This window comes from Microcaecilia unicolor, chromosome 2 (assembly GCF_901765095.1).
Source record: "Microcaecilia unicolor chromosome 2, aMicUni1.1, whole genome shotgun sequence".
NCBI lineage: Eukaryota > Metazoa > Chordata > Amphibia > Gymnophiona > Siphonopidae > Microcaecilia > Microcaecilia unicolor.
Window position 1 is genome coordinate 526,452,572 of NC_044032.1, and position 288,358 is coordinate 526,740,929.

The following is a 288,358-nucleotide window of genomic DNA, read 5'->3' on the forward strand; positions in this document are numbered from 1 at the left end:
TCACCCCCAAGTCCCACTCTTCCTTTGTACACTGAATCACTTTGCCCCCATACTGTACCGTTCCCTCGGATTCTTGCAACCTAAGTGCATGACCCTGTATTTTTTGGGATTAAATCTTAGTTGCCAAATATCGGTCCATTCCTCCAAGAAGGGGGAATTGGGAAAACCTGTCCCAATGAACGAGGCTAAGGGAAGAGGTTCTGAGCCTACCCAATCAGGGAGATGAGGAGCAGGTGTGGTGAAGAACCCATGGACTGGCAAGGGGAAGAAGGGAAGACAAGAGTAGCCGATGGATACTTCTGCTCTGGCTAAACTGGGAGGCACCCATGTGAAACAGCAGCTGGCTGCATGGTATGAAGGCTTGGTAGAAAAAGGGAAAAAGGTGGCTAGCCCAGGAGGGGAGTTAAGAGAGCATGTTTACAACTGTTGGGTATTGGGGTGGTGGTCAGGAGGTAGTGCTGGCCAAGTTGGGTGGGACCCTTTTACTCTTCCTACGGTGATTAAGAGAGGAGGGAAAGGGGAAGGTAGTGGTCTGCTTGAACTGCTGTGTTTTGGGAATTGCTTGGCATAAACTGCTTTATATGAACTGCTGGGGTGCTTGAACTATTTTCTTTGGGTTAAATACTGTACTTTGGGAATCATTCCTTTTTGGAGTGCGGGGTTTTGGACATTGGAGGCCAAGCCGCTTGGACAGCAGAGTCAGTACCTTATTTACTCGGTGGATTACCATACTATCTGTTACCTGGAGGATTATCTTATATGTTTTGTGCCTAAATAAACTGCAAACTGCCTTGTGGTGAGCCGGACCTGTACTCAGAGGGCGGAATAGGATGTGCCCAGGAGTATCCGAAGCGGAAGCCTTCACAATATCTATATCTATCTATTGCCAGGTATTTGTGACCTGGACTGGCCACTGTTGGAAACAGAATGCTGGGCTTCATGGACATTTGGTCTGTCCCAGTGTGGCAATACTTATGTACTTATGTACTTATATACTAGTGGCCTTAAATTGCAGTACAGCCCCCCTAATTTTAGTTACTTTTTGTTCAAAGTATGTGGCTAGTTAATTTGCAGAGGAAGTGGCTACACTTACTTATGTTAAGTTTTCAGTCAACAGAAGACTTTTAAGAAGGCTAAAGTGTTTATGGGTATTTAAGTGGTTGCAACCAATTTGCTCTTTATAGTATATGATTTTAGCTTCTACAATTTCTTCCTTGATAGCCTTCCTCCAAAGCATATTATTATCAACAAATTTATGTCTGGACCACTTTCTCTGTAATGGGTGGAAGTAAGTGCTACTTTGCCTCTTCAGTAGGAGAATATCTTGATTATACCAGGGTGACATGAATTTGTACAAACCTTTTGAGCGATTAATCCTAAGAGAGATTATAATAATTGAACATGGAATCTCCAGTGCAGCAGCATGAGGGCATAGCAACAGTGCACAAAGAACAAAGTTCACTTGACAAAGCATGGTAAAAGTCACACTCACAGATTGTCCAGGGCAGATGAAGGACAGTAGAGCTGCCCTACTCCGATGATCCATGTCCAATGCCACAAGAAGTTCCACACAAAGGAATGCACAATGGAATATGCCCCTTTGGCATGTCCCCTCAGTGCAGTGGCGTTCCTATGGGGGCTGACACCCGGGGCGGATTGCCAATGCGCCCCCCCCCCGGGGGCACGCTGCTGGGGGGGGGGTGCCGCGCGCCTGTCCGCTTCGTTCGTTTCCATACTCCCTCTGCCCCGGAACAGGAAGTAACCTGTTCCGGGGCAGAGGGAGCACAGAACGAACGTAGCGGACAGTTGCTTGGCACCCCCCCAGAGGCGTACACCTGGGGCGGAGCGCACCCACCGCCCCCCCCCCCCCAGGAATGCCACTGCCTCAGTGCGATGCCTGAGGTGCAACTCCTCGGAGCAAGGTCTCCCTATGTTGTTGGAAAGTGCTAATGTCAACGCTAGCAGTGTGATTCCTATGACAACAGTCCATATGTTGGCAGGAGAGAAGCTTGCCTGAGCAGTGAGAACTCACAGCTGATAAGTGTCCTGAGGCTGAGAGCTGAACTAGATGCCTGAGTGCAAGGTCTCCCTATGTTGTTATAAAGTGCTGACATCAGTGCTAGCAAAGTGATTCAAATAACAACAGTCTGTATTCTGGCAGGAGAGAAGCTTGTCCAGGCAGTAAGGACTCACATATATGATTCAACAATGTCTTCGCTCCCTGAATATATGTAAACCGCTTTGAATGTAGTTGCAAAAACCTCAGAAAGGTGGTATATCAAGTCCCTTTTCCCTTTCCCTATACTCCACAATACTAGTAAGGTATGTGCAGCTCTGTTAGCACGGGAGCCCTTACCGCCACCTCACTGGTTGGCGGTAAGGGCTCCCCCCACCCTCCCGGCAAATGCTTTACTTGCTGCATGGCCATTAACTGCAGAAAAGCAAGACCTACCTTTTACCCTTTTGCCGTAACTTGGTAAAAGTGGCCCTTAAGATGGGAGTAAAGACACATTTCTTCAAATTAGCTTTGTGTCACTATACTGAGTTAGGAATCTGTGGTTGCTGATGATGGGTGGGGAGGAAGAATGGTCTCTACCTTCTCTACCTTTTATTTCTGGTTTTAATGACATTCCTTTCTTACTGTTCACCTTTTACTTGTACACATCTTTGTTGTTTCTTTATGAAAGGTGATATAGATAAAGACTGAATAAATTCCAAATACGTTCAATGTGGATAACAGAAGAAAAACAGTCATACCCTGCAAGCTAACATACACCATCATATAAATAAAGCAGCCTTACAATGTTACAGTAGCTAACATGATCTGCAGGTGATTCAAGAAAACAAATTCTGAAATAAATATGTTTTCAGTGCTTTATGAAAAACAAAATATGTTTTTCTCAGACGGAGTGGAATAGAGTTCCAAATAACTGGAGCTTGATATAAAAGACTTTAAAAAAAAAATTATTTTCAACCTAATAGGATTTGGGAAATGAAGTAAGTGATCATTACTCATGCCTCCACTTAGCAGTAATTTGTGCCCAATTAGACAGATAAATTGGTGCAACTTCATTAAAGATCTTAAAGATCATAGTACAAACTTTAAAATGAATATGTGCTTCTATAGGCAACCAATGTAGTGCCACCAATAAAGGGGTAGCTGTATCATTTTTATGGACACAGAAAATCAAGGGGTATGTTTACTAAGGTGCGTTAGTGTTTTTACTCACCTACAAAGTTAAGGCATGTTAAATGCTAATGCGTCGATACATTCCTATAGGCATGTTAGCGTTGACATGCGTTAGTGTTTAACGCGTGCCTTTGCAAACACAGTCTCAAGCGAGCTGTTGTATTCTGAAATGATTAAATCGTCTTTAAAATGTTCTTTTGACACCCCACATAAATACTGTTGCTATAATCTAGAACTGGCAAAGGTAGACTTTGAACAACTAGTCAGAATATATCAGTATTCAATTGGTTACAAAGTCTCCTCAATTTTTTTAATTAAAAAAAAGATTTTGGGAATTCACCTCAGTTTCAAGTTTAAGGGAACCAGATAATGTGACACCTTGAACCTTAATGGAATCTTCAAAAATGACAAACACTTGGTTTCAGTATGTTATCATTTCGTATCTTTGACCTTGTAAATAAACCTGTTTTTATCTTTATTAAGTTTTAAGAAATGACTATGAATCCACATTTCAAGAGTTGATATACAGTTTTTTGTCCTAGATGCTGTTTCTTCAACAGTCTGAATGATATGAAATAGAATCGTAATACTGTTTGCATAACTAAACTTTAAATCCAGAAGTACCTAATACCTGGCCAAGTGAGGATAATATATTACATACAGTGGGCAACAAGGTGGAACCCTGAGGGGCCTCCACAAGTAAATTAACATAATTCTGAATAAGACCCATTAAATTTCACTTTATGGGCCCTGTTTACTAAGGTGTGCTAGCATTTTTAGCTTGTGCACAAAATTAGTGTGCACTAACTGTGTAGGCGCCCATAGGAATATTGTGGGCGCCTACACAGTTAGCGCGAACAAATGGTTAGCGTGCGCTAAAAGCATTAGCGCGCCTCTAGTGCAGCTTAGTAAAAGAGAACCTATTGAGCATATTTTTGAAAGAGCTCACCGGCCATCTTCCAACACAAATCGGGAGATGGCCGGCGATATCCTGATCCTGGCCAAATCGGTATAATCGAAAGCCGATTTTGGCCGGTACCAACTGCTTTTCGTCACGGAGCTGGCCAAAGTTAAAGGGAGCGTGTCAGTAGGGTAGCGAAGGCGGGGAGGGGCGTGGTTACGAGATGGCTGGCTTCACCCCATAATGGAAAAAAGATGGCCGGCTCTAACAAGCATTTCGCCGGCTGCACTTGGTCCATTGATTTTTATGTCCAAGTCACAAAAAAGTGCCCCAATTGAACAGATGACCACCGGAGGGAATCGGGGATCACCTCCCCTTACTCCCCCAGTGGTCACCAACCCCCTTCCCACCCAAACAAAATTAAAATAAAACATTGTTTTGCCAGCCTGAAATGTCATACCCAGCTCCCTGATACCAGTATGCAGGTCCCTGGAGCAGTATTTAGTGGGTGCAGTGCACTTCAGATAGGTGGACCCAGGCCCATCCCCCCTACCTGTTCCACTTGAGGTGGTTAATGTTGAGCCCTCCAAAAACCCCCAAAACCCACTGTACCCACAGGTAGGTGCCCCCTTCACCCCTTAGGGCTATGGTAATGGTGTAGAGTTGTGGGGAGTGGTATTTGGGGGTGCTCAGTACCCAAGGTAAGGGAGCTATGCACCTGGGAGCTTTTTTATTTTTTTTTTAATTTCTAGAAGTGCCCCCTAGGGTGCCCGGTTGGTGTCCTAGCATGTGAGGGGGGCCAGTGTACTACAAATGCTGGCTCCTCCTATGACCAAATGCCTTGCATTTTACCGGGTTTGAAATGGCCAGGCCCGGTTTCCATTATGACTGAAAACCAAAGCCGGCCATCTCTAAACCTGGCAATTTGAGATTTAGCCGGCCCCAACCGTATTTCGGAAATACGGTTGGCTCCACCCCTTTGTGGAGCCAGTCCCGAAGATGGCCGGCGCCGTTTGATTATGCCCCTCCACATGTCCTATTGGTAAGGAAACTCTGAAACCGAGGTAGCATGTTTCCACTAATACCAAATTTGTCTAAGATATTCAATATTAGTTGATGTTCCACAAGGTCAAAAGCACTTGACAAGTCAAATTGTAAGATAATAGCTTTGTAACTTCTACCTAATAGCATCCTTCCCTCTACTATCAAGACACTAAGGGAGTTGTTTACTAAAGCTTAGCTTAAGTTATCTGCAGCAAGGGCCCTGCTGCAGATAACTCAAGCTAAGCTTTAGTAAACAACGCCCTAAGTACTGTCTCTGTGCTATAATGTCTGCGGAAGCCAGACTAAGAGTCATGAAGTAGCTTGAGCTTATCCGAAAAATAAGTTAGTTGATCAGTGACCAACCCCTCCATCAATTTAACACAAGGGGAATAGATGCCACAGGACAGTAACTGTTGACATCCAAAGTGTGATGTTTGCTGTTCTTAACAATAGGAGTTAGAATTATATTTCCATCTTTCTTTGGAAATGTACCAGAGGCTAAATAATAATTAATTTGTGTTGAAAGGCACGTCAAAAATGAATCAGAAGCCATCTTCATTAAATAGGGAGGACAGATATCCAAAGAACAGTATGAAGAAGTATAGTGGTTAAACAACCAACGAAGAACATTTACACTGGCAGGAGTGAAATTAGACCAAAGCTCTGTCTACTGGAATGGAGTCAGTGGGGGGACTGAAAAAGATCTAATAAGTTATCTGACTTTTTTTTGCATAATAGTATTTCAATCTGCAATTTAATTATGCTATCCTTAAAAAAATCTGCCAATGATTGTGCTGAAGACAACTGTTTATCCAGCTGTGATGTAACTGATGGTTTTATATAACAATTTACTAATTAAAATAATTTCTTCTGTGTAAGCAATTTTCTACCTACTAGCTGAGAATAATAAAACTTCCTGTTAATTCTAACTAAGTTTTTGTATAAATGATATCCTTTCTCCAAGCAACCCTACTTCCCTCTATTCTATTTTCCTGCCAGATACATTCTAATCTGCAGCATTTTTGTTTTTGGATATGCAATTTTGTATTGAATCAAGGGATCCTCTTTTGATTAGTGAGTCACTTTTTAAATTTAGGGGCAATATCATCTAAACTGTTCAGAAATTATATTCTAATTATCAATAAATTTCATTTCTATGTGATCATTGGACTGAATGTTTAAATCTATACTTGACAATAAAGCATCCTGGGATATTTTACCTCATGTAATAACTGAAGTAGTTACTTTGGGCCTCTTTTACCAAACCATGCTAGTGATTCCTGCGCAACAATGCCAATGAAACCTATTCAATGGGAATGGACTTTGTCGGCATTAAATGCCGTGAATCTCTAGAAAGGTTTGGTAAAAGAGGCTCTTTCTGTTTTCCCTTCTCCTTCTGATATAATGTCTAAAGAAAAATGATCTGACCAAATTAAGTTTCCAAGCTATATTATTGATTTCCTATGATTCTGTAGAGGGTGATGAATAAGCTAATAAATGTATTTGAACACAATTGGTCTTTAGATTTTAAATGTTATCAGTTCAAATGTTTTACAGTTCAATAGCTGCCACCCATACCATCTAAAATACAATCTCCCTGTCAGTCAATTTTTGAGGGTGAGAAGGGTGTGTTCCACTCTTCAAGAGTTTAAAAATCAATCGATAGAATTGAAACAACGATTCCAAGTGCGAGGATACCCTACATCATCTATTAGAAAAGCATATTTACGGGCTCGTTATGCTCAATGGCCCTTATTATTAAAAGAAAATACGCCTGATGATGATGTTCGAGAAGAAAAATTAACTTGTGTTCTTCCGTTTACTACAATGAGTCAGAAGTTGACACGGATTATTAAAACTTATTGGCACATTTTACAGTTATTTCCATGCTTTTCAGAGACCCCTCGAATTGCATATACTAGAGGAAAAACAGTGGGGGAGTGGTTGTCAAAGAAAAAATTTCTTTATTCAAATTGGATAGAAAGAAGAGGGAAACAGGTGGAATGTGGTCATTGTCAGTGGTGTGGAGTAGGAATTATGGGCCCCATTTGGCGTGTCCCAGGTAGAGATAGTATTGTTAGATTGAGAGAGAGAGAGTTACCTGTGATTCCAGTAATGTGGTCTACAGTATTATTTGTCCCTGTGGACTGATTTATATAGGGAGAAGTGCTAGATCGATAAAAGTCCGACTAACAGAACACAAGTCCAGGATCACTACTCAGAATATGAAGGCACCTTTAGTAGCCCATTGGCTAGAATGTAATCATACAGTTGATGAGATACATTGGAGAATCCTGGAGTATGTAAGCCCAGGGGAGGAGGGAGGCTCAGTTAAAAAATTATTAAACTATCGAGAAAAAATTTATATTTTTTCTTTAAATACGGTAACACCGGCCAGCTTAAATGCCGAGTTAGAATGGGCATCGCTAATTAGTTAGATTTCAGCTTTAAGTGTCCAATAAGACACTGTCAGAGACAATTAAAGTATTTAAGTAGGAGAGTAGAACGCCGGTGCCATCTTGGAAAGGGGTAAACCCGTTAAATTAAAGTAGAGCTGGCACTGGGAGAGACTGTAGGTAAGAGGTTTATATTTAAGACTGTTTTAAAATTACCTAGGTTTGAGAACTTGTGAAGGAAGGTTTTCTAATTGTTTGGAAAGTAAACTAATATATTGGGTTTTCTATTATAGGGGACAGCCCTTGATACAGCTCGGTGCAGAGCGAAACATGCATGTCGGGCAGTTGAACCCCTTGGTCTGATTGCAAAATAAAAGATAAGTAATTTATGTAATTTAATTGATAAGAAAACAGTAAAAAAGTTAAAAAATTAAGGAAATCGGGTGAACCGATGAAAAAGTGGGCGCTAGTTGCATTGCCAGATTTACATCTTTGGCAGTGAGCGCCGCTGAGGTTGCCTTGAAAAATATGAAAACTCTATCCAGCTTATAATCGAAAGTGATTGCTGGCTATCTTCCAGCACAAATCGGGAGATGGCCGGCGATTTCTTATTAAAAGCGTCGAAATCGGTATAATCGAAAGCGGCATTTTAGACAGCATCACCGCTTTCCCGTTGATTCGCCGGCGAAAGTTCAAGGGGGCGTGTCAGTAGATTAGCGACGGCGGGACATGGGCGGGAATGGGTGTGGCTACCAGATGGCCGGCTTTCGCTGATAATGGGAAGAAAAAGCGGCGTTAAGCAGTATTTCGCCGGCTTTACTTGGTCCTTTTATTTTCACGACCAAGCCTCAAAAAGGTGCCCCAACTCACCAGATGACCACTGGAGGGAATGGGGGATGACCTCCCCATACTCCCCCAGTGGTCACCAACCCCCTTCCATACTAAAAAAATAAAACTAAAAACCATTTTGCCAGCCTGTATGCCAGCCTCAAATGCCGTACCCACCTCCATGACAGCAGAATGTGTTGTATCCTCCGACAGCCTTTCCCTGGTTGTGATGTGGCTCTCGGGTGAGTGTGACACCTTTTCTGTTAGGTGCCCTGCAGAGTCACATTAGCAATGCTTTGTGGTGGGTGTAGGGTACTGGGCTCTACTCCCATGGTGCTTTTCCCCCCTGCTAACTGGGTCAGAGTGTGCCCTGGTGCTTTTCCCCCCTGCTAACTGGTTCAGAGTATGCCCTGTTTTGTTTCCTGTTGTAGTCCATGCGGTAGTGGCCATTTTTGTAAGCCAGTTTTAGGTCCCTTTCCTGTGTTACCCACGTTAGAGAATGTAGTTCTTACCTTGAATGGTGCTGAAAGAGGGCATTGTACACCATTGTGCCAGCTCTGACCTACTGCTAATCTTAGTACCAGGGGACTCTTTGCCAGTGGGGCACAACCTCTGATCTGCAGTTAACTGTGAGTAAACATGGTTATTTCAAGAAAGGACTTTTTCAGAGAGATTAGTCTTCAGGTGTGAACTGGTGTGCCAAAGTTATACAGCAGCAATAAGTCCTAGAGGCTGTATGCAGGTCCCTGGAGCAATTTTAGTGGGTGCAGTACATTTGTGGGTAGTGGGTTTGGGGGGGGGGGTTGGTGGGCTCAGCTCCCAAAGTAAGGGAGCTATGCACGTGGGAGCTTTTCTGAAGTCCACCGCAGTGACACCTAGGGTGGCTGGTTGGTGTCCTGGCATGTCAGGGGGGCCAGTGCACTAAAAATGCTTGCTCCTACCACGGCCAAATGCCTTGAATTTGGTCGAGGTTTGAGATGGCCGATATAACTTTCCATTATCGCTGAAAAACAAACCCGGCCATCTCAAACCCAGCGAACTCCAAGGCATTTGGCCGGGCTAACCCCTATTATCGAAAAAAAAAGATAGCCGGCCATCTTTTTTGATAATATGGTTCCAGCCAGCTGTAGCGCCGCCGCCAACATAGATCACCGGTGATCTATTTGGCCGGCGACATTCGATTATGCCCCTCAATATATGTTTTAAAATTTTTTTATATGTTTGATACATTTTCGAGAGTAAGAAAACCTGAAAACAGTTTAAAATGAAGACTTTGCTCTAAAATGAAGAGTCCACTCTCCTATTCTGAGGTGTATAATAGCTTCCATGCACACTGAATCATTAAAATCAAAACTTGACAGAATAATTTTCATAATCCAGGAATAATGGTCAAATCAAACAAAAATCATTTTTCTTAGGGGATAGTGACTTCTATTTGTGTTCTAGCATTCATATTGCGGCATTTCTAGACTTTACAGTAACATGCTCTACAGTATTGTGCATCATGAAATTCATTTTTTTAAGTTTAGTTTATTGTTAAATTGGTCATTTGCTTTGATAAGCATCTAAAATCAGAACACAGTAAAAGTATTTGTTTATAATATCTTATAGATCACCAATTTGGCATCACTCAATCCAGTAAAATAAAATAAAAACAACAAATAAAATCACCACACAACAATATCTATTGACAGTGCTGGGTGTCAACTACTTTTAAAGTAATTTAACTTTAATTATAGCTATTTTATTCAAAACTAGCTCTATCCGGCCACGTGTTGCTGTGGCTCAGTCTGGCTAAATGGAAAAGAAAGAAAAGAGGAAGCACACGTTTCTAATTTGTTTAATTGCACAATGCTTGTGGGTATACAATATTTTTTGTTGTTCAATTGTGTGTGTACAGAAATAGAGATTGTCTGGTTTGCTGACTGTAGAACATGTAACATATAATTGTCCATGTGAGAAGCAATCCGTGTATAGATGTCAACGGGTGAATTGTAAAGATTGGCCCTGAGCTTTGTTGATGGTGATTGCAAACGCCAATCGAATTGGGAATTGCAATCTGTTAAATTGAAATGGCATATCTGTTGGAATCATAGGAATGCGAGGAATGAGGACATGTTCACCTTTGAAAGGTCCTGTCAAGATTGTTGCTTGTACGACATTGCTCATTAATTTTTTTACTGCAAGCCGCGTGCGGTTGCAAAGCTTTGGCTGGTTGATATTTCACAACATGATAATTGGCACGCCGATTTTCAATTGCAGTATGTGCGGTGGCATCCCTGGCAGATCGAGTGAATAGAAAAAGTCTGTTGGATAATTAAGCGGTTCATCTGCTTCCAGAACAGTGTCGACGGACTTGTATGTGAGTGGCTCGCTTTGAATGTTAGACTGAATAATATTGTTCAGTTCGTAGACGTCTTTGTTCTTGGCCGCAAGAATAGCTTGTTCACTCAGCGAATTGTGATTCTTATAATTGGTTTGAATATTGGGAAATACTTTTTCAACCAATTGTTCTTTTGAGGTCACTAAATTACAGAAGTTATGAGGCAATGAAATTCGTCCTGAGGTCAGATCAACCGGCACCTTTCCGTTCCCAATTTTCAGCAATTGATGTGAGAATATCTGAGCTGATTGATCATTTTGCAGCTGGACACGCATATTTGTAGTTAAGTTTAACGTCTTTACGTGTTGCCACAAAGTAGAGTATTTTAAGCAAGCATTTATTTCGTCCGCTGGTGTCGATCGAGGAACTACAGGTAATGTTTGCCTGAAATCTCCTGCAAGCAATATTAATGTGTTCCCAAATGGTCTGATGTTTCCACGCAAATCTTGCAATGATCGATCAAGAGACTTGAGCGATGTTTTTCGCTGTGCTGTTTCTTCGGCATGTATTTGAGCCATTCTTTGCCTGTTTCGCTCGTTCACTGATGCCCGTTTTTCCTCAGTTTGATTTGCAATTGTAGGTATATAAAAACACGTGCGTATTCGAATGCAACGTTGTGTCGAAATTTCAAAGCAATCGGTGAAGAACTTTCAGAGATTTAAGCCACTCTCAGCCTGTCACATTGATTCTGTTGAGAACGAAGCAGATCTGAAGCTGCAGAACGCGATCGCCGTGCTCGCAACCGTGCAGCGTCAAGTCTGGCTGCTTGCCGCTCTGCTGCTTCCTCGGCACGTATTTGAGCCATTCTTTGTGTGTTTCGCTCATTCGCTGATGGCCGTTCTTCCTCAGTTTGATTTGCAATTACTCGTCACACTGCTTCCGCTCCACGAGTACAACAGCTGTGACATATATATAATAGTAGGTATATAAAAACATGCGCGTATCCGAATGCAACGTTGTGTCCAAATTTGAAAGCAATCGGTGAAGAACTTTTGGAGATTTAAGATTTTGAACAAACAAACATTTACATTTTTATTTATGTAGATGTTTAACTACCTGGTTAACTACATTTTTATTGTAGTAATTCAAATGCATGGGACAGCTACTGCAAACGTAGTTAACTAGTAGATAACTACTTCAATGGCAATTTAATTTGCCTTATAATCAATTCTATAACCATTGCACTTGGGAAGAAATGTGTTTTATTTTTAAAAACAGAATTGATAATTTCTCAGCAAATTATTAATTAAATAATGCTAAATATTTTATCATTAATCTGCTTTTAAGTTTAAAGTCTCAGAATTCTTAATATGTTACCAGTTTATACCGCAGAAAACCCAGTTTCTCAAAGTTATCATTACTAAGAGATTATTATTGTAGCACTAAAATCTGTCCTGAGCAACTCAATAATCATTCTACTGCTGTACTGCTGCTGGGAACTGCAGCATTTAACTTAATGGAAGCTTTTGCCACATTTGGAAATGCAAGCAAGCTGTTTTTGGAAGTGTCTAAACATTCAAGGTAATGCTCAACCTTTTCCTTTGTTCCAGATTCAGCTGCTGAAAGGTTGATCTTTTTTAGTGGACAGAAAATCAAAGAAGTCTTCACCTCTAGTAGCAGTCTTTTCCTTAGAGACTGACCAACTCCTGCGCAAATGAAAATGGAACTGCACCACTATCTTTGACTTCAGTCTCTGCTGCAGCCACAGCACAAATGAGCATCTGCATCTTCTCATACTGTTTTGCTCTGGTAGATATCTTAACTTGAATTTTGGAACAAGCATTGTTGTAATGTGGTAGTCATCATATTCAAATACTGGACCAAACCTTAAAGCTATTCCTTAGTAGCTGCACTGTCCAAGTTGACATCATCAGCCAATCCCTATAATTTTGACTGAATTCCCATTGTCAGGGGGATTACATGTCCAATATAGCAGTCATGTTCAGCTTTCAGAATATCAGTTGTGGCTAATGATGGCTTCATGGCACTAATAGAGTTCCTCAGGAAAGTGGAACCCGAATTATAGCTATTTCATGCAAGGTTCCACGTTAGGAGTCACAGATCAAGAAAGGGATCTAGGTGTCGTCGTTGATGATACGTTGAAACCTTCTGCTCAGTGTGCTGCTGCGGCTAAGAAAGCAAATAGAATGTTAAGTATTATTAGGAAAGGAATGGAAAACAAAAATAAGGATGTTATAATGCCATTGTATCGCTCTATGTTGCGACCGCACCTCGAATATTGTGTTCAATTCTGGTCACCGCATCTCAAAAAAGATATAGTGGAATTAGAAAAGGTGCAGAGAAGGGCAACAAAAATGATAAAGGGGATGGGACGACTTCCCTATGAGGAAAGACTAAAGCAGCTAGGGCTCTTCAGCTTGGAGAAAAGGTGGCTGAGGGGAGATATGATAGAGGTCTATAAAATAATGAGTGGAGTTGAACAGGTAGATGTGAAGCGTCTGTTTACGCTTTCCAAAAATACTAGGATTAGGGAGCATGCGATGAAGCTACAATGTAGTAAATTTAAAACAAATCGGAGAAAATATTTCTTCACTCAACGTGTAATTAAACTCTGGAATGTGGTAAAGGCGGTTAGCTTAGTGGAGTTTAAAAATGGTTTGGACGGCTTCCTAAAGGAAAAGTCCATAGACCATTATTAAATGGACTTGGGGAAAATCCACTATTTCTGGGATAAGCAGTATAAAATGTTTTGTATTTTGGGGGGATCTTGCCAGGTATTTCTGACCTGGATTGGCCACTGTTAGCAACAGGATGCTAGGCTTGATGGATCTTTGGTCTTTCCCAGTATGGCAATACTTATGTACTTATGTATCATTTCAGTATCAGTCATCAGTTCTCATCTAATTTTTTTGTTGACATTCTCGTATCTTCTCCACTCCAAATGTAACCAGTCGACTGATGGCTAAGTAATCTGAAACTCACCTTGTGCAGGTTGGATTGAGAAATGTAAGACCAGCCACCTCTTCAACAACATCTGCATGTTTGTTATTCCCACTGACTCACCATGTCCCTGTCAAACATTCACTTGCAGTGCAAATCTTTTCTTGCTTCACAGCTCTCAACAGCTGCTTCAAGATTGAGTCTGTGATATGCTCATCTCCCGTGCTTGTGAAACCAGTTGGAGTCTGTCATTAAAGCATGATTCATCTTCTACTACATCAAATAGATCTGACATCAGCTTTGATCACATCTGACTTGGAAAGTGATTGGCTGTTGGACTCTGTTGATCATGAACTACTATTCTCTTCATTGTCACCAGCGCAAATGTCATTAAGAAGGCGAAAGGCTCTTGTAATGTTTGTTGCATTGTCAGTAATGCAACAGATTATCTTAGTTATGTGGAATTCTGTGAACAGTTCAGCCATCACTTAAGCAATCGTCTCCCCAGTGTGGAAATGTTTAAACCTTCAAACAGGAAAAGCATGGGAATGGCACAATAGTGTCTCCTTGTTTCTGTAATGAATGGTCATTCCAAGAAAACTGCACTTGTGGCTGCTTCAAAGATCTGCTTTAACAGAAACATATTCCACATGTTATAATTCTGTAATAAGCAAGTCCTTGTGAATGTTATACAGTTCATTTAAGCTTTGTATTAACTTAATGCATCTATTTGAAGTTGGACAGCAGGCATACATACCTGGCAAGAATTTCTGAAGCCAATTTGTTCAACTGTTTGTTTGTTTATTATGACATTTCTACCCACATTTTCACATGAAAGCTCAGGTTCAATGTGGCTTATATAACAAATTAAGAAGAAGCATTACAAGACAATTAATATTAATACAAGGATACAACTATTAAAATTGTTTTTCTTTTCATATTAGCTGGACACAGATCTAAAGAAGTGAGCTTAAAAAAAACTTCTAAACAACAACTGAATGTCTGATATATTTGGGTAATGAGTTCCAGAGTTTGGTACTTTGATAATAAAAATGAACATTATCGATAGTGTTGCAGATTAAGTTTTTACAACTTGGAAAATGTAATATGTGATATTCTGTAGACGATGAGGTGGCATTTCATAGTGATAACTTAATGAGATCTATCATATAAGATAGTAAGATATCATAAAGAATCTGATGAAGAAGAACACAGAGCTTAAATGAATTTTTTTTTCATTGATAGGTAAACAATGAAGATCCTTAAGAAGAGGAGATGCTTTAATGTAACGTGACGATCTATATATATGGTGATGGTGAGCAGCTATGTTTTGTGCAGTTTGTAGTTTTCTTAGGAGGCACCGCTTAATACGGACATAAATTGAATTGCAATAGTCATATTTGGTTAAGACTAATGTCTGAACTAAAGTGCAAAATATTGATCTTGAAAAGAATTGTCTTAAGACTGCTTTGTAAATTTTGCAATCAAAATAAAGAAACAATCAGTTTAAATCCCCAAGAAATTCAATTGTTGAATCCAAAGATTAAGTAACATTATCAGTCTTAAAATTTGAGATGGCTAGTGGGTGATAAGGTCTAGTTACTATCATAAATTTTGTTTTATCAGTATTACATTTCAATGTAAAATTCAGAGACCAGGATTTCATTAAGTTGATGCCAACTTTGATTTTGTTTGCAATCTCTTGCAATTCTTTGTTGAATGGGATATAAATTGTAATATCATCATCATATATGAATGCTGAAAACCCGTTTGGTTCTAGAAAATGGCCTAAAGAGATCATCATAATGTTAAACAACAAAGGTGACAGAGGAGAACCCTGTGGCACTCCACTACAAGAAACCAACGACAAGACAGTACCCAGTTGCTCAACTTGGTAAGACCTGGATTTTTAAAATCCAGAGAACCAAGCAAGCGAGTAGCATCATATCTTCTGCAACCATCAACAAGAAACTCATGATCAAACTGTTTCTGTGAAAATAGTTTCTTGTCTGGACAGAAAACTGTTAAATTATTTTGCTGGTGGCTCTGCTTGCTTGGATTGATCACCTCCTCCAGCACTCTAGGGTTCTTTTACTAAGCTGCACCTAAAAATGGCCTATGCTTGTATTGGTGTGTGATTTGCACGTCTGCAGGTCAATCTTTCAACATGCATGGGAAAAAAAAGCATTTTACTTTTTGTGGCTGAAAATGGAAGTGTGAAAAAATTAAAACCAGCATGTGCCCATTTTTGGCCTGAGACCTTACAGCCACCCATTGACTTAGTGGTAAGCTCTCATGCGCTAACTGGGCTGTAAGTGGCCAGTGCTCTTAAACTTCCAATTACCGCCGGGTAAGCACTACGCAGTAGAAAATAGAAAATATTTTCTACCACGTGTTTTGGGAATACGTCAAAAATGGAATTATTGCCCGGGGCACATGGTAGCCAGATGGTAGTTCCAATTTGGCATGTGTTGGACACACTTAGGTGCCTATCCTGCTTATTTTCAAATGACAAGGCTGGCCATCTTCCGACATAACTCGGGAGATGGCCGACCATCTCCTAAACCAGGCCAAATCAGTATAATCGAAAGCTGATTTTGGCCGGCTTCAACTGCTTTCTGTCGCGGAGTTGGCCAAACTTCAAGGGTGCGTGTCAGCAGGGTACAGAAGGCGGGACGGGGGTGTGGTTACTAGATGGCCAGCTTCGCCCGATAATGGAAAAAAGAAAGCCGGCCCTGACGAGCATTTGGCCGACTTCACTTGGTCCCTTTTTGTTCATGACCAAGCTTCAAAAAGGTGCTCAAACTGGCCAGATGACCACGGAGGAAATCGGGGATGACCGTCCCTTACTCCCCCAGTGGTCACCAAACCCCTCCCACCCTAAAAAAAAATTAAAAACACATTTTTTGCCAGCCTCTTTGCCAGCCTCAAATGTCATACCAAGCTCCATGACAGCAGTATGCAGGTCCCTGGAGCAGTTTTTAGTGGGTGCAGTTCACTTCAGGCAGGTGGACCCAGGCCCATCCCCCCTACCTGTTACACTTGTGGTGGTAAATGGGGGCCCTCCAAAAGTTTATAATTTTATACAATCCCAGTGCTTGTCATTTTATCCAATCACTTGCTCCATAACTAAAGATATTGGGTCCAATATTCAGCTGGCGGTGGTGAGTATTTTGCTCACCGCTGATGGCATTAAGCCCGAATATTCAAAGTCGAGACCTGTGTGGGCTTTGGCTTCGAATGTCCATTTATTTTAAAGCCAGCTAACACATAGAGGGACATTTTTGATATGATGTCTAAGTCCAACTTTGGACGTTTTGCACAAAATGTCCAAAATCTGACTAAGAAATAATATCATTTTCAAAAAAAGAAAAATATCTTATCTTTTTTTTTTTTTTTTTTCGAAAATAGTTTCAAACAAGGTTTTGTGCTTTGGATGTTTTGTTTTTTGGTCCATTAAAAAAACAAAACAATGAATGTGCAAAACAGAGATTAATGCCACTAGGATATAGGAGGAGCCAGCATTTTTAGTAGACTGATCCTCTAGACATCCCAGGAGAGCAATGGGGCATCCTAGAGGGCACTTCTGTGCACTTTATATAAATGATCCCAGATTCACATCTCACCTTTGCTCCCTTATCGTGTCCCCTGAGCCTTCCAAAACCCACCCAAAACAAACTGTTTCCCATTATACACCACTAAAATAGCCCATATAGGTGAAGAGGACACCTGTATGTGGGTACAGTAGGATTTAGGTGAGTTGTGTAGGGGTCACAGTTTCCACTACAAGTGTGATTGGTAGAGGGAGATAGGGACCTGGGTCCTCCACTATGTACTGCATCGACCACTACACTACTCCAGGGACCCTCATGCTGCTCTAATAGACCTGCATTTAACATCTGTGGCTGTCATAGAGGCGGGGGGTGGGAGGAGATCACCCCTGATTCCCTCCAGTGGTCATCTGGTGATTTAGGGAACCTTTTTGCGCCTTATTTGTTCTGAAAACAGGTCTAGACCAAAATGTCTTGCTTTTAGTCCTGGACATTTTTGTTTTGTTCTATTATAGCTGTAAAACATCCAAGTGTTAGGCACACCCTAATCCCGCCTTGAAACACCCCTGATATATTCCCTTGTGATTTGGACGCACTGCAGATGAATTGCATGGACAAATGTCTGCAAAATTTGTTTAGAAAATACCAATTTGGATTTTTAGAAGAAAAATGTCCAACTGGTGCTTTATGACACTTTTTGGATGTTTTTCTCTTTTGAAAATGAGCCCCATAGACACTTGGGCTACTGCATAAAAATAGGACAGATATTTATGTGGTCCCACTTATGCAGTAAATCTGGATGCTTAATGGATGAATAACAGCACATAAGTGGCCAAGTACTGATTTCATCCCCGAAATGGTCCCAAAGTAGCCGTCTTTGAGTTTGGCGCTAACCGTAATATTCAGCGGTACGTAGCCATTTAATGGGTCCTTTTACTAAGGTGCACTGGAAAATGGGCTGTGCTCATGTAGGTGCATGTTTTGGGTGCGTGTAGACCCATTTTTCAGCACTCCTGTAAAAAAGGCCTTTTTACAATTTTTGCCGAAAATGGACGTGCGGCAAAATAAAAATTGGTGCGCGTCCATTTTGGGTCTGAGACCTTACAGCCAGCCATTTACTTAGCAGTAAGGTCTCATGTGGTAACGGTGCAGTAATTGTCTATGTGAGTAGAACGACAATTATCACCCGGTTTCCATTGCGCGCTAGAAAATAAAAATTATTTTCCGACATGTAGCGGACTCGCATAAAAAACAAAATCACCGCCCGGGCCTCGCTGTAATGGCTGGCTAAATCGCTATGAATATTGGGCCAATTATATCATGAGTGAACTACACTAGCTGGGTGTTAGTAAGTCAGTAAGAAGCAGTGCAGAAGACCTTAAAAACACAACTGAGATTTTTTTTTTTGTTAACTACTTAAAATGTAATTACACTACTGGACAACTACCAATTATTTTTGAGTAAACGTTTTGGATTAACTACTGAGAAGTAATTTAACAATATAGTTTACTACTGTCCAGCATTGCCAATTGATATATTAACAGACCCACCACATGCATTACCTTTGAAGATGAATTTGCAAAACATGCATTTACTGCTCTAAGAATATATCTCTTAGAAATCTGACATTTTCTCCTGAGATGTTTGATCCAGACGGAACAATTCAGCCATGATAGCAATAAAGATGGCAGTTTATGACACCCCCCCCCCCCCCAAGGAAGGCATTATTTGCCCCAAATGCCAAAGATTCGGATATTTGGATTTCATTTCATACTGAACTGTGTCCCTCTTTACTAAACATTTTTTTGCTTATGATTCTTAATGAAACATGGATTATTAAAGGGTGGCATAATTGTGCTGAGTGTATCTGCACTATTGTAGAAAGACAAGACTGCTACACAATGCAATGACATTGATCCTTGGAGGGAGTGATTTATATAATTAATCCCCTGTGATAAGCAAAAGCTGTTATTAGAAATACGTCAATGAACACGTTTGCACCTTTTATACTTTTCTTTGTTTGCCTTGTACTATATTTCAAATGTCATTTCAACATTTAGAAAAAGCATGGCCTAACCAAATTTGTTTCTCCGTTTCTCCCAGAGAATGGTTGTTTAACAAGAGATGTAGATGTCTATGTTTTTGATTGGTACACCAGAAAATTTTAATAATGCTTGTTGGAAATAAAAAAGTTTAAAATACTCCTAACATCAATAAAAACAATGGACAAGCCTTGGCATGATATTAAAACAGCACTTGTCTGCACTTTTAGATAATACAAAATAATTAGGAACTTCATAGTACAAATTGTCCTCTGTAGTTGAGGTATTGTTATCCTGATTAAAAACATAAAGGGCGACAGCCTGTGTGACCTTTGCATTAGCTTAATTAGTGCTGAAAAAGAAGATTGCCTACTAGGTTGAAAAACACCAAATGCCTGAATTAAAAAACTTGTAGCAACACATTAAATAGAGAAGGTGAAAAACAGATTATAAAACAAATCCAAAATTAATATTAAATATAGCCAGTGGCATAGCGAGGGTCTCCAGTGTCTTGGGGCTAATATTTGTATTCCCTTCTTTCCTGTATCTACCCAGTCCTATATGACATCATGAGCATGTGCACTGGGGCCATGGCAGGCCTAGCATTTTTTTCCAATTTAGTCTTCTGCCTACGGCGCCTCTCCTGGCCATGTGGTTTACAGCTCAAATCAGCTGTTTTGTTGGTATTGTAGATCCCCTATGGGTGAGGTTTTTTAAAAAGAGGGTGGTACAATGGTACAATCACGGTGTAGGGTCCCACGCTAAATTCTCACCACTTAGGGAAGGTACAAAGAAAGGTGGGGAAATTCTGTATTTTGTATATTATACAGTGTGCAATTCAAGATGTTAAGCGAATTTCCCTAGATGTTACAAAATTTTAATGATGACAATACTGCAAACTAACATTTAAATTATAATAATTTATTGCACAAGATGTTTCTTCTTAACTTTTCAGAAAATGTATCAACTTTCAATCAATAAACTTTCCTCTGAAATTCTCAACACCACAAATCAGATAAGTAGTACAAATAATTACTTTCTCTGTTACTCAGAATTTACTTTAACTATGAAATTTTAACAAGAAAATTGATTCTTTGTGTCAATTGCTTTCTTTCAGATGTCCACTTCCTTCACTTTGCAATGTAACTGAATCTCAGCATAAACCTCCAGGTAAGTATTTACGTGTAAGTTTAAAGTCTCTGAAACTGTGTGGGTGGTGATTTTTGTACTTAGCTGCTTCAGTTGAACTTTCTTGTATGATGGTAACTTTTGTCTTTTGTGGTAGTTGGTCCTCCTGCGTTGCCCAACAGCCTCTGTACCTGTACTCTGGTTAACCAAAAGAAATTGAAACCCTGTCTCCCTATCCTGTGGGAATTTTTATAGGGATTTTTGTTACCAAAACTGTGGCCAACCTATCTAGAGTAAATCAATAGATAATTCATGTTCCCTATCGCAGGACCTGCCTTATTACTTTTCCCTGCCTAATGAGGAACACTCTTCCATGTATGTTAATCACACCTTGTAACCAGTCACACATTTCATACCTCACTGCTCTCATACACAGCAGTTCAGCTAAGGACAACAGTCCTGTTTCAATTTTTAATCAGCACCAATTCTCACTGCAGAACGGTGCAAGGTGTTCACAACCCTGCTTTGTGGCAGGTCAGTGGGAACACACCAGATTTGCACACTCACCCTTCACCAACAGGCTTCTACACAATTTGTAGCCCCTCCAAACTCAAGCAGACCCCTCAGTACAACCACCCATTAACATATATGCATTGCACTCAAAGTGTCAGTCAAATGCACTGTGGCCACAACTCTGCTCTGAGACAGATCAGCGGAAACACAACAGTTTTCCTGCACACTCACTGTCACTAGCCACCTTCACTTGTTACCAGCAGGCTATTATACAGCTTATAGCCTATTTCAACTCAGGCAAGCCTTTCTGTATAACCACTTAGCAAATTAACACATATGCACTCCCTCAGTGCCAGTCAGGTGTGCTGTGGTTTTCAGTGTGATTTCCAGCCTGTCTAGTCACACAAATTTCTTATACAAACATGGGCAGATCATCTTTCATGCAGGTATATCTTCCCTTTACCTACAGTCTCTCAGCTTTACTGAATGCCACTCTCTCTGTATCACCAGGTGTTCTGATTCAGTCAAATTATACTCTATTGAGGTTTTCCTCCTCATCCACACTCAATTTTCCAAGCACACAGTCAGAGCACCTCTCATACTGGTCCTGTCTCTTCTGTTCACCACCGCTGCCTTGATTTTCTCTCCTCACATGCTATTCTTGACCCACTACAATCTGTTTTTCGCCCTCTCCACTCAACCAAAACTGCACTTACTAAAGTCTCCAATGACCTATTACTGGCTAAATCCAGAGGTCTCTATTCCATCCTCATTCTTCTTGATCTTTCCACTGCTTTTGACACTGTCGATCACAGCATACTCCTCAATACCCTGTCCTCATTTGGATTCCAGGGCTCTGTCCTTTCCTGGTTCTCTTCCTACCTCTCCCTTCACACCTTCAGTGTTCACTCTGGTGGATCCTCTTCTACTTCTATCCCTCTGCCTGTTGGCGTACCTCAGGGTTCTGTTCTTGGTCCCCTCCTCTTTTCTATCTACACTTCTTCCCTTGGTTCATTAATCTCATCCCATGGCTTTTCCTACCATCTCTATGCTGATGACTCCCAAATCTACCTTTCTACCCCTGATATCTCACCTTGCATCCAAACCAAAGTTTCAGCATGCTTGTCTGACATTGCTGTCTGGATGTCTCAACGCCACCTGAAATTAAACATGACCAAAACCGAGCTTCTCATTTTTCCCCCCAAACCTACCTCCCCACTCCCCCCGTTTTCTATTTCTGTTGATGGCTCTCTCATTCTCCCTGTCTCCTCAGCTCGAAACCTTGGGGTCATCTTTGACTCTTCTCTCTCCTTCTCTGCTCATATCCAGCAGATTGCCAAGACCTGTTGTTTCTTTTTTTACAACATCCTTAAAATCTGCCCCTTTCTTTCCAAGCACTCTACCAAAACCCTCATCCACACCCTTGTCACCTCTCGTTTAGACTACTGCAATCTGCTTCTTGCTGGCCTCCCACTTAGTCACCTCTCCCCTCTCCAATCGGTTCAAAACTCTGCTGCCCGTCTCGTCTTCTGCCAGGGTCGCTTTACTCATACTACCCCTCTCCTCAAGTCGCTTCACTGGCTCCCTATCCGTTTTTGCATCCTGTTCAAACTTCTTCTACTAACTTATAAATGTACTCACTCTGCTGCTCCCCAGTATCTCTCCACACTCATCCTTCCCTACACCCCTTCCCGTGCACTCCGCTGCATGGATAAATCCTTCTTATCTGTTCCCTTCTCCACTACTGCCAACTCCAGACTTCGTGCCTTCTGTCTCGCTGCACCCTACGCCTGGAATAAACTTCCTGAGCCCCTACATCTTGCCCCATCCTTGGCCACCTTTAAATCTAGACTGAAAGCCCACCTCTTTAACATTGCTTTTGATTCATAACCACTTGTAACCACTCGCCTCCACCTACCCTCCTCTCCTCCTTCCTGTACACATTAATTGGTTTGATTTGCTTACTTTATTTTTTGTCTATTAGATTGTAAGTTCTTTGAGCAGGGACTGTCTTTCTTCTATGTTTGTGCAGCGCTGTGTACGCCTTGTAGCGCTATAGAAATGCTAAATAGTAGTAATAGTAGTAGTAACCTACAGTTAGCACGCATTAGTGCTTACTGGTGCTTAGTAAAAGGGCCACTAAGAGCATAACACTCAAGGTTAGGAATATAAATTATTTGAATATCAGTACCATAGTTCCTATTTTGCAATGTAAATATACTATACTTAAAATAATTTCCCATTTGGCATTTGCTTCTGCTCTGAGGCATGAATAACTCTCTCTAACTGCTTGTTTGTACCTGGGGTTAGAGGCAGTGATCGAGATCATTTTTGTTTAGCTCTCCAGGGCTCAGAAACATGTTAGGCAACAAAAAAGTGAATTTTGGCAGCTTCTTAACAGGCACACCTTGCTTGTGCAGTTTTGCAAACTCAGCCACTTACACGTGTAGAGGATGGCTGAGTTTCTATAAATCTCTTTGTATCAACCTATCTAAAAAAAACACTCTTTATATATTACTTTGTAACCTCACTGTTCCCTCTGTATGTGTCACTAAGGGCCCTATTTACTAAGGTCTGTTAGTGTTTTTAGCATGCCTACACTTAGCGTGCACGCTACCATGTAGGCACCTTTAGGGATATTGTAGGTATGTACATGGTTAACATGCGTTAAAAATGTTAACGCACCTATAACACTGCTTAGTAAACAGGGTCCTAAATATTTTTCCTGCAGCTTTATACATATTTTACAAAAGGCACCATGTTCGGAGCCTTTTATAAAATACACTGTAAATTCTGCATGTTCTTAGACACTCATTTTCCAACCCAGATGACCTTTACAAAATTGGGCTTCATACATGCACTCACATCTGGGAGAAACATAATATGTTAAGGGAACTTGGCCCACACGAAACAGCAGATGTGAATATTTTTGAAATTAAATTTATGCACATATATCTGAATTGATGAAGGCAGCTTAGTATATATGATGAAGACAGCAGTATGGTTAAAAAAAGGAGGAAGATATGATAAGTTATTTATTAATATACACTTTGCCCTAACAAAAAATTAAATTTTAACAGCAATGCATGCTAGAATTAGCAATATTATTCAGAAATAAATTATTCTGCCTGGAGAGTCCCTTTTGTTCTATGTGACTGGAATAATAGCCCAAAATGAAAGTTTATTCCACATTATTTGAAAACAAGTGGGAGGTAAAATGGAAGTTCTGTTTCTATATAAAAAGTGTCAAGGCAAAACAAATATGAGAGAGAGAGAGAAAGAACAATTGGAAATACTCCAGGCTGTATAGAAGCAATACCCAAGCTAAATTATAAATAACCCATAGGGAATCATCAGGTCCAGCACAAAAATTATCTGGCGTTGTTCCAGACCAATAAAAGATAAACTCCATGGCTAAATGTATGGATAAGACTGTCTATGAAAAAATAAACCCTTTGCAATATTTCAATAAAGCAAAAATAAATAAAATGTTACAACTAAAATTTACTAGTTATTTAGGAGCACAATGTTAAGGTTTCTTTGTACTAAAGCACAAAAATATCTTTGAACATTGCTAAAAGGTTATTTTGGGGCACTTAAGAAGTGCAATAAAAGTGGCCTGCACAATTTTTAGCATGTGGATTGTGGCTGTAGAATGGCTGCAATTTCAATTTTCCCATTAATGGTCATATGCTAATTCTCCAGTTAGCATGTTAGCCCTTACCGCCACCTATTTACTAGGCAGTAAGGGTTCCTGCACTAACCCTCCGCTAATTGGGCATCATGTGGTGATTTACCCATGCTACGCAATTAGTGAATTACCTAGCTACTCTCTGCTGCCAAAGACACCTCCTGCTCTAAGAAATATTTTGTAGCACAGGATTAGCACATGCCAATCACAGAACTACCATGGGATGCTTGAGCATATCCCACGGTAGTACCTTTTTAGCGCGCAGTAAGAACACGTTGGTGTTAACAACTGCTTTGGAAAAGGGACCCCTTATTTCTTATAACACCTACGCAGTTTGGTGCAAAAGTTAAGATGCTCCTGCTAAACTGAGGGTCCTTTTACAAAGGTGCACTGAAAAATGGCTTGCGGTAGTGTAGGCACGGGTTTTGGGTGCATGCCAATCCATTTTTCAGTGCACCTGTAAAAAAGGTCTTTTTAAAATATTTTTGCCAAAAATGAATGTACTGCAAAATCAAAATTGGCATGCATCCATTTTGGGTCTGAGACCTTACCACCAGCCATTGACCTAGCAGTATAGTCTCATGCGGTAACCGGGCAGAAATGACCTACATGCGCCAAATGCCACTTGGCATGCATCAGATAAGCGTGGCCGAAAATAAAAATTATTTTTCAGACACACATATCGTATGTGAGCCAAAAATGAAATTACTGCAAGAGCCACACAGTATCCGTGCGGTAAATCCATTTTAGCAGGGGTTAGACACGCATAGACGCCTATACTTATTCAGTCTTAGGTTATTGGGCCTTAGCACAATACCCCCGGCAGGTGGTGAGGGTAATCAATGACCATATGCTCACTAATTCTATGCCAACTCCAATCCAATTATAACACCCTTTTGGGCTCATTTTCGAAAGAGAAGGGCACCCATCTTCCAACACAAATTGGGAGAGGGGCATCCTTCTCCCAGGGTCACCCAAATCGGCATAATCGAAAGCCGATTTGGGGCACCCTCAACTGCTTTCCGTCGCAGGGATGACCAAAGTTCCTGGGGGTGTGTCGAAAGCATAGCGAAGGCGAGACTGGGGCATGCTTAACACATGTCCTCGGCCGATAATGGAAATAGAAGGGTGTCCATGACGAACACTTGGCTGACTTTACTTTTTTTTTTACGACCAAGCCACAAAAATGTGCCCTAAACAACCAGATGACCACCTGAGGGAATCGGGGATGACCTCCCCCTACTCCCCTAGTTGTCACTAAACCCCTCCCACCCTAAAATAAATGTTAAAATATTTTTGGCCAGCCTCTATGCCAGTCTCAAATATCATACCCAGCTCCATGACAGCAGTATGCAGGTCTCTGGAGCAGTTTTAGTGGGTACTGCAGTGCACTTCACGCAGGCAGACCCAGGCCCATCCCCCCTACCTGTTAAACTTGTGGTGGTAAATGTGAGCCCTCCAAAACCCACCACAAACCTGCTGTACCCACATCTAGGTGCCCCCTTCATCCCTAAGGGCCATGTTAGTGGTGTACAGTTGTGGGGAGTGGGTGTTTTTTGAGGGGGGGGGGGCTCAGCACACAAAGTAAGGGAGCTATGCACCTGGGAGCTTATTCTGAGATCGGTGTCCTCAGTTTCTATTATCGCTGAAAATTGGGGATGATCATCTCTAGGGATGAATGGGTGAGCCTAGCCTGCAGGGGAGGGGCACTGACCAAGGTAGAGTGAGAGGGAACCTAATGGGGAGGGGAGGAATTAGTTGGGGGCAAGACAGGTCAGTTCAGAAGAAGTAGAGAAAAGAGAACTATAGAGGGGGTATTAAGCATCCTACCCTGAAACAAAAAGTCAAACTGCATTGGAAGAAAGAAATGAGGAAAAAAACAGAATATGAAAATAAGAAGGGGAAGTAGACATTAAGACAGGGAGAGACTGAGAAGTGGGGAGGGTCTGAGAGAAAAGAAAGTGTATGGAGTGCATAGATAAGGTAAGGTAGGGAAGAGACTACTGAGGACTAGATGGGAGGGGAGAATATGTGTTTTATATTGGCCAGGGTGGACTGGAAGGCATAGTGTGAGTGTGATGTAGATGGGTTGGGAGTAGGATGGTAAACTGTGGTGATGAATTGGGGTTGGGGAACAAGAGAAACTGGTGAGACTTGGAGTGCTACCCCTAGTATTTCTTTTACCCGTAAATCCTCTCTTTGTGCACACCACATGCTGTGCTCTTCATTTAAAGACAACCTGATCAGTTGTGTTCACAACCCACCATTATACTGACTTGGTTAAGTACCCCCCAATCATTTAGAAAAGTTGGCTTCTATGTGCTCAGACAAATGGTGATGGAACCCAAGAGGGAAGAGATGAGTCTGGATCTAGTGCTCGCAAATGGAGAGAGGGTTTCCAACGTTTGGGTGTGTGCCCACCTAGGTAATACTGATCATCACTCAATATGGTTTGAAATAAGATCAAAAGTGGAGTTCAGGTGCACAAAACTGAAAGTACTGGATTTCAGGCATGCTGAGTTTGCTAAAATGGGTGAATACCTGAAGGAGGAGTGGATAGCAATGGTAGGCATAGGAGAAGTGGAAAGGCAGTAGTCCAAGCTGAAAGCTACTATAAATATGACAACAGATCTTTATACAAGGAAAGTAAACAAAAACAAGAGAAACAGAAAGCCTATATGGTTCTCCAAACAAGTGGTTAAAAAAGGAGGCTGCATTCAAGAAATATAGAAGAATGCAACAAGAGGATCATGGAAGATAATACAGTTTAAAGTCAGAGAAGTGAAGAGGGATATACAGCTAGTGAATGCACAGGTGGAAGAAAAAAATGAAGAGTAGGTGAAAAGATCGTTTTCAGGTATATTGGGGAAAGGAGAAAAGTTAGAATTGGACTTGGAAGACTGAAAGATGCTGAGCACATCTATGTAGGGAGTGATGAGGATAAAGTGAATGTGCTAAAGAACTACTTCTCTTCAGTATTCATGGAAGAAAATCCTTGTTAAGGACCACAGTTGACTGCCGAGGGTGCATATTGCACTGTTCACAGAAAAAAACAGTTACAAGCAACTTGAAAATATGAATGTGGACAAAGCTGTGGGGCTGAATGGGATACGTCCCAGGATACTGAAGGAGCTCAAAGAAATTTTAACGGGACCTCTTAAGTATTTATTTAATAGATCTTTAGAGATGGGAGAGGTTCTATTTGATTGGAGATGAGTAGATGTGCAAAAGCAAGGACAGGGAAGAAGTGGGAAACTACATGCCGGTAAGCCTCATGTTGGTAGTAGGAAAAATTATGGAGTCACTGCTGAAGGAAAAGAAAGTTAACTTTCTAGAATCCAATGGATTGCAGGATCCAAGGCAACAAGGCTTTACCAAAGGAAAATCCTGCCGAACAAATCTGACCAATTTCTTTGACTGGGTGACCACAGAACTGGATGAAAGGACATATGCTAGATGTAATCTACTTGGATTTCAGCAAATCCTTTGATATGGTTCCTCACAGAAGATACTTGAATAAGCAGAACTTAGGACCCAAAGTGGTGAACTGAATTGGAAACTGGTTGACCGACAGGTGACAGAGGGTGGTTGTAAATGGAACTCACTCATTTATGTTATGCTATCCGAGTTGTATAACCCACCAAATCTTCCAAAAAATGAAATTCAAGGAGAAGTAACAAAAGAATATAAATCAGGATGTAACGAGAAAATTAAACAACTAAAGAAAACAAAAAGAAACTAAACAAAATAAATCAACTATTAAATTTAGAAAAAAAAGTATCTTTTTAAAGCTTTTCAAAAAGCAAATAAATTCAGTATAGGTATATTGGTAAACTGTTCCATAGATGAATAGCAGAAAACAATGATCCAGAAAATAATGCTTTAAAATGAATGCATTTAGCAGATGGAAATACCAGAAGCATGAAGTTGCAAGCTCTAGATAAAACAAAATTCTTTAAAGTATTAAAACTGCCCCAAAAATCAGCAGAATATGTTCCATATAAAAATTTAAATACAATACACAGTACTTTAAAATGAATTCTTGCTTGAACCGGTAACCAATGCAACATAACTAACAATGGGGAGATGCTATCATACTTTGACCAGCAAAAGGTCATCCTTGCTGCCGAGTTTTGAATCATCTGATGTTTAGAGAGTTGATTACCTATTAATCCTGTATACAAGGAGTTACAATAATCAAGAGTTAAAAGAATTTAAAGTTGCACAATGATTTTGAAATGTTCAAATAAAAAATATGAATGTACCAAGCGTAGTTGTTTAAGTTAAAAAAAAAAAAGACTCACATGTGACATTTTTTTATTTGAAACTCCATTGAAAGTGAATAGTCGAAGAACACTCCTAAAACTTTAGATTCCAGGTCAACTTTGATGGAAAATCCATTATCTAGTGGAATATTAGAATGGTGAAGCCCAAATCAGAGGATCTTTGTTTTATCAGCATTAAATTTAAGTCTCATGGCTTTTGACCAAGCTACTATCTTTACATGAATATTAATTTTTGGAGTCGAGAGTTGCAATAACCGTATCTACCAGAATCAGAAGAAAAATATCATCAGCATATGACCAAAGTTTAACATCTGATCCAAAGGAAAGTTGACCTAATGTACTCATATACAAAGTTAAACAGCATAGTAGATAAAGGAGAACATGGGGGCTCCACAATGTGAATGCCAGGGATTTGATATTTATTTTCTTAGTACAGAGTAATGTCTCTGGTTAAGAAATGATACCATAAAAAACTAAGTTAGTCAGACCAAATACTGAAAGTAAATTCAATAGTAAAATATGATTTACCATATCAAAAGCAGCTGATATGTCAAACTGCAACAGAACCATGTTACCTCCACAGCAGAAAACCTTTTTAACTTCAAAAGTCAATGAAAAAAATAATGTCTCAGTACTATGAAAGGCGTTAAACCCATGTTGAGAATCATGAAGTAAATTGAACTGTTCTAATTGAACTATAACCCTTCTAATTTAGCAAAAAGAATAAATAAAAAAATAAAATAAAAATAAAAATACCCTACTTGGAACAGTATTTGCTTTTGCCGTGCTGTATCTATAACTCCCAGGTCCTTGGGTAAGGTCCAAATTAATGGAGTTAAAACTAGCCATTGGCTTTGAAGAGCCACACATAAAGTTATAACAATAATAATTTTAAGCTTGAGCATGATAAAGACATTAGAGTGGCTTTTGAAATAGATAGTGCCAGTGAACCTATTCTTCTTTCACAGTGATTGATGATGACTAGTGATAAGACAGAAAAATGAGCATCTAAGACAGCTTTTTATCTACTGACAGGAAAAGAGTTCCAAATGCCCATCCTTATACAAGGTTGCTCTAGGCTATTTAAATGTTCTATCTGCCACTTTCTATTCTGTGAGTATATTAGCCACCATTATCAGTAATATCAATGACCTTCAAAGGTGCTTAATTCATCAGTGTACGAAAAGCTCGTATTTCATTTATTTGTAAGACTTGTAATCACTGTCAAATATAATGTGTTCTGGGGACACTCTAGGGCAATTCATATAACTTATTTTGATTTAAGTAGTGATAAACCTCTAGCTGCTGATAAGTGTGGTCAGTAGCAGCAGTGATAACTATGAAAATAATGAAATTGTCAGAATTTCTAATGCTCCTGATATTCATACTGATGGGACATAGCACTCTTTCTTTGAATAGATCACTCTTTTTACTCTAATACCAGATATAGAGATATGTTTCTGCACAAATCTTGTAATGATATAGATCCTGGGAAAACTGGAATGATAATAGGTCATGATACCTTTGTTTGGACACAAGAAAAGTATGTAGTACTAGAATTCATGAGACCATATGGGTCCCAGATTTGGAAGCAAGGTAATTAGGAATCTGGGGGCCCTGTCTACTAATGCGCATTAGCATTTTAAACATGCCTACAATTAACGTGTCCACTAACCGTGTAGGTGCCTATAGGGATATTGTAGGCGTGTGCATGGTTAACACGCGTACATGGTTAACGCGCGTTAAAGATGCTAACACTTCTATAACGCACCTTAGTAAACAGGGCCCTGGGTTATGTAATGGTTAAAACATCTATAAAATCAAAAATACAAAACAAATCTAAAATGCGAAAGACCATTCTGTGAAGGTTATAGGTAGAAATCCACATTCAGAGACAATTTACCATTTTTCAACAAAATCAGCAATTCTGTGGCCTTTTATTTATTAGGATTTATGTACTACATTTTTGAAGACATTCACCCAAGATTGTGTACAGCAAGAATATGCCGAACATAGGCAATAGACAACTACAGTATTAAACATGTTCAAATAACCATACACATTATTGTATAGAATGCTTCTTAAAATGTCAAAACAATACACATTAAAATATGTTAATAGAAAGTGTAATCCCACAGACAAATAAGACTGAGTAACAGGAGTTAGATATAATTATGACTAACCTCAGGAAAAATTGCACATATAGCCAGAAAAGATTTGAAATATGGAACAATTTTTAAGGTGATGTGTTTGATTCATCAGCAGATCTATACTACTGTACCTGTGTATTTTTCAAATGTTTTGACTAAGTATCAACCAAGGTGAGTTTTACATTCTGAAATGGCAAATCAATTATGTATTCCTGTTAGCACAACATATTGTTTTATAGAAACTTGTATATCAGTATTTTTCATTGCTAGGCCTCTTATGTGGAACAAGCTTCCAGGACAATTAGAGTAGACAACAATTTAAGAAATACTTGAAAACTCACTGTTTTGTGAAAGCTTTCTTGGAGAAATAACTTCAGACTGGATATAAGCAGGGGTATAGCCAGACCTGACTTTTTTGAGGAGAGGGGGAGGGCAGAGTTAATATGGGAGGGGGCACTAGGCATATAGGTATGAGTAGACTTGGTATACTCCTAAATAATTCTTTAGATTACACTTGATAACGGATTTCTAAGTAAATAGTTTTTTCAGCATAAACCATATAGACACATAAAGGCTTATTTTCAAAAGAGAAGGGTGCCCATCTTTTGACACAAATCGGAAGATTGGCATCCTTCTCCCAGGGTCGCCCAAATTGGCATAATCGAAAGCCGATTTTGGGCGTCTTCAACTGCTTTCCGTCACGGGGATGACCAGAGTTCACGGGGGCATGTCAGAATCGTAGCAAAGGCGGGACTGGGGCGTGCCTAACATATGGGCGTCCTCGACCAATAATGGAAAAAAGAAGGGTGTCCCTGATGAGCACTTGGGTGACTTTACTTGGTCCATTTTTCTTACAACCAAGCCTCAAAAAGGTGCCTGAACTGACCAGATGACCACCAGAGGGACTCAGGGATGACCCCCCCCTTACTCCCCCAGTGGTCACCAACCCCCTCCCACCGAAAAAAAAAACAACTTTTTAAATATTTTTTGCCAGCCTCAAATGTCATACCCAGCTCCATGACAGCAGTATGCAGGTCCCTGGAGCAGTTTTAGTGGGTGCAGTGCACTTCAAACAGGTGGACCCAGGCCCACCCCCCCACCTGTTACGCTTGTGCTGGTAAATGTGAGCCCTTCAAAATCTACAAGAAACCCACTGAACCCACATGTAGGTGCCCCCCTTCACCCCTTAGGGCTATGGTAGTGGTGCACAGTTGTGGGGAGTGGGTTTTTTTTTGGGGGGGGGGGGTTGGGGGCTCAGTACACAAGGTAAGGGAGCTATGCACCTGGGAGCAATCTGTGAAGTCCATTGCAGTGCCCCCTAGGGTGCCCGGTTGGTGTCCTGGCATGTCAGGGGGACCAGTGCACTACGAAAGCTGGATCCTTCCACGTTTCTGGGATGGGCATCCTCTGTTTCCATTATCGCTGAAAATCGAGGACGACCATCTCTAAGGATGACCATCTCTAAGGTCGACCTAAATTTCACGATTTGGGCATCCCTGACCGTATTATCGAAACAAAAGATGGAAGCCCATCTTGTTTCGATAATACAGGTTTCCCCGCATCTTTGCCGGGACATCCTGCGAGGACGTCCTCAGGAAAACTTGGGCGTCCCTTTCGATTATGCCCCTCTTTGTAAGTCTAAGTGCTTTGAAAATAAACCCCCATATGTTTTCTTTTATTTGAATTTACTGTGCTTCTGAGTTCACTGGCGAATGGGGCACTATGGATTTTTTTTCACTGTTGACTGCAGCAGCAATACTGCTCTGATAATGTTTCTTTTCTTCCTTGCTGTGAGGCCTCCCTTTTGCAAACACTATTCTTGCCATGTAAGTGTGGTATCCACACTGTGGATAAGAGGAAAGAGGCCTGGAGTGTCTACAAGCAAAACAACACAGGAGAAATAAAAAGGCATTATCTACTGTAGAGAGCAAAATGCAAGATCACTTTTTACCCCAAAATAAAACCCACAAATAAATTATCTGGATACTTAGGAAATATTTAAAACATGTGGGACACAGTGTCTGTAGCTATATTGGTTAAATATATTCTGCAAATATGTGCCATGTAAGTTAAGCTGGTATTTGCCAAATAGTAGACACAGAGGGGCATAATTGAACGAAAACGTCTATCTCCATGGGCGTTTATCTCCGAGAACGGGTCCGTGAAGGGGCGGACCGAACCGTATTTTCGAAAGAAATAAACGTCCATGTTTTATTCGACAATTTGTGAGCTGGGCGTTTTTGTTTTTCAGTGATAATGGAAAATGAAAGCACCCAGCTCAAAAACGAATAAATCCAAGGCATTTGTTCGTGGGAGGGGCCAGGAGTCGTAGTGCACTGGTCCCCCTCAATGCCAGGACACCAACCGGGCACCCTAGGGGGCACTTTTACAAAAACAAAAAAAAAGGTAAAAGAGCTCCCAGGTGCATAGCACCCTTCCCTTGTGTGTTGAGCCCCCCAAATCCCCCTCAAAACTCACTGCCCACAAGTCTACACCATTACTATAGCCCTAAGGGGTGAAGGGGGGCACCTACATGTGGGTACAGTGGGTTTGGGGGGGTTGGACGACTAAGCATTAAGCAGCACAATTGTAACAGGTAGGGGGGGATGGGCCTGGGTCCACCTGCCTGAAGTCCACTGCACCCCCTAACAACTGCTCCAGGGACCTGCATACTGCTGCCAGGGAGGTGGGTATGACATTTGAAGGTGAAAATAAAAAGTTGTGAAACATCATTTTTTGTGGTGGGAGGGGGTTAGTGACCACTGGGGGAGTCAGGGGAGGTCATCCCCGATTCCCTCTGGTGGTAATCTGGTCATTTAGGGCACTTTTTGGGGCCTTATTCGTGAAAAAACAGGGTCCAGGAAAAGTGCCCTAAATTCTAGCTACAAACGCATACTTTGTTTCCATTATTGGTGAAAGGCGCCCATCTCTCCTCGGCCGATAACCACGCCCCAGTTCCACCTTCGCCACGCCTCCGACACGCCCCTGTCAACTTTGTACGCTTCCGCGATGGAGTGCAGTTGAAAACGTCCAAAATCGGCTTTCCATTATACCGATTTATTCGTTTTTGTGAGATAAACGTCTATCTCCCGATTTGGGTCGAAATCTAGGCGTTTTTCTCTTTCAATTATAAGGTGGACAGCATACTTACATATAAGTGTGTAAGTAGACACATACTCATCTATACTCTAATATTCTAAACATTTACAACTGTAACAAAAATAAAGCACCTCTTGCCCAAACAGGTCCATCAATATGAATCCGAGTAAATCAGGGGTAGGATGGGGGAACAGAAAAATGCCAATCAACATAACCCCCTCCAGCACCAACACCAATGAAACATGAATATACAGATATACATAAGATCCAGATATCCCAGATCCATTAGAACCAGTCTATATCACTTTAAACCAGTTTTCAATAAAGAATCAGGCTTTTACTCTGTCAGCCATATCTCCAGATCCTCTGTTGCCTCATCGAGGCACTGTTAAGGCCCAGTTTAACTCGCCCAGGAATCATGGCATTTTTTTCTTCACATTAAAAGTGGGTCTGAGACTCTCCTCCAGATTTCACTTTATTGCCAAAACGCAACCTGCCTAAGGATGTTCAGAGGCAGCCTGAACCAAGATCTGTAGACCTCCAGATCCAATTTTATTGTGAAGAAAACAAAATGCTTACATTCCTGAGCAGGAAAAGCCAGTGCAAAGCAGGCCATAGCAGCAGAGGGTGCAGGGACACAGCTGAGCAAAGGACTAGGGAAAAGCCATATCCTCTCGATTAAAGGTGTTATAGACTGGATCAGGCAGATCCAGGAGATATAAATTTTGCCTAGTCCTTAAATACAGCACCCAGCAGCAGGGAAGTGTTCTTCAGAGCCCTGAACAGGCAAATATAATCAATAAGAAGCCGAAAAAAGGTAGCAGGAAGAAACAGAAATTATCCCATAGCCCAGCATATCCCCTGTCCTTCCATACCCTCCACCCCCCTCATTTAAAGCTCAGCATCTTCTCTGCCCAGCCATACCCCTCCAATCCCTTCATATAAAACCCAGCATGTGCCCTGCCTTTTTATACCCACTTCCAGGGCCAATATTAGGGGGTGGCAAACAGGGCAACAATTGCCCTGGGCCTCCATACTATAAGGGGCTCCCAAGCTTGCCTCATACTGTAGGAATCATAGGCTAAAGAATAGCTTTGGGTCCCCTCCCCAGTTTCTGCCCTTGGCCCCTAAATGTCTAACACAAGCCCTGCCTCCTCCTCACCCCTTATGGTAAGGAGGGGTTGCCTATGGATAGTGCAGAGGCGCATCTCTCAAACCATTCTTGAACAGAATACATTGTTCTGAGATTCTGTTTCTTAATGTTTGAACCATTTTGCAGATTCAACTTCAAAGAATTCAAAAGAGAACTCAAAATGCTCCTATTTTTACACGTCTACAGCTGGAGAGAATGGGAATATCTATCACCATATGTTCAACATACGATACACGGAACTGCATCTTGTTCCAACGCATCCCAGTGACTCCCCTATAATGACTGGACTTTGAACTATTTATACTGTTTTTGTCTTCTGTTTTGCTATGAATGCTCCCACTGTAATCTGCTTAGAATGATGGATAATGTGGAATATAAGTTATAATAATAATAGTAATAATAATAACATAATTTATTGCAGAGACTTCTCAATACATAACTCAAATACAAGTTAGCACAAGTAGAGAAATGTTTCACATGATATACAAAATGATCAGCTTGAAATCTTGTCAAGTTGGGGTCTGTCAGGATTGTCCTTTGGTCTTTTGAGGGAGTTTAGAGGTAGGCAGGTTATCTAATATACCACTGGCCCCTTTAAGTGGGCAACTGCACCAGGCTGTGCAGCAGCCTGATGATCCCAGGGAGAGAAGAAAATGCCAACTCAAAGTTGCCATTATCTTTCTATGAATAACACAGCTTTCAATGTCAAACACAAGATGCATTATTCATTCTACATAATAAGGACCTGCTTTGCATACTTTCACATGTTCTATCTCATTACTAGCATTCTACTGAAAGATGTGTTAAAGGCATATAAATGCTTTAGAAGCCCTTTTTACTGGTATACAATGGCCTTAGCATTACGAGGGTCATTCCTTATTAGGGTCATTCCTATACACAAAGGCCATTTTTACCACAGGGGTAAGATGTCGGATTTTTCTATTTTTTTTTAAATTCATGGCCATGTGCTAATTTTCCAATTAACTCATGGCCATTAGTGCATGAGCCCCTACCATTATCCATTATATAGGGGAGAAGAGTTCAGGCTCTAAACACATGCTGATCAGTTAGTGTCAGCAATGTAGCTATGCTAACCGATTAGTATAATACATGCCCACTCTCTACCCCCAGACCCACCCCCAGTGCTAAAAATAAGCATGTTGATAGTGCACAAACATGTACAAATTGCTGGGGGACTTCTGAGCATGCTATGTAGTAAACCCTTTTTGCTGTAGTAAGCGTGCATTAGTGTTTATTGCAGCTTAGTAAAAGAACCCTTTAGCCATTTAATACACTTTGAAGTACTTTTACTAAGCCACGGTAAGCAGTAACACATGCTTACCGCAGCTTTAAATGCCTTATCTGTCTTATTTGTCTTCCCTTGATCAACCCTCTCTAAGGAAGATGCCAACATTTAGATGCCAACAATGCAAGTAAATGACCACAATATCAGCATATTTGTGTATAAGTGTGCAAATAAGTATATAAATGCCAATATTCTAGCTCCACTCTATTCTATAAAATGGATCCTAAATATGTTGGTGCATAGTTTGAAGGTGGTCATATGCATGGACACAGTCTGTGTGGAACATTGGTATGGCACACATTCACATATCCAGATTATAGAATTCTATGATCTTTGTATATTCTATAGGCATCTAGGCATGAGTATTTACACTAGCTCTATGGCTGGTATAAGTGAGTGCACCTACATTCCACATGTTTGTTTTCCAGATAGTTTATTGAAAATGTTAATATAACAGTTACATAAAGAACAATAATACCTATTAAAGACAGAACACAATAGGCATGTAATACAGCAAACAAAAGCACAAAAGTGCAATTATACAATTATGTTGACCACATGAAAAGCTGCCATTGGAGAATACACCATATAATTATGAATGGGAAAAAAATAAAAAAAAAACCAAGAATGTATGGAAGAAAAATAAGATAGTCAGCTAGAAGTTAAATTAAGTATGTATTGATCCAATAAAGACCATAGTTTCCTTTTACTGAGAAGTGTAGCACATCTTTCACCCAAGGCAAAATCCTGTTTTTGATGGTGCAGAACAGATTGCCACCAAAAGTGAACATTCAGCAGATGATAAGATTTCCAATTTGTTAGCATCGCCTTGTGGGCAATGGTGAGTAGCATATCAAAAAGTCTAGTATGGGAGTCAGGAAGGTCTAAATCTGGTGACAAGGACTTCAAAATAACAATGAAGGGAGAACTAGCACAAACAAGATTAAAAATCTTTTGAATGATTTGCCAGATATCAGTCCAAAATGACTCAACTGCTTTGCATTCATATATTATGTGGAGAAAGGTGTCAATATGGATATTACAATTCCAACACTTGGAGGATAGTAGGCCAGCAGCAGAGCCTTCTTTGTGTCTATGTAGTCTTATGATTAAAAAAAGTACATGAATTGTATGGTAGAAGCCAAAACCGAAACCAAGGGTCTCAATATTAGCAACCTTTGTTTTACGGAAAGGTTGTAACTAGCATCTTCTTGTAAGGACTGTTGAAGGCCATGTGTTTCTTTGTATCTGATATCAATCAACAGTTTATAGATGGCAGAAGCAGTGTGACCAGAAGACAATAAAGATTGTGCCAATTGATGAATGGTAGGTACTACATCAGCCAAATCAGTCACCAAATATTTTGTAGATATGCAGTGTTGAAGTTGTATCTATTTGCAAAAATGTGAACTGGATAAACAAAAAAAGATTCTGAATTTCAGGAAACAGAAGAAGATGATTATCAGGACCAAGTATGTCATGAACAGTCTGAATTCCTTTATCTATTCTTTCTAAAAAAAAAAAAGTTTTTTTGTTAATAAGGATACATGGATTATACCATAATGTAAACCCCGCCCCCCTGTGATGCTCGGCATAAAGGGTGTGTTCCAGAATACCTGATGTTAATGTCTTTAGTCGTACCGAGTGTCGAGGTTCACACCGTCTAGATCAGAGGGAGGGTGCACATTAAACTCAACTTCCACTCTCCACCACTTTGTAGGGAGAGTAAAAGTTAAAGCAATTTCAGTTACTTTATTTTACTTTATAAAATCAAATAGAAATATTCCATTTTTACTTATTTTTATTTTCCCGTAACTCAATATGATGAGTAATTAACCTTCCTCTCAAAAACCTAATAATATATATTTCCAAACATTTAACCATATGTCTTCAATATGCCTTTATAAAATTTATTGATGTTTATTTTTTTCACAGAGTTGCTACAGACCTTAGCAAAAAGACAACCATCAGATAGGTATTTATACATGCATATATTTAACATTACAACGTATACATTTTCTTTATGAACTTGTAACTTTCTTGCTGATCATAAGAATTTGATTCTTTGTGTGTGTGTGTAGGGGGGGGGGGTTATTCACAGAGTTCACCTTAGAAAATCAAGCAATGTTTAGGTGAGTATACCAGCTTAGCTTTTCTTGCACGCCATTACTTAGCTGTAACAGAACATGTAGTTGTCCAGGTGAATAAAGAAATGCAGAATTCTTTCTTGCGTGGGGGCCCAAAGGAGCTTCCAGACAGTGCTTTGCAACTTCCTCTTCCTCCTCCTTGTAGTCTGCTTCCTAAACCTCCCTTAATTAAACCAAATTTGAAGGAAAACCCTATCTCCCTATCACTGCTCATAAAACTCCAATAAGTGACATTAAGGGATGATTAAAACATTGTGGCCAAGTGAACTAATGAAAATGAAATTAATTAAAATATTCCCTTTCTTCCAAGCCTACTGCTTTACACTTATTTCCCTGTACTGAGGTGGGCAAAAAGAACACACAGAAGCTGCCATGCTGGCACTTTACTCACACCCTAGCACTCTTACCTCTTCCCTCACAAACTTTCATTCCTTTCACCAAAAATCTCCAAGCCACCCACACTCCAGTAATTTAATCTCAACCCCCTAACCAGCAAGATCACCTTTAATAATGCTTTACATCATCTTTTCCCACTCTGCCATGCACATCAGCCAAATCCGTACAACCTCTTTTAGAACTGCTGTCTGTAACCAGTGTGAGTACCACACTGATCACAGGATCACTGTTTCCCTGTTTAACACAAAAATTTCCCTTCAAATACTTCCTAACTGCTTACTCCTTTCCCCCTGTGACAAACACTCTCACCATAAGTCCTCTCTCCTCAGCTGCTCTTGCCCTCTCTCAGCAACTGACAGAGAAGATGTTGCTAAGGCAACAGAGACTCAGCTTGAACACCTGATTTCTCCTGGCCAAGAAAGTGCTCAGCTTTCCCCAGGAACATTCAGCATTATTATTATTTATTGCATTTGTACCCCACATTTTCCCACTTTTTGCAGGATCAATGTGGCTTACAGAGTGTTGTAATTGTGCCGAAACACGGCCGTGTCGGGTCGCTGTTTATGCACATGTAATTTTTTAAGTGAATTTTTTAAGTGAATAAATATAAAACAGTTGGTATCCTCATCCATTCTCCTCACTTTTTTGTTTCATCTGTTCTTTGCAGCCTGCATACAGAGCGTTACAGTAGTCCAAGTGGCTTATCACTAATGACTGTACTAGGGTGCGGAAGATGTTTCTTGGGAAAAAAGGTTTTATTCTTTTGAGTTTCCATATCGATTGGAACATTTTTTTCGTTGTATTCTTCACGTGGGTATCGAGTGTGAGGTTTCGGTCAATACTAACTCCAAGAATTTTCAGATTTTCTGAGATAGGAAGTGTGCAGTAGGGTGTGGTTATAGTGAGGTAGTTGTTTGTGTTATATTGGGAAGTGAGAACTAGACATTGAGTTTTTTCTGCGTTAAGTTTTAACTGGAATGAGTCCGCCCAAGAGTGCATGATTTGGAAGCTCTGGTTAATCTTGTTGGTTATTTCGTTTAAGTCACTTTTGAACAGGATATAGATCGTAATGTTGTCAGCATATATGTAGGGGTTGAGGTTTTGATCAGCTAGGAGTTTGGATAATGGTATCATCATTAGGTTGAAAATGGTTGGTGAAAGGGGGGATCCTTCAGGAACTCCACATTCCGGTATCCAAGGTGGTGATCTGTCAATATTCGTTGTTACTTGGTAGGATCTGGTGGTGAGGAATCCTTCGAATCATTTGAGAACTGGGCCTCCGATTCCAAAGTATTCTAGTAGGTGTAGTAATATTCCATGATCCACCATGTCGAAAGCACTAGACATATAGAATTGTAGTATGAGAATGTTCTTGCCGGTTGCGATTGTTTTTTCAAATGAATTCATTGCAGACACTAGTACAGTTTTAGTGCTATGATTTGATCGAAATCCTGATTGAGACTCATATAGAACTGAGTGTTTGGTTAGGTATTCCGTGAGTTGTTTTGCCTTCCATCAATTTTGTTGTGACCAGTAATGGCCAAAACAATAACCTGGGAGCCCAGGTAAGATTATTTTAAAAATAATAATATATATATATACAGTGCAATCCACTTAAGTGCAAGGGTCTGGGACCAAAGAAATGCATGCAGTTAACCAGAGCATGCACTTAACCGTTGTGACCCAAAGAAGCTTGACATCTGATAAACATATATACAGTACTGTTTATTAAAATACATACAGTATACAGTTTCAGTTAACTGACATTAGGCTTTTCTTGAAGTAATCAGTTATAGTCCTCTGTACACTCTTGGGTCTGTGAGTTCCATAGACTATATCTGCCAGGCGGTAAAAAATGTCATAGCACTGACATCCAGTGGCCTCCAGATAGGCCCGCACTGTATTGAGACTCTCCAGCGCTCTTGCAAAAGTGACAGGAGGAGGTTGTTGAATTTCATCAGCATGTGCCTCACTGCTCATTTCTTCATCTGCTCCATCATCAGCCATTGTTGCCTGCGTGTAGGCGCATATCTCGACATCAGTCCTGTCTTCAGCTGTTTGTAGATCGTAATCAACAGTTATGTAGCGATGGAACTCCTCTTCAGTAACACTGGCTGGCATGTCAATAACCTCTTCATCTGACACGTTTGCAACAGCTGCATCCCCCTCCACATCCTTAACAAAGCTTGCCCGCTCGTAGCAGTTCACAATGGTTGCCTGTGTAACATGATTCCAGGCTTCTTTATGCATATGTAGGGAATCCAACAGTGATAGATTACGAGCCAGTTCATATTTATCCTTGGCAGTCTGGTCATCCATAATGCTCATCAGACGATGTAGCACAAGAGACCGATAATGTTGTTTGAAATTGGCTATTATGCCCTGATCCATAGGTTGGATCAGAGAGGTAGTGTTTGGTGGCAGGAAGACCACCTTGACGTTAGATAGCCTGACATCATCCCTGAGTGCAGCACAATCACAAAGCAGCAAAATCTGATGTGTTTATGCCTGCATTCTAGTGTCTAACTTCTTTAGACACTGCTTCCAAATTTCCCCAGTCATCCATGAATTTGCATTAGCCTCGTATGACATAGGAAGTCGCTTAACTTTCTTGAAGCAACGGGGCTGTTTGCTCTTTCCAATGACGAGGGGTTCCAACTTCTCACTCCCATCCATATTGCAGCAAAGGAGGATTGTCAGTCGGTCTTTCGATGTTTTACCTCCAGTAGTTTCGGCATGTTTGAATGCAAGTGTTCCATCAGGAATCGCTCACCAGTAGAGACAATTTTCATCAGCACTGAAAATGTCACGAGGTGCAAACTCGTTCAAGATGGTAGGAAGAACTGAAACAACTCAATTTTCAGCACCAAAGTCATCAGCATCTTGTTTCTCCCCATACTGTTTCTTGAATTTTATGTTGTTCCTCTCCTTCCATCTTTCCAACCATCCTACAGTGACTTTGAATTCAGTCAGTCCAAGACTTTCTGCTATCTGGTTAGCTTTCTCCATAAGCAGTGGATGACTGACAGGAAACTGTCTGCTCCTGACTCGAGAAAACCACCGAAGAAGAGCATCTTCTACCTCCTCAGCTTTTCCTGCCCGTTTTCATTTCTGTTGTGGATTTGTATTGTTTTGCCAGTCTTCCAGAAGCTGGTCTTTCTGCTTCAAGACATGTAAAATTTGACTGGGAGTGACACCACATTCTTTAGCAATAGATTCTTGACTTTGTTTTTTAATTTTTTAAGCCAGTGTTAAAGTCTTACAGTTCCACCGTGACAACAACCCCGGTGTACGCCCTAACAACATTCTTTCACTTATTCTGCCTGTGGCAGTTAAAGAGGCAGTAAATTTGAAATCTCGTTGGTTGTCACGCACCAATCGGCTTCCATATTCCATGCACGCGCTTATGCGGAGTCTTTCCTGCAGAGGAGCGGTCTTGAACCATGCATATAAGCGAATCTTGCACTTATCAGCGGTGCACTAAAATGAAGTTTGTCCCCATAGAAATTGATGGTGACAAAAATGGGACCGAAGTATGGCATGCAGTTAAACAGAGCATGCTCTTATCCGACGTGCACTTAAATGGAGTGCACTGTATATATATATATATATATATATATATATATATATATATATACAGTTAAGATATATATATATTAATGGATTGAGTCAACATTTTATCAAATTCAATCAGACATTGAACAGCAAAATACATACAGTTTAAATTCTTAGATGAAAAGGAAGAAACAGTCATTACCATACAAGGTACTAATGGGTGAATTGCTGATTCTTTCAAGGTCAACCATGTCGGCCTATAATCTGTTTTAGAAGTGAACCAAAAACAACCTTGATGTAGAACAAAAGCCTTATGATAAGAAACAAAGTCTGGAAACAAAACTCCACCAATTGCCTTTGTGCTTTTCAGTTATTTAAAGGTGATTCTATGTTGTTTATTACTATTAGCCATTATTGTATACAAGAAAAATGGTGAAACACGTATTATCATTATACAATGCAAATACCAGAAACATAATTGTTCCAGGATAAGGACGCAGCTCAACTGTGATCAACACACACAAAAGAATGGTATAAAGAACCAAAGAGTTCAACCAGTGAAACTAGAAAAAAATGGAGCTATGAGCAGAAGACATTGGGCACTGACTTCCTGCTCTAACAAATGAAAAGAAGAATTGTTGGAAAAATACTCCAAGTTTGTAAAAAGAAATCTTTTAACCAATGAGTAAACACTAACAATATTGTGTAGTATGTAAACATTAGACCAACTGCATGAGTTACTCTGTTTAAAAAAAAATCAGTGGGTGACATGTTTTTTTTTCAATAAAAACAGCAAATGTAAGGAAATAAGTGAAAGGTGTTGAAATATCACATCACAAAAAAGAGAAGATTAATCAAGCTAGCACTGTAAATATAAACTGATATGCATGAGAAATTGCAGAGTGTGAGTGAAAAGTTCAGGTAACCATACCCTGAGATTGATAATTATCAAGGTATAGCTGTAGCTGGTATGGAAAGTCAAAAGCACGAGTTGTGTATTCAAAGTAATAGTCATTGTGGCAGGATAATGCAGGAAAGAAAAATTCACCTAGGTGGATGGACAACTAAGTCCCATGAAATCAAACAGAATGCAGGGAAGAATGAGAAGTGGACCATAAAACTTCAGAGACTGGGATAGTTAAATCAGAAACTGATAATGTTTTATTGATGACTCGACACAGAACTGTGTTTCGGCCATAGGCCTGCCTCAGAAGTCTCGATGGTATATAAATGTGTATTGGGAAAAAAAACCAAATGGTCTTGAAAAAGAATTTAGTGAAATCTTTATGTCAAAATCGCAACAGCGTGTCATTGCATTTTTGACCTAAAGACTTCACTGTGTCGAGTCATCAATAAAATATTATCAGGATAATCCAGACTGTAATGAGCTCCTAATGATTTCAGGTGAGTGCACATTTCTAGAAAAGACTTCCTTTTCTGGGCAGTTGACTGAGCAAGATTTGGTAGAAAAAATATTTTCTTACCATCGAATGTTAAATTTGTAGCACTGTGTGCTTTAGTCAGTATCTGCAAAGCTTATGGGCGTTGTAATCCAGTTTTAAGTGTTGAAGGAGATCGATGAGCTCACTCAAATTGAAAAATTGAATCAGGAGATCTTCTATAATGTGCAAAAGTTATCATGTCTGTCCCTTCTGCTCTTTAATTAAGGCCAATTATGTGAATGTTGTTCCTAAGATGCTGATTAGAGAGATCTTCTGTGTCTTGTTCCAGTTCTTTTAAGCGTTTGTTGGTTTGTTCCTGTTGCTGTGCCATTAGTAAGGCCACCTGATCTGCATGCACCTCTAAACCTTCAACACGAATCTGGAAGACAGAAAGCGATTCAGTAAGTGATTGCAAATTATGTTTAAGTTTGCAGATAGTTTCATAATGTTTAGATGTTAAGTCTCTTAAGGTTCATAGTTCTTCCATCATTAAATGAGAAGCAGATTGGGTATTTTTTTCCAGTCACCACCATTTTTTCAGGGGAAGGAGTATCATGCTTCATTCTTTTGATGCTAGCTGAACTCATATTTACCATGTTGCATTTCACAGACATTTTAACTAGTTCATATTGATAGTTGATGTAAATTGAAAGAGCTTTGAAAAAATCTTTAAAAAGTTGATGAACTAGGGTAATCTTGTTGTTGAGGAGGGAGAGCAAAGAACTTAGGCATCCATCTTGTATAGCGGCTCAAAAGCACGCCCCCCCCCAATGTGTTTTTGTGGCTTGTTACATTTGTCTGTATGCACATATTTTTCTGTATAGAAAAGAGTACAAGTGGGTGCATTTTAGGTGTCTAACAGTAAGTACCCTATTATCCTTTTAGTGTCCTTCTATTATCTTCCTCCATTTCACATTTTATTTTTATTCTCTATTCCACAAATAATTAAATGTTCTTACTCCTGTAATTATTATTTTTTAAATGTAAAGTAGTTTAAATTAAAAAAAATAATAATTACTGGAGTAAGAACAGGGAAGATTCCACTTAAGGAGGTCTAGTTTAAGTCACACATCTTGCATGATATGTGATTTGGCTCCTGTGATACTTCTATACTAGGAGCAATTACAGGAGTATCAGGTTGGGCAACAGTGTGTCATGGTGTCCTTTTAGCATCTTACATCAACCTATGGTAGGTGGCTTTTAGCAAATTTTCATTACACCTTTCATGTGTGTTCTTTCTACCATATGATTAAAACATCTTCAAATCCAGCTAGATGTATTTTGCTTTCTCTCTTTCTCTTCACACATTCTTCAAAAAACATCTGTGGATCCCCCTATAAATTTACCAACTGCTGATTCTCTTGTAGTAGATTTCCTTGACAACTGCAAACACTACAAGGTTCTCTAGTTGTTCCATCACCAGTGAAGAAATTTCCTGACATAATAACCTCCCCTTTTGGCAGTTTGACCTGGTCCTCCTTTAACTTGCCCATTCTCCAATCACTTTCAGATCTTCTTGAAACCCATTGTCTATAGTCTTGACCTTCGTCAACCTTCTTGGTTGAAATTGCCTAACCAAGGCCTTCTATCTTATTTACTGTCATTTATTCAACCTAGTCCCATTTCCCTCCTCTTGGAAGAAGGTGGTCATTCATCCATTGCTGAAGAAACCTACTTTAGGTTCCAAATCCTATTTCCAATATACCTTGACACACATTCTTGTGATTTGGATGTACTACAGATGAAATGCATAGAAAAAGTCTTTAAAATATTTTTCAAAAATAGCTATATGAATGTATTGGGGAAAAATCAATTTGCCGCTTTGTTCCATATTTTGAACATTTTTCTTGTTTTGAAAATGAGCCCCAAAATGGTTTAACAAGACTGACAATAAATTTTGCAAAACTGAGGCAAAATCTCTCACTATTAGCTTATTGCCCTTTTTGTCATGATTAGGTTTCTAAATTAGAAATGCTTTTAAAACAGAATAAAAAATGCAATGCTCAGTAGAATCAATAACTAGTTATTTAGTCAAATTTTCTTTGCAACACAGAAGTGGATGAACAAAATGCTTAATAAGGGTTGAGCTGTATGAAGAAATCAACTAGCCAACATGAGATGCAAATCACTATGAACAGACTTTGGAACAAATAGCATAGTTTCCTCGATTGTTCCTGTGATTCACAGATCACAATTTATTCTGCATCTATTTAAACTTTCTGCCCTCTGCCCTTAAAAAAATAACTGGAGGTTAAGAACTGAATTGCAAATAGAGCTATTGCTCAATGAAATGTTACTTTGGATGCCTAGGTGTTGCTGATTCAGCAAATGTAACTGAAATAAAACTGGTGATATGCTTGAAGGGTCATACATGTTTTATAAGAAGTCATTAATTCCTAAAGAAAGTTTTGGTGACATCTATGAAATATAGAGAAAAATTATCATAGTGTCACCATATCTTCCTCCTGTGACAGGTAACAGTCCTACCATATACCAGAATATGTAGTCGTGGCACTATACCTCAGACTTGTCACATTTCTCATTTGGTACTAGACAAATCACTAGCCTCTCTCAAAAGATCCTGGATCAACTGTGGGAAATATTTAAACAAAAATTAGGAAAATACACTGTATAGAATCAAAGATGTTTTACAATTCTCTTTTTTCTTACCCAAATAATATAAACATATACATGTTAAAATAAAGTGATAAGTACTTTCAGTCAATAAAATATATTAAAATAATAAATATTAATAAATAAGTTAAAAGGAACTCAGTTGAATTCTTACAATTAAAATAATACCTCCCTTTTCATATTTAAAATATCATTAAAACATAGCTTTCACTGAACCAAGCTTTTCTTGCTATATACTCAGATAAATAAAAAGGCAGTAAATAAATCCTAATAAATAAAAGGGTCTTTTACTAAAGCTTAGCTCAAGTTATCAGCAACAGGGCCCATTTTATTCCTACGGGCCCTGCTGCAGATAACTCAAGTTAAGCTTTAGTAAAAGACCCCTAAATAAATAAATATTCCAAACCTTATTTAAGTTATTTTTAATTAAGTAACTACAATTTTAACTTTCTGTAAAGAATTCATTCTTTGTGTCTGTTTTTTGTATTTTGGACTTCAAAGAGAACACTGCAAGTTCCAGGTTTTCACATGGCAAGTATATGTTGTGTTTGTGATCCCTTTTCTTTTTGGCTTCTATCTTCCTTTCTTTTATTTCTTTTCCTTCTTAGTAGTCCACAACAGTGATTTTCAACCTTTTTCAACTCATAGCATGCTAACAAGACGCTAAGTGGTCCCTTTATTAAGCAGCAGTAAAAAGTGGCCTGTGGTAGTAGGGACACATGTTTTTGGCGCATGCTGGGACATTTTTTACCATGGCTGGGAAAAAGGGCTTTTTTTAAAATGGGGACAGTAAATGGTCATATGCTAAAACTAAAAGTAGCGTGTGGCTATTTATTGTCTTAGCCATTACTGCCAACCATTGACCTAGCGGTAAGGGCTCACATGCTACAATGTGAATTCACTGCCAATTACAGGAATGTCCCATGCAGCAGAAAATAGAAAAAAATATATTTTCTACTTTGGGAAACTATTATATGCCTGCGGTAGTGCCAATTTGGCATGTGCTAACCACGCATGAACCCTACCACTGCTTAGTAAAAGGACCCCTAAAATTGTTAAGGCACACCATCAGTTTTTTTTAAGTGTTTGAAGCCTGAACAATAAGTGAAGAATTTCCTGAAAGGATCCTTTAAGAAGCAATGTTCTTTGAAAAATAAAAAATGAAAAAATATATTTTGGATGCTTATCTTCCTCTGAGTTGCAATATTTAAGTGTGCCCTGCAAAGGTATTCTTCGTAACCATGCTAGGTCAGATCAGTTCAATGGCATTAATCAAAAGGATTGGCTGAGACTGGGATTATTACAGTTATAAACCAAGTGAGTTTCACAATCTAAAAAAACTAAAAGAAAAGAAAAAACCCTAATACTTTTCTGATTTAAACAATTTGATCGTACATATTTTATACAATTGTCTTTTCCTTCTCTCCAATATCATGCCAAATATAATGGTTGGTAAATTTTAATAAACCACTTTTTTCACATACACCCTCCAGTTTAAATTATATAAATGTATCCACCTAAGATTTAGCACAATACATGCAAAATATAGAAAAAACATCCCCCCTCTTTTACAAAGCCTGCTAGTAGCTGCTGGTGTGGTAATACAAAGTTGGAGTGATTGGTCTTTACTGGAGAAACTGTTTCTTTTTTAATGCTAATAAAAGCCTTATGGTTTAGTTTTCCAATGATCTAGGAGCCTAAGAGGGATAGAATATCATATTGTATCATAACTTAATGTATAATGGGAGTCACTAACCTATCGTAAGTTAATACCACATTAGGAACTCCCATGCTAAATGATTTTCTTTTTCTTACTGTCTGAGAACATCAGGCTGCTAACAGATGACCAGAGTTCTGGAGATCCTTCTTAAAGAAGCTGATGCATAAAATAAAATCCCAATGACCTACTCTAGAACAAGACCTTCCATACTTGAATCCCTTGATAAAACATTTTCCCGAGCTCTTAAGTCCTCACACTAGGGATCAAGCTAGAGTGCAATAATTATTTGGCAGCTTAGCCCCTAGTGGTAGTGCTGTAATATGCGTCACCACTAGGTCAACCGGCATCATTTTGGAGTTAGGAAATGATGCAGGATTGACTGAGGATCACTCCTGACCCTCACCAGTAGGTGCAAATAACTGTGGAAAGTCAACCTGGGGTCTTCTGCTTGAGGAGGTTGGAGTGGTGTCCTTATGCCCAAGGGGGGGAGGTGAGGGTCTGCAGATAGAAGGCCTTCTGTTGGGGGGATGTCAATATGGAGGACTCCAGCTTTTTGCATCAGTCCCTTCAAGATGGTTCCAAGGATAATAGGATGCTTATTAGCAGCCTGATGCTCCCAAGCATATATATGTGGAGTGGAGGAGTGGCCTAGTGGTTAGGGTGGTGGACTTTGGTCCTGAGAAACTGAGTTCAATTCCCACTTCAGGCATAGGTAGCTCCTTGTGACTCTGGGCAAGTCACTTAACCCTCCATTGCCCCATGTAAGCCACATTGAGCCTGCCATGAGTGGGAAAGCACAGGATATATATATATATATATAATTGTTTTCATGGAGACTCAAAATGTATGCATATGTAAAACAAAACATATTTTACCACTTATAATTTACCCCCAATTGCAAAGGCTTTTCCTATTGACCCATGAACTCCAGGGGTCAAAGGTGCAACAGGTCCTAAAGCAGAAGCCAGCTTTGATTTAGGCTTCTTGATGACATTTGACCCAGTTGTAACAAAGGTGACTTTAATTGCTACCTTTACCCTAGAATATGACCGAAATTGAATTCTTCTTTTGTATTTCTGATTTAAAGGTGTTGAGTTTCTGGGACAAAAAGTCTTTATTTTTCCTGATCTTTGCCAAGCTACTGAGATGCGATGGAGAGCTTTTTTAGCACTCAAGTGTCAACTGGTGACCTTCCTTCAATTTCTATGAAAATGTATTGTAAAATTTTCTGATAAAAAATTAGGTTTTCCTGAACCCAAAACATCTGAAAAATTTTATAACATCCAGGCAATCTCCAGTCCCGCTGACTATTGTTCTGTCCTTTGACAGCCTTGCCTTAGTTATAGTAGGTTCCTGAAATGTGTTTAATGTGTTACTGCAGATCTGTCTGTAAGTTAGAGGAGCAATGCATTATGTGTAATATAATTCACAGCTAGTGCAGACACACTTATCTGTTTGTTTAAAAACTGTTATCATTGATGTAATGTTGCCTGAACCTCTTCTCCTTCCCAGCCTAGCTTGACTGCCTTGCTATCTGATGGCTCTTTCTCATTGATCTTTATGCTCTTGTTCTTTGGGCTTGGGAGCCCCCCCTGCTTTTCCCCTTGTTCTAGCTTTGAAACTTTCTCCATCTTGTTTTCTGTCAGAACTTGGCCTGATAAACTCCCTGAAGAGAACTTGTTTTTTTCCTTGTAAAATATATCTTGTCAATAAGATATAGCACATTCCAGGCATCCATTTCTGAGCTGTCTTTGCCTGTTCATCTGTTTGCCACCTCAGCAGTAGAATTGTTTTTCCTCAGACTTCTACCTCCAAGCATTGTTTCAGCCCAGAATAACGAAGTCTCTGTGCTATGAAGCACCCATTCTGACTGTGAGTACATTGATGTGTTTATGCAATAAAGAAAATATCAGGAAAAGAAAGTGGCTTCAGGGTGTGCTGGTGTGCCAAGGTTTATGCTTCAGGATATTAAGATTTTGTTAGTTCTCAAGTCTTAGGAGAACTGAATAACTATCCAGCTTATTTTCGAAAGAGAAGGCCGGCCATCTTCCGAAACAAATCGGGAGATGGCCGGCCATCTCTCAAGGCCGGCGAAATCGGCATAACCGAAAGCCAATTGGCTGGCCTCAACTGCAGTCCCTCGCAGAGCCAGCCAAACTTCAAGGGGGCGTGTTGGAAGGGTAGCGAAGGCAGGACAGGGGCATGTGGGGGCGTGCTTAAGAGATGGCCGGCTTCGCCCGGTAATGGAAAAAAGAAAGCCGGCCCTGACAAGCATTTGACCGACTTTACTTGGTCCCTTTTTTTTCAGATCCAAGTCGCATAAAAGTGCCCGAACTGACCAGATGACCACCGGAGGGAATCGGAGATCACCTCCCCTGACTCCACCAGTGGTCACTAACCCCCTCCCACCCTCAAAAAAACAAACTTAAAAACTTTTTTTTGCCAGCCTCTATGCCAACCTCAAATGTCATACTCAGGTTCATTGCAACAGTATACAGGTCCATGGAGCAGTTTTAGTGGGTGCAGTGGACTTCAGGCAGGCGAACCCAGGCCCATTCCCTGCTACCTGTTACACTTGTGGTGGAAAATGGGAGCCCTTCCAAACCCACTCGAAACTCACTGTACCCACATGTAGGTGCACCTCTTCATCCCTAAGGGCTATGGTAGTGGTGTACAGTTGTGGGTAGTGGGTTTTGGGGGGGGGGGGGGGACTCAGCTGCCAAGGTAAGGGTGCTATGCACCTGGGAGCTATTTTTATTTATTTATTTTTAATTTTTAGAAGTGCCCTCTAGGGTGCCCGGTTGGTGTCCTGGCATGTCAGGGGGACCAGTGCACTACAAATGCTAGCCCCTCCCACGACCAAGTGCCTTGGATTTGGCCAGCTTTGAGATGGCCAACCTAGGTTTCCATTATCGGCAAAAACCGAGGCCGGCCATCTCAAACCCGGCCAGATTCAAGGCATTTGGCTGGCCCCAACCGTATTCTCAAAACGAAAGATGGCCGGCCATCTCGTTCGAAAATACGGTTGGCCCTGCCCCTTCGTGGCGCCGTCCTCGGAGATAGGTGCCCTTAGAAATGGCCGGCCCCATTCGAAAATGCCCCTACACATCTGCTCAACAAAGCTTACACTCTAATAAAGACAAACAAAAAAGGACAAATAATGGATTAGGGAATTACTTATAGTGGGAATGATATAACAGACAAGGGAACTAAACAATTGAAAAGGAGCTAGGAGTTAACAGCAGCTCCCAAAAAAAAAAAGGGGGGGGGCTTTTAGTTTAGCTTTCAATATGGCCAGAGACAGAACTTCACGTACTTACTGAAGAAGTCTATTTCATATGCAGCAAGATAAAAGGAACGGAGTCTGGAGATATCAGTGGAGGAAAAGGGTACAGATGAGATTTAACTGATGAATGGAGTTCCCAGGGAGGGAATAAAGAGGTACTGAGGAGCAGCAGAGTGAATGCACTTGTAAGTCAATAAGAGGAGTTTGAACTGTATGTAGAAATCGATAGGGAGCAAATAAAGTGACTTGAGGAGAGGGCTAATATGAGTGTAGCGACACTGGTGGAATGTAAGTCATGCAGCAGAATTTTGAACAGACTAAAGGAGAGTGAGATGGTTTAGTGGAAGACCTGTGAGACGCAAGTTGCAGTAGTCTAAGCATGAGGTAATAGGACCATAGGCACCCTGTATAAGAGGTTTGGGGAGGTTTAAAGCCCCCGACTCTCACACCAAGTATCAGGCTCTCTGTGTTAGGGCCAGTCCATGTGCTGGCATCTCTTGCTCTCTGAGTCCAGCAACTCTCTTTCCTCCTCCATTATTTCTGCTCCAGCATCTCTCTCATTCCCCCCTCCCCACAGAATCTCTTATTTCTCACCCCCTCCATTCCTCCCATTGCAGCATCTGTCATCGATAGTGGCAATGGACCAACTAAAACAGCTCACTTCAAGGCTTTGACCTTTCTTATGATGCATCCTGCCCTCGCAGAATTGGGAAGTAGTATCAGAGGCGGCGAGATGCCTCACAAAGAAGGTCGAATCCCTGAAGTGAGCTGTTTTAGTTGGTTCAGTGCTGCTACCAGCCACGATCTAATCAAGTTACAGGGACCAAGAGGAGGGAGCTAGAGGGACAGACACTGCAAATGCGGGTAGTGGGAAATGAGAGATGCTGTGGAAGAGGGAGGAATTAGAGAGACACTAGACCATAAGTAATAGAAGAGGAAAAAGAGGTGCTGGACCAGGGATAGTGAAGTTCAGTAGGTGCTGCTCCGCTGGACATGGTGAGTGGGGGCAGACAGAAAGGGGTGCTGGACCCATGAGGGAGAGGTAGAGAGATATGGATAGATACTAGGCCAGGAAGAGGGGATAGAGACTGGACTGGAAGAGGAGAAGAAAGGAGAAGACACTAGGGGAAGAAAGGAGACAACAATAGAACCAGGAGGAGAGATGCTGGACCTAAGGGGGAGCAAGTAAAGGGGAGAGATGCTGAATCTGTGGAATGGAGGGAGGGAGAGAGAGATTTAGGCTGACTAGACTGGAGGAGAGGTGGAGGGAAGGAGAAGAGAGAGAAATAGACTGAGAATGACTGGACTGGAGGAAAGTAAGAGAGGGAATGTGGAAGGGGGGGGGGAGAGAGAATGATAATGAGATTGACTGGACTGGAGGAGAGGAATAAAAGAGGATGGATTCTAGACCATGCTGGGAAGGAGCAGGAAGGAAGGGAGGTGAGATACTGGCCCCACGGATGGGAGGAAGGAGACAGGGAGACAGAGATGCTGGGCATGGAGTAAGTATAGGGACAAGGACACAGAGGGGCAGTGCTGGACAGAGAAGAAATAGGGACAAACAGGGGCAATGCTGGAGATAGGGAGGATAGGGACACAGAGGGGCAATGTTGATCACAGGGGAAGGGCTATGGACACAGGGTAGAAATGCAGAACAGTTCAACCTATGGACACAGAGGAGATATGATGAATATAGAGGAGGATAAGGACACTGACAGGCTTATTTTTGAAAGCAATCGCCGGCCATTTCCCGACATAAATCGGGAGATGGCCGGCGATCTCTCAAAAGCAGCGAAATCGGTATAATCGAAAGCGGCTTTTTTGACACCATCGCCGCTTTCCCGACACCTCGCCAGCGAAAGTTCAAGGGGGCGTGTTGGTGGCGTAGCGAAGGCAGGGCATGGGCGGGCATGGGCGTGGCTACCAGATGGCTGGCTTTCGCAGTATTTCACCGGGTTTACTTGGTTCTTTTTTATTTTCATGACCAAGCCTCAAAAAGGTGCCCCATCTGACCAGATGACCACTGGAGAGAATGGGGGATGACCTCCCCATACTCCCCCAGTGGTCACCAACCCCCTCCCACACTTAAAAAATAAAAATAAAAACCTTTTTTGCCAGCCTCTATGCCAGCCTCAAATGTGTTACCCAGCTCCCTGACACCAGTATGCAAGTCCCTGGAGCAGTTTTTAATGGGTGCAGTGCACTTCAGGCAGGCAGACCCAGGTCCATCCCCCTACCTGTTACACTTGTGGTGCTAAATGTTGAGCCCTCCAACGCCCCCCCCCAAACCCACTATACCCACATGTAGGTGCCCCCCTTCACCCATGAGGGCTATGGTAATGGTGTAGAGTTGTGGGGAGTGGGTTTGAGGGGGATTTGGGGGGCTCAGCACCCAAGGTAATGGAGCTATGCACTGGGAAGTATTTGTATATATTTTTTAAATTGTCAGAAGTGCCCCCTAGGGTGCCCGGTTGGTGTCCTGGCATGTCAGGGGGACCAGTGCACTACAAATGCTGGCTCCTCCCATGACCAAATGCCTTGGATTTCGCCGGGTTTGAGATGGCCGGCATTTTTTTCCTTTATCGCTGAAAAACAAAACCGGCCCTCTCAAACCTGGCGAAATCCAAGGCATTTGGCCGGGCTAAATCGTATTATCGAAAAAAAGATGGCCGGACATCTTTTTCGATAATACGGTTCCAGCCAGCTGTTGCACCGCCGCCAAAATAGATCGCTGGAGAACTATTTCGCCAGCGACGTTCGATTATGCCCCTCTGAGTGAGCAGATGCTGAAAATGAAGGGAGGGAGTGATAGAGATAGGGACAGGGAGGGAAGATGTGTGAAGGACATAGAGAAAGAAGAAATGTCATATGGACAGGAGACCCTGAAAAGGGGAAAAACAGAGAAAAGTAGAAAAGAGACATCGAGACAAAAGCAAATAGAAAGTAAAATGCTCAGACAACAAAGGTAGAAAAAAGTATTTATTCTGAATTTACTAATTGGAATATGTCAGCTTTTGGACTATATATCTATGGTATTTTGCATTTGAATTTCTATTTCCCTATTAGTGCTGTATGCAGAATCTGACTTCCTGAGATGTCCAGTTCAGTTTTTTCGCCTTCATAATTCCCTATTACTGAAGTGTGGTCCCTTGTTTTATATTTGCTGAGAGTCTGTATGTGTTTTGTTTATGTGACAAAGGTTAACATGTAGAGTCTGTGTATAGATCTTGTTGCAGTCCTTTTTTTTAACTAGATGGTGTATTGCTACCTTTTCATGCATGCCACTGTTGCTTTTTGAATCCTGGGAGTTAGTGCTATTGTGCAAAAACACACTCAGAACCTTACTATACTGTAAGTTTGTGTGCGGTGTTTTGCAGTGGAGGAATTATGTGTTGGCCTTACTGAGGTGACATCAAAACTTTAATTTTAGTTTATTATAGCATCAGAGAGTGTTTGCATCTCTGCACTCTGGTCCAGTATATTCCTTCCCTCCACTACCCCCATGTTCAGCAGTTCCCCCCAACCCAAGCTCTCAGACAGTTTTAAACAACTTGAGGTTCAAGAAGAACCAGTTGACCTTGTATTTCCCAATCTCATGAGACAGCAAAATCAACAAGCTCTCTGAAGTTGAGAGGGGAGGAGGAAGATATGTGTGCACGAGAGAGAGGCAGACTGGCTATAGGATTTTCTTTGCCACTTTATTCTCTGGCATTTTATATTTATCTAAATATCTAAATTTAATAAAAGGTATTATCTACAACTATTTTGCTGACCTTTCTGCATGTTTTCAGACTATTAAGGACTGAGGTCTCATCCCAACCTGGCCTTGCCCATTTTACCCCTCTCAAACAGTTGAGACACCGACCGACCACCTATGGATAAGATTGTGGAAAAGGTTTTTGGTAATGTAATACTACTACTTATCATTTCTATAGTGCTACTAGATGTACGCAGCGTTGTACACTGTACAATGTGCTCAGAAATAAAGGTACAAATGTTGGCGATATTATAGAGAAAGAAATGACAGGTTTTATCAGTCTGTTGGATATGTGCAGAGAAAGAGAGGAGTCAAAGATGATCCCGAGGTTACAAGCTGATGAAAGAAGGAGGATAAGCTTGTTAGCCACAGAGATAGAGAATGGGGGAAGAGGAGAGATGGGTTTAGGAGGAAAGATGAGAAGCTCATTCTTGGCCATGTTTAGTTTCAAATGGTGGTGAGACATCCAGGCAGCAATGTCAGAAAAGCAAGATTAGACTTGGGTCTGGATTCCTGCTGAAATTTCTGATGTGGAGAGGCAAATCTGGGAGTCCTCAGCATCAAGGTGACACTGAAAACCATGGGAGGAGATCAGAGCACCAAGGGAATAAATATAAATGGTGAAAATAAGAGGTCCTGAGGTACACCAACTGATAATGGGATAGAAGTGATGGACAATACACCAGAGCATACACTAAACTTGTGATGGGAGAGTTGTTAATTGCTTGAACCTGAAGAGGTTAGCATCCAATGATCTTCTACCATCTGACATTGCTTGTGTACACCATTCTTTTCTGAGGCGTATGGATGGTGCTTCATGCTGAACCTTTTATTCTAAATAAAATTATTCCTAAATAACACAGGCAGTCAGTCAAGCTGATAAGTCTTATCAGGCCCTGCCAATAAAATTGAACCCTATTTACGCTAAGGAGATGAATATGTGAACATTTGCTTTTTTAATGCACTGAATTAATATATCAGTTGTTCATTAAAGGCTTTTCAAGATAGTCCTAATAGCCTTTTTAAATAGAATACGCTATGCTTCAATGATGTCTGGTTTCTATATAAGTAACTGTGAAATCTTCTTCCACTCCAATAGCTCAGCAAAGTCCTGGACAGCAAAGCCATTAATGGATATGGAAGCCATTCCATTAAGACAGTTTTAATTAATTGAATCACCGACACAAAAGATTTTATCTACTTGGGGATCAAATAACCTGCTTAATTTTACAGAGATTAAATAAATTATGCACTATTCAAAATGTTTAATCCATGCTGAATTTTTAAGAGATGCTGCCTAATGTTTACTAACATATTAGCTCCAAAAATGAATTTTCTATATCTTTTAATGATAGCTCGTATGAGATAACTGTGACAATGCACCTCCAAATGAGAGGCAGTGGAAAAGATGATGCTATATTAGAGAAAACTTGGAATGTTGAAATGGATTTTTTTAAAAAAACAACTTTGTTTTTTTGTTTAAAGTGCACACAGTATAGTTCCATTAGTTGCTTGGCAACAAGTTCTTGGGTAGCGATTGAAAAGACATTTGTATGTGTGGCCAATTTATAAGCCTCAATTGAACTAAAACCAAACTAAAAACATGATTTAACTGGGAAAACTTCAATTTAAGCTTGTCTATGCATTAAATATATTTAAATGCCATCATGAATATCAATTAAATTAATAGAGTGAAAGCTATCATATGAAAGGTACAAACCTATGAAGGACTAACCTAGTAGATAGGGAAGCCAGGGTTCAAATCCTGTTTTTTCTATTAATACTTCTTGTGACCTTGGCAAGTAACTTCATCTTCCTTTGCCTCAGGTACAATTTAGACTATAAATGCATAGGGGTTGGACTTGTTAAGGGTTCTTAAATTTGTAATTTGTTTTGAACTTAGATTTGGAAAAAGGAAGTAATAAAATAAAATAAAAATATAGGGGCTCATTTTTGAAACAGAAAAATGTCTAAAAATGCCATAACAGACAGATGTACATCTTTCTTGAAGCAAAACGTCTAAAATGTAAAATCAAACCTAAAACAAATTTTTCACATCCACTAGTCGCCTAAAGAAAACGTTCCCAGAAGGGGCATTTTGTGGGCGTGACATGGACAGTGTTGTGTGAGGAATGTTTTCTGCCCATAACAGATAGCAAAACAACTTCCTGGGGGTGGAAATAAAAACATTCTGAATTAGACCTGCTTTAAAAGCAGCTAGGGTAAAGCCAAATCTGTCTTTAGGTCCATTTTTAATTTTGCTGAATTGGAGAGTAAAAGAGGTGGAAGTGGTCATTTTTGAGAAAGAGTGTAGAGCTGCTGAATGCTTTGTTACCTTTGTGTGTTTGCCCCAGTCTGAACCTTTTGACCCTCACATTTCCTTCCTTGCATCCTGTTTCTCACCTCCTCAACTTGCTTACATCTGCTAGCCCCTCCAGTTATACCCATCCTTTTCTCTCTATGTTGCCCCCTTCCCTCACCAAACCCCCATACCTCCCATTATACCTTCCTACTTGCTTGTCCTCCATCTCTCATTTTTCCTTTGTTCACTCTCAGTTTGTCACTGTACTCTGTGCTGCAGCTATGTGTGTGATAATTGTTTGCTGGTGTTAGAAGAGTGAGGTCTTAGTGCTGCGGCTGTGTGTGTCAGGACTGCTTGTTGGTGGTGGGAGAGTGAGTGATTTGGGAAGCTGGTGAGTGTCTCGTGACTGTGTGCTAATGCGGGGGCTGGTGCTGGGTCTCACGAGGTGCAGTAGGTAGAGGTACGACACTGGTGTTTCTGGGGACCTGTGGTGGTGGACACCTGTATGCCAATCATAGATGTGCTGAATGCTTTGGAGGTTCACACCTTGCTGGAGGTGGATGAGAGTTTGGAGGGGAAGCCCTAGAGGAGCTATCCCTATCAGAGAGTCTTCAGGCTCCACACCTGCTTCCTGGACCTCACTGACCAGGGCAGCCTGACTTGGTTCCACTTCTACAGGGCTGCCATATAACACCTCTGTGAGCAGCTACAACCATTCCTCCAGCCCAGGATACAGGAATAATCCTGTGCCAGTCCACCTAAATGTCACTGCCTCCCTTGTCACCGGCACATTCCAGTCAGTGATAGCAGTCAATGCAGGCCTTACCTAGCACACCATCTCCAATTACCTTGCCCAATTTCTTGATGCCTTCTACACCCACATTTTACACTATATTGCCTTAGCTTGTGAGCCCTTACCACCTGCTAAATAAGAGACGGTAAGGGCTCAGGCAGTAAATGGTCATACATCAATTTTTTTTATTAGAGCACAGCTGTTTATGACCTCCATATTAAAAAATAGGTTTTTAGTGCCGCAGTAGTAAGTGGCCTTGGCATGCAGCAATTTCATGCGCTCACGCTACCGCAGGCCACTTCCTACTGCAGCTTAGTAAAAAGGCACCTAAGTATTTATATTCATATTTTCTTTAATTTAATTTAATTTTGATATGGTTTTAATTAAATATTGATATATTTGGAGTGCAATATGATTTACATGTATGTTAACTTATGTTTTTACATGTTTATTAATATTATATCACCCCTGAAGCAGCCCCAGTGGGTGAAATGCAGCCATGTCAGGATCCTTTTATCCGCTGTCTACAATAAAGTCTTGTAACTTCATCTTCAACTGTGTCTGCTTCTTCATCTTCCATTTTACTGGGACTAGCGGACTGCTTGCTCATCTGCTTTTAGGACCTGCCAGAGGAGGGTGTCATGTTTTCCAGGCAGGAACTGGGTTTGTGAGCCCTTGGGCCACTGCCGAGGAGCGGCAGTGGCAGGCAAAACCACCCCACACAGGGATAAGGCAGAACTCTGACAGGGCCAGCTAGACTTCACTTGCACTTGACCACTGTTCCTCAGGAGTTGAGCCCCTGAGTGCAGGTGGCCGGCAGGACTTACCGGACAGGGCCGGAACTGGATACCAGCAGGATACACACAGGGTCTAGAATACACAGGGAGACTAGGCAGAATACTAGACTAGGACTCTCAGACAGACAAGGGACAGAACTGAAAGCTGCAAGCAGCCACTGAAACAGGTAACAAACACTGATAGATAAGGGACAGGACTGAAAGCTGCCAGGCAGCCACTGAACAAGAAACACAGACAACCTAGAACTAGACAAAGACATACAAATGAGAAACAAGACTGGGAAACAAGCAATACAGTACAAAAAGCTACACAAATACTAAACTAGAATCAGGCAAGAATACAGACTATAAACTGGACTAGGCAGAAGTGCAGCAAGCACCAACAAACCAGGGCCTTAGGTGATGCAAGGGCAAAGCAGAGAGTTTCCAAATGGCTAATAAGCCCAGCAGCAGCTGAGATTCAGCTGCAGCAATCACCAGGCAGCTACAGGTGCTGTGCAGGCTCAAACAAGACAAGCAAGTCTGGCAGGCTGGAAGATCTGGACTGGACTGGGCTGAAGTCTGGAACAGGAAACAGCACACAGACAGAGACAGAACTAACTCAGGAAGAACAGAAGCCAGCTCAGAAGCTGACTGCCAGAAATAAGGTGAGCCTGAGAGGGGTCACGACCACAATCGTGACAGAGGGACAACAACCACAGCAGAAGCCGCCAGATCCAGAGGATGAAGAACCCTTCCTCCCCCCTCTGCACACGCAGCTGACCAGGGAGCACACCAGCTGGGGGTCAGCGCCAGACAAAGATTCATTCTGACAAATTTTCAGTAAAGGTAAGTATACAATTAATCTGGGCACAACATCTCTAACATCCCTCACCACCATTCCCTCCTCACAGAACAACCCACCACAGCATGACAATTAGATGGCTTACAGCCATATTTCACCCTCCCCTTCCCCTTCCCCTATCCCCTCGGCAGAGCTTGACTGGGCTGTGAGGCCACTGGTGGCACTTGCAGCTGGTGTGGAGGGTGTTGGTGCAGGACTAGTGGCCTCTTTGGTTCCAGGTGGAGGCTTACGTGCTTTCTGCGTTGGCACTATGCTTGACAAGCCACATGTAAACCCGAAGATCCCACTGGTTCCCCAGAAGCTGTTGCCAGTTATTCTTGGCTGTCTTCCATGTCACCTGCTCCATGCTCTGAAGCAGCTGTATACATTCTCTTTGAACTTCGACCTATTCATACTACAAATCTGCACCATCAGTTCAGTGGCCAGCTGCAGCACCTACCACCTGTGACTGTACTGTCTACTATGGACCAGCTGTGGCTCTTCATCACCCCCAATGCCTCTATTGGGCCATCTGCAAATGCTGCATGGGGGGGATGGTTTGTACCACTAATTGTTCCTGATCTTCATCCCCTGCAGGTGTCTCCTAGCTGGTGACCTCTGTGTGCTCTTCATTTCCCACAGTGCTCTCTTGTGAGCCCTCAGCTGATACCGATTCACACTTCTCCTCCTAATGTGGCTGTCCTGCTTGCTGGCTGTTGGTTCCAGGCTCTCCATCCAACTCTATGTTTCCCCCTGCATAGGATAAGTAGTAGAAATGTGTTTTTGTAGTAGCTAACCTGACAGGCTGATGCAGCCTTCCTGAACATACCTCTCCATGTGCACTTCCAGAATACAGCTAATAAAGAATGGCATTGCCAGGCAATCCAATGATGTATGCCTTTATATCCAACACTGCAGGAGTCAAGAGGTATGGTGCTCTGTGAACCTCAGAGGCCAGGGTGCAACACAGCCATATAGCCAGGTGTTTACAGAAGGAGTGATTGTGGAAGGGGTGTAGAGGGTACAGTGAGAGGAACACAGAGGTATAGAAAGCAGAAATTGAGATGGGTTGGTGATGTGCCTAGGCAGAGGGGCAGAAAAGGCACCTGTCAAAAACGTCTAGCCACCCGCCTGGGGTTACCCTGTGGTCACTTATAGGGTCTATCCCCAGCACAACTCAGGTCCACCTGCACCTGCTGCTTGTGCTCTACACTATCACCCTCTTCCCACCGACTGGATCACCACTGCCTCTGGGCGAATCTCCCATTCTCAAATTACCCCCAGTGATTTCTAGGTTACTGGGGCCACACTCCGAGTGGTCCCACAGTCCCAGAAAGCACTCACAAACCCAACACACAAACTACCAGGATTCTTTATCAGTCTACACAGAAGGGCCCTTTTACAAAGACGCGCTGAACAATGGCCTGCAGTAGTGTAGATGCGTGTTTTGGGTGTGCACAGAATCATTTTTCAGGTCACCTGTAAAAAATGGACGTGCAGCAAAATGAAAATTGCCCTGCGTTCATTTTGGGACTGCGACTTTACTTCCAGCCATTGACCTAGCGGTAAAGTCTCACATGGTAACCGGGCGGTAATGACCTACACGTGTCAAAAGCCACTTGACACGGATCCAATATGTGCATCTGAAAAGACAAAATTATTTTTTAGACGTGCATATCGGATGCGCGCAAAAAATGAAATTACTGCAAGAGCCACACAACAGCTGGGTGGTAACTCCATTTTGGCACACATTGGGCACGCATAGACGCTTACACAGCTTCGTAAAAGGGCTCCAGAGGAAATAAACTAAATATTTTTTATTGTCTTGAAAATTGAACAGTGGAACAAAGTGCAATCAGTAAAAAATAACAGGTAAATGAAATATCGATTAATTATAATACTGACTAAACATTTATATAATTTCTGAAAAATACCTGTGAAGATTAGGACATGTGGAGGGGCATAATTGAAAGGGGCGCCCAAGTTTTCCTGAGGATGTCCTCACAGAACGTCCTGGCGAAGGGGTGGGGAAACCCCTATTATCAAAACAAGATGGACCTCCATCTTTCGTTTTGATAATATGGTTGGGACGCCCAAATCTTGAAATTTAGGTCGTCGCTAGGGATGGTCATCCTTAGACTTTGTCGTTTCTGATTTTCGGCTATAATGGAAACTAAGGATGCCCATCTCAGAAATGACCAAATGCAAGCCCTTTGGACGTGGGAGGAGCCAGTATTCGTAGTGCACTGGTCCCCCTGACATGCCAGGACACCAACCGAGCATCCTAAGGGGCACTGCAGTGGACTTCAGAAAAAGCTCCCATGTACGTGTGCTGAGCCCCCCAACCCCCCCAAACACAATCCCCACAACTGTACAACAATACCATAGCCCTTATGGGTGAAGGGGGGCACCTAGATGTGGATACAGTGGGTTTCTGGTGGGTTTTGAAGGGCTCACATTTACCACCACAAGTGTCATGGAGCTGGGTATGATATTTGAGGCTGGCATAGAGGCTGGCAAAAAAATATTTTAAACATTTTTGTTTTAGGGTGGGAGTGGGTTAGTGACCACTGGGGGAATAAGGGGAGGTCATCCCCGATTCCCTCCGGTGGTTGTCTGGTCAGTTCAGGCACCTTTTTGTGGCTTGGTCACAATAAAAAAAGGACCAGGTAAAGTCGTCCAAGTGTTCGTCAGGGCCGCCCTTTTTTTCCATTATGGGGTCGAGGACGCCCATGTGTTAGGCATGCCCCAGTCCCGCCTTCGCTATGCCTCCGACATGCCCCCAGGAACTTTGGTCATCCCTGCGATGGAAAGCAGTTGGGGATGGCCAAAATCGGCTTTCCATTATACCGATTTGAGTGACCCTGTGAGAAGGACACCCATCTTGCGATTTGTGTCGAATGATGGGCGTCCTTCTCTTTCGAAAATAAGCCTGATAGTTGCTCACAAGTTATCAAATGTAACTGTTTACAGGGCCTTAGCAAAGAGATCTGTCTCTCTCTCTTCTTCCTGGCTAAGACTGGAACAAAAGCCAGTACACTTGAAATAAAAATGAGCTCCTGGGCCAATCAGAGCCCAAAACAATAACATTTCAAAAATATACTGCTTCTTGCTTCCTGTTTGTGTTAAACTAAAAGAGAACATTTGTTTTTCTCTGTAACAGCTTTACAGCAAAGAAACACCACCTGCAGGCCAAATTGGAGAAATACACTTCAAGATATAATTAATGCAGGAATATATCCAATATATTTTACAGGCTTAAAACACACTGGGGTCCTTTTACTAAGGTGCATCGAAAAATGTCCTGTGCTGGTGTAGAGGCATGTATTGGATGCGCACAGGTCCATTTTTCAGTGCCCCTGCAAAAAAGGCCTTTTTTGGGGGTCGGAAATGGATGTGTTGAAAAATGAAAATTGACGCATATCCATTTTGAACCTGAGACCTTACCACCAGCCGGTAAAATAATCAGTTTGACTGCTAAATGACAGAGGGGTAAAAAAGCACTAGGAGAAGACAAGGCTTAGATGGAGAGATTAAAGAATTCATTTAATCTCTCCATCTAAGCCTTGTCTTCTCCTAGTGCTCTTTTACTCCTCTGTCATCTAGCAGTCCAACTGATTATTTTACCGGCTTCTTGCTTCTAATATAATTTTAAAACTTTTTACTATATGTTTTTGCATCTATTGCAATCTTCTTTTCAATTTCTCTCTTTGCCTTCCTTATAAGCATTTGACTTGCCATTCCTTATGCTGTTTCCTATTATTTTTAGTGAGATCATTCTTCCATTTTCTTTTGATGTCTTTTATATCTCTATGTGTGTGGTAGACTGCATTAAGCTTGTCATATATGTTGACCCATTCTTTGCCCTTGGCATAAGCACATATATTTTGCCTCTTTGGAGCAAAGAGATTGTGATGGCATGTTGTGATCTCCTTGACAAGGAGCTCAATCTTACGATCACTGAAATTGCACCATACGCTCCATTTGGGTGAGGGTCACAGTCCACATCCTGCAGGTTGGTCCCAGTCTTGTGCCTCACAAACCTCGTCAGCTGCCTCCATTTCCTTTTGATGTCCTCTATATTTCTATGTGAGTGGTAGACAACATCAAGGGCCTCTTTTACCAAACCATGCTAGTGATTCCAATGCTTTTTAGTTAGCAGGCTGGAAGTGAAAGAAGGAAGTATGCTTTGTAAGTTTATCCTAGAACTAATAGGTTATATTTTTTTTATGCATGTTGTATTTTTTATTTTTTTAATATGTGAATATCTGAATGAGAAACTTGTTTTACAGAGAATAGAACGCTCAGCAGCATATAGCACATATAGATCCCCTGATGAAGCCATGGGAGGTGAAATGGATCCCCATAGGGATCATCAGCCAAAGTTAAGTGATTTGTTAAATAGAAATATTTATACATTTTATATAAAAAAAAACCTGAGACATTTAAGATTAATAAAGACAATACTTATATGGAGATTTTGTTTTTACCAATTTTAGATAAAAAGAGCCTTGGGAAGCTAGTTTTTCAAGTTATATCAATCATTATACTACATACAAGTCAGCTCTAATCAGCTGAGGTTTTTTCCTCCATTTTTTGATGATGTTCTTTGATCAATTAAGTATATCTAGAGGGAATATAAAGTTCCACTTTTGAGAGTTGAGTGTTCAATTGATAATAGTGGTTATTTCTTCAAAATTTGGGGGAATTTTTCAGTCTAGTAAGTAAACATTTTATATATATTAACTCTAAAGCTCTTACGACACATTCAGCCACCTGGCTGGACAAACTTTGCCTGAACCCAAGTAAAACCAAGCTTCTCTGGGTCCCTAACACAAGTGGATATATACCTGACATCAAATCCCTTTTGGGAAGTACAAACTCCCCCCCTCAAATCACAAGTCAGGAAACTTGGAATACAGTTAGATTTAACACTTACTCTGATTCTCTAAATCCAAGCATCCTTCAAGAGCTGCTTCTACTATTTGTGACTGCTACGCTGCCTCTCTCCTTACATCGAGAAGGTAAATCTTATTCCAGTTGTGCATGCCATGATAACATCCAAACTGGATTACTGCAATGCACTATACAATGGTCTGACTACAAAGGGCCTACACCAGCTTCAGTTGATTCAGAATGCAGCAGCAAGACTCATAGAAGGTTGCAAGTGACTTGACCACATCACACCATTTTTGCAAAAACTTAATTGCCTACCAGTACAATACAGGGTTAAATTTAAAACGCTATGTCTTATCTTCAAGGCCCTGAAAGGAAATGGCCCTGAGTACCTGAAAAATAGGATGATACTCCACACACTGCCAAGGACACTAAGGTCCTCCCAAGGGCTTTCACTAACCACACCCTCTCCAAAAGAAATTATACGATGTGATACCCGCAAGCAAGCCTTTTCCGGAGTAGCCCCCACATTCTGGAATGCACTGCCTGAAAGACTGCGCTTAACACAAGACTATCTCTGCTTCAGGAAGCAGGTGAAAGCTTGGCCTTTCAACCAGGCCTTTAATGGAAGAAGTAACTAACTTGTTAGTGTCACTCACATACACAAGGAGTGACTCAGGCTGCATATACTGCAGCAGGACATGTTTATCCACTCCTACCCTAGCTGAGATAATATTTAACCATTTCTCTGATCTCATGTGTAACTTTCTTTAAATCAGTCACCTTACTTTGTAACTCTTCCCACGTTCTTACCTATCTGTATGTTGCTTTACCCTTCACTATCAATTATAATGTTCTATTACATATTGTGCTATTGTAAGTAGTATTCCATGCCGTATTGTTTTTGAATATTTTTACTGCTGCAATTGCCTATTTCTTATGGTTTTTTTTCTTACTGTACACCACCTTCAGTGAATTCCTTTAAAAAGGTAGTAAATAAATCCTAATGAATAAATAAAATAAATAAATAAATAGTAATCAGATTGCATCACTTAACATTCTTGGCCAACCAAATCTCTTGTTCTGATGCCAGATTGCTCAGACAAATCCCCACTTATTTGTACCTGGGAGCCCCACTAACAGCCTATCTATAACCCTAGAGAAGCATAAACCTCTTTGCACCAAACTTCAATTGTACCATATTCCCTAGGCTGGAATTCTTTGGGGCTCATATACAAAATCTGTCCAAGTTAGAACAAAAAACATATCTTGCCAACCACAATAAATGTCTTCTAAACCTAAATATGGAAGGGCAGGTGATCAAACTGCTGTCACCGCAAACACAAAAACACTGACTGCTTCCTTCCACTGTTGCTTCTCACCTATTGGCTATCATTCTTCCAATCCCTTTACTCCACCTACAACATACAAGAAATAGGGGGGATTCAGCAGAAATTGGTCAGCCCCATTGTCTAACCCCACTATTAATTCTAGGGCTTCCTTTACCGTGTGCATTCACAGACACGTCTTCTCCATTCAAAAGCAACGGACACATCTGGATGAATATGGCTGTAGCTATATTAATCAACTATACAGTTACAATGCAAAGGTATAACATCATTATAACTGATGTCTATTTACTATAAAGCTGTTACTGCAGTTTAACAACCGTCCTCAGACATACTCAGCCACCCAGCTAGGCGGCAATATCCTAGCAAAGCTGAGTGCAACACTTAGCATTATTGGCTATCTGAACCTCCTGTGGTGATGCCTAGTTGCTTGGAACAATGGCTCAACTGATTTTTTTAAATATGGAAGCACCATTAACACTCTAATGATAACCGTAGAGTAGTTCTCTATGCTCCAATTGTATCATACTGCCTAGACTGGAAATCATCAGGGCTTGCATACAAAATCTGCCACAAGCAAAACTGCAAATTGATTGTCTTCTGTTCTCCCAACTCAGCTGTAAAACTGATGCTCTGTCCCCAATCTCCAAATTATCTTGAAGTGAACTCAATAAAATAACGAAACCTATGTCCAGGTCCTGCATTAGGGGTGGCAAACAGGGCAATTGCCCTGGGCATCCATACTACAGGGAGCCCCCAAACCTGCCTCAAACTGAAATAGGCATAGGTTGAATATCATCTTTGGGGTCCCTTCCTAGTTTCTGCTCTGGGCCCCTGAATGTCTAACACCAGCCCTGCCTATGTCAGAAAGTTTGACCCCATCAGGTTAATAAAGGCCTGAAAATCAGCTGTTACTAAATCATGAGACAAGACTAGACCCCCAAGCAACATCACAAACTTTGTCACTTCTGAATTCACCTTCCTCCTCTAATGTTCAATAGCTTTTTATTTGAAACCACCTCACTAAACTCTTCTAAGAATAATGTGAGACCAAATTAGATATACCTCAGAAACCTGACCATGAATCCAAACCAAATCATTTTTCATCTTCTTGATGAGGTCCATGCCCTTCCCCAATATATTACTCCCCAGATTATACTAACATTGTGGCACTGCCAGCCAATTCTTGACTTGCTAAAGAGAAGGCAACAACTGGTCCCAAACCATCCCATGAGTTCCCAACCAATAATCCCCAAATCCAGCTGAAACAAGACCCACATGAATTCCCAGTTGTGACTTCTTAGCATGCTTCTGTGCTCAATGTACAAAGGAATACCATAGATCCACACACAAAATTCTACCATATATAGAGCTGGAATCAAAACTAAAATAAAACATAATTAAGCTTCATATAAAGGGGCCCTTTCACTAATCAGGTTCTTGCATGCCAAAATACACTACTGTGGAGCATGCTCAGTCATCCAGCGGTAGTTCAGAATCTGCACACTCTTCACTGTTGCTAAAAATACTTAATATTTTTTAGTGCCAAGAGCATGTTTGGAGGTGGATAGTAGGCATGCCCAGCCCTAATCAGTTACTGCAGCCATATTGCTGCATGCGAACCAATTAGCACATGGTTAGCATGTGAGCCTTTAGCACCTACTAAATAGGTATCGGTAAGGGCTCATATGCTAATGGCCACAAACTAATTGGGATATTAGCGCCTGGCCATTAATGTAAAAAATAGAAGTGTGGCCATTTTACAACATCGCTAAAAGTGGCCTCAGTATATGGGGAAACCCACAGGCTAGTCATAGTGCATGGCCCATTTTAGCACAGCTTAGTAAAAGGACCCCAAAATTTGTTAGTGCACATAAAACGTATGACTCCCAGAGCGTAATCTGCCAATTAAAAAAAAAAATTCCCAGGGAGGAGTCATAACTTTTGAGTAAGAACTGCAGGAGACCTCCTGATTTCAATATCTGTGCAGGAGTGGAGACGCTTTCTTTGGTTGGGTTGTGGTGTCGAGGGTATTTGGAAGGTACTGAGGCAGTCTACTTTCCCTGACATCATTGGGGGGTCCTTCCCTATATCAAAAGGAAGATGCACTGCATCACATAGCCAAAGGGCCTGGTCAAAGGAACATGTCCAAAGGGGCACACCTTGCCCCTTGGGAGCCCCTTGGAGTCCTGAGGAGTTTACCTCAATATGGGGAAGTATAAAGGGTATGTCCAGCCTAAGGTATCGACAGCGTCAGCAACAGGCCCGATGGACAAACATGCTGTCTTTCATTTGCTGTGATAGGGGTTTCCTAGGAGATATCCCATTCATCTGGACAACCTGTTGAGGATCCAGCTGGAGATTTGGCTTTAACTTTTAGTAATATTTCTGAGAAGATTAAAGTGGCTATTCTTCAAATGAATATATTCCCAGAGCACAAGGAAGTGATTCTTAAAGATCTTTGATCTTTAAATTCTTGAATGAAGATGTTGAAATCTGTTATAACTTAGACTACTCTTTATTCCTGAACAAGTGGTACAGAAATTTGAAAATGTGGATTCTAATTTAGGAATCTTACATAAACAAGTTTCTGGTATACAGCATCAGGTCTCTTTGCAACAAACCACTTCAGCTTTGTTTTTAAAGATTTCCTTTTAGTACATTTTAAATTTGAAATGGTAGAGAATGCTAGAAGGGCTTTTAACTTGAGGCTTTTGAATTTTTCATCTATTAATTTATTATCTCTGGAAATATTATTTCAAAAATATTTCAAGGAGATAGTGGGGTTTGCTAATTCAGAAACTTTTCAAATAAATAATTGTTACTATTTTCCATCAAAGAAAAAGAATCAATTGGATCAGCAGGAGATAGAACAACTGGAACCCTCAAGTGTAAATCTTAGTACATTTCTTGAAGATACTCAAGATATTACTACCTCAAGAGCAACATTTTTGGTTACTTTGATTAGTCTTACTTCAGGTTAGCAAGCTAATACATTTTTACTCTGCGAAGGAAAAGACCTCAGAAGCTCAGCCTGTGGAGTTTGTTTGCTACCACAGTGGCTGGGCGAACCGCCTCATTGGTCAAATAACCTTCTATAGGTCCTAATTATATATTTTTTGTTATTTTTTTATAGATATAGGTCAAGCATTTTTATCCTTCCGACTTACACTAATTTATATGTAAGTTTTGTCTTATACTGGAAACAAGCACTTAACTGAATGCGTCTTTCCACTTTTCTTGTGAGCTCAACAGAGCGCTTCCGTTTCCCTTGCTGCTTCATCGGGAGCTACACCTGCAAAGTTTTAGTTTCAGAAAGACCTTTTGGTTTCAGAAAGACCTGAACTGGGGGAAACATTTCCAGAGTAAAAAAATTTTTCAAGAGTAAAACTGTCATGGAACTTGTGCTTTGCCTATGGTAAAGTCTTTACCTTTATCTGAGTGCCTTCTTTCTCTGTGTGTTTTAATGACAACCCTTTACAAAATGGCATCTATCCTTTTTTATAAAGTTGCTCATTTGTGTGTACCAATCAGCTGTTCCTATTGTCTTGTCAGTATTTAAAGGGACACATCTGATTAATCGTTTTCTATCTTGTGCAGCCTCCTTTCTATAGGAACACTTTCCACTCTATTCTGTTGTTCAGACTTTGTGGGGTGAGCGAGTGTAATCTGTAAATCCATTGTTCCTCCATTTGGAGTAACCTGTGATTTAAATCACCTCCTCTTATGGTGGGTCTTAACTGGTCTATCACTACACATCGATAATCAGTGAAAGTGTGTTGGTGTTCTTTATGATGTATAGCTATGGGGGCTTCCATTTTTTGATTAAGTAAATTATGTTTATGTTCACCTAGTCTTTGCTTAAGTGTTCTAGTGGTTTTACCCACGTAAAGTTTCTTGCACAGACACATCAAGATATATACGACGAACTTGCTTCTACAGTTAGTGTCCTGAGTGATTGCATATGTTTTGTTTTCCACTGGGTTGGTAAATATATTTGAGCAAGTTCGTCGTATATATCTTGATGTGTCCATAGCAGACATTTGTATATACGTCAATCTGGTTTGACAAAATAGGACTGTGGGTCCGATTCATTGATGATATATTTTTGCTATAGACAGGAAAAGAAATCGAGCTGCACCATTTTGTCTCACAATTAAATAGGAGTCATCCCCACATACAATTTACAGCACAGCATAATCAAAGTGAGATCTCCTTTTTAGATGTACAGATATACAATACAGGAGAAAGGTTTATGACGAAAGTGTTTCACAAAGCAACCGATAGAAACACTGTCTTGAGATATGATAGCAGTCATCCAGTATCATTAAAAAACAGCTTACCATTTTCTCAGTTTTTGAGGTACCGATGAGTATGTTCTAGGCACCATGATTTCAAACAACAAAGAAAAGAGTTAAAAGATAGACTAATAGCTAGAGGATATCCAGAGTGAATTGTGCACACAGCATACCATCAGGCAAGATTTAATCACCGTGACATGCTACTTGTCCCGAAACCAGAGAAATTAGAGACAGAAGACAACGTGCAAACGTATGTAATGCAATATAATGCAGCATCTTTTAAAGTTGTGTCTATAGTGAAGAAACATTGATCTATAATACACACAATATCTATATTTCAGCATGCTCAAATCAGATTTGCCTACAGTAAAAATAAGAACTTAAAAGAATATCTGAGCCCAGCAGTTTTACCTGACATCTCCAACAATTTGAGCCAATGAGAACAAAGACGGGCCACTACAAATGCGGAGATTGTATGTTTTGTTCAATGATGGAAGAAACCACCACTTTTGTCAATCCAGTAGATGGTAAAGAATATAAATTGAGGTCGAGTACTACATGTAAATCGACTAATGTGATCTACAGCCTTAGATGCCCTTGTCAGAAAATATACGTAGGTCAGACCTCAAGAAAACTTTCGATTCGGTTGTCAGAACATAAGAGTGCCATTAACTTAAAGACGATCTGAGTGCCCCTGGAACACACTGTCTACAATGACAGCACTCCTTCACTGATCTTAAATGTATAGTGTTGACAGCAGTATTTTGTTCCACGAGAGGAGATCACAGATGCATATTATTACAACATGAGCAAAAATGGATATTCAGACTGTGATCCTTGGAACCAACCGGTTTGAATTCACAAATAGAGTGGAGTCAATTTTTTTAGACCAAGATTATTCAGTTGACAGCGTCTGACATCATAACTGACATAAATAGTAAAGCCTATTCAGTGGATCGGATGTCGAGCAGAGCGTCGTGTAGTGTAACCCTGTGGTGAGCCCAGGTGCTGTGCCAACGGTTGTGAAGTTCGAAGAGCTGTGTAGTATAATCCAATAGTGTATTATTGAACTGAGCTGATAATGTGTCTCTCTATTTTTGCCCGTAGCATTAACCCTGCCATCGAGGACCCTGAAGCAGCAGCGCGAAACGCTGGCCAACGTCGGCCTGGAGGAAGAAGGGAAAAGAGGGCAATGGATAGCACTAGAAAAGTGTGGTGCTAAACATATAGAGACAGAGGCACTATAATTGGATGTCGTTGACCAAGAAATTGGACAATTGAAAGTTAAGTGGTTTACAATATACTCTCAGTAAACCTAAACAGCTGATATATTGTACCTGCCAATCAGAGTCATATGTCTTACGTAGGATTGTGCATTGCTAAAACACAAGCACATAAGAATCTTCAATTAATAACGATAGAAATATTTGAAATAGAAAACTACATAAGACAAGGAAGGTTTTTCTGGCCGATGATGAGAGTATCAATAAGATCTGTTTAGCTCATTTGAATATAATACGTCAAAGAGCTCTTTGAGGCTTTTTCCTTCCAGAAAGTAAGGAATATTATAAGATTTTGGTAGATACATATCAAGTAGTGGGATATATCATAATTGTAGTTATCTATCAATTAGAGTTTCCCACACCCATTAAATACATTTAGTTGATTCTATATAATGTATTTATCGACAACATAGTACATTGCACATAATGTTTGATAAAGTATACGATCACTATGTCCCCTAAACTTGTCTATCCCAAATTACCCAGTTTAAAAAAAAATCAGATGTCTCAGCTTTCACACTGTCACTGAGACAGGGTTTCCCATCTAAGGCTTGCTTTATTCCTTCTGCTGGAATCAGGAGTTCCTCAGTCATTTAGTAGGATCTCTCAGGCTTCTTTTGTTGCTTTTTGCTAAATCTCCTCTGGTGACATTCTTCAGGCTTCTTCTGTCTATCACAGTCTCTCCTGCTGGTATTCTTCAGCCTCTTCGCTTTTATATTGTCATCTGAGCTCCTGTTGCAGTGAGAGCTCTTGTTGTGAACTTTGTTCCTGTTGTGATCTTTCTTGTTCTTTTGTGATCTGGATCCCTGTTATGATCTGGATTCCTGTTGTGGTCTGGCATCTTGTTGCAATCTGAGCTCCGTCACTTGTGCAGTGGAGTTTATGGAAGATGGGCAAGGCTTCTGGGTGTTCAATCTTCCTAGCAAGCAAAACACAGCGAAGGTGATACCAAAGAATGTGCTAGATGGTGTATTTACATTTGAACCAGTGGCTGTATGCATAAAGGTATATTTACTTTATATGCTATAGAGGGCTAGAGTGTTGAAAGGACTCCTGGGGCATGTGTTTGTGGCCAAAACACAATTCGTGTCAAGTTTGTTGGATGTTTGAATTATACTTTTGCTTGTATTATACACCATCTAGCTCATTCTTTGGTGTCACCTTCGCTGTATTTTGCTTGATTGTTTGATTTGTGAAAGGGATTTTGTTTATCAGTTTTGGTCAATCTTCCTGTCACAGTCCGGCCTAGGAAATGAATCTTACTAATGTTAGAAAACCACTCCTCTTGACAAGTTTCCTATAGTTTACATCTCCACATGGTTTACTGAGCCCCTGCTATATACAGATGAACTTTGTCCCAGTTTCAGCCCCACTTCCTGTTGAACCAGGACTAGAATATTCCCTGCTTCTTTAGTCTCCACCCTTTCTCTCAATTTGAGAGTCCTTGTCCATGCATATCATCTAAGTACTAATTCTACTGATAACTCCAGGGGATAACTTTTCTCAGACCCCCTACAAGAGATTCCATACTACAAGGCTTCATTGTTCTTAGGAAAGAGAATTTATAACTAACCCCCCTATTTACTAAGCCATGCTAGCCCATTCAAAGTGTTGGCATTAGTGCACAGCAGCCGGTAGCGTGGTAACTGTCTGGTTCTGTTAATTCAAAGTTCATTGTAACAGATATATTTCTTCTTAAAGAAATTCATAGCAGATAAATAATGTTTAGTAAAAATATCTTAAAATTTTCATCCTTTGTTAGAAAATTGTCCTGTAGGTACAGTAAGTCCTGGAATCTCCCAGTCATTTGAAATACTGACACCTATGTTCTATTGTACTGTTCATACTGAATTCTTCTGTTACTTTCAACTTAACTATCTTAAATGCAGAAGCTCTAATTAGTTCATGAGAATATTTGTCAATATGTGTGTTGCTTACTGAGGACAAATCAGTTTGTTATCGCGAATATTTTTTTCAACTAGACTAGGACTTTGAGAAAAACTTATCAGATGAAATAAAATTGCCACTTCCTAAGATGAATTGCTAATTCCTTCAGAATAAAATGAATGAATAAATGTCCTTATTTTAAAAAAAACTTGATGCAGAAGAACGTAGACTGTGATTTCAGAAAGCCTCTGTTGAAACACATCTGGGAAGAGGCCCCATGCTGACATAGAGCAGCTAAGAACCCCCCCCCCCCCCCCCCCCCCCCACACACACACACACACACACACACATCTTGTAGCAATTTTCACACAAAGGTCCATTGAGCAGCAAAATTAAATTAACAAAAAAAAAACTAGCCATGTTTCTGTGTCCACTAAATGTCCTGGTTCTCATTAAACAGTGGCTAAGGTCAGCAAACTAGGACTCCAAAAGACTTTAGAAAAAAAATAGTTTCTCAGTCTTCCAAATTCTTTCGTATATCTTTTGTTAAACATATTTTGTCAGCATTAGAATAATTTCAGTGAACAGGTCTGGCCATACACTGTGACAAACTGAGTTATTATTACTACTACTATTTAGCATTTCTATAGCGCTACAAAGCATATGCAGCGCTGCACAAACATAGAAGAAAGACAGTCCCTGCTCAAAGACTTATCTTATTAATCTGTCTTAAATAATGGATACACTATAACAAACTTGGGTTCAAAACAATTTCACTATAACAAACTTGGTTTAACTTGGTTTGATGTATTTGTTCTTCCTGATATATTTTGTAAATTTTTTAAATAATGGATATCCATATCCATACATTAATATATGCATCTATATATATATACATACCCCTGTCATAATTTGAACAGATACCACTGGATTTTATATAGTGGGACTTGAGTTGCATGCACAAATTTGGGCGTATTCTGGATTTGTGCATGCAACTTAATTAGCTTAACAAGTCAATCAGCGCTGATAATTGAACTTAACAAGCAATTATTGACACTAATTGGCATTAGTTAGAATTTACATGCACAAATGTCTAAGAGTCCCATTTACTAAAACTGTGGTAAAAACTAGCCTGCAGTTATTTGGACATGTGAAATTGGCATGCACTGGACCAATTGTTATCGCGGCTAGGAAAAAAAAGGGTTTTTTTTCCTTATGGAGCAGTAAATGGCTGTGTGCTAAAATCAAAATTATTGCTATTTACTGCCTGAGCCTTTACTGCCACTCATTATACTAGTGGTAAGGGCTCATGTGCTAACCATGTGATAATCATGCAGAGCACACCAATGTGGTCGCACTGCTGATTACCGCAGGGAACGTCTCTTGCAGTTGAAAATACAACAGCATGCACCAACTTCAAAAAATACCACCAGGTGCTCATGCTACCCTGGCGGTAGAGTCGATTTGGCGTGTGCTACTCATGCGTTAGCCCTACCACTGCTTAGTACAAGGGCCCCTAAGCGTATTCTATAAAGTGATGGAAGTACATTCTAAGACACAGATCTGAAAAGTGGGTGTGGCCATGGGCAGGTCATGGGTGTTCCTAGAATTTATACACACTGCCCATTTCATGCGTAATTTAGTCTTTGGCATTAATACCAGGTTTTCATTGGCACAAATGGCTGTGACTAAATATAGTTACAGAAAATGGGTAATGGACTTATTCTATAAACTACGCCTTGATTTAGGCATATTCTATAAATTTTGCCTAAATTTGAGTGCAGTTTATAGAATATGCCTAGGGGTATTTTTGGCGCAGATTTTTTAGGCATGATATATAGAATCTAGCCCATAATTCCCCTTACAACATTACCTCCCCCTCTTCACTCAACATATTCTCCCACTTCTATTGTTATTCATAGAGTTTGGTAACAGACCTTCTAAACAGTTAACAGGGTAGGTGAGTGGCCCCTTACCTGTCTATGCCCAAGCTTCCCCACAGAAACCCTACTACTCGCCAAAACTTCCACTTCTACCCAACACACACACTTGGCATATGACTGATACTCATTTCCAGCTTGACTACCAATCAAAGCCTTCCTTCCATTTCAAATTGCTGCTCACAAATGCTGCTGCTACCCCTCCCCTTCTCACATGCTCCCTAACTTAAAATTGCATTTCTAGTGGGGGAAGGGTGGTTGGGCAGCTCAGCTTTGTTAAGCCACCCCAATTTTTTTCAGTGGAGTGCTCTCATTTTCTCATATAGCCAAATGTCTCTTACTTAAATACCCTCTCTCCAAAATTTCTTTTTGAAGTAGCCACTAACTCAAAACACAAAGGGGTTGATATGCAATGTGATTTAACTGGCCACAAATGGCTCCTGGCCAGTTAAATCACCTGCTTATTTATTTATTTTATTTGTTACATTTGTATCCCACATTTTCCCACCTATTTGTAGGCTCAATGTGGCTTACATAGTACCGGAGAGGCCTTTGCAGGCTCCAGTGTGAACAAATACAGGGTGATGTTGTGGTAAGATCAAGTTCATGTGGCATTGCGTGCTTTATTTTGGTTGTGTTGCAGAGATTAGGCATTTAAGTTGGATCAGTAGGGTACGCCATTTCAAATAGGTTGGTTTTTAGTGATTTCCGGAAGTTTAGGTGGTCGTACGTCGTTTTCAAGGTTTTTGGTAGTGCATTCCACAGATGTGTGCTTATGTAGGAAAAACTAGATGCGTAAGTTGTTTTGTATTTAAGTCCTTTGCAGCTTGGGTAGTGCAGATTGATCGTGTTGATTCGGATATATTTCTAATTGGTAAGTTGATCAAGTCTGTCATGTAACTCGGGGCTTCTCCATAGATGATTTTGAGAACCAAGGTGCAGATTTTGAAGGCGATGCGTTCTTTGATTGGGAACCAGTGTAGTTTTTCACGGAGGGGTTTTGCGCTTTCAAATCGCGTTTTACCAAATATTAGCCTAGCTGCCGTGTTTTGAGCGGTCTGAAGTTTCTTTAATGTTTGTTCTTTACATCCCATATAAATTCCATTGCAGTAATCTAAGTGGCTTAGTACCATTGATTGTATCAGGTTGCAAAATGTTTCCCTTGGGAAGAATTGTTTCACGTGTTTGAGTTTCCACATTGAGTGGAACATTTTCTTTGTTGTGGATGCCACTTGGCTCTCTAGTGTCATGTTACGGTCCATTGTAACGCCGAGGATTTTCAAGCTGTCTGAGATAGGAAGGGTGTGATCTGGGGTTTTGATACTTGTGGGGATATCTGCGCTGTGTTGGGATGAAAGGATGAGACAATGAGTTTTTTCTTTATTGAGTTTTAGTTGAAATGCATTTGCCCATGAACCCATGATGTTGAGGCCGAGCTTGATTTCGTTGGTGATTTCTGTCAGTTAAGTTTTGTAAGGAATGTATATTGTGACATCGTCTGCATATATGAAAGGGTTAAGGCCATGGTTGGATAAGGACTTGGCAAGTGGGGTCATCATTAAGTTGAATAGGATCGGTGATAGCGGCGATCCTTGCAGTATTCCACAGTAATACTGTTTCCATGCTGTGGAGGGGGTGAAAGCCTGACTGTGATTCATGTAATATTGAGAATTTGTTTATGGAATCTGTAAGTTGTTTGGTTACCATGCTTTCCATCAGTTTGACCACCAATGGGATAGATGCTACTGGATGGTAGTTAGTGATTTCATTTGTTTTTTTCTTGGTATCTGTTGGTATTGGGGTGAGTAGGATATTGCCATTTTCCTTAGGAAAGAGGCCTTGCTGAAGCATGTAATTTAGGTGGGATGTGAGGTCTGCTATGAAGCGGTCAGGGGCGGATTTAATTAGGTAGCTGGGACAGGTATCTAGTTTACAGTGAGTCTTGGAAAACCTACTAATCGCTTGGGTAACTGTTTTGACAGTAAGGAGGGCGAAGTTTAACCAGGTCCGATCTGCCGGGTATTCTACAATGGTTGGGTCCAATTCATTAAGGAAGTTTTCAATGCCAATGTTGTTCTGAGGTAGCGTGTTGCGTAGGTTTACAATTTTTTCATTGAAGTACTTCGCAAGTTTATCTGCAGATGGGATGCCTGTATCCATGGTAGTGACCAAGTTGGTGTCTAGGAGTTTGTTCACGAGTTGGTATAATTTCTTCATGTCTTTGCAATCTGTCCCTATTTTGGTTTTATAGTATGATCTTTTGGCCTGTCTTATTGCATATTTGTATTTTCTTTGTATTTGTTTTGTTTATCTTTCTGCCCTATCCCAGGTATAAAGGTACTAGTTGCCTGTAACCTGGAATGTCCAGTACTCCAGGGATTATGGTCCTAATGCCTTGTGCTGTAGGATGTGTGTTCTAATATTCATTTTATACCCTTCTTCCGCCAATGTAGGGATAAGTTTCATTTGTAGTGATCGGTCCAGGGTATCTCTGTTCGTTTCGTATTTGTTATTGTTAGGTTCTGGTCTGTTGAGAGTTTGTGTGAGATGAGATCAAGTGTGTGCCCTTTGACGTAGGTTGCTTGCATTTGTGGCCATTTGAGATTGCATAAACAGAGAAATTCTTTACATTCTCATGCATTGATAGAATTTGGGTCTTCTAAGTGAAGGTTGATGTCTCCTAGTACTAGTGTATTGGAGGTGGTTACACATGTGTTTGAAATGAAGTCCATGAAGTTGGTCTGACCTTCGTTCCAATTACCTGGAGGTCTGTAAAACAAGACACAATTCAATTGATCACGTAGTGTTTTGTTGTGGATTCTGATTGAGGCAATTTTAAGTTGAGGTGTAATGGACTCAGCAGTGGTTTTGGTGGTAAAGTGGGACCGATAGATTAGTGCTATGCTTCCGCCTCTATTTTCTTTTCTGGTCCAGTGTGTGATTTTGTATCCTGGAGGGCACAGGTCTAGGATTATAGGGTCCTTTTGGTCATGGATCCATTTTCAGTGGCATTTAACTGGTTAATGCTGCTGAAAATAATCTGTTAGTGCTGAACTCAAAACCAGCTATTTTGGGGTGTTCTGGGGGCGTAGTTAGCGCTTGGCTGGTTAAGTGCTGATATTCAGAACTCAATCTTCCAGGCTAAGCACACAAATGGGATCACATAAATGTAAGTCCTATCTATATGCAGTAACCTATAGCCAGTTAAGTGCTGATTATAGCACTTAACTGGCTATGTGTTAGCTGGCTCTGTAAATACAGAAATTTAATGCTGGTACCTAGATATGACCCAGAACTGAATTTCCAGGTTTAGCACCGGTTGTGATCAGCAAAATACTGTTTGCCACCAGCTAATCTCAACCTCATAATGCTCTGAAAAAGCCCCAAGAAAAGCCATCTAAGAGAATAAACCGATACCTGGGTGAATAAACAGATACTTGGGAGAATAAACAAAGCCTATTTTCCATGAGAGTTTGCCAGTTTTGTTTGAACACTTCAAACAAATCCAGCAAACTCTCATGAAAAATTGGCTGACCTATGGTAAAAACCACATGTAGGAAAAAACAAAAATATCCTTGAAACAATTTTTGAACTAAGAAGAATTACATATCCTATATAATAATTCTCACCTCCAACGTTCCAAAACCTGGCTGCCTGAGTCCGTAATTTTCTGGGTCTCCGAAGCCTCAGCTGACGTCACGACGCATTACGCCGGAGGTTTGGTGGCAGGAACATAGTAACATAGTAACATAGTAGATGACGGCAGAAAAAGACCTGCACGGTCCATCCAGTCTGCCCAACAAGATAACTCATATTTGCTGCTTTTTGTGTATACCCTACTTTGATTTGTACCTGTGCTCTTCAGGGCACAGACTGTATAAGTCTGCCCAGCACTATCCTCACCTCCCAACCACCAGCCCTGCCTCCCAACCACTGGCTCTGGCACAGACCGTACAAGTCTGTCCAGCACTATCCCCGCCTCCCAACCACCAGTCCCGCTGCCCACCACCGGCTCTGGCACAGACCGTATAAGTCTGCCCAGCATTATCCCCGCCTCCCAACCACCAGCCCCGCCTCCCGATCTTGACTAAGCTCCTGAGGGTCCATTCCTTCGGCACAGGATTCCTTTATGCTTATCCCACGCATGTTTGAATTCCGTTACCGTTTTCATTTCCACCACCTCCCGCGGGAGGGCATTCCAAGCATCCACTACTCTCTCCGTGAAAAAATACTTCCTGACATTTTTCTTGAGTCTGTCCCCCTTCAATCTCATTTCATGTCCTCTCTTTCTACCACCTTCCCATCTCCGGAAAAGGTTCGTTTGCGGATTAATACCTTTCAAATATTTGAACGTCTGTATCATATCACCCCTGTTTCTTCTTTCCTCCAGAGTATACATGTTTAGTTCAGCAAGCCTCTCCTCATACGTCTTGTAATGCAAATCCCATACCATTCTCATAGCTTTTCTTTGCACCGCTTCAATTCTTTTTACATCCTTAACAAGATACGGCCTCCAAAACTGAACACAATACTCCAGGTGGGGCCTCACCAATGACTTATACAGGGGCATCAACACCCCCTTTCTTCTGCTGGTCACACCTCTTTCTATACAGCCTAACAACCTTCTAGCTACGGCTACCGCCTTGTCACACTGTTTCATCGCCTTCAGATCCTCAGATACTATCACCCCAAGTTCTCTCTCTCCGCCCGTACCTATCAGACTCTCCCTGCCTAACACATATGTCTCCCGTGGATTTCTATTCCCTAAGTGCATCACTTTGCATTTCTTCGCATTGAATTTTAATTGCCAAACCTTAGACCATTCTTCTAGCTTCCTCAGATCCTTTTTCATGTTTTCCACTCCCTCCCGGGTGTCCACTCTGTTACAGATCTTAGTATCATCCGCAAATAGGCAAACTTTACCTTCTAACCCTTCGGCAATGTCACTCACAAATATATTGAACAGAATCGGCCCCAGCACCGATCCCTGAGGCACTCCACTGCTCAAATTTCCTTCCTCCGAGCGAATTCCATTCACCACCACCCTCTGGCTTCTGTCCGTCAACCAGTTCCTAGTCCAGTTCACCACTTCAGGTCCTATCTTCAGCCCCTCCAGTTTATTTAAGAGCCTCCTGTGAGGAACCGTGTCAAAAGCTTTGCTGAAATCTAAGTAGATTACGTCCATAGCTCGTCCCTGATTCAATTCTCCTGTCACCCAATCAAAGAACTCAATGATATTCGTTTGGCACGATTTCCCTTTGGTAAAACCATGTTGTCTCGGATCTTGCAACTTATTGGCTTCCAGAAAATTCACTATCCTTTCCTTGACAGGAAGGCGGGCTCGAGAGGGTCGCGACAAGGGGGTCAAGAACTCCGAGGGGGGGGGGTTCCAATTTGGAGGGAGGAAGGCAGGGAGGTGGGCTCTGGAACTCGGGGCTGGGGAGAAGCGATGGAGGGGTCTGGAACTGGGGGAGGGGGGGAACCTTGCTAGCGCCCATTTCCTTCCTGCCTGAAACGGCCCTTTTCTACTAGTGATCAATAAAACCCATGTGTTTACAATAGAAAGCAACAGTTGCCAAAGTTGAAATGACTGCAGACCTTGACCAACCTTCCTTAACTGCTGCTAAAATAAATTCTACTACCTAACTAGTAGAAACAGGGCCACTTAACTCATGCTGGAAATCATCCACAGGGTACATAAATCATCCTTTTCCTACTATAGGATCGCTAAGTGTTCTGAGCTAAAGAACAAAATAATAATTGATGAACTAAGATGGGATAGTATCAGTTTTGCCATACCAGAGCAATCAATCAAAAATGGAACCACTGACAACAAGAAAAAGCATCCATAACTAAGGTCTGGAATATGACAAGCAGTTAATATAAAATTAAAATGTAAGAAACAGAAAACAAATGTGTTAAGCTTCCACTGTTAAGAGATAGTACACTGACTGCTGATTAATTGCAGACATTACTTATTTTCTAACTTCTATTACTCTCTCACCTATCTATATGTTCTATCTTTGCTTATACCCTACACTGTCAATTAAAATGTTCTATTTTGTATTGTGTTGACATTGTAAGTAGTATAATATTTGTACTGCTGTAATTGTCTATTACTCATGTTAAATTTATTCTTACTGTACATCACCTTGAGAGAATTCCTTCAAAAAGGTGGTAAATAAATCCTAATAATAATAATACTGCTTTATTGTCTTACCCAAATCACTACCAAAATGATAGGATGAAACTCCTCTCATATGAAGAAAGGCTAAACAGGTAAGGGCTCTTCAACTTGGAAAAGAGATGGCTAAGGAGAGATATGATTCAGAGCTACAAAATCCTGTGTTGTGTAGAAGCAAATCAGTTTTTTTGCTCTTTCAAAGACTAGGGAACACTTAATGAAATTACATGGAAATACTTTAAAATCAAATAGGAGGAAATATTTTTCACTCAATGAATAGTTATGCTCCTGGACTCTTTGCTGGAGGATGTAGTAATGTAAAAGTTTTGAACAATTTCGTGGAGGAAAGTCCATATAAGATGGCTGCTGACTAGAAGGTCACGGGAGCAGCTAGCTCCAGGGACCCTGGTTGAAGACCGGCTGAGGATGGGACCGTTCGACCCTCACATGGACACGGTCAGCGGGATGACGGTCGGTTGCTGCCTGGTCCAGACTGACGGTTTCGCCTGGGAGGTGGAGCAGGAGGCGCTGCAGAACCCAGGCCATCTCTCGGACATCCTGTCCGGGCCAGGTTGTCGCTGGGAGCTGACTGCAGCTTCCCCCTGCCTCAGGGTCGCAGCGCTGCCCCAGCCCGAGCCTTGGCGCCCCTCTGTGCCTCTGCCATTGCCGGCCGGGCAACAATGCCCCCAGACTCTGCTGCACACTGGGAGGAGTGCCGGCCAGCACCTGTCCACACCTCTAGCATTGCCAGCCAGGCAGCAGTGCCTCAACCTCCGTGCACACCGAGAGGAGCACTGGCTGGCCGGCCGGCCGGCCACCCAAGGCTGCAGAGAGAGGAGGAAAGCAGGGAGCACCGCGGACACAGCTGCAGAGCTGGGGGAGGACAGGCAAGAAGAGTAAGCTTCAGCAGCGGCTTTCAAGGCGTGAAGCGGGGGACCTGAGCAGCTCATGGCCAGTCAGCGCTGTTCGACACCGCACATGCCAACGGCCGTGCTGGGAGCAGCCCACACCCACTAACGGAAAGGGAACTGTGAGTGAAACTTCAGAAAATGAGGAGACTTCAGGTATCTGCTGGTGTACCAGGGCAATACTTCAAGATATTGAGACTTTGCAGTTGAAAAGTCTCAAGAGGCTTGGCAGCAGGGAACCAGGATAAGGGCTAAATAGTTACTGAGGGAGATGAAGGCATTTTCAGTAAGAGAAGCATGCCTTTGAAAGAGCCCTCTGCACTGCATTTGATCAAACCAGAGGGCTTAAACTTGTGAAGAGGCAGAGTTGTGTTGGGTTAATCAAACCAGAAAGAAAAGTGAATGAAGTAACTCTGCTTGTATCAGTCGGGATGTTGACTATTGACTGGTCTGCACACAGGAGAGCTTTTTAGCTAAGAGAAGCAATGTTTGGGACTGTTTAAGTGAATTTATTGGAAGAGCTGTTGGTGAAAAAACAGAGGATTTAGTGGAAGTTTAAAACCAGTATTTAAGTGCTAGCATTCCTCCATGACCACATTCATAAGTACATAAGTAATGCCATACTGGGAAAAGACCAAGGGTCCATCGAGCCCAGCATCCTGTCCACGACAGCGGCCAATCCAGGCCAAGGGCACCTGGCAAGCTTCCCAAACGTACAAACATTCTATACATGTTATTCCTGGAATTTTGGAGTTTTCCAAGTCCGTTTAGTAGCGGTTTATGGACTTGTCCTTTAGGAAACCGTCCAACCCCTTTTTAAACTCTGCTAAGCTAACCGCCTTCACCACTTTCTCCAGCAACGAATTCCAGAGTTTAATTACACGTTGGGTGAAGAAACATTTTCTCCGATTTGTTTTAAATTTACTACACTGTAGTTTCATCGCATGCCCCCTAGTCCTAGTATTTTTGGAAAGTGTGAACAGACGCTTCACATCCACCTGTTCCACTCCACTCATTATTTTATATACCTCTATCATGTCTCCCCTCAGCCGTCTCTTCTCCAAGCTGTATAGCCCTAGCCTCCTTAGTCTTTCTTCATAGGGAAGTCGTCCCATCCCCGCTATCATTTTAGTTGCCCTTCGCTGCACCTTTTCCAATTCTACTATATCTTTCTTGAGATGCGGAGACCAGAATTGAACACAATACTCAAGGTGCGGTCGCACCATGGAGCAATACAACGGCATTATAACATCCTCACACCTGTTTTCCATACCTTTCCTGATAATACCCAACATTCTATTCGCTTTCTTAGCCGCAGCAGCACACTGAGCAGAAGGTTTCAGTGTGTTATCGACGACGACACCCAGATCCCTTTCTTGGTCCGTAACTCCTAACGTGGAACCTTGCATGACGTAGCTATAATTCGGGTTCTTTTTTCCCACATGCATCACCTTCCAAAGAGCAATTGAGCCAAGTACCTTCCTATTGTCTTTCAAGTACCTCTCCCTGATCAAGAGCAACCCCACCCTCTGGGTCGACTTGTTAGTAACCAAAGACAGCCAGAGAAATCAGAAGAAGAAACTGTTTTTGTATTAGCAAATCTGTGAACACTTTAACATTTTAAGCAAGCATAAGAAAGATTAAGAAATGAAATAAGCTTAAAGCAACTGTTGCAGAATTGATCAGAAACTCTGAAGCAGGATATCAGAGTGAGAAGGAATCTTCCAACTTGAGTTCCTTGTGCTGCATGTATGACACTTCCCTGATAATTACCAGCACTGACTTCAACATCTTGAAAGGAAACCTGAAATAACACACAAGACCAGAACACCAGACCCCACTCCAAAGAACAAAGTCTTATCACACATCCAGTCATCAGAACATGGTCTTACTAGTAGCCCACAGTGAATAGAAACCAAAATGAATACCTTCAAACTACTCCTAATAATCTACTCCTTAACACTAACCACCCCTCTTGCAGAAAGTAAGATCATACGCATACTATACAATCATCAACGATTGATCAGATACACCACACCTCAACAAACTGACAACAACTTAAACAAAGGAAGACCACCAACATGCGGACAACCACCACAGAATGCAAAGAAGGATCCAAACAAACTCACCTCAACAAAAAAACAACAATTAATAAAAGTCCACACAATACCAAATGTAGAAGACCCATTCCGAACAATCCAAGTGGGTTACATCAACACCAGATCCAAAATAAACAAAACAGCAATACTAACAGACTGAATCATGGCAGAAGACCTTGACCTACTCTTCATCAATGAAACCTGGATCCATGACCAACAGGACCCCATAATCCTAAACCTATGCCCTCCAGGATACAAAATCATACACTGGACCAGAAAGGAAAAGAGAGGCGGCGGCATAGCACTAATCTATCAATCCCACTTTACCACCGAAACCACTGCCGAGTCCATGACACCTCAACTTGAAATGGACTCAATCAGAATCCACAACAAAACCCTTTGCGATCATTTGAATTGTGTCCTGTTTTACAGACCTCCAGGTAATTGGAACGAAGGCCAGACTAACTTCATGGACTTCATTTCAAACACATGTGTAGCCAACTCAAATGTACTAGAAATAGGAGACATCAACCTTCACTTAGAAGACCCAAACTCAATCAACGCATGAGAATGTAAGGAATTCCTCCAATTATGAGATCTCAAATGGCCACAAATGCAAGCAACCCACGTCAAAGGGCACACACTTGATCTCATCTCACACAAACTTTCAACGGACCAGAACTTAATAATAACAGATATTAAATGGACAGAAACACCCTGGACTGATCACTACAAACTAAACTTATCCCTACACTGGCAGAAGGGACTACACCAAATACATGAACACACAGCCTACAGAACAAGAGATCAAGTGGACAAGAAAACATTCTGGCAACAGATATATAACAATGAATGGACAGCACAAACAGACTCCATATACTATCTCATGGAATGGGATAAAAGATGCAAATGCATACTAGATGAAATATCACCCTTAAGAACAAGATCTTCACGTAAGCATAACTCGATATCATGGTTCAACGACAAACTGAAAAAGCTAAAAGCACAATCCAGAAAACTCGAACAAGCATGGAAAGAAAACAAAAGATGAACACACACTCAACACATGGAAAGATTACAAAGACACAAAGAAATTATACCAACTTATTAATAAACTCCTAGACACCAACCTGGTCACTACATCGAATACAGACATCCCATCTGCAAATGAACTTGCTATTTCAATGAAGAAATTGTAAACCTACGCAACACGCTACCTCAGAACAACACTGACATCTAAAACTTCCTTAACGAGTTGGACCCAACAACTGGAGAATACCTGGCTGACCGAACCTGGTTAAATTTTGCCCTCCAACACTCACTGTAAACTAGATACCTGCCCCAACTACCTAATGACCGTCCATGACCGCTTCATAGTAGACCTCACATCCCACCTAAATTACATGCTACAGCAAGGTCTCTTCCCTAAGGAAAATGGCAATATCCTACTCACCCCGATACCAAAGACACCAAGAAAAAAACCAAATGAAATTGCAGAGCCATGGAATCGGAGGTAGGGTATTATTATGGATTAAGAACTGGTTGAAAGATAGGAAGCAGAGAGTAGGATTGCGTGGCCAGTATTCTCAGTGGAGGAGGGTAGTTACTGGGGTCCCGCAGGGGTCTGTGCTGGGACCGTTGCTTTTTAATGTATTTATAAATGACCTAGAGATGGGAATAACTAGTGAGGTAATTAAATTCGCCGATGACACAAAATTATTCAGGGTCGTCAAGTCGCAGGAGGAATGTGAACGATTACAGGAGGACCTTGCGAGACTGGGAGAATGGGCGTGCAAGTGGCAGATGAAGTTCAATGTTGACAAGTGCAAAGTGATGCATGTGGGTAAGAGGAACCCGAATTATAGCTACGTCTTGCAAGGTTCCGCGTTAGGAGTTACGGATCAAGAAAGGGATCTGGGTGTCGTCGTCGATGATACGCTGAAACCTTCTGCTCAGTGTGCTGCTGCGGCTAGGAAAGCGAATAGAATGTTGGGTGTTATTAGGAAGGGTATGGAGTCCAGGTGTGCGGATGTTATAATGCCGTTGTATCGCTCCATGGTGCGACCGCACCTGGAGTATTGTGTTCAGTACTGGTCTCCGTATCTCAAAAAAGATATAGTAGAATTGGAAAAGGTACAGTGAAGGGCGACGAAAATGATAGTGGGGATGGGACGACTTTCCTATGAAGAGAGGCTGAGAAGGCTAGGGCTTTTCAGCTTGGAGAAGAGATGGCTGAGGGGAGATATGATAGAAGTGTATAAAATAATGAGTGGAATGGATCGGGTGGATGTGAAGCGACTGTTCACGCTATCCAAAAATACTAGGACTAGAGGGCATGAGTAGAAACTACAGTGTGGTAAATTTAAAACGAATCGGAGAAACTTTTTCTTCACCCAACGTGTAATTAGACTCTGGAATTCGTTGCCGGAGAACGTGGTACGGGCGGTTAGCTTGACGGAGTTTAAAAAGGGGTTAGATAGATTCCTAAAGGACAAGTCCATAGACCGCTATTAAATGGACTTGGAAAAATTCCGCATTTTTAGGTATAACTTGTCTGGAATGTTTTTACGTTTGGGGAGCGTGCCAGGTGCCCTTGACCTGGATTGGCCACTGTCGGTGACAGGATGCTGGGCTAGATGGACCTTTGGTCTTTCCCAGTATGGCACTACTTATGTACTTATGTACTTATGTACTTAACTAACTACCGTCCAGTAGCATCCATCCCGTTGTCAGTCAAACTGATGGAAAGCATGGTAGCCAAACAAATTACAGATTATATAAACAAATTATCAATATTACACAAATCACAGTCAGGTTTTCGCCCCCTCCACAGCACAGAAACAGTACTAATCACTCTCCTAGCCAAATTCATGCAGGAAATAGCAATAGGCAAAAATATCCTCCTCCTCCAATTCAACATGTCTAGTGCATTCGACATGGTAAACCACAATATATTGATAAGAATACTAGATAAGTTCGGGATTGGTGGAAACATACTTAGCTGGATCAAGGGTTTCCTAACCACAAGAACATATCAAGTAAAATCAAACTCAAACATATCATCACCATGGAAAGCAGACTACGGAGTACCACAAGGATCACCGTTATCACCGATCCTCTTCAACCTAATGATGACCCCACTAGCCAAGTCCTTATCCAACCAAGGCCTTAACCCCTTCATCAATGCAGACGATGTCACAATATACATTCCTTACAAATCTAAACTGACAGAAATCACTAACAAAATCAAGATAAGCTTGAACATCATGGACTCTTGGGCAAATGCGTTTCAACTAAAACTCAACAAAGAAAAAACACACTGTCTTATTTTCTCATCCCAACACAGCGCGGGCAACCCCACATTATCAACACCCCAGATTACACCCTCCCTGTCTCAGACAGCCTGAAAATCCTCGGTGTTACATTGGACCACAACCTAACACTAGAGAGCTAAGTGACATCCACAACAAAGAAAATGTTCCACTCAATGTGGAAACTCAAACACGTGAACCAATTCTTCCCAAGGCAAACATTTTGCAACCTGATACAATCAATGGTACTAAGCCATTTATACTGCAGTGGAATTTATGCAGAATGCAAAGAACAAACATTAAAGAAACTTCAGACCGCTCAAAGCACGGCAGCTAGACTTATCTTTGGAAAAACGCGATTTGAAAGCGCAAAACCCCTAAACGAAAAACTACACTGGCTCCCAATCAAAGAATGCATTGCTTTCAAAATCTGCACTCTGGTTCATAAAATTATCTACGGTGAAGCCCCGGGATACATGACAGACCTGATCGACCTACCAACTAGAAACACATCTGAATCAACATGAACATACCTAAATATGCACTACCCAAGCTGCAAAGAACTCAAATACAAATCAACTTACGCATCCAGTTTCTCCTACATAAGCACATAACTGTGGAACGCATTACCAAAAGCCTTGAAAAGTACGTACAACCACCTAAACTTCCGGAAAAAAATAAAAACTAATCTGTTTAAAAAGACATACCCTACCAATCCAACATAAATGCCTGATCTCTGCAACACAACAAAACTAAAGTACGTAATGGACATAACACAACTCTTCCGTTGTACGATTCCCTAATGTGGCTGTTCCACATGAACTTTATCTTACCACAATATCTCGTTGTATTTGTTTACACCGGAGACTGCAAACGCCTCTCCGGTACTATGTAAGCCACATTGAGCCTACAAATAGGTGGGAAAATGTGGGATACAAATGTAACAAATAAAATAAAATAAATATCTATTGAGATAGACAGGGAGATGACATTGCTTGCTCTGGGCTCAGTAGCAAGGAATATTGTTACTAAGTGTGTTTCTTCCAGGTACATGTGATCTGGATTGACCACTGTTAGAGGCAGGATACTAGGCTAGATAGGCCATTGGTCTGACCCAGTATGGCTATTCTTATATTCTTACTTACCCTATGATTCTGTAATCTCCCTGTAGCATAAAAGCCATCCAAATAGGGGATAGTTCAATAATGAGAAAATTTTAATCCATCCATTCTCACACCATGACAAAGGCCAAGGCTCTGCACTAGAGAGCTGCACGGAAATGGGGATAGCGGGATTCCCGGAGGTACCATGGGAATCCCACGGGGATCCCCTCCAGGACTGTGGGAAACCTGTAGGGATGGACCATGATCCACAGGGATCCTGTGGGGATGGACCCAGGTTCTGCAGGGTTCATGCAGAATGAAAATGGAGTGTTACTTTCCCTCCATACCTCAGATCACCCTGGTGGTTTGTAGCTTGCTTTGGGGCAGGAAAGGTCCCCACGCTTTCCTGCCCGCTGCCACTGATCCTCTTGATGCTTGTTTAAAATGGCTGCCAAGACTTTGAAGTCTCAGAGTCCATTTTAAATAAGCGGCAGTGGCGAGAGGATCAGCAGCAGGCAGGAAAGCATGGGGACCTTTCTTGCCCGAAGCATGCCACTAGACTACCAGGGTGATGTGAGGTATGTGTGGAAGGACATCCAGGGCTGAAGGAGAGGTGGATGGATGGTGTGTATGTGTGTGGGTGAGTGAGTGAGAGGGAGGGAGAGAGGGAGGGAAGGAGGGAGAGAGTTGAAGACAGTTTGAGTAGTCTCTGTTTCTCCTTCCTTATGCAGTCCTCATTGTCATACACTCAAAACAAAGCAAACAAACAAACCTAGGAGCTGCTGCATCCACGTTGTTCTTTATTGTCGTGGCATTTTTAATTAATCTCACATATTTTCAAACATACTGACTTGTATAGCATATGGATGTACACAGAGGAAGTATAATAACAGACTAACTTTTCATAGGTAGAGTAGTAATTTGTTTATAAATTGTAGTCAGTGAGTCACTTGGAGGAGCTGGTTAAAGGGACACCCTAACACTGTTACATTTGTGCAGAGATTTTTTTTCTCCTGGTAATAGGCCACTAAAACAGATACCATGTTATGAGAATCAGGTGCTCAGTATTCAGACTTTCTATTTATTTACTTATTTATTACATTTATATCCCACTTTAAACGTGAATTAGGTTGAAACCTGGGAGCATTTAAAATGTTTTTTTATTTCCTGTGCCTACATTAAAAGAAAAAGATAGCATGTGAAAATTTGCTCCTTTTGTTTTGTGGCTTGCAGTTGTATATTAAAAATGCACTTACTTTGTTTGATTACTACTATTTCACAGAGAGGTATTGAATAATGAGGGAATGGTTTCCGTCTTGCAGAAGTTCTGTCCAATGTCAGTCTACATGTGTCAACATTGGCCAGTTCAGCACAGTATTAGCCGCCAAGTTTGTACAAATTTAATAATGTTCAGTGGAAAATAAATATGTTGCCTCAGGCTGCATGCTAGGTGAATATTCAATCACTGTTTCATTATTGCTACCAAGTATGACAAATTAAGGGCATTCGCTTTAAACTTTGCTTTAATTAGTTTATCCAGTCCTTACATGCACATGGTTTTGCTTTTTAAACCCAAAGGTGAATCATAATGGCAGTTAAACAATTAAGTATAAACTGCTTTGTTTCTGACTTTACTTGTTTGGAACTGCATTGGGTCCTGCTAATCTGTATATCTACTGTTTTAGCAGAGTACAGATTATGATTTATGTTACTTTTACTAGAATTTTTACTGCTTGTAGAATCTGGCTTTCTTGAGGGGGGAGCAAGACTGCGGCATGGCAAAAGCTGGGTGGGCTGGGAGCTGGGATGGAGATTGCTCGCAGCGGGGATGGGCGGAGATGGGTTAGATTCCTGCGGGGACGGGTTAGATTCCCCACAGGGATGGGTGGGGTGGGTTAGATTTCCACAGGGATGGGCGGGGACGGGTTAGATTTCTGTTCCCATGCAACTCTCTACTCTGCATACCAGGAACCAGCAAAATAAATACCAAAACCCATTTCACCAGAAGCATAAAAAAGTAATTGAAAACAGTATTAGAATTCAGAGGTATTTGCCAAATAGCAACATTGTTAAAATACTGCAAGAAAAAAAATTAAAAGTTTCCACAACTTCAAATCACCCTTCACGCATAACCTCTTTCAGTTATTTTTTGTCATATTGCAAAACTGAATCAATGGCCTCAGCCAATCTGTACACTTTGAACTAAATAATATAAATGATGCCTTAAAATCTGAATTGAAAAACCACAGAGATAGCATGATTCTATAAACTACACCTAAAGTTAAGCGTAATTTAAAGAATATGCCTATGCACTATTCTTCCTGCTAAACTTTAGGTGAACTATTGAGGCCACCTAAGCCAGGCCTAAATATCTGCGCCTAAGTTAGGCTCAGACCAGGTATATGCCTTAATGGTGCGCATAGTTTTTTGAAGTGCCCACAACCTGCCTATTTCATGCCCATGGCTATGCCCCCCTTTTGACTGCATCCATTAGAATTTCTGTGCACCACAATATCAAATACATACACCTAGAAAGTTATGTGTGTAAATTTGAATCAAAACCAATTAGTGTCACTAATTGGTTGTTAAGCACCAATTATCAGCACTGATTGACTTGTTAATCAATTAAGTTGTGTACGTAATTTATCCATACGGCCAAATTAGCATGTACAATTTAAGGCACCATATATAGTATTTGGGGGTTTGAGGGAAAGTCTATAACGGGGTGCATCGGAGGAAGAGGGCATGACTATTTTTTTAAGCTAAGTAGTAATTTCTATTTAAAAAAAAAATCTGATGCAATCAAGATGGCGCTGATGTGAGACGTTACCCCAGACTTACCAGGAAACGCTCCAGCAGAGAATCCCGAGAGGTGTCCGAATACCCAAGATATGGGGAAGCGGAGAGGAAAGGTGAGGGAGGCTCCTGTTACCCCTGCCGAAATCCCCCTCTCGAGGCAGACGAAACTGGAAAATTTCGGAGTAACGCTGGGACCTCGGATGACTTCATCTCCTGCTATCAGACCGGCTTCAATCGACTCGGTCAGCAGCGCAGACGGGGCTTCTCTCAGCCCCAACGTCCGTACGGCACCTCCTCAACCAGGAAGTGAGCGAGAGGGTTGTGCCTTGGTAGTTCCTATGCCCGAAGTGGGGAGGACCAACAAGGAAGGGAGCCCAACCGAACGCGATGGAAGCGAGGGTTATCTGGTAGGACAGAGATTTAAAAACTTTTCTTCTGTGTTGAGCGATGGTTTGAAACAGATAACCAATGCCCCCCTTCCTGATTTGAGTGTAGTAGTTGTAAAACCAGCCGTTGTGACAATGGAGTCACTATGGGACCTAACTTTTTCAATGCATTCTTCACTACAAGCTGTTTTGGTTAAAAATGTAGGAGAAATTAAGCTATTAGCTGAAGCTCTATCAGTCCAAGAGCAGATTAATGCCCACCAGTTGTCTATGACTCAAGAATTCGAAGAAAAATTTCAGAGATTGGAGAAACTGAATAAAGCTACAATTAAGGATAGTAATTTTACTAAACGGAAAATGGAATATCTAGAGAATCAACAGCGACGGCTTAATCTGCGGCTTATCAACTTCCCCAGATCTCCTATTATTTCGGCTATTGATATGGTTAAAAAGTATTTGATGGAAGTCCTAGGGATGCCGGGTGAGTCCCTGCCACCCATAACAAGGGTAATTTACCTTCAGACTTTAACACCTAAATCTGGAAGTAATCAGGCTGTTGTGGATGGAGGAATGAACTTGACGTCCTTTTTAGAGTCTTCCTTAGAGGTGGTTACCCAAAGGACAACAGCAGTGGTCACATTTGCACTTGAGAAGGACAGAGAGAGACCCAAAGTAGACGCAAGGCCTTTTTGGCACTGCGTCAAAGAGCTTTAAATATTGGGGTAATTTTTACTCTTAAATTTCCTTGTGTATGTCGGTTTGTTTACCAACAGAATAATTACCAGTTTTTTGATCCAAAACAATTTGAGGAATTTGTCTGTTCTAAGGAAGTTCAGAATGTAATTGTGAAAGTTTAGGTGCTCATACGGTCGCTGTAAGATAGGCTGAGAATATCATTCGAGTTTGTAATGTTCTGATTGTTAATTACTTTAATTGGTAACTATGTTAAATATATATCTTGATTCCATTTATGTATTTCCCATATGGGGGTTGAAAATGTATGATTTATTACCTTAAATGAGACAAAGATTCTTTTGTAGTATTTGTCTCAAAATATTGATTTGGGTTTTGATTTTATTGTTTTTGTATACTTCTTAGATAAGTTGTATAAACTTGAAATTATAATAAAGTATAAATAAAATGTCAAAAAAAAAAAAAATTTGATGCCTTAGATCTATAAATGTGAGTTTTTTTGTGCCAATGATGAAGAGTATCTAGCTCTATAAACAGTATTTGTCTGGAGCTCTTTAAGGCTTTTTCCTCCTATTATTGTGTGAAATTAGTACAGCACTTATGTTTTACATATTGTAAAAAATATTTATATACTAGTAAATAAGGCCCGTTTCTGACACAAATGAAACGGGCGCTAGCAAGGTTTTCCTCAGAGTGTGTATGTTTCAGAGAGTGTGTGTGAGAGTGAGTGTGTGAGAGAGAGAGAGTGAATGTGTGAGTGTCTGTGTGTGTGACAGAGAGAGAGTGTGTCTGGGTGCGAGTGTGTCTGTGAGAGAGAGAATGTGTGTGCCAGAATGAGAGTGTGTGCGAGTGCGTATGTGAGACACAGTGAGTGTGAGAGAGAGTGTGTTTCACACAGATACACTGTGTGTGAGAGAGAGTGTGTGTGAGACAGAGAGAGTGTGAGAGAGTATGTGTGTAATACACAGACTCTCTGTGAGACTGAGTGTGTGACAGTGACTGTGACTCATAGAGAGTGAATGTGATACAGTGTGAGACATAGTGTGAGAGATTGTGTGAGAGTGAGAGAGAGAAAGACACTGACTGTAAGACAGAGTATGTGTGTGACAGAGATACCTCCCCCCTCCATCTGTGGTGTGAGGACCCCTCCTCTCCCCCCTCCCCTCTGGTCTCAGGATCCCCTCTCCCCTCGCCCCCTGTCAGGTGTCAGGACCCCTCCCCCTCCCCCTCTGCATTCCCCTCCCCTCTGGTCTCAGGACCCCCTGCCCCTCCCCCCCTCTGCGTGGTTGGAAGCATCGTGCGAGTGTGTGTGTGTGTGTGAGAGAGAGAGTGAGACTGGGTGCGAGTGTATCTGTGAGAGAGAGAGAGAGAGTGTGTGATTGTCCTCTGTCCCCTGCCCCCCCCCCACAGCCACCCAGCGATTCTCCTGTCTCCCCTGCTCCCCTCGAGCCATCCAGCAATTCTCCTCTGTCCCCTGCCCCCTTCAGGCACACAGTGATTATGCTCTCTCCGCTGCCCCCCCTTCAGCCATCTAGTGATTCTTCTGTCTCCCCTGCCCCCCTGCAGCCACCCAGTGATTCTCCTCTCTCTGCTTCCCCCCCTCGAGCCATCCAGCGATTCTCCTCTGTCCTCTGCCCCCCCTTCAGCCACCCAGCGATTTTCCTCTGTCCCCTGATTAGGTCCGTCAAAGTGACGGCGTTATTGAAAGCCCTGGCCGTCTGTAGCCTGGCCGTCTCCATCCTTCGATTTTGTTCCCTCAGTCCTCCTGCTTTCTGCTTACCCGCCCTCGACGTCATAACGTATTGACTTCTGTAGCCTGTCTGTCTCCAGCCTTTGATTTCGTTCCCTCACCAGTCCTGCCTTCAGATTCCCTGCCCTCGACGCCATGACGTTTTGACACGAGGGCTGTGCCCGCCCTCAATGTCATCTCATTTTGACGTGAGGGCGGGGCAGAGAGAGATGTGACACCATTACAAACCCTTCACTGAAGCCACGGAGTCAGCTTCAGAACATTGGAGGTGCGTTTTATTATAGTAGATAGTATGCTTGTCCTACAATTTTGATCCTCTTACTCTCATGAATATTGCTTGTAGAGATCTACTTGTACCAGAAATGGTTCTCAAGGTTGAGGATACAGAGGAACTGAAACAAATCTCAGTGAACCTGGAAGACTCATTAAAGAGTAGTAAATCACCTTGACCACATATGTACACCCAAGGTACAGAAAGAACTCAAACCTGAAGCTGCTGATCAACTATTAGTGATTTGTAATCTGTCATTACAAAGATTGAAGGGTGGCTAATGTTGTTCCCATTTTTAAAAATGATTTCAGGAATGATCCTTGAACTGGTTAATAGAAAACGGAGAGCAGAGTTAAATGGCCATTTCTCTGAATGGAGGCAAGTGAATAGTGGAGTTCCCAATGGGACTGGAACTGTTGCTATTTAACATTTTTATAAATGATCTTGAAGTGGGAACAACTGAGGTGATTACATTTGCAGATGATACAAGTTAAAATGCATGTGGATTGTGAGAAATTGTAGGAAGAGCTTAGGAAATTGAAAGACTGGGCATCCAAATGACAGATGAAATTTAATGTGGAGAAGTGGAAAGTGATGCACTTTGGGAAGAGTAATCCAAATCATAGTTACTTGATGTTAGGTTCCACTTTAGGAGTCAGCACCCAAGAAAAAGATCTAAGTGTCATCATGGACAATATATTCAAATCTTCTGCTCAGTGTGTGTGTGGCGGCGGCCAACAAAGCAAACAGAATGCTAGGAATTATTAGGAAAGTAATAGAAAATAAGATAAAGAATTATATAATGCCTCTGTATCACTCTATGGTGCAACCTCACCTTGAGTATTGCTTTCAATTCTGGTTGCTGTATCTCAAAAAAGATATAGAAGAATTAGAAAAGGTTCAAATATGGGAAACCAAAATGATTAAGAGAATGGAACTCCTCTCATACAAGGAAAGGCCTAAGAGATTAGGGCTCTTCTTCTGAGGGGGGTATGATAGAGGTCTACAAAATCCTGAGTGGAGTAGAACAGGTAAATATAAATTCATTGTTTACTCTTTCAAAAAGTACAAAGACTAGAGGCAATTCATGAAGTTACATGGTAATACTTTTAAAACAAATAGAAGAAAACATTATTTCACTCAATGAATAGTTAAACTCCATAACTCATTGCTAGAGGATGTGGTAATAGCAGTTATCTTATCTGGGTTTAAAAAAAGTTTGGACAAGTTCTGGATGAAAAGTCCATACCTGACATTAAAAAAATACATGGGAGAAGCCATTGCTTATCCATGGAATTGATGGCACAGAATCTAGCCAGTCTTTGGGATTCTGCCAGGTACTTGTTACCTGTATTGGTCACTATTGAAAGCAGGATACTGGGCTAGATGGGCCATCAGTTTGATCCAATATGGCTATTATTATGTTCTTAAGAGTTGTGCTGTGGCATTTTGAATCAATTGGAGCTAGTGAATGCCCTTTTTAGTCACATTAATGTAGAATATTGTTGTTATCATGGTGTGAACCACTGTGATAAAACTTGTCTTCTTGATGTACAGTGAGAGACAGTGCAGTTACATAAGTACATAAGTATTGCCATACTGGGAAAGACCAAAGGTCCATCGAGCCCAGCATCCTGTTTCCAACAGTGGCCAATCCAGGTCACAAATACCCAGCAAGATCCCGGTTGTCACAGATGGTAGAGGCAGTTTCTGAAAGTTGCTTGAATTTGGGGGATCAACTTATGTTTTGAGTCAAGCATAACCCCAAGGTTCCTGGCTTATGATTTAAGGGTGAATTTGTAGTTCCCAAAAGGGATTTTGATGGTAGGTATATGCTTGCATTAGGGACCCACAAGAGCTCTCTCTTACTTGGGTTTATTTATTTTATTTGTTACATTTGTATCCCACATTTTCCCATCTATTTGCAGGCTCAATGTGACTTACATAGTACCGTAAAGGCATTCGCCAATTCCGGTATGAATAAATACAGTAATGTTATGGTAGAATATTTTGTTTTTAATCCGTTCCTATATTGCTGTTAGACAGGCAGTAGTCTATTTAGAGTTGCAGGTAAGTTTGATTTAATGGGTATGAGTAGTTCCACACTATTAGTGCAGATTGGAATTGTATGTCCATTCAAAGAATCATATCAGCTGGTGACTTGAGGCAGATATTAAACTAAGTAGGTGACAGGATGGATCCTTGTGGTACCCTACATGTCAATGCTCAAGGTGCTGCTGAATAGTATGAAATGTTATCTATCTGACAGATAGGATCTAAACCAGGTAAGTACTGTGATGTTCCTGCCCGCTTAAACAGCTTCCTGGCACCTAACCGGGGATATTCAGCAGCACTTAACCAGCCAGTGCCATTGAATATCCCCTGAGACCACCCCAACAAAAAGTGGGCAAGGCAGGGACGGCACTGGAGAGGTTATGTGGGTGCCAGCATTATTCAGTGCCGGAGCATACATAGCTAAGTGGCCTAATTTAGGATAGCTCAAGAGTTGTCCTAAATAAGGTTGCTTAGCTATGCGGGTGCCATCTCTGAATATCTGACTGGCACCCACATAACTTTTTTCTTTCTTTTTCTTTACTAAAGCCCCAAAGCCCCATCAAGCACCCCCGACAACGTCCCTTTCTTTCTCTCCCCCCTCCCACCCATAATAAAGACCCCCATGCCTCCCAGCCATGCAGGCAGGCCCTCCCTCCGGGGCTACCTGTAATCCCTGGTGGTCCAGCAGGCTCATTGGGGACAGGAGCACAGCCCCCTCGCTCCTGACCCTTGCAGCACTGATCTAAAATGGCTGCCATGACATTTTGCGGCAGCTCAAGGTACTACACAAAGTACTGCAAGCTGCCGCACGAGGTCACAGCAGTAATTTTAGACCAGCGCTGCAAAGTACAGGAGCAACAAGCAAATATCCAAACTTCCTGTTTCTTTTTATAAAAATGAGTTCACTCCATATCAAACAGTTCAATACTATTGGCAAAAATAATATTCACTAAATTAGCAGTCTCTTATAATCCTAGGGTTTTTATATATTTACAGCTCCACACCTGTCCTTTTGGGCAGAATAATCCAAGGCTGTGTTTGCCACGTTGTTTGCAAAAAGCTGTCCTGCTGGACTCACTTAGGACCAGACCTCCTTGTCTGGCCTTCCTCCAAAGGTGAACTTCCATGAGTTGCTGCCAGGTGATACATGTGACTTTGTGGAGAATAAACCTATTGGAAGAATTTTGGTTTCTGCTTGTCTTTTGTAACATCCCTCCATCCTGTTTGGTGCTTGTCTGATTGCTGTGGAAAGATTTACCCACCCTATTGTCCAGATTAGAGATCTACCTGTACCAGAAATGTTTTCAAGGGAAGACGTACTGAGTCAAATTGTCAAATTAAAGAGTACTAAATCACCTAGACTGGATGGTGTGCACCCTAGGATACTAACAGAGTTCAAACATGAAATTTCTGATCTGCTTTTAGTAATCTGCAACCTGTCATTAAAAACATTCATAGTACCTGAAGATTGGAGGGTAGCCAATGTGATCCAGGAAGTTATAAACCGATAAGCCTGACTTCAGGGCTGGGCAAAATAGTGGAAACTATTATAACAAATAAAATTATGGAACATATAGACAAACATGGTTTAATGGGAAAGAGTCGGCATGGGTTCAGACAAGGGAAGTCTTGCCTCACTAATTTGGTTCTGTACTGGGACTGGTATTATTTAACATATTTATAAATAATCTGGAAATCAGAACAAGTGAGGTAATTAAATTTGCAGATTATACAAAACTATTCAAAGTTGGCAAAACATATGTGGGCATCCAAACGGCAGATGAAATTTAATGTGGACAAATGCAAAGTGATGCACATTGGGAAGAATAATCCGAATCATAGTTACCTGATGCAAGGTCTACTTTGGGAATCAGCACCCAAGAAAAAGATCTAGGCGTCATTGTAGACAATACGTTGATATCTTTTGCCCAGAATGGGTACAACAAACAACAGTGTCCCTCCCCGGTCCACCTCTGTGCCCCCCCCCCCGTCCACCTCTGCACCCCTCGTCCACCTCTGTGCCTCCATGTCTACCTCTGTGCCCCCCCCCAAATTTCAGAGCTGGCTATAGCCGGGGAGAGAGCCTGGGGGGGGGGGGGGCAATTCATTACGCCAGGAAAAAAAAAATTAAATGATCCCAGGTTCCAATCTAATTCATGTTTAACATGGGACAAAATGCCATAAATAAGTTAATAAATATAAACTTTTAATGTTGAGCACCTGATTCTCAAAGTGGACATATTCCAAACACTATAATGAAAATAAAATGACTTTTCTACCTTTGTTGTCTGGTGACTTTGTTTTTCTGATCATGCTGGTCCAGTATCCAATTCTGCTGCTATCTGTCCTCTTAACTCCGTTTCCAGGGCTTCCTTTCCATATATTTCTTTACTTTCCGCCTTTCTTCTTCATGTTTTGCCCTACATCCGTAAGTAAAAGCTGGGTCCTCCGCAGACTTATCCCCCTCTATCCATCCATACCCAGCGATTCTCTTCTCTCCCCTGCCCCATCTATCCATCCATACCCAGCGATTCTCTTCTATCCCCTGCCCCATCTATCCATCCATACCCAGCGATTCTCTTCTCTCCTCTGCCCCTCCTCCAGCCACCCATACCCAGCGATTCTCCTCTCTCCCCTGATTACCTCCGTCGAAGCGGCCGCGTTATTGAAAGCCCTGCCCGTCTCTAGCCTTCCCTTCGAGTTTGTTCCCTCAGAGTCCCGCCCACGCGGAAAAAGGAAATGACGTCAGAAGGCAAGACTCTGAGGGAACGAACTCACAAAGGGAAGGCTAGACACGGGCAGGGCTTTCAATGACGTGGCCACTTCGACGGAGGTAATCAGGGGAGAGAGGAGAATCACTGGGTAGCGCAGGCTAACGAAGGCAGTGGTGGGAGGTGAAGTAAACGGGGTAAGCATGGCTTGTGGCACCCTCTGCCATGCTTACCTCGTTTACTGAAGTTGGCTCGCCGTGCTGAACAACCAGCTCGCAAGATCTTTAAAAAATTAACAGCTGGCTCTTGCTAGCCGGTGCGAGCTGGCTCCAGCACACCACTGAATATATCTCTATCTGCTGTTAGAGCAATTCACCATTGTATGTTGTACACATGGAGGGGCATAATTGAATGGGGCACCCAAGTTTTCATGAGGGCATCCTTGCAGGATGGCCCCGTAAAGAGGAGGGGCAACCCATATTATCGAAACAAGATGGGGCGTCCATCTTTCGTTTCAATAATATGGTCGGGGATGCCTAAATCATGAAATTTAGGTCGACCTTAGAGATGGTCGTCTCCGGTTTTCTGCGATAATGGAAACCGAGGATGCCCATCTCAAAAATGACCAAATCCAAGCTATTTGGTCTTGGGAGGAGCCAGCATTCATAGTGCACTGGTCCCGCTCACATGCCAGGACACCAACCGGGCACCCTAGGGGGCATCGCAGGGGACTTCAGAAAAAGGTCCCAGGTGCATAGCTCCCTTACCTTGGGTGCTGAGCCGCCCACCCCCCCCCCCCCAAAGCCCACAACCCACAACTGTACACCACTACCATAGCCCTTAGGGATGAAGGGGGCACCTACATGTGGGTACAGTGGGTTTCTGGTGGGTTTTGGAGGGCTCACGTTTACCACCACAAGTGTAACAGGTAGGGGGGGATGGGCCTTGGTTTGCCTGCCTGAAGTGCACTGCAGTACCCACTAAACACTAATCCAGGGACCTGCATATTGGTGTGATGGCGCTGGGTATGACATTTGAGGCTGGCGTAGAGGCTGGCAAAAAAGTATTTTTAAAGATTTTTTTTGAGGGTGGGAGGGGGTTAGTGACCACTGGGGGAGTAAGGGGAGGTGATCCACGATTCCCTACGGTGGTCATCTGGTCAGTTTGGGCACCTTTTTGATGCTTGGTCGTGAAAAAAATGGACCAAGTAAAGTCGCCCAAGTGTTCATCAGGGACGCCCTTCTTTTTTCCATTATTGGCCGAGGACGCCCATCTCCTAAGCACGCCCTAGTCCCGCCTTCACTACACTGCCGACACGCCCCCATGAATTTTGATCATCCCCGCGATGGAAAGCAGTTGAGGGCACCCAAATTTGGCTTTCGATTATGCCGATTCGGGTGACCTTGCGAGAAGGACACCCATCTCCCGATATGTGTCGGAAGATGGGCGCCCTTCTCTGTTCAAAATTCACCTGATACTGTGGTAGGAGCTATCCAGAGAGTTTCATTCTTCCTTGTTTGCATTTGGTATTTGCTGTGATACTTTCTGTTGTGTTAGCAGCGTGCTATTTCTGCAAATTTTGCATCATAATGAGACCCCTGATACAGGCTTATCAACCGAAACACAGCCTGTGTCGAGTTTTGGATGTCAGTAAAAGATATGAACATGTAGAGTGTTGACTTGAAATTTTTTTCCGTCTCCTTCGCTTTGTTTTATGTGCCTTCTTGAGTTGCGAAGGTCCGTTCTGTGTGTTCATCTATTCAACAACCAGAAACATTTCCCTCAGTGCTTTCCCATAAACACACCCCTTGGGACTGGGCTTCTCACTCTCTCTTTCCATCCAGCTCCCTTCCCCCAGTAACTCTAGGAGGGAGGGGTTGTTTTTGATTTATTAAAGGATTGTAAGAAATAGCTACTGGCTCATCATTGCTGATTTGTGCTTGTGGTATATTTGGATTGGAGCATTTTGAATCTCTTGTTTTTTATACTGAGAAAATTCCCCTGTCATCTGTTGCACCTATTCTGAAGCACACAAAAATCTCAGCAAACTTCCTTTTTTGACCAAAAATTAAGAAGTGCAATTGAGGGGGCAATTATGCCTAACTCTTTGGAATTTAAAATGTAAAAATGTAAAAAATGTAAAAAAAAATGCCACTAGGAGCTGAGCTTTCAATTGACTCTTCTTAAACATGGAAATTTGTGGTATATGAAGTTTAAATATATAAGTACTAGTATTTGCATGTGTAGGTGGCAACAAATCTTTGAAGTTGCCACAATTTGGGTTTCTGCCAGGTACTTGTGACCTGGCTTGGCCACTGTTGGAAACAGGATACTAGGCTAGATGGACTATTGGTCTGACCCAGTATGGGTATTCTTATGTTCTTATGTTTAATATATGGGTCTCTAGCTTGACTGATTTCTTCCCTGCCACAGGATCAATGATGTAAGTATTGGAATACCATTTGTCATATTATCATGTCTAAAATGGGAGTTATTAGGATACATGTAGCTGTTTCTTTGTGTTCAACAGTTTCCAAGGCTGCCTGAGTAGCTTTTGTTTTGTTTTTGCTTTTTTACCCCAGATACCTTTACAGCTTCTTAGGTTCATCAAAGCAGTTTATACAGCTGAAAAGCTGTGAAGCCTTTAGCAAAATCGATGGCAGAGTTTAACAACTGGCAGTGCTGAATACTGAAGAATACTAGCTGGTTGATTCAACCTTGATAGATAAAAGCATTAGCCACACATTGCTCCTATGTTTCCCAGTACAAAAATACAGTGTTTCTGATCTTCATTCCTTAAGGTACTCCAACAGTTCAGGTTTTCAGAGTTACCGAAAGATTAAAAAATTGCCCTTGGTTCAGGTACTTGTAAAAGTATAGATTGCATACACAATTCATCTTTGAGCTCTGTATCACTCAGGCCCCCTCACACTGCTCTGTGACAAACTATGTCATAGTCTAGAAACCAGTCTACAGAGAACTAATATTTCAATGAATATGGCAACTAGCATTTTGATTGGATGATAAACTGCTCTTGTGAAGTGGTGTAGCCAGACCTGACATTTTGGGTGGACCCAAAGCTAATATGGGGTGGGCACTATGTATATAAGTATGAGTAGTGTTTCTTGGGAGACTACAAAATTTCTCACCTACTCGGTCACATGCAGAACACAGACCAACCTTCATCAATTACTGAATGATAGACCAAAAATAGAAATTGTCCTGTAACTTGGCAACAGCCCTTCCCTTCCCTACCCCCCATCCATCCCCATTAACCGGCATCAGCCCTTCTTTTCCTTCCCTACACCCCATCTATCCCCATATCCTGGCATCAGCCCTTCCCTTCACTACCTTGCCCCCATCCATCACCGTAGCCCAATATCAACCCTTCCTTTCCCCACCATCTATGCCATAACTAGGCATCAGCACTACCCTACCCCACCCCTCCTTGTAGCATAGCAACAGCCCTGTCCTACCCATTCCCCCATGGTGTGGTATCTCCTCCCCCTAACCCGAAGGACACCAGAATTAAATATCAGACCCTTTTTTTTTTTTTCTTAATGTCCTTGGTACTACAGAGTCCACCTCCACCCAGATACCCGCCTACATTAAATTTAAAACCTTTTTCTTTTTTAAATTTTAACCTGGGAACTATTTCTATTTATTGTTGTGGACTTCTAAGTGGGGGTGTACTCTTCTCTGCCTATGGGGGAGGGGAAATGTACATTTAATGATTAAATATACTTTCATTTTTGCCCTAGGCAGTGAAGAGCCCACCCCTACCCAGAAGCCCACCACCAACCACCATCACATTGTACATGTTAAAATTTTAAAAAATACATATTTTACCTGGGCAGCTGGGCTTGCACGTGGTGGCAGGTGGTGCTTACTCAGAGAGCACTGTTCTCTGCTCCATGTGTGCTGGTTTCTGTTGCCTGTTGTCGGGCCACAGGGTAGTGCTGAGGGCGACCTGGGTGGATCAACAAGAGGCTGACCTTGCTCCTTCGAGGGCACAGTATAGAAGCCATGACACTGATGGCAGCTGGAAGATTTTCCCCTGTGGCACTATGGCGCCACTGTGCACACTACGGGGGCATGGGGGGAAGCAAGGCAAGGACATTGTGGTGAGTGAGGGAGGAGGATTAGCGGTGCAGGAGTCCAGCGATAGAATGGCCAGGCCTACTGACTTCCAGCTCAAGAGGACCTACAATAATAAAAATAAAATTAGTCTGGTAAAGGCCAAGGAGGAGGACTGGAGAGCTGCCAGCTGCCTAAAAGCACTTCGTGTCTGAGCCATGGCAGAAAGGCTATGGCTGTGAACTTAGTCTTTAGCACCTAGAACAAACTGAGTGGGCCTCAGCTGAGATTGGCCCACCCAGACCCACTTCTAGCTACACTCCTGCTGGTCTCAGATCAGATCTGCATCAGTTGTGTTTTACATCTTTCCTTGTTGCTCCCTGGTACAAACTGAAGTGAAGATGTTAAATCTTAATTTCCTGAATCTTTTCAGAAGTGTTTGCTTTTTCCTGATTTCATCAGTGTGCACCATTTCCAGCAGTACAAACAGATGGACGTCCTCAAGCGATAATGGAAAAAAGAAGGGCGTCCTTGAGGAGCACTTGGGTGACTTTACTTGGCCTCAAAAAGGTGCCCGAAGTGACCAGATGACCACCGGAGGAAATCGGGGATGACCTCCCCTGACTCCCCCAGTGGTCACTAACCCCCTCCCACCCTGAAAATAAAACTTTAAAAACGTTTTTTGCCAGCGTGAAATGTCATAATCGGGTCCATCAGAGCAGTATGCAGGTCCCTGGGGGGGAGGGGGAGGTATGTGTGTGTCAGTCCTTCTTTCAAACATTTTTGACATCCTGAACTGCCCCCCCACCCACAAGGGAGCAGAAGAGTGGCCCAGTGGTTAGAGCACTGGTCTTGCAATCCAGAGGTGGCCAGTTCAAATCCCACTGCTGCTACTTGCGATCCAAATAAATAAAGGGGATATTGGAGACATAGCAAAGGTATGGACATCCTTCTCACAGAAACATCCACATTTTGGACGTCCTCAACTGCCGTTACAGGGTCCCTGACAAGCACTTGGATGTTTTTACCTGGACTTGCATTTTTCTAACATTGTAGATGGCTATTATACATGCAGCTTGTCTGCATGTATCAAGCCATTATTGGCATGCGCAGAGCAGCCACGCATAATGAAAGGTATTAATCCGCAAACAAACCTTTTCCGGAGATGGGAAGGCGGTAGAATGAGAAGGCATGAAATGAGATTGAAGGGGGGCAGACTCAAGAAGAATGTCAGGAAGTATTTTTTCACGGAGAGGGTGGTGGATGCTTGGAATGCCCTCCCGCGGGAGGTGGTGGAGATGAAAACGGTAACAGAATTCAAACATAAAGGAATCCTGTGCAGAAGGAAGGGATCCTCAGGAGCTTAGCCTAGAATGGGTGGCAGAGCTGGTGGTTGGGAGGCGGGGCTAATGCTGGGCAGACATATACGGTCTGTGCTGGGGCTGGTGGTTGGGAGGCGGGACTAGTGCTGGGCAGACTTATACGGTCTGGGCTGGTGGTTGGGCAGCGGGGATAGTGCTGGGCAGACTTATACGGTCTGTGCCAGAGCCGGTGGTGGGAGGCAGGGATAGTGCTGGGCAGACTTATACGGTCTGTGCCAGAGCTGGTGGTTGGGAGGCAGGGATAGGGCTGGCCAGACTTATACGGTCTGTGCACTGAAGAGGACAGTACAAATAAAAAAGTAGCACATATGAATTTATCTTCTTGGGCAGACTGGATGGACCATGCAGGTCTTTTTCTGCCGTCATCTACTATGTTACTATGTTACTATAATGCTTGGCTGCTCTGCACTGGCTTCCCCTCATTAGGAAGGAAATCATGTGCAAATGAGCTAACAGCGAGCAGCTCATTTGCATGTGATTTCCTTCATGCATGCCTGTTCCTTTCCGAATCGCTAAGGGATTGGTAAGGGAAGGGCTTTTTCCGTTCAGTTAGTGCATCTGGCTGAAGGTAAGGGAGCTATGTACCTGGGAGCAATTTGTGAAGTCCACTACAGTGCCCCCTAGGGTGCCCGGTTGGTGTCCTGACATGTCAGGGGGACCAGTGCACTATGAATGCTGGCTCCTCCCATGACCAAATGTCTTGGATTTGGTCATTTCTGAGATGGGCGTCCTCGCTTTCCATTATCGCTGAAAATCAGAAATGACCAAGTCCTGGGGCGACCATCCCTAAGGTCAACCTAAATTTGCTGATTTGGGCGTCCCTGACCATATTATTGAAACAAAATATGGCCGCCCATCTTGTTTCGATAACACGGGTTTCTCCGCCCCTTGCTGGAGCCTTCCTGCGAGGACGTCCCCAGGAAAACTTGGGCATCCCTTTCGATTATGCCCCTCTTTTTGTCATCAGCAAATGTAATTACCTCACTAGTTACTCCCATCACTAAATCATTTATAAATATGTTAAAAAGCAGTGGTCCCAGCACAGACCCCTGAGGAACCCCACTGTCTACCTACCCTTCTCCATTGAGAATAATGACTATATAACCCTACTCTGTTTTCTATCTTTTAACCAGTTTTTAATCCCCAATAGGACACTACCTCCTTTCCCGTGACTCTCCAATTTCATCTGGAGTCTTTCATGAGGTACACAATATCGACCAGCTCACCTTTATCCACATGTTTGTTCACCCCTTCAAAGAAATGTAATAGATTGGTAAGACAAGATTTTCTTTCACTAAATCCATGTTGGCTTTGTTTCATCAATCCATGCTTTTGAGTATGCTCTGTAATTGTGTTCTTTATAATACTCTCTACCATTTTGTCGGCACCAACATCAGGCTCACTGATCTATAAATTGCTGGATCTCCTCTGAAACCTGTGTTTAAAAAAAATCTGTGATAAATTGGCCACCCTCCAATCTTTCGCTACCATGCTTGATTTTAAGATAAATTACATATTACTGCATAATAGAATCCATATTATATTAGTGGACTATATAACCAGCAATGTGTAATGTTTCTTGTTTTTTTTTTTCTCTTCTGTCATTGTATAAATCTACACTGTGTGCTGGAGTATCTTGTCAAAGATGTATCTTTGTAAATTACTGAAAATGGAAAATAAAAATTTTTTTTAAAAATTACATATTACTATTAATAGTTCTACAAGTTCATGTTTCTATTCTATCAGTACTCTGGAATGAATACCATCTGGTCCAGGAGATTTGCTACTCTTCAATTTGTCAAACTGAGCCATTACATCCTCCATGTTTATAGAAATTTCATTCAGTTTCTCTGACTCATCAGCTTTGAATACCATTTCTGGCACTGGTATCTCTCCCAAATCTTCCTTGGTGACGACCGAAGCAAAGAATTCATTTAATCTCTATGGCTTTGTCTTCCCTTATTGTCCCTTTTACCCCTCAGTCATCTAGCAGTCCAACAAATTATTTTGTTGGCTTCTTACTTTTAATATACCTATTGTTTACTGTGTTTTTGCCGCCAACGCAATCTTTTTTTCAAAGTCCCTCTTTGCCTTCCCGATGATGTACTGCTCAACAGCTGAAGTGGCAGAGTGGTTAGAGTATTTTTCTTGCCTTTATGGGATTGCTGGTTCAAATCCTATCAGTGCAACATGCCCCCCAAAATTCTATAAATGGCACTTAAAATTGCATGTGCAAATTTGGGCACATAAAAATTAATTCAATAATAAGCCAATTAGCACCAATAAATGCGTGCTAATAATCAATTATCAGTACTAATTGACATTAATTAAAATTTATGTACACATTTTTAGCTGCAGGGATCCACGTATAAATTTTATGTGCAGCTCCAAAAAGAAAGTGCGGCCATGTGAGGATCGTGAGTGAATCAGAGGCATTCCTACATTTTATGGGCCCCTTTTACTAAGCCGCCTAGGCACCTACGTGCACCAAACGCGTGCCAAATTGGAGTTACCGCCCGGTTACCGCGTGGCCCCTGTGGTAATTTCAATTTTTGCATGCGTCTGCTACCCCTCTCTGAAAAATATTTTGTATTTTCTGGTGCGTGTAACGGACTCATGCCAAGTGGCAACTGACACGTAGGTTATTACTGCCCAGATTCTTTACTGCTAGGTCTATGGCTGGCGGTAAGGTCTCAGACTCAAAATGGACGCGCTGCAATTTTGATTTTGCTGCACGTCCATTTTTGACAAAAAAGAGGCCTTTTTTACAGATGCCCTAAAACATGGATCGGTATGCACCCAAAACCTGTGCCTACACTACTGCAAGCCATTTTTCAGCGTGCCTTTGTAAAAGGACCCCTCTGTGTGCTGTTATAAAATAAGAGGGATTTGTGCCTAATTTAGATGTGAGGATTTACACCAGGGTTTACTTGGTGTAAATCCTCTTGTCTAATGTTAGGCACTGATCCCGGCACTAAGTGTATTCTATAAACAGCACCTAACTTTCAGCACCATTTATATAATAGCACTAAGTGTATTTTTGGGGGTGCTAATTTTTTAGCACTATTTATAGAATTTGGTCCTATGTGCCATATATAGAATTGCCTTTCATGTGTGACTATATGTGCCTCACCAATGTTCCATACAGATTGTCCATCATATTGTGGGGACTAAATACAATCACTGTGCCTCGTTAGAGGACTGTCAAAGAGAGGGAAGTACACATATGACAAATAATGGTAATTTTAGCACTCTGCGATTAGATCACAAACTTCCCACTCATGCAATCCAAATTTAGAACAGTCCAAATTATAAACACTGAGAGGAAAGGACACATGGTTTAGGTATTAGAAAATAGGAAAGCTGTTTTAACATAGTAACATAGTAAATGATGGCAGATAAAGACCTGAATGGTCCATCCAGTCTGCCCAAGAAGATAAACTCATTTTACATGGTATGTGATACTTTATATGCATACCCGAGTTTGATTTGTCCATGCCTTTCTCACAGCACAGACCGTAACAGTCTGCCCAGCACTGTTCTTGTACTAAAAGTTCTGAAGCTAACATTGAAGCCCCTTAAAATGTACACTCAGCCCATCCCTATCTATTCGGTTACGATCAGTGCGTAGACTGTAAAGGTTCTGACCTGGTTTTACAGCCAGCTTCACTGACACAGACTACTCAGTAATTACTGTGGATTCTTTTGGATTCATATTAGGTAACTGAGACTTTTAATAGAAGTTCTAAAATACACAATGATTAAGATATATACAGTGATTAAGCTATATATATAGACAATGATTATAAATGAAAAGAAACAATCATTACATCAGGAAAAGAAGCAATAAACAATCATCATTATACATACATCCACCACTGGCCCTTACATCATCCAGGCTTTTTACATCAGCTGAGAGAAGACCCTTTTTCAGTGAAGCTGGAGTTTGACCAGGAGTCTGGTTCTATGCAATGCATCCACCCATAGATGAGCTTCCAGCTTCCCTGCAAAAGGCCCCCCTTTTTTATTAGGCTTAGAACTCATGTTCAGAGCTAAGGATAATTACAGCATGCTTGGGAATTTCTCTGTTTTGGTAAACAAGCCATACTGTGGGAATGTGGTCACATGTTTCTCAGTCCAGGTGACCAGTCTGAACTCAAAACAGGCTCCACCTCTCCCTTCACATACCAAATTAATTAGAGCTGTGTCTTATCTTCTACATTCCAACTTATTTTCACACAAAGTTAATCAATCATTTTTAAACAAAATTTCTTCTAATCAAAAATACAGATCCCGAGTGCACTTGCCTGTCAAGACAAAGTTGAAAAACAATCTTTAAAATTCACTTCCACTACAGCATGTTTGAATTCCATTACCATTTTCATCTCAAACGCCTTCCTCGGGAGGGCATTCCACGTATCTACCACCCTTTCTGTGAAAAAAATACTTCCTGACATTACTCCTGAGTCTGCCCCCACTTTAACCTCAATTCATATCCTCTAGTTCTACCACTTTCCCGTCTCCGGAAAAAGTTCATTTGCGGATCAATACATTTCAAATATTTGAACGTCTGTATCGTGTCAACCCTGTTTCTCCTTTCCACCAAGGTATGCATGTTCAGGTCAGCAAGTCTCTCTTCGTACGGTTTACAATGCAAATCCCATACCATTTTTGTAGCTTTTCTTTGTGCCGCTTCCAGTCTTTTTACATCTTTAGCAAGATACGGCCTCCAAAACTGAACACAATACTCCAAGTGGGGCCTCACCAATGACTTGTAGAGGGGCATCAACACCTCCTTTCTTCTGCTGGTTATACCACTCTTTATGCAGCCTAGCATCATCAGGGCAGCAAATGTAATCGAGACAATATTTATGCAGAATCACCCTCACTGATGGTAGAATAATGATTTCATGTTCCTTTCAAGGCAAATATAATGCACACTAGCCCCTAATCCTGAAATTTATAGGACACCTGACACCCCAAGCAACTAGGAGAAAGCAGTACAACCTGACAGATGATGACACTCATGAACACTAGATCCGTAATAGGTTAGGGACTGAAGACAGAGGCTGTCAAGTGGGGTTCACCTCAAGATCAGACAAGGCAGCAGCAGAGATCACAGGCTGGTCAGCTCTATCCAGGCAGGTAAGCATGCAGGCAGGGGGGGGGGGGGCACATATCTTTAATGAGCCTTCATCATATGGCTAGCTCTCACAGGAACTGCCCAAGGTAACAGTCAGCTAGCTATTAGCTTATGAAAGGGGGTCTTACACCTTTTTCTCTGGTTTGGTGCCATGCTGACTAGAATAAAGTCTGATGTTTTCCAGTATTGTGACTTTGGGGGCCAAAAGACCTGGCTCTTGCTGACATAGATATTTTCTTCTTGTCCATGAAGTCCCCAGCATAGTAAACAAAAGTTGTTGTGAAGGTTGTTTTGCCTCTGTTAGCTTTGATGTGTCAGCAATGTGCTTGAGGCGTATTACAGGAACAAGCCTCTGCAAGGAAACTGACATGGCCCAAGTCTCTGAAAAGTCATGTTCATAATATAGAATAGTGCTTGATTGTACTGCTACATGTCCTTCCTTTTTAGACCATCCAACATCGAGACTGATTTCTAGTATCAAGGATCATTTAAGGTTTGCCCTACGCTTTTTTCTTACAATTTTCTGGACAACAGTGTTTCATCTTTTAGTTACTTATGTTTCAGCATTTAGCATCCACTTATCCTTATCTTAAATTTGTTACTTATGTTTTAGTAATTGTTTATTCACATTAGGTCATCCTCATTTTAAGTTCATTATACATACCGATATATGTTCCCCTTTTTTTCTCCCTTTTCCCTCCCCACTACCCCATATCTTTCCTCCTTTCCCCTTTTCCTATTTTTTTCCTGGTTTACTTTATACTGTTTATTTCATAGTTTTCATTTCATTTTTTAAAATGCAGATATATTTTTATGTCATATTTATTTGTATTCAGTTTTAAAAGATGACCATTTACATACATTTATCTAAGCACTAGTTAATAATAATATTTTCTTGCAGATACACTGTTGCTTTCCCATATAATGTTTACATATAATTTTTATAATCAATTTGCAGGATTTAGTGCGTTAGATCCGTCAATCCATTATTTTATAAGCAGATATAAATATATCTTTGGATTAAAATATGGTCTGTTGGATACAAATGCATTTTTGGTAAATATACTATTGTCTCAAATATATTTTTTTGATTATAATGTATATTTTAGATTATTTTATATGTAAGCTCAAATGTAAAAATTGTTTTGGTACACACATTGCTGTTTTTTATTATTACTAATATGTGTTGTTTTCTCTATTATCATTATTATGTGTTCCAGTATTGTACATGTATATCTGAATGCACCTACACTGCATGTTTGAAATTCAAAAGTAATTGCTCTGGTACATACAAAGGGTTGTTTTTATCTTTTTATCTTGGATAATTACTATGTAGGTCCTAGATTATTTTACATGCATATTTGTTGATCTTTATAGTAGTATGATGTATATTTTAGATTTTTTTTTTATATGTATTTACATATTATGAGTCCATATATATGTATGTATATTTTGTGTGCTTATATTTTTGTTTCTATTTGAAAAATATTTTAGCATTTTCTTTAAAAATATTTTATAGGTTACTGTGTACATTTTATAATATCTCTGTATGTTTTAGATCATTTTGCATGTATATATATATATATATATATATATATATATATATATATATATATAAACCAATTATCATATTTTTTAGACAAATTGTTTAGACTCCTGAGGCAGGAATACGGTACTGTGTCGAGTCTGTGAATAAAGTGGTACCTTATACATCAGTATCCCGTTTCCCTGGAGTCATTGGTCCACTTCTTACTTTTCTTTAACTGATTGTAGTGCTACATGCTTTGTCTCTACATTATATCAGCATATACTGTGCAGCTCCTTAGATAATTATTTTTAAAGTTACCTCTGCTTCAGAGAAGGTGCAACATCGTGCACCACTTTTCAGGATGGAGTTTTATAAATGCACATAGGTACCTATTTTACCTTTAAAATAGTTGCAACATATATCCCTATATGTCTTGACAGTTAGACATTACCCTCCAAATATCTAATAATCATTTTCAAAATATTTTTCAAAATACTTAATCTAATAATTTTCTGAATTTATAGTACATAATATATATGCATCTGATAATAACCATACAAGCAAATTCAAATGCACTATTAGTCACACTAACATTTAAATGTAGCAATGTGGGATGGCTTTTTAGCCCTGACATCTAATCAGCTAAAGTGTTTGCCACCTAGATCCCAGAGGTAAAAGTTTACCCATGCCATTTTAGCCACAATATTAATGGGCAATTCCAAAGGTGGGTTGGCTTGGGGGCACACTTAGTACTTATTTTCAATGTTAGCAGGTAACATCAGGGGCTACAGTTAATCAGGATAGATTTAAGCTCATTTTGATCTACAAACTTTCAGCTAGGTGAATGAAAAGGACAAAGTGCTTAGCTTGACAAAACCTGGTCTATAGAGTCAAGCTTTCTGTCCCACACTGAAAATGTGTGCCTTAGTTTTTGGTGGTGTTTCCAGATACTATGGTTTATAGATAAGAGTATGAATGATAGGTATCAATCACAGAATGTATCATGGAGTAAATTGCAAACTTAAGTAGACGTCTGACGTCAAAATGAGAGTACTATAATGTTATACCATAGTGGAAATATGTCTCTCTATTGAACCCACTTACTTTTAACTCTTACTGTATTCTACTGTGCATAATTCAGAGAAATAGCTCCCTTAACTTTTTCCTGAGGGGAAAAATAAAAGAACAACATTGTAATATTGTACAAATCTGTCTTATAACAGCTGTGCCTCACAGAGAGCTAGAAGCAAGAACACGGTGAACTGATATAATTATTATTGCTGATGGCAAACTGAATATACTTAGGTTTGTAGTTATTTGCCAATATCCTTTTATCTCTTTAGAGAGATTTTAGTGCAGTTTTTATACAACATTTGAGGAAGATGTGGTTTGCTTTGAAGAAAATATTTGTTTTCCTATTAAAAATTAAATATAGCATTTGCTATATTTTTACTTTTTCTTTATTCCATATGCATTAATGCAGAATCTGGCCTCAATTTATCCAAATCCAGGTGTATGAACATATTTTGGCCTGAAGGTATTCATTGATGAGCAAATAGAAAAAAAGAATTGAATCTCATCATTGCAAAAATAGTGAGAGGGATGCATAAGAGAACTTTATATAGTTATGTATAATGCTTCTCATTCTATGATAGAAAATATTTTGCTAGTATTTTTACTTCTCTTTTTTATTTGCTTATAGTTAAGTTGGCTACCCATAGTTATATATTTGAGGAAAATGCATTGGGTCACAATTTACTATACCACAATCTGCTTATACCATTCACACATAGATCCATATAGCAAATTATGGGGTTCTTTTGCTAAGCTGCAGGAAAAAGAGCCCTGAGGTAGTGGTAGGGGCCATTTTTTTCCCTATACGCCAGGGCTCATTTTATCACAGTGAGTAAAAAGCCCCTAAAATGGCCATGTGGTAAGATAACACTTACCATGTGGCCATTGGTGGGAACCACTTACCATCACCCATTTAGGTGGCGGTACGTGCTCCCACAATAACCCAGCGGTAACCAGGTAGCATGCAGCGATGCCTGATTACTGCTGCTGTGCTGGAAATGGTGCATGCTTGAGCTAGCGCTACCGCCAGCAGTTGCGTTGGGCCGGCAGTAGTTCCGGTATAGCATGAGGTAAGCCCGCATTAGGCTTACCGCTGCTTTGTAAAAGGGCCCCTATGAGCTTGAATCAATTGCTTCATTGCACAACCCCCTTGATGACATTCATGAGTATAAGAATCAAGCCTGTGCTATAATCTTTAGGGATGTGTTTTCACTTGAAATGAAACTGAAGAGTTTAAGAGTTTCATTTATTTTAAGAATGAAGCAAAAAAAAACCCAACATTAATCGATTATTTGTGATTTTCTATGAATACATAAAGAAATATATAAGAAGCAAACACACCCAGACAATTAACAGTTACAAAAAGAGGGAAAATAAAAACCTCCACCAAAATGATAAATAAAATGAAAAAAGGTCCACAGAGATGGAGCTAAATAAAAGAAGGTAAATTTGCACTCCAATATTATTATGTACTGTGGATGGACTGTCATTTTCAGTGAGAGAGGATATATCAACAACATATATTACATTATTACATGTTGTTACCAAAATGAAAATGAGAAGAAAAAAAACCCTTATTTTGTGTTTTCTCATTTGCTAATAATAATACACATTCTGTGGTATTTTCCATTAGTGGAACCGTCATGCGGGCCCAAACCATTGCACATGTAGAAATTAGTGCAGTGCACATGTGTAAACTCAGAAAAAGTGCCAGCTTTCTGAAATAGTGCTCCTTCTCTTCACATTTTCCTGATTCTAAAAATGTCACCAAACATTGTGTGTGCAATTTAATAGAATAATGATTTGGGTGTGCAATTTAATAGAATAACGAGCCAGTTAGTGCCTTGAATTTGGACTTTTGCGATTTGGACTTTTTCGAAACAAAGATGTCCAAGTCTAAAACATTTAAATTCAAGGACGTCCATAGTATTATCGAACACAAAAAATGGACGTCCATCTTTTCTGAAAATGACCTTCTCCCCGCTTCGGAATTTGGACGTCTTTGTAAAATGTCCAAGTTCTGACTTAGACGTTTCTTTCAAAAATGCCCCTCATTGTGTACTAGGGCTACTGTCCCTTTAGTTTGCAGTTTTCTGTGATTGATTTCTTATGAGCATTCCCTATTGGCTCTTAATTCTGGGCCAGGGCCAGCCCTCTCTCTTCCTCTGGAGGCTGTAGAAGAGAGCCCAGTCTTCCAAGCATAGCCATTTAGATGTGGGAGGAGCCAGCATTTTTAGTAGACTGGTTCCCTTGACATGCCAGGACAGCAATCGGCCACCCTAGGGGCACTGCATTGAACTTCATAAAATGCTCCCAGGTACACAGTTCTCTTACCTTGTGCGCTGAGCCCCCCCCAACCCCCCCCCCAAACCCACTCCGCCCGACTGTACACCACTACCATAGCCCTTGCGGGTGAAGGAGGCACCTATATGTGGGTACAGTGGGTTTCTGGTGGGTTTTGGAGGGCTCAGAGTTTCCTGCACAAGTGTAACAGGTAGTGGGGGGATGGGCCTGGGTCCACCTGTCTGATGTGCACTAAACTACTCCAGAGACCTGCATACTGCAGTCACGGACCTGAATATGACATATGAGGCTGGCATAGAGTCTAGCACGTAATGTTCTTCACCACACGTTTTGGGGGTGGGAGGGGGTTAGTGACCACTAGGGGAGTAAGTGGAGGTCATCCCTGATTCCCTCCATTGTCATTTGGGGCACCTTTTTGTGCCTTATTCGTAACAAAAACAGGTCCAGCTCAAAACGTCCAAGTTTTTGTGCTGGACGTTTTTGCTTTGTTCCATTATGTCTCAAAGACTTGGGCATTCCTAAATCTTAGGAATGCCCAAGTCCTGCCTTGAACATGCCTCCGATACACCCCCTTGAGATTTGGACATCCTTCCGACGGACTCCGAGTGCCAATTTATGTCACTTTTAGAACGTCCATCTCTTTTGAAAATGAGCCTGAATGTTATCTATTATACAGATAATACAATTAAATACAAATGATACTCATACTAATTATACATAACAATATACCCTGCCTCCATGAATATGGGAGCAGAACAGGAGTGTTAATATCACGTTTTCCAAGTTATTTCACATAAACTCATTTCCACTATTGTTTTTGCTGTTTTTTTTATATATTAGCTTCCTGTTTGCTAGTCTCTCCCCACATGACATTTATAAGATTACTTCCTAAAACTTCATCTCCAACTACTGTAGAAAAAAAAAAAGATTTCTACAGATTCTTAATCTATAGCAACTTAAATCATTCCACCATGAGAGTTGACAGAGGACTCATGGAGATATGTCATCAGAAGCTGTACCAAATCTATCTAAACTTCCAAGATTACAGAGTTAAACAAGAAAGAGAGGTCAGAATATAGGTTACTTAATCCTGTACAGATCTCAAGGAGAACTATGCTTTACATCTGGTACCTGGATAGCAGCATACTAGCAGCAGGCAAGATTTAAAAGGGGAATATTGATTTTTTTTTAAACCATTTTTCTTCCTCTAGTTTCTTCCATGTTTTTCATATCATGTAATTTAGGTTGTATTGTTAAGAATAGAAACATAACAAATATGCAGATTAATAGATTTTAAAAAGGATGCCAATACATTTTTTCTACTAAAGTCCTCTCCTAGCATTCCTGTATAATTAGAAAAGTTAGACCCAGACACAGTAAAAAAAAAAAAAAGGCTTAAAATATGTAATTATGATAAAATAACCAATGATATGTATTGTAGTAGATTATTAAAAGTTTTGGTGGAGATAGGTTTGAAGCTCTCAATCTTATATCTTAATAGCATGTCCAAAGTATGCAACAATAACTACCCTGCAGTGTTTCTTGCTTAGTTTTCTCAGCTGATTATGCAAAAACAGGTCAAAATATCCAACAGCCTTCTTAATTTAAGCTTGTTGAAAATCTTCTTTATCTGAACTGAGCTAATTTCCAAATGCTATAATTGTTTAATAGCAAAATATTAAATCTAAAAATATTTATTATTCTGCCAAAAAGAACAAATGTTTCTCAGTGTTTTATTTTATTGTTCTGTAAGAAATTTTTCTAGTACATCTGACCAAAATTTGTACATCTTTCGATTTGTCATGCTTCCTTGGCAAAAAAAAAAAAAAAAGCATCAGTTATATAAAGAGAAGGCAGGGTTCAGAAACAGAGATATAATCCTATATGGATAGACAAAAATCTACCACAATTCAATAAAAAATAAAAGATAAAGGACTCATTTTACAAAGCGGTGCTACCAATTAGCATGTGCTGAATATAATGAAGTCCATGGGAACTGAATAGGCTTCTTCACATTCAGTGCACTGCTAATCGGTAGCACAGCATTGTAAAAGGAGCCCTAAGTTACATATTTTAGAGGAACCATATATATAAATCAGCACTTAAAAGTTGATCTTGCATAAATGTCTCCCACCGGTCGCTCTTCTATACTCTAAAGCCTCAAGTGTATAAGAAATCCTTCTGTTGGTTAGCTGTCTCACTGTCATGATGTTTTCTTTTACAAATTTGTGGCCAATCAACTTCATGGCTAAAAAAATGTACCAAGGTTATTTGCTCTTGCTCTGTCCCACAATGAAACTGAGACTCACAAAAGGGAAAGGGGGAGACTGGTGGGAAATACTGAGGAGAAGAAAGATGCTGGTTGTACTAGAGAGAGAGATGAATAGGAAAGATAGGAGAGATACTTTTGGGGGAAGAGAAAGAAAGGATGCAATGCTGCTAGGGATGAAGGAGAAATGGAGAGGAAATGCTGCTTGAGGAAGAAAGAGAAAGAAAGGGAAGGGAGATGCTATGGTGAGAGCGATAAAGAGAGGTGGAGATTGGAGATATGCTGTTCAGGGGTAGGAGAAGCTAAGATGGGAAATAATGCTGGAGGGCAGAAGAATAAAAGGTAAAAATGATACTGTCATACATGAACAACCAGATACCTGATCAAGGATGAGTACGGCTCAGGGGATGGAGAACACAGGGCAATTGGGCGGGGGGGGGTGGGGACGGGACAATTTTCAGAATGAAAGTAAGGTGGCATGCAAAAAGTATAGGATTAAGATGTATGTTAGAAATTATGATGAGTTGGAATGGTGTGAGAAAATACATAAAGATGTTGAACTAAGTAGTACTGAAGAAGTGAAGGGCAGCCAGGGCCAGGTTCAGGGTAGAGTAAGTAGGGCATTTGATCAGGGTAATGAGTGGCAAAATGTGCTACTAGAAACCAAAGTGTATGCACAAAGCCTCCTGGCCTCTGGTCAACCTAACCTTCCCCTTGAGTACACAAAACATAAGTTCAATATAGATACTCAGTACTATATGACATAACCAGTACCATTTTCCCAAGGAACACAATCAAGGTACCTCTTCTCTCTACCATGAATTTGCCATTTCTCTATGGAGGAAACATTGGATATTCCTGCCAGAGTGCCACTTGCCCCAGAGCTGACCCTGTGCAGAACAAAAAAATAGAGATTGAGAACAAAATGTGAAAAGAGGTGGGGGAATATTCATAAGAGATCTATCAACCAGCCCCCATGAGTAGAAAATATGTACAGCAGAGCCCCAAATGATAAAAGGCTGGACAATCTTTCCTGTGCTAAGAAAACATTCACACACTGTATCTTTAATATACTATCCCTGAAATATATCATCAGTCAATTTACTCTTATTCATAGATTTGCATATATCAGTCTCTTGTGGGTACTGATACTCTTTGATTCTGCTTCATCTTTTATACAGGGGTTTGAATAAAATAATGCATGTGAGTATGCAATACACTTTATTATTAGTTCTTTATATCAGAATTTGCATTTCTTTATTGCCTTCTCTTCCAGAGTAAGCAGTTTATTTGAATCAATCATATTGATTATGTTCAATAATTTCAAAACCTTATTAGAATTTAATTTCCAGTACTGTAGGATTCCCAAGCTTTCAAACTTCCCTTCTAAGTAAAATGTTTGGGTCTGCAGTTTATTCTAAGATTTACTGGTTCAAGCTATAGAGAGAGCTGGTATGGCTCATGTGGTACATTGTCTCTTCTGATTTACATGTCATTGTTCTCACATCATGTCTGTATTGCAGCTTGAGGGGCCCTTTTACAGAGGTGCGCTGAAAAATGGTCTGTGGAAGTGTAGACACGTGTTTTGGGCGTATGCAGAATCATTTTTCAGTGCACCTGTAAAAAATGCCTTTTAAAATTTTTGCCGAAAATGGACATGCGGCAAACTGAAAATTGTTGCGCGTCCACTTTGGGTCTGAGACCTTACTGCCAGCCATTGACCTAGCAGTAAGGTCTCACATGGTCATTCTCATCATGGGGGACCCGGTAATGGTCTACGCGCTTAAAATGCCGATTACTGCCAAATTACCGCCCAAGCACCAAAAAATAGAAATATTTTCCGGCGTGCATATCGGACATGCACCAAAAATTAAAATTAGCGCAAGGGCCAATCTGGCCAATATTTAGCATTATTTAACTGGCTCCTGGCAGGTTATATAGCACTTAACCGGCTAAGTACCAGCATTCAGCACGAGAGAGCCAGTTATCTCCACTGAATATTAGTGTTTAGCGCATACCTCCAGATTTTATATAGCGTGATTTAATTTGCATGTGCAGATCCAGTCACATTTGCCCCTCAGAGATGCCATTTACATCTCTGGGGAATGATAATTGTCTATTAAAATGTCTCCTTTGCCTCTCACAGGCCATCCCCATGATCTTGTGGTTTAAATTGTGTTCCAATCTCAAGAGTAGCCTGGCCAGTGAGGGTGTCATTAGTCCAAAATTGGGAAGTCACATTACTACAGCCATTTTGTGAGTGCCCCCAGACCTGCAATGTCAATGTGTATATCATGTGCACATGCATATGTGGCAGAGCATGTCCACTGCATATGAGTGCTTACCTTTTTTTTTTTTTACATGCCTATTTTATAAAGGATACACCTGCTAACACACCCTTCATAGAATACAAGCTTACTTGCCCTTCACAAGCTTTTCGAAAATTTCTTTGTCTCTGGTTGTTTTTTTTTATCCATGTTTATTAGAATGGAGGAGTAGTCTGATGGTTAGTGCAACAGGCTTTGATCCTTGTGACCTGGGTTCAGTTCCCACAGCAGCTTTTTGTGACATTGGGCAAGTCACTTAACCCTCCATTTCCCCAAGTACAAAATCTTAGGAATCCTTTTACAAAGGCATGCTGAAAAATGTCTTGTGGTAGTGTAGGTGCGGGTTTTGGGCACGCGCTGATCTATTTTTTAGCACGCCTGTAGAAAAGGTCTTTTTTATTTCACGAAAATGGGTGTGTGGCAAAATCAGAATTGCTGCACATCCATTTTGGGTCTGAGACCTTACCGCTAGCCATTGACCTAGCGGTAAAGAACCAGGTGGTAGTGACCTACTCGCATCAAATACCACTTGGTGCGCATCCGTTATGAGCGCCCGGAAATAATTTTTCAGACGCGAGTATTGGACACACACCAAAAATAAAATTACCGCAAGATCCATGTGGTAGTCAGGCAGTAACTCCATTTTGGCACACGTTTGGTGCGTAGACACTTACGCAGCTTAATAAAAGGGCCCCTTAGATTGTGAGCCCTCTAGGGACAGAAAAAGTACCTGCATATAATGTGTACAGTGCTGCATATGTTTAGTAGTGCTATAGAAATGATTAGTAGTAATAGTAGTAGATCAGATAGAATCAAAAACCCTAAGTATAAGATAGGAATTCTGACAGTAGTAGATAATAGGAGCAGCAGGACCTGAGAAGCAGTGGTGGTTTGAGGTGATGCCAGAAACTGAGGAATGGATTATTACAGTGAAAGTGGAGCTAAGGAAAGTCAATTTGGTTGTATAGGAATGCTGTTGGATGTTAGAAGGAAGCAAGATAAGCTGTGATCAGAGGAAATAACAGATGAGAATGACCAGGCTAACACTTGGACATTTTTCTGCCATAATGGAACAAAGCAAAAACATCCAAGGCTAAAATATAGATGTTTTGGGCCAGACCTGTTATAATAATGACCAAGTCAAAAAAAGGTGCCCAAATGACCACTGGAGGGATTAAAGCATGAACCCCCTTACTTCCACAATGGTCACTGACCCCCCCACACCCACCCCTCAAAAATGTAAAAGAAACAGTACATGCCAGCCTCTTTGACAGCTTCAGATGTTATGACGAGTCCTATGGAGAAGTGGGGTAGGGAAGAAAGTACATAGAGCAAAGGGAAAGAGATAAACAGAGAGAGATCAATGGATGAATATTAATGTTTTCCAGTGGGTTTGCTGTCTCTCAACTGTGAAGCACCAGAGGTCTCCCCCTGAGGACTCCCTCTGTTCCTGTTACAATTAGCACTGGTGCTCGGACTCTCAGGGTTCTCCTTACTAATTCGTGGTAAAGGACAGTTCCTCCTTTCGCTCTGACAATTTCTTGCGATATGTCCGGGCTCCTGGCATCTGTAACAGATTACCTCCCCAGAGGAAGTTCTAGAAGGTCCCACATAGAAATCTCTCTGCCCACCACGAGCACCAGCATACGTCCGGTTATCTCTCTCTCGTTCTCTTCTCTGGCGGCCCCCCTCCTGACGTTCGCACATCCGAGACAGCATGTTGGTCATTTGATGCAGCATCGCTACTGTAGCCGTCTCTACGGGTCGCCCAGCTCTTCCATAATCCCCTGCATCTTCCCGGGGTCTCTGTAGAATTCTCTTGGGAGACTCCCAGTGAGCCAAACCCCACTCTTCTCCTGCCCAACGAATAGCCGCTTGCATTAACTCTGCAAAGGATAAGCCAGGGTTATCTTCATTCCTTTTCGAGACCTCTCTCCTCAGGACTTCATCACGCAGCCCGATGATGAACTGCTCCTTAAGGGTCTCATCTGGATCCCCAACCCTTCTCCGGTCCCTTTTCATTACTGCTTCTAACATTCCTTGCAGCTTGTAGGCAAATACCCTGATGGGTTCCCTTTCGCCCTGCCGGATGTTGTAAAATTCCTGTATCCTCAGGCCCAAAGCCACAGTATCGCCATACACTTGCTTCAGTAAATTATAGATTTCTTCCACCGTGCAGTCGCGTGATAACGAATACTTAACAGTGTCCAATGCTATTCCCTTCAAGTGATCACGTACCACCTCCACTTGGTCCTCCACAGGTACCCTCAATATTCTTAACCGGGACTTCATCTTGTCCACCCATTCTTCAATCTTTAAATCTTCCGGACCTCTAGGAAAACCGTGAAAGTCCGGCACGGTTCTGCCCTGTGGTATCACAATCATCTGAGTGAGGATCTGCGGGATAGCTCTAGCTCCAGCGGCTTCTCCCTCCATCTTCTTGATCTTCCAGGAACCGGAATCACCCCAGAGACAGAAATTCCCAGGGGAACAAGACCCAGAACAAAAGAAATTTCCCCAAAATAAAACACACTTAAACCTGGAAACCTTTATTTAAATTGCTTCACCTAAATGGGAAAATTCTTCACAACTGTTAGTCAATTCCTGAGCTTCACAATTTTACCCTTTGGTACCCCAACTTCAGGAGAAATCCTGCCGACTACGCCAAAATTGTCGTTGTACCCCCCTCGTTCCTCAGTGTAAAATGTCCCTGAGCACTTAAAATTTCTTTTAGTGCCCAGAATCACCTCACCAAGGACGGAGTGGCCGACAGTTCACTAACCACGCCTCAAAATCTCAAAGAAAATGAGGGGAAAAATAAACTAAAGTTGGATTTGTCCTGTTTTGAAATAACCAAACGGAAAAAATGATTAACTAAAAACAACAATATTTTAATTCAATTCAAATAATTAAAAGATAAATTATTAACTAACAGGCTTTCACCACTAACCTTATAGAATTTGATTACAACAGTATATTTTCTTTTCCAATACCCCAATTTCCCTCAATTACAATAATATATTAACATTTATATTCTAGTGCAAACCAAATGTACTTTACAATTGTATAACTTTTTTTTCTCTTTTTCAGAATTTCCCTCTCTGGTATCGATACCAATATTCTTGTCAGATAAGTATTAAGTGTAAATTTTTCTTTCTGACTAATTTCTTTCTTAACTCTTCCTTGTATCTCAACTTTAAAGAATTGATACTTTGTGTCCTTTTTCTCTTCCCTTTTCTCACAGGTCCTTGTAAAGCAACCCCAGTGACCCAACTCAGGTAAGTAAAAATTATTTCTCTGTCCTGTCACTGTGTTGTCACTTAGCTGCGGTTTATTCTGCTGTAGAATCCTTCACGGTCTTTCTTGCATGGGAGCTCAGGTTTTCCAGACTTCTTTGCCACTGTCTTTGCCACCGTCACCCTACACCTCGCTCTTAATAAAAATAAATGGAAGGAAAACCCTATCTTCCTAACCAACCCCTTCCCACACTAAATGACTTAAATATATATAATTTATAACACTGGGCAACACTTAACTAAGAAAATTAAAATAACTATACCCTCGCTAAACCCCCTAACCTTACTTATTTTTCCCTAAACTAATGAGCACAAACATATATACACCTCCTTACACCTTTCACCAGAAAAAATTTCAAAACACTTCCAACTCACCACTTTCCCCTCACACACTGCCCTCCTATCACCAAACTCAGTCAAAATCCCACTTCCAACCTTCTCAAAATCACTCCAAACTCACCACATTAACCACACCACCAAACACACTTCCTTCCACCTCCACAGTCACCAGCGCTCTGCCAACTGTCCCACTGACCGTTACCTAGGAGACGGCTGCTTGGCTTGGGATTCCGCCCTCAGCCAGCCAATCCCTAGTCCTGCTCAACATTCCAACTCTCCCTGCTGACAAGCGGAATGTTGAGCAGCACTGCTCAATCCCCATTTTAACTGAAAAATCCCCATAGAAATCAATGGGAAATTCTTTAATTAATAAAAAAACCCTATAAATTTCCATCAAATTACCCCAAATTTCCCATGCCAATTAAACCTCCCATCCTCTATTAAACGGTGTTTTTAAAATTTAAATATCCCAACATTTAACCCCGCCACGTAACAGTCTTCTAAAAATCCCTGAAAAAATTCCCAAAAAATTTAAAACCTATTTCAAAAATTTTAATATTCCCCTCTGAACCTACTCCGTCGAATTTAACCAGTTAACCCTTTCCTAACCCCTTAAAACCAGACCCCTCCCAAATGACCCCCCTTAAAATATTCAAATTCAAAAACTAATATACCAGAAAAATCCAAAAAAATTCCCCGACCCCAAATCCAAAAACAGAATTTAAAAATCATTAACCGTTTAATTTCTAAAAATCAAAAATCGCATTAATACAATTTAAAAATAAACTAATTTAAATTCTGGGTTAAAAACCCCTTACCTGCTTTCCCGATTTTCCTCTCACACGACCACTCCCATTGGATCCGGTCCCGGACGTCAAATAACAAAAACGGAAGCAAAAATAAAAAACCTCCGAAGCCGGCCCAAAATTTAGGCCCCGGCTTCGGCCTATTCGCGGAAATGCGCGTTGCCGGTTCGTGCATGAGGCGCGCCGCCTCATGCACGCGCGCGCTGACGTCCCACACACATCGCCGGCCATCTTTTTAAAAAAAAAACTGGCTTCGCTGCCTTCAGCAGCGCTTCTTCCTGGCCCCACCTCAGGCCCGAAATCCTCTTCTCTCCCGGAGACGTGCCCAAACGTCTCCGGGAGCCCCAAAAAAAACCCTAGCGCTCCCGACCACTCCAGTTCCAGGGATGTGCCCCCGAACCGTCACCCCCGATATTTGCTGGCCCAAACAGGGCCCGAAAACGTCCCACATCGCTCTTCTCTCCCGGGGACGTGCCCAAACGTCCCGGGAGCAAAAAAAACCAAAATCGCGGCGCTTCCACAGCGCCTCACGGACCCGACGACCAGCCCCCCTCGGAGCCCAAAACGGACCCGGGGTAAGTTTTTATATTTATTTTTTTTTTCCTTTAACCCCTAACCCCTGTTACAGTACCATCACTGAATATACAGGTGGCATCCAGAAGCTATGTGGGTATTCAATATTCAGTACCATATCCACATAGGTAACCAGAGTAAACTGCTATTTAAGTGGTCCTATTTGCCCAGTTAGCTATGTGGGCACAAGCAGTAAATATTGCTAGTACCGCATAACTCCCAGCTCTGTCCAGTCTCCATCCTCACACCAGCCCAATACTAAACAAGGAATACTGTGGCAGTCAGAGGGAACATTCAGCAGCACTGCCCAGGTAAGTGTCACTAAATATCCCCTCTCAACCTGCTCAGAGCAATTTAAGGGAGCAGGATCCTCTCTTGTTTAAATCATTGGGCCAATGGATTTTTATTTCTTGTTTCCATAGTGAAATCAGTGGTAAAATAAGAACTACAAATCCATACGGTAAGACTAGGACTGGATCAACTTATTCAGCTCAAAGAGATGAAGAGATAACTTTAGTTTTGTTCTTCTACAGACACAAATAAATGTCCTTGCCATCACCAGATTCATGTCTTCCTTGGCCTTTCTTCTCATTTGTGTGGGGTCAATCCTATCCAGGGCTATGTGAGAAGGAAAATTAAGAAGTTTCTAGTTCAGAAGCATTTTTTTTAACCTAAGTTGTATATGATACAATATTCCAGGCATTGGAAGCAAGTGCAGGATCACACTCAATGTGGCCATATTTTGTAGTGATCTGCCTATGTCAGGGATCACAACTGTGATATGCCAAAAACATATACACTGATTGACTTTTTCTTAAGGATCTACTTTTTACCCAACAATGAACAGTGTGAGCAGCAACTTATAGTTATCTTGAGTACTGTGATCCTACTTATTGATGTCACAATAAACTTCCTGGTGGACTCCTGAGATGTTTGCCATTCCTTGCCTTGGTCATGACTACTGCTCTTCTTTATCTGTATTTCTACAAGCACATTTAATCTTTCTTCAGTACAGCTTAGATCGGTTACAACTTAAAGCTAAATGTCTCCACCATCCATAGATTTAGGTTCTAATTTTAATTTCTTCCTATGAAAGGCCTCCCAACCCCTGTAGAGGATTTGGGGATGGAGGACATAATATGACAAGGCCCCTGGTGAAGCTTTCTCCCTTGGAAGGCATGAGGGTAGGTGGGGCAAATGGGAGGTGAAGTGGTATTTGGGGGAAGCAGAAAAGGAGCTTGGGGTGCAGAGTTCTCAATGACATATCTGTCCAACATCTTTGAAATAGGTTTCAGTTATTATTTTGGTACTCGGAATATAGGGCTGATTTTTGAAAGAGATAAAATATCCAAAAATTGTCATAAAGCACCATTTGGATGGATTTCTTCTCAAAACATCTAAATCGGTATTTTCAAAACCAGTTTTGCAGATGGTTACCTATGCATTTTGTCTGCAATGCATCCAAATCACAAGGGTGCATGTTGGGGGCATTTTGAAGGTGGGATTATGGCAGGCTTAGGGCGTGCCTAACACTTGGACATTTTACAGTCATAATGGAGCACAACAAAAATGTCTAGGGTGCAAAATTCAATGTTTTAGTCTAAACCTGTTTTTATAATGAATAAGACACAAAAAAAGGTGCCCTAAATGACCACTGGAGGGAATCAGGGATGACTCCCAGTAGTCACTGACCCTCTACCATCCCCCCAATTTTGTAAAAAAAATAGTACTCACCAGCCTCAGATGTTATAGCCAGGTCCATTAGAGCAGCATGCAGGTCCTTGGAATAGTGCAGTGACAGGTGCAGTGCACTGTAAACAGGTGGACCCAGGCCCATACCTCTTCCTACCTATTACACTTGTGGAGGAAACTGTGAGCCCTCCAAAACTCACCAGAAACCCACTGTACCCACATATAAGTGTCCTCTTCACCCATAAAGGCTATTGAAGTGGTGTACAGTTAGGGGTAGTGGGTCTTGGGTGGGTTTTAGAAGGCTCGACAGACAAGATAAGGGAGCAACGGTGAGATGTGTTCCTAGGAGCATTTAGATGAAGTCCACAGCAGTGCCCTATTGCTCTCCTAGGATGTCTAGGGGACCAGTCTGCTAAAAATGCTGGCCCCTTCTACATCCCAAAGGTTTGATTTTTTTTAAAGTTTTTCACTCACTTGTACATTTTTTTAAAAATGTCCTGAAAAAAATAAATGCACAGAGCATAAAACCTTGTTACAAATGGTATTTTTTTTTAAAGATAGACATTTGCAGTTTTAGAAAATGTCCATATTTCCTATTTGGATTGTCGACGTTTAGCACAAAGCATCCAAAGTTCAACTTAGACGTCATATTGAATATATCATATATCATCAACTAGTCAATGGATGAAAACTAACCATTTTTAATTAAGTATTTAAGTGCACATAAAGGAAGATTTAAAGCCCATCCATTTAGCCCCCATTATTGGGAAACATGATATTATGCTGTGAGTTCTAAAATAAAATATATACACAGAAAATTAAATTATCCAGTTAAGGCACTGATTGCATACATCAGAACTCTAATTGACTAACCCATCTGCACTAAGAATATTAATTAAGAAAAAAGGAAAAAATAAGTCCTATTTCTAATTCTAATTTTACTAGGTAATTTCTCAGCTAGAAATCTTTCAAAATGAACAGAAGCAAGGAATCTCTATAGATAGATAGATAGACAGATAGATAGATTTCTCATACCCCCCCCCCCCCCTTTTACAAAGCCGCTCTAGCAACTGCCAGTGTGGTAATGCCGACACAGCCCATTCAAAAGTGGGATTTATGAAGGATTTTCTTGCATCAGTCTAGCAATATCCAGGAACAAATTAACAATTTGTCCACAAAAAAGCACATTCTTCTTAGGAAAACAAACTTTTAAAATAGCCAACTTTTGTTTCTCTGTTTGTAAAGTAATTAAAAGAGTAGCTATCTTATGAATTACATCCTGAGAGGACTCTGAAATTTTTTAAACATTTAGATTGTCAGGAGAATTAAACTGATTAATCTCATCTAAAGCTCCTTCTTCTTTAATCTCTATTGAGCTCTTGGTAAATAATAAGCATTAGTAACAATAACATAGTCAGATTGAGGAAACTTGAGCACATCCTTTAAGTACATTCTAAAAAGCTCAAGTGGTACTAGGAAATGATTTAAAGGAAAATTCAATAATCTTAAATTTCAAGCTCTAGCTGTATTTTCAAAAGACTCCATCTGCATATGAATAAACAAATTATCTTTAACAACAGCTGTTACTGAAGCATGCAATGTTTTAACTCGTGGATCTAATTTAGTAAATGAATGCTCCAGAGACTCAATATGTCCATCCTGTTCTGAAAGCTTTCGAACAGTGTCTTCAGTAAATTTAGTACTTTCTGGGTCTCTGGTCAATAACCTCTCTGAGGAAATTTCATTGAAAGATATCTGGGCTGCTGTTTCTAGAATGGAGAAAGTATTACAGAACAACTTGCTCCAATGAGCTTTGTTTGAGGATGCAGGAGAAGTTCCCTTAGAGAGAAATACATTTTTAAGGATCAAACCACCCTCAACTCTGGAGGACATTCCCAACTCTCGATTCATTGCACGCTGGGGTGGGGGGGGGGGGAATTCAATCACTTGATGGAAGTGAAATATCTGAGAGGGATAATCTAGTCACTGGTATAGAGGAAATGGAAGCTGTCCTTACCAAAATATGTTGATCCATCAGGCCTTCAGTCGAAGATGTTTTCTTAATAGTCAACCAGCTTTCTTTCCGTTTCCCCATTAGATAAAACAAATAGAGTTTTATGCTTCTTGCTCTTCAGGTGGCTCTGAAGGGTTCCAAAGGTGCAGAACCTACCCCTTTGCTCACATCTCTGCGGGCACATGCCCACAGGCATGCATTCAAAGCTGCCTTCTGTGGTACAGCAGAGCTTTGTGTGATGGTAAGGTTCTGTGGCTGATGTCACCAAGCTGCTGTCAACCATGGTGGTGCCTGTAGAAAATCTCACAGACCAAGCTCACAGTATCATAGTGTTTCCCAAAAGCTAGCTATTTATAGTTGAATGTAGCTAAGATGCAGATGTTACATCTTTCTGAATATCCTTGTGATAAAGATGAGCCAGATAATGTAGAGTATCTAGATTTTCAAAAAGCTTTTGACAAAGATCCTCAATAAGAAACTCCTGAGAAAATTAAAGTCATGGGATAGGAGGCAATCTTCTGTTGTGGATTAGGATTGTATTATATTTTTAAGCATACAATACTTAAATAACTTATAAGAGAATAAAAAATTACTATGAGCTGTATCATTAAGAGCAATGAGCACATTTACAATTTAGTTAAAATGGTATACACTGGTGTTAAAGATAAAAGTACGATATACGATACTTATGCTTAAAATACACTATTAAAAAAAACTTGTGAGACGCACAAAGTAATTGCTATGAGTTGTATCCTTAAGTACAATGAGCACATACATTTAAATTGCACTGGCTCCCAATCAAAGAACATATTGCTTTCAAAATCTGCACCATGGTTCATAAAATTATCTACGGTGAAGACCCAGGATACATGACAGACATCATAGACCTACCAACCAGAAACACAACAGGATCAACACAAACATACCTAAATCTCAACTACCCAAGCTGCAAAGGACTCAAATACAAATCAACCTATGCATCCAGCGTTTCCTACATAAGCACATGACTATGGAACGCATTACCAAAAGCCGTGAAAACAACTTATGATCACCTACACTTCCGGAAATCATTAAAAACTAAGCTGTTCAAAAATGCATACCCTACCGACCCAACTTAAATGCCTGTACCCTGCAACACAACGAAACCAAAGCTCGTAATGGATATATAATAACTCCTCCTCTCTACAATTCTCTTCCTCTCTATGATTCCCTAATGTGTCTGTACACATGAACCTTATTCTACCACACCAGAACAAAAAAGGAGGTAAAAACCCTCACGGAACCATGAGATATACCTTATTCTACCACAACATTACTGTATTTGCTCATACCGGAATTGGCGAACGCCTTTATGGTACTATGTAAGCCACATTGAGCCTGCAAATAGGTGGGAAAATGTGGGATACAAATGTAACAAATGAAATTAATTAATTAAATAAAATAACATACAATGGTGTTTTTATGTAAAGAAAGAGAAATAATGTATCAAATTTCTAGAGAAGCAAAATAACGTGGTATACATAGAGGGGCGGAACAAACCGTATTTTCGAAAAAAATGGCCGCCCATCTTTTTTTTTGATAATACGGGTTGTGCCAGGCAAATGCATCGGATATGTGCGGATTTGAGCTGGGCGGTTTCGTTTTTCAGCGATAATGGAAACCGAAGGCGCCCAGCTCAAAAACAAACAAATCCAAGGCATTGGGTCGTGGTAGGGGCCAGAATTCGTAGTGCACTGGTTCCCCTCACATGCCAGGACACCAACCGGGCACCCTAGGGGGCACTTGTAAAAAGTTTAAAAAAAAGTTAAATACCTCCCAAGTCCATAGCTCCCTTCCCTTAGGTCCTGAGCCCCCCAAATCCCCCCCCCCAAAAACCCACTGCCCACAACTCTACACCATTACCATAGCACTTATGGCTAAAGGGGGGCACCTAGATGTGGGTACAGTAGGTTTTGGAGGGTTTTGGAGGGCTCAACATTATCCACCACAAGTGTAACAGGTAGGGGGGGTGGGCCTGGGCCCACCTGCCTGAAGTCCACTGCACCCACTAACAACTGCTCCAGGGACCTGCATACTGCTGTGATGGAGCTGGGTATGGCATTTGAGGCTGGCATAGAAGGTGGAAAAAAAGTTGTTAAAGTTGTTTTTTTTGTGGGGAGGGGTTAGTGACCACTGGAGGAGTCAGGGGTGGTCATCCCCGATTCCCTCCAGTGGTCATCTGGTCATTTAGGGCACTTTTTGGGGCCCTATTCGTGGAAAAAAAGGGTCCAAAAAAAGTGACCTAAAATCGAGCTAAAAACGGCCATTTTTTTGATTATCGTCCGAAGGTGCTCATCTCTGCTTAGCCAATAAACACTCCCCAGTCCCGCCTTCACCATGCCTCCGACACGCTCCCGTCAACTTTGTTCATTTCCGTGACCGAGTGCTGTTGCAGGCGCCTAAAATCGGCTTTTGATTATACCGATTTGGGCACCTTTGTGAGATGGGCGCCCATCTCCCGATTTGGGTCAAAATCTGGGCGCCCATCACTTTCAAAAATAAGGCTAATATTGAGATAAATGAGATCAATTGTGCAAATGTAATTAAAAGACAAGTAAAGTGAAAACTGACCTCTATAAAATGTAGTCAAAAGGAATGCCTCCGAGAGATAAAGGGGTCTTTAAGAAACAATATATATATATATCTATGCATATTTACACACGGTAAATGTTAAACAGTGATTAACACTGCAAGACTATGAAATACAACGAAGGATAGAAAATAATAAAGCTGACATGGATAATCAAATCGTGGCAAGGAAAATGTTGGATATCACCTTTGCAAGGTATTAACTAATGGTATTGTGGTGGTGGATACAACAGAAATTAAGAAAGATAGGGAGAGTGGGAAACATTTACATTGATTGACCGCACGGGTCATAGCAAAAGAATTATACTAGACACCGCTGGTATAGAGAGAAGACAGGGTAAAAGTGAATCTACTGATAATATGGTGATGGGGATACACAGGAGAGATGAGAAAAACAAGGAGAAGACAGGGTAAAGATGAATCTGCTAATGATATTGTGATGGGGATACACCGGAGGGATGAAGAAAACAGGAAGAGTGGGAAAAATTAACATGAACCAATTGTACAAACCATGGCAAAATATATGTTAGACAAAGCTAGCTTAAAGACAAGAGAGTAAAGAAGCATGAGAAAACTTAAGGATAAAACACCTGATAATGTCACCCCAAGACATCAATAATGCAAAAAAAAAAAAAAAAGAATGTGTTACCTTGAAAAAGGCCTGAAGGTATGCAATCTCAACAGCACGTCATTCAGCTCTATCAATGGAGCTCAAATGGGAAAAAGGAAATTATGCAGCTCTTTCTGCAAAGTGTAAATGTGAAACAGAAAAAGGGGAAAAGGACGCCAATAAACAAAACATACACAAAAAACAAAACAGGATAGGAAGTGAGATCATTGGAATCTTAATGAGATGACGTAACAATGAACATCACTATTCTGTTCATATTGTAATGAGTGGAAAAAAGGGGAGGGAAATACACATAGACGGGAATAAATGAATGAATTAGTTAATGAATGTAAAAACCTTTGCTGAAATTGGAATTCATGCTATATAGTACAGACCGAACCATATACAACAGTGTGAGCACCAGAGAAAGGAACTCTAGAGGTGAAAATAAATAAAAAAATAAATAAATAAATAAATATAAAAACTGCTTATTACAAACAAAAAATAAAAAAGCAATGATATAAAAACAACATTTCTGAGCAGTTCCGAGAGAAGAGGACATTTCTCTGGTAAGTGAATGCTATTTTGCTCTTTGCTTTGGGAACTTAAAGATTGGGGTTTAAAGGAGGAATTGTAGGTTAGAGATAGGCAAAATAAAAATATAAAAAGCAAATTTTATCAACTAATCTCCATAGTCTTTTCCATTTAGTTTAAAAACCTTTGTACCACAGCATTAACAGATAGAATCTAGCAGGCACTGCAGGATCTAGTTTAGTCTCCCGCCCACCCCTAGGACAACTCTTCATTTATAGTCAGTTATTGTAATTAGGGTAACAAGCCAGGAGTGCTCTTACAGAGTTTTAAATACATTTCATTACCATCTAAGAAGGAAACACTAAATAAATCATACAATATACTATCCAGCTTATGTTCGACAGAGAAAGATGCCCATATTTCGACCCAAATTAGGAGATGGGCGTCTGTTTCCCATGGGCGCCCAAATCGGTATAATTGAAACCCGATTTTAGGCGTCCTCAACTGCACTCCGTCATGGAGACGAACAAAGATCACGGGGACGTGTCGGAGGCATGGCGAAGGTGGGACTGGGGCTTGGTTATCGGCCGAGGAGAGATGGGCATCTTTAGCCATTTGTGTAAGACACTTTTAGATCCCTTTCATGTGTTAGCCACGTTACAGCACTTAGTTCTTACCTTGAAATGTTGCTGAAAGAAGGCATTGTACACCATTCTGCCAGCTCAAACCTACTGCTAATCTCAGTACCAGCGAGACTCGTTGCCAGTGGGGCACAACCTCTGATCTGCAGTTAACTGTGAGTAAAGGTGCTTATTCAAATAAAGAACGTTTTCAGCGAGATTACTACTACTACTACTACTACTTAACATTTCTAAAGCGCTACTAGGGTTACGCAGCGCTGTACAATTTAACATGGAAGGACAGTCCCTGCTCAAGGAGCTTAGTTTTCAGGTGTGAACTGCTGTGCCAAGGTTATACAGCAGCAACAAGTCCTGTCCCTGGAGCACTTTTAGTGAGTACTGCAGTGCACTTGAGGCAGGCAGACACAGGCCCTCCCCCCCACCCGTAACACTTGTGGTAGTAAATGGGAGGCCTCTAAAACCCACTGTACCCACATGTAGTTGCCCTCTTCACCCTTAAGAGCTATGGTAGTGTTAAACATTTGTCCCTCCCAAGACCAAATGGCTTGGATTGGGACGTTTCTGAGCTGGGCATTTTAGTTTCCATTATCGCTTAAAAAAAACCCGCCCATCTCAGAAGGGACCAAATCCATGGCATTTGGTCCGTCCAAACCGTATTTTCGAAACGAAAGATGGACGCCCATCTTTTTCGGTAATAAGGTCTGTCCCGCCTCTTCACATACCCGTATTCGGACATAGACGCCCATGGAGATGGGCGTTCGCATTTGATTATGCCCCTCCACATAAACTAAAAGACATTTTTATATTAGGCTAATATCCTTAATACTGTAGCAAACTTTAAATTATTGAAAAACTCAAAAACACTAAGATGGAGTCAGCAGTCCAGCAGCGAGAGGGGTCCTATCCAGTCTTTTGCATTGAGTGTCACATGTATGATTATCTCCCAGTTGGTGAGATGTCATTTGTGTGTGCCCAATGCAAAGAGCTCCTAGCTTTCAGAGAATGTGTCCATTCTCTTGAGGCTAGAGTAGCAGACTTGGTGGCGCTGAGGGAGACAGAGTGGTACATAGAGGATACTTACGGGGATGTTGTAGTGAAGTCCCACCTCCAGTCTGGTAGCCCCTGTGCTACCTTGGAGGAGGAAAGTCTCCTAGAAGGAGAGCATCACGCTGGTGAAGTTGGAAGCATTGGAGCCGACTCTGTGGGTGCTTGAGCACCCCCAATATTGAGAAAATTCCTTGTATGTGTCCAGGGAGGGGTTATTTTCATTGGGCTTAGCACCCCCAATAATTTTGAAAAGTTGGCTCCTATGGTAGGAAGTACTCCTGTAGCCAGGACCTGCCCACCAGGGGATGTACTATCCTCTCGCACCGAGGATATGTCTCCAAGTGCTGCCTGGGAGGGAAGGGTTAGGACAGCTGTTGTAGTTGGTGATTTGATCATTAGGCATATAGATAGCTGGGTGGCTGGTGGACTGAGGATCGCCTGGTGATTTGCCTGCCTGTTGCGAAGGTGGCAGATCTCACGCGTCACCTAGATAGGATTTTAGACAATGCTGGAGAGGAGTCGGCTCTTAGGTAGAAAGCTCAAATCCAGATTCTCTAGGGTAGCATTTTCTGAAATGCTACCTGTTCCACATGCAGGGCCCAAGAGACAGGCAGAGCTCTGGAGTCTCAATGCGTAGATGAGATGATGGTGCAGGGATGAGGGTTTTAGATTTGTTAGGAACTGGCAACATTCTGGGGAAGGGGGAGCCTATTCCAAAAGGATGGGCTCCACCTTAACTAGGGTGGGGCCAGGCTGCTGGCATCAGCATTTAAAAAGGAGATAGAGCAGCTTTTAAACTATAAATGGGGGGAAGGCCGACAGTTGCTCAAAAGCGCATGGTTCGGGTTAAGGTATCTTTCAAAGATATCACCAAATCAGTGAAGATAGAGTATCCTGATAGTGAGGTTGCAAAAGAGACCGTAGTAGATCAGGTGTCCTTAAATAAAATAAGACAAAAGATTGTAACTTAATACTGTAAATTACTAAGCATGATGTAAATAGGAACAACAAACATAGTTTGAAATGTCTATATGTGAATGCCAGGAGCCTAAAAAATGAGATGGGAGAGTTAGAATATATTGTACTAAATGAAAAAATTAGATATAATAGGCACCTCTGAGATCTGGTGGAAGGAGGATAACCACTGGGACACTGTTATACTGGAGTACAAATTATATTGTAGTGATAGGGTGAATCAAATTGGTGGAGAGGTAGCATTGTATATTAACGAGAGCCTTGAATCAAATAGATTGAAAATTGTCCAGGAAACAAAACACTTCTTGGAATCACTATGGATTGAAATTCCACGTGTAAAAGGATAAGGATAGTGATAGTAGTTTACTACTGTCCGCCAGGCCAGGATGAACAGATGGATGTAGAAATGTTAAAGGAAATTAGGGACATAAACAAACTGGGCAACACAATAATAATGAGTGAGTTCAATTACCCCAATATTGACTGGGTAAATGTAACATCGGGGCATGCTAGGGAGGTAAAATTCCTTGATGAAATCAAGGACAGCTTTATGGAGCAGCTGGTACAGGAGCCGACAAGAGAAGGAAAAATTGTAGACGTAGTCCTTCAAATATTTATGTAGATTAAGGGGCCCTTTTACTAAAAGGGGTCCTGCGGTGATGTCACTGCGCAGGTTTGCCACAGGTAAAAGGATTTTTTTTGTTAAAAAAGGAAATGGTCATGCCGAAAGTTAAATACCTCTCATGCAGCCATTTCCTGAAGGAGCCCTTACCGTACTGCCCAATTACCACTGGGCATGCGCAAGACAGCTAACGCATGGGTAGCGCATACCCAATTGGCACTACCGCCAGGGTGGCACATTCTCCCAGCAGTAATTTCCGATTTTGGCATGCGCTGAATCCTGAAGTAGAAAATAATTTTCTATTTCCTACCACAGGGCATTCCTGGTGGTAGCTGCCAGTGCGCCCATATTGATGTGTACTGCATGGTTACTGCATGGGTAGCGCATGAACCCTTAGTGCTAGGTCAATGGGTGGTGGTAAGAGCTCAGGCCATACATAGTTTTAATATTAGCGCAGGTCCATTTCTCGGCCCATTAAAAATATGATCTTTTTCCCAGCTGCAGTAAAATGTGACCCAGCATGCTCCCAAAAGACCCACCCACACTATCACAGGTCACTTTTTACTACGGCTTTGTAAAAGGACCCCTTAATATGGAAATGTATAGAAGAGACATCATGGTCTGCTGATTTTCAGGATCTTTTGTCAAATAACAATTTCTCTACACTCTGACTCTCTGTTTATCATTTCTGAAAATGAAACCAACAACAGCTAAGATATTCAAGAATGCTGAAATGAGAATAGTTCAGATATCTTGTTCAGTATTGATAACATGGGATGTTCAGACTATCTTTAAATATTTGTGGCTTGTAGCAGCATGAATCCGCACTATCTAATTGCTCATTATGTTCTCAAGCTGGAGCAGAGGACATTGAGAAATGTAACTTCAACTAACAATGACTTTGTTGTGATCAGTGGATAAACTGAACTACTGCATTAAAAAATGTGATTCAGAAACCAAATATCTTATTATGGCAGTTGAAGACTTTGCTATAACTAACACTTGTTATAAAGTAAAAGGCCATTATATTAACCAATCTTTTCACAAGAATATATAGAGGGGCATTTTCGATATGACGAAATCTGATTGAGGATTTGTTTTGCTGCAAATGTATAAAAGTCAAGTAGCGAACATAGTGATTTTCAAACCAGAAAAACATCAGACTTATGGTTTTGAAAATGTCCATTTTCCAGACGTTTTGTGCCCAGTTTTGACAAAAAAAAAAAATTTAAAGAGAAAGACGCACAAAAACAAGCCAATGGGACATATGGGGAGACAACATTCTTAGTAGACTGGCCACACAGACATCCCAGCAGAGCAGTAGGACACCCTAGAGACGTTTTCCTGCAAGAATTTACATTTATCTGCCTGTTATGCCATTTTTTAGATGTTTTCCTATTTTGAAAACCAGCCCCAATATATACCAGCAAAATTTCCCTTGGCTGAATCCATGTTTACTCTGTCCCATTAAACCATGTTTGTCTAAGTATTCAGTAATTTAATTCTTTATAACAGTTTCTCTCATTTTGCTTGGCAACGACATCAGTCTTAACCACAGAAAGGCAGTATAGAAATAATCTACTACTACTACTACTACTACTACTACTACTATCAGTCTATAATTTCCTGGATCACCCTTGGAGCCCTTTTTTAAAAATTGGTGTTACATTGGTCACCCTCCAATCTTCAGGTACTATGGATGATTTAATTACAGTTTGTGTTCCTTCAGTGCTTTGGGTGGGGGGATACCATCTGTTCTAGATGATTTTTTGCGCTGTAACTTGTTGATTTGTCTCAGTACATCTTCTAAGTTCACCAAAATTTGTTTCAGTTCTTCTATATCATCATACTTGAAAACCATTTCTGGCAAAGGTAGATTTCTTACATCCTTTTCCATAAAGATCAAAGCAAAGAATTCATTCAGTGTCTGTTATGGCCTTGTCCTCCCTGAGTGTCCCTTTTACTTCTTGATGATGTAAGGATCCAACCGATTCCCTCACAGACTTTCTGCATCTGATATAGCCTAAAAGGTTATTACTGTGTGTTTTTGTCTCTATAACAAGTTTATCTTCAAATTGTCTTTTAACCTTTTTTATTTTTATTATTATTATTGCTTTGCATCTACTGTAACTTTTCAGTGCATGTTTGCAACCCTCTCTCCACTATGGCATCTACCAACAATGAGGACAATGTTCTCTGAATAGATGCGTTTCCTGATTGATATGGCTCTGTCTATCACTGATATGCCAGGTCATCCAGCATCCCTAGTGAGTTAGCCTAGTTCTTCATTTGTACCATACCTACTATCTTCAAAGTATGATGGTCACATTCAGCTTATGGCCTCTTATGTGGTGGCCCAATTGCAGTGTAGCTATGCAATATGATATGTTTACCTTGATCCCATATATGCCATGTTGGGAGCTTATTATTGATGCCTTGCCAAAACTGTACAGCTTACCATGCTGTTTGTAGGGGTTGGTGTCCATAATCCATTGGGGTAAACACATATTTCCAGGTATGGCTCACATGCACCTTCCAAAGGCCTTAAAACACAGAGATATGTGAACTGGACTTCTGTGACCAAGTGCCAGTGAATGTTGGGAGATCTGGGGACAGAGGCATCAGTATCTAGAATAGCTGAGGGCCATGTAAATGCTCTCTACCTTATATGTGGTCCACAGACATCGCATGTGGCTCCCACACATTTGAATATTGCTTGTTGGATTTTTTAGCAATGCCCTTTTCCTGGAGCACATTTTAAGGCATGTAGAGGGCATAGAGTTTGACTGAGATGGGGACATGTCATGGGGCAAGGCCACAGGCTTAGGGCCCAACTCACATAAAGTGACTTGTTTTTCCTTGCAGGCAAGTAGTAGAGTACATTTTATGTGGTCAGAGTCAAAAGATATTGAATTTGAGTCTCAGGCCTCTGCTTTAATGACCAGACCAGTACTTGGATGTCTTCTCAGGGATGGAATGTGTGCCTACCTGCATCAGTTTTTTTACTGCTTTGCTCTTGCCACTGTGCTCTCTTCCTAATGTTGTTGCTGGCATTTGTTGCAGGTTTAAACATAAGAGGTACCTCTTGTTTCTTGTGAGAACAGGACATATCTGTTCTTGTATTTAAAACCTATAAATGTGCCAGCAGAGAACACAGTGGTGAGAGCAAAACAACATGTTGTTTTGGCACCCTGAGCCAGTCCCTCACTTGACTCATGCCTTAAGTGGGCCCTGCTGATCATTCTGTATACATGTGGTTATGCTTTGGATATCACTTACCCCCACTCCGGTTGTTCAGTCCATTTCTAAATCTTAGCCAGCATCAGTCAGTGGTCGCTACACATCTTACAAATTGTATCCAGTATATAAACCTAGATGGGACAGATGGACAGCAAACTACCCATTTGCTTCATAAACTTAACTCTGAATATTTCTCACATAAATTTTCCTTGCAATTACTATGTTAAAGCCATCTGTTTTTTCTTTTTTATTATTTTCACTTTATATTTATCAATTTACAAATATAATCATCAAATCACACTCCAAAACAGGAAATGTATCAACATAGCTATACATAGGAAACAAATTATATAATAATAAAATAATGGCTGCACTTAAATAGGGCACTTAAACATAAGGGAATCAGGCAAGGAAATGTATAATCATAAATATAATTTTCTCAAGAAAAAATATGACTTTTGATTCATATAATTCATAAGACATTTACAAGGAAATCTAACAAAAAATATGTATGCCATGTAACAATACTTCTGATGTAAAGACATAGGAGGAAGAAGTTTATCTTGTATAGTTTTACAAAAGTCTGAGAAGACCCAAATCTTTTGTTCAGCAACAAAGACACTTTAAAGTGAAACTATAAAGGAAAACTCATCTCTTTATCTTGTTCAAAGACAAAGGTCAATAAAGGGGTAGCTCTATTGGATTTCTCTTCAGTCGACCTCTCCAAAAGTACTGACACATCAAGGCTGTCCCTTGATGGGGATGGCCCTTATTCTTATCCGCACCTGTCTTCCTAGATGTCAAAAATAGCACTTCTCTGCAGGTAGAGTTAATTCCTTTGGGATCTTAAATGTCTCAATAACATATTTTCTCAAAGTATCAATTGGAGACTTTGGGGAAATTAATAGATGTCAGATTAAGATTTTTCTGATGGTTCTCTAAAATCTCAAGTTTACAAAACATAACCAATCTCTCTTGTATAGTGGATGCAGTCACTCTTTTAAGCAGGGATCCCACTACTTCCTCTTGAGATCTTACCTGAGTTTCCAGCCTTGCAGTAGCACACAAATACACTTACAATAAATGCACAGCAGACCACATTGTGTCCAGAGTCACTAACTGACTGGAGGTCTATCAAGCCCAGTATCCTGTTTCCAATAGTGGCCAACCCAGGTCACCAGTACCTGGCAAGATCCCAAAACAGTACATTTTATGCTGCTTATTCTAGAAATACTGTCAAACAATTGTAGACCGTCACTCTGTCCAATTACACAAAATAACAAAAAATATGCACAGAGTGTATAGATGCAAATATAATAACCATAAGAGCCTTTAACTAAGGTGAGGTAGAGTCTCATATATTCTTCACGATAGTATTTCTTTCACTCAACAGGTGAATCACTTATTCGTGTTCATTTCTTAATCATTGACTCAGCCTCCACCATCCTAAATCTGCTAACAAAATAGTATATAACTAGTGACTTTTACAACACCCTTAATGCGATAATGCACACTGCACTTATCTTAGGCAGGTTGGTGCGCTCTTAAACCCTGACAGGTCCCTGTTTCGTGTTCACTTTGTCAAGGGGGAGTGCCACCAAATCTGTCGACCTTTCCTTCCATCAGTTGCATGCAGTTTGCCCATTCCAGCCCCCAAACACTTTATTCAAACTGATTTTCCCCTTGGTCTCAAGTCAGGAGAGAACAGACCCCCTCCTCCTTCTTCCCAAATGACTCCAGCAGAGGCAATGCACCATTCTTCAGTGCATCCTGTGCTGTGGTGATCATTCAAATGAGGGGAAATAGATGTGCTATGCAGATTTGAGTCCATTGAGAACTCTTGCTCTCAGTGTGTAAAATTTTCCCATGACCATAGGCGTAGTTTGACTGTTTCATTTGGGGGGGGGGGGCAAAGAATGGGCGGAGCATATTAGCATATCATTTGCATATATACATATGCAAATGAATATGCTAATATGGAGGAAGGAAATAAAATTTACAGGCAAAATATCACAGATGCACATTTCAAAAAGCTGACACATTTCAATTAATAAATTATGAATAAAATACTTTTATTCACCTTTGTTGTCTGATCATTTAGTTTTTCTATTCGCTTTGATCCCAGTGTCTTCTGTTTTATGCAGTGTCTTCTTTCCAGTAGGCTTCCCTCTGCTCCCCACCCTCCCAGTCCCATCCATCTCTTGCTCCTTCCCTCTGCTCCCCACCCCTCCCAGTCCATCCATCTTCTGTTCCTTCCCTCTGCTCACCATCCCTCCGTCCCATCCATCTCTTGCTCCTTCCCTCTGCTCCCCACCCCTCCCAGTCCCATCCATCTTCTGCTCCTTCCCTCTGCTGTGCCTGACCTCTCCCAATCCCATCCATCTCCTGGTCCATCCCTCTGCTCCCCACCCCTCACAGTCCCATCCATCTCTTGCTCCTTCCCTCTGCTCCCCACCCCACCCCTCCCAGTCCCATCCATCTCCTGCTCCTTCCCTCTGCTCCCCACCCCTCCCAGTCCCATCCATCTCTTGCTCCTTCCCTCTGCTCCCCACTCCTCCCAGTCCCATCCATCTTCTGCTCCTTCCCTCTGCTGTGCCTGACCTCTCCCAATCCCATCCATCTCCTGGTCCATCCCTCTGCTCCCCACCCCTCCCAGTCCCATCCATCTCTTGCTCCTTCCCTCTGCTCCCCACCCCTCCCAGTCCCATCCATCTCTTGCTCCTTCCCTCTGCTCCCCACCCCTCCCAGTCCCATCCATCTTCTGTTCCTTCCCTCTGCTCACCATTCCTCCGTTCCATCCATCTTCCCTCTGCTCCCCACCCCCTCGCGAGGTCCAAGATGGTGACTCCGTTTACCCCCTCTCTTCCTCCCTCCCTCCGGTGCAGGCAGCAGTCTTTTCCAGCGTTCCTGGCAGCAGTAGCGATGTACACGCTGCCTTCGGTCTGCCCCGGAAGCTTTCTCTTCAAGTTCCTGCTCCCACCTATGCGGGAACAGGAACTTGAAGAGAAGGCTTCGGGGCAGAGCCAAAGGCAGCGTGTACAACGCTACCGCTGCCAGGAACGCTGGAAAAGACTGCTGCCTGCGCCGGAGGGAGGGAGGAAGAGAGAGAGGTAGACGGACACGCTCCTCTCCGTCCGCTTGGCTTCCCTGCCCTCTCTGTCTGCGTCCCGCCCGAAAGGAAATGACGTCAGAGGAAGGCGGGACGCAGATAGAGAGGGCAGGGAAGCCAAGCGGATGGAGAGGAGCGCGTGCCTGCATGTGTTTTTTTTTAACTAATGGCGCAGCGGCGCTTCGCGTCATTTGGGGGGGCATTGCCCCCCCCGCCCCCCCCCCCCCCCAGTCTACGCCAATGCCCATGACCATCTAGTTACTGGAGCAAACATCATTAGGCAAGATGTGGACAAGATGAATGTTGAAATTAAAGGCTGCTTCTCAGGGCTCAGCATGATGGACTAAGAGAGAGAGAGAGATAGAGAGAGAGAGAGAGAGAGAGAGAGAGAGAGAGATCTTCGCCTTGCCCTTATGCGTTGGGGCCATCTTCATGGTAGAAAACCATATGGTTGAATTGTGTTCTTATTTTTTAAGTATTTCTGAATTATATAGTAGAAACTCTTTTTGTGATACCTAAAGAGTTTTATTGGACTACTAACTTTTATTGTTTATTATTGTTATTATTTAAAAACATTTCAAGAACTCACTCTATCACTTATAGATTGAAGCTACAAGAACACCCTGAATAAACTTCCATGTAAAACCTTCATGCTGAAGAAGTTCAGGGCACTGAATTTAAGATGTAGCCTTACCTTAATAAACCTTAGTCCATATATACCAAGCTTTAAATTGTTCAAAGGAACCAGTTATAGTGTATTTCACTATTAACTGGTTGCCTTTTATGAAAACTCATGGTTAAGGATAAACAATTTAAGGCACCTTTTACAAAAATGTGCTACAATTTGTAGCTAACATGTTTTAATGTGGGATTTTACCATGTAATAACTGCAATTTATATGGCACTTTTTGAGGACTTTTTTTGATTTTTTTTCTGATCATGTGCTAATCTTACCATTAACACACAGTAACTGCAGAGAGAAAATGCAGGAGAACTTACTGCCTCTTATTTAGGAGGTGCTAAGTGCTCCCATGTTAATTCTGTGTTAGCCAGTTAGCACATGCTAAGTATAAAGCACTAGCTGGTTAATGCTTCCATGCCTACACTCTGCCCATGCCATGTCCCCTCAGACAAAAATTAAGAAAAATACAATAGTGCACAGTTTCATGCGTGGTAGCAGGCAAGCTGCCACAAAATGCTTGAACGTGTTTTTAGCCTATCACATGCTAATCAGGTGTTTAGCCTGTGATAACAGGCTAAAAACATGTTAAGTGCTTATCACACTTTAGTGAAAGGACCCCTTAGTTAACTACTTTTTAGCAATGAAGTTTAGCTAAGGAAAATATTGCATATTTTGATAAGGCTCATATTTTTTTTGTTTTTAGAAAAAGTCATTCCGACTTGTGGGTCCAGCTGAGATTATCAGTTCACTCTTTGCTACCTTTAACAAACATATGGAGCAAACTAATAATACCAGTCTGTAGGTCAATATGTGAATGACCTTTCTGAATCATTTATCCATTTTACAGTAAAATATCTTTCTTACATTCCATCAAAGTGGTGAGCATTGGGGATGTACATGCCCAGTTCATTAGAGCATCTTAGTGCATGCTAAATAGATTTAGAGGAATGTTTAATAAACTGTATTAAGCAGCTACTGTGGGTTTTACCACATGGGAGACATTGGTATGGGCCTACACTAATGTTTACCACACACTAAAACCAGCTAGCATGATAAAGTCCCTACACTAGCTGCTTAGTGTAGGTAAGGGCAGTCATAGGTTGAAAAGAGATAATGATAGGGCATGCTATTAAGTGCAGCCAAGTGCTGTAAAGGATCACCATTGACACTCCCAATCAAACTCTGTCCCCTGTGCATATTCCAAGATCAAAATGCCCCTCTCTCAAGTCAGAACCCCCATCAAACCCCTCCTACTCAAAAATGGCACTATGACTCTCTCTGCACCCTCAACAACCTCAGCACTCACCCATAAATTCATGATAATCTAATGCATGGGGCTAGTGTGGTCTCTATCTACTCCTTGCACAGCTGACTCTTCAAACTAAATCTCAATCTCAGTACTTATAAACCTCTTAATCTTAAAAACTGGTTCAAAGTGGTCAACAAAATAATAGATCAAAGATCAAAATGCAGTTTAATAATAATATAAAACAAGATAAATATACATATAGAGAAAAGCAATAAGGTCTCCTTAATGACCTCCTTTAGATATTTCTGAAAAAGATTTCAGAAGTTTACAAAACAGAGTGTAAGTAGACAATTGTTTAACATATAACATAATCATATTCCAGTATTGAACATCCTGATAAGAGAAAGAACTTACAAACATTCTCTTATGACAAACTCTCTTAAATAGAGGAAAACCCAATATAAATTGATCCTTGAATTGAAAAGTCTTTGTAAAGGATGATATGGAGACATGAATCAAGCAACTGAAAAGAGACTTCTCCGTAAATAATTTTAAATATAAAACATGATATTTTAAAAATAATTCAAGCAGATACTGGAAGCCAATGTAAATTCTTAATTATTGGGGAATCTTGATGCCGCATTGAGCCTGCCATGAGTGGGAAAGCGCGGGGTACAAGTGTAACAAAAAAAAATATCCATGTTTTGAAGGAGTTGAATTTTCCTTAACAATTTCTGTGAAATCCTGGTGTATTCTTAATTGCAATAATCCAATTACATTAAAATCAAACTTTAAACTAAAAGACAAAAATTATCTTTATTTTGAACAGTTGTTAGCTATCAGCCTATATAATATGTTTTCTTTCAGCTTTCTCATCTTTCTGCTTTCCTGTTTGCGAAACATATTATAGGAAACCAAGGTAGTGTTCCCATGACTATTAGCTCTTCATGAAGGAATGTCTGTATTTCTCAGTACATTTCAGGTATAATTTGCTTATCTTAAGATTGCTTCTTCTTTATCTCCTGTTTGAAGTCTTGGATCCATTATTATTGTGGACTGGAGTAATATTTCTTTTGAAATGGAATCAATGATTCTATAAGGTATATCGCTTTATTTATTTTTGCTTTGTAATATTTCACTTTTCTGTACAAGTGTATTGCTTGGTTGGAAAATTTTAAAAAATGATAAATATTTTTTTAGAAACATTGAACAGATCTAAGCTTCTAATTCTTGTGGTAACATCATCAAGGATGAATCTAAAAAAAACCAAACACTAAACCTTCAGTAATATGAATAAAATAATTTGCCATTTTTCTTCACTTTTATATTGCCTACAAATCAGAAACTTGGAAAGCTAATTAAATGCTATCCCAGTCATATCCAATTCACTCAATTTTGCCAATAGCAATATGTGATCAACTGAGTCAAAAGCCACTGATATATAAAATTGCTGAAGTATAATTTGATTATCATAACTCAATACTATCCTCACTTCAGATATCTTCTTTTAAAAATTCTTTATTTATAAATTTGCAAAATTAAGGGCCCCTTTTATCAAGTGGTGGTAAAAGTGGCCCTGTGATGGCATCAGTGCATCGGTTTGCTGTCTGCTGAAGCCCCCTGGAATGTCATCTGCAATTGTGGCCACTGCATCTCAAAAAAGATACAGTGGAATTAGGAAAGGTACAGAGAAGGGTGACACAAATGTTAAAGGGTATGGGATGACTTCCCTATGAGGAAAGGCTAAAACGACTAGGTATTTTCAGCTTGGAGAAAAGACTACTGAGTGAGATATGATAGAGGTCTATAAAATAAAGAGTGAAGTGCAACGGGTAGACGTGAATCGCTTGTTTACTCTTTCCAAAAATACTAGGACTAGGGGACACACAATGAAGCTATAAAGTAGTAAATTTAAAACAAATTGGAAAAAGAATCTTCACTAAACATGTAATTAACTCTGGAATTCATTGCCAGAAAATATAGTAAAAGCAGTTAGCTTAGTGGGGTTTAAAAAAAGGTTTGGATAACTTCCTAAAAGAAAAGTCCATAAGCCATTACTAAAATGGACTTGGGGAAAATCCACTGCTTCTTTCTAGGCTAAGCAGCGTAAAATGTATTGTACTGCCTTGGGATCTTGCCAGGTTTTTGTAACCTGTATTGGCCACTGTTGGAAACAGGATGCTGGGCTTGATAGACCTTCCATCTGATCCAGTATGGCAATACTTATGTACTTACGTACTTATGAAGTCTAAAGCCGCTCTCAGTATGAACTTGAATGTTCCTTCTGTTTCTATATTTTTAGCTTGAGGTGGAGATAAATTAGTATTGTCTGAGGAGAGCATGTTTCTTTCCTCATCTCAATCTTTCAAATCCTGTGATTTATTCAGGGTTTGAGACTCGCTTAACCGTGACACCTCCAATATGAAGACTAGTTGCTAAGATAGAAATGGTCTTGTCTGGTTGTTTTTCCTGAATATGTATATTTTCTGGGGAAACTGCTAAGAAAAATAGTATCCCTGGAAAAGGATGTGAGTGGTCAAAGGAGGGAGTTGGCTGAAATCAAGAACTGGCGGTTTTTTACATTGAGCTAATTACACTTTAATTAAAGGCAATACTCTTTTGGAATATATATTAGGAAATGTTTAAAATGCTCCTAGAGCTACTAAGTTGAGATTGTTGAATTTTCCTGTCTGTAGTTTAATTTCCATTCATGACATACATCTTCCGTACCCTGGTACAGTCAATGGTAATAAGTCATCTGGACTACTGCAACGCATTATACGCGGGCTGCAAAAAACAGACTATCAAAAAACTCCAAACTGCCCAGAATACTGCCGCCAGACTCATATTTGGAAAAACTAAATATGAAAGTGCAAAACCCTTAAGAGAGAAGCTCCACTGGCTCCCACTTAAAGAACGCATTGCGTTCAAGATCTGCACGATTGTTCATAAAATCATTCACGCAGACTCCCCAATCTACATGCTAAACCTCATGGACTTACCTCCAAGAAACGCCACAAGATCATCCCGCAAATTTCTCAACATACACTTTCCCAGCTGTAAAGGACTAAAATACAAGCTGATGCATGCCACTACCTTCTATTACATAAGCACGCAATTATGGAATGCATTACCTACAGACCTGAAAACAATCGACGAAACAACTATCTTTCGCAAATCTCTGAAGACATATCTCTTCAACAAGGCCTACAATGAGAACCTATAGCCACACTAATCCACCTCACCAACCCACTCAGTTAAGAAAGCCCACCTTTTATAATTACCCTAATCACGCCCTTCCTTCTTCTTTCTTCCCTTACTTAATCTCGGCACAATACTAAATGTATCTGTTATCCTGTAATGACAATGTTAACAAAACTATGTAAGCCACATTGAGCCTGCAAATAGGTGGGAAAATGTGGGATACAAATGCAATAAATATATAATATAAATATAAATATAAAAACAGATTTCTTTTTTCAAGTTTTCACTTTGATTCTGTATCTCTTCCTTTGGTGGTGGTGACTTTCTATGCCCCAGGATCTGTCAGGAGACTGGGGTGAGAAGATTTAGATTAAAGTGATGTTAGCAGTTTAACTGAGGTCCAGGATATACCTTTACAGATCACCAATAGGGATAATTTGGTGGTCACCTTTCAGAATCTTTAGGATCAAAATCTGGTGCTATCTGCTTTTTTTTTTTTTTTTTTTTAAAGTATAGTCCATGCCTGATTTGGGTATTCATCTAGGTGACTGTCTAGTCAGGACTCTAGAGTATGAGCATGGCCTGTTACACAGTATTATTTATTTTGGGGACATGAGCTGGGACTGGAAGGAGTTCTAGGAGGCCGGAAAGACTGTTCCACATGATTCAAGTTTCCCCACTCTTATAAGCAATAACAGAGACAACACCACTGTATTGCTCTGAACCACTTTACTTTACTTGATAATGTCAGAATGAAATAGAGATGAGACAGCAGAGGCAACACTAATTATTTCCAGCATTTACACAGGCTTCAGACTTCTCTTGAATTCTTTACTCCTTAGAAAGGACAGAATGTTCTCTATTACTCTTCACAGAAATAGAATTTAACATCAATAGTGCTTAAGATTAAATATTGGAACATAGTTACAGTCCATGCTGATCTCTTCTCTTCTCTCTCTCTCTCTCTCTCTCTCTCTTCCTCTGGCACAGCAACTCAGTGTACTTCAGCCTCCCTCTCTTAGGAGATGGTAACACAGTATCCTTTGAAATAGGGATACCAAGAATCTGCAGTAATATAGCTATTCCTTTCCTCAGCCTCAGATTAGCAATGGGAACTAACGATATGGTAGAGTCCCTGGGTTTGGCCCAGCTGGAACTACCAGTGGAAACAGTGTACTACCTATTTCTTCTTCAGTCTTACAGAGGGGTGAAAGGGGATTCTGGGTCCCAAACACCCAAATCAGGGCAGAGGTCTCTGCAGCTTCTAGTTCTGGTCTGGCTTCTGTAAAGGTGTCAGCTTTTTTTTTTTAAATTTATCATTTTACTTAATTACATTCACATTTATCACATAAATGTAAGGGAAAACAGAAACTGATATTAAAAAAGAAAACATTTTCTCCCACCAATATATGTTATATAATCGTCCACAACTGGGAGATCCAAGATCAGGAAAACAATCTCAAAGAAAATAAGAAAAACTCAAAATGGTTAATCTTACAATTCACTTTTTCTGAGGGAGGAAGGTTAATTGGTAATTGCAGCCGGTACAGTGGTAAATAAAAGAAGTTGCTGCAGAGGGTTCTTCATCTATTCTTTCAACTCCACAAACTCTTGTAATTTCTTAGGCTCAACAAATAAGTAATTATTAAAATTCAAAGAAATAGAACACTTACAAGGGAATCGTACTAGGAAGGTCCCACTTAGCGCAACGATCTTTGGCTTAAAAGCCAAGAGTTCACACCTCCTAGTCTGCGATTCCCCTGATAAGTCAGGAAATATATTTATCTTTGAACCCAAAAAACTATCAACCATATGTCGGAAATACAATTTCAAAACATTATTCCTATCTAAATCAAAGGCGAAAGTCACTAGTAATATAGCTTTTCCAAAATATCAATTAAGTTCACATCTCTTTTCTCTGATAAAGAAGATTATTTAGGGGACATATAAATCGCTTTAGACACCGGAGGGTGGCTATCAGAAAATGTTTGCAAATTATCAGAGAAATATTTCTTCAACAGTTCAATAAAAGAAAAAATTCCATAGTCAAAGTCTCTATTTTTATATCTTGGACTTCCACTTTGTTAGATAAGTATTGATATAAATTCTTTAATTCACATGTTTATTCCTGAACAATTTTAAACATCTGAAGAAGAAAGTTATTCACACTCTGCAGCGCTTCTCATAATGCGTCCATTGTGACATTTTTTGGCTTCACCAGGTCCAATTTCTCCACAGAAACCGCTCCAGATATTTTCAGGGGGAAGAGCTCACTCTCCAATTCCCCAGTTGGTTTATTATCCGGAGTCGATGCTGCGCCAGGACCTCCTCAGGTTGCGTGAAAATCCTGACCCACTTCGGGCGTTTCCACTGTCGACCTCCATAGCGAAGCATTACTGTTTCCGGGTCTTGGAGGGGTCGTGTCAACAGGGGGACTCAAAGTCACTCCCTCTCCACTGAGATTCGGCAATAAAGCCTTGCTGTTCCCCGAAGCAGGAACCAATATCCCCAACGTTATGACCCCGAATCTCTCCAAAGTAGGCTGAGAAGTGGTGGGAACCCCAGCCGTGTTCGAGGAGGACAACACCACGGCTTTACCTTTTCTCTTCCCCATTCTTCTTCAGGTATTCTGGCGTAAAACGGGAACTCAACTAACATACGTCCTCCCTCAACACCATCTTGGATCCTCCAGTTTTGGACACTCTTTGTCTGGTTTCTCCTCAGAGGCCTATCTGATATGGGTAACCCTACAGCATAGCCCTCTGAGTCAGTGGCGTACCAAGGGGGGGGGGCGGTGGGGGCGGTCCACCCCGGGTGCACGCCGCTGGGGGGTACCGCGGCACGCGCCTGCTACGAGAGTTCACTAACTTCTCTCGTTCACTGCAGCTCCCTCTGCCCCGGAACAGGTTACTTCCTGTTCCGGGGCAGAGGGAGCTGCAGCGAACGAGCATGCACCGGGGGGGCTCTTTCGCGGGGGGGTGTCTTTCACCGGGGAGGTCCACGCTGCATCGGGGGGGGGGGGTGCTGCACCCGGGGGGGCGGGGTGCCGCTCCGGGTGTCCGCCCCCTAGGAACGCCACTGCTCTGAGTCATTGAAACACTGAAGCCCCTCCACCATGACACGGTGGTGTCCCTTCGGAGGGGAAAGGTATCAGCTTTTATATACTTACCCCAAAGTTTTGTATATGGCGTCCAAAGATGTGTGCACTGTGCACTATGCTGGTTTGTGTGCATATCAAAATTAACTGACAAGCTAATCAGCGTTGATAATTGACTGCTAATGAACAATTATTAACACTAATTGGCATTAATTGGGTTTTATGCTCACGTCTCTCTATGTGTACTCTATAAAGTGCTATGGACTATGGTTGTGGGTTGAAATCCCAGAGAAATCAGCTGTAAAACATCAACATCCCCAAAAGGAGGAATCAAATGCCTTGGTACTTTTTTTTCCAGTGCAGAACTGGCAACCACAACGCATTCTGATGATGTCTGAATTCTGCGTCAAAATTTGTACTTGTATTTGCAATTCATAGGGGGCCAGGGTTAGTGATGTTTATTCCCTTGGGATTCAAACACTGTGTCACCATGTTTTATGAACATAAGAATAGCCATTCTAGGTCAAATCAATAGTCCATCTAGCCCAGTATACTGCTTCCAACAGAGGCACATTCAGATCACAAGTACCTGGCAGAAACCCAATTAGTAACAGCATTCCATGCTACCAATCCCAGGGCAAGCAGTGGCTTCCTCCATGTCCATCTCAATAACAGACTATGGACTTTTCCTCCAGGAACTTTTCCAAACCTTTTTGTTTTAATCCAGATAGGCTAACTGCTGTTACCACATCCTCTGGCAAGGAGTTCCAGAGCTTAACTATTCTTTAAGTGAAAAAAAATATTTCCTCCTACTTGTTTTAAAAGTATTTCCATGTAATTTCATTGTGTCCCTTGGTGTTTGTACTTTTTGAAAGCGTGCAAAATTGATTCTCTTTTACTTGTTCTACACCACTCAGGATTTTGTAGTTCTCAGTCATACCCCACCCCCCCCCCCCCCCCCCCCCCCCCAGCTATCTCTTTTCCAAGCTGAAGAGCCCTAACCTCTTTAGCATTTGCTCATATGAGAGGAGTACCATTCCCTCTATCATTTTGGTTGCTCTTCTTTGAACCTTTTCTACATCTGATATATCTTGACCTCAGGTCTAGACTGTTCAACCAAAGCTCTAGCACTCGGCTGCATATCCCACAAACCTGATTAACTTTTTGTGCTGGTTTCAAGGCATGTTTAATCAATGAATTAGCATAGGCTACTTTAGCAGCATTCAACTGAGCTGTGTAAGATCGCTGTTGTTGTACCAGCTCTATCTGAACCCCATCGTCTTCCACCTTCTTTCTAATCTTCTTAACTGTCATCTTAGCACTACCAACCCAGCACAATTTCAAGGACTCTTTTCCTTCTTTATTTTCCCTGCACTCACCATGGGATTTCCTGTTCAACCATCATAGTCAAAACCCTCTGCCACTCCACCACTTGTTCAATCAATGTCCCATCATAAAAATGGTCGGAAAATTGATCTTTCAAAGGTACCAAATTTACTCCTTCCAGAAGTTGTGCTGCTTCAGTGATCTGTTAAAAGCTGCTAGTTTTATGCTATTTATTTATTTTTTATTCTGAACTAAATTAAATAGTAGATATCCAGATCAAACTGTAATTTCAATTTTAAGTGAAATAGAGATTAATTTTTGATGGAAATGAATATTAAGCAATATTGCTAGAAATGACTGTACTTGTTGCTCCTCTGCAAGTTGAACTAGTGATCTGAGAAAACATCAATAGTTTTTTTTCCTCTCCTTTTCCATCACAGCAGATCTATTGAGACAAAATTAGAGAAAAGTCTAGCAATTTTGGTTGTCATATTTCATCCAACAGTATTGTCTTCATTTCTACATTAAACAAAAAAGCCTTAGCAAGCCAGGCAGAGGTATGATAGCTATTAAAGCACTGCTATGAAGATGGGCATTTAAACATAAGTTACATGTTTTTCACAAAAAGTATAAAAGCTTTAAATAGTAATGTGCAGAGTAACATATGGAATATGGGAGGTCTTTTATGACTGATTGCAACAAAGCCTAGAAGTGACTATCCAGCTTATAATCGAAAGACAAAAACGCCTATATTGCGACCTAAATCGGGAGATAGGCGTTTATCTCCCAAAAAAGAATAACGCGGTATAATCGAAAGCCGAACTTGGACGTTTTCAACTGCACTCCATCGCGGAAGCGTACAAAGTTGACGGGGGCGTGTCAGAGGCATGGTGAAGGCGGGACTGGGGCGTGGTTATCACCCGAACAGAGATGGGCGCCTTTCGCCGATAATGGAAAAAAAGTATGCGTTTGTAGCTAGAATTTAGGGCACTTTTCCTGGACCCTGTTTTCTTCACGAATAAGGCCCCAAAAAGTGCCCTAAATGACCAGATTACCACCAGAGGGAATCGAGGATGACCTTCCCTGACTCCCCCAGTGGTCACTAACCCCCTCCCACCACAAAAAATGATGTTTCACAACTTTTTATTTTCACCCTCAAATGTCATACCTACCTCCCTGGCAGCAGTATGCAGGTCCCTGGAGCAGTTGTTAGGGGGGTGCAGTGGACTTCAGGCAGGTGGACCCAGGCCCATCCCCCCTACCTGTTACAATTGTGCTGCTTAATGCTTAGTCGTCCAACCCCCCCCCCCAAACCCACTGTACCCACATGTAGGTGCCCCCCTTCACCCCTTAGGGCTATAGTAATGGGGTAGACTTGTGGGCAGTGGGTTTTGAGGGGGATTTGGGGGGCTCAACACACAAGGGAAGGGTGCTATGCACCTGGGAGCTCTTTTACCTTTTTTTTTGTTTTTGTAAAAGTGCCCCCTAGGGTGCCCGGTTGGTGTCCTGGCATGTGAGGGGGACCAGTGCACTACGACTCCTGGCCCCTCCCACGAACAAATGCCTTGGATTTATTCATTTTTGAGCTGGGCGCTTTCATTTTCCATTATCACTGAAAAACAAAAACGCCCAGCTCACAAATTGTCAAATAAAACATGGACGTTTATTTCTTTCGAAAATACGGTTTGGTCCGCCCCTTCACGGACCCGTTCTCGGAGATAAACGCCCATGGAGATAGATGTTTTCGTTCAATTATGCCCCTCCACACGTTTTAGAAAGTCCTGGCTTGCTGAGGCTTTTCCTCCCTGTGATTTTATTAATATATAGTAGATTTCTACAAAGTATTTGATTTATACTAGGATAGATATATTATATATTAGTTTTGATTAATAGCTCATTTCCTTTAAAAAATATTTTATAGAGCAACATAGGTACCCATCTGTTTTTAGAATATACTTGCACATATTGCAACCCTGTAGTTTATTTGTTTTTTTTTACCTGGGTCCAGGAGGATAAAATGGCTCCAGGTGCTGGTGGCACTTGCAAGTGCTACTGGTGCTACTTGAAAGGGGGGGGGAGCAGAGGCTGTAGGGAGACCCACAGCTCAGGGCAGTTTATATCACATGTCATGGCTGTCTTCTGGGTCTCTGGGCCAGGTGTGGGGAGCTGTGTCTTGTGTGTGTGTGTGTGTGGAAGAAGAGAACCAGCTGGCAGGGCAGGTGCAGTAGTGGTTTACCGAGTGCATGGTCCAGCGGTGCCCATGCATACACAGCACAACTATCAGACTGTATCTGAATTCAAGTATGTGATAAACATATCAGATCTCTAATGGAGTGGAATAGATTGTAGAGCTTTGTAGTTGGTGTGAATGAACATGTTGTCATTACCTGCTGCTATTTTCTCTGTTTCTATATTTCTATTGCAAGTGCTGATTTGTGTCAAGGAATGGTTTCTTTAACCAGATGTAGTATATATTAAGGAATCTTGCTTAGCAGATGCAAATACAACTATTGTATTTGCATCTGTGGATCAAATTTTTCCACCTAATTATTTAGCCTTTTTTTTCAGACCCAGTCTAGGAAATGAGGGGGATAACTCCTGGGATATTTAGGGAGAGATTAGGATTACAGAACAAACCTTTAGCTCTTAATAATGGTATTGATACACTGTACCTTTCTTCTTTTTGTTTAATCAACTTTTTTCTGACTTGCTCCATTCTGACTATTCTCCTCAGACGGAAGCAATGATTTCACAGAGTTTCAGCATATATGTTTTTTTTTTTAAGGAAAATTTAATTTACATGTAGATTTATTAGGTCAGGATTATGTGGTAACTGACTTCCTCTAGGTGCTTGTTGACCTGGGATGGCATCAATTAGTCAATGTGCCTACTCATGTAGCTGACCTCACTTTAGATGTATTTTTTGTCAGTAGTAAATTATTGACCTCTTAACATACAGGCATCTGGATTAATACTCTTCAATTGTCAGTTCATTCACAAGATTCATTGTAATTGAGAGATATCTTTAAGTGAGGCTTCTGATTGGTGTTCTAATGCACCATGGTTCACAGATCATTTGGATGTGCTGTCTTTTTATACAGTGAGACTGGTGGAATATCCCTTGAATATCTTTCAGGTTGGAGGGCCATTATTATGGAATGCTTTGCCTGTTGAATTAAGGACTATTGAGCTATTTAAAACATATCTATTCAAAAAAGCTTTTGATTGAACCATGGCCAAGTTGCTTCTGTAATTTTAGATTAGAATTGATACCAAATGACTGAATATGATAGGTCTATTGAGCTTGCATTATTACATTTTTATCTATTGTAGTTGTATAATATTTTAATTGATATTCTATTATGTATGTTTTATTTGTTATTCTTTGAAAATTGCATTTTATATGGAATATACATTTTTAAATTAAATTAAAATAAATAAACTGGATACTTATTCTTATTCTGTGCTGAGGCCTGGGTCAGGTATAACTCAGAACACCTGGGCTGTTTGATTTTATTAGACACTTATGCATTGGGATGACTTTCTCCAACTTATTAGGCAGCGATTGGTGGATTTAGTTTATCTTCATGTCATGGTCCACTGTAGTCCTAATATAATGTGAATGTTGGAGGTAAGAGCTTTTTTTAATTACATTATTGAGTCTATGTGATATCTAATTGACATTGTAATATGATTAACACCAAAAACTGGGGTCCAACTTTTACCATATTATTAGTAGTCTAGTGTTATATGAAGAAATCTGTCCTATGGTGGTGAAGGGGGGATTCTATAGATGACATCCAAAATTAAGGTAGGAGAAGAGTTGAAACAGAATCAGGCTCTTCAGAAATAGACCAAAGACGCTCAATGTAGATATTAAAATTTAATAAAGGATGACCCAACACGGTACCATGTTTCAGCACTGAAAGTACCTTCTTCAGGAGGCTTGGTAAACATATCTAACAATCCTTTTAATAATGTCTTCACTCAGCCGAAACATGGTGCAGTGTTGAGTCATCCTTTAATGCATTTTAATATCTACTTTCTATTTTCTACCGCGTGGTGCTAACCTGGCGGTAATCGGCAGTGTATGCTCACAGACGATTACTGCCCAGTTAACACGTGAGACCTTACTTCTAAGTCAATGGGTGGCAGTAAAGTCTCAGGCCCAAAATGAACATGCTGATTTTTATTTTGCCACACGTCCATTTTCATTTTTAAAAAAGGGCCTTTTTTTGCAGGTGCTGAAAAATGGACCTGCACACATTCAATACATGTGCCTACACCAGCATAGGCCATTTTTTGGCATGCCTTAGTAAAAGGGCCCCTAGGTTGGTTCAGGGGGAAGCACTTGTAAGAACAAATGGGCCTTAAGTATAGCTTTAAACTGTAGGAGGGACAGTTCAGTACTCAGGAGAAGTGGGATATTAATCCAAAGAGTGAAGGAAACAACCAAATAATAAGAATTCCTAGCAAGATATGAATGGACTTGGAGGTACATTGAAATGACTAGGAGTTGCTGATCTGAGGTTCATAAAGAACGCATGTGAGTGTAAGTTATGAGATGATCGAAAAGAAAGAGGAATTTTCATTTAAAATTTTAGCCACCTCTTAGCAAGTACTTGATAACACATACATCTGCAATTGGATCTTCTTGGATTTGTTGTGGACCAGCAAATAATAAGTCCCAGTTGTTGTATGTGGCCCGTGTATAAAAACTCTTGATAGATATCTTCTGTATTCCAAGTCTGAAAATATCTCCGGGGCTTGAGTCTTAAAAATGAAATTCTCTGTGCAAATTTTTCTAAAGTGCAGAAACTGGGAATTAGGTACTCTCTTTAAGGCTCCTAGGATGGCAACTGCCAAAAGTCAGCATTGTATTGCGGCCAGTAGATTTCTTAGAGACATTAGTAGAAAAATGGGTGTCAACCTGCATGATGTCAATATCCAAAAAATGAATATGTTCCATGGAACTTTCCAAAGTAAAATGAATAGCTGGATTATGCTTATTCAACCATCCAAATCTTACTTGTTTTTCAGTCCACAATAAAAAGATGTCATCTATATATCTGCACCAAAGAAAAATCATGCTCTGAAAAGGGGAATTGGACAAACAAGCCTTCTCAAATTTAGCCATAAAAAGTTTTGCAATAGTACGTGCAAATCACAAGCATACAAATTCATCATCACTGGTTGAAATGTGTTTGCAGTCTTGTTTGTGAATGTTTCCTGTTGGTCCCTTCTCCTTTTCATATGCGGGACCTATAGCCTCTCCTGCCTCGAGTTCACCTTGAATCTAAAAAATCCTCACCACTATTGCTTCCACTGCCAGAGGAGGATGCATAGTCAGGAAAATACACTTTTGAGTGGATTTTGCACCTGAAACTTCAGTGTCTTTGACCAACCAAGGATACACATGCTTATCAGCATAGTCCTTTTCATCCCTGTCAAATTTCTTTAATTTACTCCTTCTGATACTCTCACAGAATTTACCCAAGGACTCCTTCCGCTTCTCATATGCTGTATCAAAAACACTCACAGTTTATACTACAGACTTGTGATATTATTTCTAACACAATGTTTAGAAGACCTCAGTTGCCGGAGTCATGGGGCACTTTATAGCTTCAGCCTCCACTTCTCCAATTGTCACTGGTCTCGCTTATTTTTATTTTTTATTTTATATTAAACCTATTGATGTATCTCCATTAGGTGTATCCATTCTATAAACTTTATGTATATACTTATATCAAGTTAATGTTATAGCAGCACTTAATTTAAGTAAGTCTGTTCTCTGGGGGATATGTTGTCTGAAGTGACTTCGTGTTTTGTCATTTCGGCTTTTTCAAGGATACCTCCCCATCTCAGTATTATATCTTTCTCTCTTGTGCTGAGTCTAAAGCCTTAAGGGTGTTTATTGATATCAAAACACTGGCAGTGCAAGCTTCTTTGATGTCCTTTAGTTTTGCATCTAATATGATCTTTTCAGCATCCAAAACTTGTTTACTCCTTTCAATGATGAGAAGCAAGAGGTCAAAGGGAACACTTTTTAAGAATCGTGTTCCATTTCATCACAAATTCATCATTGTCCTTAAAAATATGTGGAGTCTTTAGAATGCACATCCTGCAAGGGATGTGTTCTAATTTGCAATACTCGATCAGAGCAGTACTATTTAATTTGAGCTGATGGAAGACTGAACCATACTTGCCAAAGATTCCCCAACTTGATTTCAAACTATCGTGCAGTGTTGCTGCTCAATAGTCCAGATGCTCTATCCACAGAAAAACAGTAGCACGTACACCAGGAGTTGAACATGTTCTTAATCTAATGATTACTGCCACCCCATGAAAGAACTCACACCAGCTAATAACAAAATGTGGAGAAATGTGCACTCAAACAAACCAATTTTTAATTGATGTGGTTCTGCCTTGCTTCACAAAGAACAACCTTAGGGGCCCTTTTACTAAGCCGCGTAAGTGTCTACGTGCACCCGTGTGCCAAAATGGAGTTACCACATGGCTACCATGTGGCTCTTGCTGTAATTTCATTTTTGGTACGCATCTGATACGCACAGTCAAAAAATAATTTTTATTTTCTACCGCACGTATTGGACGCGCGCCAAGTGCAATTTGGTGCGTGTAGGTCATTAGTGCCCACTTACCGTGTGAGACTTTGCTGCTAGGTCAATGGCTGGTAGTAAGGTCTCAGACTCAAAATGGGTGCACAGCAATTTTGATTTTGCAGTACGTCCATTTTCGGCAAAAATGAAAAAAGGTCTTCTTTATTGAGTTGCCTACAAATTATAGTTTTTAAGATCCTTCACTCTGTCTACTCTTCTTATTTGTCACAACGTTTGGTCCCTTACTGCCCTTCAAGAATGGTTTGTTTTTCCCAGGATCATCTGCTCCAAGTCCCCTCACATACTCAGATTTGTCTTGCTGCTGTTAGGAAGATATTTATTGTGCAGGGCCCCCATCATATGGAACTCTCTTCCTCTAGATCTGTGCTTGACACAGACTCTGGCTGATTTTAAGGCAAAATTTAAAACCTATTTGTTCAGTAGAGCATTTGGGCTCTAGGTGTCCGATTGCTGCCTGATATGGGGGTTATGGTTTTATGTTTGCAGTGTCGATATCTGAATTTCTTTTTTGCTATCCTTTTCTTTAATATTGCAGTTCTATTTCCTCTTCTCTTTATTGTATTTACAAATGTACATCACTTTGATAGTTCACTCCTGAGCGGTATATTAAGTAATGAAAAAAACTTGAAATTCATAAAATTACATCCAAAAAGGGGATTATTATATGGAAATCTGAAGAGACAGATTGTCAGGAAAAAATCTGTTGTGAATCCTGAATTTTACAGGATCACCGGGTGAGAGTTATAGGGTGGCCCTGGCAATAACACAGCTGGACAAGATTATAAACATGAAACAAGTGCTTTTATTAACTTAAATATGGGGCCTGTCCCTTCACAGGCCTAGAACAAAAGAAAAACCTCTTACCTTCAAAGGGGGGAAAAGAGTTTGCATAGGCCTGTGGCCTACAGGGCCCAAAACACAGTCTGTGGCCTGGAATAGCCACACCTCAAACTCAGTTTGTAGGGTTTCCCTTTCTGACTTTGTATTTTCAGGTCTGGATCCAGCCAGACCTCAGAGCAAGACTCACAATTCTTCAAATAAAAGATTGGCTTACCTCAGCCAGAGCACAGTAGCTAGAAATGTTCAGTAAAGGTATATGCTGGGGCTTCAGTTCTTCCTTTCCTGGGCCTCCTTACCCTCAACCTGGTCCTGTCTTTTAAACTCCCCAGGTATTGACTCAACCCCTCCTGGCTCATTTCCTCCCAGGGTGGGATCAGTGTTCCTAAGGTTGCCTAGGTTAGAGAGAGACTTTTCTTAAGGGTGATGGAGCATTGTTCTATAAACCACATCATAGGAGCCTTTTACAAAACTTAGCACGTGCTAATAGTTATTAGTGTATACTAAATGGTATGTGCCCTATCTTATATCTATGGGCCATGCGGCACTTAGCGCATGCTAATATCCATTAGGTCATGCTAAGCTTTAGTAAAAGGGCCCTATGAATGGAACGTTGACAAGTCATTTGACAGTATTTTAAACTGTCTGTGGAAAGAAAATTTCTGTCCTGAACTGCAGCAGGATGAGAAGAGACAATTACTGGCTGCATAGCATTGAAAAGAAATTGGACTAAAATTTATTACATTTTTCCCTGAAACAATTTAGATGATGGAATATAAAAGCCCAGATCCTCTGTGAAGTTACTATACAGCATAAATCAGCTACGCTCTAAACAGCATTGGGATCCCATAAGTGTGAGTACATAAATGTGGCTGCAGAAAAAATAATTGGGAATAAGTTATAACAGTGCAAGAACCACTTTAGTTCTGTTAACAAAATTTAGATAGGGAGACACTAACTTTTGTAATATTGGTTAAACATTATTTAACAATATGGTATCCAGAGAAGAAGGGAACAGTCTTACACATAAAACTGAGGAAGAATGTCATATGAAAGTAGGTAGCCTTTCTTACTGATTGTTTTTCTAAGATGGAAAGTTGATACTAAATCAAGCATTCCAGCAGCAGCACACTGCACAGAGAAGAGATAATTTTTTCTCGTGAAAGGAGAAGGTACCCTGCACATCCAAGCTTCACTTTCTAGCACTGAGATACCACCAAGTGAGACTGGGCATATATAAACATTTTTAAAAAATGTCTGATCAGATTAGATAATTTTTTTTTAAATGTACTTAGCTTGGTCTATTGGAAGTCATACCCCTCTGTTTACTAAGCCGCGCTAGTGGCTGGCGGTGCTCTAACCCCGACACAGCTCATTCACTTTGAATGGGCCGTGTTGGCATTGCTTCATGGCTTAGCAAACAGGGGAGTTAATCTTTCAGAAGTCTTTGTTCCACAATTAACTATAAAAAGGAAAGAAAGGCCCAATATTCAGACCCCGTCAGTAAGCAGTTGTCAAGCCGCTTCCAATTGCTGGTTGAACTATCCCCAGATACTCAATGCTGGGGCATGCATGGCTCCTGGCATTGTATATCCAGGTATGGCCACTCACCTGGAAGTAAAGTGGGCACTGGCTGATGTTCAGATTGGTGCCCCATTCACCCGCTGCATAAAGTTAGGGCAGCTGTTTTGGTGTCCTAAATTTATATGGTTACTTAGCTGGATAGCAGATTAAAAATCAACGCTAATTGGCTACGTTTCTGTTCCATCCTACTTCTGCCCCTGGACCATCCACAAACTGGCCAGTTTCAGCAAACGTGGTTAGAGCAGATATTCAGCAGCACTGTCCAGATGCTTTAGCACTAGTGAATGGTTTAACTTCAATGTCAGTTTACATGATTTGACTACTACTTTTTATTGATTTGAATATCGGTGATCTTTTTGTCATAATTTTCATTTCACTTACTATATAACTTTTCATGCCAAAATATCAAAGTGGTTTACAACTAAAACACAAGAAGAAAAAGAATTCCATCAAATTAACAGCATAGCAAAAAGAAAGAGAAAGCATAGGAACCCTCAATGTGGGTGCTGAGCAACCTCAGTATTGAACAACCTCCTTTATTTATATCCATGGAGATTAATTGGTACCCCCAATCAATCAGAAATATTGTCACTTTTGAGAAAAAGGAAACACAAAACACAATCATTTAGAAAGAAAAAAGTGTGAAAGAGTGCAGGCACAGCACATCAGACCCACCAGAGCCTAATACTGTACCTACAGGTCATCAAATGGAACTGAAAACAGGTGAGTTGTACAACTAACCATGATGATTTACTTCTGGGACATAAAGGTGTTGCAGTCCATGGAGAAGAATACAGTGCCCTGCTGTCTCCAGAGAGGAACAACAAAAATAGATATTAAAAGGTTATCTAATCTTTCCCATTTTGCCCAAAGAAACCACTGTATCTAATTATTTCTACATATGTAAATATTTATTTTCTTTCCCTTTAAAACCATTTATTGAAGATAATTCATTGACATTCCTAGATATAGTTTTACTTTGCTTAAATACCCTTAAAGTACCCTCATATATAAGGGTATTTAATCAAAGTATCTCTCTCTCTCTCTGTCTATCTATATCTATACCAATCAATCTATCTATAGATAGATAGATAGATAGATAGTTTTCTCCTGTTACAATTTAAGTCTATTATTTCAAGTACTTTTATTGTGAGTTTTGGAGCTGTAAGAATGATATCTGCTGGGGAAATCTATCTACTTGCCAAAAACATTTATGTAAAAAGCAGCAGAAAGTTATTGAAGGTTATCACAAGTGTCACAGTTATTTGGATCCATGTTTTAACTTCTAGTATCTATGCAAGCTTGCAATTTTTTTTCCATAAACAATGGTATTTGTGCAGTATTTACTGCTTAGTCTGCTGATGCTTTTGTCAGTCTTAAATTCTCTGTCACATTGAGGGGCATAATCGAACGCGAACGCCCATTTGTAAAAACGTCCATCTCCGAGAACGGGTCCGTGAAGGGGCGGGCCGAACTGTATTTTCAAAAAAAATGGACGTCCATCTTTTTTTTCGAAAATACATTGGATTAGGGCGTTTTTTGAGCTGGGCGTTTTTGTTTTTTAGCGATAATCGAAACTGAAGCGTCCCAGCTCAAAAACGACCAAATCCAAGGCATTTGGTCGTGGGAGGGACCAGCATTCGTAGTGCACTGGTCCCCCTGAGATGCCTCTATGCCAGCCTCAAATATCATACCTAGCTCCATGACAGTAGTATGCAGGTCCCCAGAGCAATTTTACTTTAGTTGGTGCTGCACGGGACCCATGCAGAGAGGAAAAATCGGAAGAAAAAAAAAACAAGCAAGCAAGTGCAGTCAGGGACGTCCAAATTAAAAGATAGTAAAAGGGGGAATTGAACCAGCAACCTTTGGATTACAAGCGCAGTGCTCTAGCCAGTGCACCACAGAATAGACGTCCTTCTCTTTTCATTAAGTCTCTCCAAGTTTCTGTCAGCCAATCACAGCTCATTTAGCTGACATCTGTGTCAGCAAAACAGCAGTGATTGGCTGACAGAAACTTAGAGGAACTTAATGGAAAGGGAAGGACATCAAAGCACCTGAATAATGTGGCTCACTGGCTAGAGCACTGAGCTTGTAATCAGAAGGTTGCTGGTTCGATTCCCCTTTTACTATCCTGGTAATTTAGACCTCCCTGACTGCACTTGCTTGTTTTTTGTTTTTTTCTTCCGATTTTTCCTCTGCATGGGTCCCACACAGCACTAACTAAACTAAAATTACTTCGGGGACCTGCATACTGCTGTCATGGAGCTGGGGATGACATTTGAGGCTGGCTTACAAGTTGGAAAAAAAGTGTTTAACATTCGTTTTTTTTTGGTGGGTTAGTGACCACTGGGGGAGTCAGGGGAGGTCATCCCCGGTTCCCTCCGGTGATCATCTGGTCATTTAGGGCACTTTTTTGGGACCTGTTCGTGAAAAAAACGGGTCCAACAAAAGTGACCTAAATTCTCTCTGAAAATGCCTTTCTTTTTTCCATTATCGGCCGAGCACGCACATCTCTGCTCAGCCGATAACCACGCCTCAGTCCCGCCTTCACCATGCCTCCGACACGCCCCCATCAACTTTATGCGTTCCCGCGATGGAGTGCAGTTGGAAACACCCAAAATCGGCTTTCGGTTATACCGATTTGGGCACCCACAAGAGAAAGACGTCCATCTCCCGATTTAGGTCGGAATTTGGGCGTTTTTCTCTTTCGAAAATAAGCCTCATTGCCAGAAATATATATTTGCCTATAATTTTCTTGTCGGCTTCCATTGCTCAGTCTACAAAGCATTCAGGTTTATGGTTTTAAACCTTAGTTCTGCTTTTAAGTTTTTGCTCTGATAGGATTGGCTACCCTGCAGCTTCTCCTGTGGCCAATCATATTTCTGTCTTTCAATCATCTGTAGCCTATTTAAATCTTGATACCGCGATGAGACGCCACGGCCATTTTTTCCTATGCAGGAGAGCTGTGAGTGGCATTCTGTTAATGAAAATTATATTGAAAAGATATTAGTGTACTATAAGGTTATCTTTTTGTTTTTACAGAGAGCCTCTTCCCTGAGGAAGGTTTTTTGAAACCTGGCCAAGTCGGCAGAGGTTCTCCTTGGGTTAAAAGTGCTGCCATCTGCTATCACTTGTAAAAATAAGTAAAGAAGAAAAATAAAGAAAAAAACATAAGTGCTTATATTCTACCACATATGTTTGGGGGGAAAAAAGTTAAAATTATATACTATCTGAATTATGATTTCCACTGAAGATTTAAATTTGAGTCCGTCTGGTTGGAGTGTCCAAAGTTGAAAAATCCAACGTTGTTCTTTTAAATTTAACAATTGATTAATATTCCCACCTTCCCACCCTAATTGAACATATCAATGATTCTCCATCTGTTAGAACCATAATGAATGACATCTTATTCATTTAATGCTGGTGGAAGGCTTGTCTATTAATTAGGGATTTATCTTCGAGTGGGACAGGATAGTCTGACCCCTGTAGGAGCTGGGATAGTCAGTACAGCAGCTGCACCCTAGCATAGGTTGACTCCATCCAGGACCAGCTCAAGGGCAGACCCTAGTGGTTACATATTATGCCAGTGGTGGGATCAAATGAGACGCATGTAAGGAAAGGCTGACTTTTCAGATGATGCCGAGGTCCAGGAGGATCTTGCCAGCCAGAAAGGATCATGTGATTCTCAGAAACCTCTACATCCTGGAAGGCCCCACCAAATCCTGTAGGTTACAGACCAGCCCAAGTGTCAAGTAGGAGTATCTGGAAATGGATAAAGGCTGGGAGCTAAAAATCACTCAAGAGAAGGGGCACAAGCCTGCAGTTGGGGCATAAGAAATCACACTTGGGTCCATGGTGTTGTCTGTTTCTAGGTCAACATGAAGGAGAGAGTGACTGCAGTGTAGGAGAAGTTCAAAAGCTAGAGATCAGAGTGACTGCAGTGAATTGGAAGTCCAGTAGCTGGAGGAAGGAGTAACTGCAAGGGTTCTGGAATCCAGAAGCCAGAGGCCAGTGGCCAATAGAATATATGAGGGCTTACCACAGACAGGGATTCAGAAAGAGCACGTTGGAGGAAAAACAGAAAGAAAAATGCAGTATTTGAGGGATAACAACAGTCTGTAGTTAGAATTCCTTTTCCTCTCTTACAGATTCTGCTCTATAGCCAAGACACTGCTGCATACCAAAGCTACGGGGCAAGGAAAACAAATTAAAGACCCTTAAATCAAGGAAGTATCAACCTAGAGAAGTGACCACAAGAATGGACATGGGGAACTCTGAAACAAAGTATCATGGGCCTGATGTGTGAACCTGAGTTGGGAGAGAGTTCTAGAAAAATAGCAAGTCAGGAGTGATCTTGAAAAGGGAGTTGGACTGATACTGAGACATATAGCACAAGTAAATGCTCACTAAATAAAGGATGCTAATGTTCTAGTTTATGAGAAGTGTGGAGGAGTAGTGTGGTATGCCCTCCAGTATATCCTCAGGAGTACTGAGAACTATTCCAGCCTACCTACTTTAAGTGATTTCCAGCCAGTAAAAGTTCTTCTTGTAGCTAAACCATAAGATTAAAGTGAAAAAAATCAAACTAGATATCAGTTAGTATTTTTCTAACAGTCCAACTTTACAATTATGTCACTTACATGCTTATTTTCGAAGGAGATCACCAGTCATCTTCCGACACAAATCGGGAGATGGTTGATGATCTCCTGAACCCGGCCAAATCGGTATAATTGAAAGCCGATTTTGGCTGGCGCCAACTGCTTTCTGCTGTGGAGCCGGCCAAACTTCAAGGGGGTGTTTCGGCAGGGTACAGAAGGTGAAACAGGGGCGGGATGGGGGCGTGGTTACGAGATGGCCGGCTTCGCCCGATAATGGAAAATGATGGCTGGCTCTGATGAGCATTTCGCTGGCTTCACTTGGTCCATTTATTTTTAGGACCAAGCCTCAAAAAGTGCCCCAATTGACCAGATGATCACCGGATAGAATCGGGGATCACCTCCCCTTACTCCCCCAGTGGTCACCAACCCCCTCCCACCCAAAAACAATATTATTTTTTTGTCAGCCTCTATGCCAGCCTCAAATGTCATACCTAGCTCCCTGACAGCAGTATGCAGGTCCCTGGAGCAGTTTTTAGTGGGTGCAGTGCACTTCAGACAGGTGGACCCACGCCCATCCCCCCTACCTGTTACACTTGTGGTGGTAAATGGGAGCCCTCCAAACCCCCCCAAAACCCACTGTACCCACATGTAGGTGCCCCCCTTCACCCCTTAGGGCTATGGTAGTGGTGTAGAGTTATGGAGAGTGGGGTTTGGGGGGATTTGCGGGGCTCAGCATCCAAGGTAAAGGAGCTACGCACCTAGGAGCAATTTTTGAAGTCCACTGCAGTGCCCTCTAGGGTGCCCGGTTGGTGTCCTGGCATGTCAGGGGGACCAGTGCACTACATATGCTGGCTCCTCCCATGACCAAATGCCTTGCATTTGGCCAGATTTGAGATCGCTGGCATTAGTTTCCATTATCGTCGGAAACCAATGCCGGCCATCTCTAAAGCCGGCGAAAATGCTGAGAGTTGGCTGGCTCCAACCGTATTATCGAAACGAAAGATAGCCGGCTATCATATTTTGATAATACGGTTCAGGCGCCGCTTTATGGCGCCGGCCATATAGATGACCGCCCATATAGATGGCCGGCGCCGTTTGATTATGCCCCTCCACTTAATAAAGTCTTTTACACAGTTTCATAGACTCATACTCTCAACAGGAAAGTTTTTCCTCTATTCTGAGAGATACTAATCCATATGTAAATTTCTATATGCAAATGTCTAGAAAGACTTTTCTTGATTTCTGTGTTTTATGTACTAATCTGCCAGTCCTCCAACACCTCAATTTCTATATTTTGAAGTTTCCTGGAAACTTTTACTAATTTTCAATTTCATGGGTTCAGGTTCCTTCCCATCTTCACCAGTCACCATCACCTTAGAGTATGGATGAAGCATACCCCTGTTCTTCTTCAGAAGGTGATTTCTTTTCAAATTGGGCCCATGGACAAGTTGTGTAGGGACTCTAATAGTATTTTATCTCTGGGTCCCTGTGAGTGCCTTCTTTCTGGTTTATTTTTTATTTACTTCTACTCAGTTTTTCTCATTACAGTAGGCTATACAATGGAATGGTATCTGTCAGTTCCTGTGGACAAAGAACACTTTCCCATTGTCTGTATGGTTTGTGGGTATAATTCTGAACAAATATTCATGGAATTCAGAAAATATTCAAAGATTGAATTACTTTGGCAACATGAACAACTGTAAGCTCAGCAAACATATCCCATTTTTCAGTAGCATTCATTAGCCAAGGCAAAAGGATCAAATGAGGCAATAATTATAAAATAACCTTAGCTGAAACGTAAGAATATGGCAGATACTCCTCTGGAACTTCTGTTTTATGGTGAAGGCCCATATCTGACCATTTCTAGGAAAAGTGACTAAAGACATGTTTTACTAAGTCATGGTAGCATTTTTAGCTCGCAGTAGAAATCAACTGGCAATAAATGCCGAGTCACCCATAGGGACATAATGGTTGTCTTAGCGTTTACTGCCAGATGATTTCTACCATGAGTTAAAGATGCTACTGCTGCTTAATAAAAGACCCCCTAAGGTAGTAAATCCAAAATTTTGAGAATGACCAATTTTTCATGTCATAGGTCCATAAGCAGTCTAAAAAAAGTTACATATGTGACATTCTGTAACTTTTAAAAACATTTTTCATATAAAAGAATGTCACATATGTAGCTTTTTTTGGATTGTAGTATTAGAAAATGTTTTCTGTAACAGAATTCATTGAAATCTGATGACTTTAGTCACCTTTTCCCAGAGATGGTCACATGTTGCACCTGATAATTGATGGTGATCTCCCTGACTAGAAGCTCAACTTCACCCAGTATAAAATTGGCCTTATGCAGGGTGATGCTATATGTTATGGCTATTGTGAGGGAACCTGGCTCAGAGAACACACGTACTTATAAAAGAGGCATATATTTATTTATTAGGATTTATTTACTGCCTTTTTGAAGGAATTCACTCAGGGGAATTTTTATAAAGGTGTGGTAGCATGTTTAGAGCACACTAATCATTAGCATGCACTAAATACTAGAGATGCACATAGGAATATATGAATATCTCTAGCATTTAGAACATGCTTATTTTTAGTATGCGCTAAAAATGCTAGCGCACCTCTGTAAAAGGTCCACTTAAGGTGGTGTACAGCAAGAATAACTCATGTCCCTATTTAGGGGGGGTCTTTTACTAAAGCTTAGCTTGAGTTATCTGCAGTAGGGCTCATTTTAATCCTATGGACCCTGCTGCAGATAACTTGAGCTAAGCTTTAGTAAAAGACCTCCTAAGTATTTAAGTAAGTGTATGTGTGTCTACCCAGATTGTGCTCATTCTTTTAGTGGACCAGTTTATAAAATAGGCAAGGAAATGGGTACAAAAGATGTAAGCACCTACTCTGAGCCAATTGTTCTTGCCTAATCCTTAGCGAACACTAGCTAGCTCTGGTGGCTGAACTTAAGGAAGGGAAACAACACAACACTGTTTTGGAGGTGTCACAGTATCATTGTAATAGCTGTGTACTGCTAAGTATAATCTGTACTGCTTTGTTTGTGATCCTTCAGTCTTGCCATATTCTATTAAAATGTATGCATGTGCACCATGGGGGACTGCCTTCCAGTGTCTCTTCCTTGTGACTATAATTGTGCCCATGGTGATAGGGAAGGGAGTGGAACCTTCAAGAAAGCAGGCCTTTGGCACAAAATATTCTTTCGTAAGGTTCATGCACCAAAGTTGGGTGCATTCTACAGTACTTTTATTATGTTCCCTAAGTGGCTGCCCTTTATTTGCCCAATTATCCTTTGGGCTTGTGTTGAGTTATAACTGCAAAACGTTAATGTAATTTTACAGTAAATTGTAAGCCACTTTGAACCGAAACTTGCTTTTGGATAATAGTAGGATACAATAATGCACAAATAAATACATACATATATACATATCTTCACTAGCACAAAATGGGAGCTTACAGTTATCAAAAGCATCCTGTTTGGTCACAAACAGTGGATATGGTGGTATGAAATGGGTTGGTATGCAAGGAAGAGCTGTAGCTTTGAAAATACTAGTAGCTCGCTCAAGTGGTAGGCACAGATCCAATGCTTTAGTCCCTTTGGAACCTAGTTAAGTATATCAGCCCTACCAAGGCTCAGGTAAGGCTACCATACGGCACCCTATGCTTTATTTGACAAAAGTTCAAGTAACGTCTTATTGCTCCTATACTTGGACTGATGATTATAATGTGAGAATGAATAGTTTAAAAAGTATGTCAACAACATATTGATGGTATAAAGTACAATGATTATTTCACTTTTGAAAAATATTTTTTAAATTATTTTCTGTACAAATTGATAAGGTTGGTTTAGAAGTTTGTTATGGTTTGATGGAGTGATGTGGCCTTAGGGCACCAACAGGAAGGCATACAGTTATAGAATTGCCTTCTTACTGTCTACATTAGCATGCGTTCTAATGCTAAGGTAATAATGGCTACTATAGCCATGCACTGTTACCACATGCTGATTCACGTGGTAGCTGCATTTCACACTTTAGTAAAAGAGCCCCAGTGTTCACTAAATAAAAGATGTATATACAAATTATTGTGAATTAAATATAAATACACATATTTAATTGTTTTAGGCCTTGAGACTAGGAACGTCCAATTTTGACTGGTTCAATCCAGTTTAGCATGAGTAATGCACAAAGGAATCCTGCATGATTTTTACTGTTTACGTACCAGCCAATGAGAGTAATATGCAAACGTATTACAGTGAGCTGATTAGTATTTAAATGTGCATTCCAAGTGATACTCAGCAGTTTCCAAGCAATGCACAGAATGAAGAATCTACTTTAACAAGAAAGTTTTTACGGGAGGTCAGAAGCTGTTGTACCATTATGGTGGCTTTTCAGAGGAGCAGTCTGCTGCCATATTTAAATAATATTTGCACGTGTGTGTGTCCGCATGTAACAGCACTGTGAAGAAGTTGTCTTGGAACAAAAAAGCATGCTGTGGAGAGGCACCCATGGCACCTGTAGTTTTGAAAAAAAGCTACACATGGCTTTCATACAGGCACATATAAATAATAAACCCCCTGGGGCATGAAAGTTGGTGTGGAACCCTAGAAAAAGAAACTTGGCCTGGGTGGTTTATTGCTTATATGCATGTATGAAAGCTGTGTGTAGCAATGGAACACTAAGGAGGTGCAGCCATAGCATACACTGTTCTGGGCATGCGCATTGCATCAACTCTTAGCGAGTGACTGTCCTACGCATGTGCTGCTCATCAAGTGGCTGTTCTACGCATGTCCTGCTGCTTTCCCTGCCAAGCTGCTTGCTGTAATTATGAACAGCTCATTTGTATGAGATTTCTTTCAACATCGCCTGCTATGTCAAACTTGTTAACTTTTACCTGGGATCTAAAAGCAGCAGATATTTTACAGGGGCTTTTGTGCATTTGTCCCTGAGTAAGAAAAGGTCTTCTGAATATTTCAGTTCAACCTAGAAACGAACTAGCTTTATTATGAAAAATGAAGTTTACTATTATGCATAGCTATTTCTGAACCAAAAGTAAGAGTATACTTTGGAAATCTAGTTTTCTTGTTTAGTGATTGAATTGGAATTTCAGAACTGGGGAAATCAGTAAAAATAATATTTTAAAGTAATTCAATTAATCATATTTCCTTGCTGTTTTCTTCTTTATAAAATATTTATTGTGCTCTCTATTTGTCAGGGTTTCACATCTTGAACTAAGGATATCCATTTACAGTGGGAAAGGGATCATTATTTAGATGCCAACAATGCATTCATTAATTTTTGATTATCTCTAGAGGGTTACATTTCCTTATTAATTTAAAGGACTCCAACAGAACTGTTGAAAAACAAACTTCTCACACTTATTAATAACCTGCAGGTTCTAGAACTACAACATTTTAATAGTGTGTTAATGATTAATATGAAACAAATATACAGGTTTTAGGCACTATGACCCAGATGATAAAAAGCAAACCTGGGCTCTAGACGCCATTAGCACCAGACTAGAGCCCACATTGGCCTATGCCCCAGGAACAGAGATGACCAGTATGTGTAACAATGTGCTCGCTGGCTCTGAACGCTAATAGTATGCAAATACATGCAAAACAGAGACATCTGTATTTCTCCCCAATGCTCAGCGGGCAGTACACTAAACTAGGGTACTGCTACTGCTGTAAACCCTACGCCAGCTCAGAGCTGATGCTAGGGTTTACAGAGTATTGAGGAGGAATGGGGAGTCCTGTTCATCCCCCTTTCAGAAGACAACACTACCCCCCCCCCCCCCCGCCAGAAGAGCACTTCCTCCTTCTTCCAGGACTGCCTCCAAAATGGTGGCACAATGTCCTGCCCAGTGCATCCTGGGATATACTGCGTGGGGCTTCCCTATCATATAAGAGAGAAACTCCTATATTGTAGGGAAGTCCTGCGGAACGCATCCCATAAAGGAAAGAAAAGACTCCAAGTTCAAGTTCTTGTCTCCAGCGCCATTTTGAAATTGTTTGACTCCATTGCATTAACTCTTGCTACCGGGGTTCCTGAAGAAGATGATGAAACAGAGCTCTGTAATACCATCGGTTGGCGAGTTTTGGCTTCCAATCTTTTAATTTTATTTATTTATGTATTTGTTACATTTGTATCCCACATTTTCCCACCTATTTGTAGGCTCAATGTGGCTTACATAGTACCAGAGAGGTGTTTACAGATTCCGGTGTAAACAAATACAAAGTGATGTGGTAAGATAAAGTCCATGTGGTACAGCCACATTAGGGAATCGTACAACGGAAGAGTTGTGTTATGTCCATTACGTTCTTTAGTTTTGTTGTGTTGCAGAGATCAGGCATTTATGTTGGATTGGTAGGGTATGCCTTTTTAAACAGGTTAGTTTTCAGTTTTTTTCCAGAAGTTTAGGTGGTCATAAGTAGTTTTCAAGGCTTTTGGTAATGCGTTCCACAGTTGTGTGCTTATGTAGGAGAAGCTGGATGCATAAGTTGATTTGTATTCGAGTCTTTTGCAGCTTGGGTAGTGCAGATTTAGGTACGTCCGTGTTGATTCGGATGTGTTTCTAGTTGGTAGGTCGATCAAGTCTGTCATGTATCCCGGGGCTTCACCGTAGATAATTTTGTGAACCAGAGTGCAGATTTTGAAAGCAATGCGTTCTTTGATTGGGAGCCAGTGTAGTTTTTCGTGGAGGGGTTTTGCGCTTTCAAATCGCATTTTTCCGAAGATAAGCCTAGCTGCTGTGTTTTGAGTGGTCTGAAGTTTCTTTAATGTTTGTTCTTTGCGTTCCACATAAATTCCATTGCAGTAGTCTAAATGGCTTAGTACCATTGATTGTATCAGGTTGCAAAATGTTTCCCTTGGGAAGAATTGCTTCACGTGTTTGAGTTTCCACGTTGAGTGGAACATTTTCTTTGTTGTGGATGTCACTTAGCTCTCTAGTGTTAGGTTGCAGTCCAATGTAACACCGAGGATTTTCAGGCTGTCTGAGACAGGGAGGGTGTAATCTGAGGTGTTTATAATTGTGGGGTTGTCCACGCTGTGTTGGGATGAGAGGATAAGACAGTGTGTTTTTTCTTTGTTGAGTTTTAGTTAAAATGCATTTGCCCAAGAGTCCATGATGTTCAAGCTGATCTTGATTTCGTTGGTGATTTCTGTCAGTTTAGATTTGTAAGGAATGTATATTGTGACATCGTCTGCATAGATGAAGGGGTTAAGGCCTTGGTTGGATAAGGACTTGGCTAATGGGGTCATCATTAGCGCTAGATAAATGCTAAATAGTAGTAGTAGTAGTAGTTGAAGAGGACCGGTGATAGCGGTGATCCTTGTGATACTCTGCAGTCTGCTTTCCACAACTGTACAACACTACCATAGCCCTAAGGGGTGAAGGGAGGCACCTACATGTGGGTACAGTGGGTTTTGGGTGGGTTTTAGAGGGCTCCCATTTACCACCACAAGTGGAACAGGTAGGGGGGATGGGCGTGGATCCACCTGTCTGAAGTGCACTGCACCCACTAAAAACTGCTCCCAGGGACTTGTATACTGCTATCAGGGAGCTGGGTATGACATTGAAGGCTGGCATAGAGGCTAGCAAAAAAGGTTTTTTTTGGGGGGGTGGGAGGGGGTTGGTGACCACTGGGGGAGTAAGGGGAGGTCATCCCCGATTACCTCTGGTGGTCATTTGGTCAGTTGGGGCTCCTTTTTGAAGCTTGGTCGTGAGAAAAAAGGGACCAAGTAAAGCCGGCGAAATGCTTGCCAAGCCTAGCTTTTTTTTTTCCATTATCGGGCAAAGCCGGCCATCTCATGAGCACGCCCCCATCCCACCCCCCGTCCTTCCTTCACTACCCTACCAACACGCCCCCATGATGTTTTGCCGGCTCCGCGACGGAAAGCAGTTGAACCCGGCCAAAATTGGCTTTCGATTATACCTATTTGGCTGGGTTCAGGAGATCGTCGGCCATCTCCCGATTTGTGTCAGAAGATGGCCGGCGATCACTTTCGAAAATGAGCTGGATAGTAAATCCAACTGCATTAGAAAGCATAATAAAGACTTTTCTTCAGGTTTAAACTGTCTGCTGCCTGTATTTGTGAAGTCTTCATACCTGGCCACCACCCATACTACCACAGGCACTTTGTAGACCTGATGACAGCATTAATTGAAGTAGTCATTGCACAAATGTAGTTTGACAATTATTCAAAACACTCTGACCTCATCTTGGCCAGCAGAGCAAGAGATACCGTGGAACACACCTTAATGAAGCTAGATGGGGTAAGACATTGAGGGGCCCTTTTACACACCACAGTAAAGCTACCTCGGCATTTTCACATGCCAATCTGACACTACTGCCGGCCCACCATGGGAGCCAGTGGTAGTCCCACCCCCACCACATGCCCTTTTTGGCGTGACCAGAAATTTTTTTAACCATTGGAGGCATATCTGGCTGTAATTGGGCAATGCTGTGCACTGCCTGGTTATCGCTAGATTAGCATGGGAGTCCATACCATAAGGACTCCTCCAGGAAATGGCCGTTCAACAAGTTTGTACTTACTGCACAGCCATTTCCTTTAAAAAAAAACAAAAAAAACACTGTGGTAAAAGGAGCCTCGGCGTGCAGCAAATTAATGTGCCAACTCCACCGCAGGGCCCCTTTTACTGCAGCTTGGTAAAAGAGCCCCTGAGTGAGGGAAATATAGGGTCTAACTACGGACTTAAGGGGGATGCCCACAATTTGGGGAGTTTTTTTTTAAATAAATTTGAGAGGTTGATTTTTATTCTGTTTTTTTTTTGTGGTAGCAGCGGCAGCAGCATTTTTTTTGGAATACAAAACAACAAGAAAATAGTGATTTGTTTTAAAGCTTCATTTTTAAAATGAAATGAAACAAAATGGGACATACTGTCAAATATCCAATTTCATTTCAAATAAATGCACGCCCCATTGGCGCTATAGTCAACATGGTCACTGTGTTTCCTCCACCCATACCTAGTTGTGTTTGACATAAATATAACTCTAAATATCCATTAAATGATAATAAGGATAATGAATAGTGAAATGAGGCTAATTCACTGTTTGGAACAGAGAACTAAACAGATGTGCAGAGTGTCTGAGTCATGTTTTGTTAACATAGCATGTGATTATTTTTTATTTGGCAAAGTCAGTGGCTGTTTTTATACTGAACTTGGTTAATTGAAACCATGGAAAACAGGGGTGGGCTCAAAGATATTTCATGCCCATAGGTCATCTGCAATTTGTCCCATAGAATAAATATGTGCTTGATATAGAATTTTGCTCTAAATCATACTTCTTATTTTCATATATACTATATTTTCTCATGCTCAGAAAGAATCCTGAAAACTAATACCTACTCATTGAAATTTGAGAAAATGTGGCAAACTTTATTGTTTCAGTTACTGGATAGTATCTAGTCTATCAGCAATGAGTTCCAGCTTACTTTGGAAAGTCTAACTGGTGATTTTATTTTCCAGTTAGATATTATCTCTCCTGTTTACAAAACTGTGCGGCAATCTTGACACAGCTCATTCACTTTGAGGGGGTCTTTTACTAAAGCTTAGCTCGAGTTATCTGCAGCAGGGCCTATTTTGTTCCTATTGGCCCTGCTGCAGATAATTCAAGCTAAGCTTTAGTAAAAGACCCCCCTCTAAGTGAATGGGCTATGTCGGCATTAACACACCAGAATCCACTGGTGCAGCTTTATAAACAGGGAAGTATATTTTTAAAAGTAATTGTAAAATGTGCTAAAGATGTTTCACCATATAGGTGGCAGTCACCATGAACTGACGCTAAAGAGGTTAACAGTGTAAGTGTATTAGAATACTTTATACTATCAAATCATCAATCTTGGTCTTTTATACAAATGCAATATGGTAAATAAAATCTGCCTGAACAATAAGTGCCATCATTTCATTTCCAGATAATCCTCCCAAACAGAATCTGCAAACACTTTAGCAAAAGTAATTTAGGATGTTTGCTTTTCTGTTCCATTTTTATGCAGTCAACAAATTTTTGACATCAATCCTCATTTCCAGAAGGTGGTTGTTTATCATTATGCATAATTAACAGAATGCATATTACAAAAACCGCCTTAGTTTAGAACACACTAACAGATGAATAAATGTTAACATTTAATGTAATCCAGCATGTGGTATTTGCCAACCCCTGCTGTGAACTGGGAAGGTAGCAGTACTAGAGTATAATACTGAATAGCCAACCTGATGCTCATACTGGATATGGGAACTCTCCAGGTCTGGCTTTTAGTTTAAGGGTTTTGAACCTGTCTTCGAATGTTTGAACCTATCCTTAGTTCCTGGAAATGCAATGAAGGTCATTTTCAAAGCCATGTACCTGGGTAGAATGGTTTGGCCTAAATTTGCTGTTTTCTGTCCTGCCAAACATACCCATGGATTACCATATCATGCATATTTTTAGTTTGGTGAAAAAGATATATTGCAGAGGCATTTTAAGTTGCTAGGATAAAATGGCATACACCCTTTTCAATTTTTCAAATCCGTGCAAGTGCTAAACCCCTGGTTGGCAGATTATGCAGCTACCAGATGCATAGTATACAGGACGTTTTGGTGGGTATGCTCTGCTCTGATTTTCAAAGGGAAATGATGCACTTGATTTCCCTCTGAAAACTGGCTGCAGTGTACACAGACATAAAGTGGCCATGTGCACTGCAGTTAAGATAAACTATTCAAAATTACCCTCACAATGTATATGTGCTAAAAACATAGGAGTAAATACAGTGTGAGAGGGCAGTAGTGATACACAAGGCAAAAACTGGTTCATTTTCTGACCTTTTGGTCAGTTTAGGGCATACTTTTAGTTTGTTTCAAACATTTAAAATTTTTTAAAAAATATTTAAACCTTTTATTGATCCTTTTCAAAGTAAAAAGGACAACATGATGGCAATTCTGTTGTACTTATTTACTTTCACATATAATATAGATTAGTGGGAATTTCTGTTGGGATATATTATCCTCCAAATTCTATATAACACAACTAAAGTTGCACACACAAAAATGGTCATATTCTGGATTTGTGGACACAACTTAATTAACTAACAAGTCAATCAGTGCCAATAATTGCTAATTTTGAAGCAATTATTGACATTAATTGGCATTAATTAGAATTTACATGCACAACTGTCTAAACATATTCCATAAAGTGATACGCATAAATTCTAAGGTGCATAGCTGAAAGAGGGAATGGCCATGGGCATAGAATGGGCAGGTCATGAGCATTTCTAAAATCTATGTGAATTTAAAGTAGCCTAATTTAGGCATCAATATTTACACCAAGTTTTACTTGATGTAACTGCCCACAGTTAAATTTAGTTGTGCGGATGAGCGCTCAGCATATTCTATAAACTGCACCAAAATGTAGGCGTATTCTATAAAGTATGTCTAAATTTAGGCATACTTGATAGGCATATTGTTTTTCAGTGCCAATTTTTTAGACACGAAATATAGAATGTAGCCCTATATCACCTCACTGCCATTTTTGTCCTTTCCAGGTACATAAATGGATACTGTATGTAATAAGAATCTCCTAATTTAACAAAAAATAAATGTTTTGTAAGTGACACCAAAGACCTATACAAAAAAAGGTTTACCATATATGATTGTGAAGGATTTACTTATTAGAGGGTCTTAGTGATGGAATTACAGATGATTTATTCTGATAAGTATATCTTAAATTGGACAGCACATGCACAATTTATTCTGTTAAAAGTTTAAACAATGAGACATAGAATAGAACCTGAAAATGCGGAACTTATGCTTGTACTGATACTTCTTTTAAAAATTAGGTTTTTTTTATTCAAGTCATAATGTTCTGGTGTATATCTTTGCACCATTATAAAATAGGAATCTTTTTGAACTCTCCATATAAGCATCCAGATATAGAGTTAACATTTTAGGAGGTAAATTTATATACTTTTTTGTGGGTAAAATTCTGATTTAGTGACATAAAAGGCCTCTTATAAACCCCCCTGTTTACAAAGTTCAGCTAGCGACTGCTGGTGCGCTAATGTCGACACAGCCTATTCACTTTGAATGGGTTCTGTCGGCATTGCCATGTGGCAAGCACTAGTGTGGTTTTGTAAACAGGGGAAAAAGTTAGGTCACACATAAAGTATGATTTATTCACATATTTTATAAAATGCGCCCATTCATAGATACTTTGGGGCTCATTTTCGAAAGAGAAAAATATTTAAAAAGTGTCATAAAGCTCATTTTACCTCACCACTCACAGGTTCAATGGGAGTCCACCCGGTTATCTGCTTTTTTATTTCTTGCACCCGCCCTTTGGAACTCACTTCCCCAGCACCTGTGACTTTATGTCTCCTATTCTTAATTTCGAGCATCACTGAAAACATGTATATTTTTAAAGTAGCCTTTCGGTTGTAATGCAAATTCCAGCTGGTTTTTCCTGAAATGAGGAGTGGAAACTCAGTTTATGACTGAATTTCAGCTTTTAATGGACTACTGCTTGTAGATTGTGGTTTATTTAATCTGAGATGAATTTTGAATGAGTAATTCTGTTTGAAAATTTGTTTGACTGGGCTTGAGAGATTGATGACTTCTTTCTTAAATGTAACTGATCTTGAGTGAATAGGCTTTCCTATTTATTTTTGGTGTTCATTTTCAATTATTAGATTTGTTTTTATTGTTTTTTTATGGCAGTGTAAACCATTTGAATTTGGTTTCATGAGACGCGGAAATGCAAACTCAATAAACGATAAACAATTTGGACATGTTACTATGTAGTTTTTCTGCAGTGCATTCAAATCACAAGGGGTCATGTTGGGGACATGTTCAGGGCAGAATTTGGGCATTCCTAAGACTTTGACATGTTTTAGATCACAATGGAACAAAACAAAAACGTTCAAGGCTACACTTAAGATGTTTTGGTCTAGACCTATTTTTATCACAACTAAGTCACAAAGAAGTGCCCTAAATGACCAGGTGACCACTGGAGGGATTAAGGCATAACCTCTTATACCCCCAGTGCTCACTGACCCCCTTCCACCCCCCACCCCCAAAGATGTGAAAGAAACAATCATACTAGCATCTATGACAGCCTCAGATGTTATAGCCAGTCCTGTTAAAGCAACAAGCAGGTCTCTGGAGTAGTCTAGAGGTCGGTGCAGTGCACTGTAGAGAAAAGAACCCAGGCCCATATCCCACTCTAACTGTCATACTTGTGATGGAAAGTGTAAGCCCTCCAAAACTCACCAAAAATGCACAGTGACCAAAACAAATGCAGTAAATTGTGGCCTTTAATTTAGAAGATCTAGTCGTGTTTTGGACACATTTAGACCCCATATTGCATGGTCAACCAAATCTCAATTTTATAAAGTCAGGATATTGACATCTAAAACTGCAATACATCCTTATGGCAAGGGGGTGTGGTTTGGATGTGTTTCAGGAGGTACTAGGCGGGGGCCAAAATATGAATGTTCAACTTCGATTTCAGAAGGGGAAGGGGTATCTATGTCCAAAAAGATGGATGTTGTTGTTTACACCTGGTACTTGACACATCCAGGTTACAGACAGGTTGTTCTGATTGAGCAGCTGTTCACTGGATGTTATCTCCTTAATCCCCCAGTGGTTGATGTCCTCCTCCATCCCCCAAATGTGAAACTAGCAAGAAATACTAAGCTCTAGGACAACTTCAGGAAGTATAGACATTCATTTTATTAAACTGTTTAAGTTAATCTCTTAATAGATCTTTATGCAGAATTGAGGAATAGGTTTGCATTCCCCTTGTGGGAAGTGTGTTTATTGTAAACACTCTTTGACCATCAGTTGTTTGTACATTCCGGGCACTACCAAGAAGTTTTATTCAAAGAGTAAGACCATGTGTAGTAGTGGTCAAGTTGTGTAATGCATTATGTGCCCCTGCTCTCTGTATTACATAGGCCATACAAAACGCGAATTAAAACAAAGATTGGCGGAACACATAAGTATTCTCAAACATCAGAAAAAGAGGCTCCTTTGGTCTCTCATTGGATGGCTAAGAATCACTCAATTGAGGATCTTAAATGTGTAGTTCTGTCCCAGGTTACTCTAAGTAGGGGCGGTGATGTAAATGAGATGTTGTTATCGATTGAGCAGCGATTTATTTTCTCTTGGAGTACGGTGGCCCCGAATGGACTCAACCTGGAGGTAGAGTGGGGTTAGAGTGTATTTCCCTTTAACTGTAGGGTGGATTGGTTTTGAGTTCAGGTATTTAACCCCGGAAGTAGAATGTGCAGGCATGAAGCCTGAGGAGTGGGAATCCGGGACTGTGACTGGAAGGTATCCCACTGGTAAACGTCCGTAAATAGTATTAAGAAAATGTAAGATAAAAGATGATACCACTGAATGATTGTTAAATGAGAGTGGCTATGGTTATGACATGCTTTGTTGGTTTTTATAGATTATAAGGGAAGTAGTTTCTCCTGAAGTACAAAATGCGGTCATGCATTGAGGAACAGAGGAACGTTTGGGGTCATGTTTAATTTTAGATGGACTGAGTGAAGCTCTTCTGCTTGTTGGAACATTGCCACAAAGGGAGCAAATTGTGTCATTTCATAGTGGATTGAAGATTGTTTACAACTGTCTTTTGGGAGTAAATTGCGCCACTTCATGAAGGTTTGAAGTTTGGAATAGCATTTTTCTCTGCTATTTGAAGTTGTGGAACTGGGATATAAAAGGAGATTTTGACTTGTGCACAATCAGGATCGAATGCGCACATATTGAAGAGGAAATGTCATCTTTCTCTTTCATTAATGGACAGCTGTATTTAAATATCAGGAGGACCTGATATTTAGTAATTTATGAAGATCCGTATCATATGTGTGGACAATTTGGCCTAAAATATTATCAAGAATTGATGAAGTTTTACAATGTATGTGAGTAAATTGGTATGTAAAGCATGTAAGCAGGATTGAGCTTTGTTCAGACAAATGGGAATGGATGTATGGTGGTTTATGTTTTGCCATAATAAATAGAAATTTGATATTTATATCATTTGTCTGGAGTACATTAAAAAGTGATTTATATAGGAGTGCTCCGGTGTTCAATAATATATCCCCTTTTATTTAAATAGATAAAATTTAATGCCAAGAAGTGCAGAGTGATGCACTTGGGGTACAGAAACTCAAAAGAGTGATTCTGGATAGGAAGGGAGAGATTAGTAAGCTCGACACAGGAGAGAGACCTTGGGGTGTTGGTGTCCAAGGATCTGAAATTTAAGAATCAATGCGACAAGGTGGTGGCCATGGCCAGAAGGATGCTAGGCTGTATAGAGAGGAGTATAACCAGCAGAAGAAACCAAAAACCCAGTGTAGCCAACTACAATAACCCTTACACCTGCAAGTGTTATATATATGTGGGTACAGTGGGTTTTTGGTGCATGTTGGAGGGCTCACACTTTCTACCACAAGTGTAACAGATAGAATGGAATATGGGCCTGGGTCCCCCTCTCTACAGTACCCTGCACTGACCACAAGGCTACTACTGAGACCTACCTGCTTGCTACTCTTATAGGACTGGCATTAACATCTGAAGCTGTCATATTTATTTATTTATTTATTTAGATTTTGCTCACACCTTTTTTTAGTAGTAGCTCAAGGTGAGTTATATTCAGGTACACTGGATATGTCTATGTCTCAGGAGGGCTCACAATCTAAGTTTGTACCTGAGGCAATGAAGGGTTAAGTGACTTGCCCAAGATCACAAGGAGCAACAGTAGGATTTGAACCGGCCACCTCTGGATTGCAAGACCTGTGCTCTAACCACTAGAACACTCCTCCACTCATAGAGGCTCATATATACTGTTTTTTTTTTTTTTTTTTTTTTTGGGGGGGGGGGGGGTTAACAGTGACCGCTGGAGGACTAAGGGGAGCCATGCCTTAATCCCTCCAGTGGTCTTCTGGTCATTTAGGGCACCTTTTTCTAACTTAGTCGTGATAAAAACTGGTGTAGACCCAAACATTTAAATTGTAGCACCAGATGTTTTTGTTTTGTTCCACTGTTGGCAGAAAAATGTCCAAGTTTTTCTCTTTTAAAAATGAGCCCCTTTGCATCATCTGTAATATATAGACAGATAATTATAGATACAGGCATGGATATAGATATATGTCAAGTTTTGGAAATAAAAACCTTAAATTTTTTTCTTTTCAAAATGTTTCATCTTACTTATATCTGCTACAATAAAGAGTATAACTTAAAAAAATAAATCCAGTGAATTATTATAATGTTCTTTCCACAGTGGGTTTCATATGAGGAAGGCTGCATTTTAGCAGAAAGGAAACTGGAAGAAATTTGCAACTGCTGCTATAATATATTATAAAATTTCCAAAATAAAAAGAAAAACTGAAATTGTAGCTTGTGATAAAAGGAAAGAGTCCATAATTTTGACATCTATCATGTAAAAACAATTACCATTATTCCTGCGGTGTCATACACAGTTTGAATAACTCCCTTTCATTTTCACAGCACATACATTTTTTTCATTGGCCGTGCTGGAATATTTCACATTTGTCTTTTTATCTTTCTTTTTTAAATCGCAACAATTAAAAAACTGACATCATGCTGCAGAAAATGAATCATGCTTTTGTTTGAAATCATAGCCATGAATATTCTGAGGAAGTAATATAGTTTCTTTCTAGAACTTATAGTTCTTTGATGGATAGTTTTCAATGAAATGATCACTGCCTTGGTTCCTTTAATAACCCTCGCAGAAGCCACTTGCAAAATAAAACATAGAACTTAAACATGACACAAGAGGTGCACTACTTCAAATGCAGAATATGTTATAGAATTCTTCTAATTTGGATGCTGCATCTTCAAACACCTCCCATAAATAAATTTGTATCTTATACAGAGGTTGATGTATGAAGCCACAATCAGCATTGCATCTTGATTTCATTTATTAAAATTGTAAATAGCAAGAGTAATTGCAAATTGCCCATTTTAATGTGCACAATTTACCGTTTACAAAGCTATTCACAAAGGGGGTCAATATTCAAGGTGATTTAACCAGCTTGAAATGACTCCTGGCCAGTTAAATCGCCTGTTCAGGGATAACCATTAATTCTGTGTGGCACTTAGTGGCATTAACCGGTTTAAAATTATCAGTTAGCACCAAACTGAAAACTGGCTATTTTGGGGGAATTCTAGGGCAGAGTCAGCACATGTCTGGTTAAGTGCCAATATTCATCACGATCTGTACCCTCATCAAAAGAAATTGTATAATGTGATACCAGCCAGCAAGCCTTCTCAAGAGTAGCCCCAGCACTCTGGAATTCATTTCCAGAGAGGCTACGTGTAACTCGAGACTATTTCTACTTCAGGAAAAAGGTGGAAGTCTGGCTCTTCTCCCAAGCCTTTCATACATAGGGTGACTGACTATACACTCATTCTGCACCTGGATTAGCTTGCTACATACACTGTAACTTAGACCAGTACCTTATATCTTCCTTAACTATACAAAGAACGTGCCTTGAGTTTACTAACCATCAAATTATCCCAACTGACTCTGTACCACGCATCTTGTTCCCATCATATATCTGTTCTTGGTCCTTCAGCTATATGGTAAACCGTATTGTAGAAAATGTTTAGCATCATATCTATATTAGTTGAAAGCTCTAATGCATGGTTATTAGGTGTTTCATTAGTATTATGCTAATATTGTATTATATCTCTAGTATTTGAATTACAGTGCTGTTAAATGTGTATATTTTTTATACTATTTGACTGTAGTTCTATTATTTGGTTTTAATTTAGTGTTTTCAAGTTTACATCATTTATTGTATTTATGTTTATTCTTGGTTATCTCACTATTGATATGCTGTTAACAAAATTGTAAGTTTTATGTTAAACTGTACCTGCTGTACTCCGCCTTGGGTGAATCTCTTCATAAAGGCAGTTAATAAATCCCAATAAATAAATATTCAGCACTCAACCAGCCAGATTAACTAGATAAACAGGACCGCGTAAAAGTCATTCCTATCTTATGTGGTAACCCACAGTCGGTTAAGTGCTGAATATCACATTTAACTAGCTAGTGTTAGCTGACTCTGGAAACCCAGAAATTCAATGCCAGTGCCTGGACATGCTCTGACATTGAATTCCAGGTTTAATACGGAGGAGGAGTGGCCTAGTGGTTAGAGTGGTGGACTTTGAACCTGGGAAACTGGGTTCAATTCCCACTGCAGGCACAGGCAGCTCCTTGTGACTCTGGGCAAGTCACTTAACCCTCCATTGCCCCAGGTATAAATAAGTACCTAAGCCGCATTGGGCCTGCCATGAGTGGGAAAGCACAGGGTACAAATAAAAAAAATACCAACAGTAGTTAGCAAAACACTGATTGCCACTGGCTGAATATTGGGCCCAAAATGTATGCTACATCACTAATGAGCTAAAAAAAATATGCAAATCAGTTTGTTTGCTATTCACCAATAGCTACAGTATACATACAAAATCAAAATTATGTGTAAAAGTTAATATACCTGAAATTATATTCTCTGAGGTATTTTGTGTAAAAGTACAGACAAACAAAACCATAGTGTAAGGTGCACAAATGAAGTTGTGGTGGGAGAATAATAAGATGCTCTGTGATTGCTTCTTGTCATCAACAGAGCTTTGTTAACCTAATTGAAGGTCGCTTTGCTACACTGCGATATGTATCTGTTTTCTAAATCCTGATACGCAGTTGATGCCTTATTTTATCACATTAGCTCAGTATGTTGTTATTTTGACTTCTGATGCAGATTGCCAAGCTGAAAAATGTGCCCGTGTTGGGTCCTTTGAATGAAGGCTGACCTCATTTGCACACTTTCCAGTGTGGTTTGGCTCCACTCTGTCTGTGGTTCTCTTTATGTGGAGCTCTGTACTTCATTTTTGTTGTTGTTCTTTTGTGTAAAAATCCATAATTCTACCAAACCGCGCTAGCAATTCCCATGCAGCAAATGAGAAGAAGCCCATAGGAATTGAATGGACTTCCTTTCATTTGCTGACCAGAAATCGCTAGTGCGGCTTTGTAAATAGGTGAGAACTGGGAGAAAAGGGTTTTGTGGTGCAGCTTATTTTGATGAAAACTTTGGCCACTTTTTACATCAGCTTGTTATGTAAAAAAAAACAAAACAAAAGAGTAAGCCACCTTAGAATTTGGAGTACAGCACAAGAGCCATGATTTAATCTTTAATATTACTTTTATGTAATGGAAAAAACTGACTGCTTCTGCTGGTAAGGGCACCCATAACATCATTCTTGTTTGAGCCTTCTCCTGTATTCCTCCCTTTTTCATAGTGTAGTGAGAACAAATATATTGGGGGGGGGGGGGGGGGAGAAGGCTGGACAGACATGTTTGCCCAAGTTCCTCAGAAAAGGGAACTTATACGGATTCTAGATTTATTTTATTTCTTTAAGAAATGGAACAGAAGATAAACATCTTAATAAAATCACCTTTTTGTGAGACAGCAGAAATCTATTATTCTAGCAGCAGAAACTTCTCAGTTACCATGTATTGGTATCACTGCAGGCACTTTCAGTAGTCAGCAACATTATCAGTGACCTTTTCAGAAGTAGTAGAAGTATCTCTTCTTTTAATTTTTAAATTTACAAAATTAGTCAAGACATATGTCTTGTATGAAAAAGAAAATACCACTAATTAAATAAAAAAAATAGTAAATAGCTAAAGAAAAATAGTAGCGATTCCTTCATCCTTGTCAGAGTTCAGAATTAAAGAGGATGAGGCTGTCCATAACCCAAGAAAATCTTACAGGAAACTAGCAAACAAAAATACCTCCAATATTGTTTTATTCCATGGAAAGGATAACAACAAGCTGCATACCATTTTTAACCCAAGGTGGTTTCTCTTCAGATACTTGTTGAGAAGGCACTTTATTAGACAAGAAGAAAAGTCAGTTGAGCTGGATAAAAAACACGTACAGTGCAATCCGCTTAAGTGCAAGGGTCTGGGACCAAAGATATGCATGCAGTTAACCAGAGCATGCACTTAACCATTGTGACCCAAAGAAGCTTGACATCTGATAAACATATGTACAGTACTGTTTATTATTATACGTACAGTATACAGTCTCAGCTAACTGACATTAGGCTTACTTGAAGTAATCAGTTAAAGTCCTCTGTACACTCTTGGGTATGTGAGTTCCATAGACTACATCTGCCAGATGGTAAAAACTGTCATATCACTGACATCCAGTGGCCTCCAGATAGACTCGCACAGTGTTGAGACTCTCCAGCGCTCTTGCAAAAGTGACAGGAGGAGGTTGTTGAATTTCGTCAGCATGTGCCTCGCTGCTCATTTCTTCATCTGTTCCATCATCAGCCGTTGTTGCCTGCGTGTAGGCGCATATCTCGACATCAGTGCTGTCTTCAGCTGTTTGTAGATTGTAATCAACAGCTACGTAGCGATGGAACTCCTCTTCAGTAACACCAGATGGGATGTCAATAACCTCTCCATCTGACGTATTTGCAACAGCTGCATCTGTTTTGTCCCTCTCCACATCCTTAACAAAACTTGCCCGCTTGTAGCAGTTCACAATGGTTGCCTGTGTAACATGATTTCAGGCTTCTTTCTGCATATGTAGGGAATCCAACAGTTATAGATTACGAGTCAGTTCAACAGCATGTATATCCTTGCCAGTCTGGTCATCCATAATGCTCATCAGACGACGTAGCACAAGAGCCCAATAATGTTGTTTGAAATTGGCTATTATGCCCTGATCCATAGGTTGGATCAGAGAGGTAGTGTTTGGTGGCAGGAAGACCACTTTGACGTTAGACAGCCTGACATCATCCCTGTGTGCAGCACAATTATCACAAAGCAGCAAAATCTGACACTTGTTTGTTTTCTAATTTTTTTAAGAACTTCTATTCGTTCAGCCAGTGTTAAAGTCTTACAGTTCCGCCGTGACGATGACCCTGGTGTACGCTCTAACAACATTCTTTCATTTATTCTGCCGTGGCAGTTAAATAGGCAGTAAATTTGAAATCTCGTTGGTTGTCACGCGCCAACCAGCTTCCATATTCCATGCGCGTGCTTATGCGGAGTCTTTCCTGCAGAGGTCTTGAACCATGCATATAAGTGAATCTTGCACTTATCAGTGGTGCGCTAAACCGAAGTTTGTCCCCATAGAAATTGATGGCACCAAAAGCGGGACCGAAGTACGGCATGCAGTTAAACAGAGCATGCTCTTATCTGACGTGCACTTAAATGGAGTGCACTGTATTTCATTTATTTATACTTAATGAAACATTTATATAGATATTTTAAGAAAAAGGTACCTCCAATTTACAGCATCTTAGGATAAAGAAGCAAATAGACTTCTCATCTGATTTAAGATGCTTTAGTAACAGCAGTGAATCCCTACAATATATTTTCTGCGGCTAGAAAACAATTAAATATCATGTCCCAGGACCAACATGACAGCTAAAACTGCAGGAAAAAAAAAAACTTCTAACACCATAATGCTCAAATCTGAAGAGGTTGCAGAAGCGTTATGGGGTCCTTTTACTAAGGTGTGCTGAAAAATGACTTGCAGTAGTGTAGATGCATGTTTTGGGCTTAGTAAAAGGGTTCCACTATGTCGAATCTTCTTGATAGTGAAATAGTTCTGGATGTAGAAGGCAAAGCTTCCCAGAAATTTTCACTATGGGCAGTTCTGTAAATTGATACTTAGAGGTAGGTGCCACTTAAGGATATCAAAGATGCCCTCATATTGATAGCTAGGTGTCTAAGGGGCCCTTTTACTAAGCCGCATTGGTACCTATGTGTGCCCAACTTGTATCAATTTTGAGTTACCGCCCGGCTACCACATGGACTTGACGCGCGTCCACTATGCGTGCTGGAAAATATTTTTATCTTCTGGCATGCGGGCGGTAATCGGGCAGTAATTGGCATTTGATGCATGTAGACCATTACCGCCCTGTTACCGTGTGAAACCTTACCGCTAGGTCAATGGCTGGCGGTAAGGTCTCAGACCCCAAATGCATCTGTGGCAATTTTTATTTTGCCACATATCCATTTTCGGCAAAAATTTAAAAAAGGCAGTTTTTACAGGTGCGCTGAAAAATGATTCTGTGTGCAACCAAAACACATATCTACACTACTGCAGGCCATTTTCAGTGCCCCTTTGTAAAATGGCCCCTAGGTGCACTAAGCACTATTCTATAAGGTAGTGGCTAAGCACCATAGTGCTTAACTGAAACTAAGGGTGTACATGTGGGTGGAGCATGGCTGTGCCATGGGCATATATCCTAGTTAGGCACACAGGTTCAGATTCTATATATAGCACCTATAAATACTGCATGGTAAACATTTCCACCTAAGTTTATTCGATAAACAGCTCTTAGATTTGGGCACAGTATATAGAATACACTCAGTTGATGTTCTAGTGCCTAAATCTATACACCTCCATTTACACCAGTGAAAATGTGGTGTAAATCCCGATGCATAGATTTAGGCACAGAGGGCCATATTCTATAACAGTACACTACATTTTGGAATGCCCACGAAGCCTAATTTGGCTGCCAAACTTAGCAGGTGATGTGCTGAATATTGATGGACAGCCAGTTATATCACACAATATAACCAGCTATACACTAAGTGCTAAGTGGCGATATTCAGCAGGAGGTAGTCAGCTATCTCCTGCTGAATATCGCCAGATAACTGGTTAAGTGTCATTTATCCATCCAGGAGCTGTCCCTGGCCAGTTAAATGGTTTTAAATATTGGCTGGATAGTTTATAGACATGGCCTAAGAGTACATGCCTACACATAGGCACACCAATGCTGACCTTATTTTAGAATTGTATAATGGCACGAAGATGTCATTAAAGTATTGGCTCTATAGACATGACTTTGGGGCACCTAGACTGAGCCATCATTTACAATGGGGCTTAACAATATGATTTAGAAACATTTATCAGTCTCAAATTCTTCCTCCTGGCTATAGTTGCCATATTGTCCATTTTTAAATGAATAGCTGTGTTATCATTTACTTAAAGATCTACATTGTTTGTTAAACCACTCATATTCTCTTCCATTCTATCAAATATTTCTCAACAATTTTCTGATCATGTTCATATCTACTTTACCCTTCAGGCCTTAGACTTTTAGAGATAAACTCACAAACTGGCCATTTAGTGGGTCTTTTACTAAGCCATGGTAGCATTTTTAGTGTATGTTAATGATTAGCGCGTGCTAAACGCTAGAGATGCCCATATATGTGCATCTAGCATTTAGTGCATGCTTATTTTTAGCACATGCCAAAAATGCTACTGTGGTTTAGTAAAAAGCCCTATTAGATATTTCTCCAGGTCTTCAAATGACATCCATAAAAAAATCTAATTAAACTGTTGCTGGTTTCTGAACAGAAAAAAAAGTTCCTATTGCTGTACAGAAACTGCTATATCCAAACTGTCACTACTTAAAGAGGTTCGGAGGGTGGGGGGAATTTTACTAAAGCTTAGCTCAAGTTATCTGCAGCAGGGTCCATAGGAATAAAATAGACCCTGCTGCAGATAATTCAAGCTAAGCTTTAGCAAAAGACCCCCTGGGTTTCCAGTGCTTAAATCTACATTTTCAGATGGCAGCTAGGTAACTGATAGCACTCTGGTATCTTTAGGTGTGTGCTGTTCCCTCTGAGAACACATCATCTGCCCCACAACATTGAGCTGCAGCCACAAACGTTTATGATCCATCGTTACCCCTATTTATAAAAGCAAGTTGCATATTATAAACTAGCTAAAATCTCCTGGCTACAGACTTGTTATCCAAAATTCAATCAGTCCAAAAAATAATTGTAAGCTGTAATTCAAAGTCACCAAGAGGGGCATAATCGAACATCGCCGGCCAAATAGATCGCCGGCGATCTATGTTGGCGGCGACGCTACAGCTGGCCGGAACCATATTATCAAAAAAGATGGCCGGCCATCTTTTTTGTCGATAATATGGTTTAGCCCGGCCAAATGCTGTGGAATTTGCCAGGTTTGAGATGGCCGGGTTTGTTTTTCAACAATAATGGAAAGTTATTCAAGGCATTTGGCCGAATGAGGAGTCAGCATTTTTAGTGCACTGGTCCCCCTGACGTGCCAGGACACCAACCAGCCACCCTAGGGGTCACTGCGGTGGACTTCAGAAAAGCTCCCACGTGCATAGCTCCCTTACTTTGGGAGCTGAGCCCCCCAAACTCACTACCCACAAATGTACTGCACCCACTAAATTTGCTCCAGGGACCTGCATACAGCCTCTAGGACTTATTGCTGCTGTATAACTTTGGCACACCAGTTCACACCTGAAGACTAATCTCTCTGAAAAAGTCATTTCTTGAAATAAGCACGTTTACTCACAGTTAACTGCAGATTAGAGGTTGTGCCCCACTGGCAAAGCGTCCCCTGGTACTAAGATTAGCAGTGGGTCAGAGCTGGCACAATGGTGTACAATGCCCTCTTTCAGCACCATTCAAGGTAAGAACTATGTTGTCTAACGTGGGTAACACAGGAAAGGGAACTAAAACTGGCTTGCAAAAATGGCCACTACCACATGGACTACAACAGGAAACAAAACAGGGCACACTCTGACCCAGTTAGCAGGGGGGGGAAGCACCATGGAAGTAGAGCCCAGTACCCTACACCCACCACAAAGCATTGCTAATGTGAGTCTGCAGGGCACCTAACAGAAAAGGTGTCACACTCACCCGAGAGCCACATCGCAACCAGGGAAAGGCTGTCGGAGGATACAACACATTCTGCTGTCATGGAGGTGGGTACAGCATTTGAGGCTGGCATACAGGCTGGCAAAAAAGGTTTTTAGTTTTATTTTTTTAGTATGGAAGGGGGTTGGTGACCACTGGGGGAGTATGGGGAGGTCATCCCCCATTCCCTCCAGTGGTCATCTGTTCAGTTGAGGCAACTTTTTGAGGCTTGGTCGTGAAAATAAAAGGACCAAGTAAACCCGGCAAAATACTGCTTAACGCTGCTTTTTTTTCCATCATTGGCGAAAGCCAGCCATCTGGTAGCCATGCCCTTGCCCGCCCATGACCTGCCTTTGATAATCTACCAACACGCCCCCTTGAACTTTCATCGGCGACGCGACGGGAAAGCGGCGATGCTGTCAAAAATGCCACTTTCGATTATACCGATTTCACCGCTTTTAAGAAATCACCGGCCATCTCCTGATTTGTGTCGGAAGATGGCCGGCGATCACTTTCGATTATAAACTGGCAAGTCACAATTTCCAAAGTAAATACTAGAAGTAAATAGTAAAAGGAGGAAAAAGATTTCAGAAGCTCAGATCAATATCCTCTTTATGGCAATACCGGACTTACAGCTGAGCAGCTTCCTCACTAGTCTAAAAAGGAGTGGCCTAGTGGTTAGGGTGGTGGACTTTGGTCCTGAGGAACTGAGTTTGATTCCCACTTCAGGCACAGGCAGCTCCTTGTGACTCTGGGCAAGTCACTTAACCCTCCATAGCCGCATTGAGCCTGCCATGTGGGAAAGTGCGGGGTACAAATGTAACAAAAAAAAAAAACCTCTTCTTTAATAATGCATACTTTTTATTCTGTTCTTTTATTTTATTCTTTTTAATAAATGAACAAAATAACTCTTCAAGCTTAAGTAGTGAAATCCTTTTGATCACTTTATATTAAATTAAGCAATACCGGAAAAGGCTACTTATCTGAAATCAAAAATTGGTTCGCTCAACAGATCGCTTCCTGTTTCACAAAGGCTTCTTCAGGAGCAGCACCAATTGGATTGCTTAAACATGCCCTGTAGAAAATACAACCAGGCTTAGTAACAATCCTTACTTAGTTCTATATTGGCATTATATTACTTCTATAAATTTATAGGAAAACATGATATATTCGTACAGAAACTTTACCTTCCAAGTTGATGTTTTGAATGCTGCCAGTGTTTAAGATGGCACCTGTCTTTTAAGTAAGGTGCTAACTTGGTCAGCCAATCACATGCTAATATTTGAAATTAAATGGTTGATGTCCCAAACATTTGTGTCAAGAGCAGGATTTTACAACAGTGTGCTGTTTGGGTGATATTTAATTTAAGAATATTTGAAATTAAACATTTTAACTAAATAAAATATCAATCAATCATGAAAATATTGAAAGTTAAATTCCAAAAGGAAAACACACACACACACACACACACACACACACACACACACACAAAATATCAAAGGGAAAATGCCAGATTCTTTCAAAGGAACACCTTCCAGTCTACAGTCATGTTTAAACCTTTCGGTTTTAGCAATTGTAATTTATAGATCCATCTTTGCTCTAATTGTTTACATTATAGACTAACCAATTTATTGTGGCATGTCATGGTAATGGATGTTTTGCCTACAGTGTGGCCTTTTTAGCCTCATATAAAAACCTTTCAAGTGCTACATATAAATAATATTGATATGAAAGAGCTTTTTTTCTAAGCACAGAAGCAGCTACACCTGCATTTTGTAAAGTTGCCATTTATGGTATGTTGTTTTGAGACTGTATGAAGATGTCCTGAGCAGCACTTTTTCAGATAAGTACTGAAAGCTATATTTCTTTTATATTGTGGAAGGCTTATAATAATAATAATAAACATGAACAATCTTTGTTTTTTTAGACATACATGAAGTAGCATTTTCGATATGACATCTAAGTCCAACTTTGGACATTTTGCTCAAAATGTGTAGAATATGAATAGCGAATATAGATATTTTTGATACAGCAAAACTTCTTTTTTTTGTTTTAAATAGCTACTTGCTAGATGTTTTTGTGCTCCGTGTGTTTATCTTTTTGATCAATTTTCGAAAAAAAAGTGTCCAAGTTAAAAATGTAGACAATCAAGCCATTGGGATGTAGGTGAAGCCCTCATTCTTAGTAGACTGGCCAGACATACATCCCAACAGAGCAATGGGGCACCCTAGGGGGCACTGCAGTGAACTTCAGATAAAAGCTCCCAGGTACACAGCTCACCATTACCCTCTTATATTGTATGGGGAGCCCTCCAAAACCCATCTAATGTACCCAGCTGTACACCACTACAATAGCACTTATGGCTGTAGATGTCACCTATATGCGAGCACAGTAAGTTTTTGGTAGGTTTTTTTTTTTTTTTTTTTGGGGGGGGGGGGCGGAAGGCTCACACTTTTCACCACAAGTGTAACTGTTAGAGTAGATTATGGTCCTGGATCCCCTTCTCAACAGTGGACTGCACTGACCACTAGGCTACTGAAGGGACCTGTTGCTGCTCTAATAGGACTGGCCATAACATCTGAAGTTGTCATAGAAGCTGTTATATACTATTTTATTCACATCTTTGGGAGTGGGAGGGGGTCAGTGACCACTAAGGGGAGTCATTCCCTAGGCTTAGTCCTTCAGTAGCCATCTAGTCTTTTGGGCACTTTTTTGTGCTTTAGTCATTATTAAAGCAGGTCTAGCTCAAAACATCCTGGATATTTTTGTTTTATTCCATTGTGGCAGAAAACATCCAAGTGTTAGGAATGTCCTAATCCCACCCTTCATGCCCCTGACATGCCCCCTTATGATTTGGACACACTGCAGATGAAATGCATAGATAAACGTCCACAAAATAGGTTTCAAAATAGCAATTTGTACATTTTGGCAAGCAAAACATCCAAATGCTGCTTTATGCCATTTTTTAAACATTTTTCTCTTTCGAAAATGGCCCCATTATGCACAAAAAAATTGGGCATGTGATTGAATTTGTACTAGGAGGTTTGGACTTAATGGTGGGTTTATTCCATAGATACTCACGTTTTTATTTAAAACATGCAATTTCTGATGCCCTATATCCCATTTAAAAAATAATGATATTAATATGGGATTAGCATTATAGAATGAACCTCTTTTTTGCATTACTACTTAAACTGTTTATATTGTGTCCCCCCCCCCCATTTTTTTCTGTTGTAAAGAACACTATTTGAAAATTGTTCACCCCTCCTGTAGGTAAAAGTACCCTTTGAAGATTATTTTGTGCTTGCTCTGCTGTCAAAATCTATGGTTGTGCTTTGACAAGTCTGCAGCTTCTCATTGGTGCTCCCCATAAGCTGCTTCCTTAGGTGACACCTAGTCTTGTTTAATGGTCATCATTTCTTGATGCTTAGATACAGGACAGCAGATGGGCTCTGCTGTCAGGATTTCAAAATGACAAGAAACATATGGTTGTACATGCCTCTTTCCTTCCAATATACATCATGAGCCCTGAAAACTGGGAATTAACCAGCAGGCTGAGTATTGTTGGAAGCACAGATTGTTGTAACCTGCACTGTATAGCACAAGCATTGTACACAGCAACTTCTTCTGAGCCTCCTCCTTTAAATCCACCAACCTTCTAGAGTTCTTTGTGTGTCCCCTAGCTTTTATTTTGACCACATTGACTGGTCTGTGGATGCTGGTGTGTCACACAGTATTTTTAAAAACGTAGGAATGTCTAGGGCTTGAAAAGGTTGGTTTAGATGGGTTCTAGGTCAATTCCCACCTGGACAGTTCTCATCCACTGATTGCCATCTGGACAATTCCCATCTAGGTCAATTCCCAATAAACCAATTCCCACCACACAGCAAGGACAATTCCAACCCATAACCCCAAAAATACAAAACACACTGGGACAAGTACTCTCCCTCCCTTTCCTCTTACAGATCATTTGGGGGCCAGTACCCTCTCACCCCCTCCAAAAAATAATAGCATTACCTTTTACACATCCATTTCCCCTTCCAGACATTCAGTTCATGTGGCAATGCCCCAACATACCTTCAAACTAGGTTTCAGCCTAATTCAGTTCATGTTTAATTGGGGATCTAAATGTCATAAATAAGCAAATAAATAAAAAAGATAAATAGACACTGCAGTTCATGCCCCCCACACCCTCCCCAAAGTTGGTTTCAACCTAATTCAACCCCTCAAAATGGCACTCTGATTATGATTTATAACAAATTACTACTCTACCTATGAAAAGTTATTTTGTTATTATTTGTCCTCAGTGTACATCCGTATGCTGCTCTAACCTTCTTTTTCCAGATGCTGTACGCTACTCCTGTTCTCAATCTAACCTCCTTGTTCCATATGCTGTCAGCATCTGAAACATGATGCATTGCAAGAACTTATGGAACCTGATATAAGAAAGAAGCTACGGTTGGTAAAATAAAAGGCTAGGGAGGGTGGGAAATGACCAAGCGATGGGGAAGTCCTTGGTGGGAATTGTCCCTCCTTAAGTGGGAATTGTCCCAGGGTGAATTGTCTTAGAGGGAATTGGTGGGTTGGAACTGTCTGGGTGGAAATCGCTGAATACCTTTAGATGACTACCTGGGAATTTCATGATTCAATCTTATAATGCCTCCCTAGTGGCATATAACCAGGTCCAATGACATCAATAAACTTCAAACAAGGTGTATGGGGCAGTATACCTGCATCTATTGTTGAAGACTTGAACATGGTCGCAGATGAATAATTAGGATGTAAGAAGTATCAACTTTAAGAAGTGTTCACCTCTACTAATGAAGAAAAAAGCACTTGCAGATATTCTTACTTATGAATGGCCTTACTGAGGCACACTGATGGTCTACCTAGCCCAGTATCCTGCTTCCAAGGACAGCCAATCCAGTTCTTGATGACTATTAGTTTTAGGAGTGTGCATGGGGCAAGAATTTTTGTTTTATTTTCAGTTCATTTGGCTCTTTCTCATGTTTTCACACATTATGTGGAGGAGTAGCCTAGTGGTTAGTGCAGTGGACTTTGATCCTGGGTAACTGAGTTCTATTCCCACTACAGCTCCTTGTGACTCTGGGCAAGTCACTTAACCCTCCATTGCCCCTGGTACAAAATAAGTAATTGAATATATGTAAACCGCTTTGAATGTAGTTGCAAAAACCTCAGAAAGGCAGTATATCAAGTCCCATTTCCCTTTACCTTTCATATAAATAAACAAATTGCACATTAGACCTCTTGTGTGTAAATTGACTGCATACACATTAATTTGTAGGTTAAATAAAATAAATCTTGTGTGCACTAAACTTTTTAAAGCACTAACAGACCAATTATGGTCTAACTAATGAACATCCCTAGTCAGTTCTGGTTCTGAAAATGTATCAGCAAACTATGCAGCAGAATTTGCAGATCAATAGAAGTCCAGTAGGGCAGTGTTTCTCAACTTCAAGTTAAGTACCCCCTAAGTAAAACAAATTTCAACTGAATACTCCAGAGCTCTTATCAGCAGAGATTTTGAAATGGACATTCCAAAAATAGATATAACCTAATCACAAAATAGAAAATAACATTACTTTTTTAAACCTTTGTCTGGTTATTTTGTTTCTAATTGTTTTAGTCCGAGTCTGGTTTCTGCTTTCCTCCATTTTCACCCAAAATCTCTCACCATTTTTCTCTCTCCTTTCAATTCTTTCTCAATTTATTTGTCTGCCTCTGACCAGATTTAATGTATTCCTTACTTTCCAGTCTTTAATTTCCCTATTTTTACTTCTACAGCTTTCCACCTCTTTCCTTCACCCCAGCTATCCTATTTCCCTTTCACTAACTCAATTCTTCTTCCCCCTTCCTTCTGGGATCTCCCCTCTTTCCTTCACTAACATTCTATCCAGCATTTCTTCTTTTTCTCTTCCCCTTCTATCAGATTCTTCCTCTCTATCTCCTCCTTCCCTCCACCCAGTGCACTTTCTATCCCCTCCTGAGTCCCACCTTCTGTTCCCCCAAACCACTGCTGCTGCTTTCGCAGATCATCATCATCAGCAGCAAAAACATCATACACCAATCACAGAGCTGCAGTCTTCCTGCTTGTGCTGTTGGCTCTGCAGTCCCCTGCCCTCTCTGCTGTCAACTTCCTGTTCCGAGGCAGGGGACAGAGCCAATAGTAAATGCAGGAAGATTATGACATTGCAACTGGTGTATCTTGTTCTGCCCCCACTGCTGCAGGTCTGGTGAAGCAGCCGCAGTGATAGGGGTGGCAATGGGAGGGAGGCAGGGAAGAATTGTTTTTCTACTAGGTACCTCATACCCCTGCAGAGGTCTCATGAACCCTTTGAACATGTTGAGAACCTATGCAATAGGGGACCAAGTGTATTTGCTTCTGCTGTAGTTCTTATTCCACAGGTACAGAATCTGCTTTTAGCTGTAAATGGTAGATCACAAAATTACCATCCCTCTAAAAGTGAATCAACTAGATATTTATTGCATTTGTATCCCACATTATCCCACCTCTTTGCAGGCTCAATGTGGCTTACAATTTTTTATGGATACAGGAAATAGAAGAGAATATACATTTGGTTTACAGAGGGTTTTGTGTTACATGGTGATGAAATGCATGATAGTGTTAAAGCAAAGACATTATAAGACATTTCTGGATATTTTAAAGATTATACAGTTACACGTGTTGATCTTTGTGATATATCTTGTCGAAGAGATAGGTTTTCAATAGTTTACGGAAATTGGTCAATTCATAGATATACTTCAGAGGTTGAGTATGATGACTAAGGACAAGTGACAAGGATAAATGGAGCAATGGCAAAAATAGAGTGAGAGAAAAAAGACAATTGCCCCCTTTTTATTAAGCTGCACTTGCAGCTGCCGCGCGGCAATGCCAACACAGTCTGTTCAAAGTGAATGGGCTCTGTCGGCATTAGCATACTGTAGCCACTAGTACAGCTTATTAAACAGAGGGTTTAAGAGAAGGGGTTTATTGGAACCAGTTATAAGATAAGAAAACAGACTTTACTCAACATTTAGGTGATTAATCTAAGTCACAGAGTTTTTCAGTGGACTCATGAAAAGGACTGGGTAGATGCAGAAGGAGCAATGTGCATCACTCTTTTTGGAGTTGATGTGAAAGTTAAGCAGAAAATCTGTGTATATTCATATTATTACTTCTATTATGGACACTGGATGGTGACATGGAGATTAAGGGGTCCTTTTACAAAGGCGCGCTGAAAAATGTCTTGCAGTAGTGTAGCACGGGTTTTGGGTGTGTGCCGATCCATTTTTTAGCGCACCTGTAAAAAAGGCCTTTTTTGCCAAAAATGGGTGTGTGGCAAAATCAAAATTGCCGCGCGCCCATTTTGGGTCTGAGACCTTACTGCCAGCTATTGACCTAGTGGTAAAGAATTTGGGCGGTAATGACCTACGTGCATCCAATGCCACTTGGCACGCATCCATTACATGCGCCCGAAAATAAAAAATGTTTTTCAGATGCGTATATCAGATGCGTGCCAAAAATTAAATTACTGCAAGAGCCATGCGGTAGTCGGGCGATAACTCTATTTTGGCATGCATTGGGCACACGTAGACGTTTACGCGGCTTAGTAAAAGGGCACCTAAGTCATAATTGCTTAACAAATATTTCTGTTCTGTGTTCATAGCTGAAGAGCGAGGATCATGACTGCAGAAGACAAATACAAATAGGAACAGATGTGTAGTAGACCCTGAATGATTTTCAGAAGAATGTGTTTGTGAGGTGTTAGCTAAACTAAAGGTGGACAAACTGATGGGGCCAGATGGTGTATATCTGAGGGTACTGAAGGAACTTAGGAAACTTCTGGTGGCTCCACAGGCTGAACTTTTCAATGCTTCTATATGGTTGGGACTAGACCCAGAGGACTGGAGAAGGACGGAGGTGGTTCATCTCCAAAAAAGCGGAAGTAAGAAAGAAGTTGGGAACTACAGGACAGTAAGTCTGACTTCTGTGGTAAGTAAATTAATGGAAACACTTTTAAAATAGTGAAGTTTCTGGAATCCTATGGATTGCAGGAACTGAGGCAGCATGGTTTCACTAGTGACAGGTTTTGTCAGACAAACCAGATTAATTTCTTTGACTGGGTGACCAGATTGTTGGATTAAAGCAGAATGCTAGATGTGGTGTATTTAGATTTCAGTAAAGCCTTTGACACGGTTCCACATAGAAGACTAATAAATAAACTGAATGCCCTTGGTATGAGCCTTAATGTGACCAAATGGGTTAGGAACTGGTTGAGTGGAAGGCAGTGGCGTTCCTAGGGGGGCTGACACCCGGGGCGGATCGCCGATGCGCCCCGCCACCCCGGGTGTAGCGTGGACCCCCCCTGGCGAAAGGACACCCCCCATGAAGGAACCCTCCCCCGGGTGCACGCCGCGGGGGGGGGGGTGCCACGTGCGTCTATCCTCCGTTGTTCTATGCTTCTTCTCTGCCCCGGAACAGGAAGTAACCTGTTCCAGGGCAGAGAAGAAGCATGGAACAACGGAAGACAGGTGCGCGCGGCACCCCCCCAGTGGTGTGCACCCGGGGCGGACCGCACCTACTGCTCCCCCTAGGAACGCCACTGGTGGAAGGTGACAGAGAGGAATGGTAAACGGAGCTCACTCTGAGGAAAGGGATATTATCAGGGGCATAGTACAATGTTTAGTTCTTTGGCTGGTTCTTTTTAACATTTTTGTAAGTGATATTGCTGAGAGACTGGTAAAGTTTGCCTCTTTGCAGATGAAACCAAAATCTGCAACAGGGTAGACACTCCTGATGGTGTGGATAACATTAGAAAGCTTGATAATGGTCCAGAATTTGGCAGCTAAGATTTAATGCTAAAAAATACAGGGTCATGCATTTGGGCTGCAAAAACCTAAGGAAATGGTACAGTTTAGTCTAGGGTGAAGAAATTCTGAGCTCAAAAGAGGAGCGGGACAAGCGGGGCATAGGTGTAATTGTACGTAATGGGCCCCTTTTACTAAGCCATGGTAGGCTCTACATGCACCCAGTGCATGCCAAAATGGACTTACTGCCGAACTATTGCATCCCTTTTCTGGTAATTTCATTTTTGGCGCGTGTCCGCTAATTTTTTTTTTCGGATGCACATAGCGAACGTGTGCCAAGTGGAATCTGATGCATGTAGGTCGTTGCTGCGCAGATTCTTTACTAGGTCTATGGCTGGCAGTAAGGTCAGACACCCAAAATGGATGCATGGCAATTTTGATTTTGCCGCACGTCCATTTTCAGCAAACATTTTAAAAAGGCATTTTTTGTACATGTGCTGAAAAATATTTCTGTGTACACCCAAAACCCACGCCTACACTACCACATCACTTTTTACCGCAGCTTAGTAAAAAGACCCCAATGATCTTAAGGTGGCCAAAGAGGTAGAAAAGGTGACAGCAGAAGCTAGAAGGATACTTTGATTCCAAGGGCAAGGAATAGCCAGTAGGAAAAAGGAGGTGATGATGATGCTCCTGTATAAGACTCTAATGAAACCTCATTTAGAATATTCATACATTTCTGGATCCTGCACCTAGAGGGTGGATATTAAAATGGTCAGTGGTCTTTGTTATAAAGTGTATGGGTATAGACTTATAGTTCTAAATATGTGAACTCTGGAAGAAAGATGGGACAGAGTAGATATGATAGAGGCGTTTAAATACCTCTGTGGCATAAATGCACAGGAAATGAGTATCTTTCAATTGAAATGGAATGAGGAGGCATAGGATGAAGGTTTAAAGAAAAAACTCAAAAGTAACCAGAGGAAATCCGCTTAAGTGCAAGAGTCTGGCACCAAAGACATGCATGCAGTTAACCGGAGCGTGCACTTAACCGCTGTGACCCAAAGAAGCTTGACATCTGATAAACATATGTACAGTACTGTTTATTATTATACATACAGTATACAATCTCCATTAACTGACGTTAGGCTTACTTGAAGTAATCAATTATAGTCCTCTGTACACTATTGGGTCTGTGAGTTCCATAAACTATGTCTGCCAGATGCTAAAAACATTCTTTCACTTATTCTGCCTGTGGCAGTTAAAGGGGCAGTAAATTTGAAATCTCGTTGGTTGTCACACGCTTATGCAGAGTCTTTCCTGCAGAGGAGTGGTCTTGAACCATACATATAAGCTAATCTTGCACTTATCAGTGGTGCGCTAAATCGAAGTTTGTCCCCATAGAAATTGATGGCACCAAAAACGGGACCGAAGTACAGCATGCAGTTAAACAGAGCATGCGCTTATCCGACATGCACTTAAATAGAGTGCACTGTACTACTTCATGGAAAGGGTGGTGAATTTGTGGAACAGATACTCAGTGGAAGTAGTGGAGACAAAAACTGTATCTGAATTCAAGAAAGCTTGGGAGAAGTACATATGGAGGGGCATAATCGAACGCGAACACCTATCTCCATGGGCGTCTATGTCCGAAAACGGGTACGTGAAGAGGCGGGACAGACCGTATTTTTGAAAAAAATGGACGTTTTTCAGCTGGGCGTTTTTTTTTTTTTTTTTGCGATAATGGAAACTAAAAATGCCCAGCTCAAAAACGTCCTAATCCGAGCGATTTGGTTGTGGGAGGGGCCACGATTCGTAGTACACTGGCCCCCCTGACATGCCAGGACACCAACTGGGCACCCTAGAGGTCAGTGCGGTGAACTTCAGACAATGCTCCCACATGCATAGCTCCCTTACCACGGGTGCTGAGCCCCCAACCCCCCTCCCCCAAAACCCACTACCCACAAATGTACAACACTACCATAGCTCTTAGGGGTGAAGGGGGCACCTACATGTGGGTACAGTGGGTTTTGCAGACCTCGCATTTACCAGCACAAGTGTTACAGGTAGGGGGGGGATGGGCCTGGGTCCGCCTGGCTGAAGTGCACTACGGTACCCACTAAAAGTGCTCCAGGGACCTGCATACATGCAGGCCTCTAGGACTTGTTGCTGCTATATAACATTGGCACACCAGTTGACACCTGAAGACTAATCTCTCCGAAAATGTCTTTTATTGGAATATGCACGCTTACTCACAGTTAACTGCAGATCAGAGGTTGTGCCCCACTGGCAACGAGTCTCCATGGTACTAAGATTAGCAGTAGGTCAGAGCTGGCAGAATGCTGTACAATGCCCTCTTTCAGCCACATTCAAGGTAAGAACTAAGTTCTGTAACGTGGCTAACACGTGAAAGGAATCTAAAACTGGCTTACAAAAATGGCCACTACCTCATGGACTACCGGAAACAAAACAGGGCACACTCTGACCCAGTAAGCAGGGGGAAAAGCACCATGGGAGTAGAGTCTACCAACTATCAACATCGTGAGCATTTGCCACAAGCTAGTTGAATCACGGAGCCCAATACCCTACACCCACCACAATGCATTGCTGATGTGACTCTGCAGTGCGCATAACAGAAAAGGTGTCACACTCACCCGAGAGCCACATCAGAACCATGGAAAGGCTATCACAGGATAGAACACATTCTGCTGTCATGGAGGTGGGTACGGCATTTGAGGCTGTCATAGAGGCTGGAAAAAGTTTTTAAAGTGGGTTTTTTTTTGGTGGGAGGGGGTTAGTGACCACTGGGGGAGTCCAAGGAGGTCATCCCCGATTCCCTCCAGTGGTCATCTGGTCAGTTGGGGCACTTTTTTGGGACCTGTTTGTGAAAAAAAAGGGTCCAAAAAAAAGTGACCCAAAATCGCGGTAAAAACGCCTTTTTTTTCGATTATCAGCTAAAGACGCCCATCTCTCCTCGGCCAATAACCACACCCCAGTTCCGCCTTCACCATGCCTCCAACACGCCCCCGTCAACTTTACCCGTTTCCGCGAAGGATTGCAGTTGGAAACACCCAAAATCGGCTTTCGATTATACCGATTTGGGCACCCACGGGAGAAAGTCGCCCATCTCCAGATTTGGGTCACAATATAGGCGTTTTTCTCTTTCGATTATAAGATGGATGATCTTTAAGGGAGAGGAAGGGATTATAGATGACATGGATGGATAGACTGGATAGGCAATATTATCTTTATCTGCTATCATTTTCCTATGTTTCTATGTAATAAGAAAAAGGAAATCATATTAATGTCTTTAAAAGTTAATAATATTGGTCTTTCTTATTTAGCAAATGTTATATGATAAATAGACCGAAGCTATTCTCTGTCCTAAGAGTTTGTGCATTCTATTAGAAAACAGCAGCCAAAACTAGGATTTTTAAAAAAAATATCTAACACATTTAAAGAATTTTCATCTGCTATTCAGCATGATTTCAGAGTCTCCAAAATATTTATAAATGAATGCAAAAACATATTCAGAGCACACAGAAGGTAGATTCCATATATATTTTCCATTACCGGCATCTGTTCTGCTTCTGTTCTCACCCACGGTAATGAATCACCCTCCTGGGTATGCTGCTTTCATCCACCTTCCTTGAAGCCTCTATTTGAAATATTTTTACTCCAGGATAGAGCAGGCATATTTATGCATGGCCTCCTTTTTGCTTGAATATTCCTCTTTGCTTTATATTTAAAAAAAATGTTTGATATTCTTTTCCAATAATTGAAAATCATGGAAGTCATTTTCTTCTTTTCAGTCTTATGTTTTTCTCATAGTTACTCTCAAAAATATGTATTACTTGTACTAACTGTCTCTATGTTGTCATATATCTGCTTTTATACCCACCATTCAGATAACACTCTACTAAGCCTAGGGAACGTCATGAAGGGTAACAAATGTCAAATGAAACAATCACTTTTTAAGAATAATTTTTAAAAATATATATTTTCCCTTTCTGTCATAAACATGAGCAAAAATAGTAGACATCTGAAGACTCAGCTGGAGATAAAGATCTCCCTCTAGCTACAACATTCTTCATATTACTCATGATGCTTCAGGAGCAGAGTATGAACATATCAAGGTGATGATTAAACAGAAAAAGTCATGTGTAATGCCTCACAGACATAGTAGGACAGGAAGCAGTTTCTAGTGCAAATTCCATGGAAATAATGCATATATATATGTATGTATGTATCTAGAGATATACCTTCACTTGAAATAAGAGAAATGTCCACATTTCTCACGTCATTTTGTGTCATTTTTAACCTGAAGTAACAGGAAATTTTTTTCAAAAAAAAATCAAGATGTTCTCCATGTCATCAGTTCTGTGCCCTATTGCTCAATGATACACACTACAAACAGTACACTATTTCCTACAGTTTTATACTATTTGAGCACCAGAGTACACTACTGAGTAATAGTGTTACTAGATGTAATAATGTGCAGTAGTGCACACTGTTAATGATATTGTCTCTGATGCAGAAACAAAATTGAAGGGACCTTGTCATGAAACGCCTAACCACCCACCTGGGGCTACCCCACAGCCACTTAGAGAATCTATCCCAAGCACAGCTTTGGTCCGCCTGCACCTGCTGCTTGCGCTCTCTACTATCACCCTCCTCCCACCAACTGGGTCACATCTGCCTCTGGATGAATCTCCCACTCTCAAAATATCCCCAGTGATTCCTAGGTTACTAGGGTCACACTCCCAGTGGTCCCACAGTTCTTAGACCATGTTGGGTCTGATTAATAAAGTACAGCTGAGACTACCATTTTTGAGGGCTCCTTGTGCTTTCTTGGATTTTAGCTGTGTGCTAATATTGCCATTAGCATGGCAGCCCTTATCACCTTCTAAGGGCCCCTGTGTTAACCCTGCATTAACTAGTTTGAACGTGCTGATCTTCATATGCCAACTCAGTGGTTACCAAACCTGGTCCTGGAGACACCCCAGCCAGTCAGGTTTTCAGGAGATTCACAATGAATGTTCATGAAATAGGTTTGCATGCTGTGGAGGCAGTGCATACAAATCTCTCTTATGAATATTCATTGTGGATTGCTTTACGCATCATGTGTTAGGTCATTTTTGCTCTATTAGGCCGCATTAGTGCCTAATGCAGGTTAGTAAAAGGGGCCCACTGTTAGTAAGTTACCCCCCTAAATGATTATTTTTCATTTGAATAACAGGTTGCTTGTATGGGCTGAAATGTATGCAGGGACATTTCTTATCACTAGTAAATTAGCTGCACATTCCAGTATTGATCTAAAATATAGAAAACCCTATGAAATTTTGCAATTCAAAACTTTTCAAAGATAATCATTTTATAATTGAAGCCATAGCAATCCCATAAGTAAATCTTTGTTTTACTAATTGGAAAAATAATTTATCTAATTCAAAAGAACATTGCACTTTTGATTCGGAATTTGAAAATAAAGATCTCTTCATAATTTGCAACAATACAATCGATATTTATTTGTTTAACAAGTTTCTGTTGTTCATATTATTTTATTGCTAAGCTAGACTGCATTTCCCAGTGAAATAATATATCTGGCCACCACACAATAAAAAGTTTAGCAATAGAAAGTTTAGGTCTCTTAAGAAAAGTAATTCTGTATTTTTACTGGTGTTCTAATTCTAAATATGTTTGGAATTTACTGTAGTTATATTTGTTGTGGTTCAGACAAATCTGATATATGTGCTTTTAGGAAAGAAAATGTATTTTCTGGGAAAATATTCCAGTCTTATGTAAATAAAACTGGAATCTGCATTTCTTATTAATAAACCTTTTGCATAAAATGTTTCAAGATTCTATTTTATTAACACTTGATATACTGACCAATGAATAGCCTTTCACAGCAGTTAATTTATAATTCAATCAAAATAGGAACAGGAAAGGAAATTAAAGAGAGCATAAGCATATTAATACTAGGACAGACCGACGGTCCATCAAGCCCAGTATCCTGTTTCCAACAGTGGCCAATCCAGGTCACAAGTATCTGGCAAGATCCAAGAACAGTAAAACAGAGTTTATTCTGCTTATCCTAAAAATAAGCAGTGAATTTCCCCAAGTCCATCTTAATAATGGCTTTTAGACCTTTCTTTAAAATCCTGCTAGGCTAACCACTTTTACCACATTCTCTGGCAACAAATTTCAGAGTTTAATTACATGTTGAGTGAAGAAATATATATTTTTCAATTTGTTTAAAATTTACTACTTAGTAGCTTCATTGTGTGCCGCCTAGTCCTAATTTTTGATACAATGTTATATTTATCAAAGAGTAGGATGAGAAAATATATATATTTTTTATGTCTTACAATGGTTTGTTTTAAAATATATAAAAGTTAGTTTTAAAAATACATGAATGGCTAGAAGCTTGCTAAAAGTACAGCAAAATCTTTCTTCTTATATATTAAGAGAAATCTAAACACAATCCAGAGCAATCAAGGATATGCAGAGAATGAAATGAAAATCAAGCTATAATAAATATCCATAAATCTCTGATGTATATATTTGTTTAAATCGAGGAAAAGCCTCAAAATCTAGAGAAGCACTCTCAACATAAAGGAGGTCCTCTAAATCATCATAGGCAAAAACCTCTTAACAATAGTTAATTTATTTTTATTTATTTATTTATTGCATTTGTGTCCCACATTTTCCCACCTTTTTGCGGGCTCAGTGTGGCTTACAATAGGATATGAATAATAGAAATACATTTGTTACAATTTGGTTATGGATTACATTGTGCAAAGATATACGAGACATTCAAATATCAAATTAGGAATATGACAATGGGACATCAACATAGAAATAATTGGAAGGGGACAATGGGAAGCTAAAGGGTAGTGTTAGACAAAGATATATGGTGTCCATAGTTCCGTGGATAAGTGTATGATAGACTGGGGTGCGGGATGAGGGATCAAAGTGGATGTAAATTGCATTGATGAATAGTGAGTATGGACTCTATGTGAGTTGGCTCTTTCCGTAAGTTAATACTTAACACCGTGGAGGGTGTTTTTTTGATTGTTGAATATAAAAGAAAAAGATAAGTAACCTATTAGTGAATATTCACACGTTTTTTTTTGTGAAGTATTTGAGCAGATTAGCCATACTATTGTTAAGAGATTTTTGCCTATGATGATTTAGAGGACCTACAGTGGGGGAAATAAGTATTTGATCCCTTGCTGATTTTGTAAGTTTGCCCACTGACAAAGACATGAGCAGCCCATAATTGAAGGGTAGGTTATTGGTAACAGTGAGAGATAGCACATCACAAATTAAATCCGGAAAATCACATTGTGGAAAGTATATGAATTTATTTGCATTCTGCAGAGGGAAATAAGTATTTGATCCCCCACCAACCAGTAAGAGATCTGGCCCCTACAGACCAGGTAGATGCTCCAAATCAACTCGTTACCTGCATGACAGACAGCTGTCGGCAATGGTCACCTGTATGAAAGACACCTGTCCACAGACTCAGTGAATCAGTCAGACTCTAACCTCTACAAAATGGCCAAGAGCAAGGAGCTGTCTAAGGATGTCAGGGACAAGATCATACACCTGCACAAGGCTGGAATGGGCTACAAAACCATCAGTAAGACGCTGGGCGAGAAGGAGACAACTGTTGGTGCCATAGTAAGAAAATGGAAGAAGTACAAAATGACTGTCAATCGACAAAGATCTGGGGCTCCACGCAAAATCTCACCTCGTGGGGTATCCTTGATCATGAGGAAGGTTAGAAATCAGCCTACAACTACAAGGGGGGAACTTGTCAATGATCTCAAGGCAGCTGGGACCACTGTCACCACGAAAACCATTGGTAACACATTACGACATAACGGATTGCAATCCTGCAGTGCCCGCAAGGTCCCCCTGCTCTGGAAGGCACATGTGACGGCCCGTCTGAAGTTTGCCAGTGAACACCTGGATGATGCCGAGAGTGATTGGGAGAAGGTGCTGTGGTCAGATGAGACAAAAATTGAGCTCTTTGGCATGAACTCAACTCGCCGTGTTTGGAGGAAGAGAAATGCTGCCTATGACCCAAAGAACACCGTCCCCACTGTCAAGCATGGAGGTGGAAATGTTATGTTTTGGGGGTGTTTCTCTGCTAAGGGCACAGGACTACTTCACCGCATCAATGGGAGAATGGATGGGGCCATGTACCGTACAATTCTGAGTGACAACCTCCTTCCCTCCGCCAGGGCCTTAAAAATGGGTCGTGGCTGGGTCTTCCAGCACGACAATGACCCAAAACATACAGCCAAGGCAACAAAGGAGTGGCTCAGGAAGAAGCACATTAGGGTCATGGAGTGGCCTAGCCAGTCACCAGACCTTAATCCCATTGAAAACTTATGGAGGGAGCTGAAGCTGCGAGTTGCCAAGCGACAGCCCAGAACTCTTAATGATTTAGAGATGATCTGCAAAGAGGAGTGGACCAAAATTCCTCCTGACATGTGTGCAAACCTCATCATCAACTACAGAAGACGTCTGACCGCTGTGCTTGCCAACAAGGGTTTTGCCACCAAGTATTAGGTCTTGTTTGCCAGAGGGATCAAATACTTATTTCCCTCTGCAGAATGCAAATAAATTCATATACTTTCCACAATGTGATTTTCCGGATTTAATTTGTGATGTGCTATCTCTCACTGTTACCAATAACCTACCCTTCAATTATGGGCTGCTCATGTCTTTGTCAGTGGGCAAACTTACAAAATCAGCAAGGGATCAAATACTTATTTCCCCCACTGTACATAAGTACATAAGTACATAAGTAGTGCCATACTGGGAAAGACCAAAGGTCCATCTAGCCCAGCATCCTGTCACCGACAGTGGCCAATCCAGGTCAAGGGCACCTGGCACGCTCCCCAAACGTAAAAACATTCCAGACAAGTTATACCTAAAAATGCGGAATTTTTCCAAGACCATTTAATAGCGGTCCATGGACTTGTCCTTTAGGAATCTATCTAACCCCTTTTTAAACTCCGTCAAGCTAACCGCCCGTACCACGTTCTCCGGCAACGAATTCCAGAGTCTAATTACACGTTGGGTGAAGAAAAATTTTCTCCGATTCGTTTTAAATTTACCACACTGTAGCTTCAACTCATGCCCTCTAGTCCTAGTATTTTTGGATAGCGTGAACAGTCGCTTCACATCCACCCGATCCATTCCACTCATTATTTTATACACTTCTATCATATCTCCCCTCAGCCGTCTCTTCTCCAAGCTGAAAAGCCCTAGCCTTCTCAGCCTCTCTTCATAGGAAAGTCGTCCCATCCCCACTATCATTTTCGTCGCCCTTCGCTGTACCTTTATGTTGAGAGTGCTTCTCTAGATTTTGAGGCTTTTCCTCGATTTAAACAAATATATACATCAGAGATTTATGGATATCTATTATAGCTTGCTTATATATTAAGACAAAAAAAACCCACATCCTTAAAAACATATATCTTAAAATTCCAATAAAGTTTTGATCAATTCCATGTTGAGCTACACCTCACCATTTCCTTCATGCACAAAACACCAAGGGGCCTATTTGATAAGTTGTGGTAGTTGTTTATGCTACAAGTAGGGCCAGATCCTATATATGGCACCAAAATAATTTATGCTGAAAAAGTCATGCTTAGCGCTATTCTATAAATCTTGTCTAAAGTTAGGCATGATTTATAGAATACTCATAGCAGCAGTCCCAGGACTAAAATTTAGGCACAGCTATTTATGCCAACTAAAACCTGGTGTAAATGCCCACATCTTATTTAGGCGTGGATTGGGCCTATTCTGTAACAATGTGTGCAATTTTCAAGAACACCAACAACCCGCCCGTGCCTCTCCCGTGGCCACACCCACTTTTGTGATCCATGTATTAGAAGTTATGTACACTACTTTACAGAATACGCTTAGAAAGTTGTGTGTGTAAATCCTAATTAGTGCCAATTAGTGCCGATAATTTCTTTTTAGGGGCCAGTTATCGGCGCTGATTAACTAGTTAAATAATTAAGGTGTACGTGGATCCCATACCTAAATTTACATGCATAAATTCCAATTAAATCTGATTTGTGCCAATAGTTGCTTCTTAAAAAGCTAATTAATGGCGCTGATTAGCTCATTATTCAACTAAATTGCACAAGCAATTTTAGGTGACTTTTAGAGAATTAGGGGCATGTGCATTAGTGTGATAATATGTTTATCACAAACTGAAGTCATTTAGGGGGTGATTTTATAAATGTCTCTGCTAGTGAAATATGCACACATATTTTCACTGTTGACTACAAAATTTTCAAAATAAAAGTAAGTGCACATTTGCAACCTTGAAAACCATTTCAAACACAGGAAGAGCTCTTGCATCCTCTTCAGTAAAGACCAAAGCAAGGAATCCATTCAGTCTCTCTGTTATTATGACCTTATCCTCCCCGAGTGCCCCTTTTACTCCTTGATGATCTAACTTTTCCACTGATTCCTTCACAGGCTGTTTCTGATATACCTCTAAAAGGTATTACCATGTTTTACCTCTAAATGTTATTACTATCAGTTTTTATCTCTGCAGCAAGTTTCTATGCATATTCTCTTTTTAGGCAAATGTATGGACTCCTAGAAGGACTAGTTTCTATTCTAAGGGGCTCTTTTACTAAAGGGTTTGCATGCGGGTGCTGGCAGTAGTTCTGCCCCAGTGCATGCCATTTCTGATGCTAGTGGTAATTGTAGAAAAATATTGCCACAGGGGGTTACACAGCAGTAATCAGGTAATGCTGCATGCATGAGTGGTATCAAGTGCTCCTTCTGAAATGGCCATGTGACAAGTGCAAACTTATCGCACAGTCATTTCATTTTTGACAATTTTCACCCACTGCAGTAAAAGGCGCGCTGCAAAAAGGGCTACCACTGCTAACGCAGGGCCCCTTTGTCCACAGCTTAGTTAAATGGCCCCTAAATGTACTTATTGTTCTGTGTGTGCTATAATGGTTGAATCACCAAATTTTATCCATTCGGTTACTCAACAGCATTTTTAATTGACAGCATGCAATTTTGAGCACCATTTATAGAATTTTAGGACAGTGAGGATAAGCCATCTGGGTGTACTTTTTGAGTAGTAATGGAAATTACCCATTATTATACTGTTGCTAAATTTGCTAGCTTCCTTAATAACTCTTAACATTTCTTTATCTGTCTGTCATTCTGGCCTGCTGAATGGTAATATAGCCCTACCAGCAAACTCTTTTCCTTCGTCCACGGAATTTTAATCCATAAGTATTCCACATTGCTGTTTCCTGCAGAATTTGACTCATTTCCTTCTTCCAAATATAGCACAATCACCCCCCTCCAATTTTATCCCCCCTATCATTACAATATAATTTGTACTCTGGTAACACAGTGTCGCATTGGTTGTCCTCCTTCTACTTGGTCTCTAGGATGCCTATTATATCTACCTCTTCATATAGTGATATAAACTTTAATTCTTTAATTTTGTCTTTTTAGGCTTGTAGCATTTGTAAACAGATAATTCAAATTGTGTTTTTTTCTTGTATCTACAAGATGCTTAGAAGCTGACAGAGATAATTTGCAACATTTACTCTGCTCTCTTCTTAAAGGCTCCTGGTTTGTTTCACCTGTGTTGAAAATTGGTATCCTTCAAAGATACCTGAATCTGAACCATGCACTCCAGAATGACTGTCAACTTCCCTTCTGTTCTAATTTAAAAGCTGCTCTACTTTAAAAATGTTAGCACCAGCAGCTTGGTTCCATCCTGGTTAAGATGGATTCCATCCTTTCAGTCTAGGCTCTCCCTTCCCCAGAATGTTGCCCTGTTCCTAACAAATCTAAATCCTTCATTTCTGCACCGTTGTCTCAACCACGCATTGACGGGGTCTTTTACTAAAGGTTATCTTGAGTTATCTGCAGCAGGGCCCATAGGAATAAAATGGGACCTGCTACAGATAATTCGAGCTAACCGTTAGTAAAAGCCCCCCTCAGACTCTGAAGATCTGCCTGCCTCTTAGGTCCTAGACATGGGACAGGAAGCATTTCTGAGAATGCTACCCTGGAGAGTCTGGATTTCAGTTTTCTACCAAAGAGCCTACACTTGTCTTCCAGAACCTCCCTTTCATATTTTCTTATGTCGTTGGTACCCACACGTATCAAGACAGCCAGTTCCTTCCTAGCACAATCTAAAATCTTATCCAGGTGATGCGTAACACCACCAATTGAAAAGCAAAGCCAGTGCTGGGCAGACTTCTATGTTCTATGCTCTGATCGTGGCTGGACAGATTCAGCTTCTATAGCTGGACAGAGAGGCCAGTGCTGGAAGGACTTCTGTGATCTATGCCTTGATCATGACTAGACAGATTTGGATGGGCTGGGTTGGGAATTTGATAGTGACCTCAGAGGTTGGAGAGTGGGATTGGTGCTGGGTAGACGTCTGTGGACTGTGCCCTGCAAGTGTCAGGGACAAATCAAGATCAAGTAAACATATGCAGTATCACATTATACCTTATTCTATGAGATTTTCTTGCTGGGCAGACTGGATCAACTATATGGGTCTTTACCTGCCGTCATCTACTGTGCTACTATTTTACTATGTGAGGTCTGCCACCTTTGCACCAGACAGGCAAGTGGCCAAGCAGTCTTCACGTCCACCAGCCGCCCAGCTATCTACATGCCCAATGATCAAATCACCAGCTAAAATGGTCTTTCTATCCCTTCCCTCCTTGGTGAAGCCCCTGGAATTTCACCATTGGTATGAGAGGATATTGCATTTTCTGGAGGGCAGGTCCTGGCTATAGGATCATTTTCTGCTTCTCCAGGGTGATGCTCTCCTTTTAGGTGACCTCCCTCCCTCAAGACAGCACAGGGGATGCCAGACTGGAGGTGGGTCTTTTCTACTATGTCCCTGTAGGTCTCCTTCTGCCTCAGCTCCTTCAAGTCTGCTACACTAGCCTCAAGAGATCAGACTCATTCTCTGAGAGCTAGGTGATCTTTGCACCAAGCACACACATATAACCTCTCACCAACTTGAAGATAATCAAAAATGTGACACTCAGTGCAAAATATGGGTAGCACCCTCTCACTGCTGGACTGCTGTCTGCATCTTCAGTAGTACCATGAGGCTGCTGTGACAGGGCATGCAGCCATTTTGGAAAGGAAGCTGTTAGGGGTAGCAGTGAGTAAGCTTCCTTCCTGCCCTCTCAACCCAACTAGACCACCAGGGATTGAAGGTAGGCCCAGAAGGAGGTACATCCTGCATGTGAGAGGGGGTGGGGGATTAGGGGTGGGACAGGGCAGGGGTTGGGTGATTCAGATAGCATGACAGGGAGGTGGGGCATCGGAGTTCCAGGACCCAGAGGGGGAGGGGAATTGGAAAGCCTCTTGATTTTTATTTGTTTGTTATGTGAGTTCCGGCTGATTTTTCAGCTGGGGCCTGCATAAATGTCTTATGTGTGCCCTGGCTGAATATCGATCAGGACCCACGTAAATCTGATGGCCAGCACTGGAACAATTAGCCTCAGATATTCAGTGCTGATGCCCACACATGGCCCAGTACTAAATTCCCAGGACTAATTTAGCCAGCCATGGTCAGCATTTAAAAAAAATGCTGACCACTGCTAGATGAATATTGGCCCATACTTATTTATCTAAAAGATCAGACCATTTTAATCAATGAAAAAACAATTACTGTAACTCTCCTGATGAATAATGATCAAATTCAGGCAGTTAATTTTTATTTAGGAAATAGATAAATCAAGAAAAATCACTGTATATATTAAAATATTGGTATAGAAAATATACAGTTGTACAGTCACCAGCTATTTGTCCATTATTACATTTTGTACAAGCTGTTTTACTTTAAAGTGCTATACAGGACTGAGTAAAATAGTGTGCAAATCAAATTATTTAATTTCAGTTAACTGTACTATAGAGACATAGCATGAGTGCAGGGTATAGTCTATTTACAATAGCTTTCAAATTTGTATTTCAGTTCTTTCATTACAAAAACTTGGCTCCTGAAGCAGTAAGGAACTAGTAGAATCTGCAAGAATTCTGATTAGAACACAAGAATATAAGCATTTCCATACTGGGACAGACCGAAGGTCCTTCAGACCCAGTATCTTGTTTCCATCAGTGACCAATCCAGGTCAGAAGTACCTGGCAAGATCCCAGAACAGTACAACAATAGGAAACAGCACAAGGAAGAATGACAAGTCAATGCAAAGTACTGATAAGGAAGTCAAAGAGACGCTTTAACAAGAAAATTGCACTGGAGGTAAAAACATACAGTCAAAACTTTTTTTAGGTATATTAAAAGCAAGATGACCGAAGGTAAAAAGGGCACTCATGGAAGACAAGGCCATAGTGAAAAGATTAAATGATTTTTTTGCTGGTATTCCTGGCCAGGGGCTACAGATACTCTGCTTCAGTGCAGTAGAGCTTGGAATGAAGGGGTACTGCTCCTGCCATGACACTATACCATTGCTTTGCCTGGTATGTGCCATGGGGGATCTGTTGCCTTTTTAGGAGAGGTTGGGGGGTGATACATTGTCCAATGCTGGTGCTGGAAGGTGGTCAATCCAGGTCAGGGTAGGTTGGGTGATGGTCATAGGGGGGGGGGGAGGTTTGTCATTGGGATTTGGATTGGTTTTGAATTGTCATTGGGATGGTTTGCCGTGAACGATTATATCTGCAGCTACCTGTTAATTAACAAAGGGGCCATTTACTAAAATGGGCTCAAATTTGCAATTACCACTATTTTTATTGCAGGTCATGCATTAATGTTCCAATTAGCGCAGTACCTGCTGAACATTATCTTGGGACCACTTACTGTCTCTTATTTAGGAGGTGGTAAGTGGATCTGAATTAACTTTGCATTAGCTGGTTAGTGTATAGTAGGTGTAACACACTAGCTGGCTAACACTTCCATGCCCTCTCTTCTCCTATGGTGTAAACACAAGGAACAGATCAAGAGAAAGTCCAAACAGATTTATTCACCACAACTTCTAATAACACAACTAGTTCAACATGACCATATTTCTGTCATGCAAGAGCTGCAGTAGGGGCATATGAAACTAAGCGGTGTATTCAACCAAGATGGTGGCATGAGCAGACGCCCAGACAGGAGCTCTGCTCTGAACGGGATTACCTTCCTCTTGGTTGGAAAAACAACAAAGCAGATCAGTAGAAGGTAAACATTAATTTCTATGAGGCTCATAGAATCGTGAGGATGTTAGATAGATCTCACTTTTTACCATTACACATATCTATTTTATCTTGACAATTGAAGATTACGGTGTAGCCCCTGATGCAGCCCTGCTGGGTGAAACATTGCCTGTATCAGGCTGATTAGAATATTTGATCACCATTTAATAAATTGATGTTTACTTTCTATTGATCTGCTTTGTTGTTTTTCCATCTTGGAGCTTGCAGATCGTCTGCCTTGCTGTTTTCTTGGACCTTACCTTCCTATTGGGACATCCCTCCCCATTGTGAAATGGGGAAGAGGAGAGGCAAGGTCTGGCAGCTTCCTCCAGCATTGGGTGGGGCCCAAGTCCTGAGATAGGCAACTCTGAAAGAGTTTCAGTCTCCTGTCCATGTAAACAAAGAAGTCACTTCAGTTTCACCAGAGTATCAGTCTCCTGGCAGCAGTGTTGGCAGGGTTTCCCTTAGTCCTGTCCCAATATCATCTCAATCACAACCAGGAAGGGATAGCGCAGCAAGGTAGAATGGTAGTCTAGAGAAATTTATTTATTTTAGGTCATTTATACCCCGACTTTTGCCGCAGTTTTGCAGTGCCTGGAGGATCTCCCAGCTATGGCATCCTCCCCTGGGGTCATCTTCATTCAGCACGTACTAAGCCAGTGTTTTTCATCTTCTGTGAGCACTGCTATTGCTGTGGGGAAAAAGGCTCATTCGGGCACGGTGACATTACAGATTAAGTCATCAAAGGTAACTAGAAACTCTGTGGGAAGCCATGGATACAGTGAATTCTTCTCTATACAAGGTAGTATATAAATTTTCCTCAGACTTGAATCTTCTAACCAAAATCCTGAATGTTCAGGCTCAGCAGTAAAACAACAGTCTGACAAGGTAGTTATTTTTGGAGACTACAGGAACTCTGTGAGACTTTGGTTAAGGACAATAATTTTTGTTTCAAGAAAAAATGGAATATATGGAGAACCATTTAAGGAAAATCACTTTAGTGTTTCTTCAACTTTCTGAAGTCTCCATTAATTGCCCCAGTTGATATGGCCAAGAAGTACTTCCATGAAGTACTTAAATTTGTATCTGAGACATTATCATCTATAGTAAGAGCTTAATACTTGACTTTGCCAGGTGGTAAGAGTGGGTTAGGCCTTCAGAAGGCAAATTTGACAGAAGTCTTGGTTTCTTCTTCTCCGGACCTAGTTACTCAAAGAACTACACTCTTGGTGATTTTTCCATTAGAGCCAGACAGGGATACGGTTTTCAAATTGTATTTTTGTTATTTGGATTGTGAATTTATGGGTTCCACGATAAGGAATTTTCCTGATCTTTTGAAAAATACCCAAAAGAAGGTGCCAGCAGTTTTTGGCTCTGGATATGATTTTTTTTCTCCGTTTTCCTTGTTCTTGTTATATATCTCATCAAAATAATTCTTTATCTGTAATGAACCCAAACAATTATTGAAATTTGTGGTTTCAAAGGAAAAATTGAATGACAACCTAAGGAGGGTTTAGGGGCCACTGTTAAACATAATAAAGTAAGTGACAGCAGATAAATACCTGAATGGTCCATCCAGTCACACTCGTTATCAATTTATGATTAAATCAACAATGAATGTGATATGATATACTTTACCACGAGTTTTTCTTTGGAGTTTCTGGGACATGGACCATAGAAGTTCACCCTGCTCTATCTTTATGTTCCACCTACTGGAGTTGCCATCAAAGCCCACTTCAACCTATCCAAATCCATCTTGTCATTTGTGGGACCCAGACCATAAAAATTTGCCCAGCACTAGCCTCAGTTGCAGCTACTGAAGTTCCCATTGAAGCTCTTTCCAGGTTATCCTAAACCAGATTGCCATATACAGACACAGACCTGCAAAGTCTGCCTGGCACCGGTCTTAGTTCTTTAAAGCCGGAGTAGCCATCCAAGCATCACTCACACATCCAAACCCCTGGAGCCATTTAAGTTGTTTTTTTTTAACTTTTTATTTATTTTTTTTCTTCCATCTATTTTCTAAATAGAGTTCCTCTGTGTTCATTCCACACCTTTTGGAATTCCACCACTGTTTTAGTCTCTACCACCTCCATCAGGAGGGCATTCAAGGTATTGACCACCCTCTCCATGAAAAAGAATTTCCCGACATTAATCCTAAGTCTACCACCCTATAACCTCAGCTCTAGTCCTCTAGCTTTATCATTTCTCCTTGTCTGGAAGAGATATGTTTCTATATTAATACCTTTCAAGTATTTAAATGCCAGTATCATATCTCCCCATCCCTTCTTTCCTCTAGACTACACATATTCAGGTCTTACAGTCTCTTCTTATATGACTTATGGCACAAGCCCCATATAATTTTTTTGTTGCCTTCTTCTGGATCACTTCTAGCATTTTTACAGTCCTAGCAAAATACGGCCTCCAAAGCGGAACGCAATAATCCAGGTGGGGCCTCACCAGCAACTTGTACAGGAGCATAAACACCTCCTTTCTTCTGCTGGTTACTACTCTCTTGCTGCAGTCTAACATCCTTCTGGCTACAGCCACCATTTTCTGACACTGTTTTTTTTTCATTTTAAGGTCCTCAGACACTATCACCCCAAGGTCCCTCTCCCTGTCTGTGAATATCAACCTCTCACCTCCTAGGACATACTGCTCCCTTTGGTTTCTGCTTTCCAAACTGGCTGTGATCTTTGTTTGTAAAAGATGTTTTCTCTTCATATAGTTATTTTTCCTTTTTTTTTTTCTATAATCTTTGTCCTATTTTCCTAATCTAGTGGATGCAAGTTTATGGAATATTTTCTTCTTGCTAATTCTCTCTTTATATACAATATCTGATTAAACTTCTTTACTTGCATTCGTTGTGATGTGGTTGTATAATTTGAAATGTGGAAAATTAAAAATAAAAAAACACCTATGGGTGTCTCTAGCATTTAGCATGCATTAAAAACGTTAGCGCACCTTCATAAACAGGGTCCTACATTTGACCAAAATGTAGTCCCTTAACCACACTCCTTCCCTTACATCAACACAAAACACATTTAATAACAATGTGTGCAATTTATGAAGTACTAAACAGAGAGCGTTATACTTTGACCTTCCATCCCAGGAAAGACTTCAAACACTACAAACTCTCCTAAACTTTAAGGAACTATTGATAAGATCTGATCTCTAAAGGCCACAACTTGAACTTTAGTCCAGGAAAATATCACAACATGATCTGAGTCAGGTCAAATCTTTTCTAAACTGGATTTTAACCTAAAATGTATTAATAGTAGGTAGACTCTGACCAAGGGAATATGATTCAGAGCTTCAGATAGATAACAGAAAACGTTGTAATCCTTATTTTACAACACAGAAGGTTTCAGTCAGTTTTTAAATGTCTTATTATAACTTTGTATGCACTTTTCAGTCAATAAATACTCAAATAACATTCAGAGATGCAGACCTTATGAGAAATTACTGCTGGAACAACTTTATTTTATTTTATTAAGAACATTTTCCTCAGGATAAAGTTTCAAAGACCCATAACAGAATCTTTTGGCAGCGGAACTCAATAAGAGAAACCACAACCTTTCTTAACCTAACATCTCTAGACAATTAATTTAAAATGACTACACCCAAAGTTAGGTGCAAGAAAAAATCTGCACTAAGTGACATCCTATAAAAAGCGCTGAGGGCTGATCACCCTTTATAGAATAGCGCTTATTGTGGATTCCTGCACCCAACTTTGGACATGAAAACTTGCACCTGTTGAACACTAATGTAAATCCTGGTGTGCAAATTGGGCAATTAACCTTGGTATTTAATTTTATTTATTTCTTGAGATTTATTAACCACCTTTACGAAGAGATTCACCCAAGGCAGTGTACAGCAGATATAGTTTAACATAAAATTTTCAATTTGTTAACAGCATAACAATAGTAAAATATATAAACACAAATACAATGAAAGAGGAAAACTTGAAAACAGCTAATTGAAATCTAATAATATGACTACCATGAAACAGGATCAAAACTACACGTTTAACAGCACTGAAATTCAAATAACAGAGAGTGTGTTGAGGTGCAATGTGATCCAGTCCCACGCATTACAGTTTGGACTTCTTAAGGTCTTAAGTAAGATGTACCCTCTTGGTGTCACCAACCTCTCAAATAATTTTGCAGCTTTAATCCTTTGGAGACTCAGGCTAAGTTTTGGATGGTTTCTACTGCCTTTCTCTCACTCTTCACTAATGAAATGTTACTCATATATTTCCCTTTGATCTACATTTCTCTGTATTCTTTGAGGGCAAAAGGAAGGTGCAAACATTTAGGCACCAAGAATGTGCATAAATGACAAGAATAGTGTCCTGTATGTTTGCACACAAGTGTGTACATGCTGGTATTCTGTCTACTTGCTGTTTACAACATGGCACATAAATGTGATGTTGTGTACTTTGAAGGTAGATATGCACTTGGTCAAAGGCTAGGTGGAGTGTGGGAAGGGCACACAGTAGCATGTGTACATTATAGAACACTACGCTATGCATTTTAAAAAATAAATCTAACATATTAACATAGTAAATGATGGCAGATAAAGACCTGTACAGTCCATCCAGTCTTCTCAATAAGATAAACTCATTTTACATGGTACGTGATACTTTATATGTATACCCGAGTAAGTCAAGGTTCAAATTCCATTGTTCACTCCTTGCTATCTTGGGCAAGCCATTTAACATTCCATGGCCAGAAGTACTTAACTTAGGGGGGAAGTTATCAACATGGGCTATTGTTAAGACAGGTTATTTTACCACTAACTAGTGCTATTTTAGCACAGGTCTCATTCTATGCAATGAGACCTAGGTTACCAATAACCCGGTTTAACAGTAAAATAATCCATCTTAATTGATACCTTCCCTTCTTAGATTGTAAGCCCTCTAGGAGAAGGAAAATACTAACTGTACATAAATGCAACTTATCTTGAACCACTAAGAAATGTATGAGTAGTAGAATGTGTAAAAAAGGCTTATGCTATTACTCCCACAATGCACAAACCTGAGATATTTACCTCCACAGCAAACAACACATAAGTGAAACTACGGCATGATAATGATTTTCATTTCTTTGAAACTGACTTTATTCGGTGCTGCTACATTTCAAGGCTGTGAAAGGTTATTGTAATCCTATTTAAATCTAGGTTACTGTAGCATACAGAAGTAAAATCAAGAACAAGAGAAACAATGACAAATGGCAAAGAGACAGCAAATGACTAGTGGATTATGATAACCCCAGAGGAGCTAAACAATCAGGCAGCGCTTTCTTAGTTTTTTTTTTTGCAAGGCAGCAGTAAATTTTGTCAGTATTAAGCCAGATTTACTGAAAACATTTTTCCCATAGATTTGAAGAGGACTATATGAATTGTTCTTTCTCAAACTAACTAAATATATGTGTGGGGTTGCCAGAGTGTGCATAATTTGAGCTATAGTGAGTAGTGGATCTCCTGGGGGGAGGGAGGCATGTATTTCAAGCATGATGATATTGTAATTTCAAATTTATGTATTTTGGGGTACTTTTACTAAAGGATGTTAAGCCCTAATGCACACTTAGAGGGGCATAATCGAACAGGGCACCCATGTTTTCCTGAGGGAGTCCTTGCAGGACGTCCTGCGAAGGAGCGGGGAAACCCGTATTATCAAAACAATATGGGCAGCCATCTTTCATTTCGATAATACGATCAGGGATGCCCATATCTCAACATTTAGTTTGACCTTATAGATGGTCATCCTTAGAGATGATCGTCCCCAGTTTTCGGCGATAATGGAAACCGAGGATGCCCATCTCAGAAACAACCAAATCCAACTCATTTGGTTGTGGGAGAAGCCAGCATTCGTAGTGCACTGGTCCCCCTGACATGCCAGGACACTAACTGGGCACCCTAAGGGGAACAGCAATGGACTAATTGATGCACTAACTGAATGAAAAAAGCCCTTCCCTTACCGATCCCTTAGTGATTCGGAAAGGAACGGGCATGCATGAAGGAAATCACATGCAAATGAGCTGCTCTCTGTTAGCTCATTTGCACATGATTTCCTTCCTAAGGAGGGGAAGCCAGTGCAGAGCTGCCAAGCATTATGCGTGGCTGCTCTGCGCACGCTAAAGATGGCTTCATACACGTAGACAAGCTGCGTGTATAATAGCCATCTACAACCTTAAATAAATTGCCATCTACAACCTTAAAAAAACACAAGTCCAGGTGAAAACATCCAAGTGCTCGTCAAGGACGTCTCTTTTTTTTTTTTTTGAGTATGGGTGAAGGACGTCCAGGTGTTAGGCACCTTCACTATGCCTCTGTCCCTGCAACGGGCAGTTGAGGATGTCCAAAATGTGGATGTTTCTATGAGAAGGATGTCCATGCCTTTGCTATGCCTCTGATACCCCTTTATTTATTTATTTGGATTTTGGATCACAAGTAGCAGCAGTGGGTTTTGAACTGGCCATCTCTGGATTGCAAGACCAGTGCTCTAACCACTAGGTCACTCCTCCACTCCCTTGAAATTTATCCGTCCCTGTGGGGGGGCAGTTCAGGACATCCAAAATGTTTGAAAGAAGGATGTACACCTTCGCTATGCCTCCGCTGACACACACATACCTCCCCCCCCCCCCCCCCCCCAGGGACCTGCATACTGCTGCGATGGACCTGAGTATGATATTTGAGGCTGGCAAAAAAGTTTTTAAAGTTGTTTTTTCAGGTTGGGAGGGGTTTAGTCACCACTGGGGGAGTCAGGGGAGGTCATCACCAATTCCCTCTTGTGGTTATCTGATCAGTTCAGGCAACTTTTTGAGGCTTGGTCGTAAGAAAAAATGGACCAAGTAAAGTCTGCCAAGTGCTCATCAGGGCGCCCTTCTTTTTTCCATTATCGCTCAAGGATGCCCATCTGTTAGGCACGCCCCAGTCCCACCTTTGTTATGCCTTCGACATGCTCCTGGGAACTTTGGTCGTCCCTGCGACGGGAAGCAGTTGGGGACGACCAAAATCTGCTTTTGATTATGCTGATTTGGGCGACCCTGAGAGAAGGATGCCCATCTCCCGATTTGTGTCGAAAGATGGGTGCCCTTCTCTTTTGAAAATAAGCCTGATAGGGGGCATTTTCGAAAGAAATGTCTAAGTTGGGATTTGGACGTTTTTGTAAAACTTCCAAATCTGAAGGCAGGAAAAAGCTCATTTTCAAAAAAAGATGGACGTCCATCTTTCGTTTTGAAAATACCAAGGAAGTCCTTAGATTTGGATGTCTTTGACTTTTGGCGATTTTCGGAACCAAAGACATCCAAGTCGAAAACATCCAAATGCAAGTCATTTGGACATGGGAGGAGTCAGCATTTGCAGTGCACTAGTCTCCCTGACATGCCAGGACAGCAATCAGGAACCCTAGGGGGCACTGCAGTGGACTTCATAAAATGTTCCAAGGTACATAGCTCCCTTACCTTGTATGCTGAGCCCCCCAACCCCCTCCAAAACCCACTACCCTCAACTATATACCACTACCATAGCCCTTACGGTTAAAGGGGACACCTAGATGTGGGTATAGAGGGTTTCTGGTGGGATTTGGAGGGCTCACTGTTTCCCCCAAAAATGTAACAGGTAGGGGGGGTATGGGCCTGGGTCCACCTATCTGAAGTGCACTGCACCCACTAAAACGTCTCCAGGGACCTGCATGCGCTGTCATGAACCTGAGTATGACATATGAGGCTTGCAATAATATTTTTAATAATGTTTTTTGAGGGTGGGAGGGGGTTAGTGACCACTGGGGCAGTAAGGGGAGGTCATCCCCAATTCCCTTCAGTGGTCATCTGGTCATTCCAGGCACCTTTTTGTTCCTTAGTGGAGGAGTAGCCTAGTGGTTAGTGCAGTGGACTTTGATCCTGGGGAACTGAATTCAATTCCCACTGCAGCTCCCTGTGACTCTGGGCAATATATTAGTACCTGAATATATGTAAACCACTTTGAATGTAGTTGCAAACAAAATCCTCAGAAAGGCAGTATATCAAGTCCCATTTCCCTTTCCCTTATTCGTAATAAAAACAGGTCTGGGTGAAAACGTCCAAGTTTTACTCAAGGATTGTCTCTGCTTTTTTCCATTATGGCTGAAAGACGTCCAAGTCTTAGGAATTCCCAAGTCCAATCCTTCACCACGCCTCTGATATGCCCCCTTGAAATGTGGATGTCCTTGTGATGGACTTCAGTTAGAGATGTCCAAAATTGGGTTTCGATTATACTGATTTGGACATCTCTGAGAGATGGACATCCAAGTGCCAATTTATGTCACTTTTAGGACATCCATCTCTTTCAAAAATGAGCCTGATAGTGGGATTTGGTTAGGGCTCTTCAGTTTGGAAAAAAAATAGCTGAGGGGGATATGATTGAGGTCTATAAAATCCTGAGTGGTGTAGAATGGGTAGAAGTGAATCAATTTTTCACTCTTTCAAAAAGTACAAAGACCGGGGACACTCAATGAAATTACATGGAAATACTTTTAAAAGAGATAGGAGGAAATATTTTCTCACTCAAAGAATAATTAAGCTTTGGAACTCACTGCCAAAGGATGTGGGTAACAGCAGTTAGCTTATCTGGGTTTAAAAAAGGTTTAGACAAGTTCCTGGAGTAAGAGTCCATAGTCTGTTATTGAGATGGACATGGGGAAAGCCACTGCTTGCCCTGGGATTGGTAGCATGGAATGTTGCTACTAATTGGATTTCTCCCAGGTACTTGTGACCAGGATTGGCCACTGTTGGAAGCAGGATAAAGGGCAAAATGGACCATTGGTTTGACCCAGTATGGCTATTCTTATGTTCAAGTAGTTTCAGTTAAAATGCAGTCAACAAAATGCACCCAGATAGCAGAATTAATCAGAATTTGGTGTTATACATTTCATGGCACAAAGGAATCAAGCACCCAGTCTTAACAATTACATTGCTGATATATATCTCATTTCTTGTGGTTCCTGTTTAGATATTTGGCCCCACTAGCACAGAGAGAAGGCAGACCAGTCCCAGATGAGCTATGCAATATGGGATTTCTCTTATGAGCAGCCTCATACTACAGGTCATTGGCCCACAACTTGCTTACAGGCAAGTCTACTGACACTTCAAGACCTTCTTGCTTGAAAAGGGATGAAGACCCAGAACAATACTAGAATTATTGCTGTCCAGTATATATTCAGTGCTCATGATCTAGGATACTCATGCATCATAGCTTGAGTACACAATAGAGGGGCTTTATCAAAAGAAATGTCTAAATCAGAATTTGGGTGTTTTACAAAGACTTCCAAATTCCAAACAGGAAAGAAGGTAATTTTCGAAAAAGATGGATGTCCATCTTTTGCGTTCAAAAATACTATGGATGTTTTGTGATTTGGATGTCTCTGTTTTTGGCCAGTTTCAGAAAAAAAAAAATCTTCCAGGTGTAAAACATCCAAAATCAAGCCATTGGGACATAGGAGGAGCCAGCATTTTTAGTAGACTGGTCCACCTGACATCCCAGGACAGCAATAGGGCACCTTAGGGTGTACTGCAGTGGACTTCATAAAATGTTCCCAGGTACAAATCTGACCATTGCTCCCTTACTTTGTCTGCTGAGCCCCCAAACCCCACTAACCCCGACTATACACCACTACTACAGCCCTTACGGGTGAAGGGGGCACCTACTGTATATATGGGTACAGTGGGTTTCTGGTGAGTTTTGGAGGGCTCACAGTTTCCTCCACAATTGTAACAGGTAAGGAGAAGTAGGTGACATGCACTACTAGACTACTCCATGAACTTGCACTTTTTGGGGGTGGGTGGGGGTTAGTGACCACTGGGGGAGTAAGGGGAAGTCATCCCTGATTCCTTCCAGTGGTCGTCTGGTCATTTGGGACACCTTTTTGTGCCTTATTCATGCCAGGTCAAGCTCAAAACGTCAAAGTTTTAGTGCTGGACATTTTTGCTTTGTTCCATTATGGCTGAAAGACATCCAAGTCTTAGGAACACACAAGTCCCGCCTTCAACACGCCCCGATACACCCCCTTGAGATTTGGATGTCCTTCTGATGGACTTGGAGAAAGACATCCAAAATTAGGTTTTGATTATACCAATTTAGACATTTCTGTGAGATGGATGTCCAAATGTTGACTTATGTCACTTTTTGCATGTCCATTTCTTTTGAAAATGAGCCTGTCAGTGGTGTATATATATATATATATATATATATATATATATATATATATATATATATATTGTAGCTGGGTTCTCCTTCCAGGGCCCAGCCAGGCTCAACCCTGCTTAGCTTCCTTCTTTACTCAACTGTTGCCTCGCTCCACACCACCTTGGCCTGTTCTGGGAACTCAGCGCCAGACCCCCTGAGAGCTTGCAGGACTTCCTCCTCTCTCTATTGTTTCCACAGAGGCTCAATCAAGGCAAAACATTTATAGAAAAAAAAACTTTATTTTCTTGCTTCCATTCAGCATAGACACAAAAGGAAAACACCTTACTCCCAGGTTGTTACGGTTTGCTGCCAAAGTCTCATTTAGGGTTTAAACAGTCCATATAACTTCACTTTAGCCAAAATTACTTCTTTTAGGGAACAGTACATTATGAGAAAGAAAACACAATACCTTGGTAGGTTGCAGGCCCAGACCTTTTCAGTATGAAACAGTTTACACAGTCTTTCTTACAGCACAGCTACACAGCTTTGGTCCCACCTGGTTCAGACTGGGGTTTCAATTGTGCCCAGCCCTCTTTCTCTCCCAGGGGCTGCACCTGTTTCCTTTTTAGTAGAGATATCCCCCAGCACCTCAGTCTCTCTCCTCTGGTCTTCCACCAGTCTCTCCAAGGCACAGCTAGCCACCCTCTTACAGCAGCTTTTCGGGTTTGAGCCAGAGCTCCAATTTCAATCTGTTCCTCCTCTAGTCCTTCAGTAACCTCCATTTTATCCTCCTCTTCAAATTCCCCTGCCCCCAACTTCTCCAGCTGGGCCTCATCACCTTCCTCAGAGACCATTTCCCAATCTTCTATCTCCTCCCCTAACTCTTGCACAGCCGGGTGGGAAAGAGAGGGATTCTGGGACTGGTAGTTCCTCCTATTCTTCCTTAACCTGGCCAACCTCTCTGCCTCTGGTAGCGCAGATTTCTGAATGTGGGTGTTGTGCACATGAAGTCTGCCCCGTTGGGGTTCCCCGGCTGCCTGCACCCCCCTTCTGCGTGCCTTTTTACATGAAAGATTAGGGTGACTCCAGTAATAGTTTTTCTCTCAGGATACTATTGGGGAGGGGGGGCCACACATGTATATCCCAGCATGATGACAGGAGGACTAGTGGAATGTGGTCTCTTACAAGAGCCATGGCAGACCTTGGTTACCCATTTTATACCAGGTATGAGACCACTTTTTTTAGAGTGTTGTTCTTTTAATAGCCTTCTTCGCTACTAATTGGGACTCCATGGTGGTGACTTATTTTTATGTAGCAGGCAAAATATACCTGTTCTGCATTAGACAAGACCCTTTCCTAAATGGCATAAATTAGATATTGGAGGTATTGCACTCCTAAATGGATAATATGGCCTTGGTCACAAAACTATACTTAACCTACAAATTAAGAAGAAGGTGTTACCTTCAAGAGCTAATAAAAAAATGTATTATTAGTCCATTAAAAAAAGTATCATTTTAGTTTATTTTTACTTTGTTTTATTTCTTTTTATTACCTACAAATTAACAATAGGTGGGGTGAACCTGCAACTGTGACTCTGTGGAAGATCATACAAGGCAAACAGGATAAAGACCAAGCAAATGTTAGAGAAAAACTACTAGTTGGTTATCACAGCAGATTATCTCGAGTCATTAATATCACTAGTGGCAACTAACTGGGATTCCAAGCAGCTGCTGGCTTTTGAGATGGGTGCAGAGCTGGACGGGCCCATCTGCTAGGTGGACCAGGAATCTACCTGAGTGATAGACAACAGGGGATAGCAACATGGTGTCAGCATAAGCAGCAAGAAAATGGCAAAGACGTAAGCCACTATAAGCATAGCAGTGGACCACTGAGTACCTATGCATGCATGCTTAAGACCTGGCACTCTTGCCTTAAGTTTGTGATAGAGGGGATAGGATGGTAGGAATGTGTATTCCTTTGATACGTAAATATGAGAATAGATTTTTCTTGAAGTAAGTTAAAAATTGGAAGTATGTATATATTTTCTCTTTAAAAATTTAGGGGCCCTTTTACTAAGCCGTGTAGGCGCCTACGTATGCCCAATGCATGTCAATTTTGAGTTACCGCCCGGCTACCGCGTGGCCCTTGTCTTAATTTCATTTTTGACATGCGTCCACTAGGCGTGCAAGAAAATATTTTTATTTTCTGGCATGTAGGCAGTAATTGTCATTCTATGCACGTAGACCATTACCACACAGTTACCGTGTGAGACCTATGATAAAGTCACATCCAGGATAGTTGGGTTAAGGCAGTGTCAGTTTGAAATACAAGTCCCAGAAGGCATTGCAGGCAAGGAGCCAGGGGGTGAGATTAGGAACCTGGACTGGACTCCTAGCTGCAATGGGGGAAGACATGGGTGTAAGCTGGCAGGATGTGTAGATAGGCTGCCACTAGGGGGAAAGTGAGTTAGGAAACCCTGTCTGCAGGAGCTCATCATTAGTCTAATGCTTAACTCAGCTGATATGGGTGTGGGGGAAGCTAATGGAAGGAGAATGATTGGTTGTGAGAGCAGAAGCCAGGAATTGATTAGGCAGGTGAGAAGGAGTCCCAAGAGAAGAGAGAAGCAGTTACTGGCTGAAAATCCTTAGGTAAGAGAAGTCCCTAAAGTACTAAAGCAGGCTGAAATCCCTTGGGTGTGAGGAAGTCCCAAAAGTATTTGCAAGCTGGAAATCCTTGGGTAAGAGAGGTCCCTACAGTGAAGCTGATGCAGGGTGAAATCCCTTGGGTATGAGAAGTCCCTAGAGTATTGAACCCATTATGAAGAGAGTAGAAGGTAGAAACTTCTGCTTTGTGGTTTAACTGTGATGATGAACTAAATGAACTGCTTTTATTTGGAATTGAACTACTGTTACTATGCCCTGGATAAAGAGCCCAGACTGGAGCTGACTGTGAGCTTGTATTGAATCCTGGTATGTGCTGATAGCCTACTGCTTCAAGGGGACTATTTGCCACACGCTTTCAGGTGGCTTACATGTGCTTAAGATTGAAGGTGAATGCTGTGGTTGGAACTGTGTATCAGGTCTACTAGAAATCTGCATGGAATAAAGTCCTTAAGATTGAAGTTGCTGGTGGACATTTATTTCTTGACTATACCGGGAGCATGTGACTGGAGGAGATTGTTCTATCCTTGGCTACACCTAGAGGTCCCTGGTTACAGACCTTACCACTAGGTCAATGGCTGGCGGTAAGGTCTCAGACCCAAAATGGACGTGTGGCAATTTTCAATTTGCTGCACATCCATTTTCGGTAAAACATTTTTAAAAGGCATTTTTTACAGGTTCGCTGAAAAATGATTCTGCACATACCCAAAACACGCATCTACACTGCCACAGGCCAGTTTTCAGTGTGCCTTTGTAAAAGGCCCCCTTAGTCAAGTAGGCAGAGTAGAGTACACACTGATATTTTCTTGATGTACAGAGTTAATCTTAAAGACAAAACTTATTCTGAGCCTATAATTGTTCATTTGTTGTAATTTAATAGGATCTCAATAAAGAAACTCACAGCATTAAAATGTAATATCCAATAGCTATGACACATCACTACAATCAAAGTTTAGGTAAATAGTTATGATGATTGAGATAACCCCCATTTTTGTTATAATATATACTTTAGAGTAACCACATTAAATTGTCCTTGATTTCCAGTAGTTTACTATCAATTGTAATTTTAAAAAGTTATATTCAGGAGTCCATGGAGGAAAAACTGAAATAAATAACATTAAGTAATCCTTGATATATCAGTAACAAAATATAAAGAGTTAAAAAGCACAAGATGCTCATATTGGAAACAATAATGGGAAGGATGATCAGTGTGGGTGGAAGAAGACTAGCTTTTAATTAATAAGTGACTGTTCCTGGCACATTGATGTATATTTCCTAAAATGCTTTGTATATGCCTGCCCACCCAAAACAGATAACAGGTTTTTCCATGACTACATTTGTCATATGTTCCCAGAGAATTGGATAAAAAACAAAATGGCATTAAGATGGACTATATTAGCATGGACTTTGTCCATATCTATGAAAGCAGCAGGTTTATGTGTGGATTTCTCTATAGGACAATTGGCATTCTCACAAAGATCTGAGTCAAGGGAACAATTAAAACAAGCAACATGCAGATGGCAAAGGGTCATATACAAGCAGTTTTCACATGTATAAAGCTTGCTGTCACTGTAATTCTGCTGCCAGAATATGCTGCCTCCTGTATGTAGATAAATCTTTTTGCATTGATCTAACATGTACATACTTTTACTCACTTTAGTAAGTAGTTTCTGGGGTGAGGTTAGGATAGGGATAACAACAGTACAAGCATTTGTGTATTTTCTAAGATAAAGTATGTATATTGTTTTAGTCAAAAAAAGTACTCAAGGACCAAAGCTTAAAAGTTGCCAATAAAAACTGCGTGCATTTAGATCTCCGAGTTTTTTTAGCCAATGAAGATTCCATCCCGTGAAATCAGAATATAACGTTTTCTGGATCGGAAATACAGATACTTTTTCCTCCATAAGAATAAGACAGTTGTAGCCATGCCATTCACAGCCACTATCTTGAATTTTAAGTAACATTTATATCAAATATCGTGGCTGAGTCCAATAGATTATTTAAAAGGTTGTATAAATACTGTCTCCCAATCAAATTCCATGTTGCACTTGGCACAACAGTCAGCATCCAAAGGAAAGTGACAATGCTGAACATGCTTGGCTACTATCTTCACCATATCTTAGATTTATGGGGTGTGGGAAGCCCTGTCAACTTCTCTTCTGGTATTGGTTTTTACAAGATTGTATATGGTATGACCCGGAGAACCTTGCAACCACTCTTCTTTAGCTGCCCGGCTCAACTATGCTTTTGGTTGCTGGGTCTTGGGATCCATACCAGCCACTCATCTTGCTTTATAGGTTTCTTTTTTTATCTGTTTAACTGGTAAGGTCTGAAAAAGTCCACCAGTCTCACTGCTCTGACACTTATGGTTTCACTTATGGTGAAGGAAGCTGTTAGGGCTAAAAGAAACACCTTCAGAAAATGGAAGAAGGAACCATCTGAAAATAACAAGAAGCAGCATAAGGAGTGTCAAAGCAAATACAAAGCGCAGATAAAGAAGGCCAAGAGGGATTACGAAACAAAGATCGCATTAGAGGTAAAAAAACATAGCAAAACTTTTTTGGTATATTAAAAGCAGGAAGCCGGCAAAAGAATCGATTGGGCCGCTGGATGACCGAGGGGTAAAAGGGGCGATCAAAGACATAGCGGAGAGATTGAATGAATTCTTTGCTTCAGTCTTCACCGAGGAAGATTTGGGTGGGATACCAGTGTCGGAAATGGTATTTCAAGCGAACGAGTCGAAGAAACTTACTGACTTCATGGTAAACCTGGCGGATGTAATGGGGCAGTTCACCAAACTGAAGAGTAGCAAATCTCCTGGACTGGATGGTATTCATCCTAGAGTACTGATAGAACTGAAAAATGAGCTTGCGGAGCTACTGTTAGTGTTATGCAATTTATTCTTAAAATCAAGTGTGGTACCGGAAGATTGGAGGGTGGCCAATGTAACGCCGATTTTTAAAAAAGGTTCCAGGGGAGATCCGGGAAATTATAGACCGGTGATTCTGACGTCAGTGCCGGGGAAAATGGAAGAGGCTATTATCAAAAACAAAATTACAGAGCACATCCGAGGACATGGATTACTGAGACCGAGTCAGCACGGCTTTTGTGTGGGGAAATCTTGCCTGACCAATTTACTTCAATTCTTTGAAGGAGTAAACAAACGTGGACAAAGGGGAGCCGGTTCATATCATGTATCTGGATTTTCAAAAGGCATTTGACAAGGTACCTCATGAAAGTCTACAGAGGAAATTGGAGGGTCATGCGATAGGAGGAAATATCCTATTGTGGATTAAAAACTGGTTGAAGGATAGGAAACAGAGTGGGGTTAAATGGGCAGTATTCACAATGGAAAAGGGTAGTTAGTGGGGTTTCTCAGGGGTCTGTGCTAGGACCGCTGCTTTTTAACATATTTATAAATGATTTAGAGATGGGAGTAACTAGCAAGGTAATTAAATTTGCTAATGACACAAAGTTATTCAAAGTCGTTAACTCGCGACAGGATTGTAAAAAATTACAGAAGGACCTTAAGAGACTGGGAGACTGGGCGGCTAAATGGCAGATGACGTTAAATGTGAGCAAGTGTAAGGTGCTGCATGTGGGAAAAAAGAACCCAAATTATAGCTACGTCTTGCAAGGTTCCACATTAGGAGTTATGGACCAAGAAAGGGATCTGGGTGTCGTCGTCGATAATACACTGAAACCTTCTGCTCAGTGTGCTGCTGCGGCTAGGAAAGCAAATAGAATGTTGGGTATTATTAGGAAAGGTATAGAAAACAGGTGTGAGGATGTTATAATGTTGTTGTATCGCTCAATGGTGTGACCGCACCTTGAGTATTGTGTTCAATTCTGGTCGCCGCTTCTCAAGAAAGATATAGTAGAATTGGAAAAGGTGCAGTGAAGGGCAACTAAAATGATAGCGGGGATGGGATGACTTCCCTATGAAGAAAGACTAAGGAGGCTAGGGCTTTTCAGCTTGGAGAAGAGACGGCTGAGGGGAGACATGATAGAGGCATATAAAATAATGTGTGGAGTGGAACAGGTGGATGTGAAGCGTCTGTTCACGCTTTCCAAAAATACTAGGACTAGCGGGCATACGATGAAACTACAGTGTAGTAAATTTAAAACAAATCGGAGAAAAGTTTCTTCACCCAATGCGTAATTAAACTCTGGAATTTGTTGCCGGTGAACGTGGTGAAGGCGGTTAGCTTAGCAGAGTTTAAAAAGGGGTTAGACGGTTTCTTAAAGGACAAGTCCATAAACCACTACTAAATGGACTTGGGAAAAATCCACAATTCCAGGAATAACATGTATAGAATGTTTGTACATTTGGGAAGCTTGCCAGGTGCCCTTGGCCTGGATTGGCTGCTGTCATGGACAGGATGCTGGGCTCGATGGACCTTTGGTCTTTTCCCAGTGTGGCATTACTTATGTACTTTGCCCTCTTGTTCACCACTACTCACTAGCTATGATGCCACTGTCAAAGACAAAAGGAAGGATTGACAGACAAAGCAAAACTATAAACCCTTGTTTTACAAAATACCCTAAAATGACTTGAATTAGCATCAAATTTAATGATGGTTCATTCTCGCTCATACATTTTCCATAGTAAAGAATTTGGCATTGAATGTTGTTTTGAGAGAACAGCAAAGTAAAGGTTTACATAGACATTCTGTTTTCTTTGCATCTGTATAGCAAGGTTGCCTTATAAGGCCTACTGTGCATATGATTGCCTTGATTGTACCAGCTGGAATTGAGAGAAATCACCACTTCTATAAAAATGTATTTGGAATAAATGCTTTATTATATTTTAACCAAGACAGCGCTTTTAAAAGTAAGACCAATTTTGTTGTTGTTTATTTATGTTCTGAAAGCGTAAGATATTGAATGATGGCTAATAAAGACTGAAATAACCTATACAATCTGCCCCTCTATGTATGTAGAGGGGCGTTTTTGATATACCATCTGAATCTAATTTTGGACATTTTGTGGAAAAAGTCCAAAAATTCAGTAGCAAACATGATCATTTTCAAACCAGAAAAACATCCAACTTTTTGTTTTGAAAATGGCCAATTGTTAGATGTTTTTGAGCTCATCTATCTTTTTGGACCACTTAAACAGAAAAAAAAAAAAATATATACAGTATATATATATATATATATATATATATATATATATCCCAGGGGAAAACACACAAAAACAAACCATTGGGATGTATGGGGGCCAGCATTCTTAGTAGGCTGGCCACACAGGCATCCCAGCAGAACAATGGGGCTCCCTAGGGGGCACTGCAGTGGGCTTCACATAAAAGCTCCTAGGTACACATCTCACCGTTACCCCCTTATATTGTATGGTGAGCCTTCCAAACCCATCAAAAACCTATTGTATCTAACTGTACACCACTACGATATCCTTATGTCTACAAATATCATCTATAAGTGGGTACAGTAGGTTTTTGGTATGTATTGGAGCAGGGGCGTATCTGGAATCCGGCGGTAGGGGGGGCCACAGCCAGAGAGGGGGGGCACATTTTTGCCTCCCTCCCCCCCCCCCCCCGCCGCCGCCTCTCTCCACCCCCTCCCCGCTGTCAACCCTCCCCCGCTGCTTACTTTTGCTGGCGCCGAGGTCCGACCCGCAATCTCCGTTTTTCGTCTTCCTCCGTGGCCATGCTTCCAGGAAGTAACGCTGCAGTGCTGATTCGTTGAATCCAGTTCGACGTCTGACGTCAGACGCCGAACTGGATTCAACGAATCAGCACTGCAGCGTTACTTCCTGGAAGCATGGCCACGGAGGAAGACGAAAAACGGAGATTGCGGGTCGGACCTCGGCGCCAGCAAAAGTAAGCAGCGGGGGAGGGTTGACGGCGGGGAGGGGGGCCAGGGCGAAATCTGCGGGGGCCCAGGCCCCTGTGGCCCCACGCAGATACGCCCCTGTATTGGAGGGCTCACACTTACCACCACAAATGTAACAGTCAGAGTGGGGTATGGGCCTGGGTCCCCTTCTCTATAGTGCACTGCAGCGACCACTAGGCAACTCCAGGGACCTGCTTGCTGCTCTAATAGGACTGGTCATAACGTCTGAAGCTGTCATAGAGACTAGTATAGACGCATGTATTCATTTATTTGTTCATGGCATTTATACCCCACATTAGGCAGAAATAGACTCAAATTCAATGTGGCTTACAAACAATAAAGGGAATAAAACATAATAATGTACAGAATATAACACAAATTACAATAAGTTCAAGAAGCAAATTAATACATGTGCAGTAAGTAACCAGGGATTTAAACTATCTCAAGGACAAGCCAATAATTAAGGGTGGATAGGTGAGAGTATAATTAGGCAGGACTAGATGGGAAATGAGATTAAGAAAAGGGTGTGGGTAAAATTCAAATAGAGTTCTTTGTAGTCAGAAAAAATCCATCCAGGAGAGCTGCAGTGATCTGTAAAATATAAAATATCACAAAGAATCATTTTCTTGAAAACGGAAATAATAATAATAATAATAATAATAATAATAATAATAATAATAATAATAATAATAATAATAATAAAATATATAAGGTTCATAAAAGGAAATAGAAGTAATTATTATATATACTTATCTGATAGTGAAGGTTTCTAGTCTCTTGAGTAAGAAATCATAAAATGTATTTCTTGGTGAATTTCCTGAAAAACAATGGCTTTGTTAATTAACTTATCTACATGCTTTAAAAAGTCTGTTAGATGTAAATTTTCTTAAACAAACATTTGATGGAAAGCAAATATATTACTTTTAACTGAAATTGGTGTCAGTCTTCATTTTTGGGAAAAGTCCTGAAATTTAGTTTCTTTCCTGCACTTTATATAGGTCAAGTGCACGATGTTAGTGAATCTGAACCATCACCCAGAATTGGAGCAAGCTTGAGGTAACTGACCACAGCTACAGGGTAAATGTAGAGTTTGTACCCTTTTCTGGAGAGGGTGGTTACAGTACACACTTGCTGGTTAGCAGGATATTATAGGCAGACATGTGGTTCTGCTGGTGAATATTGAGATGGTAATCCCTCTTGTTTTAAATGTACACCTGCCTCTGGGTTAAGAAAGCTGGAAGCCTGGATGATTTAGGCAGATAAATTCCTGTGAAAATCCCCTTCTCCTTCTTTGAGGTCAAATTGAGTGCTTTCAGGGTCCCCAACCTGGGAGCTAAAACAAGCCAGCAACCTTTTGTAGGATCTGATGCTTGTCCTCTTGCCTCTATGTGACACTGCTCCTGTAGCAGCTGCCTATATGAGACTAACTTGTTTCAAGGGTCCCCAACCTGGGAGCTAAAACAAGCCAGCAAACCTTTTGTAGGATCTGATGCTTGTCCTCTTGCCTCTATGTGACACTGCTCCTATAGCAGCTGCCTATATAAGACTAACTTGTTTCAATATAGTCTGGCTGTCACTGGTCAAAGGATATCTGCTGCAGGTAAAAGTAGAGTCTCCCTCAGGACATGGATCAGCGGTGGGAGAAAACCTAAGATCATTTTGCAGGCAACAGCAATCCAACCAAAGATCAATACTGTTCACAAAAATTGATACTCTCAAAATACCCACACTGAACAGTTTAGTTGTGTCTGCGAGGGAAAAGTCTCAACTTTATGGCAACAACTTTGAACTATTGTGCTGCACGTACAAAAAGTCATCATAGACTAAAAAACCCTCGTGTGATATTTTTTTTAGAATAATTTTTCAAGATTATTAATGCAAAAAAGTTCATATATTGATGAGCCAATCAGACTGAAAAAAAATATATATAGTCAGTACATGTGTCGAATCTCAATGACTCAAATGCACTTATCTTGCAACTTTGCACTCCAGCTTGCCAGATGATTCCAACAGTCCCGTTTTGTTCATCTTCCTCAGGGAACCACACAGCAAAGTGTTTCAAAATCGCTAGAGCAAAAGTAAAAGATATAAAAAATATGTTAAATATAATACATTGTGCATCCGAATCCTTTACGCAAACATCTTGAAATCATGTCCATACACTGATACCTATATGCTGGAGAATACTCGGACTAACACCTGCATGACTAAATCTAATGTGGTTTAAAGCAGTTCCTTGTCCAATCAAAAGTTAACACGCCACTGATGACGTGTATCCGTCAACCGTTTTGCAGGCAAAACAGGAGCTTAAATTACTGTGGTGGAGTTCACTGCTGCCATCAGGAACATCCACCAAACCTAAACCCCTCCTTCGTGTTCATTCCATAGGAACATAAGTGTTGCCATACTGGGAAAGACCAAAGGTCCATCAAGCCCAGTTTTCCAACAGTGGCCAATCCAGGTTACAGATACCTGGCAAGATCCCCAAGTCTCTGAAAAATTCTGATGCCAGATCTGAGTCTCCAAGCAGGTGCAGGCAAACTAGGAGTTCTAGGATTGGTAAAATAATAAAAAAATAATAATAAAAATAACTTTAAAAATAATAAAAGGAAAAAACAAAAACCTTGGAACAAAATGCCAGCAGAGTTGCAGGTAGCCTGCATAGGAAAAGGCACTGACGCACTAAAAACAAAAGAAAACAAAATCAAGAACAGCAGGGATAAATTCTTGCAGCTAATATGTTAAATTTCTCCAAATGTTACAAATGGTTAGGAAAACCATTAAGCCTGGATTTTGACAGGTGCCATTTTGGATCATAGTGCTAACAGGGCAGAAGAAACTGGGGATCAATTTTGCCTCCCCCCCCCCCCAAAACCACTGGAACTTTTGAAGGTACATGTGAAAGGGATCCATAGGGGGTAGGGCTGAGTGGGACTTCTAGACTTGGGGGGAGGGGAGACCCTTCAGGTGGGGCGCACACCTTCAAGAGTTGTATTGGAGGGAACTAATGGGGGTCTTGATTTGGGGGCTCTGTGGGGGACATTTTCTTGAACAGATGCTATACCTTTTAGAGGAGACCTATAAGTATCAGACTATGGCTTGGCAGCCTGATGCCCTGGGCTAAAGGATAGCACTACTTGTGAGGTTCACAAACAACATTTGTCATTTTTCAGAATCTGTGATACAGAAATACTGCAGGTTGGTGACACCCATGTTAAATCAAGGTGTGATAACAGTTCCCTTTTACCATATGTGCCTGTGAAAAAGAAAAAGAGGTAGTATTCTTTGTTTAATTTGAAAACCCAATTTTGCTTTCTTACAGGAGACAAAGAGGGGCATTTTTGATATGACATCTAAGTCAGAGTTGGACATTTTGTGCTAAATGGCCAACATCCAAATAGAAAACATGACCATTTTCAAAATGCAAAACGTCTTTTTTTATTTTTAATAGCATTTGTAACAAGATTTTGTGCTTTGTGCGTTTATCTTTTCAGGCAATTTTTGAAAGAAAAATGTACAAGTTAACATAGAAATTCAGGCCATTGGGATGCAGGAGGGGGCAGCACTTTTAGCAGATTGGTTCCCCCAGATATCTCACCATTGCTTCCTTATCTTGTCCTTTGAACCCTGCAAAACCCACCCCAAACCTACTACCCCCAACTGTACACGCTACAATAGTCCTTATGGGTGAAGCAGGCACCTATATGTGGGTATAGTTTGTTTTTAGTGAATTTTGGAGGGCTCTTGGTTTCCAACACAAGTATAACAGGTAGAGGGAGGTATGAGCATGGGTTTACCTGCCTAAAATGCACTACATCCACCACTACACTACTCCAGGGACCTACGTGCTTCTCTAATGGACTTGGCTATAACTTCTGAGGCTATCATAGAGGCTGGTGCCTGTATCAGAGCTGATGCGCAGACCTCAGCTCTGATACAGGCACAAGCATTAGATGTCACCTGACCTACTGACACATGCGTGTGGTGACCTCAGTACACAGGGCCAGTCATGGGCATAGTTTGACTGTTTCATTTGGGGGTGCAAAGGATGGGGTGGGGCATATTAGCATATCCATTTATATATATATATATATATATATATATATATATATATATATATATATATATATATATATATATATATATATATATTTAAGGTATAATATCTTAAAATAGTTGTAAAGAAGCATACAAGCAAGTTCTAAAACAACTATTAATGCTTATAAATCTTTATTCCATTATTGCACTTACATATTCACATTATTGTTCATTATTAGTTAAAATCCACAAATAACACCATTTACTCTTCATTCATTCATACAGTACTTATACATATATCCCCACATTTTGAAACCTATTTAAATTACCCATATAAGAACATATATTTTCTCAAAACTTGCCAATCAGGTACGACAGTGGTCAATCTGACCAAGTAGCAACACACTCAATGCGATTATACACAAATATAGTATTAGAAAGTTCTTCCAGGTTCTTCTAAGAACCCAATCACATAAACCTGCAAATGCGCAGTAGAGTCACTCAGAACGCTAAGAGTGTAGAAGTCCAAGCCCCACCTCCACCAGCAGTACAGCCCAATAAGGAGGAGGGCTTGGATATGGGTGTGGAAATCGGAGGAGGAGGGAGGGAAGGAGGGGGCGGAACTGAGGGAAATACGCTGGGGGGAGGGCAGGGGAGAGAGCAGGGTTGGTGGACTGGGGGGGGGGCATAGGAAAATAAAAAAGTAGTCCGTTGTTACAGGCCTAACAGCTAGTATATATATATATATATATATATATATATATATACGTATGCAAATGAATACGCTAATATGAAGGAAGGAAGAGAGAAAGAGCTGTTTTTTGGGGGAATAACCTTAATGAATATGTATGAGATATCACATACATATTTGTTATTCCCCAAAAAGCTAGCTCTTTCTCCCTTCCTTCCTTCCTTCCTTCTTTCCTCCTTATCCAGAACTCCCTCTTCCTCTCCAGTAGTATTTCCCCACCCCCTTTCCCATACCATGCAAGTGTAGGCCTTAGAAATGCATAAGCTCTATATGTAGATCCTTCAAGAGGTAGTGTGTCATGATTTAGGCTCTATACACTTTCTGATGTTCTGGTGCCACCTCAGTAAGGTCAACACACAATCTGTCCATTGCCAAACACTATACACAAACTTGTGGGAAAACTCACTCATAACCTTACCAAACCATAACAGCACTAATTCCAAGGACAGGATGAGCTACAACTTTATGTGTGGAAAGGCAGCACTGTAATTACACCAGGGTCTAAAACACCAGTACACTACCTAATGGAAAAAACAAAACAAAAAGGGCTGCAAATACTACACACTAGCAGAATACTGCATCTTGATCACACATGAAAAACACATGACACAACAGATATAAGGAACTAGAAATAAAAAAAAAATATGAAGGCAAAATACTGAACTGGAAAGTTACCTCAGGAAGTCAGACTCAGCATGAAGCAATACTAGAAAAACTGAAACTTACATGCAAAATATCACAAATGCACATTTCCAAAAGCTGACATATTCCAATTAATACATTCTGAATAAAATACTTTTTTCTACATTTGTTGTCTGATCATTTAGGTTTTCTATTTGCTTTGGTCCCAGTATCTTCTGTTATATGCAGTGTCTTCTTTCCATTTGATATTTTTTCTCTCACCATGTCCACCATCCTCCTGTGTCCTTATGCGTCCTGTCTACCATCTGTAGCCCTGTCCCTATCCTTCCTCCAGTTTCAGCATCTGCCCTCAAAGTGTTCCGATCCAGCCCATAGATTCAGCAATGTTCCCTTCATCCATATCCAGCATCTCTCCTCATTTTCCTCCCCTCCATCCATGTGCATCTACTTCCTCTATCTTCCCACCCCTCCATCAATGTCCAGCATTTCTCCTCTCTCTCTTCCCCTCCATCTGTGTGCATCTCCTTCCTTTGTCTTTCCTTCCCTCCATCCTTGTCCAATATTTCTCCTCTCTTCCCTGCCCTCCACGCTATTCATGTCCAGCATTTCTCCTCTCTTCCCTCCCCTCCATCCATGTGCTTCTCCTTCCTGACTTCCCTCCTCTCCATCCATCCATGTCTAGCAACTCTCCATTCTCCCCTGACCTCTCCTCTATCATCCATATCCAGCAAATTTGCTCTCTCCCCTGCCCCCACTATCCATCCATGTCCAGCAATTCTCCTCTCCCCTGCCCTCCCCTCCATCCATCCATCCATGTCCAGCAACTCTCATTCTCCCCTGCCATCTCCCCCATCCATCCATATCCAGCAAATTTACTCTCTCCCCTGCCCCCTCCATCTGTCCATGTCCAGCAACTCTCCTCTCTCCCCTGACCTCCCCTCCATCCACCTATGTCCAGCAAATCTTCATTCTCCCCTGCTCTCTCCTCCATCTATCCATATCCAGCAAATTTCCTCTCTCCCCTGCCCTCCCCTCCATCCATCCATGTCCAGCAATTCTCCTCTCTCCCTTGCCCTCTCCTCCATCCTTCCATATCCAGCAAATTTCCTCTCTCCCCTGCCCCCTCCATTCGTCATCCATGTCCAGCAATTCTCCTGTCTCCCCTGCCCTGCCCTCCCCTCCATCCATCCATGTCCAGCAATTCTCCTCTCCTGTCCAGCGATCTCTTCTCTCCTCCTTTCCTCCTCTCCATGTCCAGCGATCTCTTCTCTCCCCCTGCCCTCCCCTCCCATCCATGTCCAACGATTCATCCTGCCCCCCCGCACATTTAACCCTTTTACTTTCAGTCGCAGCGATGACAGTGAAGAAGACAACACAGCAGGCTCGTCTCCAGCTTCTCCCTTCCCTCACACAGTGTTCCGCCTTTTGCGATGATGTATTTCCTGTTTCCACGAGGGCGGGACACTATGTGAGGGAAGGGATATGCTGGAGGCGAGCCTGCTGTGTTATCTTCTTCACTGCCGTCACTGCGACTGAAAGTAAAAGGGTTAAATGCACGGGGGGGGGGGGCAGGAAGGAATGGAGAGGACAGCTGTGGGTTGGGGAGCTGAGGCCGGTAAGGAGGGCCCATCCGAGAGCTTCCTGCTACGTTGCACTGCGCCGGCCCTAAGTTTGGCTCGCCTCCCCAAACTATGCCTATGGGGCCAGTGAATCACAGACAAGTCTTACATGTGTGCACCAGAATGTTCCAAGTTCCAACTTCAGTTCCTTCCTTGCCTGTAGCGCTTCAGCTTGAACCCAGAGAGAGACTAAGAGAGCCAACTGGAATTTTTTAAATTCTTGTGGGGATGCGTGGGGACAGGTTAAATTCTTGCAGGGATGGGTGGAGACAGGTTAAAGACTTACGGGGACGGGTTAAATTCTTGCAGAAACGGGCCTGGATGGGTAAGATATCTGTCCTTGTGCAACTCCCTAGTGCTTGATGCAGCTTTATAAAAAGATCCCTAAATCTTAGCATGGATGCTAGGGAACATAGCATGCAATAAAATAGAACTCTATGTACAAAGATTTGAGCATACATCCTACACTTGTTTGAAAAGATGTGAGCATATATAAGCATATGTAAATGATAGTATATCACATGCATATGCTAAATTACATGCTATACTCTTCTTACATTTGCTAAAGTTGACTCTAATAGCTGTCTTGGATCAGTTGTTATTTTTAATATTGCATGCTATTTCAAGGCTCAGATAACAACATGCATTGAGAGATACCGATTGAAGAAATCCAGCTGCTGGAGCAGTGTGATGCTGAGAACAAAGCAGAGACAAAAAGAGGAGGTGAGAATAAATATACATCAAAACGTACTTCAGTACTTCATAAAAACCATTAAAAATTCCAAACTTCTGCAAAAAAAAAAAAAAAAGTACTTTTCAACCAAAGATCCACTGATAAAAGTTATTTTTGAAGCATCATTCCATACTACACAGTATGTATGGTGAACTAGTGTACAGTAACTATTGCATCTAACAAATTTCAATTGAAAGCCATGATTATCCTGAAATTTTAAACAGAATATGGTTAAATCCTCCATGGTCTCAAATACTACAAACAGCATTCCAAAAGAGGTATTTCAGCAAAGACAAAAATATAGCAGCCAAACAATAAGTACTTTGCCAAATATTTCAAGTCATAACTAAGAGGAATGCTCATGAAGATGAAGGTTCTCCATCAAAGGATAGATGCTCTTCTGTAACCTGAGCTGTTCCTGAACCATAAGATAGCCGGTTAGGACACCTTGCTGGTATGCACAAAGTGTAGCCCAGTCTCTCCTCCACGTATTGTGAAAGCAGAAGGGATGTAGAGGTGTCACAAAACTCTTTAACACCCACAGGCCATCAAGCTAAGTGGTTTTGTATCCTGTGTACTTCAGTTTCACACCATGCACCTGTCAGTACATTAGCTTGTGTAGGCTCCTATTTCTGGGACCTATACTGGCAAAGGCATTGGCTAGATGGCTGTCCCCTAAAGATGAAAGGTCAGAGGCCATGTGAACCGAATACAATAATTTCAATATTGACTTACTATTTTATAATCTAGCAGGGTGTGGGCTATTGCCACAAGGTCCTCCCACTGATTATAATAGACACTCCTGTGTTCTCCTAGTTTCTTTCAGTTTTTGCTCCTTCTGGAAAAGGTCAGAATATTCATTGGACACACTAGACTCTACCTGCCTACCAATGAGGTCAGAACAGAAATATCCTATTGATTTAAATTAGTGGAACTGTGAAACTGAGCAGGTATTACTCACTGTCAGATTATCAGGTGCCCTGCAATTCTATTTCTGCCCCAACGATTAGGTGCCAGTGTCCTTCACTTATAACAATACCCAGCTCCAAATGAATACTCAGTTCATCTTATACATAACATTTATGTTAGTAGTACTGGATCAATCGGATGCACATGTCTCCACTATTCTGGCTCACTGTATCAAGCCAAGCAGTGCTTATAGTGGGCATGTATTATTCACTGACCCATTTTTTATCATTTTTTTAAAAAGTTTTTTTAAACAATAAATCCCACAAAGTATAAAGATGTTGCCTTTTGATATAGTGGAGACAATCCTTGACATAGCAGTTTGTGCGAAACATGAGTTCATGTCGGCTTAATGTAAAACGGAAAAACTGAGAAGGGAGTAGCAGTAAAGAAAAAAAGGCTTTGATCTAAGTATTTGAAATATGATTTATTTGAAACTTGAATATTGAAGTTGGGCATTAGAAAGATTTATTGTTTAAAAAACGTTTTCAAAAAAATGATAAAAAATGGATGAATGAATACATGCCCACTATAAGAACTGCTTGGCTTGATACAATAAGCCAGAATAGTGGAGACATGCGCATCCGATAGATCCAGTACTACTAACATAAATTTTATGTATAAGATGAACTGAGTATTCATTTGGAGCTGGGTATTGTTATTGGTGGATATAGAAACCCCCTCCATTAAGAGAAGTTACAGATACTGCAGTAATTAGAGTGTCCTTCACTTGGCACTAGTATTTGTTAGTATTCATGTGGCATGGCAGACTGAGGCATGTTTTGATGTTAAATGCTTCTTCATGGTAGATGCATGAGATACATATTTTTGGTTTGTATTCTTCCTCTATCTCTAATTTTTTTTCACTTCCTTTAACATGGCACTGCCTCATTTCTATGTAAATCTATCTCATGCATATTCAGTGTGGATATTCTGAAAACCAACTGGAAGGGTGTGCCACGAAGGCTGAGTTGAGAACCGTTGCCTCAAATTTCCAGCTTTCCTTAAACATCACTTTGTTTTCTATTTCTTATAAATCTCTAGCTATTGATTGACCATTTTATATAGGAAAAACAAGGGGATAAATTAATTCTTGTACACTGTGATTTGCTTTGCTTATATTCACAACATACTTTACATCCTTCTAAGTAACTCTTTGTATTCTATTTTTTATTAATTTGATTTTTAACCCAATACACCAAAGAATATGGGGAAAAACATTGGTTTTATTTTATTACTTCAATGATGCGTACATTAACAATTGACTTTTTAAGAGCATCTGATATAGAGCTGTCCTAACAGTTAACCTCCACAGTGAATGGTTTCATTAAGAAATTGAAGGATGTAACTAGGAAAATGCTGTTTTGTTTCTATTCAAACACAACAGAAAATCAATCCTATTATTGAAAAGTCATTCACTGTATTATCTTGTTTCAAAAAATGAAAGAATATACACAGTACATTATTTTGAAACTGGCATGGTTGTATATTTATTGCTGTAATAAACTATTAGAGATAACTTCATTCCTCAAACAGATTTTATTTAGACATTTTCTGAAATGTAATGACCTTAAACTGTCTTGTTATTTACTTTCACGGGCCTAGATACAATCCTGATTTGAAAAGTCCTTACTACTGAGACAAATAATAAAATATATTTTTTTACAATAAATCCCGTTATTGTCCTGTCAAGTGCTTCCATTACACTATGACTATGAAACTCTTGCAATAATACATTAACCATTTATATAATTGCAGCCAGTATACATAGCATTATACAAAATGAAAGTAAATCCATTATCAACTCCCTTGAGCTTATGACCTAGTTTTGAATATAGACAAGATAAAGAATATATATATTTAAATCTTTAACAAAACAAACAAAAATAATATTCAGTTACTAACATTGGAAACCAGAGATTAGGATGGAGAGATCCACTGGCTTACACTGTAATATTAAACATGAAAGCACTTACTACAGTAAAATAATACATGATGCCAGAAAGAGAGTAATTCTATAACTGGACACTTACTATAGGTGATGGTTATGGTGCCTGTTTAAAGCCTAGTCCAAGGGTTCTCATGAGAGGAAATGTGCATGCAGTGGAGACAGTGCATGCAAAATCTCTCTCATGAATATTCATTGTGGATATCCTGAAAACCTGACTGGCTGGGGTGCCTCTGGGACCAGGTTTGGGAACCACTGACCTAGTCTATAAGTAGGTGTGTGCTTTTCTTTATAGAATACCAGCACAAGTAGCAGAATTGCACATCTATCAAGGAGTGATCACTTATAGCAGCTCCGTATTTATTGTGAATTCCTGCATCTAGGTCTAGATGATCTAGAGCCATTCCCAACCCAGCCCTTGGGGCACACTTAGTCTCATTGGGTTTTCAGGATATCCATAATGAATATGCATGATATAGATTTCATCGCACTGCCTCAACTGCATGCAAATAAAACTCATGATTATTCATTGCGGATATTCTGAAAACCTGATGGGACTCGGTGTGCCCAGAGGACTGGGTTGGGAATGGATTGTAGACCCTGTATGCTCTGCTTGTGCTCCACCTAAACTACACCAATGTACTTGCCCACCAGTAGAGTATTGTCCCTCAAAGTCATGATTATATAAGCAGTCACTTACTTGCCTCTGTGGCCACTTAACCACATAAATGACAATAATATTGCCATTTAAGTGCTTTCATGCCCCCTAAAACTAGGAGGCTCTTTATAGAATTACCTCTCCCCCACCAAAAAAACCCCATCCAGTCTGTTCAGTTTGCCTCTTTATCCTGTCCACACTACTAAGGATACATTTAAACTGTCAGTCACACGTCTATTTTGTCTTCTTCCTTTGTATTCCACTAATTGGATAGAAGAGCATAAAATATCTTCTTTTAGTTCCCTTCAGCCTACATCTTTTACATCCTAATCAAATGTCTTTGTAATAATTTAAATAGCCAACAATACTAGCATTGACTATTGTCTAAATATGTAGCCTGTTAGGTGTTACAGCGTACGCTTGTTCTAACATAGTCATGAACAATGTGCAACAGGAATCTGAAACTGGATTTATTGAGTGTACAGAACTTTCATTCTGTTACAGCCGGAGATGAGGAGTGAGTAGTGGAAAAATTATAAGATTACAATTGAACAGATATTTCCTGTTTTATAACTTCAATTTAGACATCTATAGACCTGACATTCAAAAAGGTTTAGTGGAGAAGTTATCAACGCTGGCCATTAAAATAGATTATTTTACCACTAATTCATTCTATTTTAGCACAGGTCTAAATTTATGCAATGACATCTAGTTATTAAATAACCTGGGCTAACAGCAACATACTCATCTTAACAATAGCCCACATTGATAACTTCTCCCCTTAGACTCCTAACTCCTAAATGTGCACCCTACTTACAGCCAAATTTAAGAAGTTAAGTTTACAGCTGAAAATTCATCTTAATTTAGGAGCTTAAAAGTTATACTTATATAAATTTAAGACTGCTCTTCATTTACATAGATTTAGGAACTTAATTTATGAGCTTGCTGCTGAAAATCAGTGCTGATCTAACTTTTTCTCTGCCCTAAATCTGCCCATGTTGCTCCCCCCACACAAACATACACTTAGATAGTGCTGGGGAGGAGCCAGCTGTCTTGGTACATGTGGGTACCAATGACATAGAAAAATGTGCGAGAGAGGTTCTGGAAGCCAAATTTAGGCTCTTAAGTAGAAAGCTCAAATCCAGATCCTCTAGGGTAGCATTTAGGTAGGCCGGCGAGGGGCATGCCGAGCAGCCGCACATAACATGGCGGCTGCTGCCCGGCAGCTCCTGCGTCAGAGCGACCCTTCCTTTCCGGCTTCCCCATCGGCGATTGAGATGACGCGGCAGGAGACCCCCTTGCCGTTGGTTCGGAAGCTGGAAGGGGCAGGGCTACAGGGGAAAGAATAAAAGCTGCCAATGAGGGCTAGGGAGCAGATGATATTTAATGTGTGCAAGTGCCTAGTGATGCATGTGGAAAAGAGGAACCCGAACTATAGCTACGTAATGCAAGATTCCACGTTAGGAGTCACTGACCAAGAAAGTAATTAGAAAAAGGTACAAAGAACACAGCTAAAATGATCCTCTATGAGGAAAGTCTATAGAGGTTAGGGCTGTTTGTTAGGAGAAAAGATGTCTGAGGGAAGATGAAAAAGATCTATAAAACAATGAGTAAAGTGGAATGGGTCAACACAAATCTTAGTCTTTCAAAACGTACTAGGGAGTACATAATAAAGGGGTCTTTTTACTAAGGTGCTCTAATAAATTTAGTGTGTACTAAATGATAAGATGCCCATAGGAATATAATTTATTTTTTTACATTTGTTCCCCACGCTTTCCTACTCATAGCAGGCTCACATGGGGCAATGGAGGGTTAAGTGACTTGCCCAGAAGTGGGAATCGAACTCAGTTTCTGAAGTCCACCACCCTAACCACTAGGCCACTCTTCCACTGCCTAAATAATGCCTAAATAATGGGCATCATTATTTAGCGAGAACTAATCGTTACTGCTCACTAAGGGGTTCTTTTATGAAAGGGTTGCCATGCAGCAACCCGGAACTACAGCCGGCCCAACATGGCCGCTGGCAATAGTTCAGGCTCAAGCGTGCGCCATTTCCAATGCACTGGAAAATATTTTTGGAATTTTTACCACAGCTCTAACCAGGTAGCGCTGTACTCTGCCGGTTACTACCGAGTTACTGCAGAAGCCCTTACTGCTATCTCAGCGAGTGGTGGTAAGTGCTCCCCTCTGCATGCCCACGTGATAAGAGCAGAGGTGTAGCCAGGTTTTGATCTCAGGGGGAGCAGACTTTTATAAAATAGGCGCCACTTGGTGTCAGCTAGACAGCAGTGTCTGTGTTGTTGCTCAGGGGCTGTGGCGGGCAATGATTAATACAGGCTGTCTCTGTTGCGTCCTACCTACAAGGAAACAGTAAGTTACATCAGTAGGCAGGACGCAGAAGAGGCCCCTGGACTGGCCACAGCAGGCAACCTGTCTTCTTAACTTCAAATAAAAATATTCAAATCGTGACCATCACCTCAGGAATAGCACACCCAGTCCTTCCACTGCTAGACACCTTGTTTAAATCAGATGGGCTTTTGTTTGTGTGGCGACTCTACAGGAGGCGAAGAACACTAGTCTTGAGCATTTTTATTTTGGGTGACCTTTGGTGGCCCTTGCCCCAGAGCCTACTTTCAAATAGGGCTAGACACTTTGTGAAATAACACAAACCCCTGCAAAAAGACACCCACAACCTATACTGAAAACTTACCACACCAAAACAGCCCTAACCCACCTATGAAAAGACAATGCTATAAATATTACAGTGGGGCCTAGAGAAGTGTTTCCCTAGGTGGTCCTGGAGTACCCCCTTGCCATTCAGGTTTTCAGGTTGTCCACAATGAATCTGAATCTAAAAGATTTGCATGTAATGGAGGCAGTATATGCAAATCAATGTCATGCATATTTATTGTGGATATCCTGAAAACCTGACTGTCAAGGGGGTACTCCAGGACTGCCCTAGAACACAAAACTTAACACACCATAACAGCCCTAAATCACCTATCAGAAGACAGTGTTATATATATTACACTGGGCTCTAAAACACCAATATACCTACTATTGGGAAACTGAAACAAGCTGCACTGTTACACATTCCTACACAGATACTACATGCTGGCAGAATCCTTCTCCTCAGTCACATATGCAGAACATGGACAGACCCTAATCTATATAACATAAAAGTAGCCATACTGGGTCAGACCAATGGTCCATCTAGCCCAGTATCCTGTTTCCAATGTGGCCAACCCAGGTCACAAGCACCTGGCAGAAACCCAAATTGTGACAACATTCCATGCTACCAATCTAATGCAGAATAGGGAGCCACCCCCCCCCCCAAAAAAAAAAAAAAAAAAAAAAAAAAACAACTACAAAAATTGAAATAGAGACCCCCCTGCCCAAGGAAGCCAGACTCTAAACAGTGCAATACTGGTTAAAAAAAAAAAAGAGAGAGAGACAAAAATGCATTTTCTCCCATCTCAGTGCTTACAAAGTATTAAATAAAAATATTTTTCTACCTTTGTTGTCTGGGAATAGTCTTGTTTTCCATGTTCCATGAGTCTGCCTTACAAATTCTTTTCCAGATTGACCTTTCTATTTCTTCTCTCGCCTCTTGTCTTCTTCCTTTCATTCTCTACATCTGTTTGGCTCTTATCTTTCATTTTATGTCCCCACTATCAAATAGCTGATCCAGTTCCAGAAGGGAGATTTGTCAACCAGTCCTAGTGTGAACTCACATCCCAAATTCATGTGGGATTTGCAGTCCCTGATTCTACCCATCAAAATCTGTGCTGCAGTAGGTGCAAAATGACTTAAGAAAATGCACTCTGACCCCTCTACTGTTTTCTCATTTGCTTTGGTCCCACTGTCTCTTTTCTGTTTTTCTCTGTTTCTTCTGCCTTTACAGGGTCTCTTGCCCATCTGCCATTTCTTCTCTCTCCAAGTGCACCATCCTTTTTTCCTCTGCACCACTATTTATCCTGTCCAGCATCTCCCTTCTGTGTTCCTTGTCCCTATCCTACCCCCAAGTTCAGCATCTGCCCTGTGCCCCCATCTCCCCCCTTTTTCAGCACAAGCCTACCTGATCTCCTCATCTCCCACTTTCTAGCATCTGCCGTCCTGGTGTCCCCGACCTCTCCCTTTTTCTAACATTATCCTGTGTCCCCATCTTCCTGCTTTTTCCAGCATTACCCCTGTTACCAGCTTCCCCCTTTTCCAGCATTACCTCTTTGTCCCCATCTCACCCATTTTTTACCATTGTCTCCATATTCCCATCCCCCCTTCCAGTGGTGCCCCTCTCTGTCCCTATCTCCTCCTCCCCTTTCCAGTAGTGCCCTCTTTGTGTCTCTATCTCCTTCCCCTCCCATGTGATAATCTTTGAATAACTGTCTATACTTATGGCTATGATTTCTGAACATATGGTATCAATAAAGGACAAACTTTTAAATGCCCAGTTGGGTATATATGCTAATCTCAACTTTGTTAAATGTTTCAGACACATCCATCTATTTATTCCCATGACATAACTAAATTCTATTATTCTGTCTCACTGTATTTTAAAATATATATATATTACAAATAAAATTATTCACCATCCACTTTATATACCAAACTTTTAGATGTCTAATTCCAACTGTAACAGTTGTAAGCTGTTAGATATATAAAAGTTTGGTATAATCAGTGGATTGTGAATTAGACTTCTATACTTAAAACCATAGTGAAGGGTAAAGTTTTACAAATAAAATTATTAAATGTGGACAAATTCTCATGAACTGTTTTTGCTAGTGAAACAGCTGACAGCTAAGCCTGAGTTACCAATGGCCATAACTGATAATGGACTGAAAACTAATGATTTTGCAAGGTTCTTTGAAGAAAAGGAGATTATGATAGCTGCTAGTTCACAAATAATACTGGGAAATTTTCTTCCACTAGATCATTTATTTATTGACTGATGATTCATCCCAGCCAATCATAGCAGATTGTTTATGGGAATCATATTTAAATGTTTCTCCACTGAAATGTGCTAAAGGCCATTGTAAATTGAATCATTGCCCGGGATCTTTATTTAGAGAACACACCAAGTAAAGTGCTTTTATGGTTAACCAAATCAATTAATACTCTGTTACAATATCTATCCTTTAGAATTTGGCAACATTTTAGTAACTCCATTATTGAAATCAGTAGATAATGATTCAACAGAGTTCTAGCTATCGACCAGTGGATCAGATCTCGATCAGAGCAAAGTTATTAGAAGCAGTAGCAGTCACTCAATTATAACAGTATATTGAGGGATATGATTTTTTGGACAAGACACAGTCTGTTTTTTTGAGTCATTACAGTATAAAAACTTTAATCACTGCTGTGTTAAGAGATTTTGAGGGTTCAGCTTGATAAATGACAACAGGGTTTCATGATACAATTAGATTTGACATCAGCCTTTGATTTGGTCATCTATAGTTTATTTCTAGTTGAATTGATTGCTATGGGGTTATCCGGTGAAGTTTTCTTTTGGTTTGAAGGGTTTTTTTTTTCTTCTTTTCTGAGGAACCATGTAATGAGTTAATTGTAAACAAAAAAATAAACTTTGAATGACAATTATATTGTGGAGTGTCACAAGGTTCTCCGCGTTCTCCATATATTTCAGTCCTTTGATATGTCATATTATTCCTATGATGATGACATTTTATTATTCTTTCCTTTATATGGATACATTTAATCAACTTGTAAGATCATGGGTATGTTTGTTTTGCCTCTATATAGTTGGATGAGCCAAAAACAGTTAAAATTAAATCTAGAGAAAACTGATCCTGCATGTAGAAAATGAAAAATATATCAAGCAACTGATTTTCTCATCAAAATCCTGCTATGCTGGGAAATGAAGTTGTTGGGTGTCCATATAAATTCACAGGTATAACCTGGTAAAATTAGCTTAATTGCAACCAAACCATTGGAAAGTTGCTTATCCACAGAGTTTTTTTATGCCGTTAGTGTCATCTAGTGAAATGTGCTTAGATAGCATCCTATACTAAGAAACAACATCAGGAATATGCCTTGGCCCAGTAAACCAAGAGACCTCAGAGATCCCAGTTGTGTGTGCAAATTGAATCTATAATTTCCACCAACCAAAGAGAAAACAAACACGCAAGAGGCCAAAAACCTTCCTAACAGTACACAAATGATAACCTCACAACCATACCTAGCTACCCTTGACACCCCCAGATGACCCTCTGGCGCTGTAAGCCTGGTGAATTCCAGATCAGCTATGAAGGAATTCCCAGTATGCATCTGTGAATAGCATCTGGACATTTTAGGAAAAACTGAAACCTAATTAAATTAAACCAGATTACCACTGTCTGACCTATGCTCAACAGGTTCAACATCCAACAACAGCCAAGAACAGGGAGGGAGAGTGAAGGAGTGGCAATTCTGATTTGTGAGACATTCAAAATGTGCTGAATTGCTATCCCCCCATCTAACTAATTCTGAGTCCCTTTTAATTCATTTGGAAGAAGAGAAGCCAATCTGGCTGCTTATGATATACAAAGCACCATGTATCAACACATCATTTGTGCAAGAATTCCTTGATCTGATTGCAGAAATGACCTTGAGTCTCCCTAGGATAGTGATTATAGAAGATTTGAATCTACATATCAAAACCCCATATACCACCACAGCTCTTTCCTTGTGTGAACACAATTGTTATTACCAATTCAGTTTGTTACTGCAATGTGACTTTTTAAGAAATATTGGGTGTCGATATTCAGGCCCGACAGTATGCAGCTAGTAAATTGTTTATAGCCAAAGGTTGAGTTAACTGTATATATTAGATGATGACAGGATAACGACCTGTATGGTCCATCCTGTCTGCCCAACAAGATAAACTCATTATATAAGGTATGATGTGATACTTCACATGTATACCTGATCTTGATTTGCCCTTGCCATTTTCATGTCATAGACCATAGAAGTCTGCCCGGCACTGTACTTGATTTAAAACTTCTAAAATTATCATCAAAGCCCCTGAAAAGTCCTACTCCAGCCCATCCAAATCTGTTCAGCCATGATCAGGGCACAGACCATAGAAGTCTGCCAAGCACTGGCTTTGTCCTCCAAATTCTGAAGCTGAATCTGTCTAGCCATGATCAGGGCACAGACCATAGAAGTCTGCCCTTCATTGGCTTTCCTTCCCAATTACTAGTGTTGCCACCTAATCACTGCTAAGCCTCTTTGGATCCATTCCTCCTAAACAAGATTCCTTTGTGTTTATCCCACACATTTTGAATTCCGTTACTGTTTTCATCTCCACCACCTCCCACGGGAGGACATTCCAGGTATCTCTCACCATCTTGGTGAAAAAAATACTTCCTGACCTTATTCCTGAGTCGGGCTCCCTTCAATCTCAATTAACGATCTATAGTTCTCCCACCTTCCCTTCTCTGGAAAAGGTTTTTTGTAGATTAATATTTTTCAAATTTATGCCCTGGCAAAAAGGAGAGAAAAGGGAGATACCCTACCTATGCTGTTGTTCTTGGTGATAACTCCTCCCCTCTAGTTATTTTTACTTGAATATAAGTTGTGGCCTCCCTTCAGGGATGAGTAATTTCTTAAAATGTATGTATACATCTTTCTGGATTTGTACTTCTCATGTGATTTTTGTTACTTTTATTTATTTTTAAATATGAAACATGGTCATAATTGGATTTAGCTGATACCTTTTCCTGGAGCTCAAGGTGAGTGACATTTTTTTTTTGTTACAGTTGTACCCCGTGCTTTCCCACTCATGGCAGGCTCAATGTGGCTTATATGGGGCAATGGAGGGTTAAGTGACTTGCCTGGAGTCACAAGGAGCTGCCTGTGCCTGAAGTGGGAATTGAACTCAGTTTCTCAGGACCAAAGTCCACCACCCTAACCACTAGGCCACTCCTCCTCCATTTAGGATCTCTAGGTATTTCTGTCCCCTGATGGCTTACAATTTAAGGGGTCCTTTTACTAAGGTGCACTGAAAAATGGATTGTGGTAGTATAGGCAAGGGTTTTGGGTGCACGGCAATTCATTTTTCAGCGTGCCTGTAAAAAAGCCTTTTTTTAAATTTTTGCCAAAAAATGGACGTGTGGCAAAATCAAAATTGCTGCGCATCCATTTTGGGTCTGAGAACTTACCACCATCCATTGACCTAGTGGTAATGTCTCATGTGGTAACCAGGTGGTAATGATCTATCATGCCAAATGCCACTTGGTGCGTATAGCTGACACATGCCAGAAAATAAAAAAAATATTTTCTGAGCACGCATAGCAGACGTGCGTCAAAAATGAAATTACTGCAAGGGCCAAGTGGTAACCATGCGGTGATTCCATTTTAGCACGTGTTGGGCATGCATAGACACTTACGCAGCAGAGTAAAAGGGGCCCTAATTTTTGTACTTGAGACAATAAAAATTAAGGGGCCCATTTACTAAGAAGTGCTAAGAAATGGACTTCACACATTTAAATGTGGGACTTTCCCACATGCTAAACACATTTCTAGTGTGTCCCTACAATAGGGTGTTTTTCTTTGTTTTTTTCAGGTCCTGAGCTAATTTTTTCATTAGTGTGTGAAACCTGAAAAAATATTAATGCAGGATCACTTACCACCAACTATTTAGGAGACGCTAAGTGCTCCTACAATATGTCAACCTTATCTATTTAACACATGCTAATACGAACACACTAGCTGGATAACACTTTCATTCCCATTCCCCGCCCATGACATGTCACCTCTCAAAAAAATATAAAAAAAATAGTGTGATTAGCATACATTGACAGGCAAATTACTTTGCCTGTCAATGTACTATTTATTTTGTATTTTCCAGTAGTCTTTTTTCCATGTTAAACACACATTAGTACTTCATCTGGTTCCACCAGGAACAACAGTGTCATTTGAAGTGGGTTTCCCTGAGTGTTAGGCCTGGCATTCTAACCATTTGGCTTTTTGTTTTGAAATTGATTTGATTTGTATTATGGATATTGTTATTTTTAGTAAATTGTTTTTCTATATCATGTGACAATGTAAAATTTGATGAAGTACATAAAGAAATAGTAGACCAATGCTTGTTATAAATAAACATTATTACAAGTATATGGCGGGCTTTAAGCCCTCTTGTTGGTTTCTTATCTAGATTTTATAGACTGGCATGATCTCCACAGCCAAAAAGGAATGAGGTAGCTGTTGATCATAAACATACCTTGATTACTTTGTTTGGGGGAGCATGAGTAGGGTCCTCAGAGTGGTGGTAGTGGGAGGGAGACTTCTCCATTCCCCTCTTTTCCCTCCGCTCAAAATGGCAACTACAGTAAAGTCTTAATTATCTGATCTTTCCTAATCTGACCATCCAGCATATCCAACAGACCCCTCCCCTAGTGATATCATCTCTGCAAAGAAGCCATGCTTTGCAGCTGATACTCCTTCATGCACTCCCTCATCTGAGTTAAGAAGCACGTGGATTCTCTTTCTGTTTATGATTTGAACCAATGCTTTTAAGCATGATTTCTTGGATCTGAGACCCACTATTCGTGCAAGGGAACTGTTTTTTTGATTTGAGACCATGCTTTTATTATTATTATTATTATTATTATTATTATTATTAAGACCATAGTTGTATGCAATCAAACCATAATTTTTGGATCTGGGACCCCTCTTTTCCAGTGAGGGAACCGTTGAAGAAGTTTTGAGCTGAGACCTTGCTTTCACAGCATGGTATCAAATTTTGGACAGTTGAAAGAGGAAAAAAGTTGTTTTGTCTGTAGAGCAGAAACTTTTGCAGAAAGGAAATGCTAAAGAAAGTGAAAATTAAAGATGTTTTGAGCTGAGATCTTGCTTTCCTGCCAGGCAGCAATTCATTATTACCTTACCTGGCACACTCTCTCTCTCCTTCTTGGCACATTTCTGATGCCTTCCTCCACCCCTCACCCCCCCCCCCCCCCCCCCCAGGCTCAGCTTTTCTCACTCTTCCTCCTCTTTCCTACACCACTCCCCACCTATGGCTTCTCTCTTTCAAATCTTCTTTCCTGCCAGTATAACAGCAAATATAAATACAGTGATGAGCAGTGTGGCTCCCGCATGCTCCTGTGTTATTGAAGGTCTTGCCATTCTGCTCCATATGGCAACAGGAAGTGCATGTCAGAGGAGCAGGATGGTCTCAGGGTCTTCAGCATTATGGGAGCACACATGCTCCATGGTGCTTGCTACTCTTTTTAAATTTGCTGTTGCTATGCCAGCGGGAAAGAATGTTTGAAAGGGAAAAATGCTAGACCATTGGGCAAGGAGTGGAGGCGGACACAGAAAATAGAACACTAGCAAGAGTTAGATTAATGAATGAATGAATTAAATTATGTATTTGTTTGTTTTTCTATACATTATTGCATCCCACTGTTATCCAAAACAAGTTTTGGTTCAAAGTGGCTTACAAATTATATTCTGGTTGACAGGTACAAACTTTGTGTTACGTTTCACATTTTGTATTGATACTTATGGCATTGGTTTACAATTTTCTGTTTACATTGGTTGTGGGTTTTAGTGATGCTTTACAATTTCTGTTTTCAGTTTGGTTTGTGCTTTGTATTTGGGATGGATGACGATGGCTAGGTTATTTATAGTAGAAGTTTTTTAAGAGGTATGTTTTTAGTTATTTTCTAAAGTTGAGATAGCTCATGATACTTCTTGTGATCTTTGGTATTGAGTTCCACCATTTGGAAGCTAGGTAGTTGAAGCTGGCCGTGTATATACAGTAGATTTGTAAGTTATATTTCTACAGTTGGGTAGGTGAAGAAGTAGGTAGCTTTTGGTTTCCGGGCTTGTGTTTCTTGGGGATAGTTCAGTCATGTCTATCATATATTCTGGTGCCTGACCAAATAATATTTTATGCATAATGGTGCTCGCTTTGAATATCAGGCTTGCTTTGATTGATAGCCAGTGTAGTGTTTCAAGCAGGGGGGTAGATCTTTTGTATTTTGTCTTCTTGAAAATTAGTCTTGCTGCTGTGTTTTGGACTGTTTGCAGTGATTTCAGTTTGCTCTCCTTACAACCCACGTATGCTGCATTTCAGTAATCTAGTTGTGATACTGTCATCGATTGTACTATTATCCAGAATGATTGTCTTGGGAACTAGTCTCTGATCCTTCGCATTTTCCATAGTGTTCTGAAGCATTTAGTTGTTACTGCTGATATTTGACTATCTAGTGTCAGAGGAGCAGTGTTTGGCAAGAGTAATCCCCTGTATTTTTAACTGTTTTTTTTTTTTTTTCAATTTGGTATGTTTGGTGATTGATTGCAAAGTTTTGGTGGTCTATGTAGTTTTGTGGACTTGCAGTGGCTGCTCTGATGACTTGGCTCCAGTCCACAAGCAAGCACTGGCGTCCTGTGCGGCAGCCAAGGGGGGATCTCCCTTGTTGTGGAGGTGTCATCCTTCCTTTCCCTGCTCCTAAGCATCACCAGGACATGCACCCAGTTGACCGCTCCTCTCTGCTGACTGACCCTCAGTGCGACCAGGGACTTCCAGGCCTCTCAGGTGAGGCCAGTCTCAGCACCGCTCCCATACCTGGGCTGATTTTGGGGTCGCTGGTCCACTGCGCTGGATTTGCGGTGGTTTCTGACTCTCCCTCATGTTCCAAATCGGCCCGGGGTCCTGGAGCTCCTTGGCTTCATGCCAACTTTCTGGTGGTCTCCCTTGTGTTCCGAACTGACCCTGGGGTCATGGAGCTCTTTGGCTCCATGCCAGCTAGCTGGTGGCCTTCTTACCCATTGGCTCTTTTCTTTCCATTGTCAGTCTGGAGTATTTGAGAGGGCATTGCTTCCCCTCAGTCCCCCATACTATCCCTATACAGTTGATCTCCTCTTTAGCAAATTTTAGTGACTCCCTCAAAGCTAGTGAAGAGAGCATCTAGATCTTCACCAAGACTGGCAGAGACAGAGTAACTAATTGTCTTACCTATAGACAGTCTAGAGCATTTCAGAAGTTGGTTTAATACTGTGTTGGTTCAGTTGATATTATGAAATTGTATGGAAGAGGTACTGTCCTCTAATAGGACTCAAACAAGCCACTATATTTTGATTCACTGTGTATTTTTTCATACTTCAAGAACTCTAGTTAGAGAAAAATGCTGGAATACAGTGAGGTTATAATGCCCCTATGATCAGAGCTAATAGCTTGCAAATTTAGCCATGCTATTAGATTTGCTCATAAGGCTAAAATGCAGGAGGATTGTGACTGAATGTGCTCAAGCACAATCCTACAGCATTGTCAAAAGCCAGACCTGTCAAATGCAGGATATGGAGGTCCATGGGACCCCTGGACCTCTGCCATCCCTTTGGTGCTGGTGGCCTAGTGCCACCCCAAGTCCTCCCCATAGTGAAACAGGATTTCCAATCCACCCTAACCCCCATCACACCCAAAAAAAGCCTTGGAGGCACAATACCCCCCATACCTCTGCAATGGAGGAGGGAGTAGTACATTGTCTCCTCTTCCAGCACCACCTTCAAAATGGTAGCACTCTGCCCTGCTCAGTGCAACCTGGGATGTGTTGGGAGGAGCTTCCCTATATGGTATGGAAACTCTGCCTAGCACAACCCAGGATGCAGTAAGCAGAGCACCACCATTTTGAAGGCAGTGCTGGAAGAGGAGGGAGTGTGCTACGCCTTCCTCCATTGCAGAGGTATGGGGTGAAAGGGGGCCGCTAGACCACCAGGTGGGGGGTTTGTGTTTGTGGCCCACTGGGGCCACCAGGGATTTTTTTGGGAGGTATGAAAGGGGTTAGCATTGAAGATAAATATTAATGTCCCTATTTATCATTCATTCAGAGCCAGTCAGTGCATTGTTACATACACTCGTTGGTTCTGATCCTGGGGCGCAAGCAAACATGGGTGCTAATTTGGTGCTAGTGGCCTCTAGCACCCTTGTTTGCTTTTCAACATCTGGGTATCTGGATGCTTTTATCTGCCACATCTTTGCCAGACCTTGAGTTTAATTATGATGTGACTTGACTCTGCAAACATGGCAAGGAGCCCTTTTCCCAGGGTAATGTTCAATCTTTATCCACTAACCGTTCAAACATTTCAAGTGTTCATAAAGAAAACACAGCAGTGTAATGGCACAAAGATATCCATCTCTATTTCAGGGGATCTTGTGGAAACAGAGACAATGACAGCAAATAAAGACCATATGATCTATCCAGTCTGCACATCTATACCAGCTACCAATAGTTACTTACTTCTCTGTGCTTGCTCCATGCTTTTTTGAACTCAGATACAGTTCTTGTCTCCACTACCTCCATTGGGAGTCTGTTCCATACATCCACTACCCTTTCCACAAAAAAGGTATTCCCTTAGATTATGCCTGAGAGCCCGATGCACAAAGCTTACTGTGCTGTTAACTTTTGCTTTAGATTGGTTCAAGATCTGCATGACCGTACACAAAATCATTGACGCAGATGCCCCGCTCTACATGTTAAACGTAATGGACTTACTGCCCAGAAACGTCAAAAGATCAGCCCAAAAATTCCTCCATTTGAACTTCTCCAACTGTAAAGGAATTAAATACAAACAGGCATATGATACTACCTTTGCGTATAAAAGCACACAGATATGGAACGCACTACTCATGGCCCTGAAAACCATGGACAATTTAACCAGCTTTCGCAAATCTTTGAAGACACATCTCTTCAACAAAGCCTACAAAAGACATCCATAATGAAACAAATCATTCCTTAAACCACTCAAGTGCTTCAAATAACACCTCTCACACGACCTTACCTAACACCTTTCCATCTAAATCCTCATCTACCTTCAGCTTATTATCGACTGTATTTAAGATCATGTAATGACTATATCATAATAACACTCTGTAAGCCACATTGAGCCTGCAAAAAGGTGGGAAAATGTGGGGTACAAATGCAATAAATAAATAAATAATAATAATAATAAAGCAAACATTATTTAGCAAGTAATACACTAACGGGTTTTCTGTGGCTCTAATATGTGCCATTTGCAGTCACCAAAAACCTGCAAGTAATTTGATGTTTGTTGTTTGCAGAGAACCTCTGCCCTGACGAAGTCGTGCAACCTGGCCAAGTCGGTTGAGGTTCCTGAGGTCTTCACGCTGCTGCCAGTTAAGTGAAGTAGTAATAGAGAGTAATGATATAATTAAGTAATGAAGCATGAAACTGCTGAGTAAGAGATGTTCACAAAAAAAGTAAAAAAAGAATAATAGTACACACACACACACACACACAAAAAAAAACATACACTAAAGAATCAATGACGATGTGCACCTGACTGCCTAGAAAACTGTGAGTTAAGCAGTCTGGATGCAGGAATTCTGAAGATCCTTCACAATAGGTCAAAACTGCACTAAACTTCATTTGCGCCTGGGATGAGTTTTGAAGATATTGACTTCTGTTAATCCCCACAGTGTTTTAAGTATTGATGTCCAGATCTATGTGATTTAACAATCAATTATTGGCACTAATTGGCAATACAGTGCAATCCACTTAAGTACAAGGGTCTGGGACCAAAGAAATACATGCAGTTAACCGGAGCATGCACTTAACCATTGTGACCCAAAGAAGCTTGACATCTGATAAACATATGTACAGTACTGGTTATTATACGTGCAGTATACAGTCTCCGTTAACTGACGTTAGGCTTACTTAAAGTAATCAGTCATAGCCCTCTGTACACTCTTGTGTCTGTGAGTTCCATAGGCTATGTCTGCCAGACGGTAAAAACTGTCATAGCACTGACATCCAGTGGCCTCCAGATAGGCCTGCACAGTGTTGAGACTCTCCAGCGCTCTTGCAAAATTGACAGGAGGAGGTTATTGAATTTCGTCAGCATGTGCCTTGCTGCTCATTTCTTCATCTGTTTCATCATCAGTCATTGTTGCCTGCATGTAGGCGCATACCTCGACATCAGTGCTGTCATCAGCTGTTTGTAGATCATAATCAACAGCTACTTAGTGATGAAACTCCTCTTCAGTAGCACCAGCTGGGATGTCAATAGCCTGTTCATCTGACACGTTTGCAACAGCTGCATCTGTTTCATCCCTCTCCACATCCTTAACAAAGCTTGCCCGCTTGTAGCAGTTCACAATGGTTGCCTCTGTAACATGATTCCAGGCTTCTTTCTGCATATGTAGGGAATCCAACAGTGATAGATTATGAGCCAGTTGAACAACACATTTATCCTTGCCAGTCTGGTCATCCATAATGCTCATCAGATGACGTAGCACAAGAGCCTGATAATGTTGTTTGAAATTGGCTATTATGCCCTGATCCATAGGTTGGATCAGAGAGGTAGTGTTTGGTGGCAGGAAGACCACTTTGACGTTAGACAGCCTGACATCATCACTGTGTGCAGCACAATTATCACAAAGCAACAAAATCTGACACGTTTGTGCCCGCATTCTAGTGTCTAACTTCTTTAGCTACTGATTCCAAATTTCCCCAGTCATCCAAGAATTTGCATTAGCCTCATATGACACAGGAAGTCACTTAACTTTCTTGAAGCAATGGGGCTGTTTGCTCTTTCCAATGATGAGTGGTTCCAACTTCTCACTCCCATCCATATTGCAGCAAAGGAGGATCATCATTCGATCCTTCGAAGTTTTACTTCCTGTAGTTTCGGCTTGTTTGAATGCAAGTGTTCCATCAGGAATCGCTCGCCAGTAGAGACCATTTTCGTCAGCACTGAAAATGTCACGAGGTGCAAACTCGTTCAAGATGGTAGGAAGAACTGAAACAACCCAATTTTCAGGACCAAATTCATCAGCGTCTTGTTTCTCACCATGCTGTTTCTTGAATTTTACAATGTTCCTCTCCTTCCATCTTTCCAACCATCAAACAGTGGCTTTGAATTCATTTAGTCCAAGACTTTCAGCTAGCTGATTAGCTTTCTGCATAAGCAATTGTCACGCACCAATCGGCTTCCATATTCTGTGCACGCGTTTAATGCGGAGTCTTTCCTGCAGAGGAGCGGTCTTAAACCATGCATATAAGCGAATCTTGCACTTATCAGTGGTGCGCTAAACCGAAGTTTGTCCCCATAGAAATTGATGGCGCCAAAAACGGGACTGAAGTACGGCATGCAGTTAAACTGAGCATGTGTTTATCCGACGTGTACTTAAATGGAGTGGACTGTAATTGGAATTTCCATGTACATCTTTATAGTCTATAAAGATGTGCGAGTAACATTTTCCACGTGGATCTGAAAAGGGGGTGTGGTCATGGGAGGGGCATGGGTAGCTCAGGATGTTTCTAAGATTTGTGCAGTGTTATAGAATTCTGGTGATCCACGCCTAATTTAGACACAGGAATTCACATCAGGGTTCAGTTGGTGTAAATCCTTGCTTCTAAAATTGGGTGTGTATCCCAGCACTGAGCTTGATTCTATAAATGACACCCAACTTGGAGTACTTTTTATAGACTCGCGCCTTCAACCTATTTTTTTGGTGCCCACGTTTGGGCACAGTTGACAAAATTGAGTCTGATAGATAGATAGATAGATAGATAGATAGATAGATAGATAGATAGATAGATAATCTGTAGCACACAAACAAAACAGAATTGCATGAAACTGAGTACCTTTATACACCATCTGTAAGAAAGACAAATATACCTATACAGATTAGAGTTACTTGTTACATTTTTAAATGTATTTTGTTAAACTAGTCTTAAAATATAAACTATCTAATGTGATCTGATTCTCTTTATTAGTCTCTTAAAATATTCTCACAATTCTTACTTTAATCACAAAGCAAATTTCTGTATATTTAATGAACAACATAATGAGAAAATTTGTAAGAAATGCAAATTATTTTCATGTTTGCTCCTATCCTGTTTGAAGATAAAATCAGAAATAATTACCACTTGTGCTAACCATTGACTGAATTATAAAATTTATTAAAAACAACAGTATGGTGATTTTAAACAATTCATTTACATATATTCAGCTATAAGAATCTACAGCATTTACCATCTGCTCCATCCAACTACACTGTTTTTTTTAATGCAATAAGCAAGGAATATCAAAGGAAAATATGAAACATATTAGTTTATTTTTCAAAAAAACATGAATACATAATCCTGTCTGATTTTTTCAGAGTATTAGCTAGAATCTGCAATGCAAACTATTCTATCGTAATAAAGTGGTCTTGTTACACTTCCCTCTTTTCTTTTTGGGTGGTAAAGGTCACTCTAGGTCTTTAGACCAGTTGCATGGTATTGTGGAGCAAGGGCAAAACTCCAGGCTCCTGATCCCTTGGATTGAGTTGGGCAGTAGGAGTGCAAACTCTCAAGATTTTGTCTTTGTGGGGGTTATCTGCTTCCTGTGCTGTACCAGTGATTTCTTACCCCAGGAATCCCACAAGAACACAATTTACAGAAGTAAAAAGCATGGGATAAATTTAAAACAAAATCTTCTGGCAAGACTCTATAGGGTAGTCTTGATCTCTCTCTTTATTTTCATTGACTGAAATACTAGCCAGATCTTTATAATCTGCATCAAAAAGACCTTCCACATTTGTAAATCATCCTTAATATGCCTCAATCTGTTTGCAATGTATATCCCTTGTAAGCAATGCAAAGTGCCTCATTAAAAACTCTCCCCATAGAGATTAACCTACATGCAAAATTAAAGTCTCAAAAAGGCTGCACCTCTCAAAAGAGCCCTTTTACCAAAATGCAGTAAGTTTTGCAGTCAACCCATATGTACCACAAAATGTAACAGATGGTAACTGCAGAGCCTTAGGCAACTGTACTATCTGCCCCTGCATGTAACTGTTGCAGGGCCAGCTGCAAAGGTTCTATCATAGCAGTGCTCTCCCCCCTTCTACAACCCTCCCTCTGATCCCTCAGTCATACAGACAAACCTCCAAGAGCACCTGATCCCTTCCCCCACACTGCCCGATTCATTATTGTAGGCTGCCAGAACTCCTTGATAGAATCACTGAGTCCCCCCGCATCTTCCACTTGAATTACCATGTCCCCCCAATGCTCCCTGATACGATCACCAGTTCTCCCCATATTCCCTGATTAACTCACCATCAGGCTTATTTTTGAAAGTGATCATCAGTGATCTTCCAACATAAATCGGGAGATGGCCGGCGATCTCTCAAAAGCGGCAAAATCGGTATAATCGAAAGCTGCTTTTTTGACACCATCACCGCTTTCCCATCGCCAAGCCGGCGAAAGTTCAAGGGGGTGTGTCGGCAGCGTAGCTAAGGCGGGACATGGGTAGGCATGGGCGTGGCTACCAGATGGCCGGCTTTCGCGGATAATGGAAAAAAAAGCGGTGTTAATCAGTATTTTGCCGGGTTTACTTGGTCCTTTTATTTTCACGACCAAGCCTCAAAAAGATGACCACCGGAGGGAATGGGGGATGACCTCCCCATGCTCCCCCAGGGTTCACCAACCCCTTCCCACACTAACAAAATAAAAATAAAAACCTTTTTTTGACAGCCTGTATGCCAGCCTCAAATGTCATACCCAGCTCCCTGACAGCAGTATGCAAGTCCCTGGAGCAGTTTTTAATGGGTGCAGTGCACTTCAGGCAGGCAGACCCAGGTCCATCCCCCCCCCCCCTACCTGTTACACTTGTGGTGCTAAGTGTTGAGCCCTCCAACCCCCCTCCCCAAAAGCCACTGTACCCACATGTAGGTGCCCCCCTTCACCCATAAGGGCTATGGTAATGGTGTAGAGTTGCGGGGAGTGGGTTTGGGGGGGGATTTGGGGGGCTCAGTACACAAGGTAAGGGAGCTATGCACCTGGGAGCTATTTGTGTATTTTTTATTTTTATTTTTAGAAGTGCACCCTAGGGTGCCCGGTTGGCGTCCTGGCATGTGAGGGGGACCAGTACACTACAAATGCTGGCTCCTCCCATGACCAAATGCCTTGGATTTCACTGGGTTTGAGATGGCCGGCATTTTTTTCCATTATCGCTGAAAAACAAAACCGGCCATCTCAAACCCAGCGAACTCTGGCATTTGGCGAGGCCAAACCGTATTATCGAAAGAAAAGATGGCCAGCCATCTTTTTCGATAATATGGTTCCGGACAGCTGTTGCATCACCGCCAAAATAGATCACCGGCGCCGTTCGATTATGCCCCTCCATGTCTCTCTACACCCCTTGATAGGATAGCCAAGCGCCTTCCCACAACAAGCCAATCCACTAGAACACACAAACTCCAGACTTTTCCTGTACAACCCTGATTACTGCAAGTAAAATCTGCTTCTCCAAAACCAAGCCTCCCCCATATCCCTGCCCTCCCCTCCAAAATTTACCTGGGAGTAGTAATTGGTAGCAGTAAGGTCCTTTGCAGCAGTGATCCCCTTTGCTAACACTTGGGACCCCACTGCCACCAATGCTGACTTCTGGGTAAGTTGCAGGGGAAGATTGGGGGTTGAGAAGGCTTCAGCTTGGGGGTAGAACTGGAATTGTACAGAACAGGGTAGGCTATGTTGGTCAGGGGTGTTGGGTTGTTTTGGGGACGGACTTAGGGTCCCTTTTACAAAGACACGCTATGGTTTTTAGTACACTCTAAAAATAAGCATACACTAAACTTTAGAGATGCCCATATATTCATATGGGTATCTCTAGCATTTACCATGCGCTAATTATTAGCATGTACTAAAATTGCTAGTGCACCTTTGGACTTGGTGATCCTATCAGAGGGTACAAGTGGACATGGTGATTCACTTGGACAAATACATCTTTTTACATCTTTAGCCAGATACGGCCTCCAAAACTGAACACAATATTCCAAGTGGGGCCTCACAAATGACTTGTAGAGGGGCATCAACACCTCCTTTCTTCTGCTGGCTATACCTCTCTCTATGCAACCTAGCTGGAATATTTTAATTGTATGTTTTTGAAAATATTGAATAAGGAAATAGCATTTTAATAGTATATATGGTTGTCATATTATAGGAAATACATATTGGGGACATCCAGAAAATATGACTAGGTTATGGCCCTTGAGTACTGAGGTTGGACACTCCTGATCTATGTAATGGTGAATTTGCCCCATCCACCAATGAAATCTGAGGTAGAATCCAATTCCTCAGTTCTCTCCAATGTGCAGCCATAATTTCTGCTAACCAAATATCAACAAATATCCTAGAATCCCCAACTGTTTGCTTTATCCTTAGCCAAACCTTTCCTGAACTGCTCATGATAGTTCAGTCACATCCTTCCACTTAAAGTCTGATATGCCTTCGCTATCATATCAGAACACAGTAAACTAGGATATAATTCTGGCTTTTCTGTTCCCAAGATATTAGACAATACATAAAATGCCAAAATCCATTTATACATATAGTTTAGTTACCCTAGGCTTCTTCCTATTTTCTTCATCCTTAACTTTGTCCACTTTTCTCTTTTTACAAGCATCCTGTTCCCTTTCTAACAATTAAAATATATCCACATACTTCCTACTAAGTCTCTTGCTGAACAATTTTTGCAAAGCCTGGTTATCCAAAGGCATAATAATACAAAGACACTCATTTTCAAAACAGAATAATATCTCAAAAGTAGCACAACGTGACAGATGGACAATTTTCTTGCCAAAACTTCAAAATTATGATTTTTAAAAAGGCAGAATGGAATGTTTTTCACGGAGTTTATCCAAAAAGCAAGGGGGCGTGTTGGAGGCATATTTTGGGCAGGTATTGGGTGGGCTTAAAATCTGGATCTTTTTCAGCGATAATGGAACTGGAAAAAAGGTCTAAAGCAAAAAAAGTACATTTTTATCTAGCTTGTTCCAGTCACAACTAAGTCAGAAAAAGGTGCCATAAATGACCAGCTGACCACTGGAAGGTTTAAGGTATGACCCCTCTTAATCCTCCAGTGGTGAATGACCCCCCCCCCCTCTCTCTCTCCAAAGATGTCACAGTGACAGTAGATACCAGGCTCTATGGCATTTCCAGATATTATGGCCATTCTAAGAGTGGAGGAGTGGCCTAGTGGTTAGGGTGGTGGACTTTGGTCCTGTGGAACTGAGGAACTGAGTTTAATTCCCACTTCAGGCACAGGCAGCTCCTTGTGACTCTGGGCAAGTCACTTAACCCTTCATTGCCCCATATAAGCCACATTGAGCCTGCCATAAGTGGGAAAGCACGGGGTACAAATGTAACAAAAAAAAAAAAAAAAACAGCAAGCAAGTGGATTAAGTATCCTAATGGTCAGTGCAGTAGATAGTGAACAACATGTCCCAGGTTCAATTCCCACTTTAGCTCTTTCATTTCAGTACAAATATGTGAGCCTTCCTGGAACATTGAAATACCTCCTCTATCTAAATATATAAGTGACCTGCAAGCTTGAGGGTTATTGTAGTGGTGGACCTTTAGGAACAGTAAGTTTTATCTGTTCCTGGAGGGCTCACCATACAATAGGTAGAGTATAGGTGGGATATGTCCACTGCACTAACCACTAGGCCATATCTCTGCACTACTGGGATATCTGTGTGGCCATTTTATTAGGAATGCTGCCAGAAAGATGTCCCTATGGCTAGTTTTTCTATGTTTTTTCCTGGGACTTTATTTTATTTTTTTTTTTTACAAAAGTGGTATTTATAGATGGATGTGTTGAGCATGAAAATGCCTAGCTTAAAGCCATTATGTAACCATACCTAGTTTAATCTTGTTTGTAATTCAGGGGATTGTCCCTCTATTTTTCAAATGATTATGAGTAGCATTGATCTACATTTTGGTATTTGCAGCATATGAGTCTCAGTTGTATTCTAAAATCAAACCAGAAATTTAGACATTACTCTGGTTCAATTATTGCTGTGAGCTATATGTTTCTTGCAACTCCTTGTGACCCTGGGCAAGTCACATAACCCTCCATTGCTCCAGGTACAAAAAACAGCTTCAAGTGTGAGTCCACTAGGGACAAAGAAAGTACTTGCATATACTCCCAGATTCTATATAGCATGCTTAAAGATCCACGCTGAAATTGTCATAAATTTTATAACAATGTGTGCAACCCAATTGGCTTTATAAGCTAATGAGCACTGAAAACAGCATTTAACAAGCAATAATGAGCACTAATTGGCACTGATTAGAATTTTGGTACACAACTCGCTAAGCGTAATAATGTGTGCCGAACTTCTAACATGTGCAGGTAAAAGGGGCATTGTTGTGGATGGGGAAATGGGCGTTTTGTGGGCATTTCAAAATTTACAAGCCTAATTATAGAATATGGCCTAGTGCAACTAAATATATGTACTGGGATTGATGCCAAGTTTTTGTTGGTGTAAATGGATGCATGTAGATTTAGGCACTGAAATATCAACTAAGTGTATTCTGTAATAGGCGCCTAAATCTAATTACCGATTATAGAATACACTTAGTCGGCACTGATTTCAGCGCCAATGTTTTAGGCGCCATATATAGAATCTCCCCCATAATGTTATATGTGCTGCATGTCTAGAAGCACTATAGAAATGATAAGTAGTAGTAGTAGCAGTAGTAGTAGTCATTGAGACATTTTCAGCAAAACATCTCAATTTGGGTTTAGATGTCATATCGAAAATGCCCCTCTAAGCTTATGTACCTGTGAAGGTGCATCCCTGACCAACCACTCCCTCCTCCTCCTTCACCCTCTGCCTGAAACACCCTACCTCCAACCTCCCCCAGTTCTTCTGATTCAGAACCCAAGGTTGATGAAGACTCAAATGAATCAAACAAATTAGATGACTCCCAAACTCTGGTGCCACCCGCTTGTGTCCACGCCTATATATTTCAACATTATTATCTTTATTAAAAATGTATATACCACTTTATAAGCAACACTGCCAATTAAAATCAGTTTATATAAACTCACATCCATAAAAAATATAACACAATACACTCAGATACAAATTATACAGTATCAAAAATTATTATAGACCCCATAATTAAGTAGCTATCGGTACTCCAAACTATTGCACTGTGAACAGCCAGCTTTTCAGGAGTATTTTAAATTTCTTAACATCAATCTTTTACTTTGTTTCTTTAGTCACTCTGTTCCACCATACTGGGTCCATGATAGAAAATATTCTTGATCTAAGCCTCTCCTTTTTTACCTCATGAACAGGGGGAATTTCCAATATGAACTCATTACTTGATTTACCTCATTAACAGGGGAGATTTCCAATAAGGATTCTTGACTTGATTGGATCCATTTTTGGGCAGACCGAACAGTAAAGCATTATAATTATAAAGAAAAGATAGTACAACAGATACCACTGCTGTTGTCATAGCCTGAGGAGACAAATAATACTTTAATCTACTACTTATCCTTGGGATCAGTAGGATGAAATTTTGCTACTTTCTGGGATTCTGCAAGGTATTTATGACATGGATTAGGCACTGTTGGAAGCAGGATACTGGAATAGATCGGTCTGATCCAGTATGGCTATTCTTACATTCTTAATCCTCACACTCATTTAAGCGTCTCATTAAATAAATCATAACCATGAGTGAAAATGAAAGGAAAAGGTGATCATAACTACCAGATCTCTCTCACACTCTGTTATTCTGAGATGATCACAATACCATTCACCCTAAGATTTAAGGGGGTAGATGATTTTCCCTTTCTACTGATTCTCAATGTAACTCTGGCTCTCGAGATAAAGTTGGTCGGGGCCTTACCTCGAGGCCCCATCAATCATGAGAGGTGTTGGGTCCATATGGCACAGGTTGCGGTTGGAGTAGTCTCTGTTAGGCCAGAGAGGCATTCACTTATGCATCAGTATCTGTAATTGCAAATAAGCCATGACAACGGGTTATGAAATAAATGTTAACTTTATTGAGCAAGTCTACGGCACATGAAAAGGGTTTAGCTGGCTTTAATCATAGGCATCATGGAATAAGGACATTTTTAAATCAGTTTTAAATTTGGATAAGGAAGATTAGAGATGAAAAAATACTGGTAATTTATTCCAAAGTTCAGGGCTTTGGACTGAAAAAATAGACTAGTGTGTGGTGTCGTAGCAGATTTCCCAAAATGGTGAGACTAGAAGTTGGTTTTGCTAGACTGATCGAAGAACACGTAGGGCACAGTAGGGAGTAAGAAGATGGAATAAGTAAGCAGGCTCACTTAAAGAGAGAGTCTTGTAGACCAGAAATAATAACTTAAAGGTTATACGATGATTTAGTGGAAGCCAATGAGAAGCTTTTAGGAGCGGGGTGATGTGATCACATTTTCTATGGCCAATAATGTACTGGCTACTGTTGGAAACAAGATACTGAGCTAGGTAGACCCTAGTATCGTGATTCTAATGTTTCATCCACACACCGATAAATGAAATAAAAGTACTTTAATTTGATCTGATTTATTATCTATCTAATATGATCTGCAGATAAACCTGCTTACTGGAGTTCTAAGTTACATTTAAAACCAAAACACACTTCCACATGCTATATTGTGTAGCTAATCAAAAAGCCAGAAAACTGTTCAGGTTTTTTTTTTTTGTTTTTTTTGGTGTTGCATAAGTACATTAACATAGAAAGAACTGTACAATGACAGACTAAGGAAGAAATGTCTATCAATCTTAGCACCTCAGTGAGTTTAAAATCATAATGTGTAGACATGTCTTCATCGTTGCATCAACATTTTCTTTCCAAGTGATTGATGTTTCAAGAGCAACAGGACTCACTTAGCTTCTGCTATTAAAAATGGTGGACTAGAACCGTTCAGATATAGAAGTGTTAATGTTTTCTTTCTACTGGAACATCCAGAAAGATAAAAGACAAGTTTCTGAATGCCAAGTGCATAATGCAGGAACAATTGCCATTGATTTTAGAAGATGTTGTAATTGGGTATATCTAATTTGACTGACATATACTGTACAAGTTAGCATTTTAGAGATTTTTTTTCCAAAACTGAGCAAAGCAAATAGTTGAATAATTGGTCAAGCTGCAGTCTTATCTTAGCTGTAACTTTTCTTGTCTTTATTTGCTGTGTACATTTACTAATTTCGAACAGCTGTGTATATTAATACAATTGAATACTTACATAAAAAGTAAGGTGCAAGAGACCTAAGGAATGCATAACTCTGGAAATTGCACAAACATCTGGTTTGTTCAGAAATAAAATCAGATCCATGAGAGTTTTGTGAGCTACTGTGCATAAAATTGAGTAATAGACTTAAAATATATTTTTATGAACCTAAGATGACCTTTTACTAACACATACTAAGCATGGTAACTTATTTTTATGTATGATAACTGTACGGGAAAATGCTTAAGATGCCCCTCAATAGATTCTACACAGGCTTTGTACTTACCATACTGTGTGGTAATTATACAAACTATTGTAAGTAAAACACTTTAATGCACTTTAGCTAATGGACCCCTAAGTCAAATTTTATTATTTTCACCACCAAGCTTCTGCATGGAATCAATATCATTTGATAAAGAGTTAAATGTGCTTCCAAATATTATGTCCATATGATTTGTTGAAAGAAAAAACAAGGAGAGGATGTTTGCTCATTTAGGGGTTGTTTTACTAAGGTGTGCTAATGTTTTTAGCTCATGTGGCATGGTGTCTCAGCATTCAACACCAGCTGATTTTTAGCATCAGCCAAAAATTCTAGCGTACCTTAGTAAAGCATTCCCATAATGCAGTGAGAAAAACACAATGAGAGGTAAATGAAAGAAGAAGAAAATAATAAAAACAGTTCAATAGTAGTAACCCAGGAAAAGGATCTAGGTGTATCATCATTGATAATATGTTGAAAAACCATCTGATCAGTGTATAGCGGTGGCTAAGAGAGCAAATAGAATATTAGGAATTATTAGGAAAGGAATGGAAAACAAAAAATGAGAATGTTGTAATGCCTTTGTATTGCTCCATGGTGTGATTGAACCTTGAATACTTTGTTCAAGTCTGGTCACAATATCTCAAAAAAGATATAGCAGAATTTTAAAAGGCACAGAGGAGGGCAACAAAAATGATAAAGGGAATGGGATGGCTTATCTATGAGGAAAGATTAAAGTGGCTAGGGTTCTCCAGCTTGGAGAAGAGACAGCTGAGGGGAGATATAATAGAGGTCTATAAAATACTAAAGGGGTCTTTTACTAAAGGTTAGCTTGAGGTATCTGCAAAAGGGCCCATATGACTAAAAAAAAATCAATGACCCATTATTAATATGGGAAAATCCACTGCTTATTTCTAGAATAAGCAGCATAAAATCTGTTCTGATGTTCTAGGATCTTGCCAGGTACTTGTGGATTGAGCACTGTTGAAAATGGGATACTGGGCTTGATGGACCTTTGATCTGTCCCAGTTTGGCAACCCTTATGTTCTTATGTACAATTATTATAACATTAGATTAACAATCTTTATCAAAATATATTTCAGTATATGACTGCATCAGGGTATCAGACAAATATTGAGGGAAATTCTATAAAGGGTTGCCTACCTTTAGTTGCCTATTCTGTAATGAAAAGGATGTGTGCACTTTTCTTTATAGTATACCAGCATAACATACAAAACATGTGCCTAGAATTAAGGCATGATCACTTACACTAGCCACAAACTAGTATAAATCACAAAAGAATGCACATAGATTATAGCATTTTATAATCTCAGATTGTAACTTTGTTTCCCATCTATGCTCCACCCAGACTCTGCCAATGTAATTGCCTACCCTTAAACTATGGGTCATCATATTGTGAAGAGTACGGGGGCATGGAGTGGGAAACAGCTAAGGTAGGAGGGAGAAGGTCTCCTTTAGAGTGTCCTAAACCCACATGGGAGGGCAGAGCCCGTGGATTCTGGTCCCCAAGGATCAAGCAAGCCAGGAAAAGCAGCTGATCACCTTCCTCAGAGAGAACAGTGAGACCCAAGGACTACAATTCCCAGCAGCCCTTGAGGAAGATACAGGGTAGAGCCAGGAAGAGCAATCCACCCTACCCATCCCAGAATACTAAGAGGAGGGAGGAGGATCTGAGAAGGTTTAATCAGGTGGATGAGGGGCAGCTAGAGGAGAGGATGGTAGAAGAACCCATGGATTGGCAGCCGGTAGAGAGTGGGGGTAGAGAGAGAAAAGAGAGCATGGAAGAGGAGCCTATGGACATCTCTGCTTTGACTCAAGTTAAAGGCAGAGAGCTAAGAGGGCTGATGGCAGCTTGGTTCTCTGACCTAATGAAGGGAGGGGAAAGGTTGCTACGTCAGAGGTGAATTAATGAATGAAGGTTTCAACCTGGGTCAAGTGGGAGGTTGTCAGGAGTTAGTGCTGACAATGAAAGTGTGGGGCCCTTACATTCCCTAACCTGCTAATAGGAGGGGAGTGAAGCAAAGGTTGAAGCTGAATAAACTAAATTTTGTAGATTATAACTGTGTTAAAGGAAAACAAGGGAAAACCAGTGAACTGTCTAATTTGTGTTAGAAGCAAGTGTGCTCTCTTTAACAAGACCAAAGGTGAAGGAACATAGGGAAAGGGGGTGGGAGAGCACGACTACTCTGTTCCCCCTTTGGGGGGAGGAGAGGGGGGTGAATGGGAGGAATGAAAGAGACAGGCTGGGAGAAGGGACTGTCCCTCGTCTGAGATTTGGATCTAATTTGGAATTGGTGTGGGCTCTGTGAAACGCTGAGGGACTTGCCCCACTGTGGAACTGTAGTCACAAGCAGTGGGTAAAACTAGGGGAAGCAGTTGGGGAGGTTCCCAAGGAGAGAAGACTGCCTGGAGAGCAGGACCAGTTGTGCATGCCACAATAGCAAACAAGACTGGATTACTATAATGCACTGTACAATGGTCTGACTACAAAGGGTCTGCACCAGATCCAATTGATTCAGAATGCTTCAGCAAGACTCATAGAAGGTTGCAAGTGATGTGACCACATCACACCATTTTTGCAAAAACTTAATTGGCTACCAGTACAATACAGGGCTAAATTTAAAATTCTATGTCTGATCTTCAAGGCCCTTAAAGGAAATGGCCCCGAGTACTTGAAGAACAGGATGACCCTCTACATACCTCTATGGACACTAAGGTCCTCCAAGGGGTGTCCCTAACCACACCCTCTCCAAAAGATATTATTCGATGTGATACCCGCAAGCGAGCCTTCTCCAGAGTAGCCCCCACACTCTGGAATACACTCCCTGAAAGGCTCCACTTAACAGAAGACTATCTCTACTTCAGGAAGCAGATGACAGCTTGGCTCTTCAACCAGGCCTCTAATGGAAGAAGTAACTAACTTCTTAGTCTCACACACACACAAGCAGTGACACAGGCTGCACATATTGTGTGTGCACATACTGCAGCAGAACATGAGCCGGTTGATGTAGAGTATCTAGATTTTCAGAAAGTTTTTGATAAAATTCCTCATGAGAGACTTCTGAGAAAATTAAAGAGTCATGGGATAGGAGGCAAGGTTCTGGTATGGATTAGGAATTGGTTATTGTACAGAAAACAGAGGGTAGGGTTAAATGGTCATTTCTCTAAATGGAGGAGGGTGAACAGTGAAGTGCCACAGGGATCTGTACTGGGACCTGTGCTATTTAACATATTGATAAATGATATGGAAATCGGAACAACGAATGAGGTGATTAAATTTGCAGATGACATAAAACTATTTAAGGTTGTTAAAACATGTGCGGAATGTGAAATATTGCAGGAAGACCTTAGGAAATTGGAAGACTGGGCATCCAAATGGCAGATGAAATTTAATGTGGTCAAATACAAGATGATGCACATTGGAAAGAATAATCCAAATCATAATTGCCTGATGCTAGGGTCCACCTTGGGGATCAGCACTCAAGAAAAAGATCTAGGTGGTGTTGTAGATAATACACTGAGATCTTCTGCTCAGTGTGTAGCAGTGGCCAAAAAAGCAAACAGGATGCTAGGAATTATTAGGAAAGTGATGGTGAATAAGATCAAAAATTCTATAATGCCTTTCTATCACTCCATGGTGCATCCGTACCTTGAATATTGCGTCCAGTTCTGGTAACCGTATCTCAAAAAAGATATAGCGGAATTAAAAAAAGGCTCAAAGAAGAGCTGCCAAAATGATAAAAGGGATGGAACTCCTCTCGTATGAGGAAAGGCTAAAGAGATTAGGTCTCTTCAACTTGGAAAAGAGACGGATGAGGGGTGATATGACTGAGGTCTACAAAATCCTGAGTGGTGTAGAACGAGTAGAAGTAAATTGATTTTTTACTTGTTCCAAAAGTACAAAAACTAGGGAATACTTTTAAAACAAATAGGAGGAAATATTTTTTTCACTCAATGAACAGTTAAGCTTTGAAACTCTTTGCCACAGGATGTGGTAACAGCGGTTACTGTATCTGGGTTTAAAAAAAGGTTTGGACAAATTGCTGGAGGAAAAGTTCATAGTTTGCTATTGAGACACATGGGAAGCAACTGGTTGCCCTGGGATTTATAATATGGAATGTTTGCACGATTTGGGTTTCTGCCAGGTACTTGTGACCTGGCTTGGCCACTGTTTGGAAAACAGGATACTGGGCTAGATGGTCTGACCCAGTATGGCTACTCTTATGTTCTTATGTTTATCCACTCCTACCCTAGCTGAGATAATATTTAATCATCTCTCTGACCTCATGTTTAACTTTCTTTAAATTAGTCATTAGTCACTGTTTATCTTTCTGCCCTCTCCCAGGTGTAAAGGTACTAGTTACCTGTAACCTGGAATGTCTAGGACTCCAGGAATTATGGTGGAGAGACAGAAAGACACAGAAGGCTAGAGTAATATGAGAATAATCAGTAATTGTCTATTACACTTACCAATCAGGAATACAATTAGAATAAGCAATATAATTAATTAATTCTCACATGAGACAGCAACCGGGACACAAACGTGACCTCTGACATTAACTCTCTGATTGCCTCTGTCCAGGATTCTCCTTTTATACCTTTTTCTCCCATAGGCTAGTATTGGAAATACAAAGTCAGCATATTCCAGTAAATTCTAGTAAATTCTATCTTACAGAAGCAAAGCTCTTCCTAACATATTTGCTTATCATAAGTAAGGTCACTAAGGTTATCCTTCTTTGCATAAACCATTTTCCCAGCAACAAAAGTTATGTCCCCTTCATTATCTGCTTCCATGGTCAGCAGCAAATTTCCCCTTATATTACAGTATTCTCTTGCCACACATATGTTTGTTATGACTCCATATCTGCCTGTTTCCTCAACAGAAAGGGCAAGCCGACATGAGACTCACATTCTGTATAAATTCTTATGATTTAGCTTCTCAGTGATTCTTAACCTGTTCATAGCCTGTTCACTGAGGCATAACTGTGCTCTTAATTCTCAGTTACTGTTGTACAGTTATTTTATGGTTCATGACCTGCATGTCCCATATAAACAGTTCTTCCCTTGAAGGTCTTTCTAAGTAAGACCTTCACCAAAGTTAGGGGTTACCAGTGTTATTTTTAATATGACACCTAGTCCTACTTCTAGGTGAATATTCACACCTCAAGATCTGTGTGTTTTCAGCAAGCAGATGATTAGTGCTCCAATTCCAGGCTGTCTTAAGTTGCAGGCCTGAGAATCCTGTAGTAGGGGGAAAGGCTCAGTCCTGACTTACCCATTATGGCTAGGCAATTACATGAGCACTAGGAGGTGGATAGTAAATAGGAAAAACACTAGCGTACTATAATTGTGAGGTACAGTGGCTAGGATGTGTAACAGATAGAGGGTAATGTGTAGCAAGACAATAAGATGTAGGTGGGACCCTTTAAAACACCTACCCATGGTCTTATTAAGTTACCCATTACTATTTGGTGACAAGGGAAGATGATGATGCATGGATATATTATACATTACTATTCATTAACATTAATATTTAGATATTCAAAATCAGCATGAATTTCAGTGTGTTCAGGTGCAACATTATGAAGCATTCTTTCATATAACACATATTGTCCGACAGGATCTTGCTGACTCAAGGCAGTTTCAATTAAGCGTTCTACTAATCTTTTTTTTTTTGTTACATTTGTACCCCGTGCTTTCCCACTCATGGCAGGCTCAATGCGGCTTACATGGGGCAATGGAGGGTTAAGTGACTTGCCCAGAGTCACAAGGAGCTGCCTGTGCCTGAAGTGGGAATCGAACTCAGGTCCTCCACCACCCTAACCACTAGGCCACTCCTCCACTCCATCTTCTAATACAACAACCAAAAAGTATAAAAACAACAATCACAACAATAATTGTGGTCAGTCCAGACATGAAGATGTTTTTCCACTTGCCAAAGGCACTGTCCAACCATCCTGTCCAGGATGAATCGATACCAGAATTTTCTGCAAGTTCATTGGCAAGAGTTGTATGTCCTTCCAGTGCTTTGGTTATGCTCCCATCAGTGCAAACATTTTTCAATGCTTGAAAATCATTGGGTGTTCACTCTAAAAAGTCTGTAACTTCGCTGTGTCACTCATGTGATGGAGACCTGAAAAGTTCTACCATACTTTTAAGCCCAGCTTTCAAAAATCATTTCCTTATATCTTTGTTTTTCCGTTCTTTTCTTTCTTTCCTTTTTAAACCTTAAGTAGCTTTTCAAAGCAAAAATATTTCAAGGAAAGTACAATGTTTTGGTCAAGCCCCTAAGGAAAACAGTGGGGACTTAACCATTTGCACACAGCTGGAATGGCTTTTATTAAGTAGAAGAAATGGAATCATGACTTATTTTTGTGGTTTCTATGGGGATTTTTTCAATATAGTGCATATAAAAGTTACAAAAACAGATGCACACCAAAATGCAGTAGCCTCTTACAACACTTCAAAATGAGAAAAAGAAGCAGAAAAAAAGCATTACTGTGTAGGTGGGCTATTTCTCTAATAAAAAAGCAGAATTTAGCTTTGAGCTTTGAAAAACTCTGCAGATATCCAAAAGCATGATATTGCTTGATAATGTTAATCTTGAGGGGGAAAATGATTTTATTTTGAATTTGATTTACCTAAAAAATGTATTGATCTCTGAAGGACAAATGGGCTTTCTTTGTCTATTTGACATTTACCCTCAAGTTGTGGGTGAGCTTTTATATTGTATGACATACGGAGGAATATATCATAAACAACTTTGAAAGTCAACAGATGTTCTGAATCTGTATAATCCTCCCTGTCATTAGTGTGACCCCTGACGCAGGTGTAGAAGCCCCGAAACACGGCCCATGTCGGTCTTTCTACAATCAAATTTGATTATTAAAACTTTTTTTCAATACAAGTATTTGTGTCCCTTTTGTTTTTAAAGGCCCTTTGTGCTGTTTTTTTTTTTTTTGCTTGAACATTTGGCAAATACCATATGTCATTGAGTGGGCAGTTTTGAAACTTTCTACATTGGAGTAAAGTTCATGGACAGAGCTAACCATCATCAGGTGCCTTGAAAATAAGCTGCAAAGTATCCTTGACAGATACTTGAGACCCCATATCTTCCCAACCCATGCAGTTGGATTCATTTCAGAGCAGTGGTTATGCAAACCAATATATTCTATTGTTTATTATTTCAATTTTACATAAGTCTAAAGTCTCATTGACCTCGCGTTTGCAGCTTTGTTGCATGTTGATTGTCGCTGAGTCAAGTGTGGAAATACTACATAGATTGGAGAGTGTGATATTACTCTGGCACACATGAAGAGTTATCCTTACTAACGCTGCACCAAAAGGCGCCTTTATGTGGCACATAAATTTATATCAGCACTGTACTGCTGGAATGAACCACAGCACAATGTGTTTCTTCAAAACCTTCGGTGTATATGTTAGTCTTACTGGACTATTTCTCATCTATAGCTTATGTCATATACAGTACAGTAAGATTTTCATTGTGGACTCCTGAGGAAGGTAGGTTTGCCACAACACAGCCCATGTAGGGTCTATGATTTTTGACATATTGAGACTGCATTTATGTTGAATTCCCATCAGGACTGCTGTATGGAATTATATATACTTTATGTTGGACTATGGTGCTCATTTTCAAAGCACATAGATTTACACAGTTACGTGGAGGGGCATTTTTGATATGTCTAAGTCTGATTTGGGACGTTTTGCACAAAACATCCAAAATCTGAATAGGAAAGAAGGTCATTTTCGAAAAAGACAAATGCCTACCTTAAAAAAAAATACTGTTTTGAACAAAGTTTTCTGCTTTGGATATTTTGTTATTTGGTCCATTTATAAAAAAAATGAGTAAGTTCAAAATGTATAGATTCATGCAATTGGGATGTAGGTGAAGTCAGTATTTTAGTAGACTGGTCCCCCAGACATCCCAGGAGAGCAATGGGGCAACCTAGAGGGCACTTCTGTGCACTTCATGAAAATGATACCAGATGCAAATCTCACCTTTTCTCCCTTATTTTATCTCCAGAGCCCTCTAAAATCCACCCAAAACACACAGTCACCCACTGTATACTACTACAATAGCTCCTAAGGGTGAAAGGGCACCTATATGTGGGTACAGTAGAGTTTTGGTGACTTTGGGAGGGGTCACAGTTTTCACTACAAGTGTGACAGGTAGAGGGAGATAGAGACCAGAGTTCCACATTCCATTCTGCACTGCACCAACCACTATACTACTCCAGGGACCTGCATGCTGCTCTAAAAGACCTGGTGGCTATAACATCTGAGACTGTCATAGAGGCTGGCAAGTCATATTTTTATTCACATTTTGTGGGGGTGGGTGAGGGTCAGTGACCACTGGGGGTTATTGGGCAGTCATACCTGATTCTCTCTAGTGGTCATTTGGTCATTTAGGGTACCTTTTTGTAACGTATTCATTATAAAAACAGGTCTCGCTCAAAATGTCTTAGTTTTAGTTTTGTTATTCTCCATTATGACTGAAAAATGTCTAAATCTTAGACTTAGGACTGCCCAAATCCCATCCTTAACATGCTCCCAACATGCCCCCCCCCCCTTGAGATTTGGATGCATTGCAGATGAACAGCATAGAAAAACATCTGAAAAATACTGATTTGGATGTTTTTGTGAGAGAAACGTCCAATGCAGTTTGATGTCTCATTTGAAAATGAGCCCCATAATAATCTATGTAACTTTGTAAGTCTATGTGCTTTGAAAATGAGCCTCCACATGTCTGTGAATAAATCTCTTTATCTTGATACACTGGGTCATTTTTTGTGGTCATTTCCAATCTTTCTGTTTTCACCCTAGACACATGTCATTCAGTATCAGTGCATGTAACATCCAACGGGTTAAAATAATGGTTTTACATTTTGATGAATACTTCACTGTAAAGGATTTTCCATCTTTGTTAAAGACCAATTTTAAAGAAAGCATCATTGGATCCTAAATGGTTAGAACACTATAGACCTGTGTCAAATCTGCCATACTCGAGAAAGGTGGTCACTTCACTGTTATCACTATTTTTTGACATATGCCAATATATTTTGAATGTATTTTCAATTTGGATTCCAAAACTATCATAGCATTGACACAGTATTAATTTCAGTGTTGGACTACTTTTATTGTTGGTGTAAATGTAATCTTTTTTTTAGATATTTTAACAGCCTTTGACATTATCAATCTCAATTGTTACTTAAACCAGTAGAGATAATTGGGATTAGTGGAATAATTCTACTGTGGATTACCACTTTTATTCAGTAGGTAATAGAAATATAGAAATGAAGACAAATAAAGACCATATGGATATCTAGTCTGTTCATCCATACCATCTACAATCCCTTCTTCACCCTTAGAGACCTTATGTGCTTGTCCTAGGCTCTCTTGAATTCAGATATAGTCTTTGCCTCCACCTCCTCCACCCGGAAACCGCTCCATGCATGTTAATCCTAAATCTGTCCACATTCGTTTTCATCCTATGACCCCCCTCATTCCACAGCTTTCTTTCAATCGAATGACACTTTGTGGTAGGCATCTGCATTCTTACCATTTGCATTTGTGAAATGTTGCTGGATATGTCACTGCAGGGATACCCATGTAGGTATCTATTTTGGAAATGGATCCCCTTTGGCAGATCCTTTTCTAAAATACTTGCCTGATTGTAGACATGATCTGGATGTCTAATCAGTCTTGTGCGTCCTTTCTAAAATACTGCTTCACATGTCTCTCTGTTTTATTTTATTCCTATAGGTATGGCTGAGGGATTAACAAGGTTGCAGAAGTGAGGAGTTGTTGAATATGATTGCTTGATGAGATAATTAAAGCAGTTAATTGGGTTCTTAGATGATAAATTGTTTTTATTAAATACAGTATCCATTAGGAACAAAGGGAAGTGTTTATATGATGAGACAGGGGATCTTGGGGCAGACATTTTTTTTATTACTGACACTTAGCTGAGTGACTGTGACATGGCTACTGAAAAACAGCAATGCCCAGAAAATGAGTGATATTATAGTAGTTCCCATCTTGACAATAGGGGATGGTAGCAATGGTATTCAAAGAACTATCTTTAGCTGAAGCGCTTCAACATAATGTTCTGAGTACAAAATATTTGTTATTAGTTGTTTTTGTTTTTCTTTGTGAACCAGGATAGGATCTAATGTAGATGGGATAGATGATTTGTTTTAGTAAATTGACATCTTCTCACTATCTAATAGCATGTGAATATAACCCAGTAGGGTTAAAATGTTTTAAAAATATTTAAAAAATAATACCAGGGCAGGGCTGAGAGTTAAGCAGGGTGCAGCTGGTGAGGTGGGTGGGTTGACGCTGGGTGTTGTGAGGCTGGAGGTGAGCGCCAAGGTTGGAATTCGAGGTTGTTGCCAGGTTGAGTCCAGTGGTGCATGTGTGGTTTTTCTCATGTGTGTAGATAGTAAAAGGGGCGAGAGGAGCAGACTGAGATGGGTCTATCGGGAGCTTTTCTGCACATGTGATTTTTCTTGCACATGCACAGGAATATCAGGAGTGGGCCAGTTTGGCAAGCAGAAAGTGTGCAGGAAGGAGAAGGACAGTCATAGGTGATTGGGGCAGAATGGGGAGAACTCTGGAGAGCCTTCCAAAGACTTTGCAGGACAGATTTTAGTGCAGCTGAGAATGACCAGTGTGCTTGTGCATAATGAAGGTGTGGAAGGCAGTGTTAAATGCGGATAGCTGCTGGCTTGAGGGCACATCTGTGCAGCAAAAGGTGTCCCTGTGCACTTAAAAGATGGGGAATTTGCCATCCAAAACGACTCTGGCAGGTAAGGGGAACAGGGGAAGTTGTTTAAGAAGTGTTTTTTTTTATTTAAGATTGTTCTAGTGTGTGTGTGGTGGAAAATTTTAGAATGCAGCACGTACAGTGCTGGAGTTTTCAGAGCTCTCAGAACAGTTCCAAACATGTGACTGGGAGCTGTGTAAAGGGCCTAAACTTTTGAATTAATTGTAAAGAGATTTCGGTGACTGTGTTTGGAGTGGGCTTGGATTAGTTAATTTTGAAGTCCGCAGTGTATTGTTTTGGTTTTTTTTTGCTTCAGGGTCAGAGTGAGTGCTGACGTGATTGAGATTTAATTTGAAACCCATTTTGCTTATATTCTTATATTTTGAGTTATGACATATACCCGAGTCAATTAAAAAAATGTCTGTGACTAACACTGAAGCAGCAAAGTGACATAAACTGTCTTCAAGAGTGAAACAGCAGGTTTGATGGTAGCGCTGCTGTTGAGGAGAGACCTAGAAAAGGAAAATGTCACTTTGTTTGGAAAGTAGTAGAGCAAATACTTTGAAGCTGCTTGTTTAAAAAAAAAAAAGGTTCCTTTGAATATAAAGGAACAGAACTTATTGGTACTAGGAGAAAGAAGCTCTAATAATTTAAACCTTAGCCAGACCTGGGCTGCAGTTTAATTAGGAGAGACCTAGAAAAGGAAAATGTCACTTTGTTTGGAAAGTAGTAGAGCAAATACTTTGAAGCTGCTTGTTTAAAAAAAAAAAGTTCCTTTGAGTATAAAGGAACAGAACTTATTGGTACTAGGAGAAAGAAGCTCTAATAATTTAAACCTTAGCCAGACCTGGGCTGCAGTTTAATTGTCAGTAGCCCTTGCAGAGAGAAAACCCCAGCACTCAGGAAACAAAATCAACCCCCTTAGAGATCAGATAGAAGTCTATTCAATGATGGGCTACAGGAAGGAAAAAGCCACAAGGAGCTCCAAATTAAATACAGACTCTCAGAGCTAAAACTTTCATCACTGGCTAAAAATACCTTCCTTGTTAACAAATTGTAATGTCCAATACCATCTCAATCACAATCTTCAATACTGCCAATTTTGAATCTTATTTTTTAATTTTTCTAAATATCATTAAAAAATTATGTTGCTGAATTCTCTTCCTGCAGGATTTTTCTTTTTATTGTAAAGTTTTTAATCGAGCCAGCAATTAAAAGCCTACAATCCCAGTTTGATGGCAAGCATTTTGCTATGCTGCTTCAGGGTATCAATATATGGGGCTGAAAAAAAAAACAAAAAAAAAAACACCAAATCAAAACATATTAAGCTCCATACTTATTTTTTCTATCAGAAAATTCTCAATACAGCTGATGTTACTTCTTTCACATGCAACTGCTGCTTGTCTTTTAGATTGTAAGCTCTTTGAGGAGGGACTGTCCTTCCATGTTAAATTGTACAGCGCTGCGTAACCCTAGTAGTGCTTTAGAAATGTTAAGTAGTAGTAGTAGTAGTAGTAAAATGGCTCTCACATAGTTACAAAACATGGCTACCCATCTTTATATATTGACATCAGAAGCCAATGATCTCACATCCAATCAAAAATCAAAGCACCAAAATAATCATTAATATTCTAAAAAAAAGTGACACTATTCTATTTGGGCATTCAATCCTGATGAGTTCAAGTTATTTAAATGGAAAATCCATTTTTGTTCTTGTTGTAATAAAATTCTTTGTCTATCCCCACTTCTATTCAGAGGCGCTACCCATTGTAGAGCAAAACACTGTACTTTTGTGATCAAGTTGACAACTTGTGTGGATACAACTATTTTAATTTATGGACATAAACATTGTGGGAAATGCTCAATGTGTAAAGTGATGTTGGAAACTATAGAAGTTGTTAATCCTATGAACAAGAAGAAATATGTTTTGAGGTCTGCAACAACATGTAAGATAGATCAAGTTGCCTATTGTTTAATTTGCCTGTGTGAAAAACTGTATGTGGGACAGACTACATGCAAATTGTCAGTTAGGTTGATTGAACATAAAAATGCGATTGTCACATTGAACATGAAAAACAACTTTACCTTTTACTCCTTCCAGTGTTTTGCCCTACAGTGGATAGCAACTCTGAATAGATGTAGGGATAAACAAAGAAATTTGTGGAGTTAAATGCTAGTATTGAGAGGATACAATTGTTAGACACTTATCTGATATTTAACTTATTATTTGTTTAGTTGGTAAGCTAGATCCGGTTAGGGAATCTAAGAACAAAATATAAAAAAATATTTATATTTAAATTTTTGGTGCTTGTTTAACAATTTAAGCAATTTGTCTGGTGTTATTTAACAATTTAAACAATTTGTTCTCTTGCCTTTCCTCCCTTGATTATTTTCCTGTAGTTTCTTATTAGTTTATCCTCTTACCCATTATTTTTATCTGCCCCGTTCCTTGGAGACCACACCTGAAGTAACGGCCAATCAGACTACAAGTAAAGTAGGATGAGGTTGGCTCTTGGAGGATGGGGTTGCACTACTATTAGGTGATTTCAACATTCATGATGAAATATGCTCAGGTATATGCATCCCATGTTTTAGATAGCATATAGAATTAGGGTTTCAGTTAAGTGGTTAAAAGACCAATGCAGGACCAGGGTCATCTTTTTAATAAAATATTTTACAGTTGGTGGTTGAGGAGGATCTTAATATGTAGAGTGTGTTGCTTAACTAAGTCCCTTGGTCCCACCACTATACTATTAATATTATATTGTGCAGGACAGTAAAAAGGATTTATATGAACCATTGCACAAAGGAAGTAGTAACAGAGAGATAGATTCAACAAAACAGATATAAATACTTGGGAGTAAAATTATTCCACTAACCTAGACTCAGCAAGCAATAATACAAAACTATTGTTAGTCAGGTTTATATACTCAAAAACATTCACATTCAATAGTATAAATCTTAGAATAATGTGCTCAGTGACAATTTTGTGCCTCTATAGTGCAGCTAAAACTACACATAGAGGGGCATAATCGAACGCGAATGCCTATCTCCATGGGCGTCTATGTCTGAAAACGGGTAAGTGAAGAGGAGGGACAGACCGTATGTTCGAAAAAAAATGGACGTCTTTTTTTTTTCGAAGATACTGTTTGTACGGACCAAATGCCATGGATTTGTTTGTTTCTGAGCTGGGCGTTTTTTTTTTTTTTTTTTTTAGCGATAATGGAAACTAAAACCGGCCAGCTCAAAAACGTCCTAATCCGAGCCATTTGGTCATGGGAGGGGCCAGGATTCGTAGTACATTGGCCCCCCCTGACATGCCAGGACACCAACTGGGCACCCTAGAGGTCAGTGCGGTGGACTTCAGAAACAGCTCCCACATGCATAGCTACCTTACCACGGGTGCTGAGCCCCCAACCCCCTCCCCCAAAACCCACTACCCACAAATGTACAACACTACCATAGCTATTAGGGGTGAAGGGGGCACCTACATGTGGGTACAGTGGGTTTTGAAGGCCTCCCATTTACCAGCACAAGTGTTACAGGTAGGGGGGATGGGCCTGGGTCTGCTGCTGTAGACCCTTGGCACACCAGTTGACACCTGAAAACTAATGTCTCCGAAAACATCCTTTATTGGAATAAGCACGTTTACTCACAGTTAACTGCAGATCAGAGGTTGTGCCCCACTGGCAAAGAGTCTTCCTGGTACTGAGATTAGCAGTAGGTCAGAGCTGACAGAATGCTGTACAATGCCCACTTTCAGTAACGTGGAAAACACATGAAAGGGAGCTAAAACTGGCTTACAAAAATGGCCACTACCTCATGGACTACTGGAAACAAAACAGGGCACACTTTGACCCAGTAAGCAGAAGGAAAAGCACCATGGGAGTAGAGCCTACCAACTACCAACATCGTGAGCATGTAACACAAGCTAGTGGAATCATGGAGCCCAATACCCTACACCCACCACAATGCATTGCTGACGTGACTCTGCAGTGTGCATAACAGGAAAGGTGTCATACTCACCCGAGAGCCACATCAGAACCAGGGAAAGGCTGTCAGAGGATAGAACACATTCTGCTGCCATGGAGGTGGGTACGGCATTTGGGGCTGGCATACAGGCTGGCAAAAAAGTTTGTAAAGTGTTTTTTTTTTTTGGTGGGAGGGGGTTAGTGACCACTGGGGAGGTGATCCCTGGTATCATAAAGTCTATATTGAGACACTACGCCAACAGACAATCATAAAGGTATTTATTAAGACCACTTGACCTCAAGATCCATATTTTGAAACACAAGGATCATCCAAGACTCCTGAGGCAGGCCTGTGGCCGAAACACAGTTTCTGTGTCGAGTCATTTAATAAAGTGGTACTCTGAAATCGTATATCCCATTTCCCTGGAGTCATTGGTCCACTTCCCACTCTCTTTACACTGCTACATTTACGTGGGAGTGAGTGTTCATCCACTTAGGTGGGTTACCTTCTCCTTGAACAATTATAAAGTACATTCCCCAAAAAGGGAAAAGATTAAAAAAAAAATGAAATAAATGTACTTAGCTTATTCTCAGAGTTCCAACAGATGTACTAGTCACAAAATGAATATTCCTCCAGATGTGCAGATCACAAGCTAAAAGAAATGTTCAAAAAGCCTCCATTTGGTATACCCCATATCAAAAAGCCTCCATTTGGTATCCTCCATATAATAAATCCAACCAACTGTGAAGAAACAGCCAAACTCACCATTCAACTCCTTCCCAACACAGTTCTGTGTTTCACCATCAATGGCTTCCTCAGAGGAAAAAGATTATCATCTTATTTCTTCATATACCGGATGAAACTGAAAGAAGCCAAGAGGGAGATACGTCTGGCAAGAGCATAAATGGAAGAAGAAATGACCAGAAATGTAAGAAGGAGCACTACAATTTTTTTCCATATATATTAGTGAAAGGAAGAAGACTAAAAATGGAATTGCCGAGAACTGCTATGTGGAGAATGATAAGGAAAAAATAAATGTGCTAAACAAATACTTCTGTTCTGTGTTCATGGAAGAAAATCCTGGAGAAGGAACACTGTTCACAGAAGAAAGTGTTTATGAACAACTTGAAAAACTGAAGGTGAACAAAGCCATGGGACCAGACGGGATTCATCTCAGGATATGGAGGGATTTCAGAGAAATTCTGGCGGGTCCTGTTAGATTTGTTTAATAAATCCTTGGAGATTGGGGAGGTTCCATGGGATCAGAGAAGAGAGGATGTGATCCCTGTTCACAAAAGTGGTGACAAAAAAGAAGCTGGAAACTACAGGCCGGATATTGGAAAAGTAATGGAAGCAATACTGAAGGAAATAGAATTTGATTGATGCCATGCACTAGATGTAATCTACTTAGATTTCAACAAAGCCTTTGACATGGTTCCTCAAAGGAGGTTCTTGAATAAACTGGACAGGCTGAAGTTAGGACCCAAAGTGGTGAACTGAATTAGGAACTGGTTCACAGATGCCAGAGGGTGGTGGTTAATGGAATTCAATCGGTGGAAGGAAAGGTGAGTAGTGGAGTGCCTCCATAGGCACCCCGTATAAGAGGCTTGGGGAGGCTAAGCCTCCCCATCCCAAATGCAACCTCTTTTGGCAGTGTATTAACTGGATCCATGGGGCTCTGCACGTTGCTGCCTGGCAGATTGCCGGTTCCTGCCGGAAAGAAGCTGGAACTTCCCTTCTATACTGCCCTGCCGCCAAACCCGCTGCCTCTCCGATTCAGTGGCGATCGGCAAACAAACACTGTGCACGGAGCCATAGAGCTCTGCATGGCAGCGCTGACAGCTCTTCTGGTCCCACCCTCTATGTTGCATCATAGAGGTGGGACCGGAAGAGCTGTCAGCGCTGCCATGCGGAGCTTTATGGCTCTGTGCACAGTGTTTGTTTGCCGATCGCCACTGAATTGGAGAGGCAGCGGGTTGGGCAGCAGGGAAGAGGATCGTCGATGGCTGATCGAGACGGAAATAGGAAAGAGCTGCTGGAACTGCTGAAGATGCCCGGGAACACGAGGTGTGCCGACTGCGGAGCTCCAGGTGGGTGGGCGGGTGGGGGAGGGTGAGAAGGAGCCGGGACATGGTGCAGGGATTTGGACAGAGGAGGATGCTGGGGCAGGGCTCCGGGTAGAAGCTGGTCAGATGCTGCCAGGGGCAGGGCCTGGCAGGGCAGCATGGAAGAGAACTTCCAGCGTCTTTTTCTTTTTGCGGCTAGGCCAGGGGGAAGAAAAAAGAGAGAGAAGATAATGCTGGAGGCAGGAAATGGGAGGAAACAGAGAGGATGAGGGAGGGAAAAGGCAGAGGCACAATGTTGGATACTGGAGAGAGAGAGAGAGAAGCAAGGCTAGATGTTGGATGTTTGGGGGGCAGAGAAGCAAGGCCCCGCCCCCTTTAGCCTCCCCAAACAGTTGGGCCACCGACCGCCTATGAGTGCCTCAAGGATCTGTGCTTGGGGCCGATTTTGTTCAATATATTTATGAGCGACATTGCCTAAAGTTTAGAAGGCAAGGTCTGCCTTTTTGATAATGATACCAAGATTTGTAACAGAGTGGACGCTCCAGAGGGAGTGGAAAACATAAAAAAAGATCTTCCAGAAGTTAGAAGAATGGTCTAATGTTTGGCAATTAAAATTAAATGCAAAGAAGTGCAAAGTGACACACTTAGGGAGTAGAAATCCAAGGGAGACATATGTGCTAGGTGGTGAGAGGCTAATATACACAGACAAGGAGAGGGATCTTGGGGTGATAGTATCTGATGATCTGAAGGTGACAAAACAGTGTGACAAGGCAGTGGCTGTAGCCAGAAGGATCCTAGGCTATATAGAGAGATGCGTAAGCAGCAGAAGGAAGTGTTGATGCCCCTGTACAATTCATTGGTGAGGCCCCACCTGGAGTGTTGTGTTCAATTTGGAGGCCATATCTTGCTAAAGATGTAAGAAGATGTGAAGCAGTCCAGAAGAAGGCAACAGGAATGATATGGGGCTTGAGCCAAAAGACATATAAGAAGAGACGGGAAAGTCTGAATATGTATACCCTAGAGTAGAGGAGGAATGGGAGATATGATACAGCCATTTAAATACTTGAAAGACATTATTATAGAAATATATATTTTTCAGAGAAGGGAAAATAGTAAAACTAGAGGACATGAATTGAGGTTGTGGGGTGGTAGACTTAGGAGTAATGTTAGAAAATTATTTTTCACAGAGAGGGTGGTGGATGTCTGGAATGATCTCCCAAGGGAGGTGGTGGAATTCCAAAGGACGTGGGATGAACACAGAGGATCTCTAATAAGAAAATAAATTATATGAAAAACAAAACTTAAGGAGTTGCATATGTGTTTGCATGGACTTGGGCATTTCTTAAGACATAGACGTCTTTTAGCAATAATAGAACAAAACAAAGACATTCAATACTAACACTTAGATGTTTTGAGCTAGACCTGTTTTTATAGTGAATAGCTGTAGTGAGAATTGAACCCATTTCCACAGGATCAAAGTCTGCTGCACTAACCACTAGGCTACTCCTCTACTCCACACAAGAAGTGCCCCAAATGACCCGATGACCACTGGATGGACTTGGGGATAACCTCTCTTTACTCCCCCAGTGGTCACTATCTCCCTCCCACCCCAAAAATGTGATTAAAATTATTACTTGTCAGGCTCAGATGTTATACGTGGGTCCATTAGAATAATATGCAGGCCCCTGGAGTAGTCTAGTAGTGGTGCAGTGCACTACAGACAGATGGACCCAGGCTTCTACCTCCCCCTACTTGTTACACTTGTGGAGGAAACTTTAAGCTCTTTGAGCAGGGACTGTCTTTCTTCTATGTTTGTGCA